At 44.5% G+C, this 288,358-nt stretch overlaps 1 protein-coding gene and 1 long non-coding RNA gene across 4 annotated transcripts; both read left to right on the top strand.

Annotated features, from left to right (window-relative positions):
- Positions 1 to 59,502: 59,502 nt before the first annotated feature.
- On the top strand, positions 59,503 to 63,565 carry MYC (MYC proto-oncogene, bHLH transcription factor). The gene is made up of 3 exons (XM_063412023.1): positions 59,503 to 59,787; positions 60,669 to 61,374; positions 62,424 to 63,565. The coding sequence occupies exons 2-3, from the start codon at positions 60,684 to 60,686 to the stop codon at positions 62,987 to 62,989; spliced, it is 1,257 nt and encodes a 418-aa protein (XP_063268093.1). The 5' UTR covers positions 59,503 to 59,787; positions 60,669 to 60,683; the 3' UTR covers positions 62,990 to 63,565.
- Positions 63,566 to 80,507: 16,942 nt separating this feature from the next.
- Positions 80,508 to 212,017, top strand: LOC134558197 (uncharacterized). 3 transcript variants are annotated; one of them, XR_010082324.1, is made up of 6 exons: positions 80,508 to 80,888; positions 119,025 to 119,396; positions 139,867 to 139,947; positions 173,786 to 174,163; positions 190,818 to 191,295; positions 205,454 to 212,017. It is a non-coding gene; the product is annotated as an uncharacterized LOC134558197 (long non-coding RNA). The 3 variants fall into 3 exon arrangements; XR_010082317.1 differs by lacking the exon at positions 80,508 to 80,888 and having other exon boundaries at positions 118,233 to 119,396; XR_010082326.1 differs by lacking the exons at positions 80,508 to 80,888; positions 139,867 to 139,947 and having other exon boundaries at positions 118,234 to 119,396.
- The last annotated feature ends 76,341 nt before the right edge of the window (positions 212,018 to 288,358 follow it).

The following is a 288,358-nucleotide window of genomic DNA, read 5'->3' as shown; positions in this document are numbered from 1 at the left end:
CACACACAAGGGCAGGGGGTGAGGGGAGGCCAGAGCAGCTGATAGAAAGGTGTCAGGACCTTTGCAGGGAATCTGGCTCATCAGTTGTCTTCAAGGAAATGAGAAGCTGGAAAACAGAAGAAATAGAAAATCTTGGATGGGGACTGCAGTGCTGCCCTCCTCTACCCAAAGGGATGGTAGACACAGAGCTGAGCCATGAGCTTGAGCCACATCCCTCTCTGGGCTGATGGGTTTGAGGTCACAGCTGCACTGGCAGTTTGTCCTGCAATGGGCTTGGAAGGGCCAGTGCTCCCCACTGGGCTGGCTCATGGGCAGTGATCTTGGGCAGGATCAGTGAAACTCTCTGCTGAAGTAATCTCACAGCTTCACAGCAGCTGGGCTGTGAAACAGGACTGCCTTATCACCACCTCCCTCTGCGGAAATCCTCCAGGCTCGCACACACCCTGGCTGTGTGGGAGATGGGGTATTTGGGATGTCGAGTTTCTCAGGCTTCTCACTCCTCCAGCCCAGGTCTTTCCACCAGAAAGTCTTCATTATTTGGGGAAGTTGCAAATCCATGGTGTAACATCTTCAATGACAACACAAGGGGAGGGAATAGCCTCTAATAAAACAGGAAGCTCCAACATATAATCTGAGGTGTTCATTTCAATTAGGGATGAGCTTCATTGCTCCTCAAGTTTTATAGCTACTGTAGTTCTCAGCTCCTATGAAGGGTGAGACTACACAGGAGATGTCTGAAAAGTCTGATGGAAAGAGTGGGTGAAATAAATAAAGAGTGAGTGAAATGCATTCACCAATGAAGGGCCCAAGGTCAGGGTTTATTTGAACAGGTCTCTGGCTACGTCCAAGAGGTTTATAGATCTTGCCCTGAGGAACAGAGCAAGTTAAAATGCCACTGAACACATCTTTCCCACAGTATTTAATTCCTTCTTAGTCCTGTTTGGAGTTGGTGAGTTAATGGCCTAATCACTTGTAACAAAATGTCCCAGCTTAAGCACCAGGGAGAGTGGGAAATCATATTGCTCATCACTGCTGAGCTGGCATTTCTCTGTATAAATAGGAGCATGCCAGGTTACAAAGACATGCCTGAGTTGAAAATTGAGGAAAATCAGAGCTTAGTCCCCTCATTTACCTACACTTGAGCTAGAAGAGCAAAGATGCTTATCTGCCACTCAGTGGCACACAGATACACATCTACCCTGCCAGGTGTGTTTCACGGGTCACAGACAACTCCCCATTCTTCTCTAGGAGAGTGGGGAGTCTGAAGATACAGGGCATAGGTAAGCAAACCAATTCAAATATTGTTATTAAATCCCATGGTTATTATCCCTCCCTTTCGTGCTCATCATCCTTTGCAGGACAGTTCATATTTGCAATTCACTGGAAAAGCTGTTTGCCAAGCCTCTGTCACCTGGCATGGGAAGAAGACCCAGGCAGGACCCAGCAGCAGATGCATGTCCTCATCCCACCAGAATCCCATCAGAACTCAAAGAAACAAGCACTGCTGAGGTGCCCCTCCAATGAAGCATGCTCAAGAGCTTTAACCAAACTACACATGGTTCCAAATGGAGATTGTATTTCCAGCTGCAGCCTGAAGAAGCTACAAACTCCTGACTAGTTTCTCAAAAGGCTGCATTTAGTGATCTCTGACTCAATGAACACTTTAATAAGTTGCTGGGCATCCTTAGTAGGGAGGTTATCAACTCACCACCAGTCTCTTCCCATATCCTGAAGTTGCCACCCCTTCAGATCTAGCAGTGGAACTGTACCAGAGTTGCTCCCTACAGTTCCCAGGGTTGCCTTATCTGCTCACATCTGTAGGCATGTGCTGTCAGCAAAAGGTTTTACTCTTTTGTCTCTGCCTCTGCTGCACAGTCCAGTCCTTCCCTTCACCAGTTCTAGTGTTCACCTTACCCTTCTGGAGAGCTGAGTCGGTTCATTCAATTAGCAAAAGGTTCATGCATATATATGAGCAGCACCCAAGCCTAGCACAAGAGAAACAGCAGGAGTGTGTGGCCATGTCAGTGGTAAAAGTGGGTCTGTCTTCATTTGGGGAGAATAAATTGGTGTAATCACTCTCACCAACCCACTGGTATAGACCAACCTTAAAGTACACCTTCCAAAAACACATAATTCAGAAAACCATTCAATCAAGAGATAAATAAATAAACAAACAAATAAATAAACAAAAAATGTTGCTTACATTGTTAAGTTTAAACACCTCCCCATTTGGTGAGGAGGGAAGCTGAGGGTAGGAAGGACCACATAAGCAGTTATTTCAGGAGGTATAAGGATAAGAATAGCCAGAGTAGTAAGGAGTATCATGACAAACAGACAGGGATGATAACCTCTTACCCTGGCTCAATTCTGTCTGGAATAACATGCCTGATCACAGCCTGAGACCACACATGAAGAGCTAGATGTATGAGTTTATTTACCCCACACATCAGTCATCGCACCCTGCCACACTCTGCTGCAAGAACACCTCTGAGGAACCATCACAGCCATGCTGCAGCTGTGGTTTTGTAGGCTTGAATTTGTAATTGCAGGCTCAGCATTCACTCTGAAAGTGGCCTGTTGTATCTAATTTCAAACAGTGCCCTCCCTACCTAACAGTCACAAGCGAGGTGCCAGCCAAAGCCATGTAGTGAGGTTATTGTCAGAGTGGAGAACAAGGGGCACTGCAAAGACCAGACCTTCGCAGCCCCAGTGGAGGGCTACAGAGGCACACAAGGGCATGCACAGGCTGCAGATAACCACACTTGCTACAGCAGCCCAATTTCACTGAGCTGCCACTGCACTGGAAAAGGCTTTACCAACAAGTCAGACCTTTGCCGCACTTGCAAGTCAGCACAGAAAGTATGCTCCTCTTTCTGCTATATTTTTCCACTTGTTGCCATGATGAGGAAGAATCTCATATTTCCACCACCAGCTCATTAAAGGAGGGTACAAGGACAGTTTCCACCTCCTCTGCCTATCAGTTAATTAGCACACAGGAATGTGCTGTCAATAAACGGGTTTCTTCCTTTAGACTGGGCTCTCAAAAGCAGGTTCTGAACATGGATTTCTTACCTGAAAGAAATTAGAAAGTACAGCCACAGGTGCCCTATGTCACAAAGTACCTGTTTGCATGTGATGGAGGAATAGAAGGACTATCTCTTGAATTTCCAAGCACAAGTGATAAAGAAGGCCAGATAAAAGGAACCTTCCACCTATTTCATAGTTGGCTGTGAAAAGTGAGCACCATGATAATGGCCAGTATAGCTTCAATGGTACAAGGTTCCAGAGATCCCAACTGCTTTTAGAAAGAGCCAACTGCGTGATTCAGTAGCTCTGGCAAAACTCCAGGCACATAATTTCCATCTGACCTTCCACTATCTTTGTGTCATCGGCTTGATAAGACACTCAGAGCTGTTGTGAAGTGCCACAGAAGAATGTCTGAAAGCCGCTTTCTTTCAACCTGGAAATAAAACATTTTTGTGACTAATGACGGCATTTTATTAATAATTAATAGATAAATAAATAAAGAAAGAAGTGTGCCACCACCCTTTACCTAGACACATGTGTGTCCTGCTGCCTGGATGGGCCCTTGCTGTCATTAATGGAATTCCGTGCAGCCAGGAAAGACCTCCTGCACAGATTGAATTCCTTGACAGGAGCCTAAATGTAACATAAACTCTGTGCAGATGCAGGGCTCACCATGTGTAAAGCTGCCTGAAAGGGCAATGCATCATACTATATAGTCTAATTCTGGTTGTTCTCTCCATCAGTGCACTTTCCTTAATGCCACTGGAGTTAAATCATTGTGAATATGTTCAACTTTTTTTCCCTAGTTGAATCTGATCAACAGACTTGGGTGTCCATCACTGAGCTTAATAGACATTGTTATGCTTCCAAAATATGCAGGAGATACCCAGTTATAGATGTGTATACATGTTGTTGAGCTCTAATCCCAGCCAGCAACTAAATACCACACAGACACACGCTTCATCCTACCCCTTCCTCCCATCCCCAGTGAGACTGGGAGGAGACTCTGAAAGAGGTAAAATCCATGGGTTGAGATAAGAACAGTTTAATAAGTGAACTAAAGTTGTCAGTAACAATAATAATGAAAATGAAAATGATGTTTATGATAATAATAATAATAGTAATTGTGAATAAAAACAAAATGAGAGAGGAATAAAATCCAAGAAAGGCAAGTGATGCACAATACAATTGCTCTTTACCCACTGACTGATGTTCAGCCCAACCCCAAGCAACAATCAAACCCTTCTGACAAATCCCCCCTATTTTATACACGGAGCATGGCACTCTGAGGGTGGAATATCCTTTTGGCCAGTTCAGATCACCTCTGCTGGCTGTGTTCCCTCCTGGCTTCTGATCTATCTCCTTCACTGGCAGAGAACAGGACACTGAGAAGTTCTTGGCTCAGGGTAAGCACTGCTTAGCAACAACAAAAAACATCAGTGTATTATCAACTTTATTCTCATGGAGGACCCAAAACACACCAGCTACTAAGAATAAAATTAATTCTATCCCAGCTGAAACCAGGATACATGCCATGAAATGCAAGCTTGGTTATTATCAAGGTAAAATCTGCAGGTTTTGTGCCCCAGAGTCCTCTTAAGCCGTGTAAGGCACAACCAAAAATCAGTTCCCACACTGAACAGCTAATGTAATATTAATTTTAAATGGACAGAGAACAGATTCATCAGATATAGAAAACACCAAGAGACAATTAAACAAACAGCGGTCTGAGGGATAGGAGACCTAGCTCATCAGATGTTTAATGCTCCCATGATGAACAAACCCCAAAAAATGAATGTCTTCAGAGGGATAATTGTCCCACGCTACACATGGTGTGTACCTCCTTAGGTAAGTACAGTCATCCATAAGTAAGTCAAACATAGGAGCAATGGTGTTTAATGGCAGGTGTCACCTGCTAAGTCAGAGAAAATCCAGGTGGGCACGGCCAGAGCTTCAAGAAGAGCTACAGCTGCACAAACAGTTGTCCAGGTGGAGCTTACAGATCTCTGCAGAAGGATTATGCAATCTTGCTGCAAATGTTTTGGAAACACTGTTCATTCTTTCTTCTGTTCACTCAGCAGGGATTACAGGCATAGTAACTTCATCTATCATCTGCACAAGGAGATAAGAGCAAGGAAGGTGTAGGGCAGATCAAGCATCTCTCCTTTCCCTGTTCTCACACTTCCTCCACTGCAAATTTAAAAGGTGTACAGTACAGCTAATGTGAGTGCCTCTTATCTAGTTAATATGAGGTAGGAGAATGTTGAACTAGTTTATTGCTTCCTGCAGCTGTACCACCTGAAGCTCTGATCTATCTCATCAAATATAATAAATGGCTGTAATGATGGACAGGCATGGTCCCGCCTTGCAGAAAGGCATCTCTAGAGAATGCAAAACAAGCATGGGGTCTCTAGAGTTGGGGGTCTCTGTAGATGGAGGCATTTTGCTGCCACTTTCAGAGGTCACAAGATCAAACGTCCAAAAAGGACATTGGGCTCATATCCTGGGTTTCATCAGAGGAAGTGTGCTCAGCAGCTTGAGGGAGGTGTTTCTCCCCCCCTGCTTTGCACTTGTGAGAGCCCATCTGTGGTACTGTGGCCACCTCTGAGGCCTTCAGAGTAAGAAGAGCATGGAGCAGTTGGAGTAAACCCAGAGGAGGCCACACAGGTGATCAGAGCCCTGGAACACCTCTCCTAAAGGTCTGGGAGAGCTGGGGCTGCTCAGCCTGGAGGAGAGAAGGCTACAGGGAATCCCCATTGTGGCCTTCCAGTACCTAAACGGGGCTGAAAGAGAACTGGAGACAACGTGTAATGATAAGACAAGGAGGAAAGACTTCACACTGAAAGAGGGAAGATTTAGATTAGATATAAGGAAGAAATTCCCTCCTGTGAGGGTAGTGAGGTATTGGAACAGGCTGCCCAGAGAAGCTGGGGATGCTTCATCCCTGGAAGGGTTCAAGGCCAGGTTGGATGAGTCTTTAAGCCACCTGGTCTAGTGGAAGGTGTCCCTGCCCATGACAGGGGAGTTGGAATGAGACGATCTTTATGGTCCCTTTCAATCCAAACCATTCTATGATTCTATGACATAGACTGTTCATTACAAAACTTTTTAGTAAGTTTGGCCCATATATCACCAACCAAGGTAGGGAAGATTTTCACATTTATTCAAGGAAATTTTTGTAGAAATACATATCAGGCCTTTGAGTGTCTTCACCTGTCCTGATAAATATTTAATTCTTCTTAGCTGGATAGAGCAAAGAGGAGACCTGCAATGTCCATTAGGACCCTAACTTTACCTAACTTTCAATTACCTAATTAAGTAATTCCTAAATTCACTACATAGACAAGGAAGAGAAGGGTTCTAGAAGGAGATGCTGCTAACCAAAGTTTCCCTCTTGGCTTTGTGCCCTGATGTAATTTGATTAAACTAACATCTTCCCCAGTCTCTTAGACATGAGGGGCCTTTGCCCTGGAGAAGGTGACTGTGTTCATGTCAAATTTCCAATTTGTGAGATTGTCGGTTCTAGTAAAGGCCACTGCAACCCATGATGTTACATGCAATACAAGTGTAAATTATTATAAATGCAAAGTGTGATTAGTTTTCTAATTGCTTATTGGAAAACCTCTAAACCTTCCACAGTGATGATAAAAAGCATACGGTGAAGAGCATTTTCAAAAAACCCCACTGTATTTTCTTAAACAGCGCTTTGTTTACACATTATTTGGTTGATTCCCTCCCCCATCCCCAGAGGCTCTTCTTTGAGGGTGTTGAGGAACCCAGAGTGTATGAACCACTGACAATATTTACTGAGAGTCTGGTACCAATCATGCAACCTATATGTCTGATTCTTGTTATAAAATATTCCAAACTTTTATTGTGATTATTAGAACCTATTTAATGGCTCATCGAACTTAAAAACCATACAATTTTCCTATTAGCCATTTCCATCTAAATATTTATGATACTAGTTCATACAAGAAATAACAAAAGACACAAGAAATGAGGAAGAGGGTGGGATTTTCTCAGATACCTGGGAGCAAGATCTCTCCGTAACTCTAGCATAAACCAGTGGTGCAACTTAAAGGAAGCTAACTGAGAGACACAAAGCAAATCTGATGATGATGAAAGGAGAACCTGGTCATGTCTTTAAGGGAATCTGCATAAATTTGGATACAAGGCTCTTTTCCATGATTAAAGAGAATATTTGTAATTACTCATTTCATTTCTTTTGGGTGTGGTAAGGAGTTTTCCAGTCGAATCACTGCCTGGCATAAACTGATGTATCTATTTCAAACTACAATATAAGTCAAAATTCCAACACATTTTCCATCGGCATACTAAAAGCACAGCTGTGGCAGAGGAAAAAATCTTTATGATTTCTTCTTTGGACGGAGTATTGATGGAATTTTGAGAAGGACATAAGTTGCGATAGCTTGGGAGCAAATCAATGCAACTTGTATCTTCAGATCCTCTAAACCTCTTATTTCTATATACTCTAGGGTCTGAGTTATCAACAGAGAAGAAACAAAGAAGACAGGACTGTTCTTTTTATCTAATTATCAGAGAGGTCAATCCTACTGCCAGAATTCTTCAGTCCAGGTTATTTGAATGTAATTCTGTACCAGTCAGAAAGCACAAGCAAAGTCAGTGCAGGGCAGAACCCTCAGAATAAAGTGAGGAAGACACAGGCAGTCGGGGCAGACACCACCATCCTGCTTCTGCTCTGTGCGTGTTCCATGAAAACAGACACGTTTAAGGCCAGTTGCAACAACGTGGCACTGAGCCTGAGTTAGATGCCTTGTCACTAGAGAGGAATTTTTGGCCCAGGCTAATTCTATGATGCACAGCTTCTAGACAGGATCTGGCTTGAATCCATCTGGCTTGCAGTACTGGGAAAAAGGATATGAAAACTTTCTGACCCATCCACAGGGAAGCACTGACGTTCAAGGGCATAATCTTCAAAATTGCTGCCTCATTGTACAAACACCTCTAGTTTTCAGCTTAAGGTTGTGTAGGCTTCTAATGTTCTGCTTGAGGGCTCTGTAGGAGTGTTGCATAATACCAAGAAGAGCGAAACTTGGCACCCAGCTGACTCCTAAATCTGATCAGGAATGTCAATAGCCAGCTGTTTTCATTTTGGAAGAGACAGAAGGTGAAAGTGTGCACGACCTACCACTATCAGAAAGGTGAATCAACAACAAATAAAAATAATGTGAGTTTCAGGGTTCCCTTGTCTTTTTTTTACCTTCAAGGATAAAAGGCTTGAGCAGAATAGAGAGCAATTCCACCCAGACTGCTGTGAAAGCTGATGTGGGACTGGTTTTGTGCAATATACATAAGTATGACTGGGAATCTAAATATAGGAGTGACAAATCACTACGCCTGGGAATTCTCCACTGATGTAGCCATTGTGATGCTAAAGAAGAGCATGGCTCCAGCTAAATTAGGTCATGAGATATTAGCACCTTTCTCTTTATGCTCCTTTTTCATAAGGAAATAAAATGACACAGAACCCACAGATAATAAGATTATAAAGCCAGTAATTCGAAACACAAATAATGGAGGGACTGAAGTCACGTAAGTGCCTCCTCATACCATCCACACATATATATTAAGAGACACTCCTTTTCCAGGAAGTTTAATCCCCAAAATTATTTCTGAGGAATCCTGTCATGGCAATGCAAGAAATAAAAAATATCCAACTGTCTTCTCCTCCCTTCTGATGGAATTTCCTGCCCACACTGGAAAATGCACCTGTTTACACATAAACCATAGTAACCTTGGTGGGAGCTGTTTTAAACCAAAATGCCAAGTCTTGCAGAAAAAAGGCAGGATATGAGCACTCATTTACTGCTGCTAATCCTCACTAAGCTGGGGAGGTGTAGAGGTGTCTAGTGGCAGTCAGCAGCACAAGTGACTCCGGGGTACACCGTGACGCATGTGCACTTGTCTGAATGCCCCAAGTGAGTAAGATCCTGGGCAGGAGGAAACCTGATCTTTTTCAGAGAGGAGCCTCAGGCAGGGGAAGGTGGACTAGCAAACTAAGGTACAGTGTGTTCCCTGACCTACACTCTGCATTAATATTGCCAGCCAAAGAACATCAGCAATTAGCTGCCTAAAAGCTCCAAAATTATTTTGTGCATGCATGCAGCACTGCAAGAAAGAAGCCCATCGAACTTCCCCACTTGGCACCAGCTCTCTGATATCACAGGATGGCCCTCTGGTAGCTCAACGGAGCCAGAATCACCCTAGTTATTCCCCCTGTGGGCAAGTGTCCAAGAGTCTGCACTGTGGGAGGGTAGGGGTTTCAAGTTTGAATGTGGAACTGGTCTGTGCTCAGTGGAAGCATATTGATCCTGCACTAACTGGTCTTTCAGAAGAAAGAGTGCAATGTCAGAAAATAAAGTGTCTCTCTGGGGAACATGTTCTTCTCTTTTACACCCAAAATTTTCAGTTCTGTAATCAGGATGCGATCACATTAACTCAGGATAGGGTCTGCTTCTGTAAGGTTCCCCTCTGTCCATCATGTGTTGCCCAATTGACCTTTTTCTCAATCAACTCAATAATGAAGAATTTGCCACCATCTACTTTCTTTTTAAAATACAGCAAAGCTGAAGGAAGAACTTTATCTTTCCTTTTTTGTCTATGACAAATGACAAATTTGAGTGATAAGCTACAGTATAAATGAAAGCAGGGTATCATAAGCAGCATACTGCTTAAACCAGCATACTGGTTTTCAGGCTATCCCTTTATCAGATAGTAAATTAGATATAAAGCCATTTAGTTGAAAGATAATAAGGTTTATGCAACTAATAAGTAAGTCTTGTAAGGAATATTGCTGATTTCATTGTCTGTGTTAAGTCAATATCTACTTGTAATACCCATGACCCTCCCCTGGGTCTCCTTCCATAACCCAGGAAGAATGACTGGACTTTAAAGTACCTCCTCCTCTCCAGTACATTTTGAAAATAGAGGGAGTTAACATAACAAAACACAAGAACATAAGAACAGCTACACTTGGTCAGACCAGAAGTCTGTGGAGTCCTAGGTCCTGCTCCTGGCAGGGGCTAAGAACAGGTAGAAGAAAGAAGAGAGGACAAGTAGGGCATATGGGAATACCTTCCCAGAGCAACCCTGCAGCCTGGAGATTTTTACCTCAGGAATTTCCAGACTGAAAACAATGACATATTGTTCAGAACTGGCCTGCTCCAGAACTTCTGGTCCTCATATCTTTGTTATAGTGGCATTGCCCTGCCACGCTCCAGACAACCTCTGCTCAGTCTTGGACATGCATATGACAAGATAACAGAAAACTGAGCACCTAGCCAGATGAGAGATTAGAGATGAGAAGGTAACAGGATCACCTGGAGACCTCGAAGCAGAACATCTCCTGACTCCCAGTTCCATGACAGCAAAGCCTTTCTCAGGACCCTCATCCTCTCCATGTTTTTGCAGGGGCTGCTCAGCAAACACACGTGCTCATTTTCTCTTCTAAAACCTCTCTGGTGCTTGACACCTTCAAGACAAACACAATAAATCTCTACTGACAGATACAGTGAGCAGTGCTTATTCCTTGTACAGTTCCACTGAAATCTAGGCAAAGCATTACCGACATTGATGGAATTTCCCCTTCTGCTTGCTGAGTGCAGGAGCAGACAGAGCCCAGCTTTGCTACAAGGGGTTGATTTCTTGACACCTAATTCTTGCTGCTTTCTGAGGATAGAAAAAGAGGAAAACAAATCTGTCACAAGAAAGGAAAGACACAATTTGCAGCATTCTTGTATGAACACTAGTGCCACAGCAGAAAACAGGGGACAGCAGGAGATATGAGTGCTAAAACCCTCCAAATACCACATTCCATGACATACATCTCCACAGGGTTGTACATGTTTGTGTCAAAATCCAAACAGTGGCCATGGGTTAAACCATTGGATTTTTTCCCCTATCACAGATTGATATTCAAGTCATGGTTGTTCCAGCCCTTTTCCCTCTCTGACAGCTTTGGGAACTGCCAGAGTTTGTGGTGAGCCACAGCAGTGTTCCTTAGTGGGTCAGAGCAAACGGCACTCTGATTTCAAATGTGGTTAGGCAGTCAAATGGGATATAGACTTCAAAAGTTTCAGTGTTATATATTATAATGGGAAACCAGAAAGAAACTTCTCTACTTCTTTTGCAGTTCTTCCTCCTGATGTAAGATTTTTCCAGACATTTTAGGATCAAACAGATTGGAAGTAAAATGGCCAGTGCAATTTCGGCTATTTTCACCTTTACTTTTTCTTTCTTTTATAGGATATGCTATAGAGGCTACTACTACTACTACTAATAATAATATGATTTTATAGCATAACATGCCATCATATGAGACAAAATTCTGAAAATCACAGGAAACATAAACACACAGCAGTGATAGTCATTGCATGATGTTTCAGTGTACAGCAGAGAGCACTGTTTGTATCTCTGTTAGATTCAGTTTCCCTGCTGCCACTGAGGAGTTTGCTTAATAGTATCAGTTAAGACCCCAGCCTTCAAAATCACTGTTTTCATTTGCAGAAGAAGAACAGGAGGAAGATCAGCATGGAGCTTCAGTGAGAGGCATGCATATACGTTCTCTGGAATGCAATTTTTAGGGGTGTCAAAACTGCTGGAGAGACAAAGGAACTTAAAGGAAAAATATATACATCTGCAAATGAGTTCCATCTTTTCAGTAGCCGATCACAGGAATCAAGAAGGAATACAGGAAAGCAAAATAGAAGAGGACTTCCACACGTTTTCCTACCTTTTCAGAAAACAGACCATGTGAGAAAAAATTGTCACGCACAGGAGACAGCTTCTCTCCCTGAGCAGGCTGGCTGTGCTGGCCATGGTGCCACTCGCCTGAGTGCACAAGTCTGCCCAGAGCCCTCTCACAGGGGTCCTTGTTGGTAAATCAGGACCTCGCAGCACATTCTGCACCCTGGGATGTCATTGTGTTACTGCTAACACTTATTTGTTGCATTGGGGTCTTCCCAAAGGTCTGCCTTTCCAGGTCAAGGACCTCATTGTGTTTGGCATAGTAGAGAGAGAAAATCTGCTCCTGAAGAGTTGACACTTTAAACAGAAAGTACAAGCAGAAATGAGGACCCAAACTGAAATTCAGGAGATATTTCATTTCTTCATCAAACCATTTGACTGTAGATAAACAGAAAAAATATGCTCAGAGATGTACTACAAATAATTTAATTCATAATTGTTTGTGTTTCAGCTATCCTTTAGATGTGGGTCTTTCAGCAACCACTGAAAACAGAAATCTACTTTAAAAATAAATCTGTTAACACACGAAGACTGTAATCTGCCCTAATGCAATCATTTAAATTAGCAACTTTTTTCGTTTCATTGTGTTGGTTTATATTATTTTTTTGGAGCTAAATTTACCATGAATTATGAAGATATTTTAATTTCATTTCATATAAGAGGTAAGTGGGGCAACAAGGCATCATTCTGTTTGTCACTGTATACAGCACTGCAGAAACAAAATAATAGGAGGGTACTGGGATTTTTAAGCTTGAGAAAATTCTGGGCTGAGAAGTACATGTCTGTGTCAATCCTGGAGCTCAGGAGAGGCTTGGGTCTAGTGTGACATTTCATGTGCACCACTAATACAGGCTCCTTAATACTCACTGGATAAAATCTATTCAAATGCATCAACTTCACAAATGTTTTTATTAAAGCTCAGGCATGGACAAATTCAAAGGTTAATTCTGTCCTCCAGGCACAGGGGGCAGGGAATAGCATCATCTAATCATGCTGCAATTCCCAGGGATCAGGCAGTTCAGCTGTTTCAGAAAATGTAGCATCTCTACTGAAAATTCAGAGATGCTTAAAGGGACACACTTAAAGGTGTAGAGTGCAGTATTTTGGTCAAGCTTGGATAGAGCTGCATTGCTTACACTTCTTCCCTTTCTCTAAAATTTCCTCAACAGAGAGATCCTTAACTTGTGACATCCATGCCATGAAGATAACCAGAGGGAACAAAAGTCTACCACAGTAATAAGATACTCAGCCAAAATGTATCTACCAGAACTCATCTTTTCTATTCTTAAGATTTGCAATGTGTCACAGACAACATCTCAGATTTTCAATGAGACACTGAGAGACTTCATTGTTTGTCTTCTTGGTCCAACAGCCAAAACACATCCAAGGGCCCTGAAGATTCTTTTGTCTTTCACCAGCAAACACAACTGCCATGGTACAATTTTGCAAAGCCAGTTCTCCCCTCTCCTGGAAATCACCACCTGCTTTGCCAAGTTCAGTCTGCAAGAGTGACCTCAGTTCTATGACTTTTTCATCAGCCAACACCAGCAAGAAGAGAGACTTGCATCCCATAAGTCCCATCCAGCATGTTATTTTCCTTACTTTTTTTGCCCACACATCCCATCCAGACACCACAAAAGACCCTTTACAGCAGGTGGTGGTGAGTGTAAAGTCATTTACCAGGCACCCTCTGTACCAATTCGTTTCAGAAAAGAGCAGGCTTAACATTAAAAGTACTGCATTTTAAAGCCAGATGCCTCACATTAGACTTCTGAATAGATGGGTTAATTCTCAGGTTTTCTGTGTACCAATTTCCTATCAGAAGGTGATATTTTTGCAGGATATAACTCACAGAGCAGATGTCCCTGATAATATGTGGCCCTCAGTAAGAAACAAAGAAGAAAGAGCATAAAACACATATAAATCTCTTTAAAGCAAACTTGTTCTGCTCCTTGTCATAAGCATACTTCTTCAAAACTCAGTTTCTCTTGTATTCTCTTCTTTGGGGTGAAGTCTGGATTTATTTTTAATTATTTTCTTTCTAGCAAAATTTTGTAATTCTATAACCTCTCATTTTGTTGGACATGGTATGAGTTTGGGTGTTTTTGCCTTTCTTTCCAGTCAGGGATTACAGCAGAGTTAAACTAAAGACTAAACTTAGCAAATTTTCTCCATTAACATTCCAGATGCGATTTCAAATAAGAGAGAAAATTATGCAACTGTTGGTAAGAAAAATTTAATTTATGTTATTGGAATTACAATATTTGTTGAAGAATCAAACATAGCCGGAGGAGAAACTTTTATTTACCCCTGGGAATATCAAAATACAGACCTGCGTCTAATTCTACAGAGCCACAATGCTTCCAATATTTTAGAATAGTATAAATAAATTAAATATGATTTTGAGTAAGAATACTCTAGATGTTGTGAGAGGAACTTTTGAGGTCTCAGTATCTTCAAGCACTGCTAAATCCACTAAAGGATGTGGGATTACCAAGGAAGGATAATGGTACTTCCCTCTTCAGTAAATGGTGTTGAGATCTTGTGATGAAAAGCACTAGATAAGTGAGGCACTATCTGTGCCACCAGTCAAATCAGACAGCCTTGTGCACAATCTGTTTATTTTTATAGTGAAGTATATTATACTGTCAAAAGGACACTTCATCATCTATAATAAATATTCATCTACATGTATCATGCACTTGAGCTGCATGAAAGTTGAATTCAAAGGACAGAAACGAATGAGAAACTTGTGAGATAAATGTCACCTTTCAGTGCTGTTCTTGTGGATAAATTGCAGGTGGATATAAACAAAGTCAATTATTTCACATAAGTGTTCCTTGACTCAACATAAGTGTTCCTTATGCCTAGAATGAAATCCTAAACCTCATCATTTACCTTTTGTCAGAGAATGGCAAGAAGAAACAGTATGAAGTTCTACTAACTGAGGATAATTATGTACAGTAACACACAAACATTATCAGATATATTTTCCCACAAACAAAGGTCACATCCTATGGTGTTGAACAAATCCTCCTGGTGCTTACTAAACAACTCCATTAACTACTAAAGAAATATTTTTATTAACACTAGCAGAGAAGGTAGCATATAAATTGAATTTCCACATGCAGTTATCACACAGCAATGACTCTGAAGCACAGCAAAATATATTTCCATGACCTCAATCACACAAGGGAAAGCAAATTTAAAGTAATCTTTGACTTTGCTGCACATTGAGTTTGGATTTGCTAGTTTTTTAATATATGGACATATGTTCTAATTAATTTACTGTTATCCTTAATTTTCCTAGGAAATAAATTTTTTCCTGCAGTATTCTTTCATTCAGTTTTAAAGTGTATGACTAGTCCATGAGCAACATGAAGAACAGTAAAAGCAAGAACTGTATTTTATAATATACTCAAAGAAGCAAAGCTACACAGTGGGGAAGGCCTTGTCTCCTATGTTCTGTTTTCTGCAGATAAAACAAAACAAAAAACAAAATTGTCCTGGAGAAGCAGTTTTACAATTCAATAACTTCTAGGTGATAATTCTGAAAATGTGTTTTATGCTAATACAAAGCCATGGACTGTGGTGTTAGGGCACTGTCACTTCCCTTACAAGACACTACATTTAAAAGTTATGTATAACCATTCAGGTCATAATTTGGAAATTTTTTTGCCTTCCTATAGAAGTGTGATGTCATTTTAACATTAAAACCTGGGCAGCATCTGAAGGTTGAATGCAACCATGCTGTGGCTGCTCAGCGAGCTGCGAGTGCCCTCCTGTCCAAGCAGAGATAACCACCTACACACCTGTCTTAGTTTGGAAAGACAGGTATCTGTCAGGGGAAACTGGAGTTTCCCTTGGAATGGAGAATGTAAAAACCCCTCCCTCCAAATTATTATAATTTTGCAATTAGGAACTTTCAGGCAAAATATATGGGAATAGGAGAAACAGTTCTTTACTACGAATATTTTTAAAAATGCAAATGCAGTAATACAAAAAAAACTAAGCAAGCAAGAAAAGTCCTAGAAAATCCTGATGGAGTCAGGAATATGACCTGACACCCTGTCAGCCAGGGTGTTGGAAGCAGTCCAAATAAGTCCTCCTGGAGTGACAGATGTGGTTCTGTTGGAGTAGAGATGATCCTGTAGACAGGTTCAGTGGTAGTGAGATGAGTCTGATCTTCCTCTGAGAATCCAGTGGAAAAGAGGATGCTCGGTGTTTCTACATCTCAGTTTCTGTCTTGGTAGCAACATTTGCTGCCCCCCCCCTCCCCCCCCTCACTGAGCATCTCACAATGGGATGGTTTGATGTGTCATGTCACTGGTGAGCCTCAATGGCCCATTAACAGAAGATATCCCGTGGAGGGTGGACAGTGGTGGAAGAGATAAGAAACACTGCCCCACCTGGTTTTAACAGGTGGTCTATTATCAGAAGGCATCTGCCCCCCTCTCCCCTGGAATTACAAGAGATAAAGGAAAAAAAAAACCCATCTTCTCAACCGGTTTCAACAGATGAAATAGAATACACTTCTTTTTTTTGGTTACATAACCCAAGACATCACACTGGGTCCACACAGCCCCAGCCACGAGGCTACACACATTAATTCACCTCAGGTAAGGCAGCTCCACTTACTTCATCTCACAGCCAAGGCAGCATAAAAACAGTGCAGGGTCACTGTTTGACCACCTCCAGCTCCACACTTGCCCTTCTGCCCAAAAGTTTCTTTTTCATTCTGTGTCTAACACCATCACCCAAAAATCCAGCAAACGTGACTATATCACAGGGGTCTGGGCTTTAAATTTTCCTTGCTTTCCAAGTATGCAAGGAGCTTGTTCTGCCAACACTTGCTGACTCCAGTGGTAAATGTGTTGCTTGTTCTGCCTTGGGGGCTGCAGGTTGCTGCTCTGTGAGTGTTTGCAAAGGCATGTGACCCTCGGTCGTCTGACTTGTGCTTCTGCACCAAGAGGCAGCCAGCTCTGCCTGCACTTTTACTGAATTGTGCCTTAATGAAATGCAGGAGAATAAACAGAGGTGCTGTTCTCTTGAAAGCCACTACATCTGAAAATTGGCAGGCTGCAGTACATTATACCACCAACCCAGGGTCATAATATCTAAATACATTGTATTTAGAAAATAGTTACTGAAAAGTAAGTATAGTCAGCATTTCTAATAAATAATAGCTAATAAATAGTGAAAGCATTACATTCTAGGATGTAGGTTCCTATGTCTTCCACTATTTAGTAATTTATCATGTGAAATCCACTGACCTTTCCAAGCTTTCCTTTTTCCCTTTCTGTTTTGGTGAAACAGGAGTGTTAATTATGCTTCGCTTTTTTTATTGAGCAACATTAGCATACAAATGGGCCATCAATAAGCAATTACAATCTCAATCTCAGAAAAAGGAGAACTACAATATTAAGTGTGGCTACTCACTCAAACACACAAGTCTTTTTTAAAAAAAGAGCAACTCACAATAGAATAAAACAGGAATGCACAGAAAAAAAAAAACCAGACAATGACAGATAAATATCGGGCTAGCTCTCAGGCAAAGAATTCAAAAAGGTCCTTATTTTTCATCAGACAAACATAAGACTCAAAATAACCCTACTTTTCCTCAGACTACCCTGCCACTGACTCGAGAGATTAAAAATCTGTTCAGATCTCATGCTGGTAACATTTATGAATTTTACTCGAGTGGAAGCTATCAGTTGTGTCAAATGGCACTGACTTATGTCTTTAGCAGCATTTGACTTATTGCCAGTGAAACACTAAATCTGCTTGCTTCTTTTTTATAGTGGGAGAACTATATGAGAGAAAGGATGAATTTCTTATATTTGACACTCTTAGGGTAGGTTTGTGCTGAAGATGAATAATAAAACAATCACCACAATATATTTTTCTGTAAGTACAACACATTGCTGATGTGGCTTTCATCCAAGACCTGGTTTAAACCTGAACCTACACTGATTTATGTAAATATGTTATTTTGAACTTTTTTAGTTGAATCAGTTTCATTTCATACTAATGTCTTCAAATTGTCTTCAAAAGCAGATAGGGGTAAATTAATTTTTAAGTGCCCACAGAAGGTGTTTCCACATTTTTATTTAACATTTAAGACTATTTGATCTTAAATTCAGTTATGTCTAATGCCAGTCAGCCAACGCATTTATAGAATTCACTGACCTTCATCTGAGATGCTGTAAATAACCAGATTTTGATTCACAGACCATTGGGGAAAATGTAAATAGCTTATTTTAAAGCCATCTTTGACTGAAGGTTGTGACTTTGACCTCTTACACCACTATGTCTTGATCTGTTGCAAGCTTCATGTCTGAAGCAGTTTGTGCATATTCTGCTTGGGGAGTACATGCTCTATGGCAAAATGTAAACACCTTGAATTAATGAAACCAACGCCTACTGAAGGAAAAGCTGCTTACAGCTTTCATGAGAGTGATCTTGACCTCCTGCTCTATAGTTTCTTTTTTTTTTTTTTCATTAAAATGATAAATAAATCTTTGAAAACTACATAGCTCTGGTTGTCTAGGAGGTCTTTTTTTAGGATGTCAGCAGACAAGTTCAGCCAAATCCTGCCTTGCCAGCTGTGGAGACAATTCCCTTGGCTTCCCACCTTTCCTGCCAGCAGCAAATACCATCGCTGGCATGGAGACAGAACCACTCAGCAGACACCACAGCTTGCAACCTACCATCTCAGTTTAACCAAATACAGATTAAGTTGTGAATTTCAGCTGTCAGCATTGCCAATGCTTTTCCATCTCCCCTGTGAGGGTGTTATCTCCTCAATTGCCCAGGAGGATTCAAAGATATTCATTAACAACAGCATTCCTTTAACACAGTTTAACAATCCCCCTCTTCTCCAGGTTTTCTCCAGTGCAGACAAGATATGAGCTGCTAAAATCCAAGCTGCTGTTGGATGATTTCTCACAACTAGAGAGTGATAAATATATTTGAACCCCACTATTGTCTTCAGTTCTTGTAAAATCTCATTTTTTTTCTCTGGTGTTTTAGTGCTTTATTACTGAAACTTTACATTGCATTTCCTGATGTCTTTTTCTGGTGCTAGTATGTGAGATTAAGACACTCTTGAGGATCACACAGAAAAAAAAAATTGATACTTTGATGTGAGCACTGAAAAGAGCAAGGAAAAGACTTGAGGGAAAACGTTCAGAGGAGCAGGTTTTAGGGTGCAGTTCCATGAGCTGGGGTGAGCCAACCTAACAACTCACTGTCAACACCTTGGTGTGACACTGTGGTTCTCCCCATCTTCCCTCTCCTCCCTATGCCACTAGTCCTCCTCCTGTTCTTATCCTATGTTGGCTCTGATGTCTTTGAGCAACTCATCTCACCAATCCACTCCACTAACCCAGCACAAACTATGCTGTAGGTTGGGAGGAAAAGATCAGACAGTAGTTTCTGTAGGCTTAATGAGCTCACAGGAAGGAGACTTGAGGACCAAAGTCAGTGAGACAGAGTAATCACAGAATCTTAGGTTGAAAAGGATCTTTGAGATCATCAAGTCCAAACATGAATCTTGAGGCTACATAACCAAGAGAAGGGGAGTGACACCCACCTTTCACAGAAATGACAGCACACCTGAAACCAAAGTTTAACTCCTTGAACATGGTAGGACATTCCCAACCACTCTCAAGGAGTTTGCTGACCTGTTCACAGGATCCTTGCTGTTGATTTGGTTGTCCAAGTGGGTCTGTCCAGGGAATGGTGCAGACAGGGGAATCTACCAGTGGAAAGGAACATTTCATACACATTTCATTCCTGGTTACCTTCATGATATCAGAAAGTACCTAGAGAATAAAGTTATAAAAAGACAAAAGGGTCTCAAATTCTCAAAAAGGCAGCAATCTATCCTATTAGTTGATTAGCAGTGTGCTAACAGATTTTTTTCTCATAATAAATAGCACAAGAGTAGTATTACTAAAAAGAAGAGCACGTTTTAAGCCCAAGTCTCCAATGCCTTATTTTGGATTTCTGAACACTGCACCTGTTATAACATGAAATGTGAAATTTCACTTTTATGTGTTTTGGTTTTGTCCATTTAAAAATAAGCATATTTCCTTGAATGTTTGCTATATCTAAAACAGAAAATATGATCAAAATTATATTTCTTTCTGAAAAAGAATTTGGCAGAAAAATCTTTTTCTGGAAAATGTGGGATCTCCCTCTAATTAAATCAATTTTAAAGCTCTTGTTAAAACCCTTTATAACACTGCACAAGCATATGCCATGGCAAAGCTTTTAAATGATAATTTTGCAAGGTAATTTTGCAACTCATTTTCAAGATATTTCAAATCAGCAGCCCAGCCCAAAGACATCCATTCCAATTGTTCTCTGATTTTAGGATTGCTGAATGTTCACACTTAATCATAAACACAGACTGTAGAACCACAGCTGTTATTAAAATGGAGATAAGATAAATCTTAATTAACTGGTTGTATGTCTGTAAATAAATAAACTAATCCTAGCTCCTTGAATTGCAAGTGACAGCTTAGTATCAACCTGAGGAGAATTCTTTTTTATTTTTTTAATTTCTTATTGGTGGTTACAAAGCTCAGTAACAGAAAACATACAGTTTGAAAATAAGAGTTTTAATAGTTCTTTTAAATTTATCTCAGTGCTTTTATCTGAGAATGAAGGGAGTTAATGTTCACTCTTATGACTGTCTTCCAAAAACTGAGACATAAGCTGGACTAATGAATGACAACATATCCAGCTCTTGTGCTCTGTGTGGCAAATCTGACACTGGGGCAGGTCCACTAACTTTAATGTTCCTGCCATTTGTCTGAGAAATAAAGTAAAATGGAAAAGTTAAGATCAGAGCTCTGATACTGTCTTGGCTTTGCTGGTGACCACTTTCAGATACCTGCCATAAGCATCATTATTTTGTTGCAGTTTGGATATTCTGACATGATCTATGTCTGTGGTTCAAAATCTTCCCAGTCTTCAGTAAATGTCTACATATTATACCTCTATAAATACAGAATTCCACATCAATATTGCTAGCAGGCTACCCTAGGGTTATTTCAATGACATTTTTATTCCTCTTATTGCTAAGCCAGTAAAGGGGGAAATATTCCTTTAATTTACTTTTAAGTTGATTAAAACTTTCTGGTTCTGTGGTGTCTCAGCAACTTCACTAAAATCACCAATTCATTTTACACAACCATCTGAAAAAACAGCTGATGATGTCAACTCCTTGGTCTTGTGTTTGGTCCACATGCAGTTGACCATGTTAAGTCAAGAGGTTATGACTTGATATTGCTCATTCTCACACAAGTCAGGAGCTGGAAGTGTGGATTCTGTCTGATTAACTCCCTGGTCTTTCTGAGATGACTAATGGTTACTCACCAAACAAAAACATTGTATTACCAGATCATTCTTGAGGCTGTTATCTGCAATGGAGGAAGAAATGGGGTAATTTCTGGATACAATGGAATTTCATTCAGCCTAGAAGTGAGGCTCACCAGTCTGTAGTTAAGATAGAAAAGAGGAAGACTTTCAGGAAAACTTAACATTTCAACAGAAATTTTATGGTTTTTAATTCATCAAAATTTTCCAGCAGAAAAACTTATCATTCCTCATGTTATGTCTTCGAATGTGAAGTAGGTAATCTGACATTCCTTAAATTACCAAAATGTTGATATAAATAGACTTTTCCAGGAAAGATAAAAGTTCTGGCTAAATGTTAACCACAATATTGAAACAAGATTAAACAGCAGTGAATATTTGTATTCTTTAAGATATGAGGTTCTAATCTTACATGGGTAATTTCACTCAGGATTTTTTAATTGCTAAAGTGAAAGGCTGAGATGGAATTTTGGCTTTATAACTCACTGGCTCTTTAATGACAGCAAGGAAAGAAAAGTTGTCAAGATTTCCAGTGAGAGGTAATTAAAAATATTTGTAGTTATTATATGCTTAATCGTAATCTTTACAGTTTCTATAAAATAGTTGATTGATTCTACAAATTAACAAAATAATACATGATGGAGAGAGGAGGGAGGCAGTGTATGTTAGTAGGAAATTCTTACTAATCTGATAATCAGCCACCTATGTTTGTCATATATACTTGCACAGGGGAAAAATTTTCCTAGATTGAGTCTGAAAAAGTTACTACAATAATCCCAAGGATACTATTAGCCTGCTCATCCTAAACCAAGAAAAATAATCCTGAGTGTCTCTCTTTCTCTCTTTCCCTAGTAAAAGAGATGTTAGAATAAAACTGAGTTGGAAAAAAGTGAAGTATCAAATAAAACCAAAGGAGATATATTATGAAAAAAAGAAAGAAAAAGAAAAAGAAAAAGAAAAAGAAAAAGAAAAAGAAAAAGAAAAAGAAAAAGAAAAAGAAAAAGAAAAAGAAAAAGAAAAAGAAAAAGAAAAAGAAAAAGAAAAAGAAAAAGAAAAAGAAAAAGAAAAAGAAAAAGAAAAAGAAAAAGAAAAAGAAAAAGAAAAAGAAAAAGAAAAAGAAAAAGAAAAAGAAAAAGAAAAAGAAAGAGAAAGAAAAAGAAAGAAAAAGAAAGAAAAAGAAAGAAAAAGAAAGAAAAAGAAAGAAAAAGAAAGAAAAAGATCCAAGTATATATTTTAAAGAGCTGTTTGGATTAAAGACTTGAGATAAAGCTACTTATTCCTTCTCCGTTTCTCCCCCTCTTTCCTGTTTGGCTTCACTATAAAGCAATAAACACCATCTGGTTTTGGAATTTTTCTACTGCTTTGCCTATGGTGCTTCTTCTACAAAATTTCCCTTGGGCCAGAATTTGCTGAGCAACCTTATCTCCCCAGAAGTTAGTGGTTTTAGGAGGGATTCAGCACCTCAAAATCTCAAATTCCTATCAAGTCTTTCTGCCTGTTGACGTGTGCCTGGATCTCATTGACCTGCCCTCCTCTCAGAGGGCTACGCAGCAAAGGATCTCAGTTGTTCCACAGCATTTTAGACCAAGGACAAGCACCTCCAGAGGATTTTAGACCAAGGATAAGTGCCTCCAGAGCTTGGGTCTGCACCCACCGTTTCTTGTCTTTCTCTTTCTCTCCTCTTGTTTCCCGAATGAGGTAGGTAGGGTTGGATTTCACAGGTTTTCCCCCGCCATGAGAAGGGGACTGGCTTTTCCAGAGCCCTCACAGATTGCTGCCCTGGCTGAGACACAGACACAGGGTTGAACCTCTGCCTCCAGTGCTGTACCTGACACCAAATCCTCTCATGCCCCTGCCTCCAAGTGACAACCTGCTCCCGCCATCCATCTGCAGCACACACAGAGACACTGAGGCTGTGAGGTGAGACGCTTTGCCTTCCTGATATCATGAAAACTGTCCCTGGTTGTCTGATCTGAGCTGGCTCACCCAGGAGCTACAAGCCCTGATATCAGATACAGGGTGAGAAGAAGGGAAGCATCCAGCTGGAGCCACCAGCAGCAGGACATCCCTTTTTAGCACAATGTGTCTCCTCTTATAATATGTAATATGAAATTTTACTGTAGGTAGCATGTCCTCTGCAAAATATTTTCTGAGAGATAGCAAATCCCAGAAATACTTTGTAGGATATCATCTAACTGGAGATTTTCCTTCTATATTAACTTCAATGGAGCAGTTGCAGAGTAAAATGAGCTAGAACTACCCTTCCCACAGGGTAACACAGACCTCCCTCAGTCCTGGAATAAATGTTAGAGGAGTTTCTGTGTTGCCTTTATCTAATACATGAATTAACTCAAATGATTTGGCAATCAGTTAATTTTGGAAGAAAAATTCTCATCTGCACATGCCCTCAGCAAAGATCAGGTTTCTTTTTTTGTCTGATCTCTCTCTCTTCTTTTTAAACTCCTCTACGAGAAAGTGTATCTCCCTTTAGCTGTTCCCCATACACAGCCTGCTGCTGGCATGCAACCAGTAAAACTCCAACCCATAACAACATCAAGGAACAATTGCTGCTCCTGCCATCACAAGAATCCTGTTCAACTTTTGGGGTGGGTGGCTCAATCACAACCACTACAACACATCACCCAGACCAAGGAAAAATTCATTTTTGGAGCTACAGATGAAGAAATCATGGAGGGATGAAAAATGCCATACAAACATCTCTGAGGAATTATTTTCCTTATGTGGAGATTTACTTTCACAATTGTTAAAGAAAGTACTGCTTACTGTGTCCTTATATCTTTAAAATGTTTCTAATACATGTTAAACCTTCCTCACATGCACACCACCATGGTGTCTTGGGTTTAATACATTATCAGCTGTGGAAAACTATAGGGATACTGAAAACATCAAACAAGCTGCTACTTTTGTGATTATGAAAATGAGTAGATTGTAGCTTGTTTCCTGGAACATCTTCTCCTAGGGAAGCTGAATAGTGTTTGGAAAAAGTTTAAAAAACAAACAAACAAACCCAATTAAACAAAAAAACCCCAAGCAACAAATCACAAAGGCCAACAAAAACCCCCACAAATTGTTACTCACTGAGTGACCAAAGCAACAAATGCCTTATTATCACCCTAGACATCTAAATATGTACAAAACAGGCAAAAAGATTTAAAAAATCCACAAACAGAAACAAAAAAATAAACAAAACAAAACTCTGGAGCTGGAATTCACAAAAGCTGGTGTGTATCTACTAGAATATGTGTCTGTTTCAGGGCAAGTCACCTGAAGATGCCTTTACTTGCAGCAAAGAATTAGACAAACAAATTAATGAAGATGGTAACACAATTTACCTCATTAGTTTCCTGCATTCTTAATTGCATTTTCCAGTTCCATTAACTAGATCTCCCTTGGCTATATTAGATGTTCATGATGTGGGGATCTAAAAATCATTGACCTTGCCCTGGTCTGCTAGATGTTCTTAGCTCTTCAACACTTCAGGACCCTCACTGTGGTCCAAACATAATAAAGTTCACTTTCACATCTGAATTTAATCTGAACCTTTCCCACACTGGAGAATTTTCTTGAAATCCTCAGTTAAGGGCCCTTCTAATCCATGCCTAACAATTTGAGAACCAGTGGGTACATATCTTTAAATATTATTCATGTCAGTGTGCCTAAACAAGATTCATGTGCCTGAGAATTCTTTATTAAAAATGTGATTTAGGGACACATGACACATAGTGACATGCCAGCTCATCCACCACTAACCCAACTGCTCATAAATCACCTCTTTGAAAATGAACCAGAAGAGCACAGCAAGAGTTTACTTGCAAGTGCCCAGTGGCTCAGGAAATACAGACGCCAGGCTGGCAGAGCAGGAATACATTTAAGAGATGAAATTATTTGCCTCTATCCATAGTTCAGGTATAAAACCCCTATGATGTCATGTATATCATAAAGATGATAGCCCAGAAACTTTCCTGCTGTCCTGACCTCTGTGATGGGCCTGTCCAGCTGATCCTGGCTAAAGGGGCAATGGCCACTCTACCTCAAGCTGCCTGAGGGAGAGCTCCAAATTCTACAGAGAACAAATGGGAAGGATCACAGGGCTGGGCTGTCTGTACAGGGATCAACCTCCTCACCTCCTCACCTCTGCCTCCTACTTTTGGTTGAATACAAACTTTGTCTCCCTTCTCAGGGCATAACCCATGCCTTTCTTTATCAGTGTGATGTTAGTGACCCTGGTGAGCAACTCCCTTGATGGTGCAAACTAAACATTGCATAAGAGAGCAATAAATCACAGTGCTGTTTAACGGTGACCACAGGTTTCCCCTCCACACTTATAAGAAACAAAGGTGCAGGAAAAAATAACAACACAAATAAAACTTAAAATAAAGGAGTTGGATATTCACGAATTGCCACCTGGGTCAAATGAAGTCTTTCCACAAACTTCCTGTGCCCATTTGGGTGTGTGGCCAAGTCTCTTTGTACCATATCCTCCTCTTCTCACCAGTAAAGCAGAGCAGCACTTCCCTGTCTAAGGCTGAATACATTAAAGATTGTGATATACCCACGTATTTTGGCAATAAAGCTGTAGCAGTATCTCGGGTAGATAAAATCTCCTCCAAACAAAATACTGGATTCTTTTAAAAGAGTAACTTTTTTTTCAGTTCAATCAAGCTAAAAGAACAATGTTCATTACACAAACAGGTTTTCTGATGTAATTACCAGCGTTTCAAAGTCCCCTCCTGTACTTAACACTCAGGGTTATGGAACTTGTTGCCAAGCAATTACCCCTTAGATTTGCTTTAATCCATGCCGATCATTTCCCAGAGTTGATCATTACTGCAGACTTTAATTGCCTTTGTTGGCTTGTATGTTGCTGGAGTTCAAACAGAGCAGATTAACAGGAGGCTGCCAGCCACAAAAACCCTTTGGAAAAAAGGCGGGAAGATGACTTGAGAAGCTCTCAGTGTACTTTATTTCAAGGACTTCCCAGAAACTGTGGTTCACACCTATATTAACCTCAGAAAAGGTCTGCAGGAGTTATATCCTGATCTCACTGCTATCAGTTTTACAGTGGTACCAGCCATCTGTGTTGCACAGAGTTGCAGGCAGGATAGTCAGTAAGGAGTTGGTAAAACAATGACTGAACTAAGCAGAAAGAAGGATAAGAACAGTATCTGAGGATGGTGCAGTGTGCAAGACAACTGAGAATCCCAGTGCATGTAAATCTGAAGCCCTTGTCAGTAGGACAGACTCTCCCACACTGTGACTCCTGTGTGGTTTGGGTTTGCAGGTCACTGGGAAAGAAGGGCACTCTCATTCCTATTCTAAACACACAACCTGGTTCCCATCCCTTCAGATCACGTCATTTATCTAAAGGAAGCTGCCAGGTGCAGCAGGAAGCTGGATTGAGCCTGTGATAAAAGAGATCTTTTCCTCCAATAGCATGGTTTATCTATTAAGTGAAGCTGCTCTTAGAAGAGGCTCAGTACCTTTGCAACATCCCCCCTGGTAATGAGGTTAATGCACTTGATACAGCTGATATTGTGGAGCACCTTCATTTAAACACCAGATACATTTGCAGCCATTCAGTACTTTGCCATCTAACCCAAACTCACAAAAATTTCTGGTTTCAGTTTGTTTCCCACATGAGCATAAAAACTCTTTCTACATTTGCTACTTTTAGCATAGATTCTAATACAAAAGAGAGGGAAATTTTGTCCACACCATACATTTTTCTTCCCTCCCACACTATCGTTATCTCTTTTCCTTTGTAGCTCAGTAACACCTAAGGCTTTGGCAGCACACCAGGGTTTGCACCAGCTCTCCATATTGTACAGCTACATGACAGTCTCAGGCTCAATTACAGTAGTATCACAAACTCAAAGAAAAGTAGGAACAATGCATATGTATGCTTGGAAATTAGCAAAATCTGGGAAAAAGGAAGTGAAGAAAACCAAACATCACCTAAAAATATGATAAGTAATAGCTAGATTTAGGGATAGTTTATGGTGACAGAGCATCAGAGGGTGACAAGGTTATGTTTGTGTAGTTTATGTGGCAGGAACATGTTGCTAGAGCCACCAAACAATCATCACACATAGTGCATGTTTACACACAGCTGTGCGATGACAAGATCAGAATTTATAGGGAGAGAAAAAAAAGAACTCTCTTCATGGGAATTTTATATTGCAGTGTATGACCAATACTGAGAGCCCGTTATGCAGTAATAGTCTTTAGATCTTTGGGACAAACTGTTTGGCATGGCCTGTTGTGATAGGACAAAGGGTAGTGGTTTTAAGCTGCAGGAGGGTTGATTTAGACTAGCTATAAGGAAGGTTTTTTTTTTTTTTTTTTACAATGAGGGGGTAAAGCATTGGAACAGGTTGTGATAGATATCTAACCCCTGGAAACATTTAAGGTCAGGTTGCATGGGGCTCTGAGCAACCCAATGACAGGGAGGTTGGACTATATGATCTTTAAAGGTCTCTTCCAAACCAAATTATTTTATGATTCTATGTTCTATATTCACAAAGAATACTTTCTTAAAAATCCTGGTAGAAGTACCCACCATGATCTCAGGATAAGGGCCTGGATGAGAGGCACATTGTTACAGTCCCTTTAAAGCAGCCTGATGTGCCCAGCATGGGGAGAGCCCATACAAGCTGGTGCTCCAAAGTCCTTCCCTTTCCTCCTTCCTTGTCCAGACAAATGGATATCCTTTATGAGAACAAACGGGCTTGTTCAACAAGAAGGTGCAATTGGGCTGTGATACTCCCAGAACAACTGACAACATTTTGCATGTAGCTGCTACCTTGAAAATGATTTAAACTGAGCAAAATAGGAAATGAGAAAATAAGGATTTGCACACTTTCATTTCCTATTTTGGGGGAAAACCCAAAAAGCTATGGTAAAAAGGAAATTTGAGAAATGCAGGTAAATTGGAGTGGAGATCATCAGCCCCAAGACAGAATATTTTAACTGAGAAGTTCTTGATGTGGAGATAGAAGGCACTGCTTATGCTGCATGGACAAGACTGTCATACAAGGAGAACAAGAGAACCTGGAATAACGGAGATGGACTGGAATGCAATAGTATAAATGTGAGGTCCCACAGCTGGGAATAAACACCACTAATATTTGTCATGAATAGAGGCTCAGGAAAGAGAAACAAAATATTTTGTGTATACACTCAATAAAGAACAATAGGCAACCATTATGCTATAACTGTGAAGAGGAATAATGCAGTCCTAAACTATTATGCAATATGATATTTCAAGGAAAAAATGACGAGTAATTAAAGCAACCATACCAAAATGTGAAAATATGTGTGCAATTTCAGCCCTACATTTTCCAAGCAAATTAAAATGGAAATGGACAGGAAAACAGATACATTTTTTGCTCATTCCAATAAAATAGATTGTCAGGAATACATTTTTTTTCTTATAACTGTAAGTCTGAACTATGGAGTAAAAGAACACATTTAAGATGAAGGACTTCATTGACTCAAGAAGGAATCAAGTACACTCCAGCCATAAATGTAGTCAGCTTGCAAATTGGAAGAAAAGCATCCATCTATTTATCTATCTATCTGAGAAATTAATCTCTAGAAATTTCCATAGGAAAAAACCCCAGTGCATAAACAGAATTATGGTGGAATTTGATAAATTTACTAAATACATTTTTATGGCATATTTGCCTCCAATGGAATAGGAACAGATGTACTGAACCAGAAGATGACTTTCCACTCTATGTCTAAAGCAGAATTCATCCTTGGTAGAAGATACAAAATTCAAAATATAAATATCTTTGGACCTACAGTTTGAACACTTACAAGAGTTTTAAATAGCTTTAAGATTCTAAAGTTTCAGCCATAGCTCATAACTTGTATATCACACATCTGTTTGGCTCTTAGGTTTTTAGATGTAGTTTAAAGAGACATTTTTTTCCTCTTGTGGGATTTGTTCCTTTTTTTTTTTTTGTGGGATCTTCCAAACACCAGATTAAAAACATCTGCATCAAACTCATCTTGGACATTACTGCCAACATTTAGTCCTTCCTTTGCCATAGAACAGGGTTTTTTGTTGGGCTTCCTCAGCCTGACAGCATTTTCGCATCTGGGAACACAAACCAAGACAAGCTTAGGGAAAATATAACAAGAAATAATAATACTCATTCTGACTGGAGGAAAGTGCCAGGACTTGCTGCAGAAAAAGATTGGTTTAGTGCTTATGTAGGCTTTTCCTGCCCAATTTAGAAGGACAACCCTCAGAAAAAGTTGCCATGAGAAATATTTCCCTAGAAAGAAAGCTACAAGTTAACAAAGTAGGAAAGACAGAGACAGCTGTTCTGCAGGGCACAAGTCAGATTTCCTCTTCAATCAATATGCATCAATGTATTGGAAACAAATTTCTGAAACTGTTAGCCAGAATGCACACAGCTCAGGGGCTCACCCACGTGTGAGGCTTGCCCTGACCCCCTGTTAATCTGGTGCTACCCAAGGTTGTTTCAGTGGATTTAAAGCCAAGGTGAGCAGACATTAACAGGAAACTGGGAAATTCACATTAGTACTGGAGCCCTCCAACTCACCTTCACTTGCTATTTTGGTAAACCCAGATCTTCTCAGGAACCTAACCCGAGGGTCCTGATGCATATGGTCATATTTAAGGACAGTAGATAGAGATGATACATATCCTTCTTTGCTTCAAAGGGTATCAACAGGCACACCAGTACCCCTGAGAGCTGATTTCTGAGGCATCTGCACCTTGTGACTGGCTCTCATTGCACCTTGTGACGCAGGCTGTGGGTGAAGCTTTCCCCACTGTCTGAGGTATCTGCAGGACCCCTCTCCTGGCTGAATTATCTGCTTCTCCCACAGATGAGGGCATGTACAGGGTTGTTGGTTTGGGGTTTTTTTTTGTTTGTTTGTTTTTGGTTTTTTTTTTTAATCTAACCAACAATTTTCACTACACTTAGAAGAATCCAGTTATGTTTACAGTTTTGTTCCCATCTACTATGACCAGTCAGCAAACAGGTACAAAATGTACCAGCATAAGACATATGGACATTCTTCTTACCTTTACCATTTCCCACACATTGGAATATATGTCTCTTTTTCTTTGAAAACAAGGCTAGGCAGCCTGTTCTAAAATCTAAAAAATAAGTTAGAGTACACAAGAATACCCACTTTTCAAGACTCGGGATAAAAAGAGCTTTGCTTCCACTTCATGGACTTCTCAGCTAACTGATGGGCACAGGGTTAATAACTGCACTCACAGAAGCAGCAAGGTTTGGATTCATCCCATCTCATGAAGGGTGAAGACTTGGTCTGTACTTAGTGGAGACAGAAAAAGTCAGAATTGCCTCCCCATGATACTTTTCTCTCTATGCTGGTGGCAGAGAAAGCCCAGAACTATTTTGGTCCTCATAACTTCAAGTGCTGACTCTGGCCGGAGCACTGTGCTCATCCCACCACAGTGTTTCCACTGACACAAATTGTTCTGGAATTGCTGCAAAAGCCTCTGAGAAAAAACTTAATGTAGGGCCTATAACTGCTGCAGAGAGCTCTGTTTCTCTGAAATGTATGGGGGATGGTGAAAAGGTTTGTGTTTCAGGAAATCTAAACAAGGATGGAGACTGCATCATTTGTGCTGATGGTAACAGTTTGCCTCCTTTACAACTATTGCATAAGGAAAATATCTACTGCACGCTTTGCAGTTTGCCATTTTTACTGCACCAAAGCAAGGTTTATAAGTGTCTCTGTCTTTGCACATTAAATCCGGGGTGTGTAAGACAAAAAGAATGTAGGGCTGGTAAAAAAAAAAATATTTCTTAAGGAAATTTTTCACTGTGTGGCAGAGAAAAGAGAAGCAAAGGGTCTTTTATCTGTAAAAGGACTGAATTTGAGAAGCAAATTTTAGGCAGAAAAGCCTGATGTTTTTTCTACTTCCTTTGGCCTCAGGAAATGGAGAATCACTTTAAAGATGAATTGTGCGAGAACCCTTGAATTTCTTTTCCCATTTCAATTAAAATGGGTGCTCACTCATAGATGTTTCAAATAAAAGCAACACTTTTGAGCAGCACTCAGTCAAAGAAATCAAGGGTTGGCTCAAAGAGGAAGGTTAATCAGTAGATAGAGTGTTAGCACCGAATTTACAAGACCTATTGCAGAACAGGTAGTTGAATACAAGCCTCCTCTATATCGTTTTTCTCTACCTTGTCTTTGCTTTCCACATGTACTTGAGGTGTTCCCATAGCCCAGTAAAAGCAGGGACTGGACAGAGACATGGATTAAACAAAGCAAACTTCAAAACCAAGTGCTAAACCAGCTCGGTTGTGATGAGGATTAATAAAGTAAAACAATTGGATTATTTCAAGTCCTGTTATAAATCTTTTGCACCAGTCTTTGAATGAGTGCCTTGCCTTGCACATTGAACAGCTTTGTGGGGCCAGGCATTATCTAACAGAAGGTGGATGAGGTCTTCTTCAGTGAGGAAAGTTTTTGGGGAAAATGAAGCCAAGGGTATGAAGACAGAGGAAAAAAGTCCAAGGTGCCTTGTCAGACCTCAGCTCTGTCAGGCTTCAAGTTGAACTAGTGCATATGCAAAGAGCTATGCAACTCTGCACCATCAAAGCCTACTGAATCAAATTCACCACCTTTGCATTTCACAAATACTTTAATCCAACAAATGTCATACTTGATTGCATATGCCTGTAACCTTCTCTAGCTAGAAATCTGTGACTTAATTCCAGTTAATCTATCTTTTTTCCTTCCTCAAATTGGTGTTACCTAGATGTTAGCTACAAAAGCCCCTTCCTGGCACAATTCTGTGTGTTTTAGTCATTTGTTCCAGTATGAATGAAGTGTTTGATATGTTAGTCATAAAAGAACTAGCCCTCCAGAAAAAATATCATTATCTGACACTGCACAAAGTGCATGTCAAATTGCCCTTAAGTTTGAGTCATTTAAGGCTTTTAATTTCTGAAGGTAATTGTAAAAATGAAAGCTTTGCTCCCATCTCAAGCTTTGTTAATCACACAGTTAAAAATCAGACGAACAAACATCATCAACAAACACAGCTCCAACTGATCAGGATTTCCACCTTCATCCAGTGACTGAACTGGTTTCTTCATTTCCACAGGATACAAGAATGGAAATTCTTTGAAAATGTTATAAATAGCATTTCTTCTTAATCTGTTTTAATCTTACTTTATTTTAGTAATCTACTGTTTACACCTTCTTGCACTGGCAAATCAGGAGTCCAAAATATATGTATATATTTACATTATTTTTTAATATCACAGATAAAAAAAGCTTCTCCTCCCTTAATATACATTTAATAAATCCATTTTTCCATCAACAGCTTCTGCTTTGGCCTCTATTTGAGACACCACCCTCTACTCTGATGTAACACACTGCTCTCACATGTTTATTTCTAGCCCAGCTCAGGCAATGGCAGGGAGTGCTTCAGGAAAACAGACAGGTGGGTCCCTACATTTGAGCTCTTTTTCTGATTTCTTGCTATCAGTATCCCATATTCCTGCTTTATTTTCTGCTTTTGCTACTCTGCCAAATCACAGCTAATTTCAGGGCCTGACCATCAAACCTCATCTGCCCAGAGGGATTCCTGTGCCTCTCAGGAGCCTGGCACCTCTGTTTTTCTCCCTGCTAGTATGAAGACTTTTTACAGCCATGCAAAAGCCAGATTAGGGCTGATGTGGATGAACTACACAAGGTATTCTGCTCAACAGTGAAACCTCAGGCATGTTCACTAATACTCTGAAACAGCAAATTCATTTTCCAAAATAATATCTGCAGATTGCACTGATGTCACCAATACTTTCATCACTGAGTATTAAGATTTCTTTTTCTTTCCTTTAATCTTCGAAGATACAACTTTCCACCTGATAAAAATCAGCAAAGTATGTTGATAAGCACATTATCAGCTGCGCCTTTAGATTAGGTTATATTTGATTTAGCATTATTAATTATTCTGCTTTCCAATGAGTAATCAGCCAAGTGATTGCCTACCCAAGCCATAGCAGAACATCCACACACATTGTGTAACCTGCAACTGTGCTAACCTGAAGGATTCCTCACAGTATAAAGATCTGGAGAGAAAACTTGATGAGCTATGTAGGACTTTCTTCAATAGATACACACATCTGTAGGCCAACATCTGGACACCACGTGCAGGTTTAGGATGTACAAGAACCAAAGCAGAAAGAAGCTTGTATTGTCCTGGGTACACTTTAACTTCAGTAGCCTTCATCTCTTCTAGGCAATAAAATGGTTGAGTTGAAGTACAAGGCAATAAAATGGTTGAGTTGAAGTACAGAGTGGGGCAGGAGAGAACCTAAAGATGAGCACAAAAAGCCAGAATCCCTGCTAATATAAAGAGATCCATCACAGCAAAAAGACAAGAAGTTGTGGTCAAAGAAACTACAAAACTGTGTGCCAGCCAAACCTGCAGTGAGGAGAGTCTTGTAAGCACACAAAGACACCAAATATTTCTTCATAAATTTAAAGCCAGACAGGCTCACTAAAAGATTAAGCCTAGCCTCTTGGATGGCATTCTCCATTAAACCACATACTACACCCTCTTGGGCTGAGGGTAAGAGATTAGATTTGACTAAAGCTCATCTTGCAAAAATGCATACAGGCCTGATTTGAAAATGTCAAGAAATGTAAGATCCAGTAAGGATCCTGAAGGAAAGTATCCTTCAGGACTCTACCCCAGACTAAAACAACATTTAAAAAACAAACCAAAAGCAAAACAAAACAAACAAAAAACCCAAATAAAACCCAAAATGAAACAAAACAAGTAAGGTATTTTAGTGGCAAAATTTTCATTCAGTTCAGAGCCCTTGTTTCTGATTCTTTCTGTGACAGACTGAACAGAGTTCAACAACCAGTATTTTCTCTACTGAAAATAATCACACTGAAGTCATCCCCATATCTTTCTTGCTGTATTAGGCAGATGAGTATCCTTAGGTGTCTCTCTGTTATTTCTGCTTAGAAGAAAGAGTTTGCTAACTGGATTGAAATTACAACTCATGATTACATTTTGCCCCTAAGAGTGAGTAAATTAAACAAGTTCATCAGTAAAACTGACAAATTTTTCAAGGTGAGAAGTGGCAAAGAAGAGACAAATTCTTATAAAAAATATCAACAAAGACATACAATGGGAAATTTCCTTGTGGTCTGTTACTCAACCATTAGATGTCCCCATGTGCCATCTGGATAGGACACTGGCTGGGCAAACAAAAGGGACTAAACAGCCACACACGCCTGTGGGTTTGTAACATCCACTCTGTGTGTGTTTCATACACATTTGCTGCTTGAGAGCAACAATGATTTTCTCAATGTTGGTCATAACTGAGTGGTTCCAGAGGGAAGATTCCAAAGCTGCAGTGACTATGAAAAAACACACACAGGGTCTTATTCACACAGCCACAGGTGGAACCTCAGTTATTAAAGTCAGTGGTCTCTGTACAAAGAAACAAGGTTGGAGTAGAGAACAGAGGCCAAGTTATTGATGGATATTTATTTACCCACAGATCAGAGCTAATCATTTGGTTCTCCTGCTCTAGTGGCCAAATCGCACCTCCCTACCAGAACCACACATGACTTTAGAAAGCAAACAAGGTAAGACCACATCTTAAGCTGCTGTAAATTAAAATTTATGATTAACACCTTCATCTCAAACACTAGTTTGAGATGGCTGGAGCAGTTACAGCTCAGAGATTGCCAGCCCTGCCACTGGGGCAGCCCAGCAAAATTACCCACAGGCACTGCAGTCTATAGAAAGGCATGTGAGAGTAAACTGTGGGGTGGGCTTTGAGCTTTGTAGCCCAAGATCTGCCTCACTAGCATTTCAGCAAGATGCTGACCACCAGGAGAGAAATGGGGAGGACAGCTATATGCAATAACTTCCTCAGTCATCTCAGTTTCATCTACCTGTGCTCATGAGTAACCTCCTCCCTTCAGTGACAAGCACAAATATCTTCAATGACATTTTCAGTTGAAGAGCAGATGCTTGAGAACAATTGTTTCACCTTTATTTATCTATTACTTTAGTTAGCTGAATGCTGAACTTGCAAGCCTAGTCCATCTCCTGAACAACCCCATTTTGTGCTTATTTTGAGCAAAGCACTGTACTATTCTAATCAATATTTACTCTTTTGTTCATAAAATCATTTCATTTGCTAAAACAAGCACCAGGACATGGTATCCTTTTTAGCCCTACTAACTATCAATGTCTCCTATGCTTCAACAGATAACCACACACAAAAAATAAAAACCATTAAGGAATGCAGTGATAGCCAAAGGATCATTTCTAGATTTACTTAGTCAACACACAGGAACATGGAGACACTCCCCTTTTCATTAACTGAGGAGCCAGCTTGGAGATGGCACAGGGAGTTTCACAACACTTCCCTTCTGACAGATGAAAGGCTGTAGATTATTCAGTAGTGAAGGTGAGCCAGGGGAAGACAGGAACATCCAGGATGACAAGGCTGTCCACACCCACTAGCAATTTTTAACCAGAGACTGAGGTACAGGCAAATATGTGCCAGCTACTTCTGTAAAACTATTTCTTTTAGATGTTCAGGGACAAGACTGCAAAGGCTGCAGAGGATAATTTGCTAGGAGCTCATTTGAAAAGCCACCACTGATGGGCTCTCATTTCAGTAGAGATGTGGAATAGGGCTAGCCCTAGTACTTGCATCTGGAGTGGAGTCAAGACCCTGCACACTTAAGGGAAAGTTTCTTGAGGTATTTGAGGACATTGAGTTTTTCTGTGTCTCCAGTGCTGTGTGAGACATTAAGCACTATATGCTTTACTTGGAAAAAACCATTCATTTCATGGCAATAATGAATGTACAGTCAAAAATGCCTTCACCACACACATTCCTCCCACTCCCTCATGCTAACCAGCAGGACTACAAGCAGGAACACATGCTCTTCCTTTCTCCCCCATCCGTCTTTCCCTCCTCTGGTGACAGCAGGTACTTACCCTGGCAGCTCTGGAGCAGTGAGTTTCACAGACATGCTTGGCTCACACCACAAGTGGTTAACCAAGACATCAATAAAGTACTCAGCAGAGGACTCCCGGGACTCACCTCCTCGAGCTCTCCCTGGCGCTGGATTCCAGCCATGTGGAGCCGGCTGCTGGCTCCAGCTCCGCTAGGAGATGGCTGCAGCCCTGCACCCCATTCCCCGGCTCCCTGCAGGCTGCACACAGGGGTTTTGGCTCTGGGGCACCAGCACATGTTGCCTCCTCCTCCTCATGGTTTGCTTTGGCCACTCTCAGGCAGCTGGCCTGAATCTTCCCTGTTGCAATAATGGTTTGAGGAGTGAAGGGTCATGCCAGGCCAGGAGACCTGGATGGTTCTGGCTGGAATAATAAGGGATTTGTCCAGCCAACAACAGGCAGCAGGTTTGACTCTTTTCCCAGGAGCAGGGACATAGTAGAAAAGGTCTGAGGTTTTGACTACAGGGCTACAGCAGGGAATTCTAAACCTCTCTCTGTAGATGCACATTTTATGGGCCAAAACAAGTCCATATAAAAGGAATTTCTGCCAGAAGCATTTCTTCCAGGTCTCCAAGCAGAATACACAATGCACTTCTGTGAGGGGATAGGACAGGCTTACAACAGTTTGGGTCAGTTCTGCAGCATTGCCTGAGATCCCAGAGCCTCACAGGAGTTCAGTACAGAGCAAAAGCTCTTTTGGCTAACCTGGCCACCAGTCAACCCAAAAGGAACAAGGCAGGGGTTGTGCAGCAATGGGGTCAGTGCCACATCATGGAACCAGGGGAACCCCAACCTTCTTGGTGGCACTCCCATGTGAATCCTGTCCCTTTGGAGACCTGTGAGCAAGGATGACTGAAACACCAGAACACAGCAGACCGAGCTAACTGGGGAGGTAAAGCCTGCCATCCAACCCCGGTAAGCACAACTACTGACTGCCAGAGATGCAGGAACTCTCTTCTCTCTTCTCTCCCTCCTGGCTGGTGTGTCCCCAGCCTCCTCTCAGCTGTCACTCTCCTGCAGTCTGGGAGCACATTAGACAACACAGAGGTCACTGCACTGAACTGAAGGGCTGGGCATCTCAGAACAGGGAGCTAACCCAGCTCCCAGGGAAGCCTCCTCCTAGAAAGTCAAGTAAGGTTTCAGTAACTGGAGTGGAAATGTGATGAACTTGACCTTGAAACAAGATGCCATTTCCTGGGGGTAAGAATGATTAAACACTGGGACAATTTGCCAAGTGAGAGGAGGAATCACTTAGATCCTTTACAACAAGATTAGATCTCTTTATCAAACCTATGACTTAATCCCATTTCTGGGGAGAAGTTCTACAGTCTAAGTGAGCCAGAGGGAAAAGGAGGGTAAAATTTGCTAATCACTGCCTCCTTCTTAACCTGGAGTCCATGTGTCTCTGAACATACCCTAACTAATGACAGTCATAGTGCAACAAGATCAGAAAGATTTATGCCTTCCTACGGCACACCCTGCAAAAAAAAAAATAAATAAAATAACAATAAAATAAAAAAAGACAGAGGGAGAAAAGAGGAAAGAAAACAGTTGAGGAGAATGTTGGAGGACCTATAGATTTTTGGATTTTTGATTTCTCTAATCATACATGTGAGATTTCAGAAGTCAGATAATTTGACTAGTAGCATCGGAAGATACTCTTCCATCGAGTCTCCCATGGATGTGAGGTCACCCTTGAGTGCACGTGATCTGGTTTCCAAGCACTGCATCTCCTAATCCTGATACAATTGGAACTTTCCCTGTAAGCTACACTGGCCCTCTAGGTCCCACTGCAAGAATGAGGTCAGGTCACCCTGCTGCCAGTGTCTGGGGTAAGACATGAGGTGAGCAAGTGAGACACTCTCCCAGATAATTCATGGGACTTGACAAGTCTAAATGTAGCCAAGTAGGTTTTGGACCTTCCAGTGATTGCCTTCCAGCAAGCTGATTTCCATCAGAGGTGACACAGCTAATCTCTTCTCCCCTATGCCCTTCAGGGAAGAGAAGTAGAAACAGAGCTTGGTCTACAGAGTAGTTCATGCCATGGCTAACAGCTCCTACTGCTTTTGGCCTCTCTGTCCCATGCCTGCTTTCTTTGCCAAAAACACATCAGGTCATACACCAAAGAAGACTGAAAATGAAGACAGAAGAGGCAAATTAGAAATTTCCTAGTCAGCAATCCCTGCAAGAATTATTCTTTTTCAGGCAGTGTAAAATTTTCTAAATCTCTAAATCTTGTAGTATATCAGACCAGTAGTTGTTTGTTTGTGGCATTGCTATTCTACAGCATCCATACCAGCACTAATCTCGCTATGTATGGTTCACAGATTTTAAGGTCAGATGTTTGGGATCATCCAGGCAGTATGACACAAACTGCTGAATTTCAGCCAGAATTTCACCCACACCAATCCCATACATTCACTTCAGCAGATTGCTTGAGAAGCACCTTCTTTGAATCCAGTGAGATCCTCAGTTTATATACAGATGGCTCCTTTCTATTTCCTTTGAAAACAATGGCTAAGGTTAGAGGAAAACAGGACACAATGACAACAAAACCATCTCCATCAATGCAACTCCTCACCCCAGAAAGTCAGTGAGGAATTCTGAGTAATTTGCACCAGAGACAGTCACATTTTCTGCAAACTGCCATAAAGTGGAAAATACCAGGTGACAGCTCCATACTGGAGATGCTTCAGCACTCAGTGGGCGTATATAAAAAGCCATAATACATATAAAGGTCTAATGTGCCTTCAAAATTACCTCATCTTTTATTTACAGATTATTTTATCCTTGTCTTCCTTTATTGCTCTTTATATGAGTGAAGTGGAGAGGCTGGACAAAATTGAGGCATTTAGGTTACTCAGTGGAACTAGAGCTCATGGTCAAAGTTAGGCTCTGGAGGAAGAATTCCTTGCCACCAGCCCCACAGCCAACCCACCTCTGCTTTGCAGTCAGCTCTGTTTAAATGCTTTTTGGCAGCTCCAGCCCCCACCCTTGGTGATAAGGCTCTCTAGTAAAAGAGGAAAACACAAACAGAAAGCTATGGAGGGCAGCTGGATGAGGGATAAAAATAGCAGCAGACTTTTTGTGGTGGCATCCTTTGTACCATTAGAGAGAAAATTCTGGCAGCATTTCTATTCCATGGGATCGGTATCTCCAAGGGGGAAAACACACATATGTCCTTCTCCAAGGAAAAAATAATTTAACAATAAGGCAATAGGCTGAGTTTTGGCCATGTCAGTGCAGGAGCTAGAAAACAGCTAGAACTGCTGAAATACAACACTCAGGAAAACAGCTAGAACTGCTGAAATGCAACACTCAGGAGAACATCACCCTGGAGCACAGGGTGATGGAGGATGCAGGAGAGAAGTGCCAGCTCTAACCTGCTTGGCAGCCTGAGCTCACACTGCTGTCTCTATCTTTTTGTTGTTTCCCCTCCACCCCTCACCTATTCTGAGGCTCTTTGGAGCAGGCTGCCTCTATCTGTGTAGCACCTGGAAGACCAGTTATGATCTCTAGGCTCTACCATAACATAAACAGTGAGATTCCAGTTGGCTCCAAGGTCCACATATCTCACCAACTACTAACAAGTTAAAAATGCTTACTTGGGGAAAAAAAAAAGAAAAAGGAGCTATTAATTTTAAAATTAGTAGCAGTAGCAAATCTGCAGCCTATATTTTCCCATGTAAAACAGAAATAGTGCTGAAGAGCAAGGTGGAGTATTCAGGGAATGCTAGTATTAGTTTTCCTTCCTCTCCAGAAAATTCTTGGTATCTCCCCTATTCTTGCTGGTTTAAATTATCCCTAAACCGATTTGGATTAAGACAACATTTGCACAGAGATTTATTGTCTCCTAATGGTCTGCTGTAGCCTTCTAGTGAAGTTGCTAACATTGGGTACCTTCCAAGACCAGATCCCAGACTCTTGTCTGCAATTCTCACCCTGCTCCAGCATTTCTATCATATTCTGTTCCTCTGAAGGTCTTTTCCAACAACTGTTATAATGTATTCTGCCAGTGATATCATTGATATTGCCCCTCCTCATCTGCCCAGATTTGGAAAACTTTCAGCAAGCTGCTGAGCAAGCAGGCTGTGCTGGCTCCTGTTTCCTAAATCCTAAATTACAAAAAAAAAAACCCAAAAAAAACCCAACCAACCAACCAAACAAACAAAAAATCAAAAAACCCCAAAAACAAAGAAACAACCCCCCCCCAAAGAAACAAGCAAAACCCAACCAACCAAACAAAAAAACAAAAAAAACCCCAAAACCCCAAAAAACACAAACAAACAAAACCAACTCTAAATCCAGACATCCTATAAGCTTTTCAGGAGAAGTGAATTATGCAGTGAATTCAACCCCCCAAATTTTCAATTGGGATGTAGTTTAAATGCAAACGTTTGGCTTTCAGGCTTATGATACTCCTAAGTGGCACCAAATCAAATGTTTTCTGAAGTTGGCTGAGAATTGAATTGGTCCCTTCAGGTAGATGTTCTTCTGTTTACTTTAGAGGATGACACTGACGTAGCTTTACTCAGTAACTAATCAATAATTTAATTTTGATCTCTAACTAAATGAAGCTTGATAAATATCAGACACTTTTAAATTGGGTTTAATTAGTGTTTATGCATGTATTCCAGGGCTCTGATTCACAAATTGTGGCAAGTCCACAATGAATCTTGTCTTTCTGCTAGAAGATACTTACCTATGTCAGAAACAGCAGATGGTCCTGAGACAGGCAGGGTTTGGGTGCCCTCATCCTAACGGGAAGTAATTTCATAAACCTTATCACAATGTTGGTGTTCAAAGGGAGCGATGTAGGTGATGTGCAGGGGGGGAAAGGGACATCAAAGCAGCAGCTGGGGAGGGGCCCAGCTTTGAATTTCCAACTGTGGGTTAGATGCAGCTCAGGAACAGCTGATGAGAGTGATGAGCAGCACAGAAAGACGTCAGCACAGGAGAGATGGAAGAGATTGCATCTGCTTCCTTCAGAGGCTGTGCAAACAGGGAGTGACATAGTGCCAGCGTGTAAAAAAATTAATGGTCTAGAGAAGTTATGTCTACCAAAACACAAGAGCTCCTAGCACACCAGAGGTAATTGCAGTTCAGCACATGGGTATTTTAAGAGTAAAACCGCCTGCAGATCTCATTCTTACCACTGGTCAACACTAGAACAGCAGAAGAGCAGAGCCATGAAGACAGCTTCCAGCTGATCGTGTAGAGTGCCCTGCTCTGTGAAGAAGGAAGGCTTAATTCCCCAAGTACAAGCCATGCCATGCCTCTCACCCTCTGGGCTGGAGCAGGCCCTGGCCTGCTTCGTGTGCCAGCACAGGCATGGCCAGTCAGGTGAAGAAACTAGCTGGAATCCAAAAGGTGAGAGATCCTTATCAGAACCCAGCATTGCACTCAGTGGGAAAGGAAAACACATAAGCAGAAGCCAACCACGTGTTGGTAGAGATTACACAGAAACACACTCTAGGTTTATGCTGTTCCTGACCTTTCCCTACTCTTCTTCCAAAGTCACTGATACCAAAGTTTGGCAAATCTTTGGGCTGTCACTGGGGCTCTCAGGCTTTGGTACCCCAAAACAAATGTTAACACCACCACCTTTCAATGGAAATGATCACAACCCCATCATCTGAACAGCTCTGTCACCCTATAGCTCTCCTAGATGTAAACACACATACATAGTGCACCCTGGACTGGTCTGGGAAAACCACATCCCATGGGCAAAGGAAAATGCACCCTTAAACGTGCAGCTTTGCCAGCATAACCACATTGGCCCTTAGGATGTCTGCCTGGAAAGCTGTGGTGCTGTAAGTCCATGCTTCTTCATGCCCTGACATAATGAGGATGTGCATTTATCTATCATACTTCATTTTAAATAAATATCAATATTTTTCCCCTGGGCTCTCCTTTCTTGTTTTGTCAAGAGCAATGATTGTATCATAGCCAACATTATGATGCAAAATTAGAGGGAAGAAAATGCCTTAGAAAGGTGACATCATCTGAATAGGTGTGATGGCTGCTTGCATTAGCTCAAATATCTTTCTCCCTGAAGTCTGACCCTAGGTGTAAATCGGAGAGGCCTGACGGAACATAAAAAGAAGTACTATCCTGTTGACCCAGTTTTCATTGAGAGCAGTGTGTATAATTATTTTGGCCATCTGCAGCTGATAAACCAATCCCGTGTGAGGTTAAAAATTATCCAGGCATTTACTGGTGACACAGCAGTATGCTAGAAACCTGCACAGCAAACCTGCTCAGCCACACTCTGCTGCGGGGAGGTGTGGTGAGGCATGAGCCAGGACTGAGATGGATCTGCTGGCAGATGTCCTCAGCACAGAGAAAGCTCTACAGAGTTCTGCTTGGGTGGTTTATGTCATTCAGGAATGGTAAAAGTAAGTGATATCACAAATGTTTTATTTTGTGAGAGGTTAGAAGCTGCACAAGGGCTGTCTGTATGGTGCTCCAGCCTGCAGGCATATCAGTAGTTTTCAGCAGTAAATAAAGCACCTTTGGAACTACTGCATTGCTGCAGGAAAGCCACTCCCTGTGGGAAAAGTTCTGCTACTAAAAGTACAATTCTTTTTTCTTTAAATAGCATCAGTGCAAATATTTTCTGCCAGAAAAGCTGTGACAGTGAGAGTGCCCCTTGCGCAGGCCCCAGCAGATGCCGGTGTGCTGGCACAAGTCCTCAGCAGGGACTGGGAGGAATTTGCTGAGAGAGCATCCTCCGTGTCTATGCTGATGACACTCCTGGGCATTACCAGGCTACCATCAGGGATTGCTCTGATGAGCTCCAGCAATTTAGGTTCACACAGCAGTGTTTTCCCCAGAGATGAGGCTGGTGCTCCAGGCAGCAGACCACCACATGTTAGGCACTCAGGTGTGAACATGACCTCAAGATGTTCAGTGGATCCTGCAGCCCTGGGAAAAAGGTTTTTGAAAAATCCAGTGTGGTATAAATCTATCCCCTCACAAATCCCCATTCTGAGAAGAACTAGAAGGATTATTTATAAATATAAAAACACAATTTTGGGCAAAGTGCATAACCTTCTTAGACCACCCAGCTGGGGTGTGAGAGACAAGGGTTTATATCCTTTCATTTTTCACAACTAAAAAATGTTTCTCTCTTTTTTTTTTTTTTTTTTTTTTTTTTTTTTTGCACTTGATGTGTTACAGAGCCTCAGCGAATACCCAGAAAAAACAGTGATATAGCTGTTACTAATTGTTCTAAAATTAAGTGACCTACTTGGGAAAGCATTTTCCCTGTAACTTAATGCAGAAGTGCAAATGGATATAATTATATAGGCATAACTTCCTATTCTCTCTTGATTTTGTTTATGTCGTTTGAGAAGGGATTTAAATTCAGCCCAAACATCCTCATTTCTATGGGAAAAAAAGGTGAGATTCTTAAGATAATATACAGTTACACTACATAGTCTAAAGCATTGGTATTAACGGTAATTGTATAATGCACCGTATAAAAAATCTAATTCCAATATCTTCCATTAGAATTTATATCCTGATTTCACGCAAAATTAGAGTAAGCTATTAATAGCAGTGGACTTCCTTAAGATTTACTCTAGATTAGAAGATTCTCATCTGCTCTTAGCATGGAAACTGTAAATATTGCTTGAATACAAACACAACTGAACTGTAAACCATCTCATTACATCTCAGGTCTTTACTAAGTAATGAGTTTTCGCTGTTAAAAACATCAGTACAGGCAGTTTTTCCTTTAACAAGATCCCCTCAAGACTGGTCAGCTAATAAACAGCATTTAATGATTATACTGAGCCATTTTTGAGGAATTATTGAAATTTACACTCAAGTACAGAAAATGTACATCAGGCAAAAGTCCTGTGTATCCTCACAGTTCCCCAGGCCTGTATGATCCATATCCCCATGAGATATTCCATTTATAACATATCTGTTATAGTCACATCTGCTGGGGAAACCTAAACAGGGCTCCCTTTGACACAGATGAGTGACACACTGTCTTGGGTTATGTAACCAAAAAAATGTGTATTCTATTTCATCTGTTGCAACCAGTTGGTGAGATTTTTTTTTCCTTTATCTCTTGTAACTCCAGGTGGGAGAGGGGCAGATGCCTTCTGATAATAGACCAGCTGTTAAAACCGGGTGGGGCAGTGTTTCTTATCTCTTCCACCACTGTCCACCCTCTGGGGGGTATCTTCTGTTAATGGGCCATTAAGGCTCACCAGTGACATGACACATCACATCATCCCATTGTGAGATGCTCCACCCAGGGAGGGAGGAGGCAGCCGTTCCTACCAAGATAAAAACAGATGTAGGAACACCAAGCATCCTCTTTTCCACTGGATTCTCAGAGGAAGACCGGACTCATGTCACTGCCACTACAGGATCATCTCTACTCCAACAGAGCCACATCTGTCATTCCAGGAGGATTTATTTGGACTGCTTCCAACACCCTAGCCAACAGGGTGTCAGGCTGTATTTCTGACTCCGTCAGAGTCTTCTTTTGTTTGTTTGCTGCTTGTTTTTTCATATTACTGCATCTGTGTTTTTAATATTCCTAGTAAAGAACTGTTACTCCTATTCCCATATTTTTGCCTGAAAGCTCCTAATTGCAAAATTGTAGTAACTTGGAGGGAGGGGGTTTTACATTCTCCATTCTAAGGGAAGCTCCAGTTTTCCCTGACAGATACCTTCAAGACACACATGTTGTCATAAGAACATTTCTGCTTAGCAAGCCAAGCACAGCACAGGTTCTCTGCTGAGAAGATGCACTTTCCCTGCCTCCAAAGCTAACAAGAAGTGGTGCTGTGGCCCGTTTGCTCAATGCCTGTTTGTTGCAGAGGCCAGGCCCAAATACAACCCAAATCATCTGTGATGGCTGAAGCAGAGCCACGAGGTCCAAAAGCTGCACTGCTGGGGTGGCTCTGCTCTGGTGGCCCTCAGATGGTAGCCATGGCCAGCTCACTGCTGACAGCCATCCTGTGCAGAGTGCTGTGGGTGTGAGAGGCAGGTCCAGCTCCTCCTTGGCTTCTGCTTCCACCCTTCAGATTGTGCTTTTCACAGCTTTGTTGTCAGGGCAGATGGCTGCCTGCAGAGCCCCAGGCAAACAGACAGATGGGCTCTCCTCAGCTCAGAACTAAGAGCAAGACTTTGCTGACCTTGCCTGTTTTCTTGGCTGGAACCAGTCAAAAAAACTTTTCTGTAGCTTCAATTCCTGCTTCCACTTGAAGCAAATTAGATCCAATAGAAATCTTGAATTTCCTCATCTGCCTGCAGACACAACACCAGGTTGGGTCTTTGCACTCCAAGATGAGCCTGAACTATTCCTAAACTCAATAGTGCTTCATCTCCTCCTGAACTTAGATTGCTCCCCTGCTGCCCTTGTTCTAGATCTGATCAGGAGAGGAAACATTCAGCACATCATCTCTACATGTTCCAAGCAGCACATTAACTTCGCTCATATTCTTTATTACATTTATATTTTATACCATAAATGCTTAGAAGAGTCTTCAGGATCCATGTTGCTTGGGAGGAGGGAAAAAGAGATAGCAGGGAATATAAAAATAATATTTTTATGAGAACATGCTGGCCTGAGGAGTAATTTAAAATTCTGTTGGTACTAAGTATCACATGGCCTGTAAATAGCTTCATCTGACATTGTTACCCTGGAGGCAGATGTGAGGCTGGTGAGGCACTGGAGCAGATTGTCCAGAGAAGTTCTGGATGGCCCACTGGGGCCCTAAGCAACCTGATCTAGAGGGTAGCCTCTCATGGCAGGGGGATTGGAACAAGATGATCTTTTAGGTCCAATCCAAATCAAACCATTCTATAATTCTATGAGAAACTAAAGGGAGGGAAAAAATATAAGTAACTGAGCACAGAGACATTTCAACCCTCACTCTCCAATGCCATGATGGGAGGACCACCTGTGTGGAAAAACAATACAGAGGTTTAGGGACTACTAGATGAATAAACTTTCCTATAATTCAACTTGTAGAAGTAGCACAGGAGGAAAAAAATCCCCAAATGTATCTGATGGTAAGAGATCAAAAAATCCATTTGGACCATTTGCAACCTATACAATCCCTTCTCCAACCTCTGCAACACAATTTCAGATGTCAATGCCGTGGGAGCATAGACAGCAAGAAGACAAGCAGGTACTTGGTGGGACATTGAGGCCTTTGCATTTGGTCCAGGAATTGTTGCAACAATTTGAAAATTGCACCAGAGTTGCTGAAAACAAGCCTGTAGAAACTGAACATGACAGACCTGCCCCTAAGAATTGTGAGCTTTAGCAAACCTTTGAAAAGCTTGGTTTGAGGGAGGAATTTGGGAGAAAATTCCAAGTCAACAGCTTTACTGTAAATATTTTATACTGAAGTTAATCTGCTTCCCTTCCTGCTTTTATAGTAATGTTCCCTCGTTCTCTCCTTCTCCCAAATATCTGTTCTTTGCACTGCTTTGCTATCCTTCAGCCTTCCATTCAGTTCACCTAAAAACCAAGGAGTATTGATTGCATCCAGTAGAAAAAGGAATGGAGGAGAGAGGAGATCTCATAGAGAGTAATTGCCCAGAGGTACATTTTGATGCCACAAAGCTCATTACGACTTCTCAGTAACGACAGCACAAACCTGCTGAAGTGAAGAGGAAAACTGTTGGCTTTTAGCTCACAGAGCTCTTGACTCACCGCTCAGCAAAAACCCTCACCCACTTGCCGAGGTCAGTCCTGCATCACCCCACCTTCAGGAATCACACAGTGGCTCATTACTGGGTGAAAGCTCTTCTCCCTCCACCTATTTGGCCCCTACATCAGGAGCTCATAGGAGGAAATGGAATGCAGCCTTGTCTACAGGGCTTGCTCTACAAAGGGGGTTGCTCAGGGAGAGGAAATCCAGTACAGAGACTGGGAATTTAAGAGCCTCTCTAACTCCCCACCAAAAGTGTAACCCACAATGACATCACTGTTCTTGCAGACCTTGCAAGCACCTCCAGGTATGTCTCTGAGTTCCCAGCTATCTACAGTTACATCTTATTTCCAGTAGACTCTGCCTAAGGCAAAGAGGGTCTCCAACATTTGTCCTCAGGAAGACTGTCTATTACCATGTCCCAGATTTTTCCCTTCCCACTCCCTTTTGGATACTGGCCCTCTACAACCTCTTTTCATCTTCCCTCCAGAGGAAGCAACATTTACACCAGCCCAAACCCTCCAGCTCACTCATGTGCAGGCTGCTGGCCTCTACTTATGCATCACCTCCAAAGCTTTCATTTGACAGGCAGCCTCAAAACTGCCAGCATGCTACATTACCTGCATTTCTCTCTTCATTCACCATTCTTAATTAGTGTTTGGGAATGTATTAACATGGGGCTAAGCCACAAAGTTTGCATCTGGGCTTGCTTCTTATTTGGAGGAGCTGAGCTAGCACCAGAGCCTGGTGAAGAGTCACTCCTTCCTCACATAGCAGCTGAAAGCAAGAGCATAGAAGTGACTCTCCATCACAGAATTCTCTCTTCTGACTAAATATACAGTCACTGTGATTTTTTCCCCCTCCTTTCACAACTCTAAGTTACTGAACAGTCATTTAGTTCAGTAGCTGAAGCTGTTCAGAAACTATCAGCATTTCTAGCTTGACCAAAGTCATTGCCTTCAGGCAAAGATGTAACAAAAAGTGATCAGTGATAGTGGATGAGTTAAGCAACACCAAACCTCTCTGTAGCCACTTCAGGAACAAATACATGAGCTAGTTATTACTGAGTTTCATGTATATGTGAGATAGATAAGTGTACATTTGCAGCAAGATAGTTACTCTGATATCACAGGCTCTGAAATAGCTGCAAGGTCAAAGAGACATGGCAGAGGAGATAAGAGGGTCTCTTCTGCTCCTCCTCAAGGGGCTCACCTCACCAGCAAGGTGCTAGGAGGCAAGGTGAGGTCTGACCTTCCTCTGTGCATGCTTCCATGGTGCAGCCTCTCCCACATGCTGCTATGCTTGGCACACAGGTGTGCTCACCATCCTCTGTGGATATGCAGGTCTGAAGGGGTCCTGAGGTTCCCAAAGCAGTTGGAAGGGACACAGAAATCTGCCCTCATCACTGCCCTCTCCCAGAGTCTTTGTGTGGTCACCAAAACCCTGTTCCCTGCTCCTCTTCCTTACACCATCAAGGAAACCTGTAAGTAACAACTAGCATCGCCAAGCAAATGGCCCTGCTAAGGATAACAAACCAGAGGCAGCACCGTGCCAGGGACAAAAGTTGCTCAGACAAATCACCAGTCCACACTGACGAAGACCACCCCTCTTCCCAGATCCTTCTCTTAGGTTCCAGCAGCACCAGTCCACTGGGCAGTAGGAGTAGGTCTGCACTGCACACAGTAACACAGTGATGTGTTACTGAGACATCTCAGAGACCTGAGACACCCCAGAGCCACCCAGCTTATGCTACAGGCCAGTCCCCACCAACTGCTGATCTCAGAGGAGGCTGGAAAACCTCTATGGATGAAGTGAGGTAAGTCAATTTTGTCTAAGCTCTGAGCAGTCGTGGGACCCCAGGTACTGAGGTTTGCTGGTTTAAAGCTGCTTCGTATCTGTATTAATCATAATATTGCAGACATGTAACACACCTGCACTCCATGTGCTGTATAATTTTAACTGCATGACCTACAAATTGGTTCTTCCATTCTCCATGTATAGAAAAGCTAAGGGTAGTTGGGAACCTTCATCACACAAATTAATCCAGGACACTTCCCATTTCAGGACTCCTCAAGAACACAATCTACTCAGTGTTTAGCAGACAGCAGCTTCTGAAACTCTGAGGGAGGGAGTATAACAACTCCCACATTAACTGCAGTTAATGCAGGAGAAAATGACCAGGCATGTAAATGTAAGGATGTAAGGATGTAAGAATGTATGAATGACCTTGAACCTTCCAATTAAAAATATCATGACTAAATTCCACAGCACACGCACACACAGCCTTTGGCTTGATAGACATAATATCATTTTCTGCCTGTTTAGCAGAGAGAATAGCAAGGGAAGCTGAGAAGAACTTGAGCTGAAGGCAGAGAAACCTTCTGGTTAAATATCAGAGCACTGATGATTTCATAGCTGTATATATTAGCACATTGTTTGTGGGGGCTGGCATATGTACCTATCAAGTATAGATAAAACTTGGTGTTCTGAAGCACACAGTAATCTCAACTTTAACTCATATAATTTTAATCATCCATTAAAAAAAATGAAAAAACAAACAAACAAACAAACAAACAAAAAAAAGCCTACTCTTTAATAAGGAGCAGCACTAGATGGTCCTAAAGTACATATTCTAATCTTTTATCTCTCTTCTCACCAGAACTGAGATGCATCCCTCAGTGCTCTTTCTCATGACACTAACAGGAGGGTACATCTATTCTAGAACTGAACTAGAACTATATTGGTACGGGAGGGTTATCCCTACATCCTCTGGATAACATGATTTGGATCTGCAGATAAATCCTAATGGAAGTGAACAGGGAGATGTTCCCTGCTCCCCAAGCACACAGGTCATGATAGGTGAGAGAAAATCTGAGGCTTCCCAGATTCCTTTGATCTGTACCTGTACTTCGGCCTTCTGGCCCTCTCTCCCCCACCTCAGCACATCTCTCCCAGCCCTTTCAGAGCTCGGCAGGCAGTACAGACACTACAGCACGCTTGGCCCTTCAGGATGGGCTCTGAGTACGGTGAAGTGCCTTTGCGATGCAAGCGATAACAACAACAATGATGGTTGTAGCTCACTGACAACCTCCTCTTTCCTTTCTAAGACTGGGTGTAAATAATGTTCTTATCTTCTAAGAAATACCTCTGGCATCCCTGACTAAGTGATAAGTAGAAAGAAGAGAGACACTCTTAACTGCTGATCAAGAGGGAGGAGAGTGATTAGCATGCTCTGGGGAACACCTTGTTGATGATGGCTGCTTTGCATTGTTGAGGCTGTAGGAAGCACCTAAATTCCTCCTCCACAGAACTCTCAGCTGCTGATGAAGTCAGTTCTACATTAATCCCTCAGCACACTCCTCCTCAGGCCCATTTCTGATCAAAGCTTTTCTTGCCACTGCAGTCATAATTGCAACCCTCTGCTCCCATTTGAGAAAGGGACACAGTCTGAATGTCAGTAGGATATTCTGACTCTGTCAGGAAGGACTGGGCTTAGGCAACACTGGGAATCTATGAAGTAAGGAAATAAAACAAAAAACAACCTTCAGAGGAAACAATTAGCAAGGCTGAATCAGTTTTTGGGGTTTTCACGCCAGGGGTTGTGGCTCCAAGTCCCTGGTAGCTAGGTTTGATATGCTGGGTCTCAGCAGTCCCCTGGAATTGCCCATCAATGCACAGCACACAGCAATTTTTGGAGATTTAGCCCACTTTCTGCCATGCACAAACTTAACCGAAGCAACCAGAAACAAACCCAGTGAAACAGCATTCCTCCTACAAGGTCAAAGCTTGGACTAGCACACAAGTGTCCTGAAGCTTAGACTTAGTCTTGAGCAGTGGATCAATGCAGATGTGTGGGCACAACCCACTGCATAGATTTGCATTGCTGAGTACCAACAGACAGAGGCTTTCTTTGGCCTCACCTTGCTCAGCAGGGGAAATCAAGGCATTTGTGGCTCTGCACCCACACTGGATCCTGTAGGACAGCCTGGCTCTGCAGCCAGACACATTGTGCTGGAATGCATCCTGGCATCTTGCTGAGGCCTCCCAAACCTGGGCAACAAAACACAGATATAAAAACAGATCTGCATTTAGGCTCTGTGCTTTAAACACCTCAGAAAACAGCTGTAACAGGAGATCCCTCCATCCCAGACATGCCTGCTCTTGTGGCAAAGGTGTGCCCCAATGCTATATTGGGTCCATGTGCACAATATGAATAAAAATGCCAACCAGATCAGAAACACAACTCTACCTAACAACAACCTATACTTGGAGAGTGTAGGGAGAAAATAGAGCCTCACTTTCAATTACAGACCACCTCTTAAACTGGGCAATCCTAGCCCAGAGCAGTGATGTCCTTTCTCTCTCTTCTTCTAACACTTTTTATCTCCCCATATTATTGCTTACATGCAACATCCATTTTCATGCATGATATTTCCTTTTCTAACAAAATGCAGCAGGAGGTTCCACAGGTTAATTATAAATTGATTTTAAAAGCATTTACCAAGAAGTTATTTAAATCTATTTCCCTTAATTTCATTTGATGCAGCATATGTCTTCCAGTGCAAAGGGGAGATGCAGCTTTATTGCCACTATCTGCCAGATGAACATGTTCATCATCAACAGTGCAGGGAGTGATAAGTCACTTATCTGATATAGAGAGACAAAACACTCCCTCTTTCTTATCAACAAATTGAGTTATCAGCCAAGTGAAGTAGTTTCTGGGTAGCCTTTCTGACGGTGTTTTGCTTTTAAATCCATACTGGCAGCAAATGTTCATGGATGTATTTGCCTCTCTTATGCTCATTTCAAAATGCAGTAGCAGCCACCACAGATAAGAAATCTTCATCTCCCAAAGATGTCTAGCCTGAGTGCAATTAAGCAGTTCTGAATTTACTCTGATTGCTGGAAAGCTGAACTAAACTACACCAAAAGTAACAAAAATGATGCTCAAACAGTCATACAAAGAGCTTAGAGGAACACACAGCTGTGACATTGCATGTCCAAAGCTTGCTGACATGACCACCAGTGATGGCTAACCCACACTTCCCAATGCTGCCCCTCATATCTGGGTGCCTGGCCTGGGACAATTAGGACCCAGAAATCTGGGAAGTGTAAGCCCTGATCCAGCCAAGGTAACACTTTTGCTACTCTTGGCTGCATATGCCCAAATGAATTCAGAATTAACTGCACTGCATAACAAAGCTGGAGAGAAGTTAGAGTTATCAGCCAGGTAACATATTAGAAAACTGTAACTGAATCCATGGAAAGGTTTTAGGTTTAGAAACCGTTTGATGCCTTTTAAGGACTCAGTTTGGATGATGAGCAGCTAGTCTGAAAGGCTTTGTGCAGAGTGCTACTCATGAGAAAGGTGTCAGCATCACACTGACTTGAGCAATCGCTGAATGCCTGAGCTGTTCTCTGAAAGTGTTCAATGCTGCAATCAGCATCATCTTGGCTAAGTGTGGCTGGAAAGTAAACTTCATTGGGATAGCACTGAAAAGGAATTGTCTTTGACTGCAGAGGCCAAACATGTTAATTCACCAGTATAACTTTTAAATGTGACTGTTCTCTTCCATAAACTGAGCCAAAGAAAATGTGATTTGATAAACAGAAATCCATGGAGGACAGACATGTTAACTCAGGAATGTTTGTTGTAAATACTTACAAACTCACTGTTACAAGCTCATCTTCCTCCTTCCCATGAAGACAATCAAACAGGACCTCTAAGGTTAATACAAGGGTTGATGATGAGAAAAATCATCATTTCACCTGCTGAACAAGACAAACAAAACCTTTGAGCATTTCTGAGCTTGCTCAACATGGAGCCAGAAAAGGGAGCTCTGATGATCTTCACCAGAAGTTTGAACTTTGAAGAAAGCGTTGTCTTTGCATTGGCTCAATAAGTAGATTGTATATACCTTTCCACCAACCCAGATCCAACCATCTATGAGCTATAACAAGACCAATAACACCTCAGATCTCCAGTGTTTTCTAAAGGCCACACCATACCTACTTCTCCAGACATTCTCCTTCAATAGGGCCATTTTCTTTCTCAGAATGCATTCCTGTGGCTGAACCTGTTAATTTGATAGCAATCTAATACCTCATCTCTAAAGCAACCAGCTGTACAATTCCTGGAAGGGTCCTTTGCTCTCACCTGTTTGAGATGGGACAGGATTGTTGGATATTAATTCTCAAAGAGACAAGAGATAGCTATAAGAATGGCCCAGCTGACAATTGTTTCAATAGTTTCCAGCCTCGTTGTCAGTGACACATTCCTTCCTCCAGATAATATCTGATGCACTCAGATGTTCCTGGAGCCGTGCCCCCACAAGGATGTGTGGCAAGAACGACAGCAAGCTCTTTGCTCCTCTGCTTTCATACCAAACCTGCAAGGAAGTTACTAATGGAGATTTGTTTATTTTTCTTGAGCGTTAATAAGAAACCTGTACGATCACGTCCAATCCTTCTCTCCTTCCCAGGTGCAATGTTGGAAACCTCCTCAGTGATGGGCCAAGACCAGGGGGTCTCTGCACCTGCAGGTGCGACACGGAGGTGGCATCACATGTGTGGGGAGGCAGAAAAACTCACTCCTGCTGCCTCACAGCTGATCATGAGTCCGGTACAGGGGAGCACCAACATTGAAGGGTTGGAGCAATGGAAGAGGCTCTGATCCCACTACAGCTCTAAAGATCAGGGCTTGACAGTGGTGGCACCTAAAAGGATCATTAAGTAGTTGCAAATGGCCTTAATACTTAAAGAGGACTTAATCAAGCAGAGCTGGGATGTCTTGACAATCTGATAAATGCAGCATACAATTCAGAGAATGCAGAGGCTAGGGATGTGTGACTGACCTTTGGGACTGATTGTTCTGAAACAGCTCTGCTTTTTCTTTTTGAAGAGAAATTTAAAATACGCGGCCTTTCAAAAATAACTATTTATCTTTCACAGGGACCTTGAAAATCATCTCATCTATCACACACTTAAGTCAGTGCAGATTTCCTGTAATTCACCCTTAATCCACAGCTGAACCAAACTCTCTTCTATCAAGGAATGCCAAAACTACTGGTGTTAGCTAGATGCCTTCCAGTTATCCCTGTGAAAAGGTGTTAATTCGTGTAGGAAGGTTAATTCAAACTGCTTGTATTTCTGGCGTTGTTTCCATGGGACTTAGATCAGTTTACAGGTAGTGTATTTAAACAACAAAAATAGCTAGCCAAAAAAAATAGTTTATTTGTCATTTTAAGTTACTTGTACACAGATAAATAGTTCCATTTTACATAATTAAGAATAAACTCATCAAGGGCTGCCCTGTTTGAAAACAAACTAAAATTTGATACCAAAGGTATTTTGATGGCTTGAAAAAACTGCAAAGTCAAACTGTCTGTAAACAAAGTTAAATTAACAGCTGTGGTAATTTTACCTCAAAGCAAAAAAGGTAAAGGCTGCACACTATGGAAAGACCAAAGCTGCTATAAAGGATTTTATTCTCTGTATTCAAAAATGTAAGTTACATTACCGTCTTCCAGTCTGATGTCTTCAATTTCATGTTTCTAGACAGTAGGACAAAGCAAGACAAATATATACCAATACACATGTGCCTAATGACAGACCACCTTAAAATTTGCTAATGCTTTTGTTTCACTGAAAACTTGCTTTCATATGCAGTCACTTTAAAAATCAACATCTGAAATATTTGGTTTTAGCAACTGCAAATAATTAAAAAGCCCTATTTCATATGCTGTGCCAGACTGAAAAATTAAAATCTAAAGTGTTTGATTTTAACAATTAAAAAAAAAAAAAAAAAAAAAAGTTAGTCTTATCTCTGGATCACAGGAAGTATCATTTTGTATCTCCTCTGGTTTGCCCAAGTCAGAAGAGCAACTTAAGTTCTTCCTGATTCTCTTGATGACAAAATTTACTTTTCTCAGACTTCCATGGATTTCCATGAGGGAGATGGTACTCAGTGTAGTTCTGGGGAGAGTAATTTAATATCAGTGTAACAGTTTCTTTACTCAGCACTCTCCCCATTCAGTTTTCATCAGTTTCCTTCTCTCCATTTCCCTTTTCCTGTTGATATTAAAAAGCTCCAGTTTTTCCATAGTGAGGATCACAGGCTGCCATGTTTGCTGCAAAACACTCCAGGGCACATAGCTGAGAGGATGAGGGAGAGTCAAATAAATAAATTACACTAGATACCATTTTCACTGACCCCATGACATCTCTGCCTGAAGAAGGACATCCACAGGGTGAGGGTAAAAACAGCCTTGGCTTCCAACAGCAGACAAGACCTAAATATGTGATACGTGTGATATGTGCTACCTCTGGTTTAAAACTAGCAGATTTTATTATTTTATTTTATTTTATTGTATTGTATTGTATGATACTGCTATGATTCTCTTATTCATATTTACTGATAACACATCAGCCATAAAACCCACTGATTTCTTCTGCATACTTTATGATCATTCTGAGGACTCATGGACTGTGGCAGCTATACTGAGCTAGCTGGATGGAAACTGCAGTGGTGGGTCCTGTCTGTCTTTGACAGGAGGTGTATTTCAGTCTGTTTTTCACCACAGTAAACAGACAAGGACAGTGAGTCTCCCAGGTGTCTGCATTTCTCCCCTGTGCTGGGGAAGTCCACTGAGAAGGTACTCATTAGCACAGCATATGAGTCTCTCTGAACCTGGAGGAGTGGGGTAGGAAGATGTTATTAATTTAGTCAGTGCTGTGCAGCTTGCAGAAACACTGTCAGCTTCTGCCTACACATATCTCACCTCCTATTGTTAAAGAAATTACAGCTGCTGAAAGAGATGAAAAAGTAACTCATTTATTTTCTGGCTTTCATAGTAATAAGGCAAATCTGATTCTCCTTGGCACTGTAGTATGTCTCTGCTTTTTGGACTGAGGTCTTTTGGGGTAGCAGTGGGGACATGATTCTCTGTACAGATGCTATCAGCAAGAGTGTGATGGCCTGTTCTAGTGGCTCTGACTGCACTGACCACATTTGTTTGGGTATATCACTCATTCAAGGACTTAGGACTTTCCAAGACTAATTAGTATCTGGTTAGTGCTTTCCTGTTTCTCACTTGTGGAAGGCCAGAAACTTTCAAAGCTGTGGAGAGGTCAAGTGAAACTTTCAGCAGAAATTTCTGAAGATAGCTGTGAGTTCATATGCACATGGAATGGTTTGAGTAGGAACAGACCTTAAGGATCATTTAGTTCCAACTTCCTGCTGTGGGCAGGGACACCTTTAAGGAGACCAAATTTTTCAAAGCCCCATCCAATCTGACCTTGAACACTCCCAGGGAAAAAGCAGCTACGACTTCTCTGAGCAACCTGTTGCAGTGTCTCACCACTCTCAAAGAATTTCTTCCTGAACTCTAATCTAGACCCACTCTCAGTTTAAAGCCATTTCCAGTCATCTTATCCCTACATTCCCTTGTTAAAAGTCCCTCTCCTGCTTTCTTGTAGGCCCTTGTTAGTTACAGGAAGGTGCTGTAAGTTCCCTTCTCCAGGCTGAACAACCCAAATTCTTTCAGCCTTTCTTCACAGCAGAGGTGCTCCAGCCCTCTGATCATCTTCGTGGCCTCCTCTGGACTCACTCCGGCAGGTTCGTGTCTTTCTCATGTTGTGGGCCCCAGAGCTGGAGCCAGTACACTGTTCATGGTGCCCCTATGACTATTGAACAGCTTATTGTCCTCGGAAAAAGAAATTGCAGATGTCTCCTGAGAACAGAACATGCAGTAGGTGGCACAGGCACACAGCACATTCTGTCTCAGGGGTTTCCAGACAGGGGGTGCAAGAGCTTTTCCCACCATCTCCTCTCTCAGGTTTTGCTTTCATTTCTGCTTCTCACAGGTTCTTACTCTGCCATCACACATAAATTCCACCCGGGGTCCCAGCTCAGTCCCCTCCCATTTCCCATTGATCACTCAACCCTTCCATGTCAAAACAATCACATTGACTCTGCTGTCCTGTCACCTTAATGTTATACTTGTGCATTTATTCTTTCTGTATAACAGCTATTTTGTCAAAATGGCCCTTTTCCTGGAAATTGATACTTACTGATTTCACACCTTGGCTCTGTTCTTTTTTACCTGGGGTTGAACATAAGAAATCAGAGCAAAATATCTTTTTTTCATCTACACTAGAACTGCCTCATAAGATCACCCTGGTGCACCTCAGAGTTGGCTCCTAAACAAAAAGTTAACTCACAGTCTGCACAAGCCTGGAGAAATCCTGTAGAATATTTTAAAGTTTCCTTCAGTTTCCTCTGAAGTCTGTATTGTTTCGATAGCACATTTCTCCCAGTCTTCCCTTCCTGTTTTTCCATTCTTGTGAACACAGGGTATTTTAAGAGTCCATCTGCTCATGTTACTTATTCTTCTCCACTTTAAGTCATAACCCTCTGTGATATTACAGTTAATTGCTCTGCCTGTGATTCTATTGCAACCATGAATGGGATCATGATTTTCAACCCTATCTGTACCAGAGTAATTTCAAAATATTTCATCTATTACCAGCTCCATCTGAACTTCAATGGCTTTTACAATTTTGAGGACATTTATTGTGTATCTGGCGAAACTTATGTCATTCCTAAATAGACTAGTGCCCATATTGCATTTTACACGAGTTGTAACTAGAATAATTTGGATCTTGCACCTTTCTGGGCTGCATTTAGTCAGGTTACTTCCATTTACAGCAGCAAGGTTTGCTATGGAGAGAGGGGAATATTATTTAAAAATAGCACGATGTATTTTAAGCCATTTCTGAGCAAGGGTATGGATATCCCGTTCTGGAAATGTCAGTAGGTGAAGCATCTACACGATGTCTATGCCATGGCTCTTGTTTTGTCACCTTCTCTGCGTAAAACTGTCCTTCCTTTTATCACAGGACAAGGGACAGAAGACAGTCCGAGCTTCCTTGCAGCCCTTTGCTCCGTGAGTACTGTGATGTTCGCTCACACTCTGCTTGGCGAAACGCTCTTCATCAGACACGATCGGAAAAAGCAAAATGTGTGAAGGCTCTTTTGTTTTGCTTTGTTTTGGGCTGGTTTGGGTTTGATTTTTGGATGCCGCCGGTGCAGCCCCGGGCGCGGCGGGGCCCGGGGGTCGCGGCTGCCGCGGCGGGGGCGGCCGGGAGGGGGCGCGCTGGCCCCGCGGAAGCGCCGCGGCCGCCCTGGGAACCGGGGCCGCCCCAGCGCGGGGCTCCCGGCGCGGCAGGACCGGCGCTCCGCCCGGGGTCCCTCCGCCCGGGGTCCCTCCGCCGGGGGTCCCTCTGCCCCGCGGGGCGGCCCCGCCCTCCGCATCACCACCCCGAGGGCTTGTTCTCGCGTATGCTTAGCAAAATGCTGGGAAGCGGGGAATAAGTATACACACAGGCATAGAGCATCCCAGCGGGCTGCCCGCGGTGGGAACGGTGGAGCCGCCTGGAAGCGTTTAGGGGGGCACACCGGAGCGCCCCTGCACCTCCCGCGAGTGCGGGTGCTAGCGTGTGGGGGCAGGATGCGCGGGGCTGCCCCGGGGGACGGGAAAATAGCAGGTGCGGGGGCTGCGGGAGGGGGTCGGCGACGTCCGGGAGGGTCGCAGGCCAGCTGAAGGTTCGGCGGATTCGGGGGCCCCGCGGGAGCCTCCGCGATGGGGAACGGGGATAGGAAGGAGCGCCCCGTCGCAGCTCTGCAGCCGCCGCAGCTCCGCGTCCCTCCGGGCTGACGGAGAAGAGGGAGGTCACCATGGGGCGAGAGGAGCTGGTCGGAGTAGGGGTGGCACAAGCCGGGGCGGGGGCACACGCAGGGACCGCCAAAGGGAGAGTGGCTGCAAGGTGACCCCCGTGGGACTCTGCCTCCGCCCTCTCCCGGTTTAATCCTCTGCAGACGCTGGCAGAGGCGGGATAATCAAGCAGCAACCGGGTTGGGGGGTGCCCGAGCTACACACGCTCCTTTGTGCCGGGAGCCCGCGCCTCCCCCGCTGCCCCTCGGCCGCCGCTCTGCGCCGCGGGACCGGCTCGCCCTAAGGTGCCGGAGCCTCACCGAGGGGGCGAGGGTGAAGCCCCTTCCCCGCCGCCCCCAGCGGGGTTACCGCGCTCTCCCTTGCGGGAACGCCAGCGGGAGGAGGGGAGCAGCGAGGAGCTGCCTTTAATCCCTGATAGTAATTTTTTTTTTTTTTTACTATGTTTACTTCCGACCTCTCCGTGCGCGGCTCGTAGTAAAAGACAACCAAAAAAATAGTAAAATAAATAAAAAGGGCCGCGGAGCGCGGCATCGCTTCTCGCGGCGCAGCTCCTTCCCTCCCTCCCTGCTTCCCGCCGGGCCGGCGGAGGCGGGGGCAGAGCGCGGCCGCGGATCCGTGCGGATCCGAGCGCGGCGGGGCGCGGAGCGGCGCGCCCGGTCCCCGCAGCGCCCCGGCCCTCGCAGCGCGCCCTCCCGCGGCGGCGGTGCGCAGCCTGCGCGGCCGCCGGGGGCGGGCGGGAGCGCGGCGGGGCCCCGCGGTGCTGCCCCCGCCCCCGCGGCCGCTCCCCCCGCCCCTCGCCGGCGCTTTAAAGGAGGAAAAGCAACTAAACTTCTATTGTACCGGCCAGCGCGCCGCGCCGCCCCGGACTAGCGACCGACCGCGCCGGGAGGCGGCTGCTCCGCCGCTCCGTGGGGTTTATCTAACCGTGGTGGGAGGAAGAGACCTACATTCTCCCGGCGTTTTGCCTATTTTTTTCTTTTTTATTTTTTTTTAATTTTTCTCCCGTCCTTTGCGGCGGTTCTTTTTATCAGCGATCCGTTTTCCCCTCGTTGTTTCCGCACCGCCTGCAATAATCGCCTCGCTACGTCTCGCAGCTGGCGCGTTGGAGAAGCCGGTGAGTTGCGGGGCTCTTCGCTTCCCATCACTCGATTCCCGCGGTTGTGGCGTTTGGATTGACACGGGCTGGTGACACCCGGGCTGCTGGCGGGGCTGCGCTCCCCGGACCTGGATACCGACGGACGCTCTCCTCTGCCGGGGCTCCGGCGTTCCCATCTTTTTTCTTGCGCTCGGATTTTAATTTAATTTTCGGGGGGGGAGGGGAGTATTTGCTTCTCGCGTATGTGCGGGCAGGATATGCTTATGCATATATACATTTATATACATGCGGATAGATATGTATATATGACAAGATTTGGCAAAGTTTGCCAAGGTCGCTGCTCGTCCCCGCGCAGTGCCAGCACGCCCAGGTGGGTGGCTGAGGAACAGCCCGGCTCCCGGCTGGAAGCCGCCGGGCGCTCGGCACCCCTTGCCGCCGGGACTCGGGATAGGGATGGCGCTGCGCTCCCGGCTGGGAAGGAGCTCCGTGCCGGAGCCGTGCCCCGTGTGAGCGGCGGCGGGGAGCCGAGCTGAGCCCAGCCGAGCCGGGCGGCCGGGCTGCCGCAGCCCCTCCGGGGCAGCAGGGAGGGTGGTCCGGGAGCCGGCAACCGACCCCTCGCTAGGTCAGATCGCGCCGCCCGATTGTCCCCCCGCACTTAGAACGGGGTGATGGAGGGTGCTAGGTTTTGGTTTTGTTTTTTTTTTTTTTTTTTTTTATTACTATAATTATTTTATAGATTTTTTTTAATTACTAAACGCGACTGCGCACTTCCCTGCCGGCACGGCGTGGGGAGCCGGGAGGGAGCGCTGCGCACCGGGGGCCGGTAGCTCCGCCGAAGCCAGGGGCAGCCGACCCCCACGGCTCACCCGGGTGCCCCCTCTCCCCCCTCCCTCCCGCAGGCACCAGCCGCCGCGATGCCGCTCAGCGCCGGCTTCTCCAGCAAGAACTACGACTACGATTACGACTCCGTGCAGCCCTACTTCTACTTCGAGGAGGAGGAGGAGAACTTCTACCTGGCGGCGCAGCAGCGGGGCAGCGAGCTGCAGCCCCCCGCCCCGTCCGAGGACATATGGAAGAAGTTTGAGCTGCTGCCCACGCCGCCCCTCTCCCCCAGCCGCCGCTCCAGCCTGGCCGCCACCTCCTGCTTCCCCTCCACCGCTGACCAGCTGGAGATTGTGACCGAGCTCCTCGGGGGGGACATGGTCAACCAGAGCTTCATCTGCGACCCGGACGACGAGACCGTCAAGTCCATCATCATCCAGGACTGCATGTGGAGCGGCTTCTCCGCCGCCGCCAAGCTGGAGAAGGTGGTCTCGGAGAAGCTGGCGTCCTACCAGGCAGCCCGCCGAGAGGGGGGCGCCGCCGCCCGCCCCGGACCGCCGCCCGCCGCGCCGCCGGCACCGCCGCCCGGGCTGGCCGCGTCCCCCGCCGCCTCCGCCAGCCTCTACCTGCACGACCTGGGCGCCGCCGCCGCCGACTGCATCGACCCCTCGGTGGTGTTTCCCTACCCGCTGAGCGAGCGGGCCCCGCGGGCCGCGCCGCCCGGCGCCAGCCCCGCGTCCCTGCTAGGCGACGACACGCCGCCCACGACCAGCAGCGACTCGGGTGAGTGGGACCCACGCGTGCTCCGGAGGGCGTGGGAACCGCGCGGCGCCAGGGGTTCCCGGGGCGCAGCTGGAAGGCAGCACCCCCCCGCCTCCCTCCTCAGCCCCCTTTTGCCCCCCTCCCCGCGTGCGATTTTTTTTTTTTTTTTTTTTTTTTTAATGCCACGTTTGCGAGGCACGGAGAATCCCAGCCAGCTTATTTCCTGGAAAACCAGCCCATTTTTTTCCTCCGGGGAATAAGAGAGTGAAAAGTGTGTGAGGGGGGGAGGGAAATATAAAGAAAGTGTAGGCGGGGTAAACTTTCATCCTGGGGTCCCGATAAGGCTGGCTCCTGGTTTCACCCGTGGGCCGGGAAGGAGTTAACTCCAACCCGAGAGCCGCGGGGAGAATGTGCAGTCAGGGAGGTGCTAGTGAAAGTGACTGCAGGGGAGTGAATGGGGCTGGGAAAGTTTTAGAAATGCTTCTTTAGGTATGTGACAGCGGGTTCCGCTCCCTCGTAAATCTGGTTTGAAAGTGAGTTTCTACCCAAAGCGCTACAGCCTCCCCTTTTTCCTTTTTCCCCTATTTTTTTTTCAAACTCCCTCCTATTTTCCACAAATTACCAGATCAAGAGAGATTTAGAAAATGTCTGTGAATACCCATATGTGTTAAGTAAGCTTTCTTTAAGGCGTGGCCAAAGCCTTCTAAATCCATAATTAAGGGCAGCTTGAGTCTGGGAGCTTTATTGCAGTGTACTGCTGACAAGCGAGGTTAAACTTTCCTACTATCTTTCATGCACTCGACATTACGCAAGATCATTACAACTTTTTGAAATCAGGGAGCCGGGGTTTGGACTGCAGTCCATGTGTCCTATTGCACTTGGAAGCTTTGCTTCCTCAAAGGAAAGGCTCTTGGGGAAAGCCATGTCTAGCATCATGAAATGGACTTAAAAAGGGTTTGTCATTGGGTTCCTCATTGTGCAACTCAGAGTAGCTTTCACTTTACATACTGTGGTCTTGAGAGTGCCTACATACAAGTTATGAACTTTTAATTTTTTTTTTTTTATGGCAGAAGAAGAACAAGAGGAAGATGAGGAAATCGATGTTGTTACATTAGCTGAAGCAAATGAATATGAATCCAGCACAGAGTCCAGCAGCACAGAGACGTCAGAAGAGCACAGTAAGCCCCACCACAGCCCACTGGTTCTCAAACGGTGTCATGTCAACATTCATCAGCACAATTATGCCGCTCCTCCCTCCACCAAGGTTGAATACCCAGCTGCAAAAAGGCTAAGGTTGGACAGTGGCAGAGTTCTCAAACAGATCAGCAACAACCGAAAATGCTCCAGTCCGCGCACGTCAGATTCGGAAGAGAACGACAAGAGGCGAACACACAATGTCTTGGAGCGCCAGAGGAGAAATGAGCTGAAGTTGAGTTTCTTTGCCTTGCGTGACCAGATACCCGAGGTGGCCAACAATGAAAAGGCTCCCAAGGTTGTCATCCTGAAAAAAGCAACAGAGTACGTTCTTTCCATCCAGTCGGATGAACACAGACTGATTGCAGAGAAAGAGCAGTTGAGGCGGAGGAGAGAACAGTTGAAACACAAACTTGAGCAGCTAAGGAACTGTTGTGCATAGGAACTCTTGAGCATCACTCAGAATAATGCAAACTAGACTGAAACTATGATAAAATATTAATGATTCTAATATCTCTCATGAACTACACAGTCCATCGAGTATGGAACTATTGCAACTGCATGCTGTGCGATTTAACTTGAGACTACACAACCTTGGCTGAATCTCCCAAGAGTTTGGCCAGAACCTCAAAACTGCCTCATAATTGATACTTTGGACATAAGGGATGATGGGACATTCTTCATGCTTGGGGATGAACTCTTCAATTTTTTTTCTTTTAAAATTTTGTATTTAAGGCATTTTTTCATACGAGAATCCAAAAGAAAAAAGTTGTCCCCAGTTTGCTGTATATATTTACACATCATATTGCTATGTAAATACCTTTAATAAAGCCTTTATAGAAAAATGTGCAACATTAATACACAACAGTTGTGGCAACTGGATTTATACTTGTCTTGAACTTCTGTGCCATAACATTTCACAATTTTGTTTTTTATTTAAGTACTTTTTTCCTTTTAAAAATGATTTTTATTTTGTTTTTAGATAAATAAATATTTGCCCAAAATATAATTAGCTAAATCCTGTGTAAAGACTTCACTTTGTTTCCCCCTGTTGTCATCAGATGTCTATTTCTATGACATTCCTTTTTCTGTCATCCTGGCAGTGACTGACTGAAGTCAAAGGGGGGTTGGGTAAGGGGAAATGGTGATAGTTTTGCAGCTTAGTAGGGACTTGTTTCTTGCTCCCACTCCATCTCTTAATTCAAGTGGATAAAATTGTTGGTCTGATGTGCCCTGTCAATTCTATTTGCCTTGCCACCAGGTCCTCCATGCAGGTGCTGGTAGCAAAGCCTGTGTTGGTCATGGTCGTCTGCCTGCTGAAAGTAAAGCTGGAGCAGTGTCTTTTCTCACTGATCACCCCAGTATATGGACTCTGCATTCCTTCCACATACATATAATTACATTTTCAGGGCATGACCTTCATTCTGCACTAGGGACATAGCCATGTACTTTGAGGGCTGCTTTGTAGTAGGCTCACCTTAATTGCTTCCTGTTTGATTTTAACAGAAGTTAAAGAGGATAAGAAAATAAACTGAGATGGTGACTGTTGAAGTGGTTAAAACAACAGAGCGGTTTCCCTTTTTAAGTGCTGAAATCAGCAGAGCCAATCTTCTTAGGCAAACACCTTAACACTTTATTAATGTGAATAGTTACTTGGGATTTCAAGGGATACAAAGTTCAAGGACAGAGAAAAGGGAGCAAAGGAAAAGGAGAGCTATTACTCACTTGAAGAATATGCTCAGACGGATTCCTAACATTTGCCAGACATATTAAATAATATTTACATTCAGGACTTGTCTCATGATCAGCTTCAGATGGGCCATAAGGTACTTGCTTGACGCAGCTCCAAAGAATAGATTTGATCTTTTGTCCCCCTCCTCCCCTTTTAGCACCACTTTGGTCATGACTTCAGCAACAAATCACTGAGCCCTTTGATGTGGAGGAAGAATGCATTTTTCAAAAACTTGCACTTTTTCTATTTTCATAATTCCCGTTAAATACATATTTGCTTGGCTTTAACCATTAGAGGAGCAGTGCTGCCAGATAGCACCAGTGCCAGCCATTGAACTGGGGCCAGGGGTTCAGGTTTTCTATTGTGAGTTCAGAGTGGGAAGAAGAATGATGTGGTGTGGGTGTACGTGGGAGAGGGGCAGGTAGCACTGTGTGGACAGGGTAGATGCCAAAGGTCTCTGTTCTGCAAAGCCCAACAATCTTGCATGAGGGAATTTGGAAAGAACCTAAGTGTGTAAATCCTACTTGATGGAGGGCTTTAGGTGTTTGAAGGGTTCTTGGGGGGAAAAAACCCATTCTGCTAGAAAAAAAGGACAAAGCAAGTCTTTTCTCTTAATATTTTTTTGTATCACCCCCTGTAACTGGGTTTATAGAAGTGGTCTGCAGTTGCTTTTTTCCAGCATGTGATTCAGATATTCACTTATGAGGAAAAAGAATTATGTGAAACTGTTAATTGTATCTGAACTGTAAATCAGGACAACTTGCAGCTATGAATAACATAAAAGTTCTGTCTTTTATTAGGATATCTAATTTTAAAAATATATGAATTTCATTTGCCCTTTGGTTGCTCCCTATTTTAGGTACTGCTTCAGAACAGAAGCAAGTTGTTCAAGAATTTACAACTGCAACTCCATCCTCCAAAATAAACCAGGAGGTGTAGATCCATCCTCAAAAACTGAAAAATATGTCACCTTTGGGTTCCAGTTGCGTGTGTTAACAAAACCCCCTGGCTTTTTCCTCTTAAATGAGGCTAGACCACAATGATTAATGAACCTCTTCTTATTTGTCAGCTTCTTATATCATTTGGAGAATGGTTTTGGGTTTTTTTCTTCTATCTGCAGAAGGTCCTTAGTCTTTTGATGAATAGGATACTTGCAGTTACCTAATTTCTTACTCTCAACCTATAACTGAGCATCAGTTCCTCTTGCCACTTTCCTACTGGAAAACAAACCATTAATGTGATCCCAAAATGCCACTCTAAAAAAATATATGTTTTTATGGGATGACACTTCATATTTATGACATTTCTTACTTTGTTTTAGGATTGCAAAGTACCTAAATAATGTAATAAAAAAATAAAACAGGCTGTGGGTATTGGGTTAAGAAACCTCTTCTGGTCATTAAATGGATGCTGGAATAAAGAGGAATATGGCTACTGCTTTCTAACTTCTCACCAGAGATTAGCACATTTGGAGGGCAGAAACATCTCACAGGAGTTTCTGGGCTGGATTCAGTTAGTAGTGCATTGTATCTGGACAGGAAGGTGTTGGGGTTTGCTGCTGTTTTGGAGCAATAGAGGAGATAAGCTTACAAAGGCAGCATCTCAGCCTTGAAATGAAATGCGGAATTTACAGTGCTTGTCAAACAGCTGTACCAAAGCTCGACTTGAAATACAAGGAGCATTTTTAACTTCACTTCTCTGCTCCTTTACTTTCACAGGACACTTCAAGCTACTTCTCTTCCAGAAGAACTTTATACAAAATGTGGCATCAAAGGAAACTAGAAACAAACCATCATAGTGAAAATAAAATTTCCTTTACAATATACCCTCACTGATTTAATTTAATTAAATGCAACTTTGAGGATACCATCTAAATTTTTTATTCTTGTGCTTAAATTTTGTCTTTCCAGCCAAATTATCATGTAAATGGCTTCAATGTTTCAATACAGAATATGCTAGGGGAGAACTGGGATGTGTAAAAGAAGCCATGTCTGCTTAATTCACCTCCCACCAGAATCTGTACAAATTCCATGTTTCTTCCAGAGAAACAGATTTGTGCCAGTGGAGGATGATCTTAAAAATTTTATCACTACCTATAAAGAAATCACTTTACTTGTTCCTACGTAAGCACTCTTGCTCATGAAGCACTTTGCAACCCTTGCAGGCAGTTGAGAGGTGACAAACATTTCCTCAGAGTTGCATGAAAGGGAGAATTTCAGGTAAGTGGAATAGAATAACTGTAAACTGGAAATAAGCCAGGCCACTGCAGTTGAAACCTGAGTTTATTCAAAACAGGAGGTGGAGGTGGTTGTTTCATCTACAGAGATGAACAATCTTCTAATAAGTTGGATTTTTTAAATTATTATTTTATTGATTTGTGTTAGAATCATCTGCCAAAGAATTAACAGAAAAATAAAACTGAATTATAAGTGATCCTAACACAGGCAGACAGCTTGGGGAGAGACTCAGGATTTACTTCCCAGCTTACAGGTTTGCTATTCCTTCATTTTAAAAGGACATCTATGGGAGCTTCTGAAAAAAGGCTCTGCTGACTGAGAACTAAGCCCTGGTTTCCCCTTGTCATTTCCACGCAGATGAGGCCTAAACTTACCTAGAAAAAAAGTGAGATCAAGAAATGAGATAGATAAGCCACAGAAGCCAGATTTCATTTCCAGTACAAAACATTTGATGTTCAGCAGGTTTTACCTACCTTCACATCATTTACTCATCTCAGGCATAGCTGTAAATGTCAGTGGGGACAAGCAGTAAAAAAAAAAGTTATCCAGGATTTAGGGTAGAAGCTAGAAAGTCAAAGGGGATTTTTTTTCCAAATTTAACCGTTCATCTTCTACGTAGATCTTCATTGAAGGGAAGGTGCAAGGATTTGGAGCATCTTGCTTATAGCAGTGGACTCAGCTGTGTAAGTAATTCCCTTTACATAACCATAGAATTGTTTAGGTTGGAAAAGTCTTTAAGATCATTGAGTCCAACCACTAGCCCAGCACTGCCAAGTCCACCATTAATCCATATCCACAAGTGTCACACCTACACGTCTTTTAAACCTCTCCAGGGATGGTAACTCAGATGTCTGTCAAGCAATACCCCCAGGTCCTGTTCCACTGGGCAGAAAATACTGACCCCAGTGCTGGGCCCCGGGGAACACCACTTGTCACTGGATTTAACTCTACTCACCACGGTTCTTATCCAGCCAGATTTTTACCCAGTGGAGCTTGCACACGTCCAAGCCATTAACACCCAGTTTTCCAGGAGAATGCTGTGAATGACTCAGTGTCAAAGGCTTTGCTAATGTCTGGGCAGACATCACAGCCTTTCCTCCACTCGCTAAGTGGGTCACCCTGTCATAGAAGCAGATCAGATTGGTCAAGCAGGACGTGCCTTTGGTAAATCCTTGCAGGCTGGGCCTGATCCCCTGGTTGTCCTGTACTTGTTCAGGGGATGTCACCCAAGATGATCTGCTCCATAGTCTTCTCTGGCACTGAGGTCACACTGAGCGTGTGGGAAATCCCAGATCCCCCTTCCAGCCCTTCTTGCAGATGTGTCTCATAAAGAGCTGCAGTTACAGTGCTAATAGCTGGTTTGGGTGGGACCCTGGCCAGGCAGAGGCAATATCACCCTCAATTGGTTTGTACTATAATACAGGCCTTTTTTCTCTAGCAGCTCAAGCAGCTTGTCTTCAAGTGTGTCCAGACTGCTCCTTCCTAGCAAATTAGATTATTTTTTCTGATAATGATGAGTATGACCTTTGGTGCTGGATATTAATGCATATGAAATAGCATTATTGGCTACTTGCCAAAACTATTTAATATTTGTAGTTACTGGGCAAACCTTCCTTCAAGTTGCCACCAATGCAGGGGAGCCCATCTAGAAGGCATTTCTGCATGGTTGTGGTTGAAACCATGAGACACAAGGGAGAAATCACTGGCTGAGAGTGGATTCACACAACTCAGGCTGACTGAAGCATCTTATTCCCACAAGCACTGTTTCCAGTTTCCAGCTTGATACAGGAATTGTGGAGCTATTCTTCTTTTCCAGACAGGTCTGGGAGAAAGCAGTTAGTTCCTGGTGTTATGTGTTATGGTGACTATATTTTATTGTTAAATTCACCCTTCATACATGTCTGTCTACGGATCTTGCCATGGCTGCTTTTCTGTTGAGTACATTTCCATTCGAGGCAAAATCTTTCTTGCCACCATGTGTAATTTCCATCACAAGCTTCTATGTCCCAATTACATGGAATTATGTTTTCCAGATAAGATCAGAATGGGAAAAAAAAAGTAGAAATAAAGGATTAGGTGCAATAAATTAAGAGATTTGAAAATATAAACTGCAAAAATTAATCAATCTGACCAGGTCACCAAAGAGTTCCAATCAGAGAAATTAACACTGCTTGGAACTAATTAGCTCCATCAGCTTCCTTCATGCTAATTTAGAAAGAGGGGGGAAAAATTACAGGGACTGTGCTTTATATACAGCCTCGAAGAGGGCAAACACCCCCAAGCTCTGCAGGCTGAAGTCAGAGGCGCATGATGGAACCCAGCCCCAGTCCCACAGCCAGGGACCCAGGGACAGCCCCGGCATCGCTGCGGTCGCGGTGCAGCGCTCCCGTTTCCCAGCACATTTTTCTTTCAGGCATCACACGTGGACAAGGGGCTGCTCACAGCGGTGCAGCTGCCAAAGTGAGAGCTTCTTTTCACTCCCTTTTCTCCCATTAATCTGCTCCGTGACGACAGCAGAGCCAAACAAAGCCTCTCGGTGCAGGTAGTTCCTGTGATCTAGTGCCCGGCTGAGTGTCTGACAAAGCCTTTTTTGGCCGGGGACCAAGGCCGTGCTGTGCTTGGATGAATTAAGGGAAGAGGGATCAGCGCTGCAAGTGTGTGGATACAGCAAATGTGAGCTAAAGGTTCGTGTGCCTCCCTACGGCACGGAAACATCCCGGCTCTCCCTCTCTAAATAAATGGGGTGTCTGCAATAACAGGTGGGGTCCTACCCCACATGGCTCAGGTTCCAAATGTATTCAGTCTTATTTTATGTAGTTCATTTAAGTTCATCCAGTGTGATAAACTGTCAGTGCTTTTTCCTAGAACTATTTATGTTCTCATTTGACTGCACTACAATAGCTCATTAAGTAATTTTGATTTATTCACGTGTGCCAGGAAGGAAAACCTGCTGTGTAAGAACCGCCATCAGGACAAGGCTTTCCAACTAGAGTTCTTCAGACAAGCTGATGTTCAAGTATCTAAAACCAAGTAAAAATGTAGAAAATATGGTGAGGATGCTGGATCAGACAGCAAAGTTTCTATCAGGATTGTCCCACTATTCTACTCTTTACTAATTTACTTTTAGGCTACACTTTGAAATCATAAATAGATGAATAAACTGTATCCATATTAATACAATGCAACAAAAATACAGACAGCATTTTGTTATAAACCATGTTCCATGAACGTATAAAATTCAGGGAAACCAAATGTGTTCCATTGGTTTCTGAGGAACCTGAACAAAGATGCTACTGAACTGGGTAGGATGGCTTTTCAACAGTAAAGAGCATCACTACAGAACAGCTGCAACAGACCTTTTAAATATTAGAGTGTTTATTGTGTGTAAGTGTGATGGACAGGAGATGAAAAGGGAGTTTTGTATTGGTGGTTTGTTTTTTATTTTATTTTATTTTATTTTATTTTATTTTACTTTTATCAACTAAATATTTTTCGTAGAGATTTTACCAAAAAAAATCCATCAGCCTCGTAATAGTTCATCGTGTACTGGCTGCAGACACTGAGATTCACAGTGGATTGAGAGAAGAAAAGCTGTATTATTTTGATAAATTGTGCTGTTTTATAATATTAATTTGATCTGCAAAATTCCTCTCATCTGGGATAAAGCATATTTTTCTTTGGGCACACATAAAATCTTATTATGTGTTCCCATTATCGTTCATCATTATGGTAAAGAGTAAGATAATACTGTATTGTGCCTAGACTTGAACACTTTAAGGGAATAAAAAGGCTATATGAATATCTTATGAAGTGATTGCAAAATAAAATTGACATCAAAGTGATTCGACTATGTAACGTATTATTCTCTCCCTGTAAAATTGGATTCCTGCTGAAAAACCCTTCCCTTCTTTTGCATTTGTGAAAGAAAAAACATAAGCCTCTTGTCCTTGTGGAACTATACAGCATTTTCCCACATCTACAAGGGCAAAAGTATGCATGTGTACTTTTTATTTGAAATTTAATTTTTGGTACTTAATTAAAATGAATCCAACCCTTCCCCATTCATTTCAGAGTGCTGCCCTAAAACTGAGACCTGATTGTGGCAGCCGAAACAGTCAACACATACTGCAAAAACATTAAGGATGCTCCAGGGGCCAAAATAATCACCAGATATTAATGACCTGCTTAGCAGCTGGAGCAAAATATCAGGACAGGGAGGTGGGTGCCACAGAGGTCTGTGCAGATGCACTGTGTGACCTGGCCATCGGGGTTGTCCCATCCTGCAGTGGCATTTCAAGCTCCTTTTCTTGAGCTTGGTAGCCAGCTTCCCATGAATGTCACGCATTCACATTTGGTAATGCTGCCTTCCAGAAGATTTTAAGCTCAGCTGATGTTTCCATGAGGTTCCTCTGTAAATGTCCCTTCTGGTGGCCCTTGGGGACCTTGCTTGAAGGAACAGTGAGTCCCACTGGAGAGTGCTGGCCCCTGGCATTACACAGAGCGTCCACACAACACCAAGTACTGACCTGGTGTGAGCACACTTTGCCTGTTCAAATCTGTTTAAAAACTTTAAATGGTGAACTTTATCCTGCCACAATTTATGATGTTGATGCTGATGATGTTGATAAGAATTGTATTCATCCTCCTGGATGCTCCAGCCATGCATGGTTTAATTTTGTGACTATGAGGCCATTGTAACTTTTTTATTCCCTAAGATATTGGCTCTCTGTCAATCAGCTTTCTGCTGATACCTTCCTTTGTCTTGGTATGCATTGGGAGCAACATCTTGGCCTCTTCATGAAGCACCATACAAACCATGAAACCCTTACTGACTTCAGCGGGGACATGATTTACAACCTTAGTTTTGCAATCTTTCTTTAATCTTCTTTTAATTAATTTAATTCTGATATCATTATCTAGATTGCCCCATTCATTCAGCCTCACAGCATCTGTATCTTCATTCTCACTGGCAGGCTTTGGTAACTTTGCAAATGGGGCAGCTCTATCTCCCATTTCTACCTTTTGATCTTCACTAACAACTTTCCTTTAATGTCTGCTGAGCTCAGCCTTTTACCAAGCAGAGCACTCCACCCTCCCTGGTAGAGGGGCACTGCTCTGATCAACGCAGGCATGCAGAGCTGAATTTCTGCCATCTGCCTCTCCAGCTCATACTGCTGGCCTATCCTGGCTCTCCAGCCAGTTTTAAAACCAGTTCAACCAAATCCAATTTAAAACTGAAGGGCAGACAGGATTTCATAAAGTTTTACAGCCCATTCAAGTTTAATGAGTTTCAGGACCTGCGTTACCTCTGCTGGGGGTTTGTTCTCGTAACTTCCTTGGGTGGACAGTACTGGTGTGGGTGGGCAAACATTGTAACTGGGAGCTTGCAGCAGGCACTATAGGTTAGAATGTATATAATCTATACTGTTTTGTTGTCCCATTTACTGAAGTTTATAAAAAGAGCTCAACGGTTGCTTTTTCTTTTTTTTTTAATGTTACAAAAATGCCATACCATTTGTACAGTTAAGTGGAAAGGTTCAAACTATTCCATGTTTCTGTGACTCAATAGATAAGCTGTCCCTTCTTCTGCTTGGCCTTGGTGTGACTGTGACCCAGCTGGTGTGAAGCAGAGACCCAGTGAGGAGGACAGGCACTGCAGCCAGGTCAGAGTGAGAGAAACCCAGGAGTCAGGATGCAGACTGGCATGACTTGTACCAAGATCCCAAATCTACCTCATATCATCGGGATAAAAATCCTTATTCTGGTATAATCTCATTCCAAATTGAAATAATTTATATTAGCACATCTCTGCCCACACTATGTGATTGTAACTCATTATTTTTCTAAATGTGTAAATCCTGGTCTGTTCATCTGCTGGGGCAGGGTCATCTGGAGACAGCCCAGGACCACGACCTTTTATCTGTGATTGTGGCTTCTGAATATCTTCAAGGATGGAGAGTCCACATAACCCCCCTGAGCAATCTGTGTCAGTGGTCAGTGATCAACATCCTGGTCATGACAGCTTTTTTCCATGGTGTGTCTTGATGTTACACAGGATATAACGCAGAGTATGTAAATTTTCAGAGATGCTGAGCAGATCCCATGGCTGGGATTGCTCATTACTTTTAAAGATCAGGCAAAAAAAAAGTGCTGTGGTTTTCCTCTTCTGGAGCAGTAACAATTTCTGGATGAAAAGACAGCAAAGATAAACCTGGGGTACAAACAGATACAAGTGCACTGCCTGCCCTCTGCCATTTTTTTCTGAGTAACTTTAAACTCTGATGCACTCTGGCTTTCAGGCAAGGCACATTTTCAGAAGCTCTCAGATGTCAGTTGTTGCAAAGCTCAGCTGAAAACTGAGCACAAATGGAAAATCTTGTCCTTTGGTCTCTCCTGGCATGTCAACTATTTACTTTGACGTATTTAAAACTTACCTGCTCTGCCCTCATTTTCTCATTTCCAGTCACTTGCACAAATCTGTATCATTTGGCTGAAAGACAAACTAACCAAACAAATCAGTGTTGCTTCCCTGCCACAAGCTAACAACAACAAAGAAATCATCCCAGAATCCTGAGGGCAGACAGTGGGCCCTGGCAGGAAGGCAAGTATGAGCACACAGCCCTGTGTGGTGCTGGTTTTCTGGGGTGATTATTTATGTGATGCTTCCCATACAACCCATGCTTTCCCTACCTATCACTGCCAAGGTGAAGCTGCCCAGCACAAGAGCAAAATAAGCTGCTCTGCCTTGTAGTGGAAAGGTCTTTTCCCAGCACATATTACAGTTTGCTCAGATGGGTGGTTAAAAACAGGGTGTTGATTTTAATGAAGATTGATAGTCAAGATGAACATGCTGCCTGCCTGGCAAACCTTAAGCAGTGGGATTGCCTGTTGATTTGGGGATTAAAAGCTGTCTGTGGAAGACCGTGCTGAGAAAATGTGCTGAGACCTTCTGCTGAAGGGGCTAATTCATACTTTAGTCAAGTAGCTTTATAACCATGTCTATCATGAAAATTTGTTATCAGCATATTGTTTGAATCACAGATCAATGCACACTGTTTTTGGCAAATCTAATTAAATTTGCTGGGGAAGAATATGGATGCATTTTCTAAGGCTCTGTAGTTCCCTTCTTTCTATGAGTAGTTTCGTTTTGAATTTGTTTAATAGCAATTAAAAGTTGTGAATCGTGATACTCTGGAGATGTCAGCCATGGTTATCCACTTGCTGTCTGTCACCCAGTGCTGAGAACAAGAGACTGGGAGTCAGAACTCCAGTGCCTCCCAGTTACACCAGTCAGAAGTCAAGGTGCACTCTCTGTATGGCCACAGGCAAGATATTTTACATGTCTGCACCTCAGTTTGCATATCTGTGAACTTGGATATAGCATATATATGCATCTTAAGGGCATTATGGGACTTCATTGATCACTACTGCTAAGCTGCTTCCATTTCTTCTTCTTCCATGGCACAACACAACATTGATTATCATAATCTGAGATGTGGCAGGGCCAGAGCCTGGTGCTTATCTATCTTTGTGAGTACTCTGGCTGTGCTGCAGTTGCTTAAATTTGTTTTTGGTACAGCAAGGATACCAGCAATACAGGTATCCATTATGATGTCAGGGCTTTAATGGGACATTCTCCAGGACTAAAAGGTGAACAGTTTATGATAGATGCCCTCACCAGATACTTCTGCCTCCCTTAGGTCTTTTCTGCAGTGCTGGTGGAGTTTCTTTAGTGGATGTTAAACGATTTGCCTATATCCATCTCCTTGTAGCACAGCAGCAGCATCATGACTGTGAAACAGACTTAAAATCCCAGGACAGTGCCCTGCTGTGGTGCACATCCTTGTCTCTGACATAGGAGCTGGGAAGAAAGGAGGCAGCACAAGCCAAAGACTCGGGGTGCAGCCACTCTCCAGGCAGCAGAGAGATGCAAAGGAAGGTGTTGGACCAGATCTCCCACTTCTTAGGGCGGTGCTGGGTCTTTGTATGAAACAGGGGCAGTGGTGCTGCTGTCACCAGCTGTGCTAATGAGAGCACAAGTGTTCCAGCTGCCTGTGAGGAAGATCTCATACCTGCAGCCACAAGCCAGCCTGTCCAAGCCCCCAGAGGACCCTGCCCCACGGCTGTGCCCACGCAGGCAGTGAGGGGCACATCCATCAACAAGAACTTTGGGCAAGTTGGACTTTACATGAGTGCATAAATAGCAACTGGTCTTCAAAGGGGAAGGACACAAGGTCCAGCACAGGTTTCACACACCATCCCCCACTTCCCTCCTGTTGCTGGAGGAGCACTGTGCATTGCCCAAAGCTCAGGTTGTGGCTTGGATGTGTCAACAGTCCTGTCGTGACAGTCCATGGGCTGCCAGCATCACTCTCCCTTGAAAATTGTTCACATGAAAGTTGTATATTTGTTATAGATGAAGAGATTAGTGTAAAGGCTAAAAAAGGAAAGTAAACAGAAAGGGAAGGACCCTGGGGATACCGCAGTGGTGTCTGCCAGCTTGGCTGGTCCGACCTGTTTATAATGTCTAATACAATCACAGGTGCCAAAGAATAACCGACAAGTTAAACAGTTTCCTCTTTGAGATTTAGCAACAGGATCTTTGTGTGAGTAAAGCAGAGATCTTGCTGTTTTCCCAGGAGCCATGTGCTTCAGAAACAGGGAAGCAGACACCAGGCTCTCCTCTGGAGAGTGGAGGCATTTTACCTGCTCTGTGCATCCTCTGCTGCTGCTGAGACACGCAGTTCTCCCGTGGGCACAGGGCTCCCCTGTGACCAGACTTGTGGCCCTTATCTCTCATCCAAGGGTATCTTCATGTCCATGAGTTTCTATCCCTGCTGAGAGCACCACTTTCCACTTCCTCTCCCAGGCATGCAGCTTCTCTTGTGATCTTTCACCCTTCAGACAAAACAAACTCCTTCTCCCCAAGGATTTAGTCAGTCCCTTTCTCAGGAGCTTCCTGGGAAATCTGGTAGGACCTGAATGGTGCTGCCTCCCTCTCTCTTGAATTCTCTCTTTTTCACAGAGGTTTTTTTTTTTCACTAATGAAGTTAAACCTCCGGCTCACAGTTTTGATAGCCCGCCCCCAAACTCAAGCATGCTCATCTCTTGATCTACTTTCCAAATTTAGTAATGCAGGCATTTGGTTTCACTTTATTCCAGGGCTTTCTTCTTCCTTAAATCACATTCAAGATAGTAATTTTAAATGCTCTTCATAACCTCTAATGGAGTTTTTCTACTTCTCTGTTCTACTAGTTCAGTCTTGCTGCACATACAGAAAGGCATCTCTTTGAAAAGTTGGGTTTTGTTGTTGTTGTTGTTGGGATTTTTTTATTATTATTTTTATGCCACAGACATGGGGAATAGTTGGAGCATCTGAGTCACATGTTTCTGTAGCTGGTAGCTGGGCCTTCAGTGACAAGTCTGTTATTTCTTTGCTTCATACCAACCCTGAATATCCTCTTTCTCTGCTCTGGAGTCACATATAAGCTAACCAGAATCTGTTCTTCATCTCACATTGAACACTGAGAGGACACAGAAGGCAGTGGAAGTCTTTCCAGCAGCTTCATAAACTTTCCAGTCTTTATTTTTGCTGTTATTGCCTCCTGCTCCTGGCTCTCAGAGCTTTGTACCCACCAAGATCACAGGTGAGTCACCATCACCTAGAGATGGAGATGACTGTTCAGGTACAGGAATGCCTTTTCTTTAAATTAATATGAGTACTTAAATTTAAAGACTGGGAAAAGAAATTAACTACGATAAGCACCATTGCATTTTCCCATTGTTTTATCACAGAATGAACTTGATATTGGTAAATACAGCAGAGAGGTATGTGTAAGAGTAAGGACAATTGCTGGTTGTGTGAAGTCATTATACTGCTGCAGAACAAATGGCTGTAACTGGCTGTAAATACATTCAGGATGACAATTAGGTGGTTTCTAACCTTCAGAGAAGAAAAGTTCCAAGATAATATCCAAGAAGGTGAAGTGAGGACAAGACATTGCTGTTCAGCCTAATGTCTTTATGGGCAGGCTGATGTAAAATGTTGGTTTCTATTGGGAGAGGAGCATATGCAATGACCTAACCCTTCCTCCTGAGTGTCTGAGATGACTGAGGGTTTTTTGGAGAGTTCTGGAATTAACCTGGAACAAGCTTAATCCCTCTGTGGGGGAAGGTATAATTACTGCTATGATTACACACTCAGCTGCTTTTTCTGCTGTGTCTCCCCACGGCCCATGTTTGCAGGGAATGGGTGGTGGTTTGCCCCAGCCTCTGCTGCACCTACCTGCCCTGGCTGATGACACTTCACTTTCCAGCTGCCTGAGGTGACCAGCTGGAAGCTGTCACCTCCACACTCTAGTAACCTCAAAGAACACTTCACAGCTCTCCTTGGCTGCCCTGGCACGGATTAAGAAGCACACATGTGATACCTGCTGCCAGCAAAGCTTGTGGGGTCACAGGCGGGAAGCTAAAGCAGAGTGCTGGAGGCTGGAATGCTTCAGCTGCCACAGCCTTGCTGCAGCCTGAACCCTGATCTTTGCCTCAGATCTTCTTTTGGCCTCAAAAGACTGTGTTGCGTCAGTGGCCTTGACTTTGCTCTGTTTAATTTGCAGAGGTGAACTTAGAGCAATGCAATTGCCTTGTGTAAGTGTGCTAAGCTGTTGTAAGGATGATTACACTTGAGTGCTTTATTGATATGAGACTATTCAGATCACATTACAGGACGATTTTTATAGTACAAACATTAGATAGGCTGCAGGGCTGAGCGATAAGAACACAAGGCATATTCTACATGTCTGTGGCAAGAGGGTCTTTATGTTTCCTGCACTGAGAGACTGTTGGGATGAAAACTCCAGGTCTCCCCTGATTGCTGAGGCCCTACTTGTGCCATCACAGGGGGATACGCTTGGTAGTCAGCTGCCATCCCCCTGCCAGCCTCCCTCCAAAGGTATAATGGGTGGTCTGTGAATTTTTATGGGATGTGAGGTCTGACTTCCAAACCCCAGTTCTGCCTTGCAGTGGAGAGGAACAGCATTGTCCTTGTGCCACAGGTTGCAGAGGAGCCACATTTGGATAACCTCATGTGATCATCATCTGACTTCTCTGTGTGTAAACAGCCAGGCAAACATTTCCACTCCTCTTCATGATATTTTCCTGGCTTTGTCATGCCAGGAATTGGACCTGAAATACCTATCTCTTGTCATGGCACACAGAGTTGTGTTCACAGCCATGCTGCTGGTGCTGGTAATACCTGGGCAAGTCTGTGGCATCAGGAAAACCTCTATTAATTTGAGCTGATGTTTTAACAGCAGACTCTCTATGTGTTTTGCCAAGGAAGGGAGTCCTAGGGAGAAAGGAATGAAAACTCAATTTTCAGAGCTATTTGATACATATTTTTCTTCTGCTTTGGCCACCGGGAGCTGTGAAGGAGCCATCAGGGCCCCATTTAAGGGCAATACCCATGTGAAAGCAAAATAATAGTTTTATACCCACTACTTCTCCCAAACTCTAGAGTGGGAATGGGCTTGGAGAAAGAAGTGTGTCACACTGCTCCAGAAAAAGTTGTGTCAGTGTGCTCCAGAGTAAAATGTGTCAGGGTGCTCCAACACTTGGCCCTTTTCAGCTGATAAAATGAACCTTTGGTCTCGTGAGTAACCTTAGATTTTGGTCTTTCTCCTGAGTTCACTGACCTCTGAAAGCCATTTATTTAGGACTTGGTATTTGTAAGAGTATGGACCAGCCATTTGTAAGAGTATGGCCCAAAGTGATTTCCTCCACCTCTCTTCCTCTGCAGCATTTTGCTGAAAGGAACAACACAAAACCTTTAATCTACCTGTTCAGCAGGACTCCCACCTTTCTTACCATGAGCATGGAAAGAGTCTTTATTCAGCCCAGTATTGTATCTTCTTCAATTGCAGGACCACAGAGTTGCAGCTTGGATTTATACCCTAATTTTGTGCCTTTTGCACAAGCATTTGCTTCTCTTCTGATGACTGGGTAGTTTTTGCAGATCAGCTCTTTCTTGAAATAGCCAAAGCCATGTAGGGGCGTATGGAACATATTTAATAATTAAATGGAGCACCATGTGTTATCCACATGAAGATGTCACCGTACTGGGTAGAGTCAGGCTCTGTGCAGAGGCTGATTAGCCTGGTGTGGCAGTGGCAGTGTCCAGGCTGGGCACCACAACACACACAGATGCCAGCACCCTCTCAGGCTGTACACACTGCAGAAGTGACACTCAGCTCCCACCTCTCTGCAAAGGTGCTGGCACAGCAGGATTCTAGATCACTCCTGGAGAGAGTAGTAGCAGTATGGAGAAAAATCTCACATGGTCTACTTCATTTTGGGTCCAGCCTGGAATCAAGGGGATAAATGTAATTTTTTTTCTTAGTTTGTCAAAAAAAAAAAAAAAAAAAAAAAAAAAAAAAAAAAAAAAAAAAAAGAGAAGTAACAGAAAATGGAAATAGGGCTTGTTCTGTCCATATGTTTGAGGTTTGCTCTTTTTCTGTTTCAACAGTCTGCAGCCTGTTCTGTAGCCTCAATGTTCTCTCTTTGAGTTCCTAGAAGGCTGCAAAGCTACTTTCTGCATTTGTATGTGAAGCTTGTATCCTTCTCTCCTGTGATAACTTGGAGACAGACATATGTCAGCACTTGGGAGAACGGTATTTAAAAGAAAAAAAAATCTATAAGAAGCAAACTCGCAGAGTTTGGGAGAAATGAGGCCGAAGGCTTCTGTTGGGGTGAACAACTGTGGAGGACGGGCAGTGAAGGTTCCCGTGCTGCCCATCCGCTGATGCTGAAGCTGATTCGGCTCTTCCGCGGCACCTTCGTGTCCAAGGGAGCAGGACAGGGTCCCATAACCTTCCCGTGCACGCTGCGCGCCCCCGCGCCGGCTTCCCCCGCACCTGCGGAGCGCCGCCGGAAAAAAATCTGGTCTTTTAATTAATTACTTAAATTTCAAGGTCCGCCGAGGCTTGGCCGCGCTGGCGTTGCGGTGCGGAGCGGTGCGTGCGCTGCCGGCAGTGCTGCTCCGTGTGAGGCCGGCGGTGCAGTGCGGGGCGAGCGGCGCCGGCTGCGGAGCCGTGCCGCTGGTGGGATGCGGGGTGGTGGGATGCGGTGGGATGCGGGGCAGGAGCGCGGGGCTGGCGTTGGGATGCGGGACATGGGGGGCAGGGGCGCGGGGCTGGCGGTGGGATGTGAGGCGGTGGGATGTGGTGGGATGTGGGGCAGAAGAGCGGGGCTGGCTGTGGGATGCGGGGCTGTGGGATGTAGTGGGATGCGGTGGGGTGTGGTGGGATGCAGTGGGATGCGGTGGGATGCAAGGCGGTGGGATGCGAGGCAGTGGGATGCGGTGGGATGCGGTGGGATGCGGTGGGATGCGGGGCAGGAGCGCGGGGCTGGCGTTGGGATGCGGGACATGGGGGGCAGGGGCGCGGGGCTGGCGGTGGGATGTGAGGCGGTGGGATGTGGTGGGATGCGGGGCAGGAGCGCGGGGCTGGCGTTGGGATGCAGGACATGGGGGGCAGGGGCGCGGGGCTGGCGGTGGGATGTGAGGCGGTGGGATGTGGTGGGATGCGGGGCAGGAGCGCGGGGCTGGCGTTGGGATGCGGGACATGGGGGGCAGGGGCGCGGGGCTGGCGGTGGGATGTGAGGCGGTGGGATGTGGTGGGATGTGGTGGGGTGCGGTGGGATGCAGTGGGATGCGGTGGGATGCAAGGCGGTGGGATGCGAGGCAGTGGGATGCGGTGGGATGCGGTGGGATGCGGTGGGATGCAGTGGGATGCGGGGCGGTGGGATGCAGTGGGATGCGGGGCTGTGAATGCGGTGGGATGAGGTGGGATGCGGTGGGATGAGGGGCTGTGGATTCGGTGGGATGCGGTGGGATGCTGTGGGGAGCGGTGGGATGCTGTGGGGTGCTGTGGGATGCGCGGCCGGAGCGCGGGGCGGGCTGTGGGGTGCGGTGGGATGCGGTGGGGTGCTGTGGGGTGCGGTGGGATGCGGTGGGATGCGGTGGGATGCTGTGGGGTGCGGTGGGATGCTGTGGGGTGCTGTGGGATGCGCGGCCGGAGCGCGGGGCGGGCTGTGGGATGCGGTGGGATGCGGTGGGATGCGGTGGGGTGCTGTGGGGTGCGGTGGGATGCGGTGGGATGCGGTGGGATGCACGGGGCGGGCTGCCTCGCTGCCCCGGGCTGCGGCCGCGGGCGGCGGGGGGCGGTGACGTCACAGAGCCGCTCGCCAGCACAACGTTCCATTGAGCCGAGCGCGTGCTCGGGCGAGCACATGGGCAGCGGGGCCCGCTCCGCTCCGCGCCCGCCGCTCCGCGCCCGGCCCGACCCGGCCCGCCCGACCCCTGCCCGCAGCGGGCCGCGGTGAGTACCGGGACCGCGGCGAGGGCGGCGGGGTGCGGGGACAGGGGCTGGTTATTTATTTGTTCTGCTTTTGCCTTTACTTTCCCCAGCCCCCCGCGTTGTTATCGGAGTCCCTGGCGGGGCGTGCGGGTCGCGGCGCAGTTCGGAGCCCGGGCGCGGGGGTAGCGCGGATGGGGGAGGGGAGGGTGCCTTTCGTGTTATTTATTTATCTTTGTTAAAGCGCTAGGTCGCCAGTGGCCTAAAAATAGCAACTGCACGCCGAGACCCGTGCGGATGGGGAGGAGACGGGGCCGGGGCTCCGTCCGACGGCGGCCGCGGCCGCGATGGGGCCGGCGCGCTCGGGGTGACCCGCAGCGATGCGCCCATCCCCCGCAGCTCCCCCGCCCCGGGCTGCCGGACCCAGGCGGGGAGCGGGTGAAGAAGAAAGGGGTGCCCACCCTCACGTCCCGCGGTGTGGGGACACCCCCGGGGCAGGGAGGTGACGTGGGGGTCCCCGCGGTGCGGGGCTGGAGCAGCCCTCCGCAAGTGCGCGGAAAATGCGCGGAAAATGCGCGCAGGCCGGGGCGCGGGGCCGGCCGTGCCTGCCCCGCTGCGCTGCCCTCGCTGCCGCTGCCGCCTTCGTGCGGGCTCCGGGGAGCCGCGACCCGCAGCGCTCGGCAGCCCTGCCGGGCTCGGCCTGGTCCAGAGCCGGGTACCAGGAGGGCCGGAGAAATAGACCGGGGAAGGGTCTTTGCATGTTCCACAGATCGTTGCTACAAAATCGTTTTTTAGGCCGTGTTTCCCTCAAAAAGTTGTTTGGGGGTTTTGAGTACTTAAGTAGGCCTCATTTCATTTTTATATCTAAATAATATTGATGTGTTTCCCCTGAGCGGGTGGATGCTTTAGGACTTGGATCTCATTCGATTAAACTGTTAGATGCTGCATCTTAAAATATCGTGCAGAGAAATCCCGACAGAACCGAAAATTGAATCTGAGTGATGCTGCAGGCCTTCAGTGAGATCTTTTTGATCCCATCCTTGTTGCCAAGTTCAGACATGTCCTGGCCACGTGTCTGGTCAGACACATTGAGTTGTGAGCCCTACACTAGTTCCTCTTTATCAATATGTTAAAAAATTTACGTCATTTAAGTCATTGATTTGCAACAAAAGAGCTTTTCTGAGGGTGTATTAGAATATGTTAGCCATTGCTAAATATGAAGAACACAATTATGCTACATGTTACAGCTGCATGAGAGTGTTTATACTTCTTCACTAAAGCAGAAATGCAATCTCACTAATGCCAGTTTTTACCAACTGCAGTCCACTAGTGTGGATTATTTTAAGAGTACTTAAATACATCCTTGCAAATTACGAGGATGTTAAAAAAATGCAGCTCTGAAGTGTGGACATCACTAATAAATAAGTATACTCTCTGATACTTAATCATGTGTCACAAACATCCTGTTTCCTTTCAATTGTGATTTTTAAGATTATTTAACAAATATGTGTGTTTTCCAAGCACATGAGGCAGTAAGATGCTCTTTTGTGCTAGGAGCTGCATATGTCAATAAATGACAGCTTGCAGCCCCGAGGGTTTCAAGTCATTTTATATTTACTATGCATCATTTTAGAAATGCACCTCTGACTTTATTCTTTCCCCATCTCTCTTCCATCTTTCATGGCATTAAGTGAGGAGTATGGCTTACAGCTATCCAGGATTGTTGTAATTCTCATTGGTCTGACTGTGCCTCTGTGCACTTTAAGTTATATTAAGGTAATTAGTGGTACAGGTGCAGTTTGTCAGCCGGTGGGAACGCCTCTGTACCTGTTTGGAGTGAAATGTTCGTGTGTGTCTGGCATCCCTGGGAGGGGGCTGCCTGCACAGGGACAGCAGGAGCAGGGACAGCAGGAGCAGGGACAGCAGGGGCAGGGACAGCAGGAGCAGGGACAGCAGGGGCAGGGACAGCAGGAGCAGGGGCAGCAGAGACAGCAGGGGCAGCAGGAGCAGGGGCAGCAGGAGCAGGGGCAGCAGGAGCAGGGATAGCAGGGACAGCAGGAGCAGGGGCAGCAGGGGCAGGGACAGCAGGAGCAGTGCCAGCTCGCTGCCTCCGCGGGCCTGCAGCGTTTGGCATCGCTCTCTCTGCTCGCTGGTGTCCAGCAGCGTCAGAGCCGGCTGCAGTCGCAAAAACAAGGAAGGGCTCGGGCCTGCCACCGTCGAAGAGTTTATCTGTTGCAGAAAGGAATCGTGTGTTCCAGTTAGGTTGTAAATTGGAATATTGGCTTCCCAGGTGAAAGTGGACGCTTGGAATACAACTTTGGCTAGAGCTGGCGGATTTCAGAGGTGACGGTGAGTTGTGTGTCCTGATGGCAGCACGGTGCTGTGGCTCTGTGTTATGTTGTGCTCTCTGCTCTGTGCCCCTGCACAGCCAAAGCCCAGCTTTTTGTTTCATTAAGGACTTTTATCTTCTAAGATTGGATCTTATGCTTAACTCTTTGCAAGTTTTGAACCATATCTTCCTGTTTTTAATCAGAATGCTTTACAAAGGCAGCTTGTGCTTCCTGGCTGTATATATTTCATTTACTTTTTTTATGAGAAATTGCAGTCAGGGGAAGCTGATATGGAGCAAGGCTAAGGGAAAGAAACGTGTATCTGTACTTTCAGGATATTGGTGTGTCTTGTGTTTGTTTAGCACCTGTCAGCTGAATGTGTTCAGTGCACTATTACAATATCACTTTTTCTACGGGCCTCTTTCTGCACACTTTTTCAGTAATTATGCTGATGCAGCTCTGCCCAGAATTGCAAGGTCGTGCTTACAAGTTTTTTCCCCATTGGTCTATGCAGACAGTAGTGCTGGCAAACCATGGGAAAATGTTTTTGTTTTGTGACATAGGAGGCATTTCTGCTGCTTGCAGGATTACTGGGGGCTTGCCTTTTGCTCCCAGTAGATGAATTTAGCAAAGTCTGCTGTCAGGAACTTGTGGTGCAGTGCACTGCAGCTATGTGCCAAGCAGTTCAGCAGTGCAAATGGGTCCATCAGAGCCTCAGTGGAGTCTGTGCTGCTCTCAGTGCATCGCTGCTGGGATGGAGATGCTGGGATGGTGAGCACGACACCTTGACCTCTCAGTGCTGGCCAGGGGGCTGGTGGTGTGGTGTGATGTCCTGCTTTGTGAGCCAGGAGGGATGCAGAGCTGCAAACTGAGCTAGCAGAGAGGAAAATGCATAACTGATCAGGAAGCTTTTGCCTTTCTGCAACAAAGTGATACTGATCTTATTTTGAAGTACAGCTTGTTGTTTTCTGCCTCCTAGATGGCTGATATCTTTAGTACTGAATACGGGCATGGTTCCTAGTCATATTTATGAAGAGTGAGAAGGGAATAAAATCATAGTCTGTCTCTTGGACTCATTATCACTGCGTATGGGCACATTTTCCCTCACACAGCTGCATCTGCTCTTGAGATTGTCCATCTTCTTATGTAGCAAAGTGCTCAGTGTCCCGGCAAGCAGCACTGCTGTGTGCCTGTGTATGGCAGTGCTGTACCTGGGGGTGCAGTGCCTGTCATTTGCTCACCTGTGGGGTATAGTTCCCAGGAGGACAGCATTTTTTGAGCTGCCACTGCTGCAGTTAAGGAGTGTTCTCAGTTCTCTCCCTCTCTGGCAAGTGCCAGAGATTGTTTAAATAGGGCTTGCTGGTGGTGTTTTTTTCCCAGATAAAAGCACTGAGATTATTACCTGGAGCATCAGCTCTCCTCAGCTGAACACAGCAGCCTGTTCTAGCACTGGGACTGGCCAGACATTTGGAGTGGTCTGGATGTGTATGATCTAAAACATCCAGATGTGTATGATCTGAATGCCTTTTAATGCATGTTCGGATGGTCTCATTAATTATGTGAATTCAAGGTATGGATGTGAAAATCAGTGTAGAGCTCTAGCCTAGAAATTGGGGTAGGAGACCCTGAGTATTGGGGGGTACTGGTAGAGTATCACCCAGGTTTTCCTGGATGGTTTGTCCCACCCCTTCTGAGGCTGTTGCATCTTCACTGCTATTGGTGTCTTACATTTGTCAGCAGATACTACAGTTAAGTCTCCCATCACCTCAAAGGGAAAACGATCCATGAATTCCTGCTGATACAGTGCATCATGCAGGAAGGAGCTCTTGAATGCAGCAGTGACAGGCAGAGCTAGAACCAGTGCTTGGTAAATAATTCAAGCCAGAATTTATGGCAAATTAGAAATGAAAGGCAAGAGTGATTAGCTGTTCAAACAGATTGCCAAGAGAAGGGGCAGGTTCTTTCTCTCAGTCATTTCCGCCTTAAAACCTGAGTCAGAAGAAGCAGTAGAAGCAGCTTTGTATAAAAATTACTGGGTAGGTTCCTTCAAATCAGCTCATTACAAAGTTCCTGGATTATAGAGTGGATGTTTGACCATGCCTCCCACACCATGAGGTTGGGTTGTGCAGGTTGGGAGCTCACCTGTGCTGCTGGGGAGTGGGCTGAGCTGAGCTGAGCTGCAGTGTGAGGAGCACTCAGACAAGGAAGAGGAGCCCAAAGCCCTGGAGGGCTGTGTATATTTGCAAGAGTCATTGCACAGTAGAGTGTCTTTGGCATGAGATATTTTGCAAATCAGCCTTTTGTCAAGTCTTTTGTTGTCTCGGGAATACCCAGTGCCAGATCATGTAACTGGTGAAGAGCTGCAGGATTTTGGGAACTTTGAGGGGAGAGGTTTACATCACTGGGGTTGTAATCTATAAGCTGGGGGCTTTTCCAGGCACAGAAGCCAGCTCTTCTTCTAGAGGTAAGAATGAATGGCAGAGAAGCCTAAAGAAAGCCTGGAAAGCTCTCCTGTTTTGGGGAGAGAAGGTCCCTACTGCAAGAGCAGTACTCAGAGCTGTAGGCTGTTTCCTTTGAGGCAGGTACAGAAAAGAGCTGAGTGGCAAGACCACATCCCATCATGTGGTTTTGCAAGCAGCTTGTAGAGACCCTCAGCACAATGTGGGTTGTGTTGGGAGCCCCCAGATTTTGAAGGGGTCTGGTGCATTGATTTTAAGGTTGAAACCACCCATCATCATCATCTTGCCTTTGTCCATCTGGATGGTCCAGTCTGCTTTTCCCTGGCTTTCTCTGAGCGGCTGTTCCGTGCTGCCTGGCTCCCGTGAGTGCCTGCTGGTTGGCTGCCTCATCTGTGCTTTAGCTTTACTGCTGGAATGGAGCTCCTTAAGGGGTATGTCAGCCCAGCAACACCTTTGGTGTGGATGCGGCATCCTGATTCTTTGCTTGGAATTGGTGGAAGCCATCACATTAGTACCACTGTAAGTTCTCCTGCTTCAGGGGATTTCTGTAAAGCAGGAAATCCTGTGGGTTCAAAGTCATTCCCAAGCAGGCATGGGACATGTTGTCTGCTGCCTGCTTAAATGCTGCATGCCTGTTGTCTCAGGTAACTTTGTACCTTTCCTGAATTCCCAACAGCTGGATTTAAGAGGTTTTTTGTCTCATTTTTTCCTCCCTGTCAGGAGAACAAAAGACTCTTTGCATCTTTTCACCAGTACTGCAAGAGTGGCATCCTGTGAGGTCCTGTATAGATCTTAACTGGTGTTGGGGAGCTGTTGCCAGCAACTTTAAAAAGAGAAGAAAAATCCCATTTAGGAGTATTATTTTTTTAAAAAAGAAGCAAGCTGCAGCTCTTGATTAGCACTTTGTATTTTAAGGCCTAGATTTAATGATAGTGCAACCATCTCATCTTGAAAATGTTGGCTGAGTGAAATCCCAGCCAAAAGAAAATCCATTGCATTGCTTCGAACAATTCCCTGCCCAGGTAGGGAGGGAGCCCTGAGTGCACAAGTGGAAGGGGCATGCTGGCTGTGCAGGGAATATGTGATGCAGGAGGCTGGAGACTCTTACAGCCTCTGTAGGTTTAGGAAAAGTGGCTTTTCCTAGGCATCTTTCAGACAGTGCTGCTTTGTTGCAGTTCAGTGTTGGATCAGGTATCGCTGTCCTGCCTGTGGTGCAGTGCTGGCATTCGTGTGGTGTTGCATGTGCTCGTTTATGGGGTGGAAACAGCAATCCTGGGCTCGGGGTGAGCCTGTGGGATGTGGAGCAGTCACAAAAGCCCAGACTGTCCTTGAACCCTTGACCTCTCCCTGACTGGATAAAGCATGAGTCCCTCTTTGCTAATATCTATGTTAGGTATTATTATTATCATCCTCATCAGTGTAACCATCATTATTATTTTATAAGCTGTGTTGTAAACATAATGTTTATTGTACAATCATGTAGTCATGCTATAGCAATCTCTAGAAGTGATGTACCAAAACCCCTTTGTGCTTCACCAGGGGTTGTAAATAGGTAGTCACAGCTATCAGTGCCGTGGCCTGTAATTTAACACACAGAGCAGAAAGCTACCACACGTCCTTTTGGAAATATTTAACAATCTTTCCAGCCCTATTTAAATAATAATAATGGGTTGTTTCATTTTGATCTTCCTTCATAAGAGTAGGAAAGTCTGAAATACATTTTCCCAGAAGTTGTCCTGGGGGGAGCAAAGGCCAAGAGCTTCATGCTGTGGCACAGGCACCTGGGATGCTGATCAGGGGTTTTAGAAGATGATGGTTGCAGTTGCTGAATCCTTTGATTTACAGGTATTTCTTATCTGGTTTTGGTTCTTGTTAGTTAGCTTTTGGGGATGAGGAAAGCTTTACACATTTCTTAACTGTTAAAAAGGCTGCTGTTAGATTATATAAAAATGCTGTTAGATTATATAAAAATGTACAAAAATGTACATGTGTTTGGTGTTACAGAGGAAAATAATCAGCCTTGTTTATGAGCTGGGAGGTTGGACAGGTGACCCCAGAGGGCTCTTCCCACCAGCATGTCTCTGTTTTTGTGGTGACTGAGGCAAAACTGCAAAGCTGAGCTTTAGGTCTCCATTTATTTTCAAGTTTCCAGGATAAAGATGGAAGGAGGCCCAGCTTTCCTGAATACACAAGAAGAGTAAATAAATGTGATTAAGATAAACAGGTTCAGAAGGGAAATTTGTCATGAAGTTTTCCTTATCTTGGGTTGTTAACAAGAAGATCCACCAGTTCTGCTTGTTACAAGCATCTTGAAAAGATAGTGTTGTTCCCAGTGATCGGCCGTGGGGAGAGTTTGGTGGCTCACCAAGCCATTTTTCTCCCCCCAGCTTCTACTCTTCTGCTTGACTCTTTCACTTGCAAATGTGTCAGGACAGCCACTCTCTCAATAGGGTTGTTCACAGCTTAGAGTAGCAGAGCTCTAATGTCAGGTGGACCTCAGAGCCTCATAGAAGTGGTTGAGCTCCTGTGCTTGACATGGTCAGAAATGGCAGTGATGACTTGTGTAGGTGCTCTTTGAGGGGGAGGTCTGGTGGCTGCAACCAACACAGCCAGACAGAAAAAAAGCTTTCGAAAACTTCTTCCCAGGCAGCTACATGTTTCAAGTGCAAATGTTGAAGGTCTGGAAATAAGACCTTCCCTAGATCCTATTTTATTGTGACAGGTAATAGTGAGTACTGGCTTTTCATCTTTCATAGCACAGTCACTGGCTGTTCTTCATATGGAGGAAGAAAAGGGAAGGGAAATTGCAGTGATTTTGTAATTTTCATTTTAAGGTTAATTTTAAGGTACAATCTACAGGTTACTAGTACTAGTTTGGGTGTAACTATCTTTGAGATAGGTTGTAGCCTGTTCAAGATGTTGCCATTAGCATAACCCACATTATATTTTCTGGGGGTTCAGCCTGGACTCTTCTGTGGGTACTCACTGGCCCTCCCTTCTTTATAAATCCTGATGACCTGAGAGATTTTTACAAAATACCTGCTTGTGCAGGATATTTTTGATAACTACTGGTGATTATTTTTCTTGGGTACTTTTGTGAGACAAATTACAATAAATAGGATTTAAATTCCATATATCCCTCTGTTAATTAACACCACATCATGGATCACAGCAGTATGGTAGGGGAATGGATAGCAGAGATCCAACACTGGGAAACCTTACAAGTTGTTCTTGATAATGCATTTCACCTTCTTGTAATAATATTAGGAGTGCTAATGTTCATGGTGATAAATACCTGTATCTTGTTCTGCTTAGCAAATCAGGATGCTGAGCAGGTAAAAATGTCTCCACTGTGGCAAAAGACAGCAAAAAGACAGCTCAGGCTGTGAAGGTAGGAGATACCATCAGGGATGGGCTGACATGTGGGATCCATGCTCTCTTGAAGATCAGGGCTAAATCTCTTTAATGCGTCCCTAAGGTGTGACAAAGCCTGTAGACCCATGAAATACTGCATATAACATTAATATTTTATTTAAAGGTATTCAATGCCCATTAGAAGCTGCCAAGCATTAAGGCTGAACTCCAGTGGCTGCTGTTTCATTGGAGGCTTGGCCAGCAGAGCAATTCTGCACAGAGGCTCCTGACGTCCTTCCACAGTGGCAGGGCACAATGGCACCAGAAGAAGGAGTGTGGAAGTCATGTATGATTTTCTTTGAAGTGGATGGTACCACAGGAAAAATTATGAGATTGCCTCCTCTCACCAATTTTGGCACGTGGAGCCTCATACTGCCTTGAGCAGGAGGTGATCTGGCTGGGCAGCCCAGGTGGCCACAGTGTGAAGGTGATCTCTTTAAACCTTTTGTACCAGGGAGCCAAATTCCTGAGCACTGTTGGCTCATTGCTGAGGAACAGCCCTCTGAGCTCCAGCAGTGCCCAAGAGCAAGGGGAAGGGGGTGAAGAGCCTGCAGCTGCCCTGCTGTCCACAGGTGGTCAGTTGAGTCGGAGGGTTAGGAGTGCTCTTGACTTTCTCCTGGTAGTAAACTTCCTTCTTCTGGTGTTTCTCTTATCTCTGATTGTTGAGCAGGTCCAGCACCTCTGCATGGGAAGAGTCCTGGTCTTGTCCTTGGCATTGGCTGTGTCTTGGCTTGTCAGCAGCAGTGACATTCTTGTGTAGGGAGCCTGTGAGTGGAGGGAGCACCAGCCCATCCGGGAAGCTGCGGCCCATCGCAGCTGTGTGTCTTTCTTTGCTGGCTTCTGTTGGAAATACAGACAAGGTTTTGAGGTCTTTTGTTCTCCTGTTAGTTGTGTTCCCTGAATTGCCTCAGGTAGCAGGAAGATTGCTTAAAACTTTGTGCCAAAGGCCATAGGAACTTCCTGCAAGAAAATGAAGCTCTTCTCTCTGAGGGTCCAGTTTTGCATAAATTGTGCAACCTCAAGAGATAGAGATCATACATCATAATATTCTGCTCCAAGTTATGCTTAACAATTGAAGGTCCTTTTCCTAAATATATGGCAATGTTTTGTATGATGTTTAAAGACAGTTAAGGAACACAGAAGCAGAACAAGACCCTCCACTGCTGGGTTGGAGGAAGGAAGAGAAAGAACATATATCAGATGTTAGTTCATCAGCTAATACAGTACCCAGAAGATAATATGGTGATGGCTGCAGTGTTTAAATAGCATTGAGAAAAATGCCTTTGACTGTAGTTCCAGTTACCCACACTGATTTGAGACTTTTAGGAATATAAAAAAAGTTAGGAAATTGCAAGATTAAGGTACGGGCCCAGATGTCCTTAGCTCTGCCCTCCCTTTCTTCACCCATTTCAAACTAGGGTTAATTATTAGAAATTTTCTGCAGTCACAAGACTGCAGCACCTTGTTGCATTAACAGGTTCAAGCAAGCTGTGCTACTGATAGAAATGTGTTACATGTTAAACTTTTTTTTAACTATGTTGCCTCATTTATTACTGGTGATGGTCTCACAGATTCGAAGTAAATTAATGGAGGGCTTTTGGTCCCCATCTGTTTTCTATGTCTCAAAATGTGACATTTAAACAAACCAGCAGTTAGAGGAATCTTGCAGTCAAGATGGGCACTGTGGCCACTTTAGTTAGGGGTTGTTTCTGTGTGGTTTGATGGATGTGGTGGTTCTGATGTGGGCTACTGCTTACTGCTGGTTGCTTCAGTAACAGGAGATCTTTACACCATATCCATTAGTGGTTTAAGCAGGAGTTCGGGGAACAGGGAATAGCTGGGTCTTTGCTCCTTCTGTGTTGTGGTTGACCCCTTCCCAGCTTCCTGTCTAAAGCTGGATTCTTAGATGTGCCCATCCAGGATTGCCATGTATGGTGAGTTGACAGTGTCTCCTTTGGCATGGCTCCATTCTGGTCAGCCTGCCTTATTTGTTTCTGCTTTCTATCTATATCTTGGTTTTACCCTAGGTCATTGGGTCTCTGGGACAGGGTCTGACCTTTGTGTTCTATTTTTACGTAACATCCAGCACAGGCACGTTTGGTATCTCAAGCTCTTGCTGGTGCTGTGTGTAATGCCAGTAGCTAACAGTGCTGATATTCCTCCTGGGCATCTGTGGCTGTTTGTGCACACGATGACCATAAACACGCTGCTATAGAGTGAATTTGCTTCAATAGCTCCTGTGTTGTTTCGGCTCTGAAGAGCAGTAAAGCTCTGGCAGCCAGCTTGGTGCAAGAAGTGTACAGAAAGCATTTCCATGCCAGTGAAAACTGTCAGTGCTGACCTGACTGGTGGGGAAGACAGAATCACAGAAACTGTAAAATGGTTTGGGTTGGAAGGGACCTTAAAGATCATGTAGTTCCAAATCCCTTGCCATGTGCAGGAGTACCTTCTACTAGGGCAGGTTGCTTGAAGCTCCATCCTGTGTGACCTTGAACACTTCCAGGAATGAGGAAACCCACAGCTTCCCTGGGCAACATGTACCACTGTCTCACCACACTCACAGGAGAGAACTGTCTTTTGTCCAGGGCAGTGTAGATAAAGCGTGGCACAGTTTTTCTACTTTTGTTTGTATGAATATACCTATATACAAGTAACACTTTTTGTCTCTTATGTGTATACAAACATGTGTGAAAGCATAATTGCTTGTTTGTCTCTAACTTTGCTTGTTCCTCCTAGTTTCTCTCTACTCTGTTTCTGTTCTACTTTGTGTTTGAGTGTTATGCCTATGGTATTTTTCATAGGCCTATTTCCCTTTTTTTTTCTTACCTTCATTCCTCTTTCTTTTCTATTCTGGCTTTTCATTCTTTATCTTCTTGTCCACATTTTTCTCCTCCAGGCTGGTTTATAATTTCTGTTTTGCATGGCTTCTCCTTTCTCTCACCAGGGCAGGTTGGCCAAGCACCCTGTTAACCTCTCAGCACACCCCAAGAGTTGGTGACCTGAGAATGATGGCAGCTGTGCCCTTAATTCTTGGAAAAAAGGAATAAGTCAGTTGGAGCTGCTCTCATTTCCCTTCTTTCTAAATTATTCTCAACTTGAATGTTTTGTTTTCCCTTGCCTGCTCTGGATTGCAGCTGCTGTGGCTAAGTAGATATTTCTCAGATCTGATGGTTAACAGTAGAATTGAGGTTAATGGCCACAGTTGTCCCCTGCACCTCGGCATCAGTGGTTTCCTTCCATGGTGGGTGCAGTCTGCACTCCAAGCCCAGAGTCTGCATTCCTTCTGTTACCTCTGATCTTTCTGCCATTAATTTTAGTAGCCTTCTCTGTTGTGCTGCAAGTCCAGGGCTCTTCCACTGGTTTTCAGCCGTGTTTCTGCCCTGCAGAGGATTGAGGCCCTGGTTTGTGGTGGCTCTGCGAGGGCTGCCGTACCCTGATGGCAGAGCTTTTGGCTGTGGGAGGAGTTGAGCTGGTGGATTTGTGTGTGCATTGGTGAGGGCTTGATTTGAGCAATCCCCATCCCCCTAAGAAGATGCCACCCGGGAGGAGCATGCAGGCAGCATCGGGAGCAGGAGCTGGGGACACGTCCTGCACAGCACTTCCCAGTCTGTGCAAGCAGTGAGTGCTGCCAAACTGCCTCTTTCAGGGGTTGACTTGTAGACAGTAAAACAGCATTTCAACTGCTTTGGGTTATGGAAACAGAGAGACCTGAAATGGGAAGGGCTTTGGTGTTGGTGATCTGCAGAACATGCTCAATATCACTAGACAGCAGACATTTTATTCTCATCTGCATCAGCCTTGCAGCAAGCGCATTGGTTGGGTGACTTTGCTTGCACTGCTGTTTTGGTTTTTTCCCCCCGCTCAAATCTCAGGACTCAGCACTGCATTTCCCATCCTGAAAAGCCCCAGATGCTTCTAAGCCCCAGTTTGTGGCCTTGGTTATTTTCTGTGCATGGCAGATCCTGAACGTGCCCAGCCAGCACTCCCTGGGGTCAGGCTGGGTGAGCTCTGCTGAGTGTGGTTGAGGCACACAGACCTGTGGAGGGGCTTTCCTTCCAATAGATGGAAAGAGGGTTTTTTTATTTCTTGGAAAGATGTAACCCGAGCAGAAAATTTCAAAGGATGTCATCAAGGTGAATAAACAGAAATCATACTCCAGACTGTTCCTGCATGTGGCTGATGATAATATGTGGAGCTTCTTATGTGAAATGTGAACACTCAGTGTCATGTTTCATCCAAGATGACACTTCATTTTTTTTTCCCTTTTTTTTCCCCTCTGCAGTGCAGACTTTCACAAGTTGTGCAAGTGTCCTGTGCCTCTCACCCCCAACCCTCAGCCCCCTTGGATTTCAGGCCACGCTTATAACCTGATCCTGCTGATGCCTCTTGCACCCAAGGATCATTTAGTGAGAATTGGTAGGGTGATGTGCTATTTTCAAGACACTCAGGCCTGATCCCATTTCGCTTGCTTGCCCAAATGTTTGTTTTAGTTTAGTTTTTTTTTTTTCCCTGGTTTAGTTTGGCTCAGGAAGGGGCTGTTTATCTTCTCATGAGTTTGGTGCTGTCAGTCCACTGAACACAGTGGTGGCACCTGAACTCTAACAGCTGCTGCCCCAAGGTGGGACACTGAGTGACATGGGTTGACTTGGGGGATGGCAAAGACTTTGCCTTGGAAAGCATAAGGAGGAGATCATGGCTGAGGTAATCTGGCAGACAGCCCAGAAAATTTGTTTCTAGAGACAGGTCTACCTAATGCTGAGCTGTCACTGTACAGGTTCTCTCAGATTCAATGCTGAGGCTTGCAATGCTGCTGGTCCTAAATTTTTGGGCTTAAGTGAGGTAGACTTAAGAGATATGGAGAGAGATGCTCATGTTGTCCTTAGCCAGCATTGTGTCTCTGGCCCTGGTCAAAGGCAGGTGCTTCAAAACAAAACAGAAGAAAGCAAACTGTGGGTGAAAGTGAAATAGATGGCTAAATAGTAGCTGGGTCATATGAGCAGTTTTCTACCAAAACATTTCAAGCTCACGTTGGCTTGTGCCCAAGTCATGCCTACTCACCAGAGGGCTTGGTGATGAGTTGTAGGTGGCAGATTCCAGCTAGTTTACAGCTTCTGAACAAATAAATCTTTCCTTTCTTCCCCTCCAGTATCTAAGTGTGTGGCCTTTGCTACTTCAGTGTCACTTTTAAGCAGCTTAAAAGTTTTTCTAAGTGAAATATGCTTCTGTGCTACAGTTCAGAGATAAATATAGCTGATGAGTTGAAAGAAGGCCATAGTATGTGTTATGTTGCCTTACCCAGTATTTTTTTTTTCTTTTTGTGGTGATTCTGTGCTAACTCAAAATGGAAAATCTCCTGCAAGATGTTATTTTTCCTGTTTAAAGAAATTACAGGCCAGAATACCATTCACTGCCTCAAGCTGCATCCAGTAAAGGATTAACCCCCCACCCCTCTTCTCCAGCCCAGCGCCGTGTGTTTGGAAAGCGAGCGTGTTTGCAGCTGAGCCAGCTCTAATCATAATAATCCATGTTGAGGAGCACAGAGCAGCCTGTGATTAGCAAAATAATTATTGCAGAGTATATAAATTGAGAGATGGGGTTTTGACAAGGCAAGAGGAGTGCACACTGCAGCTTCCTGGGGCGGCGGTGGACTCCTGTCTTCCTGTTGATGTTCTCCCTGTAAAGCTGGGGGCAGGAGTTGTGCAGAGCAAAACATGTTTGTAAAGTGATGATTGCTTTTTAGTTTTTCCAGTAAATTCTGGTGATGAAAGAACAGCCAAAAAACTTGTAAATAAGAGTTTTACACTGTGCTAGTCTCCCTGGGGTATTTTTTTTTTTAATTTGGATGCAATTGTTGGATATGATTTCTTTGCTTGCTAGGAGGCCAAACTTTGACTATCTGTTGGCTCTGGAACCTAAAAAATAGCCTAGGAACCCTTCCAGAACCTCTCCTTGGTGGGTTCTGGTTCAGATCTGGGTCAGTGGGATGGAGAAAGATGTCTCTATTACAGGAATCTGCTCTGACACGTATAAAGGCAAGTTTTAGGCTCATAGCTGGTACCTTGTTGCCTTAAAATCTGATCTGTCCTGCTGCCTAACAGCAAGCAGAGCATTTTACATGTGCTTTACCCTCTGTGCTTGGTCAGCAAGGGCGGAGTTTCTCTGGGGCAGCTGCTGCACAGAGCAGGTTGGGAGGTGGCACAGGGCACACACAGTTGCCATTGGCTATCAGTGGTGCAAAGCTTTGGAGTAGAGCTCACCCCAAAAACAGGCCCAGGATCAGGGGCTGCTGGAGCTGATCTAGCCCAAAAAAACCAGCAGGGCCTGGGAGATACTTCCTAAGGATGGTGGCAGGACAGGCATCCCCAGACAACCAGACTGTGGATGGATCTCTGCCTGGGTGCTGCCCAGCCTGTGTACCTGCCCTTTCTGTACCATAGTCTGTCTGCAAATAAATATTGTACCAATAGAACAAGTCTCTAAAAAAAACCAGTTTCGGCTAAAGTGGATAAGGCAGTACTTTTATGTCAGTCCAGCTGAAGCCAGATGAATCTCTTCCAGACTGCCTTAAGTGTTCACATTGGACTTGTACAAACAGGGCTTGAATCTTCCCCCATGATGCTTGTACTGAAATAGACAAATAATAATAATTTTTAAAAAGTGCCGTAGGTTTGTTCTGCTTGAGACAAGCGGGTGGAGTGCATCCTTTGATCCTTCCCATCCTTTGTTTGTTGTGATTTTGTGTTTTTCTTTCCTGAATCTTTTTTGACAATGATCAGAAGGACACATGTGTCCACACATGTATGTGCATGTATGAATACACATGCCACATGTTCACACACACTTGCCTTAAGCTCTTTTTCTGTATCATAAAATACCTAGCTGCTTTTCCCCCTGTGTCAGAGACAGCTGATATTGCCTACATCTAACCAAACGAGCCACTGAGTTAATACCACCATGTAAAGTTCAGGAAACCCAGTGAACATTTTTCTAATAAGAGGATATTCTGGCCCTCTTGATAATCAGCCCCTCATTGTAAAGTCATTTTGACTCAGAGGTTTAAATCTTTGTTCCAGTGGAAAAGATTTTTATGGGCAGCACAAACAGGCATTACATTCTGGGTATTTTTTTTAGCATAGTTGCTTAAAATAGCACAGATTCTGAATCCAAGGGAAGAGAGAAAAGTTGAAACAATAGAAATCATGGTCTGGTGGCACAAACCTCTTGCCCCACCCCAGCCCCTGTTAGGAATTTGGCAGAGGCAGCAGGCTGGGTTTCCTTGCCATGAGACACTGAATCACTTGCTGATGGTTGCTCTGGACAGTTGGGTTTCTGTCTCTGCTTGTGGTCACCCTCCTTTTGTTTTGAGGATGTCAAAATATGCCTTTGGAAGTCAAAACTATCTGCCAGTTTTATGCAGATTTATTCTCCTGCTTCCTGCATCCCTCTTATATTTGCAGGCAAAAGGCTTTTCTGGAAAATGGGCATTTTGGAAACATGTTGTCCCCATGATTTTGGGTTTTGGCCCCTTTTCCTTTCCCTTCTGTCATACTGTGAGTAGGGCATCCCCAAATGTGCCCAGTTCCTCCCACCAGTCCTGCACAACCAATTCATTCCCTTCGTTTTCAGTGGCCAGGGTTGCTATGGCAGCAGCAGCCCTTGGGATAATGATTTTGTCATGGCAGAGCAACAGAGTCCACACCTCAGGGAAGGTGTGACTTGTGTGCTGATGAGGTGGCAGATGGCTCAGAGGAGACAGTATCCAGGTCAAGGTGAGCTGGGAAATCTCGATTTTCATGTGCTGTAGAGGATGCTCCTGGGTGCATGGTAGGTTTTGCCAGCAGCATTGCAGTGATGGAGCTCAAAGCTCTTAAATCTTCTTTTGCTCTTCATTCCTGAGCAGTCTGGTACTGAAAGGTGGCCATGCATCATTTTCTGCTTCCCCTTGTCATCCAGATGCTGATGCTGGTGCTGATGCAGCAGCTGGGTACACTGAGATGTGGCATCACCCTTGCACCTGCTGTGCTGCAGGTGATGGATGTGCTGCCTCCCGAGCAGCCTCTTCTTATCCTTGCGGGTCCTTGGTGGGACCTTCTCCTGGCAGGTGGGAAGGGCTCTCCTCTTATCTGCCCCCAGCTATCTCAGTGCAAACCTGTGCTGCAAGCACTTCACCTGAGCAAACAAGAACAGCACTTTGATTGCAGCTTTATCACACAGGAATGGCAGCCGTGGTGCAAAGAGCTTTTACACCCAGCAGGGCTGACAGTCCTTGGTCCCAGGTACTTCCTTCATTCTCCTGACCCTGATACTGAAGCGTCTTTCCAGAATTAAAATGTGACAGCAATCTAACAGTCCCTGAGGATGGAGGAATGGGGAGGTTAGCATCTGGAGCTGGCGCATTTATTATTGATGATGCCTTTAAATGATTAAACTAATTTTCCTTGCATTATTTAGGGAATTTATGATGTTCATCGTTAATGGAAAGATGTCTGGGGAAATGTGTGATTCACAGCTGTAAATACCTTCTCTCCTCCTTTTGTCACTTGCTACCTGTCTTCACCCAGCTCTTGTTTGTCATTTTGGAGTCTGTGCTTGTCCTTCTGGCAGTACCTCCTGCTGCCTTTCCCCTTGCTAAAGGTGACTTGTGGTTGCATAAGGGTGAGGTGACTTTTATTTTAGACAGGTGACTTAATTTTCAGTGTCACCAGGGCTTACATAAGGGATGTAATAATCTGGATAAGGAAATAAGGTTTAGAAACTCTTAAGTACATTTAAGAGCTCCTTCTAGCAAATGTTATTTGCAGTTATGCTCTTTATAACTGTCAAAGATAACTGGAAGCATGAACAACCCTGGCATTAGTTATGCTTATCTCTCTATGATATGATGTAGTATTATAGCTGGGGTTTATTGCAAAATGAGGCATTGTTAACAGATAATGTGGCTGTGTCAGGGTAGATTTCCTTCTGAAGAATATGGGAGTCCCTTTGCACCAATTAGTTTTACTAGATCCTTTGCACACAGCAGAAATACTGTTTACAGGGTGTGATTTTAAACATGAAAGTGTAGTTTTTAGCTTACTTGCTGTCCCACAGGACATCAACATCTGTTGGTGAGGCTTGGGTTGACCTCCATATATTAAATTCAGTCTTCAAAGGTAGTTGTCTTCAGTTATTAATCTAAAAGCTATTTTTAAAGAAGAGGGTATTTAGATGGAATCTCTGTTGTTGATATTCAGTCTTTTGGCTGAAACTGGATGTCTGCCTCATGCAGAGTGGTCCTGAGAGGTGAGGTGGACAGGAGGAATGTGAGGTGCCTCCAGGCTGCGCTGAGAGGTGAGAAGCTCAGCTTCGAAGGGGTTTGTGGAAAGGTTGGAAACTACACTAGGAGTCAGTGCCTTCCTCTAGAGCAAGCAGAAGAGAAATAGCCTTAAGCAAAAAAAAAAAAAAAAAAAAGAAAGAAAGAAAGAAAGAAAAAGTAGGTAAGAGGTTCCACCTCTTCTTCATGCTTCTTCCTGCCTTTACTAATCTTCATTTCTGGTTTTCAGAATTAAAATTATTCCTGTAGGAGCCTGGGAAAAAGGGTTCATGCTTCTGTAACTTCTCTCCATACAGCTCTACAAGAGAAAACAATTTCTTTGCTACTTTTTCACTGTGTTTCATTTATGTGAGAGGCGATACGAGGTGCTTCTGACCTGACATCTCAAGCTCGAGTGCCCTTACAGTGTCTTTCTGGTGAGTGCAGGTAGCACAAGCAGCGACCTCACAGGTGTGTGGCAGCTTGGGAATGCAGTGATTTTGGAGTAGACCTGGATGAAAGTCTCTCAGCTTTTTCTGTACTCTGTGTTTTGTAGTCCTCATCCTTTGGACAGGCTGCTGAACCCCAAAGCCCTTGGTTATGCAGGCCTCTGGTGGTGCTGGGGGCAGGAGGCCTCACTCCCTGGCTTTCCCTGCCAACCCAGTCATGTCCAAGAACATAAGGATTTATTGTTTTTCTTATTCCACCTAATCTCTGTGCAGAGGCTCTGTTTAATATCTTACCCTTGTTTGAAATGTGGAATTCATCTGCTGCTATTATTATCACAACAGAAAGGGGCCACAAAACTCTTCTGTTCCAGCCTAGCCCAGATCACTTTGTGCTGGGGATCGTGGCTGTGGGATTGGGGCTGTCCTGGATACATCCTCTGCAAAATAATGCTTTTCCCCTTATTCTGCAGCTACAGATCCTGTTCCTCTAAAAACTGTGGGTCAGGTGGGAGAGTGCACAGGATTCTTTTGGGGGCCTTGTTACCTGAAGAATCTTTCATCACCAGTGATGCAGAAAGGGCAGAGAAGATACAGGGTAGTTTTGCTAGCCAGAAACCTCACAGGTAGCCCCACTGTCTTGCTTCTGGATTCCTTCCCAGCGAATTCTAACCCATCCCAGGAGCTAAACTGGGTCCTTTCCAGTTTCTTCAAGATTTCTTGTAATCTTCTTGTTGCCTTCTTGTGTCTGGCAAATGACTGCCACCTCTCTAAAGCTGCAGCCCTGCACCTTCTGGGAAGCACTTGGCAGCCAGCTGTCCCTGTGCTGTGAATAACATCCCATTTATCCCTTCTGGGCTGTGCCAGTGCTGACAGCTGGTCACGGGGCTGTGCTGGCTTTGCCAGTGCTGAGCATCGTCACAGGCACGTGGTCCTGGGGCACAGCACTCCCTCCCTCCAGCCCCTGCTTCCGTGGGGAAGGAAGGGAAAAATCCCCTGGATTCTTCATCACTGACTGCAAAGGGCAATTATTTAATGGGATTTTGGGCAGAAGGAGCCCAAAAAGGTTAGGCTGTTCTGAATCTGGGCCATGAGGCTGTGCTGGATGAGTCACGGGGAGAGGAATAAGAAATCTCTGAGTCATAATCTCCAATACTACAGAGCAGATTTGCTCTGGGCTGTTTTTGTGTTCCTATGTGCTGACTAATGTGCAGAGAAAAAGTGAGAGCCCTTTCTCTGATCTTTCACCCATGAAGAATGCAGCCCCGTGTCCCCCTCCTTCCCTCCATGACTTACCCAAGCCTGGAGTCCTGCTGCTCCCCAGGCAGCTGAGCACCACTCACCCTCCCCAAAACCCCTCAAATTCCAGTGGCAGCCGGGTGGGCTCTGGTGCTTTCCCAGCTGAGGGGACATGCCAGGACAGGACCATGTGCCAGCAGCTGTTTGTGCCCCTACAGCTCTGCCACCACTGGCAGCAGGGGGACAACCTTGAAATGCCCCATCCTGCAATGGGCACCTGCTCTTTGAGAATCTCAAAGTGATTTATGAAGGGGGTTCAGCATGGTGGCAGCCACCCAGCACCCACAGCTCAGAGATAAAAATATGCTGAAGTGAAGTGAACTAGCTGCCATCTCCCTGGAGATATTCCTACAGCCTACCTGAGCCTAAGACCCCAAGAAATTTGAAATCTGTGTATTTTTAGAGGACATGTCAGTTTTGCCATTTTGTTCTGTCTGCCAGCTCTTGCTGTACTTTCGGATTCAGATGGCACTATGATTCCTCCTATCTTAAATTAATTTTGATTAGATCTCCCCAAAAGACATGTATAAAATCAATATTAATTTAATAAAATATACCTGCCCCTAGCCCTTTTCTTGCACTATGTTGGGGATAGAATATTAAACTCAGTCCCTGGGACTGGTCCTGTCAGCAGTGGCAGCAGCATTAAGAGCATCAGACATCAAAAATGTGGTTGAGAGGCTGCAGGGGATCAGGTTGTGGGTGACAGAGTGGGTCCCCCCAAGAAAGGGCAGCTTCCTCCTTGGGAGCCAAGTTTTGGCTGTCTTGCTATTCTAACTGATTAAGTTAATTTCTGTGATGTGGTAACTGATTGACATTTTTTATGTTATATTACCAATATGAACTACTGGTTTAGACTTTGTATGATTTAAATTTTTTTTTTAGTATTTTCTTTGCTTAAAGAGTGTAGAATTGAAAACTAGATGCACATCTGTACTTGCTCACACACAGAAAAGTGGTGTGAGAGATTGTAATTTCAGTGAGCACAGTTGTCTGTTGGAATATGAGGCTGTTCTTTTACTTTACAATGTCCTTAATCAATTTTTCATTATCACAGGTATTGGTGATAGGGTAAGTGCTCCTCCCAGAGAAGAGCTGGTAACGTCCTCCTCCAGGAGTGGCAGCTCAGAGCTCCTAGTGCTGGATCTGAGTTCCCCTTCCCTTGGGTTTTGTACACCTTAAACTGCTTAGATAGAGTGACAATCTGCACTATGTTAATGTGCAAATTACCTTGTTTTGTTGGGGTTTTATTCCTCCTCTATAAGGTTGTATTTTGCTTCCCTGATAGTATTTGCAGCCTCTCAGCAGGAAAAGAGGAGACAGCATTTTGGAGAGCAGTGCATGATTGGGTGATGCAGATATCACTTATATAGAGGTTATATTATCCACTCCCCTGTTGCTGGGCACAGCCTTTTTGCTGTGCAGCCCAAAGCAGGACAAAAATAAAAATTCTTCAGCACAAAACCCCCCCTTTTTTCTGTTTTTTCTTCCCCACTGCCTTCTTAGTACTCTTTCCAAATTGATTGCATTTCTACATTTGCAGAACTACAGAGGTTGTGACTGTGGGTGTATCCTGAACTTTATTTTAATTTATTTTTCATCATTTCACAAGCTCCTGGGACATCTTAAGTATGGATCAAGCCAAGGCAAACATGAGATGCCTTGGTTGCTTGTCTGTAGGAAGGACCTGGTATGCCTTTGGGTGTGAAGACAGGGAATTTGCAAATCTCTGGATACAGATTATTTTTTTCCTCTGTTGTACTTATGAGTTTTAAGGAGAAAAGGAAGTCTTAGTATATTAAAATGAATTTTTTATTTTTTAAATACTACAGCATTTCTATATATGCAAAGTCTTCACTGACTTGCTGTTTAATTCTTGATCTTTTTTAGCCACATTAGCTGTAGTGATGCAGATGTTGGAGTAAGTGCTCTTACACTGCTGTGCTGACCTGGAATGCAGACAGACATTTTCCAAATCAAACCTAGCACTTTAACACAGGATCACGCCCCCAGCCTGTCTGGTTGCTGCCTTGGGTTGCAGCCTCAGCACGCCCTGCCTGCTGTGACCTGTGATGCTGTGATGGTAGCAACCCCTGCCCTATGAGCAGGCAGGGAGGGTGATAATGTTTTAAATAAACACCCATCCAGCTGAGCCTGGTCAGAGGGCTGAAATGAGAAGTGGATTCCCTTTGCAAACATCCCCATCCTTTATACAAATCTAAATAAAATGGGGATGCTAATTAAATGCATTCACTCCTGGCATGTAGAAGGCCAAAGATGAGTGTGTTAAAGCAGGTGACACAATCCCAACAGCTTTACTGGAGGGGGAGCATATCACTGCTGCCAGGCTTTGATAGAATGAGGGCAAACCTCTCTAAGATGCTGATGTTTCTGCTTTGTCTTATATTTGCGTATTTTCCTGTGCTTTCACAGGGCTCCTCACTTGCAAGTGGTTATCCAAACACTAAGTAATCCTCAGCGCTTTGGAGCTGTCATTGCCTGTAGTTTCTTGTCTTGAAGGGTGGGAGGGCCTCATGCTAGATGAGGTTTTGTTGAAGGTGGAGCTTCTCCAAGAGATTGGACCACCTCCACCTGGGACAGCCCAGCCTTGCACAGCAATGTCTAAACTCAGACTCCAGAGTAAATTTGGGTGCTATGTGACTCTGGATTAAAAGCAGAACTCCTGGTTCTTCCTGACCAGCTGCAGCAGGAGCATTTTAGGGAATATATCTTGTGGTTTGTGGTTTGTGCTGGGGTAGCTTGAGGTTTGTCTCCAGCTTGCCCCTGAGCTTCCTGCAGGCTAGAGCATCTGTGCTCAGGTTTTCCCCTGTGTCCTCAGTGCCAGTGAGACATATTTCAGCTTAGGTGGAGGCAGTGCTGCTGCTGTGCCTGTGCACAGACAGGCTTTCCCCTTTGCTTGGCTGTGAGTATGAAGGCAAAACCGGGGTCCCAAATTTTCTGTGGAGCCTGTGAGATTCCTCAGCAGATGTGCATGGAGAGACCTGCCTGCCTTGCAGGGAGCTGGGGATGCCTGGCTGAAACAAACCCACTGGTCTCATGAACACCCTTACAGCTCAGTCAAGCCTTACGTTAGAAGGCACTGGAATACAAGGAATGAATCCGTGTGCGTATCCTGGTAGCGATCACAGCCACTGGGGATGTCCAGGAGGAAATGGTGTCACATGCTGGCAAGGCAGCAGCTGCATTTACTGGCTTAGCTGGGATCTGGTCATTGAAAATCTGCAGCTGAAAGGCTGAACTATGAATCTTGGACTTGAAAGTAATTTTTATCTAAACACAGGGATCTGAAAGCTGGAAACCTATCAAAGGTACAGGCAAATTATCTGAGTACCTTTGAAAACAAATGGCTTAGAAGAATGCTGTGCAGTAATCTCCACAGACAGCCCAAACAAATGCTGGAAGTATTTAGGGAATAAGAAATTGGAATGTCTGATGTAGCAGAGGGACTTCAGAGCAGTGGGATGGAGATGCACGGGGAGGTGGTAGGGACAACATCTCTCTATATGCATTGAGAAGATACTGGATTTATTGCATCATGCATCTGAAGGGCTTTCAGGAGTGGACAAGGGCAATGGAACCTTGCTTGTGATGACCAAAAAAAAAAAAAAAAAAACCAGTGGAAAGCTCTGGGGGTTCTTTGTCCTTGGAGGAGTGGGGTTGCAATGCTGGATGGGTCATGAAGTTCTCTTCCTTAGTCTCATCAGCAGCCAGGGTGTATAATCTCATTAACAAATTTATCAAGCTGCATCTTAGGACTGATTGGGCTGCCTGCCCTGTGACTGCTGAAAGGCGTCCAGAGCTTAGCATGGCCAGGGACCTTCGTGCTGCAGCCTGAAGTCATTCCTAGCCAGCTGATGCTCATTTGTTCTTGTGTCAGTGTTGTCCTTTAGCTTAAACCCCTGTTCCCATGATGCAGGCAGCATATCTCATACCTTTACATACCCACTGAGCTGTGCAGCTCTGACACAGGCAGCTCACTCTATCCTCTGTCTAAGAAGAGTTTGCCATTCTCCTGCTGCTTCTGGCAGCTGGATCCTCTACCAGGCTCTGTTCAAACACATCCTCCCTGGACATGAGCTCCCAGGGGAGGATGTAGCACCTCGGAGCCAAGGTCACCTGCTACTGCTGGTGCAGCCTGACATCTTTAGATCTCCCAGAAATACTTTGTCCTCCAGCTGCCAGCAGAGCCTCATTGTCCTTGAAACTCTGCCATGCTGATGTCCCCAGTTCACCTGCACTCACCTGCGGAGAGAGGTGAAATTTCTAGTGAGACCAGACTTAGCTAAAATCAACCTTCACTCAGCTCTGGTACTGAGCCCCAGACTTGGTGGCTGTGGGAAAGGAGTATCTAAAATGACCAACAATGAAAACTGTTAATTTTTCATGATGTGTCTTCTTTAGCAGGATTGTTTGGCAATGTCATAGAATCCTAGAATGGTTTGGGTTGGAAGGGACCTGTAAATGTCATCCTGTAAAGTCCATCCCCCTTGCTGTGGGCAGGGACATCTTCAATTCTTACCAGGTTGCTGAAAGCCCCATCCAGCCTGGCTTTGAATACTTCCAGGGATGGAGTATCTACAGTTTCTCTGGGCAACCTTTTCCAGTGCTTCAACACTTCTGGGGAACCTGTTCCAGTGTTAAGCATCTTCATTCTAAAAAACTTCTTCCTCTAATCTATATCAACCCTCTTTCAGGTTAAAACCATTGCCCTTTGTCCTATCACAACAGATCCTGCAAAAAAGTTTGTCCCCAAAAGGAACCATATACAGTATAAAAACCCAATACATGTTATAAAAAGTACATTTAATACAATAGCTTATTTATTTATGGTTGTACTATTGTCAGTGATGACTAAGAAGGTACAGTTGTAATTCTGTGATGGCTTTGTTCTTTATAGACTTTCTGCTCCTAAGCTGAAGTTTTTACTTCAAATTTTCTGCAGATTTTGAGTGCTTCAGTTCTTTGTTTAAACTATTTCTGTCTTCTTAAATGGGGATCACAGGGGCTGAAGTGAAACACCAAAGCTTTTAGGCAGTGTCATGGTTCACTTGCCTTTCCAGGGGGCTCCTCAGTGCTGTGGGTTTATTGCAGCTCCAGCTACTCATGCACTCAAGTCAGGACTAGACCCTGCTGGGGAGGGTCAGAGAAGCTTTTTGCAGTGGTGCAGTTTGCAGTAGGCATTACTCTGCCATAGATAAGTGGTTTATCTGTCCAGCTGTACTTGTGGTGGCTGTAGTTTGAGGCCCATCACACTGACTGGCCCTTAGGATTGAACTGTCAGTGCAGAGCAGATGCTGACAGGGGCCCTTGCTTTCCATGCTTCATTTCATCTGTGTGGAAGGAAAGGGAAAAAAAAAAAGGGAAAAGCCAGCAAAAACAAAAGCAGGATTTCTCTGCAGCTGTTTGAAACAATGAATGAACCATGATGTGATGTTGTGGGTGTTTAATTTTCTCCCTTATTTCCTCATCCAACTTTTATTATCTCTCAGCCTAGGAGGTGGGAAGGTCCATTCTCAAGACCTGGTGCCTTGCCCCGAATCCAGACATCCCATCCCCCCGTTAGACAGAGTGGTGGGGCAAAACCACAAGAATAGAGATATCTGAGATAAAAAAAATATGTCTGTATATCTATCTGGAAGTAAGTGATTGGTTTAAACAGTAATCTTGTAGTAAGTGGACCTCTGGAGGCTGCAGCACGTGATCTCCCATGGTAGATGTTGTCATCTCTGTCAGCTCCTTGCCCTGCATCCTGGAGGATGGTGGGGCAAAACCACAAGAATAGAGATATCTGAGATTAAAAAAATATGTCTGTATATCTATCTGGAAGTAAGTGGTTGGTTTGAGCAGTGATCTTGTAGTAAGTGGACCTCTGGAGGCTGCAGCAGGTGATCTCCCATGGCAGATGTTGTCATCTGTCAGCTGCTTGCCCTGCATCCTGGAGGCTGCTGTGCTTGCCATGGGTGGCAGAAGGGGAGCTGTGTCAGCTTCTCAGCTGCTACCAGTCAAAGCTGAGGAATTAGTTTAAACTGTTGATTTAATTAAGCTGGAGAACACAGCAAATAGTTTGTGCATGCCAGTAATGTGTGCCAGCAGGAGTGTCCTCTCAGTCCTGCCAAGTGCACGGGTCTGCTCTCCAGAACATCTGAGAACCGGATGCTGACTGAGTGGTGGTTGAGTTCGATCCCCTCCGGTGATTTTTGTGTCATCATGTTTAAAAAAACATCCCTTTCACTGGGAGGCTCATCACATGGTCTTTGAAGGGTTCACATTCTTCAGAGTTATTCCTGGTGCCTTTAGATAGGCAGAGCTGTGATCTTTAGGTATTGTGCCTGATGTGCCCCAGGCCATCCTAATGAAAAGGACTATATTAGTGCAAAGCAGCCACTTAAAATAGTATACAATAAACTATCACAGGCTTCTGGGCTGCTTGAGGGCTTGGATTTAGAAGGCAGTTTCACAGAGGTCCCTTTCTTAGGGCATGTGGAGAAGGAGAGTGGCAGGAAATGGTGACATTAAGGCAGTTGAGGATCACAGATTCTCTCAGCCTCCAGCATCCCACAACTGGGGCTGTTTGTAGCCCTTCTTTACGCTGTGTTAGGGTGGGGAGAGAATAGACCCCTTTCATCCTTCCCAATCCCTGTGGGGATTGATTTTACACTGTTGTGAGTGTTCATGAGAAGACAGGGAGATTGGATGCCCTCATATCATCTTGGGTGCATTGATGCACATCTCTATCAATGGAACTTCTTTAGTTCAAGGAAAATCAGCAATTTCCCTTGGTTTCAGGTCCTTATTAGTGTTTCTGGTACATGAACTGCATGGGGCAGCGTGTGGCAGCTGTGCATGTTTCCAAATGTAGCTAAGAGTAGTTGGACCTTCTCATATAAAGTTAAAGTGTGCTCAGAATTTGATGCAGATCGTTAGCTTAGATCCAAACAGCTTTTGCATGCAATAAACTGATCCAGCTGAAGTATCTGGGTGGACTGAGGTTGGCAGCTGTGAGGAAATGCAGCCTTGAGAGGGCGAGTTCTTACCCAGATTTGCTCTGTGTGAGTAAAATAACAGTTACCAGTTAAATGGGCTTTGTTAACTCAAGGCCAGGACTTTGGTGTTGCTCTGGAAAGAGCAGGCTGGCTTTGGCAGGTTTGGATATCAACATGATGCATTTCCTGGTGGTAGGTGGTGGGAAAGCCCACGTCTGCTGTGAAAAGAACACCCTTTCCTTGGAAAAGTATTTACTGAGATAGCGATGATGGACAAGTCTCTCACGGTAAACGTGACTTCACACATCGTGTTTTCAGCCTCATGGAAAAAATAGAAAAGGTATCTAACACAGGTCTGGAGGTTTGAAGGTGATGTGTTCTAAAAATAAATATTAAGAATTATTTTTGATCTTGGGCCAGGTTGTTTCAAGATCAAGATCGAGGCCAAGGCACTTCAGTTTAGGTTTTCAGGTCATTTTTATTGGATTTATTAATTCATGCTTATGAGGTAGGAAAAAATGGCAATATCTAGAAGCATCTTACCACTTTCTTCCTGGAGACATGTTCCTATGGAGTTCTGACTTTTCTGCCAGATACACCAGTCTGCTTTGATGTACCAGTTTATCCACTGGGAAAAAGCCTAGGTTTTGGTGCTTTTTATGTAATCAAGAGTCTTGTGACTTTTTCTGGTATGGTGACGTGTATATAAAATGACAATATGTGGGTGACTTTAAAGGGTTGCAGAAGGACTTTAAAAGATAGATAGCAAAATAAATAAGCAAATTAGAAATTGCCATTAATGTGAACCCAGATAGCAGACCAAAACCATAGCAAATAAATAGCTGGATTCATTTCTTCCTGAGTTTTCTGATATCTTAATGGCTAGCTCCAGCACTTCTGATAGCTTAGAATTCCATCCTGCTGGATGGCAGAGCTGCAGTGAGCACATCAGCCAGAACCAGCGGGGCCCTGGGGAGGATGTGGAAGACCAAAACCCGGTTATGACCAGGCCTGCACAACCTGATCCAGCACAGGAGGCAGTGAGAGCATTTTGATGGATCCAAGATCAGATTTGGCTCTAACATTCTCTTGTTGGTGGCTTCTGGTGCCTGCCTCTGTGGCTGATGATTTCTGATGTTTCCTCTCTGAATTGCCCAGATTCTTGTTGCTGGTTCTCAGGTCCCAAGTCTGTCTCACTTTGCTCCCAGGCTGGAGAGGCTGGGAATTGGAGCTGAAATAGCCCCTGGAGCTTTTTGACATGCTGGCGCTGTTTTCTGGTGCCCTTTTTTGGGAAGGGAGCATCAGTCCCCTGCCTGACACTGTGGGGTTTTTGCTTCCCCCAGCATGGAGCCGGCCTCTGGAGGGGAGGATGGGGCTGAGCACTTCAGGAACCTCCAGGGATGGAAAGAAGTTCTCTTTTCCTAGGAGAGCCTGTTCTGATCCCCCATCACTGGGGATGGCTTTGGGCATGGGGTCCCCGTCTCCTGCCCTTAGCTTACTGTCCCAGAAGGACATAATTCCGATCCTGGGACCAGTTGGAGTGAGCAGCCATGACAGGGCTTGTTTTTCCAAGATAATCTCTTGTTGGGAAGGCGGCTCGGCAGATGTAGGTGAAAGGTGATGCTGGTGCGCTGCTGGCGCAGGTTGGCTGCCACTCTCCAGGCTGAGTCCTCAGCTTTTTATATCTTTGCTGCATCACACTGCAGCTGCCAGCCTTCTCCCTGTGCTGAGGATGGCCGGGCAGGGATCGTGAGCGCCGTGTCAGCTGCACGAGCAGCTCTGGCTGGACACCGCAGCGTTACAGCAGGGTTGCATCAGCCACAAACGTGTCTGACCTGATAGCCCGACTCCCAAATAACCAGCACTGGGTCAGAGGAGGGCAGCTGGTGTCATCTTCTTGGGAAAAAAAAAAGATTAGAATTAATCTGTTAGAGATTAAATTTAATCTCCTAACATTTTAATCATTGTTGCTGTTTTCTAGCCCTGAATCATGAAGTTTACTTGTCAGTCTGCCACTTCCTATAATAATATTCTTGATGTGTTTCCTATGATACTTTTGATGTATTTCAGTGTTCTCTCCTTCCTCCTTTTCTTCTTTAACCTTGGAGTTTCTTTCCACCTATATTCCGTATTCTGGTTATCTGCTGTGAGTATCAGCTCTGCACTTACCATCCTAAGTAAATGGGGAGAGGGGTCTGGAAAGGGCACTGATTTCTGCTGCAGCATCCTCCCAGGAGAACTGAATTCAACTAGGAATGAAAAGGGTGAAAAGGGTGTCTTGATGAGCAGTCTTCAGAAAGAAGTTATTTCAGGTATTTCAGCCAAATAGCTCTGAGGACTTAAAAGCTGGGGCTAGCAGTATCTTCACTTATGAGAACATAGTGTCAGTCTCAATGATCTCTCCCCATTTTTTGTGATAAAAGATGGACATCTGCATGAAAACAGATCTTCTCTCTCTGGAGCAGATTCTGATCATGACAGAGAATTCCTGACTCCGTTGAAGGGAGAGGCAGGAGTGGGACTGTTTGCTCCCAGCAGGGGTAAGTCAGATGCTGAAGAAAGGCTGGTCTTCTCCTCCAGCAGCTCTTGGGAAGGAGAGACATCAGCTCAGGCAGCAGCTTCACAGGCGAGTGCGGTGACAGGTGGATCTGCTGTTGGTGTTAAAGATTTACACAGCAGGGAAGAGACATCCCTGACTTCACCTCTGGGTTTGGTGGGCTTTTTGGTGGGCCTTCCTTGTGCAGGGAGGCTGTGTGGAGGCTTTGGCTGAGTCTTGGCTGTGGAGCCATGGAATTGGTGTACAGTCACTGCTGCAGGACCAGTTGTACAGGCTCCAGGTTTTCCCTCCCTATCCAGTGAGCTCAGGTTGGTGTTTAAACAGCTTCATCTGACCCTGGGTTTTTTAATTTTTCTTTTTTCTGAAACAGTAAAAGAGCACTCACCTGCATTGCTGCCTTTGGAGGAGTGGCAGTGCTTCCATCAGAGCAGGGAGGACAGAAGTGCCAAACCATGGGGTGTGTGGATGGAGAACCCTGCACCCTCCAGGGCAGCATCATCCCTGCAAAAGAGAAGAGACCTTTTGGACTGAAAATGTTGATCAGTGTGACTTTGAGCAACCTGATGGAGTTGAAGATGTCCCTGCTCATTGGGGGGTTACACTGGATGACCTTTAAAGGTCTCTTCCAACCCACACTATTCTGTGAATCTCTGATTCTGTGACTGAAAATTCTCCCAAGTTTCACAGGCTTCGTATGTAAATACACTGTTTAACTGCATTCCCATATAGCAAGTGGTATGTGGCTAGGAATTCTTTTGATGCCTTTAGATGCTAATGTAGTGATAAAACAATCCCTTCGTTTTCTCTTAGTTTTCTCACAGCATGTAAGCTTTTCAGAAAGTCATGTCATGAAGTATTTAAGAGCCTAGACATGATTAAAATAAAAATACTGTTATCAATAAATGAGTGAGAAGAGGTGCAATACATTGTCAGTCTTGGAATAAAAATTTAGAAATATCTGGGTTACAGGAAGGTTAGTTGAATTTGTGAGCCCATTCAGGCATCAAAATAATGGAGATTATTTTATATAATACCATATAAATTATTTTATATACTAATATATAACCTCCATGCTGGGGAGGTTATCCCTCCGTGCAGCTGATGGACCCTGGCTGATGCCCTGCTTGTGTGAGGTGCGGGGTTGGTGGGAGGCAGCTCCAGGGGTGAGGAACAAAGAGCTGATTCCCTGCAGCTCCCTGTCACTGCTGGGCTCTGAGCTTGTTTTGCAACCATGGAGAGAGTTACACAGGAGCCAGCCTTTTTTTCAGAGGTCTGGTTTTTCTGTGTGTTTTTATTTTTTTCCTCTTGAGGTGGCTGCAGTAATAACCACTAAGGACGGAGGTGAAAGCAGAGTGGTAGGAACAGAGACTTGGTAGGACTGCATTGCTTCTGTTTATCAGAATTAAAACTAAATTGGTGCATGGTTTACATGGCTTACAACACATCAGGAGTGCTCTGTGAGTATAATACAGTGAGCAAAGCATCTGTTCACAAACACATGGGGTGGGACAGGTAGAGCTGGAGTGCAGTCTCTGATAGGAATCCTTGCATCAGCAGAAAAAGGATTTACTCTTGGCTATCAGCAGAAAAATGAATCCTGGCCTGTAACTTAATAGTGTAACTGTGATGCAATAAATAGAACCTTTCCATGCTGATTTAATTAAACCAATGCAATATCTATGTTTAGATGAAGCCAAGTCCTACACTGTTACAAAATCTTTTCTAATAATAGTATTTTTTTTCACCTCATGAAGGTCCCAATCACTGAGCTACATGTTAAAACTGCCTGCAGCAGCAGGACAGGCATTTATTTGGATCTGACAGCTGGAATGAGCCAAGATGAGTCAAGATGATTCCATGGGCTTTGGTTTAATGGCACACACTTTCTGTTATTATTTACTGAATATTGAACATGTGCCCTTAATAAGAAGGACCTTTCAAAAAAGTAACAGGAAGACAGCCTAATGTGCCAAAATGTTTCTGTGCTGGTATTCCCAGTGCTGTTTTGAAATCTTCACCTCAGTTGCCTTTGCAGAGCCTTGTGCCAAACCAGAGCACGTGGGGCTTCTCCTGGGCTCCACGGGGATGCTTGGACCTCAAGCCAAGTGTGCCACTGCACAGGGAAAGTCATTACCACTGGGCTTCTGTCCTGTTCTTGCATGAGGAGGCAGCCACCAAGGATTCAGCTTTTAAAGGAGCCAGATACTAAGCTGGAAATGTGTCAGTCCTGCAAGGGGTGACTTAAGCTCATTAAAAAATGTTTTTCCTTCTTGGCCCTTGCCTCCTTGCTGCTTCTCAGCAGCTTTGTGCTGATTTGCTTTGCCCACAGTAAATGCTCCCAGCAAGAGCAGAGTTGGGTTTCCTTTGAGTTGAGGAGTTGAGGTCCAGAGGGATACAGAAAGGGGCTCAGGAATGACCCTTTTGGCCAGCAAATCAATTTGGTGTTCATGGGGCTGGTGCTGTGTTGGTCCAGTGCCACAGGGATCAAACTTCACCAGCACTGGAGCCATTGGCTCAGTTTTTGTCCCACCAGTGCCTTCAGAGGACCAAGCCCATCGTCCCAACTCCGCCGTTTTGGAGCTGAAGCAGGGCAGCATAGATGGCATAAATGAGGGCAGTGATGGCATAAATGGGGGCAATTGCAAATCCATTTTAGTAGAGAGATTTCAGGAGGCTGCAGTGGTGGGGGGTTAATGAAAGCAAATGTCAACTGTGACCGAGATGCCTGGGGTAGGTTGGTTTTATCTTTGAAAAGTAAAGGGCTGGTGTCTTCTGTTCTGTGGTTTGGTGGTTGTTTTTCTTTTTCTTTTTTTTTTTTAATAGCATCCAATTAATCTCTCTGTTAGCCACTTTTATAATTTTAGCACAACTCCTTTGCTCCTGGAGCGATGAGTCTTGTGAGAATTTCAGCATTTATTTGACTACAAAGCATGTTGTTAGCATGCATGGTGACAGACTAGATCCTGAAGGCTTAAAGAATAGGTCTAAGATAAAGAACTGAAAATGTAATGAGCAGGAGGATTATTTTTGCAGCTGGCGTAGTGATTTTTCTTTCCTTTCATTGTAAGCTGGTAACTAATGCTGTAGACTGAAAATCATAAACAAAAGGTAGCAAAAAGTGTCTGCAGGGTTCAGACTGAGCCCTGCTCTGAGAAGCCAGGATGGTTCATGGTGACCAAGCCAGGTGTGGGGAGCTGTGGGTCATTTTGGCCAAGGCACAAAGGAGGTTTGCAGTGAATTTTCCCAATTTTCTGTGAACTGAGCAGTGCCCAGCAAGGGAACCTGGCAGTGGGCTGTGTGTTGATATGCAGTGAGCAGCTCTGGAGATGGAGCAGCAACTCCACGTCACACCTGTGAGAGCACCTGCAGGTCCTTGGTGCTCGACATGGGATGGAGGGAGAGCCATTGGGAGCTGAGCTGCTGTGTGTCTGTGTAAGGGGCCAGGGAAAAGAAAGAGGGTCTTGCTTGAGCCTGCTGGCAGCATGGGAGGTGAAATGAAACCCCTCTGGGTGTGAACAGGAGGATGGAAGGGCCCTTCCTTCACCCAGGTGTGGGAACCTGACTTCCATTTTCATGCACAGGTCTTGACTTACTGTGGTAGTTGAAGCTGATGATAGAGACAGTAGAATAATTGAGAGGCTATTCTAAAAAAGCAAGCAAACAAACAAAAAAGTGCAAAAATCCATTCCCTCATGCACTTGAAGGGTTACAGTTTATCTCTGCAAGATTAGCCTTGGGACCAGCATTAAAAAACCCCTTTTAAGCCAGAATGCACAGACTCCTGGGAGAGCAGGAGGCATGAAGTGCCAAAGTGCTATCTCTTGCATTACTGTGTCCACTTCAGTGGACTTGCAGGTCTGATTTTCCTCTGATGTGCATCTCGTGCCATCAGTGTTTGGCCACTGACATCAGACTGGTCTTTTTAATGTGTCTGTTACTGAGTACCCCACACTCTTGGATCAATGAGTGGTCCAGGTGGATGTTCCTCATACCCAAGGAGCCTGATTGCATCTCAGAAGGAACATGGTCATTTTCTTGAGCTGCAGGTGGTTCAAGGCTGAAATGGTCCTTCTTTGTGGACTTTGTTTTTCTGTGACCTTTCAGTTTTTCTGGGTGAGGCAATCCAGTATCTCTTAAGAATCATACTCTTCAGTTAACTGTAAAACATCTTTTCCCAAGGGGAGGATATGTGGAATGCTGTGTTCCATATTAGAGGTGATTTTGATAGCATGAAATAGAATTTTTTTTGGTGCTGTCACCCAAGTTGGGAAACATTCATGTCTTAAAATACTATAAAAAGGAGAGTTAATATTTATCTTACAGTTTGTTCCTTTGGTCTTTTTATGTAACAGCCTGCCATTTATCAGAAGAGTATCTCCCTCCACTTCTCCTTTCAAGATTTTTTCTCTTAATGTATCTGTGTCACTTGGTCCAGATGGAGAATAAGGTTATGAAATTTTGCTTTGAAAATGGTCCAAGGTGACATTAGATGCTTAAAATGTCAGCTTGTGTGACATTTGCTTAAGATTTTGCTTTTTGTCTTCAAAAATGATTAAAAGAAGGGAGTTAATTGTAAGGCATCTCAGTAGTACTTCAAATTATAGCATCCCAGCTTATGATCCTCATGTGGAGTCATTTTATGAAGTCAAAAGAGCATGGTCATGACCTGCATTTTGTGTGAGAACTCGAGCTGTAAATATAAACCCCAGCCTGTTGGTCACTGGGGTATTGGTTCAGGTTGGTGTGCAGACCCAGCCCAGTTGTGGGGGAGGAGTCCTGGATGGATGCGAGGGACACAAATTTGTGGGATGATACCTGCAATGGAATAGCTGGACTTATATTTAAAAATGTACTCTTTATTGTGAAACTGTAACAAGAGTTCTTGGAAGCATTTTTATGTTGCACTTTATGGGTTACCAAACAATGCATCTTTAGGCAGAGTGTAGACTGGAATTCCCAATCTACCAGGAAATCCTTCGGTACTTGTCTTTTTTCAACCCTCTCCTTATCACTGGAGTTCTCAGAAAGGAATTGATTTTTAGGATGAAAAATGGTAGGGTGAGGCAAGATAAATGGTTCTTGCCTCCATCTTGTTTTCCTCAAATACTCAGGCTTTGGATGTGCACTTGTCTCTGCCTGGTCACAGACTGGTGGAGCATCTGCGAAGTGCTCTTCCCTCATTAATCATGTCCTGGCCATAGCTGCTTTTTCTTTATCTGGGACCAAAAGCCCCAGCTCTAGGGACTGCCTGGGATATTGGCCAAGCTTGTGAAGTCCTCAAAAGCAGCCAGGTTACTCCAAAAACTTGGTGTTGCTGAGTGGCGAGAAAAAGGCACAGCAGCCTTTACATTTTTTTTCTCTTTGTATTTCTTTGGGAAATAATTGGTTTTGTTTATTTACCTTTTATAAGGACATAAATATTACAAGCACATGATATAAGAGACTGTTAACTGGTGTAATTCCTTAAAGCAAACAAGTTCATGTTTTCTCACTGATACCAAACACAAGTCCTGTTGACCCAGAGCTCCCTGGTTTTGCCACGCTTACTGCTGTGTCAGATTCAGTCTATAGCTCTTCTAAAATTTCATGCCTAAGAGCAGGAAGCCAAGGAGAGGATTTGGAGATGGCTTGAGCTGATTCATCAGCTGGATGTTATTGCAGGGGACAGTCTGGGCTTGATCCTGTCCTCTTCCTTCCACCAGGGCTGGTGCTGAGCCTGCTTTGGTTCACTAAGTCAGGAGAAATGCAATCCCTCGTGGTAGCTGAGATACCCAAGGCAGCAAACTGCTGCCTATCAGGAAATACACCTGCAACCATTTGCTGGAGAATTTATGAAAAACCAGAAAGGTTGAATTTTTTTTTTCCCTTTTAATTCTCTGATGGGTAACACTGATCTTGACAAGCAGTCTCTGTATCTGGAGATGTTCTTCTGCATGGGGATGTAACAAAGCCATTTTGGGATGCTCACCTTGTGTTTAGGTGGGGATTTTGGTGTTGGCAAACTGAGCACATACTGCTCACAGTGCCTGGTGGCAGGAGCAGCAGACATGAATGCCCCAATTGCATTCTTGCTCATAATAAAGTCACTGCTGGAGCTTACTGCAGTGATCATGAGGTTTAACAGGTCCCTTACTGCATTTAACTCACATGGCTGGGTTGTAATGAACATGTTGGAGTGTAAAAAAACCAGCCCTTTCCTTCAAATAAAACACAGGCACAGAAAACATCCCTTGTTTTTTAAAATGAGCCATTGCACTTGGGACTCTTTTAACATTCAAAATTTAACAGGTGGAACTCCTTCTCTCTTCCTCATGTATTTTCCAACTAATGAGGAACAAGTCTTTAACTCTTTTTGAGTGTTTATTAATCATTTGGGGTCTCTCTATTGCAGGGCACACTTTGCTCCTTGCTGGTTTCCCACAGCTCGTGTTGACAGGTTCCTGCTGCCCTTGGAGAGGAGCCGAGGGTCAGGGTGCTGCTCTCGTGTTGGGGGTGATCCTTGTTTGCTCAGAGCTGACATGTGCTCAGCCCGTGGTGTTTCTGTGTGCCAGTGTTGTGTACAAGTCATGGAGTTAGTTCTCGTCAAGGGATGGGGAAGATGAATGTGTTTTTCAAGAGCTGGCCCATGACTTGAAAAATCTGGATGCACTTCAGGGCTTTGCAGCCAACCTACTGCATGACCTTCAGCTGTTAAGGGCAAGACCTAAGGTGTTGTGTTGGACAACACTCATGGACAGTCTGCAAGGAAGACCCTCCAGTTTGAGGGGAAAGCAGCAATGGAGTAAGCTGGAGTGATGTTCTTTCCAGCAGGCAGTGTGCTCAGTCTTAAAATGTGGCACACTTAAGAGAGAACTGGAAAGTTGTCTTTTCAGGCATGTGCTGGGCACAAGGGTTTGAATTTCATCTGCCTCTCAAACACAGTAGCAATGAGCTGTTGTCTTCTTCTTACATTGGGGAGTGGAAGGTACTGAGGTTCCTCCATACCACGAAGGAAGATGCTTAAAATAAACATTAATCATCTGCCATTGGTTTATCTGTTATAATCTGACTAGAAAAGCCCATATGTTTATGTAAAAACATAACTTGGGCAAGATGCTGGTCACTGAGTTCTTGCATAGCCCGTGAGTCCTGCTACCATCCAGCTGGCCTTGAAGGCAGATGATGAGTGCTGTGAGTGGTGTGGTATGTGCAAGATGGGGGGAGATATAAAAGGTAGAAAAAAAAAAAAATTACGTTTTCACTTGTTGGACAGTGAGGACTGCTGGGCTCGTCTCCCAGGAGAACTGAGCAAAGTACATATTGACACATCCGTGTTGGAGCCTGGAGAAAAAGCCCTGCTGGAGCATCAGGCACAGCACAGCGAGGGGCTAGATTGGTGGGACAAGCCTCATTTCTCTGGAAACAGAGATTCATCTTTGTTTGCATGCTCATATTTTACAGGTAATTGGTTTATGGAGAAAACAGCTCGAGGATTTTGGGCATGTGTTCTTGCTGTAGAGAAATAGGTTTTACAGGCATTTTCCATGTCATATAGTTATCAGAGTGGCTAATATTGGCTGTGTGATTAGTGGGATGGGAGTTATTTGGGGAGATTTAAATCCTTTTCCAAAATGTTTTCATCAGCTCAGGGATGGGTCAGATCTTCTTCAGCATCAGTTCATTTAAGTGGGGGGAAGTTAGGGAATATTTAATTTCCTAACCCTCCCCATCAGTGGGAAAACACTAGAAGCAAGGACAAAGGCAATTCAGAGTTCCTTTTCCACGAATTAGCAGACTTCAAGTGCAGCTTCACCTGTGAGCCTGTCTGCAGACTTCCAGTTGCCTTGTGCAGATTTGCATGCTGGGTTTTGTAACAACAAAACCACGTTACAGAGACAGCAGATTTTTGTGGGTTTTGGTGCTGTCCCCCACGAGCCAGCTTTGCCTGGGCTGTGCTAAGGTAATGATGCATCTTTCCCGCAGAGAAGGCAATTTTGATTGTTTTCCCAAGGGAAGAAGAAGTTTCAGTTCAAAGTAGATTTTGTATGTGAGGTGGCTGAAACATGATTAAAGTCAGTGGAATTTTATTTCAAATAAACATGTGATTCTTCTAATCAACCCTTTAAAGAGAACATCTGGGGAAAAAAATTTGGGGTTTTGTACTTTTAATTATTTGCTTGATTTTTCCTTTTAAATATCTGATGACGTTTCCGCTGTTTGAGGGTAGATAGGACTTTATTGACACAATTAGCAAAACAAATGATTATCACACCTTTTCCTTAACCCTGTCCTATTTGATCTATTTGCTTGCACTTTCATTACTCCTTTGCTTGGTTACATTACACACAATGTTATCACCTTCCTGTGCTTCTGCAGCTAAAACAAAGTGAAAAACCTCTCCTGGCTCTCAGCTGCTCTCTGCTGTTTTCTTTTTACAGATGAACTAGAAAGCAATGTCGGGCAAAGAGTTATTTGAGTTTCCTTTCAGCAATTGCTGGGCATTATATCCGGGCCTGGCACTTGCCTGTGTTTATGCAATGGCTTTCATATTTTAAAATAACAAACAAAAATCCCAGCAAGTCTATTCCCAGCACAATTAGTAAGATCAGATTAAAAGAATAGAAAAAACAAACAATCCAGCCCCCCCAGATCATGATGGGTTTATATATGTCAAATATTAGAATCTTTATGACTAATTCCTCAGGTATTTTGAGCCACTTTGCTGGGACGTGTTTATTTTCTCTGAAAGTAGAGGTGGGAAGTGTGGCTGTGCCTGGTCAGAGGTCACATTGGGTTGTTGTGCTGAAGAGCTGAGTGTTCCTGCTGTGTCACTGACGGGTTGTGCCAGACCTTGCTGTGGGGTGCTGAAGGTGTGATTCTCCTGATGGTGGAGAGACCAGGGTTTCCACTGAAGTCAGGAAGGCAGATGGTGCTGCTGACCTGCTGCCTTACAACCCTCTCCATCCTTCTCTTCCCTGGTAGTGGAAATACCTCATTAGCTTTAGAAGGTGTGGAAAAAAGGAGAGGGGAGGAGAACTCTGTCCTTTCTCCTGACAAAAAGAAAAAGAAGTCAGTTTTGGAAAGTTCTGTTAGGTGAGACCTTCTTTCAGTTGCTGGCTTGTCCTCCTCCTCCTTTCACATCACCCAGAACCTATGAGGCATCTGGAGGTGGTGCTCCATGCTGTGCCTATGCTCACTGCTGTATTAATTTAAATAAATCATGCAAATTAAAAAAGAAAGAAAAAAGAAAAAGAATAACACCCTAAAATCTTCCTTCTGTGCAAAAATAAATCAAAAGATAGGAGTTTCTCTGGGAATAAACCTTGTCCAGTGTGGTAGGAGCTGCTGTGTAATGGCCTGTCCCTTTCTTCTCTCTGAAGGTCCCAACCCCATGCGTCCCACTGGTCTGGAATAATGTTTGGAATCTGGCAGTCTGGTCCTTCTTGTAGCTCCAGAGGATTTTGAGGAGCATGAGGAACATGGGATGCATGGACATACGGACCCACAAAACCCTCTGGAGAATGCTGGCTGTGGATAAAAGCATCTGGAAGTTTCTACCATCTTTTTACCCTGTTTTTTCCTGGGTCACCCTGTGTCATTTATGGCCCTGTCCTGAGGATTACAGCATACAGTCACTTACTGGAATACCTCCCCATGCATCTTCTTGAAATGGAGCCACTGCTTTACCCAGCTGGAAGAGTCTTTCTCTTTCTCTAGAGCTTTTCCAGTGCAACAGCAGTCCTGTCCAGCAGGTATGTAAATGGTTTTCTCATACTCTGACGGTGGCTTTTATTTGTTTGAGATGTAGGTTCTCATGGAGCAGTGGTGGCAGCTTCTGAGGGTTTTGATGACCAACCACAGCCTCATACGTGAGGGAAAGGATGGATCTGATGGTCTTTATTCCTCCACCTGGATTCTCCAGGACTCTTGGGCAGCTGTGTTTGTCACCCACAGCTGCCATCAGCCATGTGTGGATCACCTTATTGGGCTTCATCGTCTCATTTCAAAAAAGATGACACAGGTGTTAAATCCATTTTTTCTCTTCTTAGTTCAACAGAATTTCTACTGAAGAACATAATTTTGAGAATGGCTTAACCCATTAAAAAGGAGATGACTTTAGCTCTAAAATTAAACTACTCCTATTCCATATAGATGTGTATAACTCAATGGCAGTAGTGATAACAACCAAATTTGCATTTTTAGAGTAATTTACAATGAATTAGATGTTTTTGTGAAGGTGACAAGGTTTTTTTCCATTCTTGCTAGCAGAGAATTGAATTATTGTTTTGGTGTCTGTGGGTATCAATTTGCTATGCAAATCATTCTTTTTGGCACTTGTGCTGGTTTGGTCAAATGTTCAGGTGTGCTGGTGTGTTGAACAGATTTCTCCTTCTACAGGGTAGACAAAAATTAGCTCTTTGTCTCTTTTATTTTTACTATACAAAGGAGGAGGAGCTGAAGGAAAAAGGCTGAAAATGCTTGGCAGTACCTTTATTCTGCATTCCCCTCAGCATTTGTGAGGCATTCTAAGTTTCATCTTCTTGCTTTGTAAGCACAATTTTGCATCAAAGGAAGGAAATGAGAGGGGTAGGGTGGATGGAGCATGTTCAGTGGGAAACAATGCCTCGCTCTTCAGTTTGACTGTGACTCGTAGGCCAGATGGAGATGGCAGACAAAGATCGGGGATAAAGATGTTCTTTGCTTTATCAATGAGCGAAGTGAAGTGCTTGCTGTGCTTGTGAGAGGCTGGAGCTAACAGCAGGGATTTGTTCTTGGGGGCGGACAGGAGCATCCTGCCGGGCTGGGGGGATGTCCCTGGTCAAACCCATGCAGGGCAGTCATTGCCAAGGCAGAGCCTTCTCCAGCAGCGCTGCCCGGAGGCTCAGCCCAGCAGTGCCAGACCCTTCGTGCTCTGCTGCAGAGACATCCCCTGGAACCTGCTCTTCATCTGCAGGTAGTTTTCCTTCCTTAATCTGAATTAACAGTTTTCCCATCACTGAAATCCCCAGTGTTTTATTAACTAGCTCCTAACGACTTGTAAAGCACCTAAAGAAAGACAGATCACTTGCTGTAGTTCTTTTTATGTACAATTAAAGCAAACACCATTGATATTTAAAATCTGGGTTCTTTTGGGTTTTTTTTGTGGTCAGCTCTTCCATAAAGACATTGCAAACCAGATCACCCCTCGCCCTTGTTGCTGTAAGATGTGAAAAGGTCCTTTGTCAGCAGCACATTGCAGTGGAATGAGCTTTATCTTTTATAAGTAATTGGGAGCGAATGGGGCATCAGTGGCTCTGCTCTGGTGCTGCCAGAACCGTGGGTGTTTCTGGAGGTGCCTTCTGGCCAAAACCTGCCTGTGACCTGGATAACCCAGAGCAGCCCCAGGGTGCTTGACCTCTGCATTGTAGGGTCTGCACTCACAGCGAGCAAGGAGAAAAACCATGGTAGAGGTACCCTGAATTTTGTGTTCTGCATTGCCCCTTGCAGTGTGACTCCCTGGTCACACAGAGTCTGGCAGGCACCTGGGACACCGGGGGTTCCTGGGAGGGGCCCAGGAATTAGAGCTTGGCCAGGAATGCTGCTTCATTGTAAATGTGCAGCTGTCCTTTACGGGGAGGAAAAATCAACTCAGGTTTTCTTCAGAGCAGGTCTCACTCTGTGTAGATGTGGAGCAGCTTCAGAGGGTAAGAAGTTGAAGGGTTTGCTGTTGATCAGCGTGAGCATCCAGGCAGAGGGGCTGCCAGCTGCATCTCTAGATGCCAATTAAAAGATGAACCCCATCAGCATTCAAGATATTTGCTGGTAAAGTAACAAAAGTTTCCTTTGAATAAGGTTGCAGATCCTTGGATCAAAATGTTGGTTGGTCTGTACACAGATGCATGTTATTAATAATAATTAAAAAAATACAGAAAGCTTCTATTTGGCTGCTTGTGAGGGTTATGTATGTGGGTGTGTGTTTCAAAAGCACATAACTGATTATAAAAACCATTGATTGTCTAAGTCGGTATTAAGGATGGTTGGATGACAGTGCAAAGCAGCCCTGGCACATTGCAGGGATGTTCATGTCATGACTAACCCCTCTCACTCTCACCCCAGTGGAATTTTTCAGTGCCCAGCACAGACCAGCACTGAAATTTTTAAATCTCCCCAGCTGGCAGCAAATTAAAGAATTGCAAGTATTTATTGGTTTAAGGATAAAATATAACCTCAAAGCTATAAAAAATTTTGACAACGAGGCTTTTTTAAGGGAGTCGTACTTTCTTTATGGTTTTGTGAATCAAATGTGTCAAAGTCTGACAGAGGAAGAGGTTTTAATCTACAGGTGCTGTCTCTTGCTTGATAGTTTCCTGCTTCTAAAATTACTTCCAGGTTTTTTGGAATCGGGGCTAAAGCTAGTTTCAGCTTTCAGTTTGTGGGCAACCACGCTTACCACTTCAGGCTGGATTTGTGAGGGCTGGGGGCAGCAAATGCTAGTGCTTTTAAAGATTCTTGTTTTGGCTATCAAAAGTCCATTTGCCACTTTAAAAATATTTACAGCTGAATCTTTGGATTCACATCTTCCTTTGCTCAAGGAAAATGTTGAAATTTTGGTTTGATCTTTCTTCACCTGTCCTACATGGGGAGTTTGGAGGAGAGAATGGCCAGGCTGAAGGATGCTGATCCACCTCATCATCCTCCTGCACAGGCTGACTTTTGCTCATTGTTCAGCAGTGAAAGTCAACATGAGCAAAGCAAATTACTGGTGGATCTCAGTCCTTAGTTCATGCTAAAAACATCAACCCCTTTTGTGGTGTACATTTACTGTCTTTAAGGGCTGTCCCTCCTTCGGGGTGCTTATTAATGAATGCCATTTGAGCTCAAACTTTGTGCCATTACTGCAGGGCATGTAATTGGGGATACATTAGGCCATATTTCTGTTTATTTATATAAGTAAATAAATATTTATATATTTTTAAGTACCTGGAATAATCCTCCTAGTATGTCTTTAATGATCCTCTATTGATCGCCTTAAGACCTTGCTTGGAATTTTGTATTAACCAAGTCATTACCTTGAGAATAAAAAAATCTTTATGTGTGATCTTTGCTTTACCATGAATGCTTGCATCTGCAGGTGCTGGCTTACTATGCACAGTAAATACTGAACTATCTGCTGACTTACTGTGTTCTTCAGGTTGCAAAGAAGCAGTGACCTATCACAAGACATATTGTTAATGCCAGCAAGAGAGCAAGAGGTATCTGCTTGGCTTCTGAATCCTTTGTGTTGCTTTGAGAGGTTCTGTGCAGAGCTGAAGGTGTCGACAGGCTGTTTTCTTGTGCTCCCAGCTGCTGAGCAGCGTTATGTGGGTTAGCACTGAGGAACTCTTAGCAAATTTTGTCTCATGCCACGAAAATGTAAAGCCTCCAAAGCTGGCTGGCATCCCAGGGCTGTGAGAGGCCCTTGGAGGGGCTCTTGGTAAAGGTGGCAGGATTTGCACTGTCCCAAAGCTGTGAGCTGGACATGATCTGAGCAGTTTCTGATTAAGCTTTAAACATCTCTAATCTGGTTTGGTTGCTTACACGGGGCAGCACACAAAAACTGCCGAGTAGGAATGGCTGCTGTGGGGCCAGTCTGCCACCATGGGAGGGCATCTGCCTGATCTTCTTGTCCTGCAGTGTGGAGCCCAGTTCAGAAACACAAAATGCCATTTTGGGCAATATTTTATTCTCAGGGTGTTCCCTGAGCTGGAATCAAACCCAGCCTCCCAGTTTTTCCTTGGCACTGTTTTGGGTATCCTGTGATTTTTCTGGCTCTATTTTTGCAGGGTTTCATCTTTGTGCTGCCTTCTCTTTATCTTTGCAGTGTCAAAGCCAGGAGGTCAGATTAGAGACCTTAGGCTCCAGCAGCAGAAACAGGGCCTGAGTGTGTGCAACAAAAAAAAGTACCTATATTTATAATGATTATTGTAGACAGGTTGGGGGATGAGGCACAGCTGCATTCCAGCCCTGGTGCCTCTGGAAGGTGGATCTCTTGGTATCCTGATTAGAAGTGTACCTTCAGCCCAGGCTCAGCAGCCCAGTTTGCATGGCTGGGGGCATTCCCTGGGGAACTGGGTGATGCTGGATGCACTGCCCTGGCTTGGCCCCCTCCACAGCTTGGATGTTCACTCCTGCTACTGGCAGCATTCTTGTGGCACATGGATTCGGAATTGCCATCATCCTCCCCACTGGCACCATCTCTTGGCTTTCATTAAGCTTTTTGCAAAGAGCAACTCTTTGTCATGGCCCCTGTGCAGTTTTATCCAGGGCTCCATTTGCATCACCATCAGGTGGTTTTTGTTTGACCTTTGTCCTGCTTAAAAATTAAGTACCAAGGTACTAGGAAGAGAAGTAATTTCCCAGATAAGCACTTTGCCCTTCTGTAGTTCATGGGGGAGCTGGCCTGCCTGTGGATGACTAAGGAGGAAATTCTTTCTTGGTTAGGCTAATGCTGACAGTTTGCTGTATTTTTTTTATCATGGGTTTATCACTTCCTCCCTACGAATTCTTAACTCTAATGTGCAGGGCAGGAAAAAAATAGTAGTGACCACAAGTTATGGAATTTGCCTTCTGTGGAAAAGATGCTGAACAGGTAAACGATGCTGTCAGGTTTGCCATGGTTTACATGGAGGATTTGCTTCATAGCCAATTATACAAACAGGCTGGGTAAGAGTCATGAATATTCTAGCAGCTATCATCTTTCCAATGTGTTTTTTTAATGTTGGAGGTAATTAATGCTCATATCTCTTGAATATAGGTGAATGTAAGCCTGCTCATCTTTCAGGTGGGGAGGAGGTTTGGATTTATCACTTGTCTCAGAGATGGCAGGGTCAAAGCTGAGTTTATGTGTAAGGGGTTTCTGGGTCACCTTGTTCATCTCCCTACCTCCCTTTTTTGTAGAGGGGATCTGGATGTGTGTCTCTAGAGAGGGCAGATGCAGTTTGGCTAGAGAGACTCTGCCTTTTGGTTAAATGTGTGTGTTCCTGCAGTGTTTGCTTCCCGGTGGTGCTCGGTGATTGCACTGTTGATCCTTCTGCAAAGGCTTGACACTGCTGCTGAAAAGCTTTGACACTGCAAAGCATTGTTTACTTATGAAAGTGTTATTATGTTTTGAATATCTATTATTCATCTCTTGTGCTAAAAGTGACATTATGTCATAAAATTGCTCTTAGATTTCAGAGCTTTGAGGAAAAGCTGTTTTTTTGTCCCAGACTCTCTGTGACAGTACTGGAAAGTGTCTTACCCTTTGTATCTCTGTAGACCCCTTTTATGAATTGTGACTGACAGCAGGGAAGTATAAAAGAGTGTAGAGGAGCTGGTTTTGATGTTTATAAAGGGCTTTGATAAAAGATGCAGCACACAGACTTGATATTATTTCCTATTTTTAACTTCTTAGGAGCATAAAGTGCTCAGATCCAATATTTATGTAAAAAGGGAAAGAGGGGGGCTGTATTTCTTCTTTATTTTCCCCTTTATTTTTCTTTTTTTGGGCCAGGTGAATTAAAATAGAAAAGTGTCTCTCTTCTATGGCCTAGTAAAATTTTCTTCCATGAAACATCAGTAAAGCCAGCTCGATGGTGTTGAGTGTGTGGATGATGCTGAAGGAGACCAGCTGCAATTTTGAAGGCTCTTGTTTGCAGGTTTGTGCCTCAACCTCCCAGCCATGGCTGGTTCCAGTGCACCCAGCAGCCATGGTGATGTGCATGGTGATGCCTGTGCTTCCAGTAACAGGGAATGAGAGTCAGAGAAATAAAACATGGAAAAGCTGGGGCAGTTCCTCCCCTTTCTCCTAAAGTCAGATCACAGTAGAGGCATCTCTCTAATAAGTAGGTTTGCTTGCTCCACAGACATGCAAGGCTGTGTGCTGGCTGGGTAATTGCAGTTTTACAGGTGAAAGTGCTAGTCATTATTTCCAGCTTTCTTGTTGCAGTCTCCTCTTTGCTCTCGTCTGCCAGCATGGCTGGCTTGTGGTGGGTGTGTGCCCTCCTGCATATTGCCATGCATGTAACATATGAGGAAACATCATGGCACTTTCCCCTGTGTGTGTGCAAAGGCACATCTAGATAGAAAAGTGTGAGGGTGAATGTGGGCTGTGAGTGCATGTGTGGCATTAGCACAGACATTTTCACAAGTGGTCCTTCATCCGTGCACGGGCCTTCACGCTGGATATTACAACTCCTAATGAGTGTGCAGACCTGTCCTTGAGATCCACCCGATGACAAAAGTCATCCTTTTGCTTGAAACACCACATTTTCTATTTTATGGGGGCTAAATGCCTTGAAACATCCTGTGCAAGGGAGGACAAGTCCTGCTATCCTTTGGAGAACCCCACGACAGAGCAATATTACTGAGTCCCATCTTGTTGCAGTGGAAGAATTCATCTTAATGGGACAGGCACAACAAAACTGTCAGGGAGTTCTGAGTTCTTCAGCAACATCCAGTCATCCAAGGGGCTGTTTAAAGCAGGTGCTGGTTTGAGGTAGCTGGACTTTAGCAAAGACATCCCAACCTCTCACCCATGTGAGGGGAGTAAGCACTTTATACTCCATTCATCATGCAGGAGCTTGTATGTGAAACCGTAAAACACAAGGGAATTAACAGCCTTGGGTGGTCATTGGAAGTGTTTTGGCTTGGGTATTGTCTCCTGGCCTCTGCTGTCCCTCTAGAGGATTGCCAAGCTGGGCACTGAGGTCTACGGGGTGAGATGTTCATTTGGGATGTGTTGGTGTAGAACTGTGCCTGCTTGGTAGCCTTGCATCTTGTGTGCTCCTTTGTAATGATCAGTCCCCAGTTACATTCCAAAAGGATCACTCTGGTCACACACCATTCAAGGGGATGAAGCACACTTATTTTTTTCTTGCCTCACCCATGAAATGCTGTAACATCATACATAAGCAGCTGACTTGCTGGACTTGGCTAGCTCATAGCAGTAGTATGTTGCCTCATACAGGTGCTTTTCAACTCCTGACATGTTGTTCAGTTAAGAAAAAAGTTTGGGTATCCTTAGTTCTTTTGTAAGGTATGGGAGGAGGGTTTTTCCCCACTGGAGTGGACAGGATGGTAAATTGGAGAAGCTGTTGCTGAGTCCAGAAGAGAGGGTCAGGGTAGAACTTGTTAAGCTGAAGTGACAGACATTGTGTGTGTCCCACCCATGCCACTGGTGCTGGGGTGTTCTCGCCGTGCCTTGGTGCCTGCTGTTCAGCGGGTTGGGGCTTCAGTTGCATTTCCAGCAGCAATCCTTATGCCCAGCTCTGGGGCACAGTGGGGGCTCCCCAAAACCTGGGGCTCTGTGTCATTGAGCAGAGCTGTGCCAAAGTGTCTGATGAAACACGGGCCTTGGTTGGCAAGAGCTGTGGTTCCTTTTCTTTTGAAAGACACCAGGAAAGGCTCCCTGAAAGAACCAGTGAAGAAAGCATCCAGATGAAAGATCTGGTAAGTCTCAGTGTCCCCTCTGCGGTGTTTTCAGGCTCTTCTGTAATCAGCTGTCATTTCAGGATCTGGGCATATTGGACCTCAGGGAGTATGTATTGAAACTTAAACAAACAGTGATTCTTCTATAAATATTTAGCTCACACTGTTTAGGAGCTGCTGGGAGTTGGAGACAAAAAAAGTGTTTAAAGTTCATGACTGCCTGGAAAAGCTGTTGGAGGAAGGCACTTGGTCATCAGATTGCCTGGCATGTAGGTTTTGAATAGCTAATCCTCTTCTTTTTTTTTCCCCTGAGGAAGAGGATGTGTTTAAGCATTCTTTGGAGAGGCATAAGGTTGCATTTTTCCGGTGCTTACATGGCTGCACTGGGGACTCAAATCAAGAGGTTTTCTTCAAGAGAAGAGTAGATGGATGGTGCACCCTGGCTGTACACATCTTTGCAAATTTGGAGTGGTCATCTGAAGTTCATACATCTGCATGGGAGAGGGGGCTGTGTCTTCAAGTGTGTGCTTTTATCTGGCCACCTTGATACCAGGACAAAGGTTTGTGCATGGGCCAGCTGCTGCTGAAGGAGGTGGGGTCCCTGGTGGGGTTTGTGTGGACAGCACGGATCTTGGGCTGCCACATTGTTCCTGCTCTTGCAGAAACCTTGATAGTGAGGTAGACCTATCTCTGCCAGCCTTTTTTGTCTCTTAAATATGGAGATAATACACTTTTTTCACTTTGCAGAGCTCTGTAAAGAACAGGAAAGAATGAAATGGGCTGATAAGGAAGGCGTTGGTAGCTGAGACAGGCTTTCAATAAGCAGGGAACTTCACCATGCTCAAGAGTCTGGGATTATTGAATAAAAAGAAGAGAAAATAATTGATTATTTTCTCCCTCCCTCTGTCTTGCTCTCTCTGTCTTGCTCTTCTAACACAAAGTATTTGCAGTTGAACTAGATGATGGTTGTAGGTCCCTTCCAACTATCTTATCCTATCCCATCCCATCCCACTAATATAACAGTAAACATGAAATGCTTGCCATGCCCTGTGGAACATCTTACAACTGTTTGCACCACCCCTGCTCCTGATTACAGCATCCTGGGTCTTTCTGTAGGATGATTGGTGTGCCCTGTCCTTGTGGTCAACCACTTTGCCTGGAAGATTAATGGCAGAGGAGAAAATGTGAGGGAAGCACAGGCAAGAAAAATGTAAATTTCTCATTTGTCAGGTTGTTGAAACTACTTTTGAGGTTTGAGAGAAAATGTCAGTATTTGAGTTGGAGGTGGTGACAAGCTTGATGGCTTTTCTCTTTCAATAGTTTCTTTTAGTGCCCTTCCTAATTTAAAAGAAGGTGTTTAAATTATTAATGTTTTAGCACTGAAGCAGAGGGATTCCAAAGCCTTTGGCAAATCTCTGCTAAAGCATCTGTCTTAAAAAAAGAGCTTCATGTTTTTTTCTGACTCCATCTTTGACAGAAGCTCCCCTTCTGTGAGAAGCACTGAATCTGCAGAGGTGGACAAAGAACTTGATTTATGTAGAAGGTAATTTTCTCCAGTGGTGTTTGGCCAGAAAACATAAAGATGATAATGATTTTTATTTTTTGGCATAGCATTTGCAGATGTTTGTGCTTCTGCCTGTGGCTGAAGCAGCACTGTGCCATGGGTGAGTGCCAGCCTGCTGTCCGTGATGCCCAGGTGCAGCCTGTGAGAGATGGGTACCCTTATCTGGTCCTTCTGGCTGCAGCATCCTGGAGATGAGAGGCAGCTGAGGCTTCAGACACTCCCACCAAAGCTGTAGTTAGAGCTCAGGCTCACATTAGATTTACCACACATTTTCCTCCCTATTCCCTTTAGGTATTTGTCCTGATTTTGTACCAAATCTCCTTCTTGCTACTTGAACTGAAGAATAAAGTATTATAACTCTGGCTCGGGGCAGCTGTCCAAGGGATATATTGGGATACACTTGGCCTTTGAAAACAAGGACTTCAGTCTCCAACCCTGTCAGTCCTTCTGGCTCCTGGAAGTTTTTCTTCCAAATGGTTATTTCAAACCTCAGAGAAGAAGTGTGTGTTTTTTCAGAGCTATGATTAATACCATTTTTACGCTTCGTTGCAAAATGCCACACAATGAATGAGACCAGCAGGGTGGTGGTTTATGGGTGGGAGGAAAAAAAAAATCAAACAAACACTTTCAAATGCTGTTTTGGAAGAGTGATGTGTGTGTGCATGTTTTATAATCTGCTGTGAACTGTGGGGTTACGATCCTATTAGAAGGGGAAAAAAAGGCTTAAACCTCATCTATGGAAAGAATGTCAGAAATAGTTGAGAAACTGAATAATTACAGTCTTTTTTGTGGGTCAGTGAAAGTGAAGGCTTGCAGTGCAGTTGGCTTTGCAATTAAAAAGTCACAGGATGGTTGAAGCTGGAAGGGACCTGTGCAGGTGGTACGTAGCTACAGCCAGTCCATGTCCAGATGGCTTTTGCAGATCTCCACAGATGGGGACTCCACAATCTTCCTGAACAAACTTGGTCACCCTCACAGTGAAATGAGGCACAGTGCACGGTGTTTCAGTGCATTGGCCATAGGTTCCTGCTCGTTACTGTTGCAGGCTGGAGTTTGTGGCTGTGTGTGGTGTTGGGACAGAATGTGTTGAGTGCATGGGGAACGCGGGCTGCAGCTGAATGCGGTGCCTCGGGCTTGGCAGTGCTTGGCTGGGCCTTGGGAGGGTTGGGCTTGGCATAAGATGCCAGAAATGGTCCCTTCAGCAGTGTGCAGGGAGCCTTGCTGCCTGATGGCGGGTCTGGGAGCTTATGGTCCCTCTGATTTGGTTTGGTTTTGAGGCTGTGCTTATAGCTGACTCTCCAGCCAGCTCTGCTGTCTTTTGCTTCCCTTCCCTTGACACTGTGTGCCTATTCCCTGGCAAGTCACTTTGCTACAGGAATCTGGGACTCATTTATCAGCATAAAATGAGGCTAATTACACCTTTGAAGTGTTCAGCATCAGTGGTGCTGCAGCATCAGGTGCTTCCCCAGAAAACTCTGTTGGTGGCAAACCCTGGGGAAAAGAGGCCCAGAGGTTTCTTGTGGCTATGTGCCTAATGTGCCCCAAAGAGGATGCTAATGCATGTGGGAGGTCACCTAAGCCCCTACAGAGACATTGGGGTCAGCACAGATTTGCTTCCTGGTGGCTTCATGTATATCCCTCCCACATGGAAACAAGCAAAGCTTAAGACTACACTCAGCCTCGACTTGGTCTCTAGTGTTTCCTCCTGTCTTCCATCCGTGGAGAACAGTAGCCCTTGTTTGTTGCCCTGGATGCATTTTTTTTTTTCCTCAAAGCCATGTTCTTTTCATCCTGTTTTTGTTGCTGATAAGTGATGGGAATAGCAGCAGTGAGATGATGGCTCCCAGTGAACACTTCCACTGTCCACAGACGTGGCCCATACAACCCTTCGGCCAGTGATGGGTATTTTCTCATTAAAAATAGACCACAGACAATGCCACTTCCTCAGGACTGTGATTTATCATTTAATAACAAGTGGTTACTCATTTCCTTCGGAAAACTCTCTGGAAGTGTTATTTTTCTTTTTCCTCTTGACTCCTTTTTTTAAATATCCTTCAGAACCCTTCATTACCCATCAGAGCCACAGTGTCTGTTAAATGAAGTGTTCCCTTTTCAAGTGGAAATCATATTTATGATCTAAAGTTAATGAAAATAACATCTCTTAACCCATTGGGCATGAGCTTTTCTTTGTAAGTGCCTGCAGCCCTGAAGGCTTAGCTCAGCCACAGGAAATAGCAACAGAGAGCTTGGTAGGTAAGATTTGGAAAACTGTGATGCTGATCCTAGATGGGGAATGGATGTTGTGCTTGACCTGACTTTAAATAAAATTTCAAGTAACTTTAGAACTCATATTGTCTTGAGTTGCCAACCCTTAGCTGTGATACCTCCTGGTGTGCCAAGTTCTCTTGAATAATGGAGAACCTGCAGGACTGCGAGGCAGTCTCATACCAAGACTGGTATTTTTGTGACTTTACCCAAGAAGTGTGGAAAGCTGTAGAGAAGTTCTTGAGGAAATCTCAACAGCTCAGTAAGCAAACTTGGGAAATGTGCTGAAGATGAAATCATTGTAAGTTGGTACTTAAGAAGCTAAAAGAAATAGTTCTCTGTTGGATCAGGAAGTCATTTTCAGGGTCAGTAGAAGATCAGATGGTACACTGCAGAAGATAAAGAAGATGAAATGCAACCAGGACATTGTAGGTACTTCAGGTCATAACATCTTCTCTTACAGTTCCCTTAATGAGCTGCAAGGGTAGTTTAAAGATAAGAAAAATAAATTCAATAAAGACAAGTGCAAAGCAGCACTTTTGGAAAATGGATGCACATACCCAAAATGAGCAGTAACTCTCAAAATGAGCAGGTTGACTACAGAAAGGGATCTGTGAGCTGCAGTGAATCACAAGCTGGTTGTGAATTGCAGTCAGATGCTGTTACAAGACAGGTAGATCTTGAATAGCCCAGACAAAATGGCAAAGGTAATAATTCCAGCTCTTCAGTCATTGTTGCCCTATAAAACCCTGTTTGAAACACAGCATCCAGTTTCAGCCCCTCTATTTTAAATATGAAAGCAAGCAGCTTGGGAAGAAGCTTCTGTTTGGGAAAATTTACTTATGAGGAATAGCTGGAAAATTTGCATACGTTAAACCTAGGGAAAAAAAGCCCAAACCAACAGCCCACAGGTATCAGGCTGTGGCTTGATGGTATGCTGTCTTCAGCAGTAATTTTGGAGCTAAGTATCTCTGCTCTCCTGCTGTTGACTGTGCTGCAGCTCATTGTGTGGTCAGTTGTGTAGTCACAACTTGTGTCCACTCTGTGAACTGGGACTTCTCTTAGTATAGAAAAAGCTGAACTGTCTCTAAATTTATTTTGAAGTACAGCCACACAGACAACTGATGGCATGCAGGATGAAGGAGGACAAGGAGAGGAACTGGAGATTGTGAGCACCTGGTAGAGTTGAGATTTGAAGGGATCACAGCAGATTTGAGACATTTGGGAAGGTGGTGTGAAGAGTGCAGCACACGATGTTTCTCCATGTCTGAAGACAGGACTAGACAAAAATTGCAGACAGGGAATTCCTTCTCTGGGCACGGACTTCCTGTGCATCGTCTCCATTGTGCCTGGTAGCAGCAGGGTAGGCTGGCATTTCTCAAAGTGTGGGTTCCAACTCCTGGTGGTGGTGAAGGAGAATGAGTGATGCTGGAGCTGACCCAAAAAGCATTAGAAACCTCTTTGTTAGCAGCACAGCAGCCCTTCCCGGGTCGTGGGGCAAGTGGTGCTCGTCGCTGGGAACTGCAGCCGAGTCCTGCTTGCTCTTGCCAGGGCTGTGCTGATGTTGCCTTGGAGAGCAGCACAAAGACAAACCAAGAGAGGGTTCAGGGCTTGGTGGCTGTTCGACTTCCCTCCTGGCCCAGCATTTCTGCAGTCCTTGCATCCAGATTTTGGCATTGCTTCTGCCCCTGTCAATCCTGCTGAGGCTGAGTATCTCAACGCCTCTTGATGTTCTGAATCCAAATTTCTGTCATTACTGTATTGCATTTGGCTTTTTGGCTCTTGGGAGTAGTTTGGTTGACCACAAATTGGTCACTCTGTGCTGTGATGTAAGCTGATGATTTCCTCTGCTGTGGATGCTAAACCAAATACCCTTGCAACTGCTGCCTGACGGGGATGTTAGGGGCTGGTGTTTGCAGATGGGAATGTGCTGGAGCTGTGCAAGCCTTAGTGATTCAAGCTGATACTTAGGTTTATGATGAAATGCTAAATGCCTGGTCTGTTCTGTCCAACCAGCTCTACCCCTAGGGAAAAAAAGGGGGTTTACTGCAAGAAGAAAGGATATTCCTGTATTGGTTGGTTGATAATGAGAACACAGAGCATCAAAGCTGAAACAGTATGTGCTGGGTTTTGAAATCACTGGAGGATATAGAAGTGCCTTGAAGAGGGAGATCATAGATAGGCAGACCTACAGGACACGCCTGGTTGATTTTTTGTAGGCTGCAGAGCTTTCCCCTGTGGTTTGCAGGGTTCCCTTGCCTTGCTGCATCTCTGCACAGCTCAAAGCACAGTGTCTGTGTCCACGATCTTGGAGGATATAGATGTGAGCCTTGCTAGGAAGATCTAGGCTTCAGTTCCAGTCTTGTTAATGCTAAAATTCCGCTGGAAGAAAAAAGAAAGGCTTACTATGTTTGCTTGAGACATGTTTGACATGTTTGACATGTTGGTGCTGAATCTGACTTGTGCTGATCTCAGATACTTAAAAAATGAAAGAACCGTGGTAATCTGTCTTAAAAAGGGTACAGAGAAAGTGAAGAAGAGAACAAGTAGTTTACTAATCATTGCCTTTTTCAGGCTGACAGGCTGGGGCTTACTTTGGGAAGAAGTCAAATCCCCAGACAGTTCCATATAATGTCACCAGATGAAGGAGTGACCTCCACATGAAGCTTACTGGTGGCAGGGCTGGTGTGGCAGGGCTGCTGATAGTGGAGCTGCAGACCTCTTCAGAAGGGTCAGCAAAGTTGTAGTGGCACCTCAGGGATGTGTCTTTGGACACACAGAAAACCCATCTGGTGCAAAACACAGTTGGTGGTTTGGGTGATGCTGAGGGCTCTGAACTGCATTCCTGAAACCCCAGGGTGCTGTACAAGTGACTCAAGAGCATCAACTCTAAGTGAGGAAGTGCAGAGTCTAGCAACTGCTGGACTTCAGAGGACAGGGTAAAAGGTAGGACTGCAAAGACTTTGGCAAAAAGGATTTTTAAAGTGTTTTTAAGGAAGGCAAACTAATAACAACTAACTTCCTCTTTTGATGTCCCTTTTCAAGGAACAGATCTGTTATGTTAATAACAGTGGTGAATATAATTATGTGTAAGGATGAAATCTTGGCTTTGGTGACTTCACAGGACCAGTACTTCATGCAAAGAGATGTTCTTGGAAGCCAATCTGGAAGTATAGTCATGGTAGGAGGGGCAGGATGCAGGTCCAAGTGAGACTTGTCTGATTGCCACAGGAGATGTTTAATGTTGTTTTTCCTTTGTTGCATTTGTTCAGGGGCTGTTGGTGCTGCTGGGCATTCGAGCAGGTGGTTACCAGACAGCATTTGTGACCAGGTGGGTCATCCATCCTCTGCTCAGTTTTCCTGTAAGAGAAACAGGAAAGGATCTCTCAGGCAGGATCAGCACCTCTCCTGGATGGTACCCACAGAGAGCTGTGTGGCATCTTCCCGGGGTGGATGCTGGTGTGTGCAGGACTGCCATAGCTTTGCTTTCACACGCTTGCTCGGGGTGCTGAAAGCAGAGAACCTCAACAGCCACCGAATGGTGACGGAGAACACATAGCTCTCCACTCCAGCTCTTTTCCCCATCATTGTCCCCAGTTTTCCATTCACCTCCCTCCAGCTCTGTGCCTGGGGCTACGGTGACCACAGTGAAGCCTTGCCCTGGCATCTTCCTCCTCCTCTGTTCTGTTCTGTTCTGTTCTGCCTTTCCCTTCCTCTCTGGCTGCCGGGTTGCTCTAAGCAACTTTGGCTCCTGTCCCAGGAACAATCTCTCAATACACGCAAACCAGGAAGGCTAAAATAACACTTTAAAATTGTTAAATAAATAGCAATGGAGCTCTGCTTAAATGGGAAACGCAGCTTAATTTGTTAAAGGCTTTTTGTCCTCCCTTGGACAGGGATTCGGCTGGGCGTGTGTGTGTGAAGCATTTCTTGTAGCTTGTAAGCTGCATCTCGTGGCCCCAAGTGGGCAGAGAGGGTTATGTGAGTCTGAGTTACTAAACACTTACAGTAAAAGTGTAGTCATCCTGAACCTTAGCCAAAGAGCTGGAGGTTTTGTAAGGCTTTTTTTTTTTTCTCATTTTCCCTGCTCTCCCTGCAGGATGCTGCTGCGTCACTTGCATTCTTCACCCCGGCCCAGCAGTAACTCTTTCCAAACTAGCAGCAGCAGTGCCTGAACTTACATCCTGCTCCATTCCCTCTCCAAGAGCTCTGTGCACAGGGCAAGTGCATCTCCTCTCCCTCAGCAGAGGAGCTGCTGGAGCTCAGACAGAGGTGCCCATCTTTCTGAAACATGAAAAACACTCGTTTCTCTCTCGCACCTTTTCAAAGCTGGAGCAAAAGTAGAATAGCAGTTACTGCTGTATGAGGGAGTGAGAATGGGAGGCTCTGGATAAGCATTTGTAAAATATCCAGGGGAAATGGCTGCCGACAAAGGCTCTGCTGAGTGGGAGTGGGTGTATGTGTCAGGATGAGAAATGCATTTCTTGGGAAGGACATGGAGAACTGGCTGCTTCTCAGCACACAGCTCCCTCCTGGGGCTCATCCTGTGGGAGCTCTCTCTTTTTTTTTTCTTTAACACATGGAATATCCCCAGTCCACTCCTCTGAGTAGAAACTAATCTATGTTTTGTGGGAGAGGGTTGTTTCTTATTAACTGTCTGAATGGGGAAAAAATAACTTCCACTCCCTGTAGTGGGAATTGCACAAGTCAGAATTTTACATTCCTTTCTCCAGACTCCAAATTCATTCCTGGAAGGATGAGTTGTGGGTCAGAGAGGGGCTGTGCCCTCCTGCCACGCCTGCTGTGAGAGCTGCCAGGTCTGGCTGCCAGTCTGAATGCATGATGAGAGCAGAGTAAAACTGCAGTCATGGCCTGAGCAGGGATACCCAAAATTAACATCAAAAGGAAAGGAGGGACTTGTCCAAGTACAGCCTGCAAACCTTTAATTCTGTGTGACAGTGATACCCTGAGCCAGGTAATCTCCAGCATCAGTGTTGCTGCAGTGATGGAAGCAGCTGATTCTGTGGGAAGACGAAGGTTTGATGGAAGGTATAATAATCTATCTTAGATGTTTTAATTTTCCCTTTTCATCCCAAACATAAGGAGCAGAGTTTCCGCCACTTTGAACAGGTCTCTTTATGTTCTCTTTTTATAATTGGGTAGAACAAAATCATGTTTCTTCAGTATATAAAATTATTCTGGCAGCCTAGTTTTGTACTTTAGCCTTCCAAAGAAACAAGCAAACATAAAGCAAGAAGATACACTGCCTACTAAAATGTCCCATTTATTAAAAAACCCACAGTAAAATCCTCTGTGAGCATCCTGTTTCAACTCTGCAATAAAACTCACAGGTCAATTAACGGTGGATCTCCTGTTCCCATGGAGAAAGGCAGTTGCAGACTTAAGAGGTTGCTGTGGGAAAGGGGAAAAAATAAAATTAGAAAGATCCAGTCTTGGTCTTGCAAACAAAGGTTGCCTTGGATTGCAGTCACATGTTGCAGTTCAGCTGATCTCGCTCATGCCAAAAGGGGAAAGATTTCTAGTACTTGCCTGAGCCCCACTGAACTGGTTTAGGGAATTAATTAGAAGAAAATTACTCACCTTTTGTGTTTTTTCCTATCTAGTTTTTTCTTAGATTCAACTGCCCTGCCTTGGCTCATTAGGCTGGGGGGGCAGGGGCAGCTGGGACAGGATGCGTGGCCATTGTGTGAATTTAACTGTGATTTAAAATTACACCACTGGCAAATGTCTTCTGGCTTTTCCCAACTGGAGAAGAAGTCTCTAGGTACCCAAATCTGGGATACCACTGAGCTTTGTAAATCATACCTGGTGGCTAAGTTCCATTAGCAATATTGGGGCAGAAGAACCTGAAAGAACATTTTGGGGTCAGTTGCAATCCCCTGGCACATCAGATGGACTGATAAACTGGTGTTGGTCAAAACCTGACCGTGCACATGTCTGCATTCAGTAAATAGTTTTGGCCAAGTCAGACTCCTTCCCTAGGGTGCTCCACTCTGTGCCATGGGGGAATGTTCACAAGACCCTCATATGGCTGGACAGTGTGTGAAATTACACAGAATCCACTGTTTTGGCTTCACAGAGTTGATAGTTAGGTGTGCATTACATGGCTTTTTGGGGCAAAGCCAGCATAACAGGTTTATCTCTCCTCCTGGGTGGTTTACTCAGGCCTCAGGGTTCACTTCTGATCTTTATAAGGTGTATCAGGTCCCTGGATTTCAGAGGGTCAGAGGGTGCTTTGACTGAAGGGTATGATCTCATCAGAGCCAGGTATTGAAAAACTTCCCAGGATTTTGTCACCTTGCCCATGTGTGTGCTGTGTCTGGCTGTGTCTAGAGAGCTGCTGGGCTGGCAGATGCCAGGAGCACTGCAGCCCAGCTCAATCCAGGCTCTTGCTCCCTTGGTACCATGCCATGTGTCTTTATTTATTGTGGGGAAAAAAAATCTAGTACTTGTTATATCCCCAGACGTGTTACTTTTTAATAGGTTGGTGGTTATTTCGTTTTTTTTTTTTTATTCCCCTAAACTTGAAACATTATGGATTAGAACTGCTGAATAAAAATGAGTAAAAAATCAAGTATGTTTATAAATTATAATTTTACAGTAAAAAGGCATATCTCTGCTTCTTGGGTGAGGTGGTATGAAACACTTTCCCCATCCCAAGTTTCCTGTGCTCCCTGGTGGTATCGAGGTCCTTGTTTGCAGCACCCCATGGCAGAGATAAAAAGCTTTGGTGTATGTTCCCTTTGGGGCAATGTGGATCTCTCCCCAAAAACCTCAGTTCTGGCAACTGGTTTTATAAATGCCTAAAAAATGAGGCTTGTACCTTATCTCTTGAGAGATCGTTGATGGATCCATTTCTCAGAAAGATATTTTATTCAGTCCTTTAATGCCACGCCACTCCCTTCATTCAGATGCCTGGAGTCTTTTATCATGTCTCCTCTTACTCATTGCTTAGCCAGGTTGGGCATATTTAGTTCTTTTAATCTTTCCTGCACCTCAGCTGTCTTTAATCATCCTTCTTGATGTCAGAACGTTTGATGCCCACTTCTACGGAAAACAAGCTTAGGTTGTTTCTTTCTTTTTTTGGTATGTGTGTGAATTGCTTGGGAAATGTCTCCGGCCGCTTGCTCAGGCTCATGCCTGGATTCCTCAAAAGCTCCCTCGAATGTCTGTGTGAATGCTGAGGAAAATTTCTGGCTCACTATGTACACCACTGACTTGGCACCCGCTGGGATTAATTAAAATGTTTATTTGTTGCATGTGGGCAATAACACATTTGCCCCCCCAGATGTTCCATGGATTGTGTTTCCAGGGGCAGATTTCTCTGGGCATCTGCAGAAGGGTGCAGGTGCTGATGGTTTTAAAGGAGAGCAGGCCCACAAAGGTTACTGTAACCTGCTTTCCCTTCCTGTACCTGCCAGCAACAAGGAGAGAGAGGTTTAGTTTGCTCCTATGATCTCAAAAGCAAAGCCTGGTGGGAACTGTTTATAGGTGCCTGTGCTGAGGTCAGGTTAATACTGCTAGATGCTGGCAGGGACGGTGAGCCCCTCCTGCTGCAGGTATTGATGCTGTCTTTGCTGAGTGGTTTGTGTATTTTGTACCCCAAGATAAGCTTCTTAAATCACCTTCTTAAATCAGTTTGAAGGTGAGGATTGTTGCTAGCTGGTACCAGGCATCCCTTCAGGGCAGGGTCTTCAGACTGACTGTCTTGAAGCTGATGTGTGGAGGTGTCGAGAATTCCTTCCACATACCTCCAGCATACCTGCTTGTTTAAGTGGGAGCTGTTTCCTAAAGCCTGACTCAACCTTTTTCTTAAAACAGGCAAGTTCAGGTGCTGACTGGAAGGGGTTAAGGCACTGATCTCCACGTTTGCTGGGTCTAGGCCATTGCTGTGCAGCCAGGAGTGGCTTCCCTGACATGGACTTTGAATTACAGAGCACTTGGCAGGAGTTAAAGAAGGCCAGAAGCTGGCTTGTCCCTCCTCCACCTCCCATTATGAGGGAATGCTTCTCATACTCTCCCAAATTTAGCAGTGCAAATGTGGCTGGGTTTAAGTAGGCTGAGTGAGGAGGAGATTTTGATGGTGATAAAGGTCCCCTTCCCTCCTGTGCCCCACACTCACACTGCCAGCAGCCTGTGCTGTTTGATAGAAAGCTGTTTGAAATATGGCTCTGTGATTTATGGCTGTGCCAACGAGGGCTCTGTGTCCTGAGGAGAGGGTGGGGATCTGGCTGGTAGGAGAAAACAGTCTACAAGGAACACCACTCAGCAGAGCACTGAGAACCTGAACAGCAGCCTGATGTCCACCTGGCTTGTCCTGTGTGACCCTTGGGCTGTAACAAGACGGGTCCCCAGTGTCTGCAGGTCACCACGAGGAAAAGCCCATGATGGGATGTTCTGGGTCATGGAATGGGAGTCTGCTGCCTCTATTCCTTTTCCTCACAGCTCTGGGCCCCCCAGGCTCCCTGGGACTCCTGTCTGTGTTTCCTCCCATTACTCCTCAGGAGTGTTTGAGGGATTGCTGTAGAGGTGGCTGTGAACATCTCAGGGGGAGCATGACATGCATTTTTATGCCACGTTGCTGGGTCATTGTGGGAGCCCAGCATGGGACAGGCTGTGGGGCTCCATCATCCATGCCTGAGCTTTGGTGGCTGCAGAGGAATGTGCTGCTGCTTCAGCCACTTGCATGGAGCCCCATTCTTTCACCAATTTATATATATATATATGTGTGTATATGTATATATTTAAATAGGTAATATATATTAAATAGATATATAAATATTTAAATGCATACATAAGCTGCAATTTATATAAGATGTAATTTATATATAACTGGTTTCTATTGCAGCCTTATGTTGAAAAATTAAGGAAATTAAAGGTTTTTAGTTGGAGGGAGGGGACAAGATTAAGCTTGCTGACATTTCTTTTGTTGTAATGTCATATAGGTCTTGGTTGACTGCAGAAAGGAGAAGGGAGGAGTGTGTCAAAGGGAGGTCAGATCCTGCCAGGGTTTCCTGGGAAATGAGGTGAGTGGTGATGTCTTTCAGTGCTCATAAGCCTGGAGATGGAAGCCCTCCTGGTCCTCCCTGCACCCTTTGTGTGAGATGTCTTCTGCTGATCCTCTAGATTTCCATTGGGTACAGGTTTCGCTGTATTTTGCCTCTTCAGGGCTGATAGGATCGTAGACTGCTGTTGTGCTTGGGAGACTCAGAAGGGCTGGAGACTATTTGGAATATGTTGAGGTTTGTGCATCACACAGGCCTTACTTCTGGCTGTATTTGGGCTGCACAGCAGGGGACTTTACTCCTCTGTGTTTAGAGAACTCTGCTGTAATTACCCGCTACTGATCCAGCCTGCCCCCCTCCCCCCCTCTTTTTACAGTCACTGGAGAGAAATGAACATTTTTAGGAAGTGTCTGACCCTGACGTGCTGAGGGCATCTGAATGGATTGAATCATTCCCTACAATACCTGTTTCTCTGCACTGTCAGCACAGCTGGGGCAGCTTGTTTGGTTGTAGGGGTCTGCAAGGCATGTGTAATGTCTGTACCCTGTGTAGGAGGACTGGAGTTCAGGGTGCTTGCTTTGTGGCGTCGGGTGTCCACAGCCACTGCATGAAAGCTTGGCCTCTCCTAAGCCGCCCTTAAATTTTCTTCAAGGTTTGGACACCGCTTAAATCTGTGAGCCACTTGTCTGAGCCTGCTCTCAGCATTTATACACCCTGACTGGCAGCATATGTACATTCCTGAAGGATGGGGTATGATTGCCGAGGAGGTTTCAGTCCAACTGGGTCATCTCACACCGGCTGTTGCAGCACAGTGAGAAAACAGCAAGACGATTCCAGCCTCAGCAGTTTATTCCAGCCCCAGGAGCCGCTGCACTAAGACCCAGTGAGGCTGCCTGGGCTGCACTGTAACCTCCTGGGAACCAGCCCTGGAGCTGCTCTGCTCTTTGGCTTTTTGAGTGATGTGGCTTGTGGCTTTTCAGCCACAGGAAGGTTTGGAACAATGCTTGCCATCTCCCCATGGGAACTTGACACCTGTAGAGGGAGCATCCACATCCCGGTACCTTGGCTGAGGTGCAGAATCCCCCAGGTGTGGTTCTGTGAAGAACTGGGGCCGTGACACCGCGTGTCAGCTCTCTGTTGGTTGGAATCTCCATCCAGAGCTTCTGTGCACATCACAGCATCTCTCAGCCAGGGGAAATCCCACCACAGACATCTGCCTGACTCTGCTTCCCCTCCTAGTTCTTTGAGAGATGGAAATGTTTTCTGCTTGTGTTTGCAGAGTGCTCAGCCTCTGCTGGCTCATCCCTACTGCAGTGAGGATAAATCTCAACACTGGTTGAAATTTAGATGTACAAGGTGTTGTCCCTAAGCAGAGGTAACTCTGGAAGATTTTTTGATGTGCTTCTGTTCATGCCCTCAGTATGTTTGTTCTCTGAGGGCAGTCTGTTCAGAAACAGGGACTGATGGTGATGGTCCATCATCAAGATTGTCAGCTTTAAGTCAAAGAACAAATATAAATTGCTGCAGTACATCACTCTTGTTTAGTTGTAAGTGGGCAAAGGAAATGTGTGTGTGTGTTATTCTTCATTTATTTAATGTTTTCTCTGCAGTTTACTGTTAGCTTTTCTGTATTACTAATGATTGGAGTGTTTTCATTGCCATCCTGGAGAGAGGAAGCTCTCCTTTCTACAGCAAGGGAAACTGTCACAGTGGAATGATGTGGTCAGTGCCCTTTGCCTGAGCCTGGCACATCCATCTGCTGCCTCCTGTGTCTGCCTTGGGGACCAGAGGATGTTACAGGGACTCACGGTGCCCCTTGTATTTGATGCTTGCTTCTGCCACTGGTGTCTTTGCTCTGAATCTGTGCCTCGATTCTGCATCCAGAGAGCAGGAATAAACCGATCCTTTGGAGTTGCCATGAGAATTAACGTTAAGGATGAGCAATTTAACGGGAGGTACAAGAGCTGTGTCTAGGAAAGGAGGATGCTTTTGCAGTAGGAGTGATTCCTAGGGAACAGCCTCATTTTTACTTGGCTGCTGGACGTCTCTCTGGATTTTTCACAATTAAGTTCATTCCATCTGCCTTTCTTTCTATATCATGCTGGTTTTTTGAAGCATTTTTGTGCTGGGCTGACGCCATGGATATCAGCAAGGATGTTCAGGGCTCATGGATGCAAAGCCACGAAGCTGGTGGCCTGGTGTGAGGCTCTCTGCCTTCTTTGAGTTTGGGGTTTCCTTGAGCTGGGATGCTTTGGGATTCTGGGACATGGTAAGCAGGAGAATGTTGTCATCTCCATCGCGACCAATATGAAATGAGCAGCCTGCCTGAAGTGAGGAGGGTTTCGCAAGCCTCACTGACACCAGTTAAGTACTCGGAAGGGGTGTGAATTGGGGGTGGGTGGAGAAGGAGGTTTGTGGTGTGCTTCCCGGCAGCTAAAAGCAGGTGTTCAGTCAACTGAGAGTTGCCCTAAAGGCAGAGAATAAGGATGCAAATCATCTGTGAAACATAAAAGGAACTATCTGAATGCCCCTTTTCTTGGTTTACCTCCACCCTGGGTAATTTGCATGACACAAGTTGATCAACCCTGAGAAAAAGCAGTTCGGTCCAACAGAAGATAACTTTGTCAAACCTAACGACCTTGCAAAGAAGCGAAAAAAGCAAAGCCCAGGGGCCAGGAGATACTGGGAGAAAAGGTGGGCTGTGGCTCTGCTGTCCCGGTGCAGCTGGGTCCCCTGGTGGCCCCTGTGAGGTCCCTGCTTGCTGCAGGGTTCATGGTAGCCCAGCCAAGTCAATGCCGATCGCAGTACGGTGTGTGAATTGCAGCTTAAAACCCGGCTTTTAGGTCGTGCTTTGCCTCATGTTCGATGCAGTAGCAATCCATGAATCCAGCCAGTTGCTGCAGCTCAAGTGGGGACAAATGCCTTAGCTCGGAGCTGGTGTGGATTTAGGACCCTCGGTGCCCAGCCTGGTGATGCTGGGTGCGGGGTGGAGCAGGGCTGAGCTGTTGCTGTGCCCATCCTGCCCCGATTCTGCCTCAGTTGAGTTCTACACCCAGCCTGGATTTACACCCTGCCAGAGCTTTTAACGGAGTTAATTTTGTTGCTGTGATTTGTACCTGCACATGTGTCTGTTGGGGGTTTTCAGCTCAGCTGAAGCCGCAGATGGCTGGGCTCCCCCACCTCTCACCTGTCCTGCAGATGACCTGCTTCATTTCATTGACAGTTTCACTAATTTTCCCGGTGTTAATGAGTTTTTCCCCAGCTGCCATTCCCCCCTTCCCCAAAGCCAAGACGTTGACTTTTTCACTGTGAGGGTTAATTGCTGATTTATTTTGTGGACTGCACCTCCCTCTTTCCGATTTCACTTGATATGTGCAGGATGTGGTGATAAAATCTGTTTGAGCTGTCTCCTGTTTCAGACATTTTTGCTTTTTTAAAGTAGCTTCATGGGACAGTGAATTTGTACACGAGTGCTTGGATAGGAAGGTGAGGAGGGAGCAGCAGGCTGCGCAGCCCTGTGCGCTCTGCATGCTCCATCCTTGCACCCAGATGTTTGAACAAAGGTTTTTGAGGTGTTATATCCTCACAGAGCCATTGCTATAAATCTGGGGGGGAAAAAATTGTGACATTGTTCAATCTGGTCTTCCCTCAGCTCATTGCAAGCTTCTCTTCAAGATCCAGCTGCTTTTCAGCAGCAGCTCCCAGGGCTGTGTCTAGAGAGAGCACAGCATCACTCTGGATCTGTACAGCCTCCTTTGAAACTGCATCATGTGTATGGCCCTTCCAGCCTTACCCATTCTGTCATTCTGTGCAATTCTCTGTGTTCGTGGAGGGCATCCAGTTGCAGACTGTGTATATTTAGTTGAACCAGGTGTTTTCTGGTATTTTTTTTTTTAGGTTTTGCATCAGTGGTTTGTTTGGTCCTGCTGTTTCCTCCTAAAGTTAACGGTGTCTATGAGTGGTTTATGCACATGTATGAAGAAGCGGCTCTCAGAGGTGGTTTGTACTGTCTGTATTTTTATCTTGAATGTCTGATCTGCAGCATGTCCTGCAGAGATGGCTCCTTTGGGGAGATGTGTGGATATTTTTCCTTAATAAATTGGAGCCCTTTGAAGAAAACAGCGTTCATTTTCTGAATTATGAAGTCATGTGTTGAGAACCAATGTGGACTAAAGGGGGCTGAGGTCAAGAAAGGTTAGTGATGAGGACTGGGGTGTATTCTGCTACCATCCCAGCCCCAGGGGTAATAATGCTTCTGAGCTGTAATCCCAATCATAACTGCCCGCCCCAGTGCCACTTCCAACAAAGCAGTGCCACATTAGAGATGTTGAGGGCTCCACACTGATGGGGCTACTGGGTACGTGATGCCAATATACCCCTGTGGAAAGGGGGATTAAAATTTGGGCAGGAAAACACAGGGTCCAAACTGCCAAATGGCTGCATGTGTTGTTTGCTTATTTTGTTCTTTCTCTTTTGTTTGGTTCTGTTTGCCTGAATTTGTCAACTGGATTCCTCCACAAAACAGGACCTGAAAGGTCTTTAACACCAATAAAGGGAGTTCATCTGTGGAGGAAAGGGTTTCCCTTATTGCACCAAGCAGACAGACTGGAAGCTGCTTACTTGGGATGAGCTGAGTGATGGTTTTCCATCTTGTCTTTCCTTGTGGTCGTGACAGGGAGAGCTGATGTTCGTTCTAACTGAGAGTGTGTAGTGACATGCCAGGAATACATCTTTGATGGATTGCATTCTTCTGTGGGAAGGCATCAGCTATACATTGTGATGGGGATTAACTCATTAGACCTTTCTGTATAGATAGTGCTTTACAAATGATCTTTTCCTTGGAAGATTTCCTAACTGGGCGTAGTCCCAAAGAGCATGAATTGGATGGTTCTGACTCTTTTATGTTATTCCCAATGCCGTGGTGTTTTGGATGAACATCTGAGGCTGCAGCCCTTTCCACGTGCTCTGCTGTGATGGTGGCACTGGTGTGGGCAGCGCTGCTGGGCACTTGAGCAGAACCAGGTGGCAAGTGGCACATAGAGCATTCCTTGTGTTTGCTGGCAAGTCCCACACCCCATAGGTTATCCATGAAGAGATGTCTCCATAATGGAGGAAAATAGATCTTGTTGAGTTGAATTTTCATATTTCTTTAACAGTTGTGCTAAAAAAACCACAACCTCCAAAAAGCTTGATGCCTACTGGGATTAATTCTTGTGTGTTTTCTGAGAGCACAAATAAAGGCTAGAAAAGCAGTTTCATTTTCCAAAAGGGGGAAGAGCTCAAGCATAAGTGTGAAACATCCTGGTGTTGCAGCAAACTTCCCAGGTGACCTTGGGCAGGTCAGACAGCTAGACTGGAAATGTTTGCCTATGCATACAAATTGCTGACCCACTTGGACATATTGTACCAGCATTACTGTGCCAGTCTGAACTGCTGTTGGTGGACTTCACAGCTCCTGAATAGCTGTAGTTCAGAGTCAGGTGAGATTGAGTGTGAAATAAAAAATAAAAGGTTTTCCAGTGTAAATACCACTTACATTCTGTGGGAAGAGTGAGAACAAATAATGCTTTGGACCAGGATCCTCTATGGTCATGGAAATTTTCTGAACATTTGGCTTATGTTAGATGCTCAATTTCCAGACAGCTAAAATTAGGGAGAGAGCAGTCCCACCTTGTTTCTTGATGTTTCTGTTGCTTGTGTGTCAGATGAGTTTAGTATTAAGTCCTTGTTTCCCTGAAACAGAGAATAAGTATAAAACTTGGAGCTGTTTCCTGGCTACAGCAGCAAATGAATGCTTGTGTTTGGGATAACAGGCTGATCTTGGCCATGGGTAGCATCTTTGAAAGTGCCAGCATGCTGGGAGTTAATGAATGTGCTTGTATTTCTCTTGATGAGCTGACATGTTAAGGCTTTAAAATCAATTTTACTGCTGCACACCACCACAAACCTTTTTATTTAAGATGTTCATTTCATGAAGTTCAATAGCACCCATGTTGGACTGAATTCCAAATATACAGGAGAGTTTAGGACAATTTTGCTTGAGGTTTCTGTTGTGGTTGCTTGCAGGAGAAAAAAAACAGGGTAAAGTAACCAAGGTCAGTGCTTGACTTCAAGCTGCCAGTAGAACTCCTCCAGGGAGAGAGGGATTGAGTTACCCTCCGCCTGCAATTCATCCCTCATGCTTATAACCAAATAATGCAAGAAAACAGTGTTGAAAAGGATGGGAGAGTTAGGAAAATTTTTTGCTGTAAGCTGAGCTGGGCAAATGATGCTCAGAGCTGTGTTGGTGTCTCAGGCACAGATTGATCCTCAGAAAGTGCTGGGGGTGTATTTTACCCAAGGTATTGCATTGAAGTGCTGATGTCCATAAAGAGTGGAGCAGACCGTGCATCTTCAAATGCACTGTGGTTGCCCCCATCTTGGTAGTAGGTCTTAATTTTTGAGTGCTGTGATTCTGATTACATTTTGCACTTTACTGATCGATATATGTAGTGCCTTTATTTGAGTTTAATTAATTCTTGTTTAATATTACAGTAGGCCTTATTACTGATTAGTATTATGTTGAATTTATTAGTTTTTTTAGAGGATCTGTTAAGTCTTCCCAGGGTTCATTCCTAACCTTAGGATGCTCATCTGCCCCCTTCAATGCTCTTGGATAGATTATCCAATTGTGGTACAAAGTGTCTGGCCCATTTTCATTTATTTTCCATCTCCTTTTTCCTCCTTAACATGATTGTTATGAAATCATTGAGCTAGCAACAGTATTATTTGGTTCCAGTTTGTATGCATTTGACATTGACATTTTGGTTTTCTCTGGGTTACGTCTCAAGGATGGCATCCTGGCATTCCCTGCCAACATTGCTTTTTGTCTCGTTAATGTTGGACCAGCCTTCAAGGAATACATTTTGAGAAATTATTTCTGAGGTTATGCTAATTTTTGCCATGTAAGGGCTGTGTGACTTTCAGAAAGTTGCATTTCAGCAGCAGGCTGGACTAGACAGAACACTGGTGCACTCTGTGATGCCAAGGAAATAATTTGCTGCAGCGCCCTACCACATGCAATCCTTGTTTTTCTTGGGATATCTCCAGTGGACCTTCTGGCTGATTTTTCTCATTCTTCAATCTGATGTGATTGTCGTATGTTGTGGTATGTAAGGGTTCCAAGCCAAGAATATCCAATATTTTTGAAATGTGTTCATTACTGTTCAAAATAGGCCTTTTTTCCATTCTCTTATAAGATTTTGCCACTTCTCTAATATGCTAATTTTACCCCTTCTTTGGCATCCACACTCCTTGGTGTTATTTTGGTTTGTACTGTATATATATGTTACTCTGTGTGAGTATGCATTACTGTAAGTGTTTTATATAAAGCTTGTCTTGTCTGGCTGTCACAAGGAAATAACTCTCACGTTTGTGGTGGGATCCTGGCTTGGATATGTTGTGTCCAAGCAGTCCATTGCTGGGTCTGTCTTGCTTCCCTTCATCCCCAGACAAGCCCATTGCTCCACGCAGGCAAGGGAAGACACAAACTATCGAGCACCATTTCAGGTGGCTGCAGGTGAGGGATGTGGGGGCTTTGGAGCTGCTGCGTGGAAGTCTCCAGATCCCTGAGTTACACACACTCGTGAGCTGTGTGTGTGCAAATGAGCACGGGTCTGAAATGTGGTCAAAGTGTATATGGAGAAAGCGGCTTTAAAAATGGGCATAAAACTGCCCTGAAAGAGGGGGAGACATGTTGGACCATGACTAGAGTGCCACAGGCGTGGATGAAGGCTAGAGACAGCAGCCAGGGCAGAGGTGGAGTGTGTGGGTGGGTGGAGATCAGTGTGAGGAACTGCATTGGATGGTAAACTTAAAGGAAAATTCTGATTCAGATATGAAGATCATCCATTGTGCAAATTGATTCCCATGTAGTTTCTTGAACACCTACCTTACTTTGCTCTTTTGCTTTCCTAGTGTGCCTGCTTGGGTCACATGCATGGACCCAAAAACTTGGTAGAAGGACTCTGACAATGCCAATATGTGTAGGAACAGGAAAGGAGCCAGAGTTAAGTGTGGTATCCAGTCATGGAGAAAGAGTGAAACTTCGTGGTCAGCTCTGACTTGAGGGAGCCAGTGGAGCAAAATGTCCACTTAATGTTCCCATCTTTTGGTCCTGCTTAGAAGAGGGCGATCTCTATTGCTTGGACATTCGTGGTCTTTGTTATATGATGGCATCTCTTTAAGGCTTCCACATTGTCATGATGGTATCTACCAAGGGGATGGAGACCTGGCTCATTGTGGCTTTGTCAGTTTTACATATTTGCCCAGCTGAATTGTGATGAGCTTTGTTGTAGGCAAGTTAAGGTTTTCAAGAAGCTCTGGAGTTCCTGGACTGATGACCTCAAAACAGAGGCATAAAATATGTGAAGTGAAAAGTGGGGAGGATTGGTTGTTCCTTTGAGACAGTTGGGTGTTTATTAGGAAGAAGATGTGAGGCTAAAATTATTGCAGGTAAGTGCACTGTGTAACTTGGCTGCAGTTTCAAGGTTGTCAGCTGAGGCAGGTATTACGCCAGAGCAGGATATTCCCACCTCCAACAAGGGTCTTGATGGGTCTGGCGTGACAGGGAAGGCTGTAAACTGGATTTCTACTCAGTGTTACACTGGATTTGTGGGCTGCAGAGGCAGCTCCTTGTGTCAGGAACACTGTGGCTTGTCACCAAGAGGGCTGTACCTATTCAGTGCTGGTGGGGTTCTGCTGGTGGTGGGATCAGAAAGACTGACCCTTTCCTGCAAAGGAGGACATCTTACAGTGTGGTGGAGGCCACAAAAGTGTTGAGCCTCTTTTGTCACTAAATGTCACCATCAGTCAGTGAGAGCTCTGAAGATGGAAAACTTTCACAGTGTGAAGTTACTGAAAGAGGGGAGACAACACTGTTAGCTTCATTCCCTCAAGCCACAGGAAGCTGAGGATGGGTTGGTGAGTGTATGGACATGATCAAGCCTCCTAAATTGGTTTTGTTTATGTCAGCCAAAGGGGGATTGTCCAAGATGGGTCCTTATGTTCTCCAAGTGAAGCAGGCTGAAAGTTGTATCTGACTGTAGAAAAGCTGACACAGTGGCAGTAGCACTCAAAATTGTGTATTATTCCCTTCACAGCCAAAACTAGAACAAGAAAAATATCTTGTGTCAACCTGGCCTTTGAAATACAAATGAGTGAGCTCAAGCTCACTTGTAAATGTCACGGTGTGCTTTGTGCTCTCGCTCCCTGATGTGGTTGCTTTGCTTTCCCAGGTAACACATTTTCAGGCTTTTGCTTCAAGTGATGCTTTGACAACAGGGAGAGGCAAAGAGAGTCACTGTGCTTTGTGTTGAGTCCTCCAGGGCTGTTTTCCCACTGAGAAGCTGCACTGACCCTGAGCCAACTTGAAGCCATCAGCACAGGCACTGTGCTCCCATGAAAGCCCAGCTGCAGCCTCACGTTCTTCTGTTGTCGGGCTTGGGGGAATGGTGTATGGAAGGGCACTGTGCAACTCTTTGTCTGGACAGCCTTGGCTTTTTTAATGTGCTGTAAGTCTTTCTTAGGGCGTTTTTGTGTCCCTCTGTCAGGGAGTCTGTGCTTACTTGCTGAAACCCCATCTTCTTTTAAGGGATGAGTTGTCCTGTAGTGGACCCCCAGCAAACAGCTGTGCCTGGCCAGCTGGCCAAGCCTGCTGCAAGTCAGAGGAAGCAGAGGGGCAGGCACTGATCTCCTCTTTCTGGTGAGCAGCGATAGGACTTGAGAGAATGGCATGAAGCTGAGTTGGGGCAGTAGGAGGGGAGGGGGATACGTTGGTTATCAGGAGAAGTTTCTTCACCCAGAGGGTGTTTTGGCACTGAAGCAGGCTCCCCTGGGATATGGTCACAGCACCAAGCCTACTGGAGTTCAGAAGTGTTTAGACAATGCTCTCAGGCACGTGGTGGGACTCCTGGAGTTTTCCTGTGCAGGGTCAGGAGTTGGACTCGATGATCCCTGTGGGTCCTTGAGCTCAGGACAGTTCATCATTCTGTATTTCTATGGCAAAGCATTGACTTGTGCATTTGCCTTTAGGGTCATCTCAACTGCCTTTTGCAGGATGCACTTCTGGCATTTGCACTAACTCATGCAGCTTCTTTGTGAACTTCTTCCCCTCAAAATTGATTCACAAGGCATTTAGAGAGCCAAGACTGCAACAGGATATGTGGCTTCTGTAGAGAAGCCTGTTGTGGAAGCTAATTGTACTATTTTGGGTTGTACCATGAAGGGCTGGCTGGGTTTGATGACATTTCTCTCCTATCTGCGATTAACCTGATAGGGACACTAAGACAAAAAATAACATTAGAAGCAAATAAACCCCTCAGAATTGCATTTTGGATGCCAGAGGATGCTTATCCTCAAAACATAATAGTTTTAAACCAATTTCCTGATTAGTTCAAGCCAACATTCAGACTGCTGTCTGAGTAATAGGCATTTCTGTGGAGTTAATCAGAAAGAACTGCAGTTTCTCTTACCATGAGCAAAAATAAATGTCAGACTGAGGACAATGTGTAACAGCAATGACTGGATTTGTTGACTTAGCCAGAAATACGCAGCCAGTAAAAAATAAAATCATGTGGAAATACCTCACAGGCCTCTGAATCAGTGCTGACAATCCCTCTAGAGCTTTACTTGCAGTTGGTGAATAAAGTTGTTGAGAGGAGTGTAGCAGTGCAGGAGACTCTCTTTGAGTCCAGGTGGATCAGGGAAATGCTTCTCCTCCTCAGCCATCACTCTGCCCATCTGCAGGGGCTCAGCATCCCAGGCTGGACTTAACCCCTGCCTTTGTGCTTTTGTTTTGGGAGAGAAGGAAAGGAGCCTGTGGTAAAAAGTAGAGTCCCAGGCCAAACTTTTGGCTGATAGATTTTGCTAGATCAGAGCTGTTTTCTGAGCATGACAGAGTTAAGAAAGGGCTCATCCATCCCAGCTTGAATGCTGCAGAGTTGCATTTCACATGCCCACAGCCAGTGCTGTGTGGTGGGTAAATGAAGTGACACAGCTGTCACAGAGGTACTTAGGGGCCTTGGTGAAGAGCATCTCAGGATCTCCCATCCAACCTTCATTATTGTGGTGAATTGACACTGGCTGGATGCCAAAAGCTGCTCTGTCACTCCTCTCTGCAACGGGAGAGGGGAGAAAAAATAGTAACAAAAGGCTAATGATTTGAGATAAAAGCAGGGAGAGATCATCAACTGATTACTGTCATGGGCCAAACAGACTCGACTTGGGGAAATTAATTGAATTTATTACCAGTGAAAATATACCAGTCAAAATCAAAGCAGGATAATGAAAAGTAAAATGAATCTTATAAAGACCTTACACCTACCCATTCCTCCTTCCCAGGCTTTACCTCCTTCCCCTTGGGCAGCACAGGGAGTTTACAGTCAGTCCATCCCAGGTTGGTTCTGTCACTACTCAGGGAGAGTCGTTCCCCTGCTCCAGCATGGGGTCCCTCCCACGGGAGTCATCCTCCAGGAACTTCTCCAGTGTGAGTCCTTCCCATGGCCTGCAGCTCTTCATGAGCTGCTGCAATGTGGGCCACACTTCTGAGGGCTGCAGTCCTTCAGGGACAGGCTGCTCCAGTGTGGGGCCCCCACAGGGTCACAAATCCCACCAGGAAACCTGCTCTAAGTGTAGCCTCCTCTCTCTGTGACTCCTCAGGTCCCTGTCAGGAGCCAGCTCCAGCACAGGTTCACAGCCCTGTCTCAGTCATCCACCAGCACTGGTGTGGGTCTTCTCCACGGGCTGCAGGTGAATCTCTGCTCTGCTGTGGTCCTCCAAGGGCTGCAGGTGGATCTCTGCTCCCCTGTGGTCCTTCATGGGCTGCAGGTGGATCTCTGCTCTCCTGTGGTCCTCCATGGGATGCAGGTGGATCTCTGCTCCCCTGTGGTCCTCCACGGGATGCAGGTGGATCTCTGCTCCCCTGTGGTCCTCCAAGGGCTGCAGGTGGATCTCTGCTCCCCTGTGGTCCTCCACGGGCTGCAGGTGGATCTCTGCTCTCCTGTGGTCCTCCAAGGGCTGCAGGTGGATCTCTGCTCTCCTGTGGTCCTCCAAGGGCTGCAGGTGGATCTCTGCTCCCCTGTGGTCCTTCACGGGATGCAGGGCACAGCTGCCTCACCATGGGCTGCACTCCAGGCTGCAGGTGGCTGAAGCACCTCCTCCTGCTCCTTCACTGACCTCCATAGAGGGTTCATCACCAATCCAACTGTGTGAGTTTGGCACGATATTGGGGTACCCCAGTATGGTGTGTAGGAGACAGCTACAGTGTACCTTCTTTCTGGCTGGTTAATACCCTAGTTTGCAGTGAATCCACCCTCATCCCCACCTTTGTTTTTACCATTTTAGTTTGTAACAGGCTGCTGAGACTGTTGCTCATTCTCCACAGTGCTCAGCCACAGAGCATACACACGGGAGCTGGTACTCTAGCCCTCTGCCTGGGTTCCTCCCCATGCATGACTGTGATTTAAAAGCACATAGTGGGAGATTTCCCAGACTGAGAAGGGCTTCATCTTCCCTGGATGAGCTCAGGTTTTTTTACAACACTCCACTTATACCAGTTGATGCCTTTCCAAGAATCTGAAGTCAGGATAGTGACCCACAGCTGGAGCATCTGCCAGAGTTCCCTGGACAAAGTGTTGAGTCTGCTGCTCTCTGGGCAGGAGCCTGCCAAGAGGTTTGCCCATAAACTTCTGGTATTTAGTGTGGTAAAACAGGGGTTTATAAAAAGTTTTAGTGGTGGCAGGGATGTGCCAGTGTGCTTGGATGCATTCATGAAATAGGGTTATTGTTTGAAGGAAGTTACTGAGATGGTACCCATGGCCCCTTACAAAAAGCTGGTACAATTGGGGAAGATTTACCTTCTATCCATTTCTCCTTCTGTTTCTTGCCCATCTCTTTTGATAATTTTAAGTCTTTCTGCTTTATGCTTCTTTAACTTTTTGTTTGCTTACATCCAAGATGTGCTGTTAGCTGCACTGAGTTTCAGAGCTTTTGTCTTTGCTGTATTGAGCAGTGCCTGCTGGTTGGATCATTGCTATTATTTCAGGTTTTCCCAAGTCTTCCCACAGGCTGCTTTTGATTTCAAAGATACTTGTTGAAAAAAGGAAGATTTCCACAAAAAAGCCTATCACACCTCTGATGCATTCAAGTACGACTCCTGTTGAGCATCTGTACTGTCTTACCTTGACAATTGAAAGCTGGTTAAAGGGAATACCGATTTCAGCCATTTTTATGGCACATATGTCACTTTGATACTTTTGCAGTGGGCTGTCCAGCAGACTGCTTGGTGATGGGTGCAGGGACTTTGGGGCATGCACGTGAGCCCCAAAGTATTGCTGCCTGTCAGGGCACTGCAGCCCTGAGCATCATGATGGCAAAGTGGCAGCCCCTTGGGGCGATCAGCAGCAGAGGCTGGGAGTTTGGTGAAGCTGTGAGGGGAAACATGTACTTCATGTGGCTGAACCCTCTCCTTTGGAAACTGGGAATAGGTGCAAATTTCCCACTTGCTGTACCTTTCCTCTGTGCAAGCTCTCCTCCTAGTTTGCTTTCCATTTCGCAGTGCTGCAGCTGGCACATCTGGGTAGGAGCATCATGGGCTTCTGTGCAACACATCAACCCTGTTCTACCATGCTGACTTCCCTCAGTGATATCCTGAGGGATAGGGGTAGCAGTGGTGATAGATACCTGCTCTTGCCCAGCAGAACCCCTCTCAGTGCAATCCTTCTTTATGGAGTGTGTTTCCCACCCTGCATGGAGACAGCCAGAAGAGTTCTCTGAAACTTAAGCATCACCTTGTACAGGTGGAACCTCTTTTGCATATGAATCAGGAGGCAGCATCCCTAGTTTGGATTGACAGAGCTGTGTTGAAGCCACAGCTCAAATCTGTCAGAGCCTTTGCTGGCAAATCACTTCAAAAGGGGTGTTTCAGTGTTTAATGAACAGGAGAGAAAGCCCAACATTGGACACAGACAGGCTGCAAGGCAGGAGTTACCAGCTGCCGGTACCTCCAGGAGCAACCAGAGCTTCACAGTACTATAGCCAGTACCTGGCTAAGTACTAAGAGCAACTTCCTGTCTGTTCATTTACTTGTCTTGCCCACCTGAGTGTTTTGTGCAATTTTCAAAGCATTGTGTGCATATCCTAATTCTCCTCCTGGACTAAGCTGGTGTTCTCCTTTCCCTTAGCTGGTTTCTTCACACAGAGGTAGGGAGTGGCAAAATATTTGTTCAGAGTTAAAATAAATGTGTTTATCTGATCATGAAACCTGGGTATGGGCAATATCTGAGTAAAGCTTTTGTTTGCTTGAAGCAGCTTGGAGTTTTTAGGAAAATCAGAGGAATTTCCCTTAGGATGAGTTACTTAACAAGTGTCCTGCCAACCAAGCTGATAAATGCCAGGCAAATCCAAACCAGAACCCAGCACTGCTCTCTCCAGCTGCCAAATTAGTCTTTGTTTTGGGGTTTTAGTTATAGGCAGGTTCCCCAAAACAAATGTCTTATTTGTTACTATTTTCTCTTCCTTCTCCTCCTTGTCTGCTTCTCCTTTCTGCTGCTGGCTGTTGGTGTGCTCGGCTGTGTTCAGCTGGGCTGGGCTGTGCTGGGCTGTCACCATTTCTGCCACCACGGGGATGGCACTGCTCTTTTCTCCAGCTCTCCTCAGCCCTTGTGCTTGCTCCAGCACTGATCCAGCCACAGCTCTCTGTGCTGATAAAAAGTCAGCATGTGTCTGTACTGGGTGAGCTTCCTGCTGGTCAGTGAGCTGCATCAGCAGCTGGAGAGTTTGGTGAGCACCAGGGCCAGCAGTGGCTTTAGGAAGTGAGGAAAGTTTACTTGCTCTTTTTCAGTGATGAGGTGTTAGACTTGTGCACAGTGTGGAGCTTTCAACCCTGTCCACCTCACCCGTCAAGGCTCCATCCACATCACTTAGAGAGAGGAAAAAGTTTTGTGTATTTTTTTTCCTCTCTCCAAAAAAGTCAACTGCTTTGAGATTCCTGAAAGTGCTGAGGTATGGATAAATGGTCATTGATTTTTTTTTCCCTCTAAACTACCTTGAAAGTAACCCAAGTCCTCTGCAGAAAATCATGGCATAGGGTAAAATTTTATTTTGATAAAAGGGAAGAGCCTGGTAGACCATCAGTCTTTCATTTCAGTGTAGGGTTGTCTTGTCACCCACACACACATAGAAATATGCTTTGTTCTCATGTTCACTGGTGCATTCAAGCTAAATGTGATTGAGCCTGGTGACTGCTTGGATGGGTTATAAGGCACTTCCAGGTGCCATTTGTACTTGAGGAAACTGGTGATGCAGGGAATGGTTGTTTTTCCACCTGTACGAGATACTTAGTATTGAAGGTGCCTTTTAATGATCATTCAAGGATCAAGGATGTTAAAGCCTTTCTTTGTACATTCACATTTATCTTTGTATTGGCTAAATTTCAATTCCTTTCAATTCCTTTCTTCCTTCTGAAGTCTCCTTTTTGCTGAATAAACTGTTCCTCACAAACCATATTAGTGAGGTCCCTGATGCTGTGATTGGGTTAACAGTTTTCCACCCAAGGGTGGATTTCTTTTCATTATGCACCCTCTAACTGGTTTTCAAGCCTTTCTCACCTTGTGAGTTTCTAAATATGTTGTTGGGTGGTGTTTTTTTTAGTTTTTTTTTTTTGTTTTTGTTTTTTGTTTTGTTTTGTTTTGGTTTGTTTGTTTGTTTGTTTGTTTGTTTTTTTATGAAGATGTAGAATTCTTTTGAAGAAATTGAGTTGCATAGAGTTGCATTTTTGGTGTTATTTTCCACAGACCCATACAATTTGGAACATTGTTCCCCAAGGACCAGATGGCTTGAAATCCATCATTCAACCAGGGATAGTGTAGCACACTTGTTCACTTAAATCTGTTCTTTCTAATAGTTACCAGTGACGGTTATTAGGAATTCTCTATGCTCTTGGTGATTTACAACCCTTCCATTCTCATATAACTGTTGTGGACAGCAAAATCAAAGGTCTTGATGTTTGCCCAGGGCACCCACTTTGGTCATATGAGCTTGGGCAGAGTGCTGTACTAATGTGCCTCTGTGGCTTTTGTCTTAAACTGGACTGAGTCCCAGACAGCTTTAGGCTCAAGCAGAGCAAGCCCAGGTCTGTCTGCACACGTCTGGGTGGACACATCCCACTTGGCAACTCATTGGAGCCTTGGAGGGACCTTCTCGCCTTTGGCTGTGCCTGTGAACTGTGTAGCACTGGATATACAAAATAATCACAGGGAGACCAAAAATGCCTGTGATGTGAAATTGTAACGTTAATAAAGACAAAGGAATTGTGTTCAACCAAGCAGAGTCGTGCCTGTTTCTCAGAGAACAGTGTTTTCAGCCTTGCAGTTCTTGGAGAAGCCCTGATCATAAGTGCTGTAGCTGACCTGCAGTGCAGGTGATTGCAAGGTGGCAAGCACAAGCTCTTGCCCGAGAAAATTTCTCATGTGCACATGTGCAGAATGTCTGATGTGAGCACTGGAAGTGGTTCCCAGCAGGGGAGGCAGGGCCTGTGTTATGCAGTGCAGGTGCTGTGGTGTCCCTCTGTATGGGCGAATCAATCCCGGATCTGCAGAGACCCAGCCCAGCCCCAGTGAGAAGCACTGAAGGAGGCAGGGGAGCTCTCCCTGTGCATCTCAAGTCTGTAAGGTCTGGTTTATGCCTGGCTTTTGTCACTGCAGCGTTCGTTCAGGCCAAGTTCATCTAATGGCTGAGTGTAAAGGGAGAGCACGCCCATCCCTGCCGTGTGCAGGGCAGGAGGGTTGGGCTTTAAAGGTCCCTTCCAATCCAGCCTGTTCCACAATTTCCTGTCTGGTAGAGATAACATCACTGCAGTGCTGAGTCATAGCTGAGTAGTCAGCGTGGAGCTTGTGCTTGCACATAAGGGCAATGCTGTGGTTTTTGATGTACAAGAAATCATTGTGCTGTGCCTTGCATGCTACCAAGAGTGGTGTATCAAGGGGTGCTGGTAGTGACTGGTGGCAGCACCTTGTGCTGTGATTTGCTGGGTAACAAACAGGATGTTGTTGTTAGTAGATGCAACAACAGGACGCCTGGGTCATGGTGCACTCAGGTAACTTTTGCCTTCCTGACAACGTTATCCAAGTTGACTTCTTGGTCATGTTGTCTGCTGTAAGCCTGTGGATCATACCTAGTGCAAGCAGATATCTCTAGACCTTGATGGGTGTTTAAAAGTGTTATTTTCCTCACTGTGACAGTAGGAGCACTAACTGTGCCCCAGAGCCTATTGTCCTTTGTACAAATGTTGAATCAAAGGCTCTCCACCCCCCAGGGAGCTCTTGGTCTGAATCAATGACAGGAGGTTGTGATTGGTACATGCATATGGGAGACTAAAATCAAAATGCCAGGACACTATTGATCATCTTGACAGGCATGCCTCAGAACAGCAGCAGCCTCACAGTTATTGAGTTTTCTTGTAAATGTCATGCTAAGGAGAGTTTTGATGAAGTTGCTGAGGTGGTTTGGCAGACATTTGAGATGAATTTCTACCGGACAAGGCGCAGGAAGGGAAAAAATGTCACTCAATATCAAAGACATTTTCCATTGACTGGCCCAAGAAACCAAGTTCCTAAGTAATATTCAACATATAACAGTCAACAGCAAATAGTGGGTACTGTAGGACATGGGGTAAGCGATGAGAGTTACAGAGCTCTTGTGTGGTAAGATAGGGAAAGGAGCTGTCCTTGAGAAGATGAAGTGGGATAGAAGCCATGACCCATGTGGTAGTACTCTGCTGGTCAGGAGAAGTTAGGTGTCTCAGGGACGGGTGGGTTTGTGTGACGTGGGAAACAAGAGCTTCAATGACAAAGGCAAATTTGGATGCAGGATGAAAGAGCATTCAAAAGATGGCCTGAGACTTAATTTCAAATATAAGGAGACAAGCCTGGAGTAGAGAAGATAGTCTGCTTGGAGGAGGGCACAGGACATCATAATAATACAAATTTCTGGTGGAGGTGAAAGGGTGGTAGAGAAGCATGAGAGCATGGGTTGAACCACAGGGCCCGTGGGGAGAGAAGTCTGAAGTTGAACTGAAGGATTATGAAGGGGCAGGAAGGGAGAGATGAGAGATTGTTCTGACAGAGGCACGTTAGAGAAGCCAAGGCCAAGCAGGGGACATACGGATTTTGACTTTCGGCTTAGGAGCCACTACTTTTTTCAGTAGAATTGTGAATAAATAGTATTATTGCTTCCAGACCCAGACAGGATCCTCTGCAGATAAACCAGTGCAGACAGGGAAAAGCTTTGCATGTAACATTGTCCTGGGGTGCATCAAACACAGCAGAACCAGATGGGCAAAAGAGGTGATTATCCCACCCTGCCAGTGTTAGTGTGGCCTCACCTAGAGCTCTGTGTGCAGTTCTAGGCCCCACCAGTTAAGAAGGTTGTGAAGGTCCTTGAATGCATCCCAAGGAGGGCAACAAAGTTCGTGAAATTGCTGAAAGTCACATCCTGTGAGGAGCATCTGAGGGCTCAGGACTTGTCTAGTTTGGAGGAGGTTGAGGGGTGACTTCATTGCTCTCTAGCAGCTTCCTGAGGAGGGGAAGGGGAGAGGGCAGTGCTGAGCTCCTCTCCCTGGGATCCAGTAGCAGGTTGTGTGGGAATGGTCCAAACTGCATCAGGAGAGGCTCAGACTGGCCATTATGAATCATTTCTTTGCCAGTAGGGTGATCAAACACTGGAACAGGCTTCCTAAAGAGGTGGTCAATACTCCAAGCCTGCCAGTGTTTATGAGGCATTTGGACAGTGCCTTTGATTATGTTCTTTAACTGGTGATCACTCCTGAAGCAGAAGTTGTTGCAGGTCCCTTCCAACTGAAATGGTCTATTCTATTCTATTTTATTCTGTTCAATTCCATTCAATTCTAATCCTATCCTGTCCTGTTCTGTCATCAGCAGTGGCTCTGTGTGCTTTGCCCAAGGACCCCTGCTGCACTCCTGCCTGGGAAGGGCTCTGCCTGGCTCCAGCACTTTCTATCCCATCTCCCCACTTGTGATGGGCATGCTGTTCCCATAAAACAGGCATGTGCTGATGTCTCTGCTTGGCTACACAAGCCAGCTCTGGAAAACCTCAGCTCCTAGATTACCAGCATAGCAGGGCTCTCTGTCTGCAAAGGTGTAGGATTACAAAACACACACTCGAAGAGCTTAACCAAAACCACCTCATTTTAGCAGTTTGTGAGGGTTTATTCATTACACTTCAGCAGAGGAATGCAGGAATGTGAGCAGCATTAAACCTATTCATTTGGCAGGGAGGCATCTCTTCTCCCCTGCTCCAGCCTGCTTGGCTTTAATGATAATTGCACCTCTTGAGTTGTTGAGCTGGCTCTGTGCCACACAGCCCTCCCCACACAGATGTGTGTGGCACAGTGCTGGGAAGGAAGGCTGGAGCTGGGAAGGCTTAGATGAATGCTTTGGAGTGGGGCTGTCCTTCCCACTGGGATGCGCTCCACCACTGCTTTGCATCCTGCCCTGCATCTCATCCTGCATCCTACCCTGCATCCCATCTTGCATCCCATCCTACTCACACCTCTTCCCAGACTCCCCTGCTGTGTGTCAGCTGCCTGATTCAAAAAAACTTTTCACTTTCTCCCTGACAAGCCCTCAGCCCTACAAATGACCTAGGCTGAGGTTTGAATGGTCCTACCTTTCCAAAGAGCCTGTTCTGCATGTCCCACCCTGCCTCTGTGGGACTGCCCCAGTGCCAGCATGGGCAGAGAGACTCATGGTGTCCTTTTGCTCTTGTCTCTGGGCAGGGAAGAGGGCAGCAGTCACTCCCTCACATGTCCTGCTGGGGAATTCATGTTGATGTCGTTATGATTATTATTTCTTTAGTGCCTCTGATTAACCATCCCCAAACACATCTAACAGTATCCTTGCATCTAAAATTTAACTATTGATTTTAAAAGCCTTCTGAATTTAAAAATGGGAAATAACAATACAAAAAAAAAAAAAGGCAGCAGCAATTTTTGTTGGCTTGTTAAGAATTTGAAAGATGCAATAAAATTGGATTTTGGGTTTATTCATGCTGCTCATTCCCAGAGGAGGAATGTGGTGCTCTGCATAACCTGGCTGCTTGCAGCAGCTGCTGCTGTCACTGCTTCCAGCTCCGCTGCTGGAGTTTCACATAAAGGGCCTGGGAAGCTGAGGGAACTGGTAGCACTGGATCCCTAAAGAGAAGACAAGTACTGTGTGTGAGCTGTGGAGGCACAGGCTGGGCAGCTGGAGAATTTGTCAGCAGAAGTGAGCACCATGGGTAAAATAGCCCTGCTGACCCAATAGAAGCTGGTACAGTGGAATTTGAGGCACAGAGACATGCAGAAGGTCTTCAAGGTCTCTGTTGGAAGGACACTGCTTTGAAGGGTCTATAATGGGAATGGAAGCAGCCTAATTCAGTTCATTAGCTGGGGCCCAGTCAGCTGGGCACCCCAAGGTTTCACCTGCTGCACAGTGCCAAAGAGGAGACAGCCTTTCCCTAGAAGCTGAGATGAAAGTAATTGTGTTTCAGCAGCTGGGACACATTTGGACAGAGTCTATTAATTGCACTTGTACTTGAAACATTAATTAAATGCTCCCTCCTGGTAGGACTGGGTGATAGAAAGTCAAGTAGTCAAGAGTTTTCTTAGCCCCCCCATTCTCTTCCCTGGGATCCTCAGGTGCAGTGCTTTGGTACCCAACTTCCGGATTTTGGTCAAGTCACTAAACTGCTTCATCCCCATGGTCCACAGATGTACAGCAAGAGCTAGGGCAAGGGTGATCTTCCATGCTCCGTATGAGGCTCAGTTTTGAGACTCGGTTTTGGGTATCATCAGTAGGTAGTTTCTGTCCAGTTTCCTCTTTTGGACGTCTCTGAAGGTGTGATTTTTAGACATATATCCTCAATTGCTACAATGATAATCCCTTAATTGTTCATTTGTTCATCAGTTTTAGAGTTTACAAGAAGGCCAAATGAATTAATCTGAGGAAGGTGAAAGGGTGGGATGGAAAAGATGGGTCCACTAGAGCAAGTGAAGGAATTAAAGAAGAGCAGATGAGTCTGTGGCAAGGTGAAAGACTTTTCTGTCTGCTTTCTCCACCTAACACATTCAATGCCCTGGGCTGGGAAGAAGCAGCTGCTTGACAGCACACTGGAAAATATATATAGCAAATAGAAATACTTTGCATCGTCTTCTCTCTTGGTGATCCTCCAGTCAGGGTGGACTTGCTGGCCATGGGGTGTCCTCCATGGTCACCTGTACAAGTGATTCAAAAAGTCAAGTACTACCACAGCCATAGCCCCTGGCATTGTGTCTGCTGCTGCTGGAGGGATCCAACTTTGCAACCTTTGGGCAACTCTAAGGTCCTGCTAGCTTTGATAGGGACTCTGTATGGCAAGGTCCACACACTGGTAGCTCCTGGTTCTCTGAAATGCCCTCTCCCAGTCACCTTAATGTGTAGTTGTATAACTCAGACCTTGGACACGGAGGGTTTGGGACAGTAAAAAAAAAAAAAAAAAAAATCCTTGGTGATTTTTGGTGGTGGGGTTTTTTTTTCGTTGTAAACACCTGCAGGAATCAATCTTTTTCATTAATGGAGAAGCTGAGCCACGTGTGCTACCTGCCCTGACAACCCTTGCTCTCTGCAGAAAGTCTGCACTCCTGATCTTTAAACACAGAAGATTTCTAACGAGGAAAGCAACAAACAAACTTGAAACAAAAGAAAAAAAGTGATGTATTTCCGACTACCCCCTTAGTGCCCAGTGCTTTCCAGCACCTATAAAGGTGGGGCACACCCTATCCTGGGAAATGGCTGTGCCGTGTAACCGCCCTGCCCTTCTGCCAGTAACTCATACCCTGCAGCAAGGCAGTGCAGAGGGATGGATAGACTTGTGCTCAACCAGTCCTGCTTTCTCCTCGTCCCACAGGTTGTTGGGCAACTTAAGGATTGCTCAACCTAGTGGAAATTTCTCCATTTGGATGACACTAGCAGCACTTAAGTAGTTGTAAGTGCTTTGGGATCTGTGGGTAGGGAAGTAAATGATAAGGAGAGGAGGTGGGGAAAGGGATACAAGTGTCAGGAATGTAGTTGGGAGATCTTTTTCATTGTATCACCTTTGTATTTACTCGGATCCCACCGCTACTGTTGGCTTTCTACAGCTAGATCAAGACTGCCGTGAGTCCAAGACCCTGAACCTTGCTGTTGCCGCTGGGTTATGCTTGACATCATTTACTGTGCTAACAGCAGCAGCAAGGCTGATAAAAATATTTGTATCTCCTGGAACATAACCTCTTTGGGATGAGAAGAGGTCCTGGCACTGCACTCTGCCCAGATTTAGCTACAGATAATGGAGTTTTTCCTACCGACATCTTGGGACGATGGATGGTTGTACGACACGGTCCCTTCGTAGCATCCTTGCAGTGCCAGCTCTTCTCCATGGCCTTCCTGGTCTGGTGGTGGCTGGGTGGCTGCCACTGTGGGGCTCAGGCTGTGCCAGCCATGTGTTGCCCAGTCAGGCAGGGCACAGCTGGGGACTTGCTCTGCGGTTGTTGCAACCTTCTCCCAGGATCTCAGGCTGAGCTCAGCTCTGCATGTGTGCACACGCAGGGGAGCATCGCGAGAGCTGGCAGTCCTTCCTCCTCCTCCCTGGTGCCGGGGCTCGCTGGCGAGCCGGCATCAAAGCAAAATTTCCCACTGGTGTCTCTTTTCTTGGAGGCTGCCTGTCTCCGTCGCTGGCTTTCAGTGGCGTTGAAGCCTGCCTGGGAATGGGCGCCACTCCCGCATAGCTCCTGGGTCGACTCTCATTAGGAAGGGCGTATTCCTTGGAGAGGGTGAGCTGTGCCTCTCATTTTGTTTCTCCACGTAGGAGCTGGGCTGCAAAGCCAGGACACAGAGCTGTGTTTCTTCCCCAGGGCTTGTTCTCACTGGTGCTGGCTGTGGCTGGCAGCTCTGTCAGTCGTGGCGTGGTGTTAACACTGGCACAGCAGCAGTGCCTGGGTGGCTGAGCCCTTCCTGTGTGTGCTGGGCTGTTCTGCTGGACCCTGGGCGGGCGCCCCATCAGAGCCGTGCCCTGGTTTGGGGGTGGAGATCTCATCCCTTGCCCTGAGTTTCCCCATGTACTCTGTGATATTGCAAGGCATCTTCAGGGGAAATGGTACAGTCCCCAGTTCTGGTGCTGCTGTTCCCCAGGGTTCTTCCAGAGCAGGTGGCCCTGGTGTAGCTGAAAAGCCCAAACTGGGTACTTTGCTAGTGAAAGAGGGGTAGTGATATGTGCCAGAGACAAGGAGTGAGTTGTTGCACCCTCTCAATCTCTTCTGGGCTTCAGAATCTCTCAGAGGTGGTTCCCATCTTGGCACTACCCAGCATTACTGGGGTTACTGGGTGAAACACTATGATCTTGTCCCCACATCTTCCCACTGACTGTGTCATCATCATTTATACTTCGGCTTTATCAGGGTGCAGCGACTGATGCAGCTTGGGTGCTCACTCATCTCTTTGGAGGAGGAGGGTGGGAAGGAACAGATTGCCCAGAGAGGTGTCAGATGCACCATCCTTGGAAACATTAAAGGTCAGGTGGGACTGGGCTCTGAGCAACCTGATGGAGTTGATGTCCCTGCTCACTTGAGGGCTTTGGAGTAGATGGTCTTTAAAGGTCTCTTGCAACCCAAATGATTTGAGGAGGGCAATGCCCAGCCTGGCTAACCCAGAGGGGCAGATGGGGTGCAGGCCATCCCCCGACCTCGTTGCAGAGCTGCAGGAGTGGAGGACAGAGGCTGACCCAGCAACAAAGGGATAGTTGTGTGCATTGAGGGGAGATCTGAGCACTCACATTGCTCAGTTACAAATTCCTCCCTAAATGGTGTCTCAGAACCGTTTTAAAGGCTATTGCTAATTAATAGAGACCCTACCTGTGCTTGCTCTGCAATACCAGACTATGTCAGTCTGAAAGCAGGCTGGAGAGGCAAAACAAGTTCCAGGTTTTTTTAATCTTCCCACAAGAAATGCCTTTCTGAGCACCAAAGGACATATTTGCATTTTTTGGGACACAGTGTGAATATTTTCAGCAAATACTAAAATAAATACACATATCCATCCTACATGAATGTATACAAGGCAGTAGAAGATAACTGCACTTGAAGGGCTCAGCATCTTGTTACTCCTGCATAGCTTGTTGGTCAGGGAGCCTGCTGAAGTTGTCATGTCCTTTGACAGTGTTTCAGCTCATACCTGTATTGTCCCTGCTGTATACCAAGCTTCAGCCACGGGCTTCTGTCTTCAGCACCTAGTCAGAAACAGCTTGTCTTGGGTTTGCAGTCGACGTTTCTGGTTCCTCTGGGGCTGCAGGAGCCCACAGTAAGCCAGGCAGCTGAGAAATGGGATCATTTCAATCCAGTTTTTTTGATAGCACCTGTAAATACAGCTAGTCACTAAAAAACTAAAAGCCCAAGGCAACATTTGGTGGTTCATTCCTTTGGCAGCTGAGCAGTGTTACTGTAAGATCTGGCTGTCCTTCTGCACTGCTACCCCCGAAACCAATCTCTGGCTGCTGACAGCAAAGGATGTTGCTGAACACACTCACAGCAGGGAACCCATCCAACTGAGGTTTTTCTCTCCCCTGGGTTGTTACTCTGTAGGTTCCATTCCCCAATCCAGCTCGCAGTCTCTCATGGCAAACTGGCATGCACTGGCATGGCTGAGAGGGAGGAACTAATGCAAACAATATCATGGGTTGGTCCCAGTGCCAGAAAGAAAGCTTGTGGGGGAGAGTCACCAGCCTAATCACATCGAAACCTTGGGAGCTGCAGCTCAACTGGGAACCTCCTCGGGCTTTGTGCCTGCCCTACTTCCCAGGGCAGTGTGGTTGATGATGATAAATGGGAAAGTCTCAGCACCCAGTACCCTGCACACACAGGTTGTTCCTTTGTGCTCTTGCTTTTAGACTTACCAGCACAAAATGGTAGCGATTGGGAGAGTGTTTGATAGTTCTTTTCACATTCTCATCTTTTTCTATATTTGCTTCCCATCTTGATACTCTCTATTGGCGTTGGTTCAGAACAAGGCCACCCCAGGTGGATGTGAGGTTGGGAGGAGCTGGGCCGAGTGCCAAGCTTGGGGCTGGTTGCCACACTTACATTTTTTGTCCTTCTTGCCCCAGATGATCCAGGATCCTCCTCCCAGAATCCATGTTTCTGTTTGGCTTATGTGGAGCTGGGTTTTAAACCTTCTGCTGCCTATTCTCAGCTTGGGTTGCTTGCCAGCATCCTTGCTGCAGCGTGGAGATGGAACCATTGATCTCCATGCTTACTGCAGGGGCCTTGAACTACATGACTTTTAAGGGTCCCTTTCAATCCAAACCATTCTGTGGTTCTATGGTCCCTAGTTCTGTGGTCCAGCAGGTGAATATTTCTAACTGGCCTGAGGGAACTCGTTTTGGAGAAGGGAAGAACAGGCACATCCTTCCTCTCACAGCCTTCTTCCAGCATGTAGCATTCCTGAGATGCACTATTTCTCTGGCTCAGTGTGCAGTTACACCAAACCTTTTTTTTCCTTTGATCCAGGGCTTTTAACAGAGCAGCATGATGCTCCTGTGCTAGCCAAACAGCTTTGATTCTGCCATGCAGTGTGGCATGCATGTGTCCAGGTTGACCCGTTTCCTTGCATGTTGAGAGTAAATGAAACCAAAGTTCATTGGAGTTTGGTTTATTTGTTTATTTATCCATGTGTTTTCAGCACTTATTACTGGATGCAAAGGGATGCTGTGTCAGTGTGTACCTGCAGTGTCCCTTGTTAGCTCACAGCTCTCATCTCATGTGCAAGAGAGGATGCTAACAACAGCTGGGTCCCCAAAAGGTGTTTTCCTGTAAATCCTGGAGACAAATTGCACTAATGGAAGGTGACTGGCTGCAAGCTTGTGGCCAGAAGAAGATGGATGGTTTTGAACAGGGGTGTTGTGACCTGAAACTTAAGCCTGTGGCTGGGTCACTGCCCTTCTTTCAAGTTGTTTTCACTGGGCTGGAAGCTTTCTTGTTATGCATGGAGTTGCATCCAGGGAGGATCTGAAAGGTCGCTTAACCCTTTGCCTCACAGTGAAAGCAGAAAGAAATGATAATACAATAAATCCAAAGCAATCCATCCATCCTCCAAAAAAAAAAGACCCTGAAAGCTGAAAAAGCCCACAAAGGAGGATGCTGGGTTTATATTGCTTGTTCAGCAAACAGCCTGCATCTGGGTTGATGCTGCAGCAAAGGTTTATACAGAAATTCAATGCCATTTGGGATGTAACACAGGTAATAGCATTTTGGTCTCTTCTCTCTCCTCCCTTCATCTTTGCTCTAATGCATTTGACTGAATTACAGTGCAAATCCATGGCCATAAAAATACCAAGGGGGGGAGAAAAAAATGCAGCAGAAACCACAGGCATTGTTTAGGTGTTTCTTTGATGTATTTCACCCATGAATATAAACTGTTAGCCTTGTGGGATGGTTTTGGGCTAAAAGGGGCCTGAGACTGGTTTGTTGGGTGCCTTATAACAACACTTCACAGACATTTCACTTCCCATCCTTTCTCTCTTGATGTGTCTGCCTTGCAGAAAAGGTGCTTGTACTCTCAGCTCCCAAGACTAAACCCCTTCTACTGCACAAATACTGCTTGGGATCCACAATTTGTTCCTATGTTGAATGCCTTGAAGGATCTAAGTCCAGGATATTCTACACTAGCATCTTTAACCAGGCTTGTCAGGAAACACTTGTTCCTCAGGGCAAATCCTACCGTTTAGGTTGGAGTCAGGAGCAGGATGGTGCTGGCAGGGCTGGGTCTGCAGTGATGCAGGAAAGGACAGGGGGATTTGGCAGCTGGGCTTGTTTGTTTGTTGGAAACTACAGGGGGAGGATTAGTCTGTGATGCTTGGCAATAAATTTGGCCTGATACTTAAGTACCAGTTCCCAGGAAATTGCCATCAGAGTAATTAGCATGTGCTGACTTATTTGTACAGTGATAACAGCAGGAAAGTATTGAAGCAGGAAAAACAAACACATTATTCATTTGAACCTTCAATCCTCAGCCTTTACCTGACAGTTCACTCTTTGCAATACACAGGTCTATTTTTAGGCTTCCAAGTCAGGAGAGCTCTTTTTTCATTTTTGTTTTGCATTTTGGTCTTTATTTTGCTGACATAAATTAGAAATGAATCTGCGCTTAGAGATAAACAAACCCAGTTTGAAAATAAACCTTTTGAATACCAAAGACTCTGTGGAAGTGCTGAAGCTTCAGTACAAGGCTCTTGAAACTTGTGCCCTTGCAAATGGTCTGAGGGTGCTGCAGACAGCAGCCAGGATAGGCAAGAGGAGCTCTCTGTGCAGATCCAGCTCTGAGTGGTGCAATGTGATCCCTTTTCTATTGGATGTATTTGGTGTGAGCATCTTCTTTAGCCCAGGTTTCCCTGCTTAGTGGTGAGTGCTGCTTAGCCAGCCAGGTTAGAATTGTCCCTTGAGAGGTGAGCACTGAGGAGCAGGTTTAGTAACTTGGGTAATAATTATTGTTAATGAGACTGTGGGAGAGTGGCACAGGGTCACAGGAGTTTGTGGTTGCGAGGCATCTGAGGAGGATATTTGGGGAAGGGCAGCCTTATACGTGTGAGTACATGGAAAAGCTGATAAGAGAGCAGGAGATGTTTGGGGAGGGGGGGAAATGGGTGTGGAGAAACGTGTGGATTCACCTTGGAATGGAAACGATGGGGATGAAAGTGTTTGCTCTGCCTTTCCTTTCCTCCCCTCTTCTGCTTACCAGCCACCCGAAGAAGCAGTTCCCTGCCAGGCACTTGTGCTAAATCCTTTGAAAGCTCCTCTTCTCCCTTGGTGATTATAAATACAGAAAAAATGGTGGAGGCAGAAGACAGGCTGTCTGCAGGGGAAGAGAGCAGGGAGGCCCCAGGGTTTCTCCTGGAGATGGATTTTGTGAAGCTGAGGAAATCAGGCAAAGCACCTCCCGCAACTAGCAGCTATATCACAGGCACCCCTGGCCGCAAATACAGTGCAGATAAATCAGAGTTAAAGTGCCTTTTTTAAATACCAAAGGCTTTTAAGTATTTGAGCCAGCCATCAAAAAGGTGACTTACCATCTCCATATCCCGAGCTCTTTGCATGGAGCCTGCATGCCTCCCTGGAAGGTGGGGCTTAGGCAAACACTAGTAGTACTGCTCAAATCAAAGGCAGGAGTGAAACTTGTGACCTCCCTTATGCAAGATTCAGACTGGGCGATCCAATTCTTTGGATGCTTTGGGAGTGATTCTTATGCTTTGCAGGCCCAAAGGTTCATCCCCATCCCTGGTTCCCCTTGTATTTTCCAGCTACCAAGTACGGGTTTAGGGTTGGTGGAGGCTGGATATTGACTGCAGCCTCCAGGTTTCCCAGGGAGCAATAGCAGCTCCTTGATTTTTGTGCCACAGGTTAGTTATCCTTTTAATGCTATGTCTCTCACAGTGAGCCCTAAAAGAAGAGGCAGGAGTGAGGGAAGGTATTACAAATGCACAACCATGAACCAGTACCCTGATATGAAAACTTTAAACAAACCAGGCAGGAGCTGAAATTTACTTTCTGTTTGCAGGGTGGGCTTTCTAGCTCTTCTAGAGAGAATGCAGTCAGGGACTATGTCCTGGGATATACTTTTGAGGCTTAGAGGAACCCAGCAGATGTGAAGATCCTGGAATCAAGAAGCACAAAGGGAACCTGCTAGCATAATTATGATAAACATCAGTCAGTGGTTTCAGAGGGTCAGAACTCGAAGCTTCATTCCTTTGGCTCAAGTGCTTGTAGTCAGGAAAGTTTTGTGTGCCTTCCGTGGAGCCACAGACCGGCCCAGACTGGAAGGGATTGTCTGGTTCAGTCTTTTGTGGGAAAAGGAGCCAAGGTCATTGTAGCAACCTTGTCCAGTTGCATCTTGAAGGCCTCCAGTGGTGGAGACTCCACCATCTCCCTGAGAAGATTATTCCAATGAGTGCTTGATTATTCTCACTGTCAAATGCTTATTTCTTACATTATGCTTTGTTTCTGCCCTGTGAGTGTAATTTTTTTTTACTCACTTTTGTCTGGATATGTTTTTTCCTGTTTTTTTCAGCTGGGAAAAAAACCAGAGTGGGTTTCTTGGTTTAACATAATTTTATTCTGCTGCTTGTAGTACGGATGTGGCACTTTTGCTGCACTTCAGAATCCACATCTGGGTAGTGATGGGATGCAGAGGACCTTTGGATGGGGCAGGGATGTCTGAGGCTGGACAAGCCTGACCACTGATAATGGGGCACCTTGTTCCTTGTACCACCAGTAATTGAGCCTCTTGTTCTTTGTATCTCATTGATTTCTAGGCTTTTAGGTCATATGCTTATTTAGTCTGACCTGCTGTATAACAGGGATTCCTTGAATTAATTTCTGCTCTGCACTCAGCAGTTGTGAATGGAACCAAGCATACATTTTTGGGGAAGCAAGAGAAGAAAGGTGAAAGCATCCCATCTTGTTTTAAAAATGGTTCATGCTGGATCCTTGGCCATGCCAATTGGAGGACCTTTCTCTCTGTTAATTACCTGCAGTGTTGAAGAATGGTATAGTTTCTGGTTGGTTTTCTGTTGAGCTTCAACTTTCAACCTTTGGTCTCGTTATGCCTTTGTCTGGCAGGCTGAGAGCACTCTTCTGACAGGTACCTACAGGCTGCAAAGTACCTTTTAACTTTCTCTTTGATTGACTTCCTTGAGCTCCTTGCTACAAGCCTGGGTTTGTTCTTGTGGTTGTCCTCTGAACTCTCTCCAGTTTTTCCAGCAGTATCCTTGAAGTGTGGGTACAGGTATGAAACCTCACACTCCCACCAGCCGTGCCAGCCCAAGGCCCAAAGATAAGAGGGCCTCTGCTGGTACGTGACATCCCTGTCTGTGCAGCCAAGCTCCACAGGCCTGCCTTGTGAGCTCATGTTGGGCTAATTATGCCTTTTACCTCAGCCAGTCCTGTAGGTCCTGTATGTTTAAAAAGTTTCCACGCACTCATTTCTTTAATATGCCAAGCGTCTCTTTAATCTTTTTGATGTGTTTGGGTTTTTTTTTTTCCCCTTTTTCTTGGTTTGTATTCCGAAATGAGTTTTAGTCCAACCTTTCTCCCTGTACCAGCCACACATCAAAAATCTTTACAAAGCTGAAAGCTGCTAGGAGTGTGTTTTACAGAGCTGGGGGAAGGAAAGTAGTTCACAAGAGGGAAATAACACTGAGATAGATGTATCTCCAGTACATGGTGGGACAGGACAGATGCATACCACTGGCTCCAAAGTCCTGCAGGCTCTTTGGACCTCTTCAGATCCTGATGGATTGTTTTCTCCCATGAAGATTAACATGGACATGGTTAACCTGCAAGCCCTGTGCCAGTCAAACCTGCCATTGCTGGCTGTGGAATGTAGCACCAAGCTTCCTGCCTGGGGGTCATGGACTGGCTGCTCCTATTGAATTTCTAGATACTAGACACAGAGAGTTAACTGTATTTTCAACTGAGGCATTTTTATTATTGGTTCTATGTTGTTTCTTATGTATAATGATTCAGAGGAAACAGAGGTGTTGATCTGATGGGGAATGTAGAAAGCTTTTTGGTAATAACATCCAGATGTTTCCTTAGCACATCTGCTTAAGCCACTGTCGAAGTCAATGCCTTCAGCAGTGCTGCTGGTGTGTTTTACTGCCTGCTGCTGTGTGTGATGCTAATTTATGAGTAATGCAGAAATGGAGGAGGGGGAAGTTTAGCAGCAGAAGCAAGGACAAGCAGCTGCCAAGGAAGCGTGGGAAAGGAAGGCAATCCAGACTGTAACCCAAATTATTCTTGCTTTTACCATTTGTGTAGGGTGTTTGGAAGTAGTCTTGCATGTAATTGTAAGTACTGTGCCCCAGGTTTGCCTAGTTACAGGTCATTGTGTACCTGTGCTGTTGCAACTCAGCCATGTGGGCAAGACATTTGTCTGTCTGAACACTGACTTCAGCTGAGAGCAGGTCAAGCTCTCCTTGTGCAGCGACTGATGTGTGAAAAGATTCTCCTGCCTGTCCCCTCATTAGTGGAAAGCTGTTTCTCTCCCTGGTTGTATCTGTTTAGCACTTCAACACTGCCTTGCTAATCCCTGCACCAGGATTGTCAGCATGTGCTGTTCCTCCAGGGAGGGTCAGCTTTGGGACAGCCCAGCTGCCTCATGCCAGGGCTTTGGGCAGCCAGGATGCTGCTGGGAGCTGTGCTTTTAATGTCACTATGTCAGCGTTGTGCCCTGCCCAAGGGAATGTTGCCAGCAGCCTGAGGATAATGTTCCATAATTCCCAGTGCCCTGAGCTGTGCAGTGTCTTTCTAGGCTGCACACTCCAGGCCCTGGGTCACAGCCCTTCCGACAGGGACTCGGATCTGGTGAGCACTGCAGCTCCTTACACCACACTGCTCTTCCTCCCTCTTCAGTGCCTTGTGCTGGTGGCTGATTTTCAGTGTCACTGACAGCGTGTCTCCAGAGCAGAGCAGTTTGTGGTGCTCACTGCAAAGTACTGATGTGGATGCCTGGTCTTGAAAGGTGATGGCAGCCACAAGGTCTTTGAAGAAGAAAAGAATCTCATCTCCCCGTATGAAGGCTCGTGTGTCACCTCCCTCCAGTGATGGTGGGTGATGTTAGAGGTTATGCAGGTTAAAATGGGGGAGGAAGGTGGAAATGTGGTTGGGGTGTGGCCAAGCCTTTCTGTGAGGAGTAAATGTTGGTGTGGTAGGTGCCTGTGAGATGAATGGCCCAAAGGTGTAGATCTCATCCTAGTCCTGTCTCTTCCTCTCTAATGAGTGGCACAGCACCATGAGCTGGCCAGGGCTGGGCCATCAAGTGCTCTTGGTTTCCTGTCAGAGAGGAGCCCAGCTGGGTGATTCACAGGATGGAGGTGGACATTGTACAGCCCCAGAGGAGCCTGCAGCACCTTGGTTTGTGTGTGTGGCCCTTCAGAGAGTAAAGACCCTGAAACTGCACTGCAGGCCTTGGAGCAGGAGAGACAACGTGGCTTGCAAACATTGTAAATGTTCACGTGAACACAGAAAGCAGCAAGAGATGGTCAGAGAGACACCTTTCTGCAGCTGTGGATGGCATTACCACCCTCATGGCTTGGGGCCCATCTTGTTTCCAGTTGCCATCTTCTCAGTTGTACCTCCCATGCTCCCAGGGCATGCCAGAGCCATTTGCTTCCACCACACCAGCTATGATCTTGTTTATTCTGGCAATGAGCCATGCTGCTTGGCTTCCCTAGCAAAGGTGTGTTTGAGCATCAGTGGCTTTCTACCTCCTGTGCCACATCCTGCACCCAAGGAAGAAGAGGAAGAAGCTTCTTCAGCAGCACAGACCAGCTTTCCTGCTTCTCAGAGAATGATACCATAGAAAGGCCTGGACTGGAAGAGACTGTGGGGCAGGGGCCCCACTTCACTGTTGGTCTCTGTAACTAGGAACATTAAATCTGGGTAGGACCAAGCTTCCACTGATATAAGAGAGTTCTTCTTTAATGAAGCTAAATTACAAGTTATTCCCAGCTGCCTTCTAAAGCTGAGTTTCTGTGTCACCAGCCCACCCTGGCAATCCTTCTCAGTTGCTGGGTTGGAGTTAGTTTGCAGGTCCTCCCTAATGGGATAGGGCTGCTGGCCTCTTCTTCTGCAGCTCTTCCCACCCAAAGAAATCTTGTAGACATCTTCATTGTGTTTATTTTCCATCTCTTTCAAATATCCCCTGAACACAGGTTGCCTCTTTCTCAGGACTGTTACGTTGGGCTGCTTGTGTCTTCTCAGTGTCCAGTGGAGGAGCTCCTGGACATCATAAAAAGTCTTTAGTTTAGATAAAATACCTAAATGCTGTGTTTGTTTCTCTCTGCACACATGCAAAAATTGATCTTTTTGATAAAACTTAGAATTTAATCTAGATATGATTTCTGGAGTTGTTCCTGCCTCCTCAGAGAAGCACAATGTTATACCCAGCAGAGCAATGTCTGCATTAGTATTAATCAACACACACTGTAGCCATTTTGCTAATCTGTGAGAGTCTGTAGTTGAACACTTACATTGTCTTAGGGTAGAATTTACATGTAAAGCTAACTATACTGTATTGTGTATTAAAATCGACTTAATTTGATTAAAGTAGCTCAATGTTTCTTTTGTCAGCATTCGAGCTGTTACTTTGTCACTAATCCGGTGCTGTGTTGTAGTTGAATGCACCCTCAGGAGACAGTCAGCTTCAGTAAATCCTCCTTTTTGGGAAAAGTATAGTAAAAATTTGGAGAGGGTTGGCTACTGACAGTGCATCTAAGCTTTCTGACTCTGTCTGCATTTTGGTTTGTATTTGAAAGGAGTCTTTGTTTCTAATGTAAGTTAAAATACAAGATGTAAAAGTTTGTGACTGCAAAGGGAAATTTTCCAACTGTTGAAACAAAGTGCTTCAAGTCAAAATGAGTTCCAATTCAGCAACCTTCAAAATGTCAAGATTTTTGTATTTCTTTCCACTTATTCAGAATGGTAGGAAAAAAAATCAAGATCCTTAAATCCCCCAAGGATGATAGAACTGCATTTTTCAGCTTTCTTTGACATCTCTTATTCATCTCTGTTCGAGTAGTACCTTCCATTGGCTGAATCTTGAGGCAACAACAAGATGTTCTTTTGTCAGTACTGCAAGGTCAAGGTGTCCTTTGAAGGGTAAACCAGACATCACTCTCTTGATACTAGTAGGAATCATGTATAAAACCTGAAGGTTTGTCAATCTGTCCTGGTCCAGATATTAAAACTGTGTTTTCTTTATAGGTGTACCCACTGTTTGGATGATCAAACTTGATGAGCTGCAATTCGGCTTGGATTACAGTATTTCAGAAGACTTTCTGAACTTGCCTGGCAACCCTCCCCCTAGACTTTGGGGGACAGAGGAGCTTAAATTTCTATTTCCAGTGTCACACAAGGAGAAAGAGCAGAGTTGGCTGCTTTGCTCAAGTAATGAAAATGAATGCTGTGTTGCTCTTGGAAGGAGTGCTCAAAAGAGAAAAAGCCTGGCATATAGATCTTGGTTTAGAGACAGATTTTGCCTGGGAAGAGTGTGCCCAGGGGAAGATACAGGAAGAAGGAGAAGAGGTGATGCTACAAGCCAGCTTCCTGATCTTCAGAGTGGGACTGAAGCTTTGTAACAAGGTAAAAAACCCACAAATGCAAAACATTTTCTTTCCTTTGTACCTGACTGAAATATCCATCAGACAAGAAGCGAGATGAGTAATGAGTCCATGCATTGAGTAGTTTTTCCTACTGCTCCCAGTCTCTGTCCTGTTCTCCTGGCCACTTTCTGTGTCCTGCATCACCCATGCCTTCAGCAGGCTTCATGTAAAAGTCATTAGCAAATCTTGACTGCCTTAGTTGTCCTCATATCTAAGATTTAATTTTTCAGGCATCTCTGCACACACACACATACACACATACACAAAAACCCAACCAAACAACATGTTGTTTCTGGAGGGTGCTTGTGCCTTTACTTTATGCCTGAGGAACTTGCTGCTCTGTTGTTGGCAGAGGGGATGACAAGTCCCTCACACTGTTTGCACTGCACTCTCTGCAGCTCCAGAGCAGGACAGTGATGTGTTTTCCAAACTGATGAGATACAGAGAGAGCTGAAATGTATGGGCTTATCACATTGCTTTGTCCAAAGCCACAAGAGGAGAAAGGCAGAAAATAGAGCAAAATTACCTGTTTTCAATTTACTACCTTCAGAGGACTGAAAAACACTGGTTGTGGAAAAGAAAGTTGAAGCTTGATTTAGCTTTTTGCTTCTTTCCTTTGGCAAATGTTTTTCCTCATAAACATGCATGGCTCCTCCCATGTTGGACCCTGGGCTCTGGAGTGCTGGAAGCATTCCCTGGAGGAGAAGGCTAGCCAGGATGACAGAGGGGTGTCAGGCTTGGTCTGTTCTAGCAATACAACTCCACCTTCCTGTGCTGCTCCTAGTGCACTCTGTGCAGTCTAAGGCTGTGTGCTGCTGAGGGTGGAAAGGGTTCACCAGACTCTGCCTCTGAGCACGTGTGGTGTGTGTGATGTTGCCATGAAGGCCATGGCAGTGTGTGCATGGGGACCTATACTGTCATGGCAATATTCCCTAATAAATTTAGCAATGATGAAAAATGCTGACCTGAGCTCCACTGAGGTAAAAATCCCCTCCTTTCCTTTAGATCAGAGATTTCCTGGCTGTCCCTCACTCTCTGATCTTGGCACTGAGCTGGAAGGACCATCACTTTGTATTAGAAGCTTTTAACCTCTGTGACTCGTTCAGTTGTTGGTTTAACTGCTGATTTTTCCAGTGAAAATGCCAGTGGCATGGGTAGATATGGTGATGGGAAGGTACCACTGTCTAGGAAGCAACAATGGTTTCACATCTATGAAAAGACTCTCTATGACTAAATGTGTAGCTGCTACATTTCTAAAGCAGATTTGAATCACAGAGAGGAAGGACTCTTTCAAAGTCTGGCTCTGGCCCAGTTCCTTGGAAAAACCAAATTCAAGTATTTGTTCGTTAAGCCTAAGTTTCTGTTTCAAAGTGGATGTTTAGATGTTAATCTTGCATTTGAAATTCCCCCATTTAAAGGTGAGGTGAGAAAATGTGTGATGCACATTGAACAGCAGCCACATTGTTAAAGGTGAAAGGGAGTAGAAGTGGCTGTACAGAGTGAGACCATCTAGTTTGATATCTCCCTTGGTGATAGCTAAGAGAGGAAGGAGTATAAGAAAGAGTGCTTTAGGAATGAGCTTTCCTCAGCAGATCCTTGCAGAATCCCGTGGTTAAATGTGCTAAGCATTTCTTGGGAGTGTCCTTTATGTCATTTGTCCCCATGGATCAGATGCTCCTGTTGTGCTCAGGTTACAGAGCTCATCACTCTGAGCAACCCAAGCCATGCAGTCCCTGGCCCAGTGTTGTGTTTATATGGATTAGCCAAGGTCACCTAAATCAGAGGTGCTAAAGTGGATTTGGCCAGGGGACATCACAGCACCTGGTGGGCTGATGGTCCTGCTCTAATGACCAGGAGTTTGGAGTTCACCCTCAGTCCTGTCTAATCCTGTCATTTAACCCCTCCACTTCTTCCCCTGGGAAGCATCTACTGGCACTTCATAGAGAGCACCAGGCATATCTGTGGACGTGAATTCCTGTGTAACAAGTAGGATTTAATGAGAAGAACAGACCTTAGAAAATTCCGTGCAGCTCAGTCTTCAATTGGTCATGTAGGACTGTTGCCTCCTTAGTGGCTTGATGCTTAAAGGAGAGAGATACAACCCCTTGTATCTCACAGGAGCCTCTTCCAGGTCTCCAAGGAAGAATAGAGTGTAATTTGGCACTTATTGTTTCATTGCATCAGCTTTTCTGGGTCTGGGAGTGCTCTTAGCACAAGCAAATAAATTACCCGTCTCATTTTGCTGCGTGCACTGCAGCCAGCCATATGTTTGAGGCTGATAGAGATTCTTATCTCATGGGCTAAAATTACTGAATGGAGGATGACATTTCTTATCAGGGGCTTTGCTGAATCAGAGAGTGGCCCTGGCACCCAGCTCTGAGACACTGCTCCTCTTTGTCCAGCCTCCCAGCCCAGCAATAAATGGATTTGTGTCTGTAGGTCAGAGGTGCTTGTGTCAAGGTTTTGTTGCAGATCGAAGCTCTGAGGATTGTCTTTGTGCCTGGGAGGATGTGGGATTGAGGAGGGGAAGTGAAACTGTTCATGTGACTTAAACAGGGGATCTTAGAGCTGTATAAATGCATCTTCACTTAGAAGTCCTCATATGCACAGCTCATAACTTCAGGGTTCACATCCAAGGATGCTTTCTCCTGCTGGATAAAGGCTTTGCTTCCAATTCCGTGGTATGAAAAGCCATCCCCTCCTAATGACAGCAACAGCTTTTCTCCAGACTTAGAGCTTGCCTCTCTCCATCCTCCCACCTCTTTAAGGACAGGTTATTTTCCTTCCTCTCTTTCTATTTCTGTCTTTGGAGGTTACCTGATAGCCACTGATGAGTCAAGGCATTGTCTGGGTGTTTCATCAGGTAGGAGAGAGATAGAGAAGCTTCTCCCACCAAGCCCAAACACCTTTTTTTTGCCTCTTAGAGCAGAACTGACAGCATGGGATGTTCAGCTTCTGCAATGCATCTGGGCAAAGCTCTTGATGGAGAGTGGAGGAGCTCTCCAGGGACTTGGTGAACTCCCCTAACTCAGCACTGTCCACAAAGATTTGTTCCTAGGAATCCTCTTGGGCAGGAAACAAGACTAGCTACCCACCCAGCCACCCCAGCATGGTCAAACTTCCCAGAAAAGCTTCCTAGGAAAGGTATCTCTGAATTAGGATGTTTTTTCCTTGTAGGAGGGTGTCTTCCACAGGACAGTGCTCATGTAGTGTTGTACTAAGGGCAGGGTCATCTTCTCAGATCAAAATAAACTGCTTTGACAGAGAGAGACTTAATGTGCAACATCAATTTCTTCCGCTGAGTGGTCTCAGATAAGTTTTTCAGTTTATCTGTGACCATGGCAAGGTACTTCACTTCACCTTTACTTACAAGTATGCTCAAGCTGGCCTGTGACAGCCGTGTAATACACAGCAGGAGGTCAAGTCCTGGGTGTCCAGCAGAAGCCATTCTTTAGGTCAGTATAAGAGTGGTAACTATGCCCAGTACAGTGAGGACTGAAGGTCCCACTATTTGCTCCCTTCCTGGCTCAATCCTGGCATGCTCTTGGAAGCATGGGACATATCTTTGAGTGATGCTGCCCAGGGAAGACCACTTTATTTCAAAGCCAAACCACCAGCACTGCTTTCTGCAGTGCCCCGTGAGATGCCCGGAGATAACAGCCCTCTGTGGTGTGGCAGTGGGCCAGGGCTGTGCTCTGGGTGACTCCCTGGGGAGGCTCCTCTGCCATCTGCAGCAGCTGTCAAGAAAGGCTGGGGCTGATGGGTGCAGCATCCTCAGGGTGCCCCATCTCCAGTGTAGGGTGGCAGAGGTCAGAGAGCAGGACAGTGCCACCTTTCTCGTGGATGGCACCTCTGGGGATGTGCAGCCATCATCCTTCTCTTAAAACAGCATCCACAGCCTGATCTTCAGGTTTTTCAATGTCCTTCCTCCTGTGTTCTGATTGTGCAGTCCATCATCCATCACAGCTTGCAGCATGGGGGTCCCAGGCACCTGCAGGTGCTGTCACGTGTGGGCTGGGTCCTCCTTCCTTCAGACCTTTTCTCTTCACCATTTTCCCCCTGAATTCTGCTGAGTCACCCCAACCTCAGTGGAGCAACCTCAGGTCTGCCCATCAGTCTCTGGCTCTGCACCAGCAGTTGTGCAACCACTGCCCTGAGGTCACGCTGGGATGGAGGTCTCCAGGGCAGTGGATGACCAGCTAGCCCTTGGGCTTTGCTCCAGCAGTGTCTGCATGCCATCACACCACAGTCATGCTTTTCCCCATTATCTGCCCCTGCTGTTCAGTGCCTGTTTGCTTTGGATGCAGTGCTCTCCTGTCCTGTGGGAACAGGTGGTTGTCTTCATGGGGGATTGGGGAGGTATGGGGAAGTGTTTTGGGCTAGTGACCATCTGAGGTGACCAGCTGGTAACTCCCAGTTGTCAGCCTGGCCTGTCCAGCTGGGTACCTGCTTTTAATACAATTGCAGGATCATGTTTGATTTGTTAAAAGAAAGAGCAGAGTGGTTTCCTCCAACTGCCGAGTGCATGCACTGTCTGACCATTGTCTCAGGCATCGTGTCTGGCCGTGACCTCTGGATTGTTGCAGGTGACCTGAGTGTGTTGGACCTGGCAGTGTACCCACAGTGTGCACCTTGCATACCCACGAGTTCACCCCAGGGGCCCGTGGGGTGCACCCTGTAAGTGCACAGCATGCACCCCACCACTACACTAAGCAACCTGCACACCCCTGACGTGCAGCCCATGCACCCCTGGCATCGTGGCACATGCCCCACACACACAGCACACTCAATTCATGCACACTGCAAGCTTGTCGAGATTACGTGCTGGCTGGCAATGCTTGAAGTGATGAGAACTCACATCTTTGCTTTCAGTTCCCACACTGAGTCTGCAGTTGGAAAAAAAAGCAAAACCTCTCATTTTATTTGTCAGCTGAGGTATTTTTTTTCTAGACGCTGCTAAGGCACAGTCAATCTGGAACCCACAGCGCTCTTACTAGAAACTATTATCTGGGTTAGACTGACACACATAATGGCAAGGTTGAAGTGGCTCTAACACATGGCTGGAACATTGTTGGTGCCCAGTGTTGGTGCTGTTCTGGTGCAGTCATGGGTGATGTAGTGGCAGATGCCTGTTGAGCAGTTACAGCCCTCTTGTTGGGGCTGCAGTTGATTGTCAGATGGTGACTGTCAGATGTCTCGTGTAGTTCTGGGAGTATGGGAATGGAGACTGAACAGGCTGAACTTCCAAATACTCCCAAATACTCATATCCATAAACCTGTTCATCATAGATGTTGCCAGCCAAGTATGGAATATAGAAATGCTTCCAAAACTTCTGCTCCATGCTCAGGGCTTCCCAGTACCAGCATAAGCTTGTACAAGCAGAGCAGGATAAGCCAGCAGAAATACATTGCACATGGGGGAAAAGCAGACTGGTTTGGTCCCTACCATTTTGAGCAAGCCAGAATACATCTTTTAAAAGAGGAATCTTCAGTAAAAGTACCTGGGAACCTCTCCTTTCTGACTTTGGTGTCTTGGAAACAGAGCCTGTTTTCAGAGGTGCTGTGGGCAAGCCCTGTGTCCTGCACCTTGTGCTTGCTCAAGCAAACCCTCAGTGCCAGCTTTTCCCCATCCAGTTTCTGTCCTCATGTCTTGCACTTGATTACCTTCCCATCTGATTTGTTACAGTAACAAGCAGCTCATTTAGGTAATTTCCATCTAGCTTCAATTAAGATTCTACATGCCTTTTTGTTCCAATGGAAAAAAGGGGTTTCTCTTGATTGCCTTTGAGTATGGGAGCGTGCAGCCGGGTGCCCTTGACTTCGGCAGTATTTAAGAGCATGTGTAAGTGCTTCCCTGATCTGAACCAAAACTGCAGTAAATCTTGACGACTCTCAGCAGGAGTCTTTCATCTGCATGAAGCTCTGTAAGTGAAGGAAGTGTTGGCAACTCTTGGAGCCAACAGAAAGAATGTGTAAATCCTGGCAAGGAGGTGAATAACTGTGGAGTTCAAAGCATGACATGCTCCTTTATGTACTGTATCTCGGTTGTCAGGAGGGAGTTAGCTCTTAAAATGTGGTGCTGGGGATGGGGACTGGGTTATTTTGTGCTTGCTTTTGTGCTTTTTTGTTTTGGACTTTGCCAAGCATTCAGGAGGATGGGTGCTGTCCCATCCCACAAACTCCAGCTGGCTGAGCATTGTGGAAGGAAGGATGAAGCTGCTCTGGAGTCCTTTATTTACTTTGCTGCTGCAGGAGTAACTTTACAGAGCAGTCGGTCCATAGCTCAGGAAATATTTTCCTGCTGACCACATCACTAGCTAGCAACTGCCCTCCCACTCTGGGAGTGAAGGCAGGAAGAGCAAAGTTCTAGGTGAAAGTCCTCCTTTTTCAAAATTAGTCTGATTTTTATTTTTATTTTTAAGTGCTGGATTGCTGGGTTATCCTTTGAGGTATCTTTAACTGGGCTTTTTGGGATATTTCATGTCTTTAGCAAACTTTCAAGAAGGAAGTATCTTAGTGATGCTCTACAACTCCAGAGTGCTGCAGATGCTGCAGGCAGGTGGTAATCCAGAAGGAACGGATTAGAGGTCAAAATAAATGCAATTTATGCAAAGGCTTCATGAAGAAATCCAGCCTGATAAGGGCATGGAGCAGCAAAACACCTTGAGGAGAGATGGAGCATCACTGCTTTGCTCGTGTGACACAGGGAAGGATCCAGCTCTCTTCCCCAAGGGATGGTCTAGTGCATCTTTTCCATCTCTAATGTCTCTGCTTCCTCATATCTGATGTAAATAATTTATAAGGCTTGAAACGTGATCATGGAGCCGTCTGTGCAGGAGGAAGATTAAAGCCTGGGGCCAGCAGTGTGCAGGAGACCTGGTACCTAATGCAGTGCCTGTTCTCCATGGGCAGTATGCCAGGTGAACAAGTCCTGGATTAGTTCCTGAACCCTGCTAGAGTCATCCACACAGTCCTTTTGTTCTTTCCATCCCTTTTTCCATGTCTCCTTCCCTTCCCCCCGCCACCCGCCCTTATTTTCCTTTGTCCGGTCTTTTTTTTTTTCATTTCTCCTTTCTTTTTATTCTCTTCTGTTTTTTCCCTCTTCTCCGCTGTTTGCCACTATTTTATATATGAAAAGTCAGTATCTCTTTTTTCCAGGTAGTAGTTTTTGGCTATAATTGAGCTGTGGGTGTTCTGACCACTTAAGAACTAAACAAAGGGGTTGTCACTTCTTTACTAGTCTGGCTTCAACCTCGGGATGAAAAACCACCTTTGGATGGAGAGTGGAAGCCTGTGAAAAGCTGGTAGTGGGCTGAGAGATGACTTGAGGTGCCCAAGCTCAAGACCCTTGAATTCAGCCTAAGAAGCCAGTGAATATCAAACCCATGAGGCAGGTCTGGTGTGAACAGCCACAGAGCAACTGCAGCACAGTTTCACTGGCAGGTCCCAGGACAGCTGCACAGGTGTTTCAAACTTTCTGGAAAGCAACACAGTCTGGAGACCAATCTTGCTGGTTGTGTTCCTCCTTCACTTGATGGATTTGCTCCTCACGTAGAGCTCTGGAGATTGAGGGAAGACAAGTCATAGTCCTTTAGCCATTCTGAAGCAGCAGCCAGAGGTGTTGATCAAATAGATAAATAAATAGAGATGAGCTCACTTCCAGGAGAGCTGCTTTTATCTGCTCTGGTGTCCCAAAGGAACACCTTTAATGTGAGGTAAAACAGAGACAGTTTGGGTTGTTCAGCATGGTGAGGAGAAGGTTCTAGGAAAACCTTACAGCACCTGCCAGGACTTAAAGGGGGCTACAAGAAAGCTGGAAAGGGACAGTTTACAAGGGCATGGAAAGGTGGGGATGGCTTCAGACTGAAAGATGGCAGGTTTAGGTTGGACATAAGGAAGCAAATTTTACTGTGAGGCAACAGGTTGCCTAGAGAAGCTGTTGATGGTGCATAGCTGGAAGTGTTCAAGGCTAGGCTGGACGGGGCTTTGAGCTGCCTGGTCTAGTGGAAGGTGTCCCTGCCCATGGCAGGGGAGATTGGAACTTAATGATCTATGAAGCTCCCTTCCTACCCAAACCACTTTGTGATTCTTGAAATCCTGCAAGTTGTGATCTCCTATTTCAGTTGATTCTTTTGCATTAATTGAGAGGGAAGAAACATGACATTTTCAGTCCATTCAGCAGCAGAGACATGCTCATGCCAAGACACTGCTGGCAACTGCTGCAACTTAGAGGTGGCAGGTTCAGTAAAAAGTTGGAGGAATGGCTTAGCCCAGAGCCTGAGTATAGCATCCCTTCACCTACACAGGTGAGCTGGATCAATGCACCATAAAATGCCCCTGACAAACATTAGTGAACCAACAGAAATATTCTCTCAGAATATCACTCCTCTCTGATTCTTCAGGGAAACAGGTCAGCCTACAAAATGCGACAGGAGTCAACAATAATTACCTTTATAGGGGCCATTTGCTGACTTAATCTCTCCATGGCTTTGTCTTGGCATCTCTTGCTGTGTTTGTGGAGAGCTCATTTAAATGGGTAGTTGCTTGTCCCTGTGCCTGGGTGGCTGGTCGTGTCAGTCCTCCTCCTGTCACTCATGGAAGTAAATTGTAAATATATATATATTAAACTCAGGGCTTTTATTACATCATATTCAGCCTGGTCTCCTTTTTTGTACCACCTCAAATTTATTCTTCAAATAACAAACATAATTTTTTAGCATCATTTCTAAATGCTGCAATAATGTTATTGTAGATGCAAGTATTGTAGCTATTTATAAGACCAGGATGCTCTCAGTTTCCTGGGACTGTACAGCATTTTCATTTTTTGGCCTCTCTTTGAGAAATGTGTAAACGACTCTTTATTTTCAGCAAAGCATCTGTTTTAGCTTCGCGATTACTTTGTCCTTCAGACTGAAAGGGGCCTCAGAGCGTTTTAACCTCCTGCTTCCCCTGCCTTGTAATCCCCCCAGGGCTTGCCAGGCTCCTTCCCAACATGAATGAGGGCCGGAGGGGGAGCAGGGAAAGGGGGATCCACTTCCGATGGAGTCAGGCGGGTCCAGCCTGCAGCGGGGGAGCCGGGAGGGAGCCGGGAAGGAGCCAGGAAGGAGCCGGGAGAGAGCCGGGAAGGAGCCTGGAAGGAGCCGGGAGGGAGCTGGGAAGAAGCCGGGAAGAAGGAGCTGGGAAGCAGCGGGAAGGAGCCGGGAAGGAGCCGGGAGGGAGCCGGGAAGAAGGAGCCGGGAAGGAGCTGGGAAGGAGCCGGGAAGGAGCCGGGAAGGAGGAGCCGGGAAGAAGGAGCCGGGAGGGAGCCGGGAAGGAGCCGGGAAGGAGCTGGGAGGGAGCCGGGAAGGAGCTGGGAGGGAGCCGGGAAGGAGCCGGGAGGGAGCCGGGAAGGAGCCGGGAAGAAGGAGCCGGGAAGGAGCCGGGAAGGAGCCGGGAAGAAGGAGCCGGGAAGGAGCCGGGAAGGAGCTGGGAGGGAGCCGGGAAGGAGCCGGGAAGGAGCCATCACCCGCGGCTCCGGGCGCTGCCAGCTCCGGTCAGGCAGCGCAGCCCTGAGCTCGGGAGCCGTGGTGACTCCACTCCACCGCCGCCGAACTCCTCATGGGAAGCTGTTCCCAGCAGGAAGATGCACGAGGTTGTTAAATACTTCCCAATGTCTGGCTGAAGTTTCCCCTTTCCTAATTTAATTTTGCTTTGCTTATGATTTAGGTGATTATTTAAGAAAAGAAAAAAAAATCACTTTTTTTGACAGTTTATATGTATTTTTTCATCTTGAAACATCTTACTCTGCTTTTAAATAGGTAAAAATCCTTCTGTCTGTCACAGGAGCAGTGGATATTGGCTTTAGAGAGCATCTCCATCTCCACAAATTGCTTTATCTCAATGTAAAGGGATATTCTGGAAAAAATAAGTCATAGGTTAGGAAAAAAAAGAAGTGTGCTTGAAAAAGAAGGATGCACCAGATGTGTCTGTTCTTTTTTCCCACAGTCATAACTTGGTGCTGCTTTTTTGCAGTGGTTTGTGGAGTTCCACCTCTGAGCACCCATCAGCAGCACAGCCCCTCGGTGCTGGTCAGTCCTCGTGTGTCTGCCCAGGTCCTGGGCTGCAGCTGAGCTCCTGTCAGGAGCAAAGTGCAGAAGAGTGGGTCATCCCTCCTTCTGCTGTGGAGCTGTGCAGGAGATAAAACACCTCACCCAAACCCAAGGAGGGGTACGGCCTGCAAAAGCCGAGCTTGAAGCCCTGCTGAAGTTCCAGCACTTCAGCCTCTGTTAGGTCTTCTCCTGGGGCTGCTGGAGCTCAGTGGGGCACTCAAGCTGTGTTGGGCCACACTTGGCTCTTGAAGCATCTTTGAGTTTCATTGAGCTTCTGCTCTTGAGGGTGGTAAAGGAATTTATGTCCACTAGAAAACACAACAGGTGGCAGAGGCCTTGAGAAATTTGGTACCAGGAGAGCAAGGAGGAAGGAGAGGAAAGGAGGAAGGAGACTGCACCTCCTTTCTGTGTCTCTTCCTTCCCCTCTCCATCCTTCTTCTTCCTGCTTGGCACTCTGCCTCTGGGACTCAACCTCCACCTAAGGGGGTGCCACCACTCCTCCTGGTCAGGAGGCCAGTTGGGCAGCTGAAAGATGCTGATTTTTGGAAGCCCTGTTAGATGTTTTTGTTTGCTCATCTTGGAGATTAAGTGTGGGAACAGTTGCAGGCAGTAGCTGACAGTTGCATCTGACATATATTTCAATTTTTGTTATCTTCTTGCAGCTGTTTTCACAACACTCATATGAAAGGTCCACTTATCTCACTCCTTCCATGGTAGAAAAGGCTAAAGAAAACATTCCTGTTTGTTTGTATTGAAACTGGTATGGTCTGTGGCTTTTAAGTTTTCTTGCAGGGTTTTCTTGGTTTTTTGTGTTTGGGTTTTTTTTATCATCTTGAACTCTTGAGCACAAGGTAACAAAACACTCAAGGGCAGAGTCTTATCTCTTCTACATCAGTGCAAAGGTAGACCTGTCACTGACCATGGGATTGCATTGTCTCATTTCAGAGGCATGCCCTCTGTTTTAAATAAATAGATTAATCCCTCTACAAATGCACATTAATTTTCCACTCCCTTTTCTTACTCACTAAGGTATGTTGCATTATAGTTAATAGGAGTCACGCAGATCTCCTATAATGCAGCAGTTGCATCATTATTGAAGACCTTTTGTTTTTATTTTTCATAAAAACAGCTGTATCAGAGGGGTGGATGTAGAGGGTTTAGTTTGGCATCCTGGAGCAGTGCATTGATCCACACTAATACAGCTTTGCATGTACGGACCAGGGGTTGCACACATCTGCTACCCTGCATGTAGCCAGCAGCACTGTGAAGTTTCAAAGAGAGCCTGGAAGCTGGGGAGATGGAGCATGGTGCCTGCAGGACGGGCAGGTTTGGCACTGGAACTTCTCTGGGACGTGAGGGATTTGGGACACAAGCTGTGGCTCCTTGTGTCCTTTTCTTCTGGTGGCTGGTGTGGTCTCCTACTGTTCAGGAGACGTCCTCCAGCACAGCAGGGGTATTTGGCCAGCCAGGAAGGGTAGTCAGGGTCTTGTTTGCTTTTGTTATTAAGTTGACTGAGAGGCTGCAGCCCAGGGGAAGGAAGAGCTTGATTTCTCATGTGTGTGCTCTCAGGTGCTGGGCTGAGACTGAGCTTCTCTGCTGGGGAGGCAGAGGGGTTTATGATGCCATTACAAGTCTTGGTGTCTCTGGTCATTAGCTAGATGCAAATAATAAAATTTTTAAATTGACTAAAGTTTGCATGGAATAAGTGAGTCAGATGCTTCCCGGTTTGTAATGGTCTTCCTGTCTGCAGGTCGGTGGCGGGCACTGAGGGCTTCACTTGCCACTCTGCTCCAGCAGCTCCAGGTCAACTGGAAACCGTTTCCAAAGGCTGCATTCCTTTGATCAGTGACTAGTGAACTCAGGTATTTAAGGCAAATGTTACAGCTTTCTGGGAACTGTCACCTGAGTTGCAACATAAATGGCGTGAAATTATTGTCATGGAGCCAGTTCAGCTGACACAGGAGTGTTTTCCACTTGTGTGGAGATTCAAGAGAAGACCTCTCAGTGCTCCTGGATGCTGAGGAATTCAGCCTCTCAGCCTTTCTGAGAAGAGGTTTTCCTGTCTGCTTTGTAAACTGTGAAAACAAAACACACAGATGAATTACCCGAGATCACGTAGGATGCTGCTGCACTCGAGATCAGAATCATCATCTTCCGTGTCCCAGTTTTCACTCCATCTATTAATACACCACGCTATTTTTAGCCCTCTAAGTAGCCACGTTGTTTGTAATTAGCTTCACTAATAACTGCTCTTCCATACGCTGCAGGACCCACCAGCGGAGCAGCACGCTTTCCCGAGCCAAGCTAAACACAAGGGCGGCTAATAAAAGGCATCCGCATTTCCAGTTGGTTGCTGCTGAGCAGACACGTGTCCTTGCAGCTCTTGTGATCAGTCAGCTGCCTAAATACAGCTCCTGTACTTGGGTTAAGGACGAGGTGTTACTACTCAGGGTTTCCGGGGCGTTCCCTTGCTGACCTTTCAAGAAAGTGAAGAAGCACGGTCTCTCCCTCTCTCTGGCGTGTGCTGAGTCAAGGCTGCTGCTTTCGAAGAGAGATAGCATCTTGCAGTACCTAGAGCTGGAAATTTAATTAATGGCTGCAAACATCTTAGGTGACGGCTATATGTGCACTCCGAGAGAATTACCAGTTACTGTAGGGATTGAGATGTGCACTTGGAGCAGCTGCATGGAGCTGAGTGACCAAACCAGATGCAGATCCAGCAGATGACTGCAGAGGAGATGATGCTGAGCTGCAGTTCTCTTGAGTTTCACCTGTGACTGCAATTTTGCTCCATTAAAAACACAATTGCTTCACCAGTACTAGCACAAAGGTGCTGCCTAAGCAAACAGACACATTAATAGTAAGGAGGAACAGACTGCTTTCACACGTGTTCTTTTGAGAATCCAATCTCCAAAATTCCAAGCCCAAAATAAGGAACCCAGAAATGTTCTCTACTATGCAGAAAATGAGGAGCTGGGCAGCTGCAGTGCTGCATCACCTCACTGCATGCTTGCTATGGGACTTTTGCACCAGCTTTGTGTACAGCAGCAGTTGTAGGGGCAGCCAAATGAGCTCCCCTTTGAGGAAAGGCCCACGTCAGAGGACTGTTAACTCCAGAGCTGTGACCTCTTGTGAGAGCACTGCGCGGTTGTCTCCAGATCTGCAAGATCTGTGTGAACGTCACCATGTTTTGCATGTGAGGTTTTTTTTTGCTCTCCCTTTGATATAAATATATTGAGATAGTTATCTTTAACTGTGCACACACGCATGCAAGCCAGGCTGGTTCACTGAACACTGGCACAAGACATGTGTGCTTAAACCAGCGGTCTTTATTCAGGCAAAGCCCCTGTTGATTTTTCCTTGCTTCTGTAAATTCCAGAGCCTTGGTCCAAAGCTGGCAGTGCACATTTGTTTGCCTTTGTATCGTAATAGAGATGGGCAATCCTTGTAATACAGCTACGTTTATTTACTGATTGAAATGTGCAGAACTGTGATAGGTTGCTACATAGGTTTTTATTGATTCTGTTCTTTTTATTCCTACAAAACTGGCTAGGCTAAATGCTGTATTAAACCAAAGAGACCTCTCTTCCCTTTTTTTTCACCAAAAATTGAGCTGCAAAATGGCCTTTTAATTTGCAGAAGTCTTGTAATTTTGGTCTAATATTGTATCACATGTGCTTCAAAGCACTGACAGGGCTAGATTACATCTGTGGCTAGTTCAGTTCCTACTCAGCATTTTATTTGCGTCTTGGCAAGAAGATGTGACATTTTTTCCACCTCTTCCATGTATACTAATTTTGTATGAAATGCATGTTTAGACATTTTAAAGGCAATTTTGATCATACAGGATAACTGAAACAAAAAATACCAAACCAAGCCCCAAACCCAGAATTAAAAGATTCTAGTAGGAAGGTCTCAGAGGAGAACCTACAAAAACATGAGGATTTCTCAGAGGCAAGTTGCTTTCCCAAGAGTGCTTACTGGGCCCAGTTCTTGTGTTCTTCAGATAAAATCAGATGGGAAGAGGTGGACGGGAAGACCTGGGATGGGAAAGCCTGGAGGAGCAGGTTGCTAGTTCAGCCCAGTAGATGTCTATCAGGGAGGAGATGGATGATCTGCTGAGAGAGGATGCTGATGCTTCAGTAGCAAATGGATCTCACCTGTTATGGTGGCAATTAGGCTAAACATGAAAGAAAAGTTTCTAAATTTTTGGGAAGCTTTTTAATAAGAGTGCTGGGATTAAGGTGTTTAGTTTGTTTCTGGGCAGGATTATGTGTTTGCCTGAGACAGATGCTTACGGAGTTCATGCTATAGGGAGGCCCTTCTCAATCCTATTAAAAAAATAAAATAAAAGGGAATAAAAATGTGTATATGAAAATAAGTTTGATATTTCAGGAGAGATTAAGTTGGCCTGGGTTTTTTTTTGTAAATGGCTGTCCCCATACAAAGCCTGTGCTCCAAAGAAGGGATCACTTTTATTCCAAAGCTGGTAAAATTGAGTGCTGGGAATGGCTGTGTGAGGGTGTGGTTATGTGGCCCTTTTCCCCTGGTGTGAGTGTGCCCATGCCACGGGGGTTGGTGCTGCTGCTGCCTGTTCTCTCAAACTGATTTCTGTCCCATCCCTGCTGCTGCTGCCTGGCTGCACGTGATCTTGCAGCACTGCAACGCTGACTTGAACAAAATTTAACCCAGAGGAAAAACACAGTCCAGCTTGTTCTGGATTGTGTCAGTTCCTGCACTTGTCTGACAAGAGCCTTTGTCCCCAGGGCAGGTAGGGAAAATAGAGGTCACCCTGCCCTGAGCGGAGCTGGGGGTGCAATGTGAAATTGGCCCAGCAGTGGCTCCCCAGGATGAGAGGAACTTGGGCCTGTTGCAGGTCCAGAGGAGGCCACAGAGATGATCAGATGCTGGAGCATCTCACCTGTGAGAAAAGGCTGAGAGAGCTGGGGTTGTTCAGCCTTCAGAAGAGAAGGTTCTGAGGAGACCTTAGAACACCTAAAGGGGCCACAAGAGGTCTGAAGAGGGACTTTTGACAAGAACATGGAGTGATAGGACAGGGGGGAGTGGCTTCATGCTGAAAGAGGCTAGGTTTAGTTTGGACAGGAGGAAGAAATTCTTTTATAATGACGGTGGTGAGATGCTGTAACAGTTTGCCCACAGAAGTTGTAGGTGCCTCATGCCTGAAAGTGTTTGAGAGCAGATTGGATGAGGTTTTAAGCAGCCTGGTCTACTGTGCCTGGAAACTGTCCCTACCCGTGGCAATTGATTTAGACAAGATGATCTTTAAGGTCAACTTCCAACCCAAACCATTCTGTGATTTTGTGAAATGATAGCCATGACAAGAGCTCTTCTTTTCCAGTCCCTTCCAGGTAGGAGGAGACAAAGGTGGTCATCTCAGGCTTCACTTTTGGGTGTGGAGGTCTTGGGGTTTGGTGGGTCTGTGTTGGTCCCCACAGCCATGCCCTTGTGCCTCTCCCCACTTGCAGGCAAGCTGACAGAAGCACTGTGCCCACCCTGGGATCCCCTTGCCCACACAGCCTCACAGCTGGCCTGCAAGAACAGTAAATGGGCCCCTCTGTTCTGACAGGAGCCTGTGTGAAACGCCTTAGTGGCTCTCAGATACCAGCACAGGGTGATTCATACATGGGGTTTTCTCTCACTTTCTGCCATGTGAAGCTGGGGAGGGGTTTGGAGTTTTCTCCCCTCACAGCCCCCGCTCCCCAGCTTCCCTCTGAAATCTGTGTGAGAAACCCATACCCCCTTGGGAGACCCTAGGGGTATTTCCTCCACCTCCTCAGCACAAATTTCTCTGTGAGAAAGTTCTTTAAGGCTTGCCCTCAGCTCCTGTGGCTCACCAGAGTCTGCAAGACACAGGCAGGCAGTGAACACAAAGGTCGTGTATGACTGGGTGCAAATGAGCCTGTGTGGTCATTCAGGGTTGCTTTCATCAAACAGACTTGAAATAAGGTATCTTTATCTTTTTCTGTCGTTATTTTCACCACTAAATTATTTGCAATTTAGTTGTGCTTTAGCTAAAACAAGGGGAGGTGAGGAAACATCCCCCACATTCAGGATTGTTTTGCACCCAGTGTGTGGCAGGGTTGGGGTTTCCCTGCTGTTGGGGATGTTGAAGACACTGACCCCAGGCAGCTCTTCCTGAGCTCTGTGTCCTCACTTGGACAATCACTCAGTGCCAAGCAAGGAGGTGATGAGCACAGACAGAGCCCCAGACTCTGTGTGCACGTTGGAGTCCCAGTCCCAAGAGCTGTGTCGTGTACAGCCCCTGCCATAGGTGTTGGCTGAAGCATCCACCAGCAGGGAGGGTCACATGATGGTTGATTTATTGGTACTTCACTCATCCTCCATATGGATCCTAACATTTGTGTTGGAGCTCCTGGTGAGCGTGTTTCATCTGATGACCCCCAAACCACCTTTCCCTCTGCCACTTTGGGTGCTGTCTTGCTGACCAGATACCATCCCCTACATTTTATGTCTTTGATAACATATTTTGATAGGGTTTTTTCTTCCTTCTTGTTTTCTTCACAGATTTATCTGGAAAGTATGACCGACAGGAGCAGCTTACTCACCATTAGATAAGTATTGCAGATGACTCATGCTGGAGCATTGATAGCAGTGCTGCTGACATGGTATCCTGTTTTATAACTGCTGTAGTGTGATGCCAAGAACCAGGAACCTTAATTCCACTATCCATGCTTTTCTGTGAATGTGCTTTGGGTCCCTGCACCTTTTCTCCTTGGTTTATCCAGCTAAAGGGTTCACAGGGAAGGTTTTGCTTCCCTCAGTGGGGTACAGGGTATGGGCCAGCTTGTGTCACCTTGAAATGAAAGCTGGTGTTGAAAGGCTGCAGCTTTATAGCTGTTCTCCAGGACATGCAATATTTGTGTTTTTAATAGATGCTGTTAGTGACTTTCTTCGATTCTTTGGGTTTTTTTGTTTTGTTTGTGTTTTTTCAGAGCCATTATATCCCTTCTTCAGCAGAACAAACCAGAAGCTGCAGAAACAGGTAAGGCAACTGCTGTTGCACCATGCTAATTTTGAATCATCAAGGGCAAAATACTGGCTGCAGTAGAGTGCAAAAAAATAAACCATTGACTCAATAGCAAGTGAGAGTTGTATCCAATGTACTCAGCTCCATGAGAGGCCCTGGAATTAATACACTCAGGGACAAATCTGAAGGCTGTAGATGGTGAGATTTAAGAAGTGATGAGCAAAGGAAAGGAACCTGCCCTTGGGGATGATGCAGAAGGAGCTGAGCTGTGAAGGTGAGGGGTATGTACAGGTTGGCAGGAGCTGCTGGGGAGGTGTTAACCCACATGGGATGGCTGAGGACTGAGGTGGCTTTAGCTTGGATGGGTGCAAAGGGCCATACAGCAGTGAGGGAAATTTGGAGTTAGAAGGAGAAATTTGTCAAGGGATCATTGCAGTGAGGGCCATGCCAGTGATGGCAGCATGTGTGGCTCTGCCTGATGTACCTACCTGTGTGTGGGTGGTGTCACTGGGGATGGCTGGGACCCCACCTGTGCCACACTCTTGGGCATCACCTGTGGTTCATGCCATCCTTAAACTGCTGAGGATGTTTGGTTTCCATGAAGGTGCTGGGCCATGACTGAGAAGCTGTGGCTTGAGCAGTGTGTCCCTTTCACTAGCAGTAGCTGGGACAGGACCTTCCAGTGGGGCAGTGGAGGTGTGTCAGGTGCTGCACCTGATTTCTCAGCAAACATGAAACAGAGCCCAGGAGGAAAAACCTGGCTTGATCTGTGCTGTGTCCAAACAGCATGATTCGGGTCTCTTCATTTACTATGAACAAGAGTAGGTTACCCAGAGAAGCTGTGGATGCCCCATTCCTGGAAGTGTTCAAGGTTGGGCTGGACAGAGCTCTAAGCAACCTGATCTAGTGAGAGATGTCCCTGCCCATAGCAGGGGGGTTGGACTAGATGATCCTTGAAGGTCCTTTACAACCCAAACCATTCTGTGGTTCTATGATTTTAATACTTTGCTGCATTCATTGGAGCTTCTGTTCTTCAGGCTGTTTTGGCACTTTGGAGTAAAGAACTGGATCCTGCTCAAGTGCAAAATAAAAAACATGTATTGCATCTGGCTCCAGCAGAAACCCCTGCATGATGGCTTGTAACCTAGTCTCAGTTAGGTCCCCGCCTCGTAAAATAGAAAATGCCTTTAAAGCCTCCTCCATTTAGCTCTCAAAATACCTCAGGACTAAATTTTGTTGAGTGATCAACTGATGTTGGTCTTGGTAGAAAGGATGGGAGTTTGGCTTTTGGGGATTGTGTAGCATCAGTCAGTGAATGCAAGGGTAGGGGCATCAGGAATTCTATCAGCGTGCTCTTCCACTTTGGGCACATCCTCTGCACTGACGTGCCTGAAAAAGCCCCAAAACTCTGACAAAAACTCTTAACTATCACTTGGTGGAAATATTTTTTGAGTAGAGAAATGAGAGCACTTGCCCCTGCCCCATTCACCTTGCATCACTGGGGTCAGGGTGGCAGCTTAGAGACAGGATCTGTGCTTTCCCGTGGGTGGTCTCAGCTATACATATTCAAATCGAGCACCCAGGCATGTCACCTCAGCACAGGCTGAAAGAGGCACAGGGGCTTTCCAGCCCTGCAGGCCATTATTAGTAAGAGGGTTTGCGTGGTGTGTCTTCAAGCTGTGAACTGCCACCAGGCTCAAAAAACTGCTGTTGAGCCTTGCTAATGGTATTGCAAAGAGTTTCCGAGAAGCCTAATAACTTCCCTAAATATATATATATGTATATATATATTATGTCTAAAGATGCTTGGGCATTTGTTCATGCTGAAAGATTGCTGACCTCAGTAAAGGGGATTTGTACTCTTGCCATCATTTGGGAAGCTCAGGCAGGTAGTGGATCAGGATAAGGAAGTGTTTGTTGGGGTTTTGGTTCTCTCTCTGTCAGTTTGGGATGGTGTATTTGGGGGCACGTTTGAGGGTTTGGTGAGTAGGTAGAACAATTTATAGCAGTGTGAGTGGCCTGTATGGTAATTTCAAGATTGTGCCAGCTGAGCAACTAGATCAGGGATTACAGATCCCAGGGCACCTGAAGTCCAAATAGGTTTTTAAATCACACAGGTCATTTTAAAAGAGATAATTAAGTTTCTGAGCTCCTCAGTAGTGCCTACAAATGTTCCTGCAAATGGCTCATGAAGCACTTGCAGTCTATAACTTCTGCCAGAGGAAGATGTGCTATTAGGTGGAAATTAGCTGCCCATGTGGCATTTTCTGTCTTGGAGTCTCGGGGAGTTTTACTGAGATGTGTTAATACAGCTGTGCTGAAGGTACTACTCATCTGCATGCTCTGATAACCATCCTCATGTGAAATGAATCCCTGTGGAGCTGTTTGAGATTTTGCTGCTCCTAGTTCCCAACCCACCTGGTTGCCAAAAGCTGCTACTCACAGAGGCAGGGCTAAGGATGAGCTAATGTGCATCTGCACATTATCCCTTGCTCTGTATATGCAGAAATCCCATCTTTGCTTACAGGGACAACTGGAGCACCAGGTGGGAAGCTGAAATGGGGCATATTTATTCTGCCTCCCCTTACTGGGGCAGTGGAGGATAAAAGGCTGGAAGTGCACTGAGGTGGAGAGAGTGACCTGTCAGGTGTTGAAGTTAGGCTCTGAGAGCAGTTTTGCCCTCTGGAAGTGTCTGCTTTTTTACATTTGACTGGTTGGCAAGGTGGGAGTCATCTCATGGCACCTCCCCCCCACCTAGGTCAGCTTTTGGTTTATGTTGCAGCCAGGGGAGATCTAGTCAACCCTGTCCATAGGGTTTAAGGTGTGATGGACCTGATGAACGGGACAAATTGACCTTCATCTTCCTTGGCTGTGTGGCAGATCGTTCGTCACCTGCAAAAGCACCCCGTGCCGACTTGTTTGGATGCAGATGCCAAGGCTGCAAACACCTTTCTTTGATGAGATGTGGCATGCCCCAGCCAGCTCACTCTGACTACATAGGATACTTCAGATGGCTCTAGGGTGGGTGAGATGAATCCTACACCTGCTGTAGCAGTGCTCATGCCCCCAGGCTGTGGTGGGCTGTCTGGGGAGAGAGGGAGGTGTTAAAGCAAGTTTAGTGGGCCCTTCTTGCAGCTGACTTTTCATCCATTTCTGAAGATGGTGATCAGGTCAAGGCCAGCTTGGAGAAGGGAGAACTCCTCTAGGTAATTTGGAATTTGGCAGTGACTGTCACTCACAGTCTGTGCACCCACTGCATCTGTGACCTGTGGATGTGATGAGGAGACAAAGTAGGACTTGAGGGCGTGGCAGAAGAACAGTGTGAGATCTTTTCAGGAATAGTGTTGTTTGCAGCAGTATGGGGATAGTAAATACTGTCCTTTTCCTCAAAGATTTAATTAGTTTTGTGGTAAAGGTTGCTTTCTGCCTTGGCTCAAAGATTTCATAATTTTAACAGTTGCCTTCTGGAGGTCCACAGGCCATGTGAGCATGGGGAACATGGGCTGATGGGTGCTTGGTGAGCATTATTACACTGGTGCACAGGGATGGCTGTGCCATTGAGCTCTGGCTGTGTCTCTTTCCAGGTCCCAGCACCTTCTCCCTTTCAGATGATTGCTGGTGCAGGTGCCTGGGGCTGGCTCTGCCATCTGTGCTGGTTGTGGTGGCAGCAGATTTCCCCTCTGCAAGAGGGATTCTCCGTGGCTGCTGCAGAGCTGGAGCAGGAAGCTGCTACAGCTGACCCTGCTGTTGCAGTAGATCTGTAGATGTGCTATGAACAAGGAGGAGGGGAAGCACCTGGAGACACAACTGCATTGGACCGTGTCACACAGCTGTCCTAAATGGGCAGCCAGCCCAGTCAGTAGGTCTGCACAGTGCCAGTGGGCTGCCCATATGGCCTCACCAGCCTGGCTGCCTGTCCCAGGCAGTGTCAGCCTGTGCAAGAGACTGGTGCTTGTTTGGTTGTGTCTTAAAGCCTCGATTGCAGCCAGATCACTACCCTGAGCCTCTCCCAGCTTCATTTTTCTCTTTGCATTTGGAGTTGCAGCCTGAAAACACTCAAGCTAAACCCTGTGCCCCAACGGCTGCTGATCTGAAAGTGTGCAGCCAGCTCACAGCAGCTGCTAAAATAGCAGAACTGAAGTGGGGAATGAAAAGTGAGATGGTGATTAAGACCCAATTTCCTGTCGTGGCCCCGCAGTGTTCCTGCAGGCAGTGGAGGCATTGGCAGCAGTGGTGTGAAATGTCTCAGCCTTCTGCCCTGGGCTGGCTGAGCACTCACACTGCCCTGTGCCGCTCGCTTGTCTCAGTGCTTTGCAGATGCTGGCTTGGCTGAGCTCAGGGGGATGATGAGGATCCTTTTAGGAACAGGGGGAAGGGTAGGGAGTCCATGCAGGCTGGTCCTGGCTGAGTTGGGGTTGGAAGCAGCTGTGGTGAGACCCAGGCCAGCCCTGAAGCAGGCTGATGTTAGTTGCATTATGTTACTTGGAAGACATGAAAGAGTGCACAAGATTTGGGAACACTGGTAACACTGGTCCCTCTGGATTTTCTTCTCTTATCTCTGCCAGTAATTTTCCTTGGACTCACCATTTAGGACTGGGAGAGAGGAAGATGCCAGAAAGAGAAGTTGCTGCTTAGGGGATGGTGAATTTCCCTAGCTGATACTGTTTGTTCCAAGGGCACGTGGATTGTTTACCTGTCCTACTGTGCCTCGTGTACCTAAATGTTGTAAAAGAGCAAATGCATTAGAATTAATTTATCTTTCTGGACTTCTTGCATTCAAGAGAAAACATTAAAAATTGAGTGCAAAGATGATGCTGAGCTGATGGCTCTTCCTCTAAGGACACTGTTCTACTTGCACTTACTAACACGCTCTGTGTGTATGAGTGTCAAAGGCAGCTTCTGGTTTCTTTCTTACCCTTGAAGTCCAAACGACTGCTCTCCTGTCTGTGCTCCAGCAGCTCCTAGGTCTGTGCTGTAGAGCCTGATGTGTTTCAGCAGTCCAGACCACATCATTGTAAACTGTATTGTTACTGATTGGAGCAGTAATGTGTAACACAGAGATGGGACTTACACTTCTTCATCCTTTGAAGAAAGCCAGTTGCAAAACCCACTACAAAGAGCCCAGAACCCCAGAGATCATGGTGTTTGCTCTGCACTTAGTGGTTACCCGATTTCTTTCTGGATATGAAAGTCAGAGCAGCTCCCATTACATACTCCTCTTTAATCCACCAGGATCTTTCACTAACTTTTGCTCTGCAAAGGAGAATTACTGCTTAATTGGGTAGCATGAGCAACCACTGTTTGAAACTATGGGTTTTGCTCTTCCTGGCTTCTGCTGGGGTCACCTGCATGTCCTCCAAGGCTGCCCCTTCCTCTGCATTCATGCAGCACCCAGTGCCACTGGCATGGCTGGGAAGGCGTCTATTGTACAAGGTCACATAAATGCTGTGCTCAAATCTGATCAGTTTGAAGGAAATGTAAATAGAAATGTAAATACATTTTTCACAGACCAAGTAGTCAGCACATGGGAGAGACTCTCACAGACAGTGGTGCTGTTGGGGAAGGTGTGCTGTTTCACAGCAGCCGCGGTAATTGCCCTGAATTGGTATCCCTTACTGTCATTCCTTTCCTCCAGTCCAGGAGGTGTGCAGCCTGGGGCGTGCATGGCCACCATGCAAAGGGCAAGGAAGGGGTCAGAGGGGACTGTTGATCCTGAGCCTGGCAGAGCATCACACATCATCTTTCCTGTGTGAGGAGGGGCAGCTTTCTTGCAGAGAAATGACTTCCTGCGCTCACGAAGAGGCTCGTGTGACATCCTCTGCCATGGGGGAAGAGGAATGTTTTGTACTTTTCTGGTGCCTTTCATACCAGAGGAGTTCCAAGTGCTTTTAAGATTATTTTCATAGTCCTGAGGAAGGGATGAGCATGAAATGTAGGTTTTGCATGAAATGTCCTTTCCTGCAGCACCCAACTGCAGCAGGTGCAGCGCTGGGAGCCAGAGCTTTTCCAGTGTACCAACTTCTGCTGGCCAGCAAAACAGCACCACAGCATACTGTCATTTCAAGAGTCTGGAGGAAGAGCTACCCAGAATTGTTTTGGGTATTTGAGGAGCTATTTTGAAGGAGAGTGGATTAAAGGAGAGGAAATAGTGCAGACATGGAAGGTAAGCAGCTGCATTTTGAGAAGGCAGGACAAGTATGGCTTTGAGGTGATAGCAGGGAACAGACTGCAGATGAATTTCTGTGCATAATACCACCATACAGATACAAAACACTTCCCTCTTTGACAGAGAGACCTTTCACATCAGTCTAAGGAGGAAACAATTCTTGGCTGAAAGAAACATCACAGGCTTGGTCTGGTGACACCTGGTGTATTCCCTAGTCCTAGTTCCCCAGGCCAGCAAGGCTATAGAAAACATGAAGAATATGGAAAAACAATAAACTTTGTCCTAGGATCCAAGCCAGAAGAGTGTTCTTCTGGGATGATCCAAATGTCTTTAACTAAACTCCTGCAACTGAGAATGGCAGTTTTGTTGGCATCTGTTAGTCACAGCACAGAAAGGCAGCAGGTTGTGTCACCATCCTGACTCCTAGCTGATAGTCACAGGGCAGAGAGGCCATGGCAGAAATGGAAGATTTGGTGGAATTGGAAGGATCAGCTGTAGTGAAGAGACATGGAAGATTGGACAGGGTGATCCCACTGTCCATGTCAGTCTGTGGAAGAGGGCAGGTGTGGGCAGCTCGCCAGCGTGTCCTGAGGACACCGAGCATGGCGTGCAAATGGCAGCTCCTTGTCCTGCGGTCTAGAGCTCTGTGGCTGTCCTCTAGCCTGTCTTGGATGGCTTCTCCAGTGTGATCCCATGCTCATGACCACATCTATCAAGCAGTGCTGCCATATGGTGTAAGCTGGGAACTGCATGGGAGAGCAACCAGAGGAGACCCTGGCTGGCATGAGCATTTCCAGTGGTCTCCCTGCTGCTTTCTGGCTTTGCTCAGTGTGGTGAAAGATGTGCGTCCACCTTGCAGTGTGTCCAGCCCAGCCAGAGGCTGACGATCACACTTTGATGTGCCCTCCCTTTGCCAGCTGTGCTCATCTTGGCTTGCTTGCCAAGTCCATGTTCAGCATGGCAAGTGTCAGCAACAGAGCCAAAAGATTGCCAGGATATTTTGGATTCTGTTTGCAAAGCCTGGAAGGAAATGGAAAAGGTCATTTTGTCTGGGTGAGGGTAGGAGGAAAGAGGCATAAGGAGTGATGCTATGTGGATTTGTTTCATTCCCTTGAGGAAAACAAAGCATCTTTGCAACAACTTGATGATCTTGGAGGTCTTCTTCAGCTTCAATGACTCTGTGATTCTGTGACAAGAGAGCAGCAGGGAAATAAAAACTGAGATAAAGAAGAGATAAAAAATTGAGATAAAGAAAGAGATAAAAACTGGCTCACTCCTTAGCAACCCTCTCTTGCATCTCTCCTCACTGGCTCTCTTTACTACCAACAGTAGGGAATAAAAAGGCAGAAAAAACCCCAAAAAGCCACGAGATGAGTTTTGAATGGATGCCAAGGTTGATTTAATTAGATGTATTGAATTTGTTAACTTCTGAACGACGAGGCTGTCACGCAGCACAAGTGACGAGCTGCGAGCGGCGACGGCAGCGCGGCACCGACCTGCCAAAAGGCTCAGCAAAGCAGAAGGATTGACCTACTTCCCTGGACTCCATGGAGAGCACAGGCGAGTGCCCTCCGCTTGCTGTTGCCATGCTCCCTGGGGGGCTGTGCATCCCTCTGTGCAGGGAGAGCTCACTGGGCTGGGGGCTGCTGGGCAGCCCAGCATCGCCCGTCATCTCCAGCACGAGCCCGGGGATGGGTGAATGTCTGTGTGCCCTTGGGAGGCAGCTCGCTCAAAGCAAAGGCGCCTGCTTTGTGTGCTGACTTCTGTCTTCTGGCTGACACTGATTTTCTGCTTCTCCCACCTAGTGCACCCTTAAAAAATACCAGTGTTCTCTGATAATAGGCCTAAATGCTGTTGCAGCCGATAAGGATGATAAAATCACCCATGCATACTGCCATGGCAACCTACGGCAATTGCTCTTTGGTCTTGATATGCTCTACTCTTTGGTGTGAGCGCAGATGTGTGGGTTTGGTTGAGACTCCGCCTGGGAATCACTTGAATCCGGAGGATTTGTTTTCTGTTATGAGCTCTGACATGGATGCGGAGCCACTGAACAGCTCCTGGTCTTGTGGGCCACCCTCAGCATGGAGTGGAACATGCTTCCCCTTGTACCTTGCTGGAACCCTGGCAGTGCAAACTGCATCTTGAAAGATTTGTCAGTGTGAGGAAAGAGGCATCTGAAAGAGAAATTTGTTTGCAAGTGAATTCCGTAATGCTTATCAAGAGGAACTGCTGGTTGTTTGCTCCCAGGTCTGCCATTGTGCAGTGCATGTGTAGATCCAGAGTCCTCCCTGCAGTGACCACAGGATCCCTTTGAGATCAGTGTGGTGCCTCCTGGACAGGTAACATTCCAGCTACAGACGTCCCAATGATTCTGATGTTCTGCCCCTGGTACCAACCATGAGCCAAACCCCGCGCATTTGTTTGACAGTCTTCTCCATCTCCCATTAGTGTAGATGCAAAAATATGTCCTGTCAAACCATGTCTGTTAAGTGCTGAAGAGAGAATGTGGATTTCCTAAGCTTCCAGCATAGAAGTGGTGCTGTTGTGATCGGGAGTGTTTGGAGCCCTTTGGAGCTCGAAGACACCGATAGAGATGTTTGTGAAGTGCACAGGTATAGAAGTGCTGCATGAAACCATGGTCTGGGTTGTGCTGAATGTCGCTGTGTGGCCGAATGAGATGCTGACACATAAGAGAAGCTTAGGCACACCATCAGCATCCTCTGATTATTGTCAGTATTAAGTCCAGATTGGTAATACCAGTCCAGGTAGTCCCCTAGTATGGTGGGAAACTTGCTATTTCAGTGGGCAAATGAGACAAAGCAGCACTGGGAAAGTTGTCTGAGGTCATGCAGAGAAGACAACTGGGGCGTTGTTTCCCACCACCCAGGCTCTGGCCTTTTCCTCTTCTTGCCTCAAGTGTGGTTTCTTTTCCTGATGCTACAACATCGCTCAGCTGGAAAAGGGGTGCTTGAGTGAGGAGATGAAAGAAATGTTATTTCATTGAGCAGTGTCAAGAAATTGTATGGGAAGAAGATAATGAGGACAGATGGAAGGAATCCAGCTGTCTTCTTCTGCAGAGAAGAATTGAGGCTGCTTTCAGGGTTCATGATTCAGTTTTCAGGTCGGTTGTTGATAGTTAGGATGTTTTCATTTTGACTTCATCTGTTGACAAGGCAGTAAGAGCTCTGTGAGGATGCGTATCTCTCCATCACATATGACTAATTGTATTGGGACAGCCGTGAGCACAATAACACTTCTGTTTTCCTCCAGAACAGCTCCATTACAGACTGCCTGGTAGCTGAGCCCCAGCAAGTGTTTTTGCAGTTTTGCTGATTGTGCAGCCCAGATAACCTGTGAGAGAGCAAACATGGAAAGTGTTGAATATTCAGCTCAAAACCCAGAAAACAGACTTGTTTCGCTGCTTGTCTGAACTGAGCTTTTAACTGCGTGTTGTCAGTGCTTTTCAGGAAACTCATCTCATCTGGGACACGTCATCTGGCAGCGAAGTGCTCCCACTTAGGAGCAGCCATCAGTTCTGCAAAGGCCAGGGCTCATGGCTAGGCGCTGTTGTCTCTGCAGCTTAGTTTTGTGTTTTACTTTTCCCATCTCCTCAGAGAGCAAAACCCAATCTGTGCAAAACAGATGCATTTTTAAACAAGATTTGTCTTAGTCTTACGTTCAAAAAAGTGTCTTCAAAAAAGCCAGTGCATAGCAGAAACTAGCAGAAGACTTTCTCCAGATGTTTGCTGCTGTTGATCCTATTTGCACAGCAACCCAGGAGTTTTGGTGCAATGTAAGAACTGAATTGAAACTTCTTGGCATTAAACTGGTCACCTCCTGCTCCTCAGGGTAACAGCTGTATTTATGCAAGAAAGCCATACTCACATTCCTCCAGAAGTGTGTCGGCACAGATGAACCTCTGACCTCAATATATCAGCTCAGTAGTCAACAGCCTTATGCAGAAAGAGCTTTGGTGTGCAACTCTTCCACTTGGTGAGTTTAATCTAGGTATGGATTACAGCAGAGAGTTCTCTGCAAGAGACTATGCAGGTTTAAAGCTGTCCTTGTTTTTGAAGAAATCATTGCTTCCTCCTCAAGGAGATTTGTGATATCTGGAGTCTGCATTCATAGTGTGCAGATGGGCAGTCTGTCCAACATAGGGAAGTAGTGGAGACCTTTGTGACTCTTCCTCTGTCCCCTTTCCCTAGGAGGGAAGCCAGTTTGCCTGCCTGCAGCAAGGCACCACTTCTGATTTGGGAGTGCAAGACTAGTTCTGTTGTGATGCTGTTACAATGCCATAGTTTCTGTCTAGAAATTATATGTTAGAGGAATTAGTAGGAGAAGGATGATGCAACAGGAGGTAGCCAGTCAGTGCAGACCTTCTGAGGGCATTGACTTCTCATAAATTCACCGAAGGTACATTTCAGTCTACTTCTCGTCTCCTTGCTATGTTGGCTTTGTTGTTTATTGTGGAGAACAGGAGTTACCTAAGGAGCTCTGGGCAACTGAATAGAGGAGCTGACCTTGGAGTGTGAACTTGGCAGCTGCAGACACCAAGGAGGAGTCTGCTCTCCTGAAAGTGTGAGAAATCTCTGGACACTGACAGAGAGTGCATGGCATTATGACTGTGATCTGCCCTGGATGAGCGCTCCACAGATGCCCCTTGCAGGGGCTGATGCATGTGTCTGCAGTTCTTAAAAATAAGGATGTTGCCCGATGTCCCTGTCAGCCTTGAGCGTGGTTCCCATCATTCCTGTTGGATGCCCTGCGGTGGGAAGAGCAGGCGTGCTGGCTGCCAGTTCAGGTCTAAAAATGATGTCTGTGCAAAGTCCATCCTTGTCTGGACTCCAAGGGGCTGCTGTGCACAAGGCCTTCACACAGTTTCCTTAACAGGCTCCTTTTCACTTTTTCCAGGGACTTGCACTGTGCTTCATTTCAGAGTGATCCAGTGAATTAACATATTGTTGCTGCTGCCTGGGTAATTGCATGCCCGGGGTCTGCTCTGCTCCAACACAGTCTTCCCGGCTTCTCAGACAGAAAGCATCCTTCTCCTTTGGCAAACAAGGTTGCAAAGTATTGCCCTGAGGCCTAGCTCAGATGGGAGGAATGGGAGGATGGAAAGAGGAGAGGGAGTCTGTTTCTGAACTTATATCGGCTTCAAGAGCTTACCTATGAACAAGGAGCTGGAGATGGGCTTTTCAGTCTTTATTTCTGTACAAAGGTACTAATTTGAACTGAAACTGTGGTTTTCTTACTGATTTATGCAGACATTGGTATGGGTGCAGTTAGAGAAATTTAGTTTAGCACAAATCACCATGAGGATTGGACTGCTCAAAATGAGCAGTCCTGGGTCACACAGGAATTTCAGCAGAAGTCGAAACTGAGTGATCTGATACCCTCTTTGTACTGAAAATAAAACTTTGAATGGGTAGGTGTAAAAATGCTTGCTAGTCTCACTTCCAAGTACAAAAAAACTCACGTGGATAAACCCTTAGAGCCTCTAAGTTCCTGTGAGACAAGACCACAGAACGTGTTGCTGAGCATATTATCAAAGCACAATGGGTTTCTTAATGCAGATGCAAGTTTGCATTTTTGAAAGATGATATTTGGTCAGGACTGACTTCTGGTGGGGAGCTGGCACCCCTTAGGCAATGGTCTCCAAAAAGAAGTGTGGTTATGTGCAACATGAAGAGGGCAGCTTTACTTCCCAGCAGAGCTCAGCTATCAAGCTAAGGCATGAATAGGACAGGGAACATCCAGACTCAGGGATAGTGGGGAGGAAGTTGATTTATGGCTCTGCCACTGACTTCCTTGGTGACCTGGGGTGACAAGATGAACCTCTCCTTTTCCACCTCCTCCTCTTCTGCCCACCCAGCACATGTGACAGTTGCCTTGTAGTTTGTATGCATCCTTCTAAAAAGCTGGAACTTGGTAGGGCTATCTATAAAGTCCCTTTTCGTCTTGGTTGTGAACATTTCCTGTCCCTTAGCAACAAAAGCTATTTTGACTGAAAGGAAGACATTTTTTCCATCTCTCTTTATGACACAAGAGACAGAGAGGATGGTATGGCCATGTTGACAATGTAGCTTGGTCATCCTGCACCAGAGCTGTGCAGTTTGTGGGGCAGAGGGAAGGCTTCTTGAGGCATCTCCATGCTGTGGACTAGAGGCTGCCACCTCTGGCAGTATGTGGAGAGCCCGTTTGTGACTGGCCTAGCCACGGGGCTTAGGGAATCCTGCTTGTTCTGTAACTGTGTGTGTGTTCATGCAGGTACGCAGGGGTGAAAGATGGAGAGAAAGATGCTGCAATGTGCTGCAGATGGGACATGGACAAAGGTTCCTTGGCCACTGTCGCCCCAACTGGGATCAACAGTTGCACGTGGGCTGCTGTGGAACTGCCTGCAGGACCGGGGTTTGTGCCCAGAGCGCCTTCTGGGCCTGCATGGTCTTGGGATGTGGTTGTTTCTCTAATGCTTTCACTTGGGAGATATCGTGGTCCCTGAGCACTGAGTGATTCCCACCCTTTCCTCCGAAGCTTTTGCACTGGTGGCAGTTAGAAGATGGCCTGTAGGATAATATAGGCTGAAATGGACCTTGGGTGGGTCAGCTGTGAGATCAGACACAGATCAAGTTGTTCATGACACTGTTTGGTCAAGTCCTGCTTTAGGTGAACTCAGCTGTGTCCCCAGTCACCTCCCTGCAGGTGCTGGGGCTGCTGCTGCATCCCTCAAAGTCATCTCTTGCCCTGGCTGAACAAGCCCAGCTCCCACAGCCTCTTCTCTTTGGGCAAGTCCACCAGTGCTCCTCCACTGCATTTGCTCTAGGTTGTCCATATGTTTTTTGTACCAAAACAAGATGCTGTGTCTAGATGGGGTCTAATGGGTGCTGAGATCTCCTGGCTGTTTCTGCTCCTGCAGCCCAGTATGCTGTTGGTCTTTGCTGCAGTTTCTTTCTTAAGGTCCAGTTGGCCTGTGGTCCCAACAACTGTCCCAGCCTTTGAGGAGTGGCAGAGCTGCTGGGACATGGGGCTGTGCGTAGATGGTTGCTTAAATAGGAGCCCTGTAACTGTGCTTGGAAAGCCTGGGTGTTCCTCAGCAGCCAGGAGGGAAGAGGAGCACAGAGGAGCCCTGGGGTGGCAAAGACTTTTCCCTGCTACTGGTGTGGGCTCCCGTAGGGAGAGACACAAAGCCTGAACATAGGAGGTGATGACCTGAGCTCTGCAGAAAAAAGCAAAGAGGTGCAGTGTTGTAACTACCACTGCCTCACTTACTCATCTGGAAAGCAAGATTTTACTCCCTGCTGTGCTTCCCATGGGGGTGCGACTGCTGCTGGCCACGGAGAGCTGAGGTCCTGCAATACCAGTGCCCAGGGCTGTGGAACAAACCTCACTGTGCTCACTGCTGGGCTTGAACCATGACCCCTGGGAGCCATGTGCAGAGGAATAGTATGTATCTATATGTGTGCACCACACTCAAACAAAATGCTGCGATTCCATGCTGTGCTGCCAAGTTGGTGTGTGAGTTTCAAAGCAGCAACCTATATTCTTCACAATCCAAGAGCCTTGGGAAAAGATCAATTTCTTATGCTGTACTGATTTAATAAATGTCTTTTTTTAGTGTAGGAAGGTAGCAATGAAAGACAAAAAGGAGAAAGAAAAGACAGAAAGATCTGTACAATCATTTTAAAGGTTTCCGTTAATGTTCTTTTCAGGAAATGAAACTGGCTATATATGGTATAGGATTGAAACCACATATCACAAGCCACTGGCAAGTTCATGAAGTGACCACATTGAAAAAGTAGTGAAAAATGGGTTCTTACTGGTTCCTTCCCAGCCTGTAGGAATCCTGGCTGCGGCTTGTGATTGTAGTAGGGTGAAGATTTGCATTTTAAAGTTGGCGGTTTTCCTTTTTGCTCTTCCACTTCCTACAGACTAATTTGGTGCAGTGTTAATTGTGAATCTGGAATGCAAATCAACTCACCTGCTTGTTTTTTCTTTCATTTTCAGATTTTCTAACTATGGAAGCTCTCCTGAGGAGCTGCATTATGTGCTGCTGCCCCTGGGATGGGGCGCAGGGCAAGCAGTGAAGAACAGCTGCGATGTGCCACTGCAAGCTGCTTTTGTGAGGAGAGGGACTTTCTGGCATGGCATGTGGTGCTGAAAGACATTTTACTCTTGGCAGCAAAAATCCTTATCCTTCTTGGGTTTTTTTTCCAGGACAGATGCTATTTCCTGTTCGAGATGCTTTGTATGCAAATCAAGATGGTACAACAAGAAAAAAGTCCTGAAAGCAATCACACCGATAAGCTCAGCCCACTGGGGAATTCCTGCTTATCATTTATCTTTTTCTTTCAGTTCTGTACAAGATAATTCTTTGCTTGTGCTCTCTTATAGTCTTTAATGTTTGTCCTGCCCAGACCTCTTGCTTATGAACTACAGTGCTTGCATTTTGCAGAGTTCCAGGTCAGTCTGCACAAACAAAAGGCAGTAAGTGCTGGAAGTTGAGGTTAACAGTCCCTGTGTTTCAGCTTGATCTTGCATTGATCTGGTGCTTCTGAAGTTCAAGCTAGACATGAGCCTCACACAAGAGATTGCCACATGCCTGTAGTGATGATGATGATCTACCTGGAAAGGTGATCTCAGAAGCCTTAGGAATGAAAAAAAAAAGAGAGATAAAAAGCAAAAAGAAGCTAGCAAAAAGTTTACCTTGTAACTTAAACAGGAGCAGGATTTGACCTCAAGAGATGGTGTGGGCAGCATTGCAGTAATGCAGTAACATGAGTTGTTCACCTTGTTGCTCCAGCAAAGCAAACTCACATAGAATCACGGACTGATTTGGGTGAAGGGACCTTAAAGATCATCTAGTTGAACTCCCTTGGCATGGGCAGGGACACCTTCTATCAGACCAGGCTGTTCAGGACCCCTTCCAACCTGGCCTTGAGCACTTCCAAGGTTTGGCCATCCACAACTTCCCATGGCATCTGCTCAGCCTGTGCTCTGTAGGTGTCCCTATAAGTGGATGGGGCTGAGCAAAGCCTTGCTCTCACCAGCCTGCCACGCTGCTGATGTTACAACAGGCTGTGGGGGTGAAAAAAAGACTCAGAAACAGAAAAGGACATGTCAGAGAGCTGCAGAAGGGCATTGCCAAAGAACATTCTCATTCATGTCCAGAGACAGCCACTGCAGCCCAGGCCTTGTTGAATCATGCTATGGTTGTTCTGGCCTTTGAGTAACAGTGATAATCCTTGTGTGTGGTGTTGGGTTTTATTATTTGCTTTTTTTCCTTAAATGTAAAATGAGCAGTCAAATTGACATTGGTGAGGCAGCAAGCCTGGTGCAGTTTTTATCTATCCTGAACCTCGGAACAAAGGAGAGGAGGAAAATGGCTTGACCAGTTTGGCGGCCGTGCACGTAACGGTCCCGGAGTTCAAAGCAAAGGGCACAGCACTCAGATACCCAAACCCGCCTGGGCTTTGCCTGATAAGTCACATTTCAAAGTAAAAGGCAATCCTGTAGGGGCTCTGCTGAGTGCCTAAAGCCTCCAGTGCTGAGTCTTCTTTAAAAGGGGATTTCATAAGGAGTAATATGAACAGAAATGGCTCTTTTGTGGTTTTACACATTCCAGGCATGCCAGAACTGTTCCTGTCAAGGATGGGCAGTCTCTGGGGTTTTGGGTTCTTTTTCATTTTTTTTTCCAAATATTTGCCACAAACTGGCAGCTGAAATGGTGAAAAATAAATGAGTTGCAAAATCATTATAGTAGCAGTAATGGAAACTGTGAGGCTTATACTTAAACTGGCTGTGGGGTTTCACTCCATCTCTGCACTGTTGTGCTGTGAGGATTGAGACTTTTACCTGCTATGACCACTTCAGGATGGATGATTTGAAAGCTTTAACTGTTGGTTACCCAGGATCTCAAAAAACAGTGCTTTTGGCTTTTTCAGAAGCAATATCTTTTCAGCTGAACCGCTGTTAAGTCTGAATTCCCTCAGTGTTGGTGCAGTTATGTGGCCATATAGCATCTTTACATGATGATTTCTGCAGCTCTGTGTTACAGAAATGGGACCCAGCTGTTCCTGCTTCAGGAGCACTTTTGTTTCACACAGGCTGTGCCAGTTTGGTTTGCACCCATACACGTTAACACAGAGTTTTAACTGGTGTAAGAGTTTCAATGCATCAAGTTGTGGTGCCTGAAATCTTAAAGAAGAGCACCTTTGCCTTAAAACAGTCTGAAGTTTCACATGCAGTAAAACACCAGGTTCTGTGTGGATCTGCCGTGTTAGATGAGTGTCTAATTCATAAGCCTACGTGTCCTGTTCTTCTCCACATGGATGCTGCTCCTGTTGCCATAGTCCTGTGTCTGGTGTAGTAGCAGAACCTCATGGACAGCTGGGAAAGCCATGGCCAGAGGTGTTGCTGATATCACCTCACAAAAAGTATGGCAGTAACAATGTGCAATTAAGTGTGGGCCTCAGCTCCCCTGAGACACCCTACTCAAACACTCAGTACCTTTATTAGCAGCGCACACTGACCACAGCCAGCTCAGCACCTCCGTGAGCTGGAGCTGCACCTTTACCTGCTCTGCAGGTGAGACTGATCCCTCTGTGGGGGGAGCAGAAAGTGGTGCCAGGCTCATCCCAGCAGAGTCTGAACCACAGGACCACAGATACCCATCCTGAGAATTTGTTGTCAGCCCAAGTTTGACTAGAGCACAAATGTAGACAGGGGATGAGAAAGCATCTCTTTGGAAGTGGCAATAAAAGAGACACTGTTGGAATGAACCTTCTGGCCTGGTTTTATTAAACGTGAATATGGTTACTTAGTGGTGAATGGGAGCTGGAGTGGATTTAGGAGATGGTTCCTGAAGCCCCCTCCCAGCCTCCAGCACACACTGATGTCACACAGAAGTCTCAAGGCTGTTGCCTGGGTTGTTGTGGGTCTGTGGGTGGAGGAACTTAATCACCAGGGTTGTTGTCAAATGCTGCACTTACAAGATAGAAGGAAGAAGTGCTTCTGTTAATTGTGTGCTCAACATAAATATTTTTCATCTTAGAGGAGTCTAGTCTTCTAGCCTTCTGGACTGCTGCCATTTTGGATTTGTTTCCATAAAAAAGGAAAAAAAATTTTTTTCTTTCCCCATCAGTGTTACCAATGGCAGATTTTTGGAAACAAAGTCAGAAGGGGGTGTTCAGCAGTGAGCTGTCTTTTTACTAGGCCAATCTTTCAGGAGTTGGTTTTGAAGTGGATTTTGTTCTGTTCACTCAAGTTCTCTGCTGTGGAAATGTTTATTGCTGAGAATCTGCAGCAAGCCTTATAAGTGGCAGGAAAAACTACCTTTGTAACCAAACAAATGTGCTTTCCCTACAAGTCACACAGGTGTACCTTTGGAATTTTCTTGTTTTGTTTTGTACCAAAATTTTTATCATAATTTTTCCATTGTGCTATCTGGAGTGGAAAAATGAGTGGACCTTGAGTTGCATTTTAATATAGATTTTATCCATTAATCACAGCAGAAGGGTACACAGAGATTCTCTGTTATCCTTCTTTTTCTGTGCATTTGCTAAGTGTTTTGTGCCTTAGAATCTCTGTTTTCACGTTTGATGGTTTGAGAGTTTTGACAGAGAGGGCAGAAATGCTTAAAAGTTTTAATGTCCTTTGGAAGGCTACAAAAATTATGCAGTGGTGAAGAGATGCAGGCAACCTGTAGAAGAGCCAGCTTTTGACAGCATGGGAAGTGGTTAGCGCCTCATTGGACATCCTCACATCAAAGCTGGACAGTGGGCTGCTTGAGATACTCTGTTTGAACCACAAATTGCTGGGCTTTGGGCAGAAATCACTGTATGAAATTCTGTGGTCATTATTAGGCAAGCGGACAGACAAAATAATTTTGCTGGTTTCTCTCGGCTCTTAGAATTTATGAATCACATAGTCAGGGTGTTCTGAGGGGGGGGTTGAGTTTCCATGAAAAGTTTGCCTTGGTAGCATGCAGACAACAGAACCCATCTGTTCTCTTGTCCTTTCATCACGCTGTGTTGCTTTTGAATTGTTCCATAAGGAGGGTGAAATCAGGCTTGTTATTTAAATTTCAGTATGGGTGGCCAAAGCAACTCTACCTTGGTTATTATGGGCCTCCTGTGACCACAGGAATAGATGGTGCCTTGTGCCAGCCCTGGTTTAACAGACACCTGAGGAGCAACTCATGGCTGCAGCATAGCCCATGGGAATTGTGTGCCATGGGATCCTGCAGCAAGGCAGTGTCTGGGGATCTCCTCGCACTCTTTAGTAGTAAGGATGTAATCTGCCTTTGTAGGCTGGTATCTGATGAAATAGCACAGTGTGGAAAAAAACCCAACCCCACACTCATTTATGGTAGTTGAGTGTGTGTAGTTGGGAACAAAGAGTTCAGGTTCTGTCTGAAGTGCGTTGGAGCACAGAGTCAGGGAGAGAGTCCCTGGGATCCTCGTGTGTAATCATGTGAAGGCGAGCTTGTGATGGAGCTGTGAGACAGAAGGGAACCCAGCAGCTCTGGAGAGCAAGTAGGAGCAGGGATGTGACTTGTGATTTTGTCCTTTTGAAGGAGGGCACACTGCCTGGTGTCTGTAAGAAGGGAGGGGAGGTGCCAGGAAGAGTTCATGGAAAGCCACAGATGACTTTGTTTTGCTTTGACTCCAGGCTTGAGGAGTGCAGTGTATTTGGTTAATTGGGATGAAGGCTGGCAACAGGGTGACTTGGTTGCCACATCTAGAGGAAGAAAGTTTTGATCAGCAGGTTTGGGGTAAGGAGGAACCCATAGAATTTCTATGTCCTTTTCCAGATTTTAGAGGAAATGTCTGTCTAGCGTTGCAGGTTTAGTCTAAAATATTGGGCATATTATGTAGAGGTCTTGGGTGCAAGGGATTGATATGCAGTAAAGGGATTGATATCCTGAAGGCAGGATGGATTATTTGGGTCTTTCTGCCTTTATGCTCAGAGCTCTGGTACTGTCCAGCACCTTCTTCCCTCAAAGAAGGGAAGCACCTTCTAGCCCTCCCTGGGGTAGGGAAGTTCTGCCACAACACTGGGCGCAGTGTAAACTGTCAGGACAAAATGCTTTGGAGCCATCTCACCTTAAGCCACATGTCTAAGATATCTGGCTTTCCCTCTGGTGATGGCTGTTGTCCTCTAGCAGCTATGTGGGAGACCAGAAATCTGCCTGAGATGTGGACTCCTGTGCTTTGAATGTCTGAAGCTGTGCGAGGTGAACGCCCATCTCACTGCCTGTGTGCATGATGAGGAGTTAGTGGAACAAAGAACCTGACAAAGAACTCTCTGACACCACCTGAGATGAAAATAATATGGAAACTTTAATCAGCTTTCTGCAGCTGAGCTGTCCCTGGAGGTCCTGTATCAAACCTGACCCACTTGCTGAACCCCAGCAGTGCAGCACTGGGCACTCCTCTGCCTGCCCTCAGAAGAATGAAGGGACAGCAGTATAAAAAGAGAGACAAGTACAGGGGACAGCAATCAGTGGTAAGTCTTCAGTAAGACAGAGCTGGGGTATTTTGTTCATTATTAAAAGCAAACCCACCTAGTGCAGCATTTCTCTTTGTGAGGTGCTCAGAAAGTAGGGAAGTGTTCACAGTTTTGTTTTCAACGTGATTGAATGTTTTCCCAGTTCTTGCTCTGCACCCTGGCTCGTCCCATCCCAGTCTTTCCAGCCATGCCATGTTGGGAAGCAGCTGTGAGCTCATCCTCAGGGCTGAGTTCTGACGTGGTGACTGTCCTGGGGTAGACTGCTTTGCAGGGATGGAGGGAGGGCTCTTGCCACTGGCAAGGAGCAGCATAACTCTTCTGCCACTTGTCCCAGTTTGCTGTCAGGCTGGCCTCCCATGATGGCTCATCATGAGCCCAGCCTCCCATCTCTAAGCTCCCCAGAGATGTTACCACTTTGCCATGCCATCAGATTAGGGTATCAGAGTGGATAAACAGCAGTGGGTAAAAATCAAATCCAAGACCTCTGGGCTTTGAGAGGGTGATAGCAGTGGGCTATTTGTAGCAAACTGTAACCCATATCCCCTTTCTAGGTAGATGTTCCTGGGAAGATGATTCCCATGTGCTCCTCAGAAGGGCTGCTGAGCTGCCGACAAGCACCAAGCTTTCCCTTCCTGTGTGTACCCACCCTGCTGGCTGCAGCCCTTGCTGGACCCTGGGAGGATGCAAGGCTCTGGCACTCCTGGGCTGCTGAGGCCTGGCTGCACTCCCTGGGCAGAGTGATGCTCCAGGGCCTTTGAATAGTGAGGGAAATAGTGGGCCTCCAGAATAGTGAGGGAAAACTACCTCCTCCCTGGACACAAATCACATTGATTTGCTGATGTATTTTCTTATTTTTTCTTTTGGCTGTCTAAAGTACAAACCTCTTTCACCTATTTGACATTAATTCACTAATGGATGGCAGAAGGTTTAGTGTTTCATTTTTAACTGAAAGAGTGATGATGCAATTATAAACCTTACATCCATTATGTATCTGTGAACCTTGTGAAAAGTGTGAGTTTTTATAGAAAATGTGAGAGTGGTAGGGGTTCTGGAATAAACTTTTTTAATGCCTGAATTTTATTCTAAGTTTTGAATGAATGAGATGTATTTAATAGGACTGAGAAAGCTGTGATTTTTCCCCTTTTCTTCCTTCGGTTTTAATTATTTTGGTTAGTTTTGGTTTTGGGTTCTTTTGGAGGGGGTTGTTTCTGTTTAGCTTTTTTAAAATATATAATATATCAAAATATTACTCACTCCACAAGCCAAATGATTTCTCATAAACAAGTTAGCATCAAAACAAAAGTGAGGATGAGAAGAGGCCAAACATTGAGTTTTACTTATTGCCTATTTTGTCCTTTTAAGCTATAGCAAAATGGCAATTGTTTCTTTTTGACCCCCTTTCAAATCACATTAGCAAATGAATACAGAATGGGAAGGATAATCATGTGAATTTCAAAAATGCAGCAGGTCAGGACAGGAGAGAACAGCGACAATCCTGCTCTGACACTCTGCCCAGACTGGGGTGTTTTAGTGTATCCTGCAATACTTTTTGTGTCACCATTAACAGATTTCCAGTGTTTGGAAGGGGATAAGGAAAAGGGAGCCCCCAGTGCTCCTTTCCCCATTTTCCTTGGCTCCCTTTCAGGTGTCAGCAGCTGCATCAAGCACTTTGTCCTTGTGTAGAGCCCATCAGTGCAGATAAGTGCAAGAGGGTGTTTGCTCCGGTCCCTGAGCTCTGGAGCCTGCCATTAGTGCCAAGGCTGAGCACAAAAGCCTCGCCCAGAGGGAGGGTACATCACCTTCAGTTAGCAGCAGGGAGCTCAGTTGGAATAGTCCCAGGGCCCACTGAGCTCACCCACATCTCTGCTGGCCTAGGGGAGGATGGGCCTTTGGCTGTGATTTATCCAAGATTTTGCTAAGCTGCTGTTCTCCACAACAGGTCTGCTTTTGCAGGGAAGGCATGCCAGCAGCTTCCTTTGGGTTTGGAAAAGTCAACTCCACAGTTACTTGCTTCCCAGAGAAACACGTTTGCTTTACCTTAGGAAATCAGTGCTCCTGCATGGATCTTGATGGATCTAGGCCATGGTTTGTGTTCAGTTCAGGAGAGCTTAGTGGCATTTTTTAATCACTGTCAAAACAGTTTACTGCCTGATAACTTCAACATTCCCAGCTTTGGCCTTACAGCAGAAGCAGCAGTGCTTTTTCTTCCATGAGTCCCTGATTTTTTCCTGGCACTTGTCAGGTGTAGACAAGGGTGATCTTGGTCTTGCATCTCCTGAGACCTTCCTCACTGTTATCCACAGCCAGTGCCTAGGAAAGATGCAACATGAGCTGGTTATCTGTGAAAAAGAATGGGTTTTGAATGATTGATATGTGGGAATCTTCCAGTCTCTGCCTATCTGCTTTTCTCATTGTGAGATTGAGGCATCACCTCCGTCTTCTGTCCTTATTCCCATTTTGGTGATAGGAAACAGGTTGGCTGAGCAGCTACAGAAAAGGCAGCAAACCTGAGGGATGTGGGATGCTGATACAGCTCCCCAGGGTTGAGAGTGATGCTGCTGGGAGTGCCCAGCCTCAGGTGAGCATGGCAGTGACACCCCTGGAGTGGCTCTCTCCTGCCTGCCTTAGATCTTGTAGCCCCAGGGTATGAGTTACTACCAAAATTTAACACTGTCTCAGCCAGGTCAACAAAGAAAATGCACTCTCTGCTCACAGCTGGAGGGAGATATGGCTCTGCTTGGCCTCTTGAGACCTGCCTAGAGTTTCTGCACAACTCCATATCCAAAGCCTCCCTTTTCCTGGTGCCTGACCACCAGGTGACAAGCAGAGGTACAAAATCCCTGTCCCCAGCCATCTGCAGAGAGAGGGGTTACCCAGGGACCAGCCCTGGCATTGCTCCCTGAAGCTCGTGGAAGTACTACTGCTTCCAGATGTCCTGCTTGTCCCCTGCATGTCCAGTCATGTTTATTAAACCTCTGCAGCAGATTGGGATTGGGAATCAAAGGGATAAAGCACAGTTTGGGGTCTGTGAATGGTTACAGAAACCTGGGGCAGGGAGAGGGGAGCAAGGAGTGATAATGTGCTAAGCCACTGCAGGTGCTGGATCAACAGAGGGTGAACCAGCCCCTTGCTGCCCTCCCACCAGCAGGCTCACACTGAGATGTGCAATTCAAACAGCAGAGACCTGGGGGATGATTTGCTGCTGACTTTTGGCACCTCCTCTTGCCCTGGTTGGCAGGCATCATTGATGTGTTGCCTCATGCCAAACTTATTCATAGATGCCTAATCCTCTGCAGCCAACCAGCTCGGTGTCGAGGACTTCCTTCCAGGAGCCAGATATGTCAGTACCATTATACATGTGGGTCTTGAGTGACTTGTGCAAGGCCAGGCAGCAAGCTTGTGGCTGAGCAGGTGTTGAAAACCAGCTCTCCCAAGCTTCGAGTTGGCAGCCTTTCCACCAGGAAATCCTTCATTTAACTTTCCACCACAGCAGATGGGGTTGCACTGATGTCGGAGGGAAGTCTCCGTGCACTCGTGCATTTCTTCCTGTCCTTCTTCACCTCCTCACACTTCTCCCTGAAGGCATCTTCTCTCAAGGTGAAGAAATACTGGTCAGTGTCCAGGAGAGAGCAGAAAGGGAGCTGGACTGCCTCTGGCACCATGCACTGAAGAAAAGAATGGAATAGTTTTAGGCAAGGTTCAAGGCAGGTCATACAAGTTTGCAAACGGCTTCTGCAGGGCTCCATCACCAGCTCTTATCCATGAGAGCCTGTCAGGTGTAGCAGCAGGTTTCTCTGCCACCTCTCACATCTCTCTCCCTCAAGGCAGGAACAAATTGCCCTGGAACAGGCTGACCTTTGGCATAATTATTTCTGCTTTTTTTTTCCCCCAAGTCAGGGGCACCTGAGTGAAAGCTGAGGAAAGCTAAAGCAACCTCAGCTTTTTGTCAGCTTTTTCCTTGCAACAGGAAAAGGCTGTTCTGCTCTTGGCATTAAGTAAGAAATCAGTGTTACCATGGGAGCAAACTCCCAAACAGGTGGCAATCACACACATATTAACGTGAACCAGTGCAGGAGGCACCACGTCCCCCTGCGGATCCACCGAGGGTAGAGGAGATCTCATTACTCTTTGTTTGTGCTCAGAGCGTGGCTGTCCAGAGGATCGTGCCCAAATAGATAAGGCTCTAGGCACAGATGTCCGGTTTGATTATTCCTTTCCTTTTGCAACAAACCATATGGTACTGTGGGCAGCACAGATATCTGGCAATCAAAATTCCTGGGCTCCCTCCCTGACTCTGCCATTCGCTCATTTAAATTTCAGAGTGGTTTTCATGCATCAGCAAAACTTGCTGCCTTGAACCTCCCCACCCCCTTAAAAAAAGAGCTCCCCCACATCACTGGAGATGCTTTTAAATATGGTCACCATGTCTTGGTTTGCTATCACAAAATTAGGTGCACTTAACGCTGGTAAACTACTTCACCACCAACAGATAAAAGGCACTACAGACAGGTTGCTAATCAGTTTGATTAAGTAAAGCACCTAAAGTTTTCCACTGCTGCTGGACTGCAGGCTGATCCATCTATAACCCCCAGGAGTAAGATGAATTAGGCACGATAAGGGTTGTTTGGTTTCTGGTCCGTCAACCAGTGAGTAAAATGACTCGGTGTTTATATGCCAGGTCAGAGAAAAGTTCCTTGCGATTGGAAATGATTAGGCACACTGATTAATGCTTCCAGAGCTCTTTGATCCAGAGCTGCCAGTTGGACTGAGTCTTGCTGCACAGAGACGTCCCAACTGCCTGGTAATGAAAGTGCTGGGGCTAGAAAATTGACTGAAAAAATGCGGGTGGGGATGGGAAGGCTCTGCTGTAAGATATGCTCTTTTTCCACTGGGCTCCAGGCTTGCATTCTTTGAACCATCCTCTTATTCCTGGAAGTCAAGGCAGTTTGTAACTCATATTGTGCTTGTCAGGTTGATTCATTTTAAAGAAAATGTTCAGGAAGATTGCCAAGTCATCTAAACTTCCAGCACTGATAAGGACCTCAGGGTCTGCTAAGTTAAGAAGAAAACATCCCAAGTCCAAGGAAGGCTTTAGAATACAGCACTTTCTGAGTAGTCTCAACTGTTGTGAAACTGTTGGTTCTCTCAGTGTGCAGGTGGCATCTCCTTGTGATGGATGTTCCTTCTTTCAGCCATAGGAATTCCCATTTTTAACTCTCAATTCGAATACCCCCCCTTTTATCATAGGTGAAATACTTGAAATAATTTCCTGTGACAGGACAAAGGAAGATTTGCTTGAGTAAGAGCAAATATTCTGGAGTCAATGCAATTCAGCTTTATAAGTGGTCTGGAAGGTAGGGTTGAATGCACTGTCACCAAATTTGAGGATGAGCCTAAGTTGTGTGGATCTTTTTATGTGGGAAACTGGTATAAATATGAGTTTACATCAGTCTCCTGCCTGTGTGAAGTTATGCTGTTTTCAAGCCTATGTTGTCTTCCTGTGCATGGTCTGAATCAGTTAATATGTAATTGTAGATCAGTTTCATAAAACAGGTGCCTACTCTGCCTATTTTCCAATTTCCAGGTGGCTCCATGGCGGCTGCCTGGCTGCTGCCTGCCCTGCTGTTACTGCTCCTGTTTTCCTCCCCAGCTTGTGGCTGCCCTGGCATGCTGTGGGACAGGGAGCAGTGACGCAGGGTCTCCTGAAGCCTGTGGATGGGCCAAGTAAAACACAGCTGGGCATCCTCCCAAGTACCTCAAAGGCTGCTGCAGCGAGGAGGTTCCCATTGTCTCAGACGTCTCATTGTGCTTAACAGCAACAGAGGTGTCTGTATTGCCCTGATTTACAGCAAGCCAGTGACTGGGGCCAGGAAAGGGAGGAGTTTGGGGTTAGACATGCCTCCAGCTCCTCGGGGTAGGAATCACTGCTTATCAGAAGCAATTTTGGAGAGGTATTTCAGGTGTGGCTTCCACGATGGAGACAATTTCACACTGGTGGAAGTCATCCCAGTGGTGTGTGACAGCACTTGGTGGCCCAACACCTCCCCAGCCACATGCCCAGGCACTGCTCCAGCTCACTGCCAGCCTACTGCTGCCTTGCTTGTCTGCCACATGCAAGACAAGAAAATGTTGGTGTGACTGATAAACCCATCCTCCTTATCATGTTCATCTTGATATGGATCCCAGCAGGAAGGCAGTGGGTGGGATGGTGAGTGTAAGGGTGGCTGGCCAAAAATTAGCCAGCTCAATCATTTGCCTTGTTATTGCTATCAGAGTTAACCCTTTGGCTGCTGGCCCTGGAGTAGGGTATCTGTGAAGGTCTCTTCATCTCTCGGGCTCATGGCTCAAGCCATGACAGGTGTTTCTCTTAGGTGACACCTTTGGTCACAGCCAGTTTTGCCTTTACTGGTAGCAGTAGCCTTTTTTCCTCTTTCATGAGAGGTTGGTGCTCCCAGTGAGAAGCTGGGCCATGCATGCCTGACCATGCCCATGATGTGAAGGGCAGGGCTCGTGCTTCAGGCTGGCATGACGTGGAGCATAAAACAAAACTGTAGTTGGGGAGGCATGGCCAGCAAAAAGCACGAGACTCACAGCCCCTCTGGGCAGGGTTAGACTGGGCAGACACCTGGCAGAGAGAGTGTCTGCCAGGTGTCCAGGTTAGGGTGCAACCCAGGGCATTAAAAGTCTGGGTATGTGAGAGCTGGAGCTGCTGTCTGAGTCAGTGAGAGATCTTAAAGATCTATGTTAGACATCCATGGAAGGAAATTGCCGTTGGACCCTTACTGCTCTCTGCTCCAAATTAGAAAGCTCAGAACATTTTTCCCCTGACATAAATGCATAGAGAAGGAATCACAGAAACAGAGACAAGACTAGGTTAGATGGGACCTCCTGACACCATCTGATCCAACTTTCCATTAAAAACAGGGTCTTAGATTAGGTCAGTTGAGGCCAAATCAATTTATATCTTTATTATTTCTAGTGAGGAAGATTCCACTCTCTTCAGGCAACTGATGCTAATGTTTGGTTGCTCTCACACTAAGAATTTTTTGATAGGTGGAACTTCTTTAGAACTTCCCTAGAAGCCAGTTGTGCCCATTGTTTATTCTTCTATCATAGTGCATCCTTGTAAAGAGATGTGTCTCCTCCAGAACTACTTTTTAGGTATTGTAAGGCAGTGATTTGATTTCTTCACACTAAGCCTTCCTTGCTGAAGTCTGAGCAAGCACAATTCATTCAGTTGTAAAGTTCTCCACTCCCCTAATCTTCTTGGTCCCCTCTGGACCATCTCCAGGTTTTCAATGTCTCTTGAATTGGGAAGAGAGAAACTGCATGGTGTGTTCCAGATATGGCCTAACAGGTGCTGAGCTGGGTAGAAAAATCACATCTCTTCCTCTACCAGCAGCAGTCTCACTAATTCAGCCCAGGATGCTGTTGGCCGTTGTTGCTGCCAGGATACTTGGCTGGCTCATGTTCCTCTTGCTGTCTGCCAAGGCACCCTGTGCCTTTTCAGCACAGCAACTGTCCAGCCAGCCAGTGCCCAGCTGGTGCTCCTGCTTGGGATTATTCCATCCCAGGTTCAGGACTTGATGTTTATCTCTGCTGAACCTCGTGCTAAACTTCATTCTTGTTGGCCAAATCTCAACAGTCCATTGAGGTCTCTATATGGTGACTTTTTCTTCCAGCACTGCTACCTCTTCACCCAGCTTAGGCTCATCCTCAAATGTGGTGACAGTCCATTCAGGCCTACCTTCCAGACTGCTTATAAAGTTGAATTGCTTTGACTGCAGAAGAAGTCAATTTGTGCCCAGCTGCCAGCATGATTTTGAGCCTTTTAACTTCTGAGCCTCTGAACTCAATAGTTTAGTCAGACCCTCAGCCATTTTGTGTTTCATCAGCCCAGACCAAAATGCTAAAGGTGCTCTTGTTGATGGTGAAACAATCCTATCTGCAGATCTAGGTGAACTAAAGCGTGGTTCTATGTAGCTTGAGCTATCTTTAATATTGCTCTTGCAAGTTTAATTTAGCAGAGACTGCTCTTCGGTCTTGCATGCATTCAGGAGTCAGGATTTTGGCCTCTCTGCCAGTACCTGGAAGCCAGATCTCTCCAAGGAGTGAGCTTGGTTTCAAGGGATGCTGTGATGTTGCATGCAGCTGACTGGTACAATGATGTTGGGGTCCTTAGATGGAGTTGTCACCCCGTGAAGTGTAGCTGGAGTTCTTTTAGGTGAAAGGTATGTGTAAAGTTTGCACAGACCTGAGCAATAAGTGGCCTAGTTCTGGACTTACATTGATATCAATAATAATATATATCTCAATATACACATTGTTTAGTCCATGAAGTTATTTGGCATGTTTACTCTGATATACAGCAATATATACTCTCAGACTTGTACATTTCTTTCATGTTCCAAAACAAGATACACATCTCCAGCTCAGACTTTCCAGTTTTGAACTATTAGGAGTTATCCAATGATACCATAGTAGTTGTATTGGAACTTGAGTTTTACATTTTAATAATCACCACATTAAATAAGAAATACCTTCTCTCCACTGCCAAAGGATGGGCTTTTGTGCTCTCACTCAACAAGTGCTCAAGTCCTTCAAATATCAGTTGTTGGTGGGTCACAGTCTGGCTTGGTGGGAAGAGCAAGAGGAGGATAGCAAGGGCTGAATAGGAAGTTGTTGAAAGACCAGGGAGGTTCATATGAGGCTTCTGAATGGGACTGTCCTCCTAGGCAGTGATTTGTTAACATTCAGCTGCACAAAGGTGTCCTTCTTCTGCACTAGTGGATTCAAATTTTAAGGTGTAATTGCAATTACAATTGTAATTGTAAGGCAATTGACGTGACATTGCTTAGCACTGTTATTAGTGTTCACAGAGCAGGTAGCTATGTGTCTTCCCTTTAGGAGAGTGGAAACCTGGCATCCACCCAGGCTCTGTTAATACCAACCCCAAGTTATTTCAAGATGCTAAGCAAGAAAGTGTTCTTTTATTCCTAATTTTTCTGTTCTGTTTTCTTTTTTTTTTTTCCTTTTCTTTTTTCTCCTCACCAGAATGACCTGTTTCTGGTCTGTCTGGAAAGGGTCAGTAGAAAACCAGATTCCATTGGAACATTGAAGCATTGTTGCAACACCCCTGGTCAGTATTATGTGTGTATACATTAATAGTCAGCTGAGTCTAAATAAACATGCAGAATGCCTGGGTTTGGCCCAGCAAGAAGTGGCAGCTGTTTGCACTGGTGTTTCCCCCGTGCTGTGGGCTACCTGCTGGCTTTGCAGAGGTGGAACAGTTTGGGGTGTCATTTGCTTGAAGCACTTTGTCATGCCCTCCCACAAGCCCTCCCTCCCTCTGTCTGGCTTTCAATGAAAGGTTTTCAATGCAGGTTTTCAATGAAAGGCCCTGTTCACACATGCAGCAACTCAAATTATCTCTAAATAAACCAGTATATGTGGAGAGTAATTCATGAGCACTTCCAGCACTGTGATAAATGGCAGGCAGGGCCAGTGTGTACAAGGTGGCCCCTCAGGCATGTGTCTCAATCGAGTTGTTGCAAAGATACTGTAGAAGGGTGTGGAAACATGACCTTAAAATAAGAGCTGTGTCTTCTGGAGCTTTAGAGACCAGATTGTGACAGACATGCAGTATTTGATCTGTCACCTCTTGTCTAATATTTTATTTCCAGAACTTGACACATCAGGTTTTACCCCCTGTTCCTCCCCATGTGACTACCAGTCTGCTTCCTGAAAAAACAACAGTCACCTTAGCCCTTTAAAGACACCTTAAACATCCAGGTGTGATAAATAATAACAATAAATTTAAAAAGTTTATGTACTGACCAGCTGTTTTCCAGCCCTTGCTGACAAAATTCTTGAAGTGAAGTTGACCTTTGCCTTAGCAGATGCTATTCTTCTGTGGTGATCAAGAAAAAGAGGAAAAGTCTGCAAATGCAAGAGCTGTAAGAGGTTGTGGCCAGGTTTATCCCAGCAGGTTAAATAGGGACAAGGCATAACCCTGGGCACTGCTGTATACCTGTCTGTTCTGTAAGCTGTTAGCATGGCTCCAGCCCCAGCTAGAGCTTCTCCAGACAGTGCCTGGGCACCATCTGTGGATGCACACTGGCCAGAGGCCATCACCAGTAGTAATTAGGCAGCAGGCACCTTCTTCTGAGGATGTGAAAGGGCTTGGCTGTCTGGATATGAGCTGCTGGGCAGTTGGTTCCAGTGCCAAGGGATGGAACCAACTTGTCTTATTTACATGTATGGACAAGATGAAGGTTTTGGAATAAAGGAGCCTCAGTGGTGAGGTAGAACAGATGTGAGTTTTGCAATTTCTATTAAACTTTCAAGTACTGCTTTCAGATACTGTCTCTCTTGAAAATCCTATGCTTGCTGAATTTTTATTATTGCTCTCACATGGCAAGGAAGGGAAGAAACCCTTGGACTTCAGACAGTAGACATAAAATAAAGTGGAAGAAATGTTATATGACTGGGAAGGAGTTTTGTTCTGGTCTAGAGACAAACTATAGGAGATTCATAGATTGCTGATGATACAGTTAGAAAGTGTGGTGTATCTTCCTATTTGTGAGAAGAGGAAGAAGGCACAGAAGGAAAGATAGCTCAAAATTATGGGAATATTAAACACAAATGGTATGTAACCTGATGTGCAGTGTCTTGCATGTCACATAATAGTGTCTATGCTATGTCTGTACATAGCTGTACTAGTGTCTGTTTTATTATTAGGAATAACAAAAAGCATCCACTGTAGTCAAAATGGTCATGCTTGTTGAAACAATGACTATTTTTCTGCCCTTAAAATTCCAGCTGAAATTGTTCTGATTCAATGCTATAAAGCTCACCCTTCATAAACCAGCAGTCCTGGAATCCAGCACAGATGAATTATAGATGAAATTTTTTTTGCCCATTATGTCAATGTTTTGCTTGTACTGGGGAACCCAAAATTGAACACAATACTCTAAGTGCAATCTCACAAGTGTCAGATAAATGGGAATTAAAACTTCTTTCAGCTTACACAGTTGTCTCACCATAGGAAGTAGCCTGGTTGGTCAGCCAAGAGATCAACAGCACTCTGCTTGTCTACAGTGATGTGACAGGTTGGCTCCAGAGGAGCTGGCCTGTGTTTGGCTAAGGCACTGAGCTTAGAAGTATGCCTGGTCTGAAAAGTGGAAGGTGGACCTTGGTCCTGCCTGTTTGTACCACACTGGTGTATCTTTGTCCTGTTAAAATGGAGTCCCATGAGCATAAGACGTGTGGTCTAAACTAAGAAGGAGGCAACAGAGATTATTTTGGTATCTCAGAGGGCTTAGTGTATAGGATGGTCCTTTCTCAGTCCTGAATGTTCTTTGTACCTATTTCTGTGTTCATTCAGTCTTTTGTGTCTCCTGCTTTTTAATAAAACTAGACCTGAAGGGACATGAATCTTGACCAAGGTGCTGTGCTATAGCTGAAGTGCTCTGGTTAGTGGAGCTGTGTAAGTGTTTGCAACTTGTCTGCAGCATGGGAGAGTGAAGAACCATGTGAATAAATAAGTAGCCCTAAAGTGCTGAAAATGAATGCTCTGTGATGGATTGAGGGGCTGGGGGTAAATGCCCCCTCACCTTCCATCCTCTCAGCCCCTGTCCCTTCATTAAGCTCACCAAGCCTGGTGAAGGGGGTCCTTACAGGGGGAGTTACAAAGCTCTTGTCACGTTCCCAAGGTCTGAAATCAGTTGACAAAATGTGCTCTGAGCAACCCGAGAGCCTCTCCTCTCAGGCTGGGAGGTCTGAGCACTGCCAAAAGCCTCTGGCCCCCTCTCCCAGCCTGATGCTTTGAAAGAATATCGTTGGCTCCATGACACTGCGGGTCTGTTGACTTGTGTTTGTATGTTTGTGCTGGGATGTGTGCACAACTCAAAAGCAGGTCTGAGGTTAAGTAAAGCCCCTTGCTTGGTGGGGAACCTTGATCAACGTGTCACAGAACGTGACAACTTCCATAATGGTTTTTAAAAAATGTGTACAGGGTTAGCTGCCAGCTTCCAGGGAGGGATATGTGTAACCACTTGAAATATTCAACTTCTGAGCTCTGCCATCTTCTCCACAGAAGTTTTGAAGACTTTGATTTCTCTATGCCAGCCAGTTACTGTACTATTTATCTGACATCCTTGAGTTTTGTGTGGCTTACTGAAGGGTTTTTTATGTCAGAGACTTAATATAGGCTTTAGTGTTTTGGTTTTTATCTTAGCGTTCTAACTTTAAAATAATTGAGGTTTTTATTTATTTCTTTCTCTATTTATGTCTTTCTTTATGGGCAGATATTTAATACTTCTGAAAATTTACTCCTTTTATCATGTCTTAATTCAGGCATCTAAAACCATGTCCCACTTTGAATTTAGGCCAAACAGCCCTGCTATGACACAGTTTCTTCTTGGTTGGGCACACAACTTAACTCAGTACAGATGAGCTTGGAGGTGAGGGTGATAAAAAGAGACCTAGGCTGCAAGGTTAGGAGAAAGTTTTGTCCTAAGTACATTAGTTGTACCATATTCTCATGTCTCTCCAAGACAGGGGATGTGGATTGTGCTCTTTTTGAAAGGCCTGTATAAGCATTAAATGCTGGAAATAAAAAGATGATTGAGAATGATTTTGCAGTCATTATGGACTTTTATTTCAAGTGACTGCTGGGGTCAGTGATAGTAACCAGAGTAGGCCTACCTTTCACATACACTCATAAACAAGTGTTGGGGTATTTACATGAAAAGAGGAATACTTACGATGCGTAAAAAAAGATTTTATTAGATAGGCAGAAACCAGAATGATACCATGACCTGCCTACTACCTTTTAAGGTCACAGTCACCTCTTCTGCCAATATTGGAGTAATTTGCCACCAATTTCATTTGCTGCATACTTTACAATAATGTTATTCTGCTACACATCTTTAAAGAATTTAGTGTTAAACTGGTTCTTCCGTCCCCACTGGACCTCAGTGCAAATGAGAAATGAGAATCAGGTAAAAGGCTTATGAAAACAACTATTTTTGGCTTAGTCCTGATAGGACAACAACTCCGTTGTTCTTCTCTGATATTGTCAGTGTGACTCATCTGTAGAGGACTTCCTGGTCCATTTTCTTTAAAAATGTGCTCTATCCAGAGAACTGACTGGGACTTTCTAAAACTGGAAACACTAAAAAAGAATAGTTTGCCCGTTTGTTGAATGTTGGTTAACTCTTTCTATACCAACTGACCTCAAAAGGTAGAATATGTGCTATCCTATGCTGGAAGGTGCTTTCAACAAGCAGCGTGTTTTTATGGACTTTTTCTTCCTTCTGGTGGGTGGGGAATATGGAGAGATCAGATTTTAAGGCTGTTGTGGAGACTTAATTCAGGTATTCTCAGAGACTGAATAGCTGATGGCTGCTTCAGCATGGGAAGAATGGTCAAGACTGGATGATGCCACTCTGAACCTCATCTGGCCTCTGGTGGTACCTTGCAAGCCTCGAGTTTCAGAGGATTTTCCTGGTCTTTGAGATTCTCAAAGCATGAGGACTGCTGCTGAGCTTTGAGGGTGCCACCACCGACAGAAAAGTGATGCTCAGCAGAGAGCCCGGAGACATTTCCTCCTTTAGTCCCTTCTTGTCTCAGATGCAGAAATGCCACTTTCCCCCAAACTGGGAAAATGTTTTCTTCAGTCACTCAAATACCAGAAAACAATGCGTTGAAGAGCAAGTGTTAGGAGGAACTCAGTCTTGCCATCCTCCCAGCGAGGATATGTCCCTTCCTTTTCACTGTGTGTTTTCCCTGAAGATACAATCTCAGGTTGCAGTTGGGTAAGTGCTTACTTAGTGTAACTCTGAACAATCTCTCTTTCAAGGACTTTAAGTACTACATTGTATTAGGACTTTAGAAAAGTAAAATCCAAGCTCCCTTTGCCAAGAGACGCTTCCATTCGTGGAGTCTGGAAGTGGTCTGACATGGGCATTGGTGACCTGCTTTGTTATTTGTGTGTGAAATCTGGCTCTCCTGAAACCAGTGGCAAAACTGCCATTGCTTTAAGAGTTCTGAATTTCATTTTCAGTATGTTTATTTGCATTACTTTTTTTCCTATAACGTTTGATATGTAGGCATAGAGGACATGGGGAAAATATTGACATGATTGAGACACACTTTCCATTATGGTAAGGGGTGGGCAGATGTCATTGTGGGAAGATACATTCAGGGTTTTGCCTGGCACTTTGAAATGCTTTTAATTTTTTCCTGTATGCCATGCTTCAGCCTTCCAGGTTAAACTTGTGTATGAATGGCAGGTTTTATTATTTTGAGTGTTCTGTGTTTTTCTTCATTATTTAGATACCGAACTTGCAAAACATTTCTCTTAGCAGGGCAATTCAACCTCAACGGGATCTTAATGAGACCAGTGCTTCCTTTTCTGGGAAAGTATGTGCCTCTGGTGAGAGAAGCCCATCTTTCACAAACCACAGCTAAAGCTTGTTTTTTCAGTGAAGCACAAAGCACACAGCCACTTGGAAATGTCAGTTTTCTTAGCATGAAGCAAATATGCATTTTGTAAATGTGGGACAGACATGTTTTGATGTGGGTCGTGAACAGAGCTTCAGTATAGAGATAGCTCATCTTTAATTTATAATTACCTGCAATTGAACCATTCCAGAAAAAGCCATTTTGTGGTTCTTGGGCCAGGGAAGAAGAAGGATAAAAACCTTCTACCCTAAACAGTAACAGATACGACAGGCAGAACAGACCTATGTTCCCTAAATGAAAACTTAGTATAGGGCTCTTAAAATGTTTTCATTATTAAAATCACTGAAAGATTTGTACTAAAACTCTTTCAAGTATCAGCTCTTCTTTCTCTGTGAAAAAAAGAAGCACTCCTTTTTTTGTTTGCTACCTGTGTTGCCACAAGCAAATTTAGTTAAATTCAGCTGTCAGCCAGTCACCAGTGGTGCTCCCCAGGGCTTGTTACTGGAGCCAGTTCTGCTTAATCTCTCCATCAGTGATATTGATGAGGGGATCGAGGGCACCCAGTAAGTTTGTGGAGAACATTAACTGGATGGGAGTGTTGATCTGCCAGAGGGTAGGAGGGCTCTGCAGAGGGATCTGGACAGGCTGGGTTGATGGGCTGAGGCCAATTGAATGAGGTTCAACAAGGCCAAGTGCCAGGTCCTGCACTTGGGTCACAACAACCCCTGCAGTGATACAGGGGAGGAGCAGAGTGGCTGGAAAGCTGCCCAGAGGAAAAGGACCTCTTTTCAGCAGTTCATGTCTGAACATGAGCCAGAGTGGGCCCAGGTGGTGAAGAAGGCCAGTGGGATCTGGTCTGCATCAAAAAGAGTGTGGCCAGCAGGGCCAGGGCAGAGATTGTCGCCCTGTGCTGGGCACTGGTGAGGGCATACCTCCAGTCCTGTGTCCAGTTTTAGGCCCCTCACAGCAAGAAAGACATTGAGGGGCTGGAGTGTGTCCAGAGAGAGGCAGTGGAGCTGGGAAAGGGGCTGGAGCACCTGTGAGGAGCAGCTGAGGGAGCTGGGGGTGTTTAGCCTGAAGAAAAGGAGGATCAGAGGGGACCTTACCACTCTCTACGACTCTGTAAAGGGAAGCTGTAGCCAGGTGGGGGTCAGTCTCTTTTCCTAAGTAACAAGGAATAGGACAAGAGAAAATGGCCTCATATTGTGGCAGAGGAGGTTTAAATTGGATATTAGGAATAATTTATTAATTTTTTCACTGAAAGGGTGTTCAAGCATTAGAACAGGCTGCCCAGGGAATTGATGAAGTCAAAAATCCCTAGAGAGATTTAAAAGATGTGTAGATGTTGCATCTCAGGGACATGGTTAAGTGGTAGACTTGGAAATACTGAGTTACCATGGGACTCAATGATCTTGGAGGTCTTTTCCACCCTAAAGAATCCTATGATTTTATGATGTAACCACAGGTTTTAATCTGATTATGAGACAGCAAGTTCTCTGGCGTCTCTCGTGCCCAGTTTGACTTAGCTGAATCAAAATGGCTTTTTTGGCCTGAAAATTAATCACTCCTTTGAGTTCAACCAAAATCTTTAGTCATGTGGTATGTTTATAGAGGGAGTTACAGTCTTTTAGGAATCAAAAACATTTTATAAACAGTAATTGGTTCATGCTTTCTTTCTACACATATGCAGCCACCACCAAGGATGAGGAATGTCTTGGAGTTTTGTAGGGGATATCAATGGCAAAGATGTATGTAAGCAGAACAAAATCTTGAAAAAAACTGAATTTTATCATAGCTTTGTATTCATGCTTCTAAAAGAGCTGTGGGATTTTTTTGGGGTCTGTACATGTTGGTCTGTAGAGGACCAGCAGTAACCAGAGAATTAAAGTGTTATGAAGATTGGAGAAGAGCTCCAGGATCATGAAGTTCAACCTTAGACAGAATACCACCATGCCCAGTAAACCATATCATGATATTCCATGTCTACTCAGGGATAGTAACTCCACCACTTCCCTGAGGAGACTTCCAATGCTTGAACACTCTTTCAGTAAAGAAATTTTTCCCAATATCCAACCCACCCCTCCTTTACTGCAACTTTGGGTCATTTCCCAATGTCCTTTTGCTAGCTGTCACCTTTGGATTGTTTTGGGGTTAGTGCTTCTGTACCAACAGTGGTAACACTTTGCTGGATTATCATTACCTTAGCCTGGAATATCTCAGTGCTCTTTGATCAGCATTTGGGTGAGAGAAATTTCATTATACCCCTTGTCTGGTACTGCAGGTGCCTGTGTACTGCAAATACAGCTGCGTGTCTGGCAGCACTGCCTGTGTGCCTGTCCCTGTTCAGACCAGCTGGCTCGGGCTCCTTGCTGAAGGCTGTTACCTCAAGCAGCAGAGTTGTTCTGCACTGTGCTACATTCAGCCTTTACTGATGCTAACCCCAGCTTCTCCTGAAAGGAAAATGGTCCTTGGCTACTCTATCAGAAATTGGCTTGTCCTAAATCATAGGAACAAAGAAAAGCTTGTAAGGAAACTGCTGCACTATCTCTATCAGTCAGCCTTTCCTTATTTCCATTACATGCAGCCTTGCTTATGTCTCTGACGCTTAGGGAATATTCAAATTCTGCTCTTCTTTTCTTTTTCTTCAGACCAACTGTGTTTGGGTCTGATCCAGACCCCAGTCAGTTTGAGGGAAGTCTTCCTAATGCTGTTGGCTGGCTTTGGATCTTCTCCCTGTCTTGCATCGCTCTTTAGTAAATCAGAGGCACACGTTTGACTTCTTAGAAAGCTGATCTCAGGAAGGTAGAAATCAAATAATTCCAGTGTAACACCTCAATGCTCTGCTTGAAACAGATCCGTCAGAGGGTTGCTCACCCCAAAGAAAGAGATAACAAAGGAAGGATTTTTCTCCTTAATATAGTATGGTTTCTAATATATTCTATTACATACAATCCAATAGAAAATAAAAAAGAAAGAATTCTTTTTTGTGCAGCTTGCTTCCTCTGCCCTGCAGACAAATTCCACAGGATCAACTTTTTGCTTCTTACTTCTTACATGTCTACTTGAAACATCTTTCTAGAATAAAAGATCTAAAAACATAGTCAGATCTCACTATTTAATATATGCCAACAGGGTGAAATGGACCAAAAGTCTAAATCAGTACTGTCAAATATCTGTACGAACTAAGGAAATGTGCTTCAAACTCGTACCCCAGAATCAGCAATGAATGTGGATTTTTGCTTTGGAATTTTGGGGGTTTTGTTTGTTTTGGCTTTGTTTTGGTACTATTATTACTATTATTATCCTTATGACTGAGGAGGAGTCTTTTATGTAAATAGAAATACTGCTTATTTCTGGTCTACTGGGCTGAGGTCTAAACTAAAAGTGCAGCTGATTTTCAGGAGTCCCAAAGGGGTGGAAGATCACAAGGGCACAGGGTCCTTGAGGCTGGCTTAATGGAGAAACAGGAAAAGCACAGAGAGAGCCACCAAGGAGCAGCTCTGTGGTGCCTCCTCTGTGCACAGGTCACAGTGCATTGTACCCCAGCTTTGGTGAAAAGCATCACTGAAGAGGACAGTGTTTGAGAGCTCCTGGCCAAGCATGTCTGGAAAAAGGGACAGTCACTCCAGGTGGGTGGGATCAGCTGCTGAGGGAGCACCTGAGCTGGAAATGGGGCTCTCTAGAACTCCAGCTGTTCTCCATCTGAGCTGTACCTCTTGGTGCTGCATGTGCCACATGCACAGAGTGGTTCTGGTCCTTAGATCAGATTGAGCTTTCCAAGAGCACTCAGGAGCCTTCATTGGAAGAGGGAAAGCTGAGAAAGCTGCAAACTCAGCTTCTGCTTGGGCTGAAAAAAAAAAAAAATCAAAGAGGGCAGGTGTATGGAGTGGGTGGCATGTTTGAGGGGTAGAAGGTAGTGTGATAGGGAGTGTGGCTTGGTGTTCCCCTCCTTTTCCAAAGGAAAATTTGGGAATTTAATTTGGGTCTTTAATTTGGTACTTTATAAAATGAATCTTGCCTGTGTCAGAGGGCAATCTCAGCTGTTGTCCTAGGCATCTGGGCTGGGACTAGTGCTGATTTTACTGCTACTGTTCAACAGAGACCTTTGGAGGCTAAACCTGACCCTTTGAGGCTCGGCAGAGATGTTGCAGGTGAGTTGTGTCTTGCTTTTGAAGGCATTGCTGGAGCCTCTTAATGCTACTGAAATGCTTACTATAATAACAACAACAAGGGCTTCTTTTCCTTGTGCTGAGTGGGCTGTTACCTTTTGGAGATGGCATCTGTGTCTGCCTTGAAGAGCACTGGATTTCGAGACACGGGAATGACTGGGAACTGGTAACAAAGGTGTGGGTACTCGAGTCCTTTTCCACAGAAAACCTGAAACCTAATAAAAATGTTTATTTATTGTTCTATCTTGGATGCTTTCAGGTCTTTTTATATTACAGCTACCGAGATTTAATCAAAAAGAATATTGAATGTGGTCAACTTTGTGCACACTAAGGATGTGATGAAAACAGCAGCTACTGTAAAAACCCTTAAATAGTTCTGTCAGTCGCCTGAAAAAGAGGAAACTTGGTGTTTTCTAACCAGTATTTTCCTATAATGAAATAGGATTGGGGGATTTTAGAGGATGATAAATTGACTATGAGTCAGTCAGGCAACATCGTATTAATGGAATCTGCTCTACTGTACTGTAGATAGTGAGGGGTGCACTTCAAAAACTAAATAAAAACTAGCCAGACATTCAATTTTCCGCTTTCTTCAGCAATGACTGGGCCACAGGATGCAGTTTAGGACTTCATGTTATAGAATTGGACAAGCGACAGTCCAGAGCTGAGACCACAGCAGTTGTGGAAAATGAGAACCAGTATTTTTGCAGAGGAGGGTGCTTCCCTGACGGGAAGAGAAGTGAAAAAGAACACCTCATGACAATTACACACATAAACACTCAGACTCTGCAGCAAGACACCTGATCATCAGAGATGCTCTGTCTTCAGGACCCTGCTCTGTATGGGATTAGGACTGCAAAGAAACAGCAAATAGAACAGCATGAGACCATCTCAATGTGAAAACGGAGACCCAGCTGCTTTGTTCTAGTTCTTGCTTTTGCATCTGTTCTACATTGCAAGAAGGTTGATACTAATTCCTGTATAGCCAAATACAGTCAGCAAAGCATCCTGTGTGGTTTAAGCCCAGATTCTTGGGGAAGAATTAATCTGAAGGGTGCATTTTTGTTGTGTTAACTGGCAAACAGCTGATCTGACAAGAAGCCTGTGGTAGTGCTGAAAGCTCACAAAAGTATTTCAGAGCATCTTAATTCATGGTTCATATCTCAGTTTGTGCCTCCACATTACTGGTTGCTCTATACTAAATCTTTCAGCATTTGAGCCCAGCTGCCTCTGCTCTATCCAACAATAAAAACGAGGGTCACTTCTCATTAGTCAGTAAAAGCTGAATTTAAAAATAACATGCTGATGTTGCTGCACGGAAGTGTTTAAGTTGGATTAAATGAGAGAAAAATAAATCTGAGAAGAGCAAGCTACAAAGGGAATTGCAGATTCACTTTCCAGTCTGAAAGATTTTTAGGGCAGAGACTGTCAATTATTTTGTTTGTACAACAATCTCAACATAAATGGGGCCTCTAGCTGCTTCCACAATGTAAATTATTGATGCTGATAGGATCCACAAAAGACATGTGCCTAGCTTTAAGCACAGGGGTAATAAAACTGACATCTAAAGGAATCCTTTAGCCCAAAGTTAAATATGTGCTTATGTTCTTTGGGCTTCTGGTGGCTGCGTTAGGGCTTATGTACCTGATGGGATCTTGAAGTAACAAAGCTGGCCGTGCTGTGATAGAGGATGCAGGTCTGAATAGACACACTTGGGAGTTCCAGATAATTCTTATGACCTCTCAGAGAAACTCAGCTCTGTTGACTTCGCAGGAAACCACTTGAAATAGATAGTCCTTATCCAAAGTGACAGCAGGTACACGATCCTAATAAAAGAAACATGGACCCATTGCACATCATCCTGTCATTGCATTACCTTGCCTGACAAAGGAAGGCGGCCCACCGTGATCTGAAAGAGATCTGAGGTGACACGGCACCTGACAAGACATCCTGGCTGATGGAAGGGGAGCTGGGAGGCAGGGAGGGTGGGAAGGAAGCGAGGCTGGAGCCACCTGGAGCTGTGGCTCAGCACTGCTGGTTCCTTTGTGTTGGGTGGTCTGTGCTTGCACTCCCAGCGACAGATGTGAGCTCGTGAGGTGCCAAAACGAGCCTTGACTAAGCAGAAATAACAAAAAGAAAAAAAGGAGGAGAAAAAAAGTTAATAATACTCAGGCTCTAGGGCGTTTTTGGATTGCTGTTTTTTACCCCAGCCTTCAAACAACCTGTGCCACAACAGATTGCAAACCCTTACAGATTTACTAGCCTTGGCCTTTTGGAAGAAGCCTTGCTCTCTTTTTGGCTCAGTTTACATTCCTTTTCAGCTCTCTCTCCCTCTCTCAGAGGTGGAAGTTTGCAATGTATTATGCATGATGTTATCTAAGCCTCTATGTTGATTGTGGTTTCTACAGGGGTCCTTTTTTTGATGTTGTTCTTTTTGAAAGTATCACCTGCCTTTGGAGCAAGACACTTCTGGCTTGGCTGTCCTTGCTGTGAAATGGCAGCGGGAGCAGCATGAGAGGAGCCCTAAGCCCTGCAGATAAAAGACCATGGTGATCAGCAAAACCTACCTGATCACACCTGTCAAGGAAGATGTGGGAACTGTGTGCTCCTCAAAAACCTGTTGGAGAGCCCAGGGACATTTGCAAAAGGCAGTGCTGCTACGTCTTCACAGCTTCCCCACCACCAAGCTGCAGTGCTGCAGTCGCACTGCTTGGTTGTGGTGGAAATTGTCTCCCAAATACAGAAAACTCCATGCTCTGGTGTACCAAGCAGCCATGGCCTCTGCTCTAAGGCCTTCACCCACTGATTGCCTGGGCACTGTGTGAAAATTGACAGATTTCAACTCGTGAAATCAGGTTCTGCTCATTAATCTTTGCACTGGCTGACTCCCAGGCTTACATGACACGATTAATTTAAGGTGGAGAACCAAAGAAATTTGAGATTCAGAATGTAGAGGTTTTCTGACTTTGGGGTAAAAATTTCCTGCTTCTCTAGAACAAATCTGGGGTTCAATCCTCTCTTCGTGATGCTTCTGTGGCCCAGGCAAGGGTTAACATCTCTAAGTCACCCGCTCCACTGCCCACCCTGCAACAGGCTTAGCTTGCCCTTCCATTGTTTGGACTAAACCTTCCTAGATTTACTTACTTCCTTTTGATGTCTGGCAATGTTTGTTTATTAGCGCCAGTGGCCTGTGTTAACTCTGAGTAAGTCTTTGACTAAATCCCATTCTCTGCCTTTCCTCCCTTCACGGGCTTGTGAGCTGATAAACTTCAGTGCTGGCTTTCAAACCCAGTGAGGTTAAACATGAACTTCTTTTACACCTGCCTGCTTTCCCAGCTAATGGACCCTGGTGGCTGCTGAGAGAGGAGTCCTTTTATGGCAAAGAGAAGGCTGCAAAAGTTCATTTTGTTTCTGGTTCGTATGTTTGAGAAGTGGGGTTTGAACTCTTGGAGAGGAAAGGATTATTTTAGTGAATTCCCTGCTATCCTAAGCTCATCTGCTTAACAGTAGCAGAGAAACAATAACAGAACAGGTATCAGCCCATAAGTCACGTACTGTTATATATAGTCCACCAAGCATTATTTTGTTATTCCCTTTTTTTCATGGTGCTTAAGTACCATTTTGGGACTCGGGGTTTAGACAGCTTCAATCTAAAGTATGAATCAAGAGAAAGAAGATGGGAGCTGTTTGGGAAATGATAAGTACTTCCTATGGAAACTTTTGCAACAGTTCTGTTTTTCCTTTAATCATGGGAAAGTTCCATTAAAAGAACAAAACCTACAGAAAAAAAATCCAAAAAAAACCACCACCAAGCAAAACCAAACCCCAAATCCAGGGTTTTTTTTCACATTTTTAATATTTGAAATGTTTAATTTTTGCTACGGGTCTATCTCAGGAGAGAAGGCATTGAATAATCCCCTACTACTATTTGTAGCTTTTCATTTTAAGACAATCTGCCAACTAGATTTGCTCATGTTATTTAATTACAGACATAAGCCCTACTCTCAAATTCTATATGGGTTATGTGCTTAATGTATATGCTCTAGGTTTTATGATTTATGATTACAAAATAAAGCTGCATGATAATAATTTTAAAGTAAAGAATCTTTGGATATTACTCCATTATTTTGTCTCATAAAATTCTCTTAATCAGCAATGATTAGTTTTTGAGTCATCAGTATCTAAGAGTCCTAAAATGCCTTGTGGGTGCTTAAATATTCTTTTTATGGGATTTATAAATTCACTGATTTTTAAAATGGTGTTTCAAGGGTCTACAGATGTTCCAGCACGCAGAACTAACTCTGTGGTGCCAGTCTGAACTTTTCTATGCCATAAAAATGTCTTTGCCAAAAAGAGCTCACATTCAAACTGCAAGGTGATTGACAGATGGCAAAGAGGAAGGATTATAGAATATGAATTGCAGAATGAATCCAGATTGCACTGAAAGGTTTTTAAAGCCTAGGGAAAATTTGTGGTCATCCAGAACTGAATTTACATGACAGTCAGATAACATGACAACAGCTCTCCTTTTTGTCTCCAATATTTTTTCTTCATATATTTTCTTGACCTATAGCATTTGGTGAAGGGGCTTTTAACTAATTTTGCCCATGATTCTTTGGCAGTTCCTTTGATCTCTTTCGGTGTGGTGATGGAAAGACCTCAGCTGAAGGTCCCTGGCATTGTTCAAGAAATTGTCACCCAGTTCATCTCTAGTCCTGTCAGAAGAGTGAGGGGAGTAGACACGTGCCTTTCTACCCCTCCTATTCATGCCCTAGATTCCATCCAGCTTTCTCCATCCCAGCCCCACCACAGCTTCTCCAGTGTCCCACGGCAGCTCAGAGCAGGACAGGCACTGTGGCTCTGCCAGGCAAGGCCAGAGCAGGGACCACAGGGATGCTGATGTGCCTGGCTTCACCTGTCTCCATGAGCATCAGGGACCTGGTGCAAAGCAGACTTCTCAGAGACACTCAGACACTGGGAAGGAGAGCAGACTGTTATTTAACTTTAAAGATCAAAGCTTGACCCTGTCTACCTGTAAGAGCTGTTCCTGTCTACGCAGAAACCTTTTGGTTTCAAGAGCTCTCTGGTTTACACAGCCAGGGCTTTCTCCAGTCCTTTCTGCAGCCAGCTTAATCCTGAGATGTGCACAGAAATACTCTGCAGAAGCCTGAAAACAGATCACTGTGAGTTGAGGGGACTGTTTCCAATAGGTCAATATTTCTGAAATTGTTATGATAACCAGTGACAAAAAAACCTGTTTACATGGAAAACAGTGCTGATGTATCTAATGTAGTTGCAAATCTTAAGAGCATTTCAGCACAAATCTGCATATAGACACAGTTCTTTGTAAACAAATGCCCTAGTGCCACAGCAGCCTTCAGAACAGGAACAGCTTTGCCTTGTCTTTAACTAGGATTGTGAGTCATAGAAAGGTTTTGTTTCACCTTTTTGCATGAAAAAACCCAGCCTCTTGTATGTTCCAAATATCTTCCTTTAAACATTTATTTGCCTGTTGCAGTGCTGGACTGCTTGTGCCCTTTGCCTGAGCAGTCAGGCAGTTCCCTTTGAAGATGTTTACTAATTAAATAAGAACAAAGATGGAATGAATGTTAAGGATCTTCAAACACTTGTTGTATGCTGCAGTTCCATGACTGTACTTCACAAGCTGCTGTAAAATCCATACATTTTGGAATGTACCACATTCCTTTAATGGATTCTCTTTGTTAAAAACGTTGAGGGGAAACAAAAGGAATTCTGGCTTGTTTCATAGCCTGTTTTTCACATCTGCAACTTTTACAGTAGGAAAGGTGCAGAGTTTGTTGGATTTGGCAGAGCACTGAGACCCAGCATGGCAGATCCCAGCTCCAGCTGTGGCTTTAGGAAGTTTACTGGCTCTGCTTCTCTTCCTTATCCACCAAGCACAGGCTGGTACCTAAAGGCACAAGTGCAAGCCAAACCTCAGCTACAAGCACTGCCAGGTTCAGGAGTATCCAAGTTCTGAATAACCCTTATTTTTAGGATCTGGGGTAAAGTTGCTTTCTCACTCATTTAGGTGTGACACACTCGTGCTGTTCTCAATAGCTGGAGATCTTTTTAATTAAAGAACAATGATAAAAAGCCACATAAAATGGGCTGCATCAAAGCACCATCATACTACAAATGCTAATTATTATAATTATATAAGATTGCTCACGTTTATTTTCTAGGTGGGAAGGCACATCAGCTGACTGGGATTCAACGTGTAGCTATTTCAGCAAAATTTTAAGGAGTCAGATGTCTGGCCTAGGAGTTGTTCAAGCTGCATAGTTATGGTCAGTCTCTCACCTAATGTGAACATCTCCTTCAGTGCCTGAGGATTGACATGAGGGACTTTGAATGAGTCCCAGTCACTTTATTTGGTCTTCCTCTTTCAGGGACCTCTCCCAGCTGACAAACTCTGTGTCCTCTGGGGAGGTTGTAGAAGTGCTGTAGGTACAATGTCCTAGTGGGCTGCTTGTTCAGGAGTGGTCCCATCATCCCTGTTTAATCCCCCTGGGATTGTGTCAGGGTTTGATCCCTTCCAGAGGAATAACAGGCCCAGGATGGCTGGTCCTGTGTGAGTGCAGGAGTTGGGGCGTGGTGTGCAAGAGCAGCAACCTTCTCTTCCCCACCAAGAGGTTTCCTGGGACAGCAAATCTGGAGCCACAGCAGACACTGTTTGGTTTCTCCAGATAACTTACCAGGGGAATCTTTGTCAGAAAAGTGGGAAGACACAAAGCTCCAGGAGCAGTGCTCTGGTGTAACAGCCGAGGTGCAGAGAAGGAGCCATGGTGAGCTGGAAAAGGTCAGGAGACAGAGGAAAGCAAAAGCCTCTCAGGGCACAGGAGGAACCACTGCTTGGTTGGGCTGCTCCTTCAAAGTCTGCAATCAACATTTGTTTTACACTGACAAAACTATGTTAAACTATACTTTTACTGAGCTAATGAGTAGCCCCAACACACCTCTGGAAAAGTCAAGACTGGAGTCCTTGTCTCTATATAAACAAATGCTGTGAGAGAGCTAAAACATCTTGTTAGGAACAAACAAATGAAACAAAGCAGTTTTGAATCATTCACAATTAAAAATAATTAAAGGCTGTTAAAAATGCAGTCTAAAGATGATGAGGTTTTTTTCAAAAAAACCCCACAAAAAAGCAAAAACTCCAAGTGAAATGGCTCCAGAGTGTAGAGTATAATTTTTTTAAATGAAAGCAATTCAGTGGGTTAGATAGAAACTTGTGAAAAAAGGAGCTGCCAAACCCAGTTTATATTTTTTCTGGTTAAAAAAAAAACCAAACACCTCCACCACCTCAAAACCATATTTAGTTGAAATTTTTACTGATCTTTTCTTCTAGGGCTGGTGAATGGAGATATACAAGACAACTAAATTGTCATCAGTTGATTGTTAATTGTTATTGTTATCTCTTGAGTAAATATTTGCATGATCATATGATGAATTGAGTTTGAAGGGACCTCAGGAGATCTCTGGTCCAAACTCCCTCAAAGCAGGGGCAGTGCTGAGATTGGGCTGCTCAGGGCTTTATCCTGAGATTTTGGATACTCTATGAGAGCCTATGAGGTGCTGAATGCAATTGTGTTCCCCTGTGTGTGCCAAGAAAGGACTGTGGAGTCGCTTCCTTTCTCTGCCCAGGGATTGGAGCCTGACATCCTGTTGTATGTAGAGTTCTACCTTCCCAGGGGACTGTAAATTCAGGGTTTTATTTACTGTTTCTGTTCCACAACTTTTTCCTGGGGCAAAAGCTGCATCATACAGCTCATCGAAAGCCAGGTACAGCATCTCATTTCAGATCACCCAAAAGTAAGGGCACTGATTTCATAGGTGAAACTCAGACAGTAGGCACATCTGATGAGACAGAGAGAAAAACTTAGACATAGGACACTAGTGATGTCTGCTACCTTTCTGTCATGTTGTTTCCTTTCCTGCCCTGGAAATGAAGGCACACACCCCTAACTTTCCATAGGCTTACTTGTCTCCAGGACTCAAAGCTGCACAGCTAAATTACTTTTATCTTTTAAGCAGCAGATTTTCACTAAGAATAAAGTTGCATTTTCTTTTTGTCCCTAGTGAAGGGAAAGCTAGCACATATTTCCATTCTTTTTTTTCCACACTACTACTTTTCTACAACTTCCTCTTAATAAAGACAAACCACTACTATAAAGCTGAGAGAGTTCCATGAGTAGCAAAACCAAGGAAGTTTCATTTCCTACAGATTTGTATCTTGAGGTTGTATTTTAATGTGATGTCTCTGGTGTCTAATGACAGACGAGTCATTAGATATGGTTTCTATGATTCCTATGATTTAGGCAGGAAGGGTTCCCTTCACAGAATCACAGAATCACAAGCTGGAAGAGACCTTTCAGATCACCGAGTCCAACCCATGCTCTTTGACACCTTGAGGTGTCTAACCCAGCATCATGATCAGAGAAGGTCTAACTCGAGGTAGGTCAGATTTCTTGGGGTCTCATTCCACAAGGTTTGGAAATCTCTAAGGTTGGACAATGCCCACCCTCTCAGGGGTCTTGTTCCAGCACTGAACTCCTCTGAAGGTGAAACAATTTTCTTCTGTCTAGCTGGAATAGCCTCCAATGTGGGTTGTGATTGCTTCAGCTTCTCCTTTCACTGTGCATCTTTTAGAAGGGGCTGTCTCCATTTCCTCCATTTTCCTTCCATCAGGCAGTAAATAAATGAACCCAATTCCCCTGCCCATAGTTTTCTGCTCCCCTGGCTGAACAAAGCCAGCCATCCCAGTCTCTCCTTGCTCATTATGAGCTTCAGTGTGCCCTACATCCCAGTGTTCTTCACTTGGATGTTTTCAAGTTTTCTGACTCTTCTGACTCTTGGGTGATGGTCCCAAAGCAAGATAGAATTCAGGGGGTTTTTTTGCTATGTGATTTTTCTCTACTTCCTCATCCTCCTATCTGCATGGCTTTAGTGTCTTTGAGTCTTTCACCTCTCTTTCAATGTATTTAATAATTTTTAAACCTGATAATGGGTTTAAAATTATTTCTGGAAAGGGTTAATATGCAGGTATACCCAGTCTTACACCAGAGTAATTACACAGGCCTCATATTCTTGTGAAATGAGGCTGAAATACCAGAAATGATAATTTATTTGTGTTATATAGAAAGAGGGAGGAAAACCAGGTAATGATGGGGCAGATATCATTCCAGATCAGTTGTGTCTGTAGAAAAGGTTTCTTTTCTGAGATATTTGCCATATTTCCCTGCTGGTATTTATTGACCCCTCAGACACTATTACTTCTTATAAAATCAGCTGTGTTAATCTAGACACAGAGTTGAGGCTGTTTCATCTACCCTGGTGGACACTAAATGCAGAAGTGCCAGTAGAGTATTAGCAGGTGTTTTGAGGGATGCCCTACTTGGTACTTACTCTAGGTAACCTGAGGGGCTGCAGGGAGGGAACTGAAGACACAAGTCATTGCCCTGCACATGGGAAATATAAAAGGACTTGCCTCTCCAATGCTGTATCTTAAATTTTTTTATTTGTCCAAATAAAACCTATACTGGTAAAAAACCTGGTTTACACCCAAATAATCACAGAATTACTAGGTTGGAAGAGACCTCTAAGACCACTGAGTCCAAATAACGTCAGTTTTCTCCAATGAACACATTTCTGCTGTGGAAAAATGGGGTATGGGTTACATGAACAAAACTCCTCTTTTGCCTGTGAGGCTTGGTGGAATACCCTGCCCAGGTTAAGGCACAGCCATCTGGAAATCCCTGTGGGCTGGGTGCTCAGTGTCTGCCACACATCACAGCCTGGCACCCCCATGGCTGATACTTTCCCAAGTCTGTATTGCAGACGTGGTTTAAAGACACATATTGTGAATATTTTTGCTCTAGCATAGCCGTAATGATTCTTGGAGGGTCAGTGATTCTGTTTTGCTTATGTGATTACAACTAAACTGGCAAACCTTCCTGGGACATCACCTCCACTCGATGGCAATTCATTTTGAGCTTCTCAGAGGTCATCATGGGCATGGAAAACATCTGACAAATGGATTGCTCCTGCAGAAACCATGGATGCAGACTGAGTCACCCTTTAGTCTAGGGAGTTCAGACAGCAGCAGAACACCATGCCTGTGTTTTGTTAGTTTTGCATATTTATAAGCCAGTGAGTGTTACACATTTGACAGGGCCAGTCACTGCTCAGCTTCCAAGGGCTCTTTCAAAAAATCCACAGAATTTTGTTTTTTTTAGAGGAAGCTGAAGGCTGAAGCTGGAACCATACATTTCAAGGAGCTAAAGCCAGGGCCTTTCCTCTTTTAAACTACTGGATTTGCTTTTATTTTGTATAAACTAGCTGTTTTGTCTCTTTCCAATGCTATTTCTTTTCTTGCCTACATGCAAATTTCTGTTCTTCATTCCTCAGGTCTTCATCCAATAGTTAATACTTGAAGGAGCACCTAAGATGGCAGTGGGTAAGGAAGCCAGCCCTCCAAAGAAACTTCAAATAATAAAATGGTATTGCATCAAGCTGTGGAATTTATTTCTCAAAGACTATGAAAAAATTAGCATGAACTCTTCACATTTGTCAATGTTCTGTATATATTTATTTCATTTTTTCCCTCCTTTCCTATGTTTGGAGTCTGATCACAAAGCATCTCTCTTTACTGTGCTTTTTTCTTTCTGTCTGGTATCACAGGCTGTCTTCCGCTAAGTAACTGAGTCATCTGGCTCATCTCTACCTCAGACTTCCCTAGGGTGCTGAGTACTGTTCTTTCACAAATTAAAGTCTGTTTTTTTATGATTGGGGACTTTTGCACTTTTTAGCCCTTCCTTGTTTTGGACAGTCTGTACTGGGTGCCTTTTCCTATTCATGTACTCGTTATTCTTTCCTACCCTTCAGGAAGAGAACAGTCATAAAGAAATTACTTCCCCTTAGCTTTGTGCAACTTCTGGACAGGAGACAGTGTGTGCTGAAGGTCCTGACAGCCAGTGGGTTTTCCCCAAAATTCTGCATTTCAATTTTGGTGACATTTAACAAACTACCTCAGTCAGAAGTCTCAGGCTGCCTGATGAATCTGGTTTGTACGCACCTACTTACCCATACAAAACTCTGTACAGAGTGCTCAGTGTCAAATTGAACCTCAGGAACCTGAATCCTGATGGCATCTAGATTTCTGTGGTAGCCAAGCCGCAGACTCAGTTTTCCTCTGGTCATTTGTCCCAGCAAGGAGAAACTGCTTTTGATGTATTTTTATTTATTAAGGTTTCCTTGCTGAAAGTATAGTAGAGGTTGTTATACTCCAGATTTATGAGTTTTTACTGTCAGTTGTTAACTAGGGGCAAAACCAGAGCTGGGTTTGAGACGGGGCAATCACAATGGCTGAAATCAGAACCTGTCTGTCTGCCAGAGGGGCTGCTGCATCCTCTGAGGTTGGATTAGTGCCTTAACATCACCTCATATCACTTATAAAGCTAGTGCTGTAGAATGCTATGGTGCCTGCACTGAACACTCATGTTCTGTCACCTTCATACCCACTTACTGGAAAAAAATCTAAACGTTATGGTTGCCTCTTCATTGCTCAGGAAAGGAGCTTTTCTGAGGCAAAAATGAAATGTGCATCAAGAACCCACAGGGTCCCATAGGAAGCAAGGTTCAGGTCAGTCACAGCTTTAAGTACAGCGCTGCCAAGCAGTTGAGAAGACCTATTGTGTTAGCACTGTATTGCCCTGTTGTTAGCTTTCAGGAGATGACTAATGTGCCTTAATTAATCCCTGTGTGAAAAACACACTTTGTCGGCAACAGAGACAAGGCCAAAACTGTGAGCAAGTTATTGGGAGCTGCATCTTCCTGACGTGCTTTTCATCAGGGGAATGTTGGCCACATAAGGAAGCCAGCACAAACTGCTCTTTGGTCAAAACTTATTTACTGAAAATGATGAAAACCTGACCCTGGTTCAAGAAAAAACATCTTCATAAGTAGAAAAACACAACACATTGTAAAAATTGCAATTAACCAGGAAGACATGATCACAGGCTCACAGAGAATGGCAATGAATAGTGGCAATGCCACAGCATAGCAAAGTCACAGTGAGTTCAGATGTGCTGCTCTGTATAATCTGGACATGATTTCTGTATGCAGTGTGAGTGCTGTAGTAATTTTTTTTTTTTTTTTAATCTTGGTAATAAAGTCAAATCCTGACTTAAGTCAGAGCATTAGTAGTGATGGCAAATACACCCTGTCACCATCAGCCAAAAGATCTCAAATCTCTTTGTAGGCATATATTCAAAGATCATTTCATCCACAGCTGAAAACCAGCCCTCTCTGGAATAAAAATGAAGCAGAAAATAGAAATGTGCAGAAATACCAGGCCAGGAAGTGAAGATTTCCTCTTCCAGTTGAAGGGCAGAGGGATGGCTAAGTGATTAAAATATTAGCCAGGAGACTGACATAACAAAACTGCATTTTCCAGTCTCTTGTAATACAGATGAACACCGCAGGAAATTGAAAATGTCTGATCCAAGTCAATGGTGCGTGAAACTCCCTTAGTGTTGGATATTTTGTTGATTTTACTTTGAATGTTTTGTCACAATGTGATAACAGCAGTGAGACTGACTATGAGATTAGCCCCTGGTCCAGACTGGCCAAATGGAAATTCAGAGTGTGAAAATTGACTCTGAGGGGCCTAAAATCCTACATGTATATTGATTATGTGTTTGCATGGGGATATTTATCCTGAGTGTGCCAGTCACACGTTATAACTATCCCATAGGCACTGAGGGAGGAGAAACACATCCCCCTTTCAAAACACTGGATTTGAAAGGAAGACTGAAGTAAAGGCAGGAATGTTGAATGGGGAATGGCTTGACTGTAACAATGCTTGTGAAGCTGAAGTAGTTGTTCCCGAGCCTGCTCCTTGCCTAGCTGTGGGTATGTCACCACACTGAGTGAGGCTGCCTTGGGCTTGTTGTTTAGCCCAACTTTAATACTTCATTCCAGGCTTGAGTCAATGGTCTGTCATGGGAATCAGTTAAAATAAAAGCTAAAATTGTTTTTGGAGTGGGGGAATTTCAGTTTGGTAAAAACTATTTATGTGTGGAGGTAAAAGCAAACAAGAAAAACAATTGTGATGCCATGACACAGGCAGTGGTTTAAGAGGAGAGCAGAACGAGCTCTGAGGTGGAGAAACTAAACCCACATTACAAGTCAAACCAACACCTGAATTCCTCTGAAATACTCAGACCAAATCTCCTACAGGGAATGCAGTTTATCCTGGTGAGGCTCTGCTTTGCCTTGAAGCTGAAGTGATTGAAGCTTCTCATTTCCATCATCTGATCTCTGGCAAAACAAATTCTGCAAGCAAGAGCACTGGAGCTTCTTTCATGCTTCTGGAGTTAGCACAGCTATCTCCAGTGCAAACTGGCAAAGTTGGGATGGTAACATTTAGCAGCCTTATCCTGACCTCAGATTACATCCTCTCATCCTCGTTACTCTCTTGGATGCTGAAGCCTCCCGGTTGTAAAGTCAGAGGTGAGATTTCAAATGAGAACCTGGGCTGGATCCAGAATTTTTTCTCTGAAGTGCAGGTTTCACCACTGGGAGAAGAAGATGGTGTATGGTGGACTCCCTGAAACAGCTTCTCCCAGCTCTGGAAACCAGGGCAGACCTGAGCAGGCTGCAGAAGTTGGGGGATGTGTGTTTTTCACTGACAGGGCCCAAGGTCTCTGTTTTGGGTTGCTGCTATGCTAAATGGTGGAAAGAGTATTGTATCTTCATATTGTACTCCTTCTTCTGCAGTTTTCAACCTATCATTTTTCATAGGAGAGGGACTTCTTTTTGCACACCCTGCCTAGTTGCTGCTTGACTTCCCCCCTAAGGTGGGCAACTGTGGTGGTGTGGATAGTTTGGACTTTCCCCATTTTTGTATGTTAAACCCCAGTTGGGCCCTCCAGAGGAAGCTGGACTGTATAAGCAGGTGAAAGAAAGTGCTTTGAAGGACTGTGTCAGGAAAAAGAAGGACAGACGAGGGAGAAGACTTGAAGAGAGACTTAAGGAAGTGAGAGAGGGAGCTGGAAGAAGGACAATAAAGAGAGAGTTTTTGAGATAGGGCAGAGTTGAAGGACATATGGGTGGTTTACCGAGTGGAATGGATTTAGATATGTGAAAAGAAAAAAGATTGGTGGGTCCAATACTGCTGTATGTTCTGTGTAACCCCCCCTAATTGAAATTCATAAGTCGATACATCCTCCCTACAAGCTCCTATTCTTGGCTCACTTATGTTACATGTTACCTTTCCCCCTTTTCCCGCCACTGTGTTATCCCTCCCCTACTCCCCAATTGGTCCAAGGCTTGCAACCCCTCCCCTTTTCTCCCTAGTGATAAGTTTCCATTGGTGGCCACAAAGAGGAACTCCCATTTCTCCTCCCCTTCCCTGAGAGTTTATAAGCCCTTGTATTCCTTTGTTCTGGATCCAGTCTGGTCTGGGTCCAGCTCCGTCTGGCCCCAACAGTGTTAGTGAAGATTAAAGTTACTGTTTAACTGGCTGGCTGGCTGGATCCTCCTTTCTTCCTCTCTGCATCATCGCCCGATACATCTTATCGTCGTGAGGCTTCCCTCAGGGAAAAGAATCCACGAGGGCTGACTCCTCAGTGAGTGCTGAGGGGCAGCTCTTACCCACGCTTGCTCCGGTGCCTGGGCTAGCTCGGGGCGAAGCCGAGGGGCTTCAGTGACGGCACCGCGACAGGCAACCAGACACTAGTTGGGAACTAATGAGTATTTTAAGCTAGTGGAAATATTTGCTGACCTTCCAGTAGTTTCTCTATCAGGCTTGAACTTGGATTCCTCTTAGTAATTGGTAGGTGTTTCTGTGGATGACAGTCTGATGTTTTAGAGATGGCACAATGTGCTCAGTCAGGGCCTAGCCTGCTCAAAAAGACTCATCTGAACAAATGCATGTCCATAAACCACCCAGGAGCAATTGATTGCAGCCACTTGTTGTTTTGATCATATTTTCCCAGTTTTAGTCACTGCAGCCTGTCCCAGGTAAGTGCAAAACTTCTGCTCCTCAGAGGACACCTTTGTGTGTGAATGGGAAGGTTGTGTCATACCACTAGCAGAAAAGCAGTGCTTTTACTCTACTGGAGGGACAGGGGGTGGATGGGCATTAGAGGAGGAACAGCAGTCTGTATTCTCAAGGATATTTAAGTACTTGATTCCTATTGATTTTCTCATGATCCAGGTAGCACGTAAATACCTGTAACAATCTGGACAGAGATAAGCTGGTTTCTTTATGAAGCTGCACTGAATGTTAAATACAGCAATGACTCAAAAGCTGGAAACAAAGCTGAGGAGCAGAAGAGACATGTGGTTACATGGGGCCATGAGAAAAGGCCTGAAGGACAGCCAGGCAGGAACTGCTCCAGGAGATCTGAAGGCATTCTGTGCTGGCAGTTCATTGATGAAGGTTGCTCATTATTTACTTATTTTGAACATGTTGTTTGCTGAAGGCCAAAGCCTGTCAGGTCTTAGGAAGGTTCTTTTTCAAGAGCTTTTGTTGCCTCAGCAAACAGGTCATGAGTCCAACCCACCCACTCCACAAACAAACATTTCTCCAAATTGTCAGGGGAATGGAGTTCATTTGACAGAGATGTCAGTTTGGTAGAGACAGATCACTTAGGGTGTGGGGAGTTTTATTGTGTGTGTGTGTCCAAGTCTTTGCCCTCCACTCTTCAGCTTCCTCCTCATGCATCCTGTATAATGACTCTGTGTGTGTGTGTTGATTTCATTCCTTTTGGAGCTGCTTACCTTTCTAATTATACTCACTAAGCATTCAGTACTTCACTTGGCTGTGTTCCCAGAACAATGGCTATAGCTGAATACAAATAACTGAATTAAAATGACTTTGGCTTTTAATCAGAGGAAGGCCCTGTGTTGCTTAGGAAGTTTGAGATATCACTAAGCAGAAAGGTAATTCTGCCAGCTCTCGTGTAAATTGGGTGCCTGTCTGCTTCCCAAAGCAGCTCCCATACTCACATATCTGCCAGATCCCTTCTCCTGGTGAGCTTCACAGAGCTAAAGGGAAGTGATGGCAACAATTACACTAGTATTTGTGGCAAGAAGGAACTCTAAATGGGTAAGAGGATTTTTCAGAAACAAGAATTATTCACAGAATGCCCCAGCTTGAGTAGAGGCCGTTTGAATCTGTTTGAATTGTTGAAAAGAATGTAGGACAGGAAAGATGGTATCTAATGGTATCCAGAAGACAGTTTAGTGGGATCTCAATGCAGAAATGATGTCTTAATTTCACTGTTCAAGAAACTAGTTTGGTTTTGAGAAAGAACTGGAAAGAAGAGTAGGTGAGAGCATCTTCCAGAGAATGTCAGACATTACTCTTGCTCTTCCAAGAGAAGAGGGAACAGAATTGACATGTGCAAAGTTAAAAAGAGCTCAACTCTCTGCACTGATGATTATATAAAAAAAATTACTGGAAGATTTAGCTCACTGTTGTCATGCATATAAATCCATCCACATTTTCAATAGTTATTAATTAGAAACTATTTTTGTAAGATTTTAACCCTTTTTTTTTTCTTTTTTTTTTTTTTTAGTATTGTGGAGTTAATTTTGTGAGATTTTTTGTTTGTTGGGATTTTTTGGAGAGGGAGAGAGGAAGAGCTTTTGGACTTATTTTCTTTGGTTTTGTTTAAATTTGGCTGATACAACCCAGATAAGAGGTGCAAAAATACATTTGGGAGTTTCTTTTCTTTTTTTGGAGCAATTTTGATGATGTTGTAATGAAATGAAGCCATCCTAGGATATTATTATTATTACTATTATTATTATTACTGTTACTATTATTATGACCAAAGAGGTTTTGTCTCTGACTTTTTGTAGTTTTTATTTTTTTTCCTGATGACTTTTATTTCCAGCCTTCACCTCTGTACTACTGTTTTCTATCTATTAACTTTTTTTCTACAAGCATCAGATGTCTGTCTGCAGAGAGTACTACTGTATGACATGAATTTAAAGGGCATAGAATTTTCAATGCATTAAGTTCCAAAAGCTTGAGAAATTCTTTGTAGCCTTTTGCCAGAGATCCAGCTGATGAGGACGAGGGGATGTTAAGTTAGAAGAAAGGCTGGAACCTGCTGTTGCCTAGAATTGTCACATGGATATCCTGGAAATACCTGAGAACAGGTATTTTATGTAGAAAGGAGAGAACCAAGGTGGCATCAGGGACTCTTCAGCCCTCTGGGGAACAGGTCTTGAAGGTGTTGGAGTCTTGCCTTGATGTTATAATTATTAAGTTTCTGCCAGGACCTCAGGCAGTAAAGGAGTAACAGCAAACACTGTGGAAATAGCTCAAAAGAAGTATCTGTCAGCCAGTGGTCCCTCAGGCATACACCCTTCCCTCAGAGTCATTCATAGAATCATTCATTGTGGCTGGGAAAGACCTCCAGGATCATTGAGCCCAACCTTTGGCCAAACACCACCATGTCAATTAGAACAGGGCAGTGAGGGCCACGTTCAGTCATTTGTTGAACATTTCCATGGATGGTGACTCCACCAGTTCCCTGGGCAGCCCATTCCAGTGCTTAACCAGTGAAGAAACTCTTCCTGATGTCCATCCCGAACCTTCCCTGGTGCAATGAGATGCCATTGCCTCTTCTCCTGTCCCTTGCTGCCTGGGAGAAGAGACCAACCCCCATCTCACTACGATCTCCTTTCAAGGATTGCAGAGGTCTCCCTGAGCCTCCTTTTCTCCAGAGTAAAATCTCCATCTTCCTCAGCCACTCCTAATGTGACTCACTCTCCAGACCCTTCCCCAGCTCCCCTGCCCTTCTCTGGACACACTCCAGCCCCTCAATGTCTTTCTGGTCGTGAGGGGCCTAAAACTGAACCCAGGATTCGAGGTGTGGCCTCACCAGTGCCCAGCACAGAGGGACAGTCACTGCCCTGGCCCTGCTGGTGACACTGTTGCTGATGCAGTTCAGGATGCCACTGACCTTCTTGGCACACACTGGCTCATGTTCAGCTGCTGTCAGTCGAGACCCCCAGATCCTTTTCTTTCAAGCAGCTTTCCAGCCCCTCTGCCCCCAGCCTGTATCACTGCAGGGGCTGTTGTGACCCAAGTGCAGGACCTGGCACTTGGCCTTGTTGAACATCACACAGCTGACCTTGGCCCATCAACCCAGCCTGTCCAGGTCCCTCTGCAGAGCCTTCCTGCAGTCTGGCAGATCAACACTCCCACCCAGCTTGGTGTCCTCTGTGAAATTATATCCTCACTTTCCTCCAGCTCTGGTGCTGCAAGGGTTGTCAGGGTTACTTGGGTTCCTCTCTATCTGTGGACCTTGTATATGCTGGGAAACCCCTCTGGGGAGCTGTGGTTGGCTTTCCTTTCCTTTTGAGTTCTTGGAGCAGATAAGATGTGGAAGGTAAGATAATCCTTTGGGCTGTGAACGTTGTTACACAATTCCCAGAGGCCTCAGGGCTGGTGGGAAGAGCATCTCCAAAATGTGTGTGGGACCCAGTCCCTGCTGTCTGAGCTGGACTGCCACAGCCTGCAGGCAGTACCAAAACACCTTCGAGTCATCTGCTGTCAGAATTCATCAGAGATGGTTTAGGTGCTCCTGATGCTGCCAGGGACTGAGCTGGATGTCTCTTGAAGTCTTTGCCAGCTCTGTATTTCACTAGTTATCATTAAAAACAAGATCCTGCTCTGAGAAAGGCTGATCTGTGCTCCAGCTAACTGGAATGGGGGAAGAGAAACAGCAAAGCAGGCATCAGTTTTTATTAGGCAAACAGTGCAGATGCTCCAAACCTAACCTGTTGCCTTCTGAGCTGCTCCTTTTATCCTTTAGCAGTGTAAAATACGATGTATCACTTTTCTGGCAGCGTATATTGTTTGGTTTTTATTTTTCCCCTCTGGCTTGGGGCTCTGCTTGTGAAACAAAAAGAAGAGAAAAATTATTTTTGGAATAAAAGTAGTTTTAGTGGAAAAAAAATGCATGAATAAAAAAGAAAGCTGCACCTTTCAAGATAAGTTATGCATGAATATAAGATTCAGAGTGGTGGCTTTCTACTCAAACATTCAGTAGTTTTTAATAACTGATTGTCAGCTTTACAGGTAGATTTCAGAATTTCTTCTGTGATCCACATGCAGTGGGTTTTGCTCATTTAAATATCATCTTTGGCATTTAGGAAGAAACTGTGTTTTGAGACTGAGAGAAAAAGAGAACCTGATGACTCTTCACTTTGGTTGCTGTATTTTTGTGGGCAAAGCCTTCACCTTGTGAGCACTTGTTATGCAACCCAAGAGGAAACCCACCAGGGCTAACAAGTAGGGGAAATTCCTTTACCATGTTTTTTGCTCCTAACATATTTCTTTCCCACGAAAGGAACCTCTATTTTATCTATCATTATCCACACTTACCTATGTGTATAATTGCTTTGGAAGTAAAAAAAATGTGGGAATTTGTGGAAGTTGTTATTGCCTTTTTTTTTTTTAAGCAGGAAAAGTGAAGTAGTGGCAAACCAAATCCCATTTATAGAACATTTGGTTCACAAATACTTTTAGATCCTTCTTTTCTGGTTAATGTAAGTATTTGATCTGATTCAATGTCATTATCTAGTCTTCAGTGATAGCAGATCTAGACCATAATGAACTCTGTTGATCCAGAGAAAATGAGAATATAATAGCAGAGTAATTTAATTGTGAACAACTCTTCAGTTAAGTCGAAAATGATATTAAAAAGTCAATGGTTGGAAGCTGAAGGCAGAAAAATTATACCTAATTTCTAGTCTGATTTATCTACACACTCAGAATAAATGAGATTAACAATCATACTAAATGCAAGGATGCTTTGGACCTTGGGATGCCTGGCTTGGGACATATCTCACCCACATCTGGATGCCTATGATGCATCTATATCCACTTCTCAGAACTCTGTCTTTTTTTGTTTGGGTGAGGATCCAGTCAGCACCAGGATGTGATTCAACCAACTAAAGACAGTCACTTAATTTAGGATGAAACAAAGTTCCAAAGCTCCAGTGGATATATTGAGCTTATCCCCACCAGATGTAGAAGGAGCACCAAGTGACACGACAGACACCTAGATGCAGGTGGATCATTTCTGCCTGTGAAGGCTGAGTCTCTGCAGAACTCAGCCTAAATTACATTCTCCACACCAGCCAGTGATAAAGAGCCTGAAGGAAAGTGCTGTTTTAGTTGCCTGTTGTGCAGGAGACCAGAGGGTATGATCACTAGCCCCTTCTGAGCATAGAATATGTGAATCACCAGTGAGTAATTCTCCAACTGCTGCTGAAAACTCTGCTGATCGTTTTGGGGCTTTCACTATGATTTCCTCCATTCCCAATGATTCATCTCTACCCTGGCCATGTTTTCAAATGAAGGCCCATGGAGAGACTGCTTTTCTTGGTTTGGGTCTTGGCCTGCTGCAGGGAAAAATGAGGTACTGAAGTGTGTAAGCATCTTTCAGCTCATCCTGGTGCTTTTTTTCTGACCGATGCCAGCAGAGATATGAAAGTCATTGAAATCAGCACCATTTTGAGTAAGTTTTGGGGCCTGCCCAGGCAGAACAACTCACAACATTAGGACCTCTTTTTCTCTCTTGCACTTGATAATGGTCGTCTTGGACTTGACCTAATTTATTATTTGTTCCTTCCAGGTTGTTTATGTCCAGTTTCACACTAGAGATGTTTGCCTGATGTGTGTATTTTTGTAAGGGTTTCCTCTGTGCCTTGAAATGGCTCCCCTTGCCAGTGCACCCTGCCTGTTGTGTCCCATCTGGTTCCCTTGCTGTGGGCATACACTGTTCTCCACCTGCTTTGGACACAAGAGACTTATCAATGTGTGCAGAGAGCCATACTGAGACACTTCGGCTCCCTGGACATTTCTCCATTGTGCATTCTCTCCAACCTTTCTTTTACAGATGCTCTTTTCAGGCCAGTGGTATGCCTCCCACCCATGCGTGGTTTTCCTGGGCACCCTTCTCCCTAATACCATGATTTTTTCCTGGCTGTCACCCTGCTGGTTCCCTGCCACCCTTCCAGCTGGGATGCAGTAGAGCCAGTTGGCATCAGGAGTATTTGCCTTCATTCAGCACCAACTTCCCTTCCTGTCTTTCTTATAAGAAATATGGACAAAAATGTAACAGGGCCTGAATTGACAGGGTAAGTGATGAAAGTTTTGAACTAAAAGAGGGTAATTTATATTGGACATTTGAGACTTTTTACTATGAAGGTGAAAGGGGTTGCCCAGAGCAGTTGTGGATGTCCTTTCCTAGAAGTGCTCAAGGGCAGATTCGCTGGGACTTTGAGCAACCTGGTCTAGTGGAAGGTGTCCCTGCCCATGACAGGAAGTTTGGAACTAGGTGATCTTTAAGCTTGCTTCCAACCTAAACTATTCCATGATTCTGTGATAATATATCTCTGCTAAAGTTTCCATCAAATCGGAAGAAACTTCCCAGGGTTTTCTTCTTGACACTTAATTTTGTTTCCTTTTCTTCCCACATTACCTATTGTCTCAATGGTACCTTATCCTATACCAGATAAAAATATCTTGTGCCTTGCTTTTCTTCTTCACTAATACATAAGTTAAGGTCATCATTGTGTCCTACTTTCATTGCTGTCTCTTGACTCATTAGTCTATTGCCAAATTCTCTTTAGAAGTTTGTAATTCTTCCCAGTGCTGGCAACAATCCTATCACTACAATCAAATCTCTAGCAGTTTCGATTTCTTTTCCGTCTGCTCTGACCTTCACACCTCGTGGAAAATGTATGTTTGTTTTGCTGTTGTCTTTTTGTGAGTGTTGCAGCAAAATAATGCCCTTTAAATTTATTTCACTAGAGACTTTTTAACGTCTTCTCTGTTCTGCCAATAAATTGTGTCACATCCTGTGAGGATTTGAACCTGTCTCCTTTGCTGAACTCCTAGTTTCTCCCAGACTGTTGTCTGCATCTGAATTTTACTGGTCTTTTCATTTAGAATTTTAAGAAGTTTGCCTTTGAAAAGGTATTCTTTGAGTAATTTTGGTTTCTTTCCTTCCTTCCCCATGACCTATGGTCTTTATTTTTCACAGTTCTTACTTTCCTCGCTGTCTTCTTCATTGAATGGAATTAATTCCCACCAACTTGCCACAGGCACCAAGCTAAATTTTGGGACACAATACACACTTGGGGGTCACTTAATGCTTCCCTCCCCTTCCTTGGCACTATCAGGTTTCCTCCAAAGTACTCCAAACCCTTCTGAGACCAGAGTACACTGTACCTCATTTCTTTTCCTTCCAGTGCTAAAACCACCATGATTGAGTGGGTTTTTTTCAATACAATTTCTCTGGGCCATGGGAACCATAAGCACAGAAAATTGAAGTGCTCATTCCAACACCTTTCATCCAGTTACATTGGAATAACGTGGCTCTCACTGGTTCAGCTCTCACTCAGGTGTCTGTGTTTTCACCTGTGTGTCTCAGCCCAAATACACATTCTATGCCCTCCTCCTTCTTTCACCATTTGTCTAAGTGTTTATTTATGTAAATATTTCTTCAGTGAGCTCTGCTGGCAGCAACACCTCAGCTATGTTATCCCAGATGCCCCACATGGGCTAGAGGAAGGCATCTCCTGAAAGATTCCCACATGGGATATATGTTGCAAGGTGGGGTGTTTGAGAAGAAATTCTCCTGTTTTATTCCACTTTTGTTTGTCCATTAATAAAAAAACATACCTGATCTCCAATCTACTTGGAAGCTTTTGTTTGCCAAAGGATGTTTTACTGACTCTCAAACCCTCATAAAGCATCACAGTTGAGCAAAGCTGCACAGTTGAACCTCTCAGTCCATGTTGTTCTGTCTCCAGTGAGTGCTCCTGAGCAGTAGCAGTAAAATTTCCTACCACTTAAAATATGCAAAGAGTGCCTCTAATATATTCATGAAAAATAATAAGCTACCTGCAAATGGAGCCACACCTCTTTCCTCCAACCAGAGGAGAAAGTGGATTAAACCCTTGCCTCGTTTTTCCACAGCTCTTACAAAACTCTGAGTACCATTTACAGTTGGGAGCCTGATTATCGTTATGCTTCTTTAGCTCAGGGAAAAACAGCTTTTCCTGGTGTAGATTATATTTGCATTTATATTTATTCATTTGCATACAGATTTTTGTGCCCTACTCTTGAAAGGTAAAGATATTCCAGCTCTTTTAAAGGCAATAACAGTTCATTTTATGCCCTGTTCTCCATAACAATAATTGCTATAACTCTGAAGCTCCCCTGGCATTTTAAGGGCAATAAAGAAAGGGGTGGATGGAAAAAGAAGAAAATTCTCCTATTAATTGGTGAGACTCCAGGGTTCTGTTCTGCAGTGTTTTACTCCTGTGAGTAATCTCATTATCCTTGGTAGGACTGATTGTACAGAGGCAGCAGGATCATGCTCCAGAAGTCCAGCCTTTAATCAAATCTACCTGTTTAAAAGGAACACATGGTTGCCTTTCAGTGGGAGCCTTTAGCTCTGAAACAAGGATGTAAATTAGCCAAAATGCCTCAGAGGAAGGAAAACTTCATCTGCCAGGTTTTCCCTCTGCTCTTGCTGAAATTAATCCATTGGTGTTGTGTATGTGTGTGTGTGTGTATGTGCAGGGGAGTGATTCTTTGCTATTTTTCCTTTCATAGAGGTTCAGATCTCCCTTTAGAGAAAAATATTTCACCATGTGTTTGAAAAAAAAATATATAAAGGGTTGTGTTGTATGGATGCAGTATAAAGCATATAAATCTTTAGTCAGGAAAAAAAAGAATAGAGGGCTTAAGACAAACTATTTGAATGCTAGTAAATGTATTCAGATCCCCTAAATGTGAGTTAGAAAACCAAGAAAACCAAGACAGTCTTTGAGACAGTCTTCCATTCAGAATCAGATTTAGCCCAAATTCCAAATCTGTTGCATAATAAGAATAAAAAATCATTGTGCTTTTTATAAATGTGAACAAATGTTACCACATCATCTACAGCTATCAAATGGGGTAAAATAGAAAAAGAACATAATTTTTCCCATACTAAGAAATAAAATGCCAGGTGAAAAACAGAAAAGATGCAGAAAAGCCCTGTTTGTCTCAGAAAGATTTAAAATAAGACCCCAAATCAGCCTTGGTATTTTTTTCCCCCATAAGAGTAGATACAAACTCAAGTGGAAAATTAATGAGTCACAGAAGAACAGTTTGGCTCTTCTTCTGCTTGCTCTATCCCCTGCCTGCCACTTCACCAGGCATCCAAGGTTCTTTCCATCTTCTGCCACCTTCCTGGTGGCCTTCAGGAGTAACTTGAGGGATGGTCATCTCATCCCATGTAGATGACCTCCTACACTGATTTTCTACTGCTGTGGGTAAAGCAGAAAACTAGAGAGAGGAATCAATCTTTTGAGGCATTCCTCCCATAGCAGAAGTCTTGCACCTTTTAAAGCATTTTGCTGTTCAGCTGCTGATACACTGCCATTGATAGCTTGGTGTTCCAGCCAGCACCAGGGATGGCAATGCTGGTGTCCTGTGCAGGACAGTGGAACGTGGAGAGCAGGGAGAGGTTGTGCTTGACCTTTTGAAGAGCATCAAAGAGCAGGACAGGCATTGTAAGGTGACTTTTAGCTGCCTCTCCTGGTTTGCTCTTTGAGACCATATCCATTTACACCAAACAAGGATGTGACCTCCATTCTTAGGAAGAACACCAAGCTTGTTTATGAAATAATTGACTTGGCTTCCATCCCGAGAAAAGCATCTTTTCCTTCTGGTTTTGGTCAAGCTAAGTTCCTATTATGGTTAGCCAGGCTTGTACAATAAACATTTGGCAACTGGCAATGTGGTATTGCTCAGTGTGAACTTTTTGTGCTGCGGTTGCTTACACAAGACCAGTGCTGGGCCAGCAGAGTGGCTGCTGCTGTGGGACAGTGTTGGTGAAAGTGCAGTGTGTTGGGTTGGCCACAGCAGCTGACTCATGCCAGCCTTGCCTGACTGCACACCAACCATCCAGACCCTTTTCAGCTGTGGCAGTGTCTTGGTTTGGAACGACAGGTATCTGTCAGGGAAAACTGGAGTTTCCCTTGGAATGGAGAATGTAAAATCCCATCCCTCCAAGTTATTATGATTTTGCAATTAGGAGCTTTCAGGCAAAAATATGGGAATAGGAGCAACAGTTCTTTACTACGAATATTAAAAATACAAATGCAGTAGTACAAAAAAACCAAACAAGCGAACAAACAAAAGTCCTAGAAAACGCTGACAGAGTCAGAGATACGACCTGACACCTTGTTTGCCAGGGTGTTGGAAGCAGTCCAAATAAGTCCTCCTGGAGTGACAGATGTGGTTCTGTTGGAGTAGAGATGATCCTGTAGAAAAGGTTGTAGTGATGGCGAGATGAGTCCGGTCTTCCTCCAAGAATCCAGTGGCAAACAGGCTGCTTGGTGTTCCAACATCTCAATTTTTATCTTGGTAGGAACAGTTGGCTCCCCCTTCACTGGGTGGAGGATCTCACAATGGGATGGTTTAATGTGTCATGTCACTGGTGAGCCTTAATGGCCCATTAACAGAAGATATCCCCTGGAGGGTGGACAGTGGTGAAAGAGATAAGAAACACTGCCCCACATGGTTTTAACAGGTGGTCTATTATCAGAAGGCATCTGCCCCCCTCTCCCCTGGAGTTACAAGAGATAAAGAAAAAAAAATCTCCCCAACTGGTTTTAACAGATAAAATAGAATACACTTTTTTTTTTTTTTTTTTTTTTATTACATAACCCAAGACAGACAGCCTTAGGAATCCATCTAGCAGTCCCTACGAGTTGGAAACAGAGGATTTGGAGTGGCTTAAAAATGCCAATGGTACAAAGCAGGTGGGGTGTGAACAGTGCATCTGTCAGAGGCTGGAGGAGAAGCTGCATGGTACCATGGCAGTCTGCTTTACCCAGGACTGGTCTGTAGTTGCAGGCTGTTCTCCAGCACTGAGCAACATGACATCATCCACTTTCACATTCAGATTAAAGTGGAGCACTTTAAAGCAATGTTCACCCTTTTTGTTTGTTTGTTTTTTAGAAATGATCTCTTTTTCAGATTATTCTTTGTGTGCTGAGTGTAGGCCTGGGACTGAATTAGATATGTGTTTCAAGGACCATAACTGTACATAGCACAACACTATTTCATATGTAAAACTTCATTCCCATTCCCAAAGAAAGAGGGCCAGACTCCTGAAGCCCCGTGAGAGACCTGGCTTCTCACTCAGTCTGTAGAGATGACAACTTTCTGGGCAGAAGTAGATTAACGTTTTAAACAGATTTATTTATTAAAAATTGATGCAGTCTTACTACATCAATGACTTAATTTGGATGCAAATATGTTAAAGAAACATCTGTCAGGATTGAAAAAGGCTCCGATAACTCTATCTCGAGCATGAAGATAAACTAGGAAACCTCCTAAGATGCCTTCCAACTCTTCATTTCAGTGGTAACTTGATCCTTTCAATTGACAGTAATTTTCCCAGGTAGGGCATGCATACACAATCCCTGGCATCTTGAGGGCAGTTTTTTGCTCACAAAGAAGGTAAAGATGGCTAGAGTGTAGCTCTGACATGCAGATGAGCTCAAAAGTCACTGCAAGACAAAATATCTCACTTTTGCTAAGACAAAATGTGAAAGCTTTTGTCATTACCTGCTACATCACTCCCCTCCCTATCTCAGACCCATCCTCTCAGACTTTCACTTCCTTGCTCTGATTTGATTATGCCCATGATGTTGAAACACTCTCTTCTGTGCACCTCTTCCTGCTACTATTAGTTCCGTATTTTTTTTCTGAAATCTCTTGCATTTGTTTACAGATGAAACCTTCTGAACTTCCCCTAAGTTACCATCTCTGCTTGTTTTCCTATGGAGACCTCTTTCATAATTTTACTTTTCCCACTAATTTTAAAGCTTAATATTCTCTTTGATTTCTCTCCTGTTATTTCCCTTCACTCTGGAGTTTTCCAGTGTATAGTTCATATTCTTTTCCTATCTTTCCATTTTCCTGGGGCTGCCTACTACAGAAGTCTTTCTCTTCTCACAGTCAGTTTAATGGGGTTTTTTGTTCACACAGAACTGTTTCTTCCCCCTGAAGCTCATGTGGGCTGTATAAGTGCAAATTGTGTCAGTGCATGAAAGAGTCTCCTCAGACTAAAATCTTTCCTAGCTGGACTAATTTTCCTAATAGTTCTCTAAGGTTTTAATCTGTGCATTTCATAGAGAGTCTTGATATGAGGTTGTATTATTTTAGTTAACTGACCTTGCCTTGCACAGGACAGATATTTATGGGACTTGCTTGGCACAAGAAAAGCCTGAGCTCCAGCCCACAATTGTGAAAAACAAGGGACTTGAACTTTGGTCATCTCTGTCCAGCATGAGGGCCCTGCCCCTGACACTACCGACCCAGCTGAGATTAGTACCTCTCAGAGGCCCAAGAGAATCTTCTAGATGTCGCAGAAGTGTCCTGGTGTGAAATGAGAGAAATCTCGGAAGTGGAAGTGGTTTGGGAAAACCAGTTCTCACAGAGCTGCCACAGGACTCACATCCTCAGCTTTGCAGAAGTCATCACAATGCGAGGATTGAGCGGGTTAGCTGCTAATTTCATTCTTGTCACAGAATGGTTTGGGTTGGAAGGGACCTTAAAGATCATCTGCTTCCAATCCCTCTGCCATGGGTAGGGACACCTTCCACTAGACCAGGTTGCTCAGGGTCCTGTCCAGTCTGGCTCTCTCCCAGACTTTGGGATCACTTGCAAAGTAGTAACCTGAGACTTCTCCCTAATTTGCTCCCTGCATGGACACCAAACATTGTTGAGTCCTTCTACCTCTTATTTGTCCCATAGAACAGCATGGGTCTCTTCTGCTCCTGTGAAACTTAACATGACACCAACTTCCAAATATAATTTGCCTCACTACACAGCATCACAACTGTCTTCATACTGTCTTTTTATTTCTCCATGCTGTGAAGAGTTTCAATTTTTCATTGCTATCACTTTTTTAGATGAACATTTCCTTCCTCTTTGTCAGTTTATGCAATAGAGTAAAATTGCTGTCAGGATCAGTAACACATCCTTTGACAGACCCATAGAGGCAATCTCACTATCCTATCTCCTAAAAATAAAATAATTAGGAAAGAAAAAGTGCCCCATTTTTCATCAGCCACCACAAATGAACCTGTGTTTTAGATGGAAATATTGAAAGTATAAGTCTCCTTATTTTGAGTTAAAGCAAATCAGCCTGTTCTTCCTCTTTATTTACAAGTGAAACAATAACTTTTCCTGCCAAATAAATCTATGAAATACTATTCTATTTTTAAATAGGTTTTTATTTTGTTTTGTTGGTTTGGTTTGGTTTGGGTTTTTTCCCTCTGTATGGCTGTAATGTTCCAGTTTTGCATTTGTGTTGCACAGGAATAAGGAAAGACAACTCTAATTTATGTGTTTAGTTTTAAAAGGTGTAAAATGCAGTGCAAGATGCAAAGGACAGTAGAACTGCTTTATGCATCATTGGTCCAGTCACAGAGTACTGTGCTTCTGGTCCATGTCCTTGAATTGTTGCATAAGTGGATCCTCTGTTACTAGAACTGGAAGGATGAAGAGGTTCTGCCTGTGTTACTTTAAAAATCGGTTAAATTTTGCTACTGTTATTAACCTCCAATCTCATTCTTCCCTTTGACATAAAGACAAACCTAATCCTTACATAAAACTCTGAATTTCTGTAAAAGTATGCTGATCATTAATTTTTTTCCTTTTGTTTTCTTCTCTCAGTTGTTTTACTTTTATTTTCATGACCAGAAAAGGTCAGCCCTTTGCCTGTGGGTAAACAACTATGTTGTTTAAGATCGAAACAAACAATATTCATTGCAATGAAAGTACAAGCAGATCTTCTGAGGCTCGTGCATTCAGAATGAGATTGCTTCATCCTCCCCTTCAAATTCCTCCTTTGTCATAGCTGTATCACCCACTGGTGAAGTAAAATTGCATGTGCTTCTCCCAGCAGCATGCCACTGGCTTGCTCCAGACTGGCAGGAGGAGGTGTGGACCATTGCCACCAGGATGGATGCTGCCTGGCTTCAGGAGGACAGCCCCACTGCCAGTCTCAGCAATCTGCTCACCCTCACTTTTCCTTCTTGTCCTCTGGCTTTGAGGCTCCTGAAAGTCACTCCACCACTCTCCTCCATGGCAGGGGAAGGGTGCCTTGTTAGCTGCAGGGTTTCAGGAGCTGATGTCTCTGAAGGCTTCTTCAGCAGAAAGCTGTTGGCATTTGCAGAGTGCAGCTCCATCACAGACATGAGTAGTAAAAAGTTGTCCTGAGGCTGCTCTGTGACATCTGCTGCTTAGACTTCGAGGCATTTGCAGAGGTGAAGTAAGCATAATATTAACTGACTAGAAAGCAAATCCTTTCTCTTTAAAGTTCATGTTAAATGCAAAGTGCAGTGGAAGAGGAATGGAAAGCATCAATCCAGATCATTTACTGTTACCCCTAAGGAGAAGATTCATTGTCTTTTTTGTTCGAAGGATTGCAGTACAGCTATTAAAGAGCATTCTTGGCTTCATGGGAAGGAGGGGAATGTGCCCCTGTTATCATTAATTATTGATAATTGATGGCATATTTAATGAGTTCAGAAAATGATCAGTTCATTCACAATAATCTCTTCTGCCTGCCCCCTTCAGATCCTCTTGGAAAAAAAACCCCAACAGACAGCAAAATGGAGCCACTAAAATTCAGGATGACTAATGTGACTTATACAGTGTAAAATGGCAGGATGCAGACAGTTTCTGTGATGGTTGTTGCTACTTAGACAATTTAAAAATACAGTTTCTTTCATTTATTTTTTTAAAGAAGAGACAGAGACAACAATAAAATGCCACACCTATTGAAATGTTGTGACGTTAACTTAGATTTGAGCATGCAAATAAAGGAAAAGAATGAAGAATTAGGTATTCAGAAAGAGTCCCCATGAAGGCTGGTTAAAGTCAGCAGCAAGAATGAGGGGGCTGCTCCCAAAGGGGAATCCATGATGAGAGAGGGGAATTTCCCTCTGAATGTCTTTAGTCTGGAGCTGTTTGGGGTGCAGCTTTTGTGTGATGTCTTTACAGTCCACAGTAAAGTGGGGTCACTGGCTTATGACTAGCAATCCTAATGCTTATCCCAAACAGCAGTCACCACTCTTGAAATGTCAGCAAGAATGATAAGAAGTATCAGATATTTGGGGGTAGTGGGAAAGGCAACAACTGTTTCTTCTCTTTTATTTGCAAAAAATGGCTTCTGGCAGTTACACATCCACTGAGGATTGATTTGCTCCTTAGGAATAGAACAGGAAGGAGGAATAATAGGAAAATATTTTATGAAGTGTGACAGCAGATGGGCTATTAACTATGACTCACTGTGTGGCGTGCTGGCAAACTCTTGCTAATGACCTTGTGACTCGGAGACCACTTGAGCAGAGGTTACAGACTTGACAGGCCATCTCTGCCTGGCAAAGGTGAGCCTCAGCCTTGCAAGCACCATGCTGTTCTGAGACTTGTGGTGCCAAAAATGTGTTACCTGAGTCAGGGAAACTGAATTATGTGAATAATTAAAATTTGTATCAGAGGTGACTGTTGTGCTCTGTGTGGATGGTGAAGTTAGTTCTGCCCACAATCACTTCATCAATCTTTTAAGTTATCAAACCAAGGGACCCACACCACAGGTGGAGATGTTAAGTAGGATCTCTTACCCACATATTAAGTAGGGGTAAGTGAAGGGGGGGTCAGATATATCAGAAAGGTGGCAAATGCTGTGAAAATGCCAGAGCCACCTATAAATTGATAGATCCATGTTTAATTTGACCTTTAAAAATCAAATGAGAAGATCACTATACAATGCACATTAGGGAAGGCCCCTGCCATACAGAGGGAAGGTGCAGACTGATCTAGTACTTCTTATCTGGTTTTAATTTCTGTATCATGGATGACATTTTAAAGATCAAGTCTTCACGAAGCCCAAGGAGCACTGGTTTTAGAATGACTGCATATTCCCACCATGGGCACAGGAGACTGTCAGGGGGAAAGAGCTGCAACTGGTCTCAAAGCTCACCTTTGGTGCTTGTATTACAAAGGACCTAAATCAGCCTTTCTTCCACCATCTGCTGAAGCAAGCAGCCAGAGTTGTAGTGCTGTAGCTGCCTGTGATATTTTCAGTTCCAGGTGCATTTAATTTTGTTTATAACTGCACTGCACTTGCTCAGAGAACTGCTTGCACCTCTTGCCAATGCGTTGGAGATGATGTAGTCCTGTGGAATAAGGAAATTACTATTCTGTTATTACTTGAGACTTTTTATAAGAAAATATAGGAGGCATGAAACAGGTTGTATCTTGCATATATTTGGTGTATTATGGAAACCAAATACTTTTACTTTCTGTGGACTGGGGAAATCGTGTCTCCTTTGCCTTAGAGGTGCAGTTTCTGTGCAGGTTGCTCCAGAGGCCATTGGGGCTGAGCAGAGGAAGGAGTGTGTCCTCTCTCCTGAGCACCATTACTATGTGTCATTGAATTATTATGAAGAGCCTGAAACTTGCTGGAGAAGCCTCTTGGGAGGATTAAGGATGAAGCAGCTGCCAGTGAGGGCAAACCTGAGGGCATACCTCTGCTGAAGGTGCAACACAGAAATTTGATGTCAGGGCAGGCAGGTAAGGGACCTTGGGAACAACAGCAGCTCTGGTTTCCCAATTCTTTGAGAGAGGGGGACGTTTCCTGTCCTCCACAGACAATCTACAGCCCTCCAAGGAAGGGGAGAAAATCTCAGTGTCTTCCTCCTCAAAACGTACTCTTGTAGTGAGTTCAAGGGGAGTTTGAAATGTTCTTTATAACCTATAGCATAGGAGGATTTTACCTGTAAGACCTGAAGATTCAGAAAGCTCCCTCTGGCAATATTTATGAAGACTGAGTAGCTTAGTGAAGCTCACATGGCAGCGTTTTCCAGATCCCTGCACCAGATGGATATTTTGATTCAATGCAACAAATCAGAGCACTCTCAGTTCAGTGAACCCCATGAAGCTGTGGCATGTGCTCTCCCAATGCATTTCTGGAGTGAGGGATTATTTGGAATTTGTAATACTGAATGTCCTCCTGCCATTGAGAAATCTCACAAAGGTTGCCCCACAGCAGTTGCAAAGCACAGCAACAAATTTGGACAGTGGCATTCTTGGGTTTTACCCCTGTTCATAGCTATGCAACCCAGAAGAATATGGAGGGGCAGAAGGAAAGACATGGCTCTCTTTGACAAGAAGGGACTGGGGGCCTTTTTGCAATAACTCTGCACTATTTTCCCAAAATTTTATTATCCACTCTTGCACAAAGTCAAGTTAAAACTATCTTGGGACAAGCACCAGCATCCTCATACAGCTTCCTGAGCTACCTGAGGCCAGTGCCAATGCCTTTTTTTCCTGATGCAGAAGGATTGCCTGTGTGAGCTTCCCCCTGTGACTTCAGCTGTGTCATCTGTATTTAGAGGGATGCTGTCTTTGGCTGCCCTGGCTTCCACTGGCTGCTATCTGTGCAACAAGGGAAATCTGTGACAAGGGAAATGCAGCAGACACAGCTGGAGGTGATGTCGAGGTGGGGGTGGAAAGCCATCACAAGTGGAAGGCAAGACTGAAACTTTAACTGAGACTCTGTAACATGCTATGAAAATGTTGTGCCCCTTCAGTAGAGCATGTACGGAAAGTGCAAAAGTTCCCTGTCCTGAATTTCATGCTATCATGTGTCCCTGCAGATTTCAGTTTATTTGCACATAATGAATCCTCTTATTTTGGCAAGAGGGGATCCCCATGTAGGATATTGTATCCTTGGGAAAATTGGCTTGCTTTCCTTTGGTTTCTTTTACAGGCTCCATAGCAACCTGCAGTCCTTGTAGGACCCAACTTTTCCAGGACTGCAACCCTGCCACCATCACACGATGCAGGGAGACAGCCTGCTCTGCAAGTTCCCACCTAGAAAACAGGTTTGGAGCATCACTCAGCAGCAAGGCCTTAATGAGGCTCTCTCAGCCCTAATACAAACTCCATCGCTCAACAAGAGCACTTACACTCTCTATCCTCTCAACTTCTGGACAAATACAAGTAGAACAGCTAAAAATTCTTTCTTTAATTGGCGGTGAATAAGTACAAATCGACTTTTTTCTCTGTTCCAGGAGTGGAGCAGGACCTGGCAGCAGTGTATCAGTACGGGCAGCTCCTGTTGTTTTGACAGCCAAGCCTCTTCTGAGCTTTCTCTTTCTGTTGGAAACAACAGCTCTGTTGTGTCCTGTTCCTACTTAAAATGGGACATCTGGAGTGGATCTGATTCCCAGTAGTTGAGAGTGACACAGGATGAAGTTCTTAGAGGTAAGGATTTGACCTGTTTGGGCATGAAGAACAAAAAGAAAAAAATCATAAGGTAAGTCTGTGAAAAGTTCAGGAAGAGTTGTCTTGTGAAAATGAGGTTAGTGCAAGGAGAATCTTTGCTAAGCATTTACCTTCTGCAAATTTCCACCCCAGTCAGCTGCAAGAATGAGAAAATGGAATGAAGGACAATATTTTTGCACTAAATTCTTGGTTATCTGAAGATTTCCTCTGGACTGAAAGGATAGCTACAGCCATCCATTCCAAGAGTGTTTAGATGTGATCAGGTAGGAAAAAATAACCTCAAACAAATGCAGTAGAAAGAGCTTTAAATTTCAGTGAGTGTCCTGATTGAAAAAAGGATGATTTCACAGGGGAAAAAAGCCAAAGTAAAAGTGCAAGAACAATGCTAATTAGAGATGTGTCAGGTGCTGGCTCTGGATTGCTGTTATACTGTGTGCGTTTCAGGGACAAATGACAGGCAAGAACTGGGGTAGATGTGGAAATCTCCCCATCATTTCTTGCCTTGAATTGACCCAGGGAAGTCCTTGGGAGGGGAAGCTGGAGTGTAAACCCTGCTGAAGGCTCACCAGTCCCAGCTGGTATGCTATCTGCAGCTGTTCCAAATACTGGCTAAATTGTTGGAAATGCAGTCCAGAATGAGAGGGAACACTGAAATCTGTGGTGAAAAACTGGCTGATATTCTTTTACCTCTCAAACTGGTCCAGTTCTGAGCTTCAGACAGGGCTGAAAGCATGGTACTGTCAGAAAATCTGCTTCTGGCTGTGCATCCTGCCTCACTGCAGACACTCAGGAAATTCAGCCAGAAATGTTGGGCCTCACAACTGTGCACATGATCTGCTCCCCAGGGTCCCCACCAGCTAATTAGTGCTCTCCTGCCACGAGCAGTGATCTTTTCAAAGTCCAGCTTTCTTTTTCTCTTAAACCCAAAAGGATCTTGCAAACAAGGGCTTTAGCTGCAAGTGAAAGTTTCTTTTTAATGAAATTGACACAAATTTTCTCCCTGAGATTTTGAAAAGTTGTTTCATCTCTATTTTAATTTTTAAAAAAATTCTTACAGGTGTTCCTTCTTGTGTCTCATCATACTGAAACCTCTTTGGTGTTTGCTCTCCAGGTTAACCTGCACATTGTTGGAACTCTCTCTCCCCACTTTCAATGTGCATGAGACAATCCTACCAGTCACCAATTTTGCTTGTGTCTCTTGTATTCCAAATAGAGATATCTGTAAATTTTTTCCTATGTACACTGTTTATGAAAAACAAATGTCAGGTGCTGTTGCCTGCCTGTCCTAGAAGAAATTCCTTCTTCTCAGAAGACTGACTTGTTATTGATCATGCTTAGGAAAGACCCCCAAGGGTTTGCTAGGTATGATTTACACTGTTTTCTCATCTCCTCCCTAGGTTTTCAGCCATTTACTTTCTTATTGCTTTAATGGTGTGATTTTTGCTTAGTATTTGACTCAATGTTGGGATAAAAAGCAGTGGTAAAATGGGAACAAATACTGAATTGTGTGCACATGCACATATATCTATGCACCTCAGCATCAGTCATCAGATGTATAACAGGGTTAATAAATGAAAAGCTGTGTTTTTTCTAGTTGAGCTGCTTTTTTCAGACTGTGATTTACAAGGGTGTTTAGGGCACTGATCCCCACAACCCCTCCCTCTGCTTTTACCTCTCTGCTCTGCATCCTACACATGCAAGGAAGAGCTTGTCCTCAGTGGGGAGATACCCAGGCAGGAGAAGGATCTCTGGCAGGGCATCCCATGTCCTGTCCTAGCACACACCCTGCTTTCACCCCCTCTTTCCCCTGACCTGTGCATCTCCATTTCCCCAGGCTGTGGGAGAGTCCAGGCCTCACATGAAAACCTCTCTCTCACAGCCAAGCTCAGCTCTGCACTCACAGCCCCACTGCTCGGCTCTGCTGTCATTTTGGATCTTTCAGGAGATGAGAAAATACTCACATGCAAAGCTGTAAACTGTTTGCAGTTCACCTGTCTCTGCTGGTGAAAAAACAGAATATTCTGCTTATGACACATCCTTTTAAGAAGGAAATATTTAGCAGGTGGATTAAGGCACTGAAGCGTGAGCACCATTAGCCACACTTGCTAAAAGAAAGAGAAAACAGGTATAGTAAGGCAAAAAACCCTTTAGTATGTAAAATATTTCCTGACCATCCTACCTCAGCCACATAGTAGAGAATCTGATCCTGTTAAAATTCTTCCCATGTCCTTCTAGCCTCATAAGAGCCTTTAGCTTTACATACCTCTTATGAATAGTTCTCCAACAACTTATATTATCAGCATAAGTTTTTCTTTTTTTTCCTTATTTTTTTACTATGTGATTATTTTTTTTAATAGAAGGCTCTTTGTACACTAATGGCATTACAGAGCTGATGAGTAGTTTGATTTACATGAAGTAAAATGGGGAAAATTGCATGAGTAAGACAAGCTAATGAAGCATTGAAGAAAGAAAATGTTACTATGTTGTCAAAAAAAAAAGGTACAACAAAAAACCTCTGTAGGCCGACAAGAAACCAGACAAGTAGACTTTCTGAGTAATGGATTTACCAGCAGTGTAAATCATCTTTAGTTTTGATAACATCTTCACTGAGAATGGGCCTGAACCAAACTTCTATGTTTGAATAACTTAAGACTGGGGGGATGTGGCTAACTAAGAACTTGCAGGTGTGTCACTGTAGGATTAATGGATTGACTGAAAATTCTGAGCCAAATGAGTCTTAGCAGTTGTTTAGCAGTGGTTTTAGATGCTCTTTTTCAGTGGAAGCTTTAGGCTTATAAGGGGTAATTTCACCTCCTGAATAGTGAGTTTTTAACTGCTCAGGCGTATTTGTCTTGTTTGCAAGAAGCAATGGAGAGTGGGAAATCTGTGGAGCTTCACTTAATTTCCCTGGAGCTGAAATGATAGTGTTTTATTTTTTTCTTCCTTCGCTTCTACAATATTTAGCCTGTAGATCTTTGTGCCACATTTTCTTGCGTTAGACATATTGGCACAGATAATAAACGTGGTGTGAATCAACTCTCCCTACAAAAACAAACAAACAAACAAAACCCCAAACCAAAACAACCACTTTAAAAATTATTAGTTTAAAAACAGAACCAATGCTAATGCTAAAAAAAACATTTGTAGGACAAAACCCACACCCTCTGTGTTTTATACCTTAAGGGTAAACACTTCAGGATTGGATCTGCTGGCTTGCACTAATGCCCAAGGGCTAAGATCCAAAATTGCAATTTATTCTGCCTGATGGAAGCCTGCAGGTGTGGCTTTGTGTTTCTCTTCCAGGGTGGAGGCTGCTGTACACCTGTCAGAGCTGTGTTTCTCCCAGATAGTGCATTCATCTGTGTGTGTGCCTTCTGCATCCCAAATGGACATGCTGGGTGATATCAGCAAGCATTTCCAGGGTGTGCAGCCCTGCAGCATGTGTGTGCCAGGCTTGCAGGATAAATTGGTCAAGTGGGTGCCCTGGGATTTGCTGTATTCTAGGCCAGATTTTTGATTTTTGACCCCTGTGAGTGTGTCAGCAGCTCAGACAGCAGGGATTAGTGATGGACACCTGGGTGGTGTTTCTGCACTCAGCCTTTGGCAGCACTAGCAGTGGCTTTGAGACCCACCCTCACAGGCAGAAAGTCTGATTTGCACCTGCCTGGCTCTGGAGCATTATTTTCTCCTCTCTGACTTCACTGGCTGTGCTCAAGCACCCTGCTGGGGCCTCCAGACAGCACAAGTCAGGGATGCTGGTCTGTCTGACTCGATCCTTCTCTCACACCCACCAGCCTGTCCCAGACTGACTGAGGAGTGCAGGTCCTTGGGTTCCTCCTAAGTGCCCAGCAGACAGACCCTGCCCTCTGCTTATTGCTTCCTTCTCACTGAGAAGATAGGGAAAAAGGAAGGAAATATTGCACAAAGACACTAAGGCCAAAAAGTCATCAGCACAAAGATGAGTCCCAGTCCTGGCTAAGTTGCACTGCAGCCTCTGCAAGGTTTATGCTTCATGTCTCCATACAAAATGAAGGTGAGAAATGTTTGGCTGCATGTAGGGCACCACTGTCCTCAATTATTTTTGATGTTGGTGATTTTGCAGGTCAGGTCAACCCTTAACTGAGGTGCCTATGCTGAGACCAACTTATCTGATGGTTTTGTCTTCCTTTAGACTGGTGAGCAAGAAACTAATCCATCCATACTGTTGTAGATTTGCATTCACATACCCATACCATTGATCCACATGTCCTTTTTTGCATTGACTTGTAAAGGAAATGTCAAATCTGTTAATCTGTTCTGCCTCTTGAAAGTCATTCGCTTTCTCTTATGCTCATCACAGACATTATCTGCTGCTTTCTGTATGATTTCTTCATACTTCTGTTACTTTATTGATAATGCTGGATATTTAAAACTTCCTGTCAGCAAATTCCACTTACAGACTTTTTGTTTGTTTGTTTGTTTTTTGGCTTTTTTTTTTTGTATTTTTTGGGTTTTTTTGTAATGCTATTAATGAAATTATTGTCACATCAGTCTTGAGACCAATCCTTGAGGAACTCCAAAAATATCCTCTCTAACACAGAAGTTCCACTTTGCACACAGGCCATTGTCATCTCCCCATTAGTCAGTTCCTTCTCTCCAGTTTTGAATAGTGTCTCCCATTTTAAATTTGCATTGTCACCACACCCCAGACATTGGAACATAGCACAGCTAAAATGTGATGAGGGCAGCTGGATCCTGGAGCACATCCAGATGTGTTTGATAACTTTTGGCCACTCATTAGGAGCAAACTCTGCATGCATGTTTCAGACTTGGGAACCTGATTGCCTAAATCTCCAGTCTTGCTTCCTATTCCAACATTAATAGTCTAGGAATGTGAAAGAGATCTTCATCCTTGTCAGAGTTTTAACTGGGTTTAAGTGGAACTGCATTAGCCCTAGCTGGTGTGCCACTCTATGCACTGATCACTGTGGGCTGCTTGCTCCACAGTCCCATTCAAGCAACATCCATTTGAGTTATTTTCTCAGACTTTCCCACCAGCTGACTTCCTGCCCACCTCTTTTGGCTTCTGAAGAAATTTTTCCTTTGCTTTCACCCTCCAATACTGAGGCTTTTACGAAACATAGGCAGTCAAGCTGAGAGTAAGACATTCATACAAAGTCAGTAAAGAGCTGATCTTTTCAAAGTCAGGTCTTCTCCAAAGATTAAAGTATTACACTAAAACCACTGGAAACATCAGTGTGAATTGACTTCATCTGGCCTTTTATATATGACTTTTTCTATACTGAACCCATTAAGTGGCTGAACTTGGTGCCAAATCATTGCCTGACTGAAACAATTTTCAGTTCTAAGATTTATACCAGGAGAGGTTCTGGGAATATAAACTTCTGTAATTTAATTCTTAATCAAAGTAAAATGACATAACTTCTAATTTCAGTTAAGTTTTGTTTATTCATACCAGCTGAAATTCTAGGTGATTAATTTGATTTTTTTTTCTTTGCCCCACTCCTCCCACCTTAAAACTTCAGTAAGTCCTCTCCCTGAAGAATCACATGGATCTGGTAGGTCACAGAATTTTATAGAGTTTCACCCAGATATATGTGGCTGCGAGAAAGGTTAGTCAAATATTTGTTAGAGGAATGCTGTATCTCCTGCATAGAGTGACTGATTGGCATCAAGAGTTTATCTCCCCCCATATCACGGAAGAGTGCACCAGGCTCAATTGTCAATAAAAGCAGTATAAAAGGAAGACACTGATGCTTTGGCTGCATGAAAGCCTGTTCAGAGTCTGAAGAATAAGAAAGAGAAAAAAAACATTCATGTGGTGGAAATGGAAAAACAAGTGGTGGTGCACTGCAGGACAAAAAAAATGTACACATAAGAAGAGTCAGTGGATTTAGGATAAGTTAAGCACTGGACAATTTTATCCTACTGAGCTTCTGAGTGGGACACATCTGCTCTCAATGCAGGGGCTATGAAGCTGAAACATGAAATTTGCCCCAGCCAAGACCATGACCAGATGCTGATCAAGAAAGCAAAATAGACTAAGTTCTATGAGAAAAATGACTGTCACAAGTGGGGTGGAAGGACAGATGGAGAACATGTGGGTGTGTGAATTTCTAAATCTGCTATACACTTCCTCCTATGATTATTTGCCCTACCAGTGACAACTTTTTCAGAAATTAGGATTTTCATGGTGGTAGGAATTATGCTAAATACACTGAGACTAGCACCAGTCTCAAATCAAAAATGTTATTTTTTTTAATTTCTCCACTAACAATTCTGTATCTTTTTTGTTGTGCTCTGATATTTAGTAGCCCTCTTCCTCGGGCTTGCTTTCTCTCACTTCCACGTGAGAAAGCTCATTTGATTTTATCAGTGAAAAATAGTTTCTTTTCCTTTTCTCCCTCTGGAATATCATCTCTGCTTTTAACTGTAGTTGTAATTTTAAGAAACCCCTTCCCTGTCATTGAATATTTGGATTATTGGGAAATAGCAAATGTATTGACACCATTTTCTTTAAATTAGTACTGAAAAGCAAGTCAAACACTGGATGGTTCTCAACTGAAAATAATGAGATAATTGATGTCCAATCAGAAAATGCAGCCACATGGAGGAAGTCATCAATGGGTTAATAAAAATGAGCCTGTTACACTGTTTTAGACTCCCTCGCAAAAATGAACCATTTAATTATGAGACAGGGAACATGTTTTTCATTTGCAACATGTTGTACAATGGCATTAAAGCCTCTAGGTGCTACAGAAACATCAGTGATGCTCACAGAAACAGAAGCTTTGGTTTTCTGTAGCCATACCTGTGACAAAATATTCAGTGCTGGACACTTGTTAGGTAAAACAGTGCTGGCAAAGAGAAAGCCCATCAAGGAAGTGTGAGGCCAAGTTCAGCAAAAACGTCCTGAGTGCCAGGAACTAGAATGGTCAAATAAATCATATGAGATTTTCACAGCTGGAGGCACCTGAGAAACTGCCTTTTACTCCTGCAGCTCACATTTATGTGTAGCTACATGGATGGCAAGAAGCCTTTGGTATTGACCAGAATAGAAATTCATGCATCTATTGTATTTATATGAGCTTGAACTCACATCTTGAACCTCACATCTAGACTTTTTTGCCTTTGCTGTCTCTAGCAGCAAAGTTTTGAAGCATTATCCGTAAGATGATGAAGTGAAGCTTATGTATAGGCATATGAAAATCACAGTTTTGCAGGAAAACATATTGGAAATATTCAGGAGGTAAATGTAGCAATGTAGTAATGCCATTCAAAGAATAACAGGGCAACTAAAGGACAAACATCAAAATCTATTATTGGACTAGTAAAAACTCCCCAAAGAGCTGGTGTAGCCCCCACTGCATGAGACTTCTTTTAAAAGGAGATCAGACAAAACACTCCGAAACACAGTGTGGAAAGTATGTCTTCTGTGATGGACTGGATGACCTTGCTGCTTTTTTTATTCTGCTTGTCTTAATCTTTGAACAATAGTGCAGTGAACCAGCCACTGCTTTTCAAACACACTTCTGAGGATGCAAGAATCCGCGAGTGTCCACTTGCTTTATGGCTCTTATCCCTACTCTGTTAAGCAGCACTTAGACCCAACAATAGAAGTTTCTCAGCCATTGCAGTACCACATACTCATGAATATCCTGTTGAAATTCGGGACTGGTTCCCCCTCTTGAACCCAATAATGACCCAAGTTTCTTACAGATGAAGGGAAAGGACACTCAGCTTCTGTGTGCTATTCAGAGAACCCCAAAAGTGATGCCTTTTACTCCTTTATGATGTGGTATATTCAAATCTCAGCCAAAAAAAAAATCAGAAATGGGAGGAGAACCCAGGCAAAATGGCATCCTACATGACTCTTGAATACTGCAAGTGCTAAATATGAGGAAGGATTTTTGTCCCTTGCAACCTCAACCTCATAAAAGTAAAGTATTTTAAATATAGCAGTCATTAATTTGAGGCCCCTCCGTAGTCAGCAGAAGGAGTGGTCTTCAGAGGGTCACTGGTCCTGCCCAGGCCTGTTGCCTTTTCTCTCCATTGAGTACAGAGCCTAGAAAACTGCCTTAAGATGGTTGCCTCTTAGATGGCTAATCTCAGATAAAATGAATTCTGCCCACCATGATTAGTTTCTTGTTGTGTGATTGACCTTCTTCACTTGGGTTCCTCAGACAGAAATGAATAAAATTGTGTCTGGTTGAAAATACAATATTTTTTTCTTTTCTTGAATCCATTTCAGCTAAAGATAAAACTCATTCTGTCTTGCCTTGATCACACTCATACCTGTGCTTGAATGAGGTCTATGGATATTATCTTATTCACAAAGGGTTGCTACAGCCCCATCCAAAATTATACATATTAAGGATCATAAAACATCCTGGGCTGGAAGAGTCCCACAAGGATCATGGAAGTCCAACTCCTATGTGCATGTATATGCAACTTGCAAGCTACTTATGAGATGGTATTCAGCAAGGTCTGAAGAAAAAAAGGAACTGCTAGAGCATGCTTCTGTTTCATATAAAGGAAGTATGAAGCTGTGCTGGAGTGTCATCTGATCTCCAGCCACCCCTCAGCAGAAAAGCAGTGCCAGTTGGCCATGATTTCACAGTGAGCATCAACTTTTTGTCTGCAGTATGCTGTATCAATTCCATGCCATTTGTAGACCTCCCAGGGGCTGCAGGTCTGATCTCCAAGGTACTCACAGTCTATGCAGTTTTTATGGCACCTGAATGAGTCATTGGAAGCTGAGTGTTTGGAGAGCATGCTTTATAATGTATTTCCATAGAAAACAGGATTATCGACCTCTGTATCTCACCTGTCCCAAAATCCCCAAATCAGATGTCAATGGTAACAATTCAACATCCAGTTTATGCTCCATACTTGATGCAGTTTGGTACCTTGTTTATGTTGCAGGTATTTACCCCTGACAGTGAATAATGAAGTGAATAATGAATGAAGAATCCCTAGCCATGTTCCTGGGTGATGAAATGCTAGGTTTTGTGAAGGAATTTTGAAATGGTCTTTTTCAAATTACGTTGCTCAAAGATCCATCCTGGAGAAGGAGGGAAAATGTGCTTGTGAATGATACAGTTGAGCTGTTGTTGATCAGGGCTTTGTAAAGCTTAGCAACAGATGACTATGGATGTGTGAATGACAGCTGTTGGCAATTCCTCTACGTTGGACAGTAGTAATTCCTGCAGCCCCTGCAATTCTATCTTGGCTTCCCATGGAGATTTCAGTTTCTGCATGTGTGTGTGGCCATTGGTTTGATGCAGTGCATATGGGAGAGGAAGTTATTTAGCTGTACAGTCAATTCACCATTATTCATGGGTGGATTTTGCCTATAAGCCACACAGTAGGTGTTGAGAGATCCAGAGCTGAACCACCCAAACCATCATTTGCTAGTGCATTTACAGTGCCACATGCATGTGCCTATGCTGCTCTCAGAGCCAGTGCTGGTCTCAAAAGAGTGTTGCTATACTTTCAATATACATGGCACTGAGCCAGTTGATAAGTCCCATTGCTTTAAATTAGATCTTGAGCTCCCTATTCAGCACTGGTAAGGAGCAGAAGTGTGTGGAAACCACCCTGTGACAATCAGAGGTTTTATATGCCCGTTGCTGAATGTGGGGGTGGTTCTGCAGGACCATCACGGGAGGATTTGTCCATCACCCCCAGAGCTTGCCTCTCAAAAAGCAGCTTGTTACGATTCAGTGCTTCATGTTGTACCTCCACTGGAGTTCTTCTTTTGTACCATGTTGGGCCAGAGGCCTCCACAATGTGTAAGGATTGAGACACTTGAACCTCTCCTGCAAGCATCATTATCCAGGGTTTTCTTTCACCCAGGATATCCCTGCCTTATCATTATGCTACCAATTTCTCACAATCCTCCAATGTGCTGCATTACTGAATGCAATGTAGGACAGGAAAGGATGTACAGCTGAAGCACTTTCATTTAAACCATACCTCTTGTACATGGTCAAATCTCTGAAGGGTCCTTACCATCGACTGATCTCTTAACTTTAAGATATATTGTGCAGTTAAGGAGTGCAGACCTGAAAGGGGTCTCTTGTGTGTAGGCAATCACATTATATAATCCCTTTTATGAACTGATTAAACTCAGACTTAAAAGTGGTTAAGATGTTTTATGCCCAAATGTTCTCACACGAAGCTTTTCCTAGTAAACTACTGCCTTGATGTTTAGAGGTTCTGCAGTCTTTCATCAAAATCAGTTTACACTCCTTCATTCTTGGAAATACAAGCAGATTTTGCACTGGACATTGTGCAAACCAGCAATTCCACAGGGACCTTGCTTGAACTGCCTGTAGTGTTGAGTTTGCAGGGACATGACTATTTTTTTTTCTGTTGAGTAAGCAGAAGGCAGCCTATAGCTAAGCTCAGACCTTTGAAAAAGAAAAACACCCAGCTCTTTAATTTTTACCTTTTTTAAATGAAATGAAGGCACTATGACTATTCAGGAAAGTAGATCTTCTGAGTAAGTTGTTGTCACCTTCAGGTAGATGGCTTTCAGTCTGGAAATGGCCTTCAAGGGACTTTCCTGAGGTCAGACAACAGCTCTTGGCAAAGCTGGAAATGCAACGTGGACTGAGTGATTTGCTGCAGTCAGAAAAAGTCTCTATCAGTCATCTGTCTCTGTCAGTCATTCTGCTTATTTGTTCTGACCACTTAAGTACCTGTGCACCTTGAAAATTATAGAGAAAATGAAGCATGTCCTGTGTGATGTTTTTTTCTTGGGAACCTTTGCTGCAGTCTGAATGGGATCCTGGCTGTTGCTGTTAGCAGGATCCTTGACTGATGGCAATGGGTGCTAGGTCAATGCCTCAGTGATTCAGATTTCCATAGCTTTGCACTTCATAAATTTTACCAAAATGAGACACACCAGCTCACACAGGAAGGTCACAGACTCTTCCTGTTTCAAGGTACTAAAACAAAAGTGTGGGGAAAAGTTTTACTGTGAACCTCTGTTCAGTTTGGGGAAACCAAACACGATGCAGAATCTGTAATATGGTATTAATGATGGTGACAGGTGCTAAATTTCCTCCAAATCTGGTGCACATGACTGGAAGGCCATGAATAAAAACTGGGAGAGGATGTAGAGTTCCTTTCTCAACCCCCTTTTGTTCTTTTGGAATGGTGGCAGCCTGATTTGCCCCAGACATGAAATATTTTGATTCTGTCTATGGCAGGATAGTGCTAAAGGAGGACTGAAGGCGAGGAAGGGATGTGTGATGCTGTAGAAGAAAATGAGGCAATAGTGTGACCACAAGACCATCTGTATCTGTCTGCTCTGCTTTGGAGGTCTGCTCCCATCACAGTGGTGACACAATGATGCAATCTATTTCCCAGGACATAGAAACGAGGATTTGCACAGTGAAATCCTCAGTCTGTTCGGTTCTTTAGGTAAACCAATTCACTGATATTTAGAAATTTTCATTTCACTCAACTAAAATATCAAGGTAGGAGAAAATCTATGAGCTCTGGGAAACAGACCCTGTTCCAAAACATTGCTTCTGAAATTGCAAAGGCTGCCAGTAAAATAAGATAGGTAAATGTAGCACATTTGTCAGGAGTTTCAAAACAAGCACCAGCTAGATGCTGCCATTTTAAAGCTAAGAGTGAAAATGATTTACAGAAGCAATGTTTGGTTGTAAGTGACTGAAAAGCATGTCACCCATTCCACTACAGATGGAGGCTGTTTCTTGATCTCAACCTCTTTTATTTAATTTCACTTCAAATAATCCCAGTATAGAGCTTTTTATCATGTCTTCATTTTTAACTTTTTTTTTTTCCCACTGGCCATTCGGTTACCAATCAGCGTGAAAAATTCTATCTTGCTAAGTGATAGGCAATATATTTTCCCCCTTTGGAATTCTCCCTTTTTTTCTTTCCCCTACAGAATTCTATTTGCCAGAATTTTATCCATTCATTAATACATACACTGAGTACTGAAATATTATAAGCAGGTTTAGCTTCAGTGATTTCAGGGAAGGCACACCCATAGATTCCCCTTCACAAGCTAGCCTTTATATGGGAGAAATGGCCCATTCTTTTAAGATAGAAAGGGCCATTGTCCTGTCTTTGAAATATCTCCTGTTTGGTACTCAGTGAAGATAAATTTGAGTCTTTCCTTAAATTACTTTTCACTCTGAACTGATGTGACATTTATCTCTGCTAGAGTGTTGACTATATGAAAAGCTGAAGCTTGTTTAAAGAATGCTGCCAAACAAGAAAGATTGTAATCCATCTAATTACTGAGCTAGGATGTGCCAGTGCTGCAAACTTCAATTATCACCATTAAAGCATCAATTGAAAGCTTCAGCTGATTCCCAGAGAGTCAGACACTTCCAGACATTTCATGCATTATACAGATGTTTTGCTGCTCCTTCAGTCACTAATGGTTTGCTATTTTGAACATTTGGGACTCCTGTAACATGAGAAGTAAGGTCCAGATGTAGAGGGATTTCAAGTGAATTCTGCCGCTTTAAACCACATTTTGTCAATTGTTCCCCCCAGTAGGAACTGATGACCTCATGCTGGATGCCTTTTATTTTTCCCAAGTGTTATAAGATAAATTTGCCCACAGGGTTACTTACAGTTCCTGAGAATCCACTTTTCCATGGATATCAAAAGCCCAGTACTACAGTGAGGTCCCTGGGACAGAATTCTGTAGGCACATAGATCCCTTTGTAGCCTCAGCTGCTAATTCTTTATATGTCAGTGTTGCTGTCCACACACTTAAAAAATAGATCTAAAATAGCAAAAAAGGCCCCCATGTTTTGAGCAAAGCTCTGGAAATTTTCTGGGCAACACCTTTTGCGATAAGCTCCCCCTTGTTTCACTTTGACACTACTGTTAATAACTCAGTTTGATTGATTCCCTTCTGGCAATGTGCTCTTAAGTCTGAGCTGGGTCAAAATCAAAAGAAAAAAATCCTTCTGGAGTCTAACCTTTAAAAAAAAAAAAAAAGCAAGACTTTAATAGCTGAGCATTAAGGGAAGTTTCAGAATTAAAAGTCAATTTGAATCAAAGAGTCAAACCATTTTATTTTGGAGACACTGAGACAAAACTGTTCTATTTCCAAAACCGTCTCTTTTCAGATGCAAATCATCTAAGAGAGGTCACAGAAGTCATTGCTTCTGTGTCACTTACGTTTCTTATATTTGCCAAGGGCAAAATTTGCACCTGTGCAGAACAGCCAGCTCCAGAGTTAAATCAGCATTTGTGAGCTGCCCAGTGACTTTGGGCACTGCTGACTTGTACCCAGCTCTCCAGAGAACATCCCTCAGGAATATTAGACTGACTGGAAAATAGATGTAGCTGCAGGATAAGGCCCTCAGTCTAAAATGCTGAGTGAAATATTGTGTTTAATATTTTCTCCATTAAGAACAAAATTATTTTCACTGACAGCCAATTAGCAGCTGTCTTCTGTGTCTGTGTAGTTAATCCCCACTCGGTCTAATCTTTAACTGATTTTTCCAGGAGGGCTCCTTAAATAAATACCAGTGTTTCTGAGGACATACTAAAAGAATGTGAACTTTAATTTTACCAAGGTCTGGAAAGTGGGAGTCTGTGGTCACAATTACACATATTTCTGTTTGCCAGTGCATCTTTCGATCTCTTCCAGGTATTGTTGAAACGAATTCGGAAGATAAAGGGAAAAAATCCCTCCTGTGAGGAAAGATTTCAAGTGTATATGTTTCACGTCATGAACAGCTTTTATTTTTGGGCAATGGGCCAAAGCAACAAGAAATGCTAAAACACACAAGGCTGCTAGGAAGTAATTGTCTGTCCATCTTTTATAGAGTGCTTTTCATGAGGAGCTCACATGAGACCAATTAGGAGAAACTGTAAGAATGAACACCCCGGAACTCTGCAAGTAGTGGAAAACTCTGCAAGCATTTTAACAGCACAAGGACATTGGCAAAGGTATATAAAATCTGGAAGTGGTTCCCCAGAGAGGTGGTAGGTGCCCCATTTCTGGAAAACATTCCAAGCCAGGTTGGATGGGGCTCTGAGCAACCTGATTGGGTTGAAGATGTCCTTGCTCGTTGCAGGGATTGGACTAGATGACCTTTGGAGGTCCCTTCCAATCCAAAAAATGCTATGACTCAGTGGAAGCCTGAAGCCCAGTGACTTTAGAAGTGCAGTGTGTAATTAGCTGTTCCACAGATGGTGGCATGACACACAAGGCACAATGATACATTTTCATTCAAACTTTCAATTTAGGGTGGCTGAAAAGATAAAGTGGTAGAGGGCAAGCATGCCCAACAGCTCTGTAAGTGTTCTAATAATATCTAAATAAAAATGGCAGCCACTTCTGGCAAAGAGGAGACTGCTAGCAATTGAAGTTACATCACAGAAGAAACAAATAGAAACTATTTCCTAGTTAATAAGTCATTCATTGTTTTAATGACAGGTGGTAGAAGAATTGCCCCAAGAAGAAATGGGTATTGACAGCAGCTGCAGAAATGTAATGCCTTTTAAATACAAAAATGCAAGAGCAGCTTCACACCCAAGATCCAGGTATTCCAGGATTTCGGATTTGACACTGATTTGCTGTAGATGTTTAAATATAAGTTATAAAAATGAATCAAGCCTCCAGTTTCACTTCCCCCAACATCTCCTTCCAGTAACATGTGGTAAAGGAGGTGTATATTTATTTTTCATAGTTGCTAATGGATTTTCATTCAATACACTTTTTATATGGCTTTTTAAATGCATCTAAACTTCTGGCACCTACAATATCCTGTAGCAATGGGTTCCATTTGTTTAGGTATGCATCACATAAAAGGTACTTCCTTTTGGATTAAATCCTCTACTGATAACTGATTGCTTGCTTTCTAGTTCTTGTTTTAGGGGAAAGAATGAATAATTGTTCCCTAATTGTCTGCTGCTTGCCACTCAGTGTTTCATGCATTGCCCTAAATATACAAAGAATTAAAAATATTCAGTCAGCTTTGAGACATATATGGAAAGAAATTCAATGGTTGTTTTAATTCATATTTCTGCCAATGAATGAAAGAGTAACTGCAAGGTTTTGTATGCTCAGCAGCCTCTGGCAATAATTGAGGACAGACAAATTATGGAGTTTTCTGGAAGTTCTTCTTGATGTTGAAATGGAAGCACTGCAACTACCATAGGGTTCAAAAATTGAAATAGTGCTAAACGTCAGTGTAGGCAATTATGGGTCTTTCCTGTAGCCATGGTGGCTCCAGTCTCTGCTTTGACCATGGTGTTCTTCCACTTGCTGTGAAGATCAGGACTAAAAATGTTTACCCTGTTGTGTCCAGGAGCATCCAAACCCTGTGGACCTTTCTAGTAAGACAGAATTTAGCATGTGTGTTTTAGGGAACTCCCTGTTTCTCTGCTCTACCCTGTTGAAACCTCTGAGTTAGCTTGAGTAAGGCTGGTTCACGCACTCAAGTGACGTAGATATTGTAACATAGGTATTTATCCTGCTTAGGCCAGTCTGAATCCTGAAATTAATTCTGTGCTGTGTGTCTCTGTGACGAGTAATGACTGAAGTTCAGACATACCTTGTGAGTAATCTGGGAACCATGTTCCTGCTTATGGAAGAGAAAGTGCCAGCGTTGGCAAGAGAAAAAAGTAGCCTGTGTAGGAAGGAGGCAGCTCTTCTTGTGGGTGTATCAACAAATGCTAAATTGTTAAATCCCTGGATAGGCATCACTGCAAAGGGCCTATGGGTACTGCAGAAAATTATGCAAGCTATATGCATCTTGCAAATTTTAATCCAAAGGGCAGGGTGATGTTCCAAGATAATGACCTGTGTAAGGACTGGAGGCAAAGAAAATCTTGCTGTGATTGAGTTAATGCTAGAGATGATCCATGGGACAGAGAAGGATGTAATAACATTGAAAAAAGCAATCTGTTTTCATACTTAGGTGACCCCATAAGTCTAGCCAGCAGCAGGCATGCAGGCCCAGTCAAACTTTGTTGAGCAGAAAGATTTAATCTCATCTTCAAAAGTTGTTTCTGTCTTCTATTGACAAAAAGGGGATGTCAAAAATATGAACTGTGAACACTGGAACAATCAGTCCCAACAATAAGAAAATACTTTCAGGTGGGAAATATTTTTCTGGGTTCGCATTTTCATGTATAGAAGTTGCTTCCCAAGCACCCTTGGACAGGTGCCATTCAATAAACTGATCTCAGAGGCTTGTCTCTGCCCTGCATTGAGACATCCTATAAGTACCTGGATGGTTGGAGGCTCCTTATCTTCTGTGGATTTGTTAAAGAAATCACTGTGTTACAAGTGTTAGCACCATCCTGAGGATTACAGGATTTTTTTTTCTTGTATCCCCAATCTTCAGGACAACATATCCACTACAAAGAACAAAAGGCATTAGGATTGTACTGATAGCTGAGGTCCTACTTTTTCCACTGATCTCAGGTTTGTCAGTATCTGACTTTGCGAGAAGAGAGAGGAGTGAATGTTCGTAAGTAGCTCATAATGAGCAAAACTACGTAAATGAAGTAGTATTTTCAGTAACACTGGCTTGTAACTCATAAGAAAGACCTCAGAAATCTATTTATTTATAAAATCCCTGAATAGTTGCCACTACTTTTGTGTATTCCTAACCTTACCAAGAAGAGAGTTTCCCTGCACTGAAAGGCAGGGATGGCTTTCTGAGAGGCTCTGAACTGGTGAGAACTTTTACGAGGCTATTACCTTGTTGAAGATTCCTCTGTGTAAGTACAATAAAAGGATAATCAACAATTGTTGTCTCTTAGACTATGTAGAGGTTTGTGTAAGCAGGTTTACTCATTTTACTCTTTTGGTTTTCAGGCTTGTGTATCTCCCCTAGGGGTTGTGGTCTGTTTGCATGGGGTTCACATCAGAGCATTCACACTTCTGTAAAACTGTGTGCTCTACTTTAAGACTACTCCAGAGTTATTATTAACAATGAAAGTAAAAAAAAAATCAGAAAAAAACACCTTACTGCAAGTCATTAAGAAAACCAACTCATTGAATAAAAAAAAATCATTATCTTTGGAAAAGGAAACAACCAATATAACTGCAAACTACCGGTCTGACCACTCATTTTTCATTCTTACAACCACAGAACATACAAGAAAAAAATCCCCTATCTCAGAGATTAAAGAGAACTCAGACTGATGGCTTATTTAAATGAAGTCTCTCAAGCTGTTTAAGGCTGAAAATCACACCTGTACAGAAAGCCTGGCACAGAGATGAGGGGCTGGGTCTGATAAGAGGAATGGGGCTCTGCAGTTCCTCGGTTTTAGGTCATGGAATAGAATTTAAAGTTGATCAGCCATTTACCTCTGAGGATGTGCTGAGAACCCTCTGAATATGTTCCATGGACCAGACCCTGGGCTGGGGACAGCTCTGATTCTGCAGAGCATGAATCCAGCCTGGGACTGGGTGCTGTAGAAAAGTAAACACGTGTGCCACAGATATTTCGAAGAAAGGTAAAGACAGGAGAGTACAGGGAGACTGCTCTCAGTCTGGGAACTTGGCACTGATGTTCAGCTTCAGTCAGAATCTGTCAGATTCCTAAATCCTGAACTGCTTCTACGTGGTCAGCAATGATTCAAGGCCAATGCTGAAACCATTAAAAATTTTCTGAGGTCTTAACTTATGTCCTTGGCTGTCCTTCAGGGGATTTGCTCACGGTGTACTTTGGTGACTAATTTGTAAATCAGCCTGGTCCTGGCCCTCCATCCAGAGCTGAGCAACTCCATGCTCACAGTAATAAACACTGACCATAGAGGGCTGAAATCTGCTGGCAGATACTCCCCTACTAGACAGGGGATATCTCATGAGCTTCCTCTGGGGCTGCTCCTGATTTGCATTGGTTTAACTGAATAACAGACTTTGGCTGGAAATGGACAGGAGCAGCAAATCAGCCCCAGCACAGCACTGCCCTGATGAGATGGAGGAAGGCTTAGAAAGGCCTTTTCTCATGATAAAGCAAAACATAAAAGTCCCTCCCACTGCAATCCAGGAGTCACACTGCATCATGTTTCATCTTCCAGTGCTACCATTTCTGACTTTAACTAGGAAAGAGAATCAGGCCCAGGATGATGCTTTCTGGAGCTCTTTGTCTCAAACCACCCTTTGCTGCATGAGCAAGCTGGAAGGTGATGTTCCATGTGATGCAGCTAGAAAAAAGGGGCAGCACATTCTTCTGCTGGTACAAAGTCTTGCTCATTTCAGTCAGTTTGTTTGAGCCATCTGTTCTCAGCCACCAACTACTCATTTCCAGCACAGTCCCTGTGTCAGCTAGCCAGGAAGACTGTGTCCTGGAGATAATACTCAGTTGTCCCCTGCCACTGGAGGAACATGCCCAAGAAACATTTCTCTCTGCTCAACCAACCTCGAAATGCTGGTGATGAATTCAGTTCTTTGCCAATACTGCATTTCTTACAAACACTGCCATTTATATAATGCAATATCCATATGGTGATTATTTTATTTATGTTTCCCTTACTTCAAGGCAGAGGAAGTCAGCAGCTGGGGCTGCAAGATAGAGGCACCCACCAGTTACTGGGCTGTGTTGTTCACGGGGGTGATAAGCTTTTATCAGTCACTGGGAGTTAGGATCTTGTCTAAGTGATAGCATCCATCCCTTGAAAACAGAACAGAGCTCTCACTGTTTGCCTGTCTGAAAGGAAGGAGTTTATAACCCCAGACTTTACAGTGACTGTGAGTTAAAACATGACATTGCTTGATTGTCTTCATTTCTTGACTCATTCTCTTGCAAGTCACAATGTGACCATTTGCTTCCGTTGCATCAAGAGTTTAACTGTGTTTGCATTACCCCTTTCTCTGTATTACAGACTGGAAGTCTTTAAAAACATCTACCCCTGCTATGTGATTTTGATTCTGCTAATCCCTACCCACCTTTTGAATCAATTAAAAGGCAGTTTATGGTGTACAGAGAGAAAAAGTGTAAATGAGAAGAAATTCCTTTGGTCATTGCCTGTGTAATTGGAGGATGTTTCAAACACAAAACAGGAAAAAGGGTTACTTCAATGCCTTTGTTTCTTTTGCTCTTTGGATTTTATACCAAAAGAGACAGAGGGTAACTGTTGTTTTGCTTTTGTAAATAAAATAACATCATAAGATTAGCTGTATGGTAGCTGAATATCATCTGTATAGAAAGTTCTTCAGTTAAAAGAAAAACAGGAAAATTTCAGAAGGACTATTTTAAACTAATCTAAATAATTATCTTCGTATGTTATTTCTTCATGTGGATTCCCAGGAATTTCAGCCTTCTCCACAGAGATATTTGACCCATTCCTTACATTATTAGCCAAATAATTTCATAAAAAATATAAAGCTACAGGGTATGATTTTAGCCTTTTTGCACCTTTGTGATTCTAACTACAGAAAAAATTACTTTAGATTGTCTCTTTAGCTAGGAAATTTCTATAAAGCATGATGCTGTAAAATCTTAGGGGAGGGAGCTGCCACTTGCTCCAGTGACTCTTGTTGTTTTCAGTCTCAACCACAGTCTAAAAACCAGTGAGGGCTCAGGCTGAAAAAGTAAACGTCACCCAAATGGGAGCTGAGCAAGAGAAGTTGAAGAAGCTGAAGCAAAAGAAGAAGAAGCAAGGGCTCTGCTGTGAAGAGGAGTAATCCTCAGCCACGTTTCAAGCTTTAGCCACTGTTTTTTCAGGCACAAGCTTTGCTTTTTATGGGGCAAGCTGGCTGCTTTGGTGTACTTGTTTTATTTTGTGTGGCTTTTTACACAGAAGGTTATCTTCTGTGGTATACAGGTATAAGGGTCAATTGTGCAACAGCAGTGGCACAGCAAGCCCTGGTGTGACATAAATTGCACACTCCTGTCTCTAGCCAGACCATTGCACGAGCATCCTTACGTCCCTGCAGTGGTGCTGTACCGTGGCTGATGTGACAGTCTAAACTCCTGTGATGTCTTTACGTGTTTAGACATCTCAGACTGATGTCTTCACAACATAAAAGGCTTAACAAAAAATGAGAATGAGCAACCTGCACCTCAGCCCCAACCTCAATTCCAACACTTAGTAGTTGAATTCCCATGGAATTACTTCAGTTGGGAAATTTCTTAGAGCAATGCATCTTGCTTTTAATAGTCTGCATCAGCTTTTAATTATAATATTAATAATACTGAATGTGACAGATGTCTCTTTTGTTTTTAAACAAACTCTTTTTAAGGGTAAACGTAGGGATTAGAGCCACATTTGATTCAATATTCATACAGCTCTGCGATCTAGAAACTCATGTTTCATGATGTAAATTGCCTTTAGAAAGCTTTTTATTCTGATACATTTTTGGTCTGAAGTGAAATATTTCTGGGAATTCCTCACTCCCACTTAAATTTTTCCAAGGAAATGCCTGTGACATATCAAAGGAGACATTTGTATTTCCAGAGCAGAGCAGGAAGGGAAGCATAATGCTTTTTCCAACTTGATTTTGAGGGTGGCTTTTTCATAAATGCTTATCACTGGAATAGCTTCACTTCCACTTAATGAGTGGCTTATGGGATTTTCAGGGCTCCAGCACAGAGTGCCTTCTGCGTGCCACAGTGACTCCTCTAAGCTGGTTAAGTTTTACTGCTCCTGCTCTTGCAAAATTTTTAACAGTTGAGGTGAAGAAGAACAGTGGGATGGGAAGGAAGCAGTGTGGAGACCTGATTCCTATTTGTGTCCTTCTAACAATTAATTCATAATTTGGAAAATTTGGACCTGGGCTATATTCAGAGAGTGTTGATTATCGATGTGTCTTTGAGGCTTCTCATTTAACAACAGTGTGGTAAAATCAGTATCATATAGTAAACCCAACATTTCCAAAGTGTTTGAACTCTGATTGTCAATTTTTATTTGTGAAAAGGGGGGAATAACATTTCCTTAATAAATGATAAATTATAAATCCACCAAAGTACCAAAGACAGGAGGGCTGTTTAGATCTGATGTGTGAATGGACAGGGCTCTGAGTGGCCCACCAGTCCTTCACCAAAGCAAATCCCACTTTGTATTTGGTACTGAAGGTCCTTTTGACCTCTGATGCTCTCTCTGGGAGGAGGAAAGCAGGGAGCAGGAGCAGCGATGGCAGAGGTGAGCAGGGGGGCACGGAATTGACAGTCAGCTCTACTTGGCACAGCAGGGATGCTGAATTCAAGGAGGAAGGTGAGACAATAATGCCCCCTCCCTGCAAGGAGGGGTGACCTCCGAGGACAAGTTCTGCCTCCCACTGCCTCCCACAGCATTATCTGTTTCTGATGTGAGCAAATGCTGAAGTGAAAGAAACGTCCCTGCGTGGCAATAAAAGGACAATGAACAATGACAAAAGTTAAAGTGTAACACACAAAATGTGAGTGGAAAAGCTCTCCCCAAGCCACAGCCAAACCCAAGCAGTGAAGAGGAGATTATCTGCACCCAACCATCCCGAAATGGCAGCAAGGGATGTGGGGGTACAGCTGCAGGGGCCAAGGATCAGCCCCAGCTGTGCACACACACTTGAAACCTCCAGATATTGGCAGGGGCTTTCTCTGACACGAAACTCAGGGAAATCCCTCTGCAAAGGGCTGCAGTTCACTAGGTCAAACAGCAAGATGTAGAGCAGGCAGTGTCACAGAGATGGACACCCTGTACCACTCAGACATGCAGCATGTGTGCAAATAAAAGACTCTTCACCTTACCCAGGGTCAGGTTTGTACCCACTTTAGACATTGACCTTTATGAATTTACCTCAAGGTAAAATGGAATGCTTTGAATCTGCTGTGTTTTTAAATTATTATACCTTTTTTGTGTTTTCCTAAGGGAAAACATGACTTGTTATTAGCCACAGAGGTAAGAAGATAAGCTAAGCATTGTCCTCAGCAAAAGAAGAAACAAAGAAGCAAGCCAGAGATAAGAGATGTGTTTTGTTTGCAGAAAGTCTTTAAATTTCTCTCACACTGATCTGAAGAAATGACAAGGGGGCAAGCATTATTTTTTATATGCAAACATAATTGAAATTTTTGATGGCAGTGGTTGGAAGAAATGGGGGCAAATGTGACTGTCTCCCACAGAAACAGTCACAAGTTTTTGTCTGCCTTTAATTCTGGTATATATTCACTGGCTTCAGACACATTGGTTATTTCTCAAAGGTCACAAATTGTGTCTTTGTCAGTGGACCATCATTATGAAAACAATTATTAACTATATTTTCTTATTCTATGGGATTGTAGATATCTACTTGAACTTCAGAGGTCTGGAAAAATGTTGAAAGGGTGCAATTTCTGGGTATTTCCCATTTCACCTGCCACTTGAAGCAGGACAATCACCAGTGCTACATGAGATCAAGTTTATTTACAAGGCTTTTTGAAGAGTAAATAAATTCTTATATTTTTCAGAATTCTTATATTTTTCAGACTGTCATTCAGAAATGACAGTCGCTTCTGTCCCTGAAGTGAAATATTTGCTGAGCTGAGACACATCAAAATTATCTCCAGGTCAATTTTGTGACCCATTGGCAAAATCTGGAGCTCTCTGGGGCAATAATTTTTATGGTGCAGGTATTGGCCACTGAAATTACTCTTTCAGTCCCATTGGTGTAATTTGAATAAAATAATGTTAGTCATCAGTAAACAGGAAACAGATTTTGGCAGAAACTCTGCCCTGCCCCTGAAGCAGCTGTGTTGCTTCCATCTCTCCTCTGAGTATCACATTCTCAGTGTTGAACTCAGCTTCCCTGCAGCATCTTGTTCAGGCTGCTAGCATAGACTTTCACACCTTCTTATCCCCAGTCTCACAGATCTGTGTGGCCATCTCTGTGTGCCAGATGTTCATTTCTGCAGCTGCTGTGGAGCCTCTAAAGTTTTGCAGTCAGATGTATCAGCTTCCTCGCTTTGGGGGGAGATTGAGCTCAGTCCATTCCGACCACTATGAAAGACTTGGGCTCCATTTGGGTCCTGCACACACCTTTCACCTTTCAGTTGCTTGGTGTTGGACTTCAGGTTTTTTTTCTCCTTTTTAGGCTGGCCTGTAAAGAATTCATGTTATGTTCATCTTTAGTTCCACCAAGAGAAAAAAATTATACTTGCATTTGGTAGAATTTATCATTTAGGCCATAGTTTGCAAACCTCAGTTCTAAACTCATCTAGTACAAATCATGAGACTTTCAAGCACTGTGTTGGGTCAATCTTTAGAAACATGAAAATGAGAAATTCCAGAAGCTTCTGGTATTTCCACTATAAGGCCAAATTTTGCATGAGCTGAAGATATGTGTTTCAGTTCAGGTTACCACTGAGAACCCTAACCAAGAAAAACAGAAGAAACTTCTGTCTTAGAAAACCATAAAATTATCTTGTCAAGTTTCAAGTGAACAGAATAAACAATAGAAAGATGAGCTCTGGATGAGCAGGGGAACGTGCTCCCTTGCTTTCTCAAGCTCATCTGAAACACATTTCCAACATTTCTAAGGTTCATCCTTGCTGAGGAAAGAAAAATACACATCTATTTAGGCTACTATTGCTCTGGTTAGGAAACTGGAGAAGCTGTAGTTACTATTTTTACAAGTTTGCTTCCTTCAGGGGAGAGATATCTTAGGGTTGAGGTAATGTGATCTCTTTTTCTATTTTTATAAAGGGCCTGGGGATGCACCAGGAAGCTGCAGATCTGTGCAGTTGAAAGTCTTCAGCTCCTCTTTTGAGATACTAAGGGAGGAACAGTTAGAAAAGCATGGCCTAATTAAGGATATCTAATATGGTTTCAGGAAGGGAAGGGCATGCCTCATTAACTGGCTGGAATTCTTTGAGGATATTGCTGCTCAGGGAGACCAAAAAAAGGCAACTCAGTGCGACCATTGTGTATCTCAGTGGGCTGGGAGAGAATAAAACACATTTAGGAAGGCCTGGGGTTGATACTTACATTTGCAGAGTGGGTAAAAATATAACACAGAATTACCTGATATTTAAACCTGCAGGGAGTGCAACTCTTTCTTAGTTCTTGAAATCCTGGGTGTATTCTGGCTTTTAATATTTTCTTTATTTTTTAAAAATCAAAGTATTATTATTATTGATCTAATTGTCTTTTGTGATTCAGCTGAAATGAAAGGTGCAGTGTTTCCAAATGATCATGTGCTAAATTTGGAGACCAGCGAGGAAAATTGCAATTAGATACAGACATAGTTAAATGCTTTTTAAAGTTTCTAGCATGGCAGATGGCATATTCAATAAAGGTCAGATAACTGTAGCATCATGATAATAAGTCAAAGAGTCCAGAATCAGGAGAGGGAAAAGGTGGGGTGGATGGAGGATTTCTCTGTATATTGACAGCTTTAATGTGGAAATGGTGGGAGATGCAGTGTTCCCACATCTTTGCAGAAACAGAATCTAAAAATGCTTAAAATTGTACTTGGGAGAGAAAAATTACTCATAAACACACATTTTGACTGAGGAAAAGTAGAGTTTTGCATGAACCTACTCAGTGCTGCAGGAGCAGAGCTTGCAGCTGAGGGACAGCAAGAGCCCGTGGTGGAGGGAGGGTCAGCTGGGCTGTGGGAGTGAGGTCAGTGGGGACGTGGAAGCAGAGAAACCATTTGAGCTCTTCTCACCTGAGGGTGGCATGGGACCAGTGTGGCCACTCACCTGGTTGCCTGGCCATCCCAAGGACTACAGGACCAGCTGAGTGCAGTGCTGTCCACTTCTAATCCTTCAGAATCCTGTTGCATGTCTGTCTGCTGGGAGTAATGGTGCTGTCTTCATAAGCTCTTCACCACCTGAAAATTCCTTTAGAGCCAGGGAAACTGCATGGTTTTGATCCCATTGTGCTCCTCAGAACTTGCAAAAGACTAATTGCCCTTCTTTTCACGGAATCATAGAATGGCTTGCTTTAGAAAGGACCTTAAATGCCATCTAGTTCAGCTGCCCTGCCATGGGCAGGAACATCTTCCACTAGACCAGGCTGCTCAAAGCCCCACTCAGCTTGGCTTTGAACACTTCCAGGGATGGAGCATCCACAACATCTCTGAATAACATATTCCAGTGCATCACCACTCTCACAGGAAAGAATTTGTTCCTAGAATTTCCTAATATCTAATCTAAACCTCTTGAAGTTTAAAGCCATTCTCCCTTGTTGTGTCACTACATGCCCTTGTACAATGTACCTCTCCATCTCCCTTGTACTGGAAGGCTGCAATTTGATCACCCCAAGGCTGCACAATCCCAGCTGTCTTAGCCTTTCCTAATGCAAAAAGTGCTTCATCCCTCTAATCATCTTGGTGGCCTCTGGGCTCACTCCATCAGGTGAATGTCCTTCTTTCCTAGAGCTGGATGTAGTACCTGAGGTGGGACC

Source organism: Prinia subflava, chromosome 1 (assembly GCF_021018805.1).
Source record: "Prinia subflava isolate CZ2003 ecotype Zambia chromosome 1, Cam_Psub_1.2, whole genome shotgun sequence".
Taxonomy (NCBI): domain Eukaryota; kingdom Metazoa; phylum Chordata; class Aves; order Passeriformes; family Cisticolidae; genus Prinia; species Prinia subflava.
Note: the sequence above shows the minus strand (reverse complement) of the source record. Positions and strands in the feature narration are given on the sequence as shown.

What these genes read in the sequence shown, in the direction of transcription:
- MYC (XM_063412023.1), top strand. Translation starts at nt 60,684, where the DNA reads ATGCCGCTCAGCGCCGGCTTCTCCAGCAAGAACTACGACTACGATTAC. An exon ending in CACGACCAGCAGCGACTCGG is followed by an intron (nt 61,375 to 62,423) that starts GTGAGTGGGACC and finishes TTTTTATGGCAG; the next exon opens with AAGAAGAACAAGAGGAAGAT.